Genomic DNA, 288,358 nt, shown 5'->3' with positions numbered 1-288,358 from the left:
TAAACTTGATCAATATTTACAGAGATTGAATAATTATACCAAAGAGCCAAATACAAGGCAAAGTTTAGAATTGTTATATATGGCTTAGTATGTGGTTTGATTTTGTCAAAGCCATAAGAAGAAGTCATGATCCTATGTTGAAGACTATTGCTATAGGTGTCTAAAATTGAGTTTATTATAAATACTTCTTGCATCTTTGTAAAGAAAAAAAATATATTCTTTGAGTGTTTCATTAATAAGAAAAAATTTTATAAGTGTAATTTTAAATTTAAACACTAAAGATTTTGTATTTACTCTTTAGTGCTATGTAATATTATAATTGTAATAGAAGAATTATTATTTGATAGAAAAAATTATTTTATCATTCTTCATAATTATTTTGGGTATGCTTTCACTCACGTCTATTAAATTCTTCACATACTTAAAATGTATTTTACTTTAATTTTATAACAATTAAAATACAAATTAAGTTGTTAATTTTGTCCACCAACAAAATATTTATTTCTTGAGACTAATATTATTTATTAATTTTATACTAATATCATCATTAGAGATTAAATTAATTGATACGCATAAAAAATAAGTACTACAATGATTAAATTAGTTTTTTACATAATAGTATATGAATAATATGAATCGAGAACTAATAAAATTTGATTTAATTTGTTTTAAAAGAACTCGAGTTAAGAGATTTTAATTTGAACAATGCAAAATAAATAATTTATATCTTAGCATTACATGGGCATATTTTATTTGGCCTCAATTTTTTTTTATTGAAAATATTATTTTCTAATTAATTAATAAATTTTACCCATATTTAGTTTTTTTAAGGTAATAAAAAAGTATAATTCTCTACCACAATATTTTTATTTTGGGGCAATATATCTAAATTTTTAGGTCAGTGTTTCTATTTTTTAAGGTAAACAGATATACTTTTATAAGTCAAATTTTATAGTTATATAGGATAATTTATAGTATTAGATATTAATTAATTTCTATATTAACCATAAATTTCTAATTTTTAAAATTTTTGTATTTAAAAACCAACAAATAAATGAATTTTGTTTAACTTTTTTTATTTGTGAGACAATTTTTGTTCTTAATGTATAATTTCGATAGCCTTAGTTTGTAAAGAAAATATACAAACTACGTTCTCAATCGTAATAATCTTTTAAATAATAATATTCTCTCTTGTGAACCATAATTTCACCAATTTTGACTCATCGTCAAATTGGTTATACAAAATGAAGTCACTCTTAACATTAGGGAAAAGAATTTTACAATCATTCGCAGTATATAAAATATCAAAGGTAAGAATAAGTAATACAATATTTTATTAATAAGCTCAAAAATGTCTAGACCAAAAATAGAAATCTCAAAAATAATATTACACTAAAACGAAATAAAAATAATAATTGCTTAATCATCAAACAACAATAATAAGAAATAAATAAGAATAGAAAATAAGGAAACAATTTTTTTTTTTTTAAATTTAACTATGGAGTGTTTTCAAACTATGCATAAGTCCAGGCAAAGAGATATAACCACTCCTCATGGAATTTGAGGGAAAAAAAATCATTAGAACATGTTAGTTTTGGGTATGCATATAACCATATAAAACAAAACCAAGAAATCACTATATTCTTAATTCTAAAAAATGACTTTATCAAAGGAGCAATGATACATGGCAAAGAGATCTAACCATTTCATTATCTAATAAAAAAATTATTGAAACAACTTAAAAAAAGGAAACATATAAAGCTACAGATGGGTAAGTGGCCCAATAAAAAATAATTAAGAAAAATTCATAATAAAAAATTATACTTAAATTTGTTTAGATAATCACCAAACTAGTATATTAATTAATAGAAGTTATTTTACAGTAATTTATATCTTTAAGTTTGAATATTAATTAATATAATTATATTAAAAAAACTTTATCATCGACCATGATGATCATATCCAATTATACAAAATTATTTGCCCTTATAAAAAATATTTGTAATCAATCCCAAAAATTTATTTAGATAAAAAAATAAATATATATTTCTAAAATATACAAAATCAAGTAATTGCGAAAGATAGATTTTTAATTTCAAAACGACAACCTTTTAGATAGGTTTCATAATGCCGGCATGGGCATGCTAAGCCCCCTGGGCTAAACACGCATGGATTAAATGGGCGTCTATTTCAATCACTTTCAAGAAAATTGTCGTTTCAATCTTTCTATTTTGTATTTGATTTAAACAAAAATTTAGAAAAATGAAAAGCTACGGTAGAGAGTTTTTGTCACGACACCGTTTTTACCAATTTTATTCTTCTCCTCACTCTCTAGTAAATGAGAAATGAAGTTTTCAACCACTTTTATACGAATATTGCAAAGCTACATGCAATCTAAACTACCCCTACTAATATTTTTTAACCTTTTAATTTTTATAAAAATATAGTTAAGACTTGTATAAACACTTTTTTTCTTACTTTTTATATCACAATATTGTATTTTATAGAAAAATAAAAACACTAATAATTTTTTTTAATTTAGAATAATCTTTTCAAGATATATTGATACAGAAATAGAAGAAGCGTTCACACTTTTTTAAATGAAAAAACTTATAAATTAATTTATAATTGTTGCTTTTAACTAATTTAAATGAAATATTTGATAAAAGTTAAAATTTGTTATATAAATATTTAATTAAATTATTTACTCAAACATATCTAAAATAAACTACCAAATATATAGATTAATTCACCAACTAAACTTATAATTTTGAATTTCAGTTTCAATAAATATAATTGTATTTCAGAGTGAAAATTTTGTAATTTATATCAATGTTACTCATAATTATTTCTAATAAAATATATTTATGATCTAAATAAAAATTAAGAAAAGTCAGGTAAGATTTACTTCTTTTATTTTTTAATATTTTTCATTTATTTATCTTTTTGTAAGTTTAAAATATCTATAATTATTTCTAAGTAATATTCTATATTTATCTAATTTTAAATATTTTATATATTTATTATAAATAAAAATATACTATGAAGTTAACTTTTGTTATAAATAGAAATATTATATATATATATATATATATGTTTGTATGTTATTTTTTTTCATATATAATTAAATAAATAGAAGTAATGTTACTTTTAACTTTATTGATGAAAACTAACTATCAATATTTTTATTATAATTATAAAAAATAAACCTATTTTTAAATACATTAATTATTAATTTTTTATATTTTTATGTAATATGAAAATTGTATTAATGAAGTATTTATTTATTTTTATTCATGTTAGTAGTTAATTTATTTATTTAACATATAAGACATCAATTGATATTATAAATATTTTAAAATATAATATAAATGATCAGCATAAATTATTTAAAATTAAAAGTGTAAAAACTATGTTTCAAATATATCTAAGGAATAAATGAGATTGTTATTGAATAAATTTTGTGTACAAAAAATGAGTATAAGAGAGAAATTTAACATAAAATAATAAATATCTTGTAAAATAAAATACGTGATAAACTCATCTTAGTTTCATTAAAAGAAAGTTTACTATTTCAATTTTATTTTAAAATTACTTTATGATAACTTTTCAATCTGAACAAGTAAAAATAACAAAAAATTACTTTCAATTCGACCAAGTGTAAACCTGTTACCATAAAATGAAATAAATATTATAAACTACTTTGTTACAACAATTTTTTATAACACTACCATAATCCATATCTTTCATTCTACAACTATCGACGACATTAATTTTATATTAACTAACTCTCATTTTAGTTTTTAAAATACTAAGTGTTAGTCATTTTAGTTTTTGAAAATCTTAAAATGTTATATTAGTTTTTAATTTTTGTCTTTGTCTATTATTTTAGTCTTTCAAGTCATACATCATTTACATATAATAATGAAATATTGACATGTCATATTAAGTGACATATATAGTTAATTGTGTGACAAAAATAACATCATCTACGATGTATATATGTTTTTATTCTATTTTAGTCTTTGACATTATCATCGTAAGGAATTTTAATTTCTGAAATTGTCACTTATTAGATATTTTAATCATTGATTCTTAAAATCTTTCATTTATCCTTCATTTTTTTCTTCATTCTTACCATATAAAAAATCACTATTATTAGTCACATTCAATATATGCATTCTTTGTTGGCACTTTTTCCAAGCTTCTCCACAAGAAAAAATAGTTACAAATTAGGATTTTAGGCATATTAATGTTGAAAACTCCAATAAAACGAAAAAACTTGAGTTTTAACAATCACTTCTAGTGAGCTTAGGTGTAGGCCTAGGTAGAGGGGAGAAGGAAGTGAGAGTAAGGACAAAGAAAATGATAGTTATTAATAATGAAAACTTGAAGTTCTAGAGATTTCAAAGGTCAAAATGCATAACACAAGCCCCTACAAATCCGTGCAGCTCTCACACAGTCATAAATGAAAACAACTCTACCACCATCCAAATCAATACTAGCCCTATCATAAACAACAAAAATTCTAACACCATCATGTGTACTAATACTAGCTTCTTCCTTTTTGCCTTCACCATCACCTTGACACTTGCAAAGCCTTTTCTGAACTCCACCATTTCTCCATTTAATACTTAATTTTCTTTTCTTCTGTTCTTCTTTCTCTTCCATGACTTCAGAAAGGAGTAGACAATATAAAATGAGAAAATTGTGGCTTCAATGTTAGCATTATGAAATGATACTTTTTTGTGCGTTAACCTCTATTCTAAACAGTAACCTTATCATAAAGATGTAATGTTGATGCAAAATGACGTCATTTATGCCATGTGATTATTGTAAATATGATATGTTGATATTTTGTTATTGTCTATTACTGATATGTGACTCAAAAAATTAAACTAATGGACAAAAACAAAAATTATGAATTAACTTAATATTTTTAAATTTAAAAATTAATATATCTCACACTTATTATCTTATGAAATAAAATAAGAATTTAATTATTTTATATACTATCTTATGACATTGTAAAAAAAAAGCAAAATTGAGGATGAATTAAATATGATAAAATTATTTGATGGGTTAAATAATTATTTAAAAATAAATAAAAAGCAGGTAGATAGGAGAAATAATGCTGCATATTATTTTATTATTTTATTTTTTTAACTATAGTATATAATTATTTTTTATTGATATAAATGAATTATATATTTAATTTTTATAAATAAAAATGAAGCTAATATTAAATAACCAGTGTAACAGTAAAAAAATGTGCAGGTTTGTTTCTGCCATTTTTATCGTTGAATAATGCCGTTGACAAAAAAAATATCGTGGAATATTGCCAATTTACCATTATTGTCCCTTTGCCCTCCCAATAGACGCTGTGAATTGTGACCCATTTTGAGTCTAGAATCGAAGGACGAACAACAAAAGGGATATTTATTGCGTTTGGGCAGCGTGTTGCGACTTTGGGTTGGTTTTGTCTCAACCAACAAACGCTTTTGTACTTCATTTCTTAAGGTTGCGTTCTGAGGTTTCCCCAACCAACAAGCAACAACAATGGCCTCTGCTTCCTTAATCAACTCGTTGACTTGTTCTTCTCGTGCTCCAACTCAATACAGTTTGGCCTTCACCACCACCCCTGCCACGTTACTCAGATTTGCTAACAGCCACTGTGTGAGACCACTCGTGACGAGGATTTCTTCACCTTCCCACGTTGTCTGCAAAGCAGTCTCTGTGAGGCCCCAAACCGAGATTGACGGTCTCAACATTGCTGAAGATGTTTCCCAGGTCAGTTTCACTGTTTTGTCGCAACCTTTACAATTCTGAGTGATTCAAATGCGCTTGTGAATGTGTTGCTGGAAAACTCTTCGATTTTCGCGATTTCGTTTATGCCCGAGAAATCAACGTCGTGGATAAATATTGAATTGTTCGGTTCTTTTGCTGCTGACGTGGCACAGCTCATAGGGAAAACGCCAATGGTTTACCTGAACAATATCGTGAAGGGCTCTGTGTCCAATATTGCTGCAAAGCTTGAGATTATGGAGCCGTGTTGTAGTGTCAAGGACAGGTGAGAACTTGATTTGTTGCTTGTTAAACTTGTGAGATTTCATACCTTTCATTTCTTTGTTTTCTTCGGGTCAAATTATGCAAATCTTTAACATGAACTTAAGCCAAAACGTGGTGGCTTTTTTTGTGACTAGACTAGCATAATGTTAGTAAAGTGCTTTTTTAAACACACTCTTTAACGTGCTTTTTATTATTGGATTATTTTTTAAAAAGTGGCATAGTCATCAAAATGAACCAATTTTAAAAGAGTGTTATTAACATTTCTTTTATAATTATTTGTGAAAATAGAAAGTGAAAACAAAAATATTTTATTAAACCAAACAAGTCCTAAAAATTCACATGACAAAAGCAGCTGACCTGATTTTGTTATTGATTTCTTTGCTAGTTGTTATTGTCTGTATTGTTATTTGTTCTTCTGAAGAAAATAGCTCTACAATAAATATTACGTATTAATATGGAGGGAAATCTACCTCCATATATGACACAAGTAAAAACACTTGTCTCAATTTGGTTTGAAGTTTAGTAGAATTCATTTTCAATCATTGAATGTGATTTAGACCTATTTCTAGTTTAATCTAAATCGTCTAAATCACATATTTTGTTGGAATGTATGCTTTTTATGGGAAAATGTGAGAATTGATTTTGTAACTTCAGTTATGTATATACTTTTAGGTCATAGTTTCAGTTTATTAGTTATATAAGAAAACCCAAAAATCTATATTTGAGGTCGATGATAGTATTTCTATCATTCTATGAACTTGCATAAATTATTTGGCTACATAAACTTACATATTGGAAGTTCATTCTGTGTTTGTCTCTAGTATTTTCTTTTAATGCTTCCGAGTTTTCTTCTTGCAGAATAGGTTATAGCATGATAAATGATGCTGAGCAGAGAGGAGTTATAACACCTGGGAAGGTAAAAATGATTGAAACTGTTAACATTCATCTATGGATTTCATAGTATGTGTATTAGTATTATGTGATTCTCCTCCCTATAGTTCTTGCAGCTTGTCCACCATGGCTAATGCAGACCACCTAAACAACCTATTCTTCCCATGCTAGGCATTCGCTAGTTAGATATCAGATGGTTTTATGGTTGACCGTTTTAAATGTTCTTAGCAATGTTGTTGTAGAGCTACACATGTAACGCATTTGCAGGCTTTAATTGAAGGGAAGAATAGGTTTTTGGTAGAAACTAAAAACTTTAAAAGTATTAGCTGGACATAATTGCTGTGTATGGTGTATTATATGATTATATCCATACACTTGTGCTACAGTTTCCTGCTTTACTATAAATAAAACAAATCAAGTAGTAACATAAATTGTTAATCACTTATGCATTTTCAAACAAAAAAGAGTTATTTCTCTACAACCATTCTCTCAAAAAAGGATAAAGTCATCAATACTGATGCTTTTTTTCAAGAAATTATGCTTGCTTGCTGTGGAGTAGGGTATGCTTTTATATTGTGGTTGCATGTGTCCAATCTTTTAAAATGTTGAGACTTTATATACCCTAATCTGAGTCTAGGTGCATTATAAGTGTTTAGTATACATTTTGTGTGATCATATGACATGTTACTGGCATATTTACTGGTTTTGACAATTTTAGAAACTATAACTTTTTCGGGCATTTTGGTAAGTCAAAGTTTTTGCTTTGGGGTGCATACAATGCACCAATATAGTTTCCTTTACTTTTATGCTGCATCTATTTGGGAGTATTATGTGGTTCTGTTGGAAAAGCACACTGAGCTTCAGTGGGAGCTGGTTAAGCTGTGGCTAGATACATTTAATGTTGCTTCAATTTTTTTTGTCATTCTGAGTTACCTTGTTTCTCATGTGCATTTCAGAGTATTTTAGTGGAACCTACTAGCGGGAACACAGGAATTGGTCTTGCCTTTATAGCAGCTTCAAGAGGATATAAACTCATTTTGACAATGCCTGCTTCAATGAGTTTAGAAAGGCGAGTTCTTTTGAAAGCATTTGGAGCTGAGCTTGTTTTGACTGATGCAGCAAAGGGCATGAATGGAGCAGTTCAAAAAGCTGAAGAAATTTTAAAAAGTACCCCAAATGCATACATGCTTCAACAATTTGATAATCCTTCAAATCCTAAGGTAAATGATAAAAGCTTATTTTATGTTCCTATTTTTTGGGAACCTGTGCACTGTGTAGCATTAGCTTCAGGTTTGGTCTACGCCTTGTAATCAGCACTGACAATTGATTCATGTTACTTATCTTTAGTTAAAACTCTTTATTCAAACTGCAGTTGCAAAATCTAGGTTAATAGAAATACAAAAATGAAAATTCCCCTTACATGCATTTTGCTCAAGCTAAAAGTACCAAATAAATAACATATACGGCCCATTGCCTCCACATTCAGTTCTCCATTTTCTGATCTAGCCTGTGAACATAATCTACAGAAAATGCTCATAGCTCTGACTCTGAGAGCATAACCAGGTGTCCTTTGACATGACAATGAGTTTACTCCTGGCTCTGAAGCCCTAAATGTATCCTACATGTGGACAATGCAATACTAAATCTATAAATGTTTATGATGTGTAGTATTGATCACACATCTATCCAGAGATAAGTTCTTGTTTGGTTTGTGCAGGTGCAACATCTTATTAGTGTATATTGTAGTAAGCGTTGTTCTGTAAATGAATGAACTAGCGTTAGAACCATAGTTGATAGCAATAAGGAGTTCATCAAATCCATCCATAGTTGATAATCTCTCTCACAATAATCATTTCAAATTACTTTCACATGCACTTTAATGGTGGAAAATCCAGAGTTTCAAACACTTAATCGCTTGGTTTTACAAACTTGTAAACTTTCAACAGTCCTTAATAGTTAATACTACTGACTTGATTGTTAGTCTTGTGATAAAAAAAGTTGAGATAAGATTGCATTTTCTTATTTAACCTCCCTCTGTCTCTCCTTGTGGTCTTTTAGAGGTGTTTCTTCTTCCTAGTATATGCAAAGCAACTGCTTGGTTCTTTTAATCTGATTTTCTCTCTGACTTCCTGTTGCTGTGTCCTTTATAGCTCTAAGAGCATATCCAGATCTTTCTTTTATGTGCTCTTTCTCTCTTAGTAGTGCTTTCTTCCATTTTTGACTTTCAGCAACGATTTATCATGACATATAGGAAACACCACAAGTTTAGAGTTAATTACAGGGTTCCCAGAGCCAGTTTAACAATTTTTTGAAAATCTTTAGGCAGCATTTTCTAAATTGCTTTATAAAAGAGAAGGTATGGCTTGGGAAAATGTTCAAATTGTGAGCTGATATTGTTTCTCCCCTGTGTATTTAGTTTAATTTTGAAGTTGATTGACATGTCATAAATGGATAGCGTGGTGAGCTGCAGTATGGTCTGATATATGAGGTTGGATTCATTTATGCAGATACATTATGAGACTACTGGCCCAGAGATATGGGAAGATACAAGAGGCAAGGTAGATATTTTAGTTGCAGGAATTGGAACTGGTGGAACTGTTTCTGGAGCTGGACAATTCCTAAAACAACAAAATTCGAAAATACAGGTAAATCTTTCTCAATAGCATTGCCAACCCAAATGAATCTTTTAATATCAATCAATATAATAATGGGAAGGAATTGTGTGTATTGGTTATGGCTTACCACATGAAGTATAATTTCTTTTAGGGAAGCTTTCTACTTAGTTGAGTTCCATTTAGCATTTTCTTCATTATGTATCAGGTTATTGGAGTAGAGCCTCTGGAAAGCAACATACTTTCAGGTGGAAAGCCAGGTATAGAAACAGAATAAGTTTCTACACTTTTTCAATTCCAATATATTAATTTTAATTTCTTTTAAGAACTTGTATCTTTTTTCTGCTAAACCTCAGGACCTCACAAAATTCAGGGTATTGGGGCTGGTTTCGTGCCCAGGAATTTGGATCAAGATGTGCTTGATGAAATTATTGCGGTATGTTCTTATGCTTTCCCTTTTTCTTTTTCTATTTATGTTCGAACACAGCATGTTTTGTTATTTTCTAAACTGTTTTTTTTAAAGATGTGTTACTACTGACTGAATTATTTCTAAGAGCAATTTCTTGAACTTGTCAGATTTTGATTGAATCATTCTGCTTGATTTTTTGTATGGATTTCTTCTGGCCAACATGCATTTCTATATATGATGACAAATCCTCCTTGTCTACTGACCGTTTGCTAACAAAATGAATCACCTGTGGTGTTCTTCTTCATTATTTGTGAATATAATATAATATAGATGATAGCCTTATGCACCTGTGGTGTTGAGTGTGAATGAAAATGTCATGGCTATATCTTTCAATCCCCCCATCTAGTGCAAGTAGCTACTAACAATAACTTTGTTATTTCCTTTACCTGCATTTAGTTGAACTGTATCATGCAATGATCTAAGTCGGAGGTGACAATCCTTGTCAAATAAATGTAATAAAATTTTTATTCCATTACTTTTGTACAGATTTAGATCCCTCTTTGTGGAAAAGGACTAATGGATTTTATCACCGTATATTTTGGACATAGATGTTATCTAGTAGCTTATATGTTTCCTTCTAACTGTCTTAGATACACCAGTTAGTTGACTTATTTAAATGTATTAATTGTCATCTTTTCCTGGATTTTAACAATCTGATTTATCAACTGTTTCATGTCAAGTTTTGCTAATATTCACATTCGGCTTATATGTATGTGTTTGTTTTAATCTTAGTTTCAATGAATGTGGTGCTCTACTATATATTGCACATGCTGGAGAATATCTTTCATAGACAAGAATGAATTATGCAAAATCATTGTTGACATTTGGATTTTATAGTAGCTTTACTTCCATAAGCATTTATGCATTTACTATGCCTAACAGTTCTGGCCAATAACTAACTTTTCTTCATACATTAGCTTGTTTCTAAATTCTGGTGGGTGATTCTTTCTTAATTGAGGACCCTTAAGTGCTATTCAACATTTAGAACTGCTGTCAGTTGTACTAATATTTATGCATGTGATTATGATTATAATGTATGTACTACCTAATCAGGATAAATAGTGAATACCAATATTTTCTTGGTCTGTATCATATAATTAATCTCCTCTTTTGTGAATTTGGCAGATATCAAGTGACGAAGCTGTTGAAACTGCAAAACAATTAGCACTTCAGGAAGGCTTGCTGGTTAGTGCTCTATGTTCAAATTTTCAACTGTTTTTGTGATTTGAGTTCTTTACGTTTTCCAGTGTGCATATCCTGTACTCTTGCACAGTTACATGAAACATGCCAAGGTTGCATGAATGATCCTTATTACACCCTATTATGAAGGGCATAAGAACTTGTGTCTTATTTAGCTTGCACATTGGAGTTAGTTTTCTTCAAATATTATGACATCTCAATTCTGACCCCAAATGAAGAGTTTATATATGTTGCTTTCATACTTTGCCTCGTACTTGGTTACATCAATTGGAAAACAGGTAGGAATTTCTTCAGGAGCTGCTGCTGCTGCTGCTTTGAAAGTTGGAAAGAGACCTGAAAATGCAGGAAAGCTTATTGCGGTATGCATATTTCCTAAACAAAAAATCATAATCAATCCATAATAGTCGTACAAAGAATTTAATCCATCTGCGATGGGATATATCTTTGCTGAATTTAGAAAAGCATTAGACAGATGCATTATGGCTCATTCTACCAATCTGATCATATTTTGTTCTTTTCTTAACAATCTGACCTTTAGAGCAAGGTCTAGATTTTGGTTCTGAAGGACAAGTGCGCAGATTATATCTTATTCACCAGTTTATGATGTTATTTATGTATTCAGTTGCTGGTATTCTACCAGACTTAATTTTCGTCAATTTAGCATATTTATGACATCTTTTCTTTTTGTTGCTCTTTTTTTTTAATTAGTGGGCTGATGTGTGAAGGACCTGAAAGGCTGAATATAGCTGGATATGTCTATAATGCTTGCTTATGAATGATAATGAGGAATGAGGAAAATAACAAATGAAACGATGATTGTAGTATTTAGGTTGATGATGGCATTGGGGATTATATGCTTTTGACCTGCTATTATTGGGGGTGAAGTTTGTTTCTCTTTCCTCTCATTTCTTGTTTTGTTTGCTAAACTATTGTCATGTGATCTTTTTTGTCACCTTTATCTTTTTGATAGACTTCATTTATTTTCAAATTTAAATATATATTACTCTTGCATTTTAATGCATAAAATATTTATTTCTTGTAGGTTGTCTTCCCGAGCTTTGGTGAAAGATATTTATCGACTGTTCTTTTTCAGTCAATTCGAGAAGAATGTGAGAAGATGCAACCTGAGCCATGAAACAACTTTGCTTGTTGTTACTTGTTTCGTACTCATTCTCCATGAGCATTTGTAAGGCATGACAATGTGACATGTCCATGTTATGTCTGTTTCTCATTTTTGACATTTAAGAAATTAGATAACTCTGTACAGGTCATTGATTTGACTTACAGCACAGATTAATGGCCCTTGAACAAGAGCTATTTTCTACTCTCTTTCTGTAACAATTTTCTGTCTTACATTGTTATTAAAAAATAATTGATGGAACGAAGTTTTATCTGGTGCCTTTTATGCTTGTCTATGTTTAGTAGTAAAACAAATTCCCCGTGTCTAAATAAATAGATAAAACAAAAGGGGAGGGGGAGGGAGAGAGAATGAAAAATTTTTCTCTAGAAAAGAGTAATTATATGTGCGAAAAATTTTGAAAGTGTATTTAAAGACTTTTCAATTGAAATAGTTTTACATCAAATCTTTGCAAGTTCTTAATCTTACTTTAGATGTGCTTACAAATGACATATAAAAAAGGGAGAATGAAGAATTTTTCTCTATAAAAGAATAATTACATGTGTGAAAGACTTTTAAAAGCGTATTTAAAGACTTTTCAATTGAAATAGTTTTACATCAAATCTTCGCAAGTCCTTACTTGTTTAATTTTACTATAAATGTGCTTATAAATGACATACAAAATATTATCTCTTGATGAATATTATTTATAAATGATATAGTATTAGTTGAGGATTTAAAAGAAGAGGTTAATGTTAAATTTGAGTTATAGAGAGACTTTAGAATCTAGATTTTTCACTTGAGTAGAAGTAAGACAAAGTACATGCATTGTAGATTTAGCAAAAACAAGATGAGGATAATGCATTGAAAGTTAAATTTAAAGATAATATTATACCACAAGTTTTCAATTTAGGCACATGGATCAATTATTCAAAATGATAGAAAAATTAATGTTTGTTACAAAATACAAGCTGAGTGGTTAAAATAGAGAAAAATATCATGAGTTATTTGTGATTATAAAGTATTTATAGAGCTAAAAGAAAAATTTCACTGTATTACAATATGACCATTTATCCTATATGGCGGTAAATGCTAGATCTTAAAGGAACATGAGAAGAAAATAAGAGTAATAGAAATGAGAATATTAAAGTATGAGTTAATACATGAGAAAAGAAAAATATAAAATAATAGTATACGAGAGAATATTGGAGTAATAGTGAGAACACTTTGCACCTTAGCTAGATCAATAGATACACCCTCATTTGACAAAATGAGACCCAAATACCTCTACTTGATTTCTCCCAAAGCTACATTTCTTCTTATTTGCAATAAACTGATTTTCTTTGAGCACTTAGAGGATAATAGGTAGGTGATGCAAGTGAATATTTTATCTCTACTATACACCATCATATCATAAAAAATTACAAGCATAAATATACATAAAAATGGCTTGACCATTTGGTTCATTGTTGCTTGGAAAGTAGTTAGGACATTCATTAACCCAAAAGGCATTACAAGTTATTCGTAGTAACCTTTATTGGTTTTAAATATTGTATTGGATCTTCCTCCCTAATCCTTATAAAATGGCGCTCAAATTTTAAATTAAACTTTGAAAAGAAGTTTGCCTTATATAATTCATCTATCAACTCATCAACAACAATTGGAATAGGAACTTTGTCCTACACTATTGCCTTATTAAGAGCACTATAGTCCACACACATCCTTTATATATATATTTTTTAACAAGAATTATCAAACTAGAAGGGATGAAACTATGACGAATTATACCTTGTTGCAACATTTTGTGAACTTGACGCCCTATTTCAATTTTTTTGATGATGTGAATAGCAATATGGCCTAACATTTAGCGATTCTATGCCTTCCTTCAGATTGATGGAGAGAGCTATTCCTTGAGAAGGAGGTAGCCCAGACAATTCATTAAAAACTTATGGAGACTCTCGCAACACTCCCTCTAACTCCAACTGTTGTCACGAATTCAACACTTATTATTTTTCACTAGGCCCCACTTTTGACTTTCATGGTAAACCTCCTTGCATCTTCTTTAATCCTTCCAAAGCAGCTAGGAAAGGGTTTTTAAGGTTAGGTGATAAATCCAGAATTTATTGAAATTTTTAGTTAGTTTTCTAATAGATTTTTGATAAAAAAAAATTATAGTTTGGAAGATGAAAATCTCATTAAAAAATAATTGTTCAATAAATTCAATTTTTGTTTTTAGTAATTTAAATTGTTTGGATTTAATAGAACTTTTATGTAAATTTTGTTGTTGAATTAGTTTTGCAAGAAATTCTAAGGAAAAACACATGAGTTAGAAGTATTAAGAGGTCAAATGGGTTAAGCATAATCACTTTGAGTGCAAAAAGTGAATATTCTAGAGACTTGAAGAGTGAAATATGATGCATGTAGTTACTTTTACCACCAAAAGTGAGCATTGTAGAGGCTTTGAAGGGAGCATATGGTGCGCGAATTCACTTTGAAGACAAAAAGTAATTATTTTGAGGGCTTTATAGAGAGTATATGGTGTGTGTAAGCACTCTAATAATTGAAAGTGAGTCTTCTAAAACTTTAGAAATTGAGAATACCTTGCGTGTGATAGCTCTTTATGCCAAGAGTGAGTCTTCTAGAGCTTTAGAAATTGAGAATGACATGCTTGTAAGCACTCATTGTGCCAAAAGTGAAAGTTCCAGAGCTTGAGATGGAGAAAAGACCATGCGCTTAAGCACTTTTACTATAACAAGTGAAAGTTCTAGAGGCTGTCATGAGAGAAGGCCCGCACGTGATCACTTTCACCACTAAAAGTGATCACTTTAGAGAGCAATTGTGGCTGAGACCCTGCGCATAAACACTTTTAATGTCAAGAGTGTTCACTTCAGAAGTTGTGACCTTACACGTAAACACTTTCAGTATAAAAAATGACCACGCTAGAAGCACAAGAAACTTATAAATAGTCAGAAACTAAGAATTAGATGAAGCTTTTCTCAATTTTTTTTTCACACTCTTAGAGCTAAAAAGAGAGCTTTGGAGGTGAATTTCAAGACTCAATTATAGAAGAATCAAACTTGAGACTTGAATTCATGGAATTTTCCTTACCTTCTTTTCTACTCTTTTTTTCTCTCATTTTTCTAGAATAATGTTCTGACTTTGTTTTGTTAGGAATTGATGAAACCTATTTGAAAATTGTAAATTGACGATGGATTTGAGTTCTAGTTCTTGATTGTATTGAACATTCATTTCTTTTCGTAATACAATTTTTGAATTAGTTATTCAATTGAATTGAACTTACAGATTTTATATCAATAAAAGTGGAGTGAACATCTCATATCTAAGTTGAATGTAAAGATTTATGATATATTAGAAATAATTTATTATCTTGTGGTCTATTGATTTCTCATTCTTAATACAATATATGATTGATTTACACCTAAGGAATTAAGGTAATTGATTATATATTAAGATTATTAAGTCAAGTAATTAAATTTTAATTAACCTAGTGAAATTGATTATCAATCAATTAAGGTACTTAAGAATTCAGATCACAATCAGTTTTGCAATTGAATAATATCTAAAATCAACCATAACTTAATTTGATTAGTAATTTCTTTTTGAAATCCTTCACTCTGTTTGTTATTTTCTTCTATTTTGTTGCATTTTTATGTTCTTATCTCAAATATTCAAACCTTAACAAATTTCGATTAGTTCAAATAGTTTTTAATATTGCAAATTGGTAATTGATTTATCTATCTCTGTGAACGATACTCGAAACTTACAATTTCATATTTTATTACTTGCTACAGCTATCTAATACATTTGCTAGATAGATTTCAAAGCAAACATTAGGATTACTACCATTAAGTTTGTGCTGTTTGATCTATCCTATGGGGTCACCCTATGGAATTTCAATAGCTCAACTTGTTTTGCTATAAGGCCATGATCATGTACTCCTTTCTTTGATGGTTTGTCAAATGACTTATCATTCGAGTGGTCTACATTTGCTCTATAGCTATTGTTACTCTCCTCATCTCTGCAAAGGGACTGATGCACATCCTCTGCAAATACATGAATGAACATTGCATCTCATGTTGTGACTGCTAAATCTCTAAGAGAGCAGCATGAAACTCTCTTAAAGAACTCTTAATGCCCTCCAAACGTGGTCTAAATGCTTCCAGCCGAGTTACCCACACCTCTAATGCATCACTCTAATCAATTGATTTTGGTGGCATTGTAATGTATCTTGTAGGTTGGATCAATTGATAGAAATCAAAATGCAACTATTATTGAACACTAACAAGAAATATAAGTAAATACATATAATAGAGCATGTGGCTTCTATAGAAATCTCAATAAACATTGCCTAAATGACCAAAATAATCAATGACATATTCTACATATAACCTAGCATCCTTAGAAATTACTTTTAACAATTTTTTAAATATTTTAAACTATTCTCACAAATGCTTTTGCATCAGTATTTATATACACTTATTTTTAGACAAAAAGGTGTATCTACATATTTTATCTACGGAATAATAACAAGTAGTAAATTTTGGGTGATTCTAATATCCTCTCTTCTTTTGTAAGAAGTAAGATAAAATTGTCTTTTTTAAAAGTTTTCAAACATTGTAGACCGTTGATCAAAATCAGATGGTTAAAAATAAAAGATAAGAAACCGGTGATACAAGTTATATTTAGAAAGGATATATTAGTAATTTTGGTGCCCTTTCATTCGGTTCCTCTTTTTTGTCTTCTTCAGCATTAATAACATAACTCAGACTTAGGAAAAATATGAGAAAACACTAAAAAAAACTGCAAACATAAATTAATATTTTGTAGGCGTGTCAACAAGTTCTTATCCTTATTCATGTTCTGTAATAAAAGGACACATATGTTAAAATATGGTAAACATAGATTTACTAAGAATCATTATTGAATATGTTTATGTTCTCTTCTTATCCTTGAAATACTACACAATTTGCTTAAGAAAATCAAGATTTTGTCGAAAATCTATATAAAAACCTATAATAAACTCATAGTCTTTCACATAGTCACAACTCGTAGCAAACTTGAGATTCTCAACTTTATATCCTGGACTAACGGATAAATTATGTTGATTCCTTTTTGACTTCATTTTGTGACTTGATTAACCATTGTCTCCTCTATATGACATATGATAAAGTATACAATAATACCATCTCTTCCCACGCCTTCAGATGTGCCCCTTTATGTTGCTCCTTTCTACATCAGTTCTCTAAAAAAATTGATGTAGAAAATTGTTTGGTTTATGTCTCTACTTTTTACATCAGTTATTTGAGAGAACCCATGTAGAAGTTACGTTTTTTTTTAATATACTTTGTAAAGGTTTATTATTTCGGTCCTCTAATTCAACCGATGTACAAGTTACTTATGGATGGGCTCTTTTACAGCAGTTGGGCTACAGAGCTAATTTTAAAATATTAACCTCAACCTGCAATGTTGACGCTAGGTGTGTCTTCTACATCGATTTAACTAATTCATTCAAGTCATCGTCTCATAATCATATATTATATTATATTGTTTTGTGTGATATAATTGATTTGTTATATGCATGAATCTTGTATTCAATTCAAATCATATCAGTTATAATTTATTATCCTCAATTTTTATTTGATATGACGAAAATAAAATTGTAGTCCATTATACTATTATTGATATATTATATTTAAAAATTTGAATTTGATAAAATTAATATAAAATTATATCTGTATATATTTGATTTAAAAAAATTATATTATATAATTACTTCACATTCATATTGTATTAAAATAAAATTGATATTTTTTTTTACTTTGCATTATTTATTCACTACACACTGAAATTCATCATTATGCCCAATCAGTCTGAGAACATATTGGCTTTTGTGGAGGTCATTAACGTAAAAAGAATGAAATATAGATAGTTTCGACAACTGTTCACTACTTAAGAGATGTTAAATTGTGGTCACTGTGTAATAAATGTCTAGCAAACTTTTGCATCGGTTGTGTGATAAAACTAATGTCACTAGGCGACTACCTTTTACATTTGCGCATGGACTTTATTTGCATTGGTTGTGTGGCAAAACTGATGTCATTAGGCAATCACCTTCTACATTTTCCGCATGGACTCTCTTTGCATCGGTTGTGTGCTAAAATCATTTAGTGGGTTCCCCCCCTTATCCCTCACCCTACTATTTTATTTCTGTTGCAGTTTCCCTGTTGTTTGTGGGATTAATTGATTGGATACCCGAGAACTATAATCTTGACTAGGAACAACTTCTACGACGACAAGCGTAAAGGCATGATTATATATTTCCACAAGTCTCACTGACTAACCATAGTAAACCCCTTCTCGTTGTACCAAAATAGAGATATTATTTAAATGACCAGGTACAACATCACATTTGACACCTAAGGAAGGTACATCCCAAGTACGAGGTACATCAGTAAGTATTACAATAATGTGGCCATCTTGTTCTCTTCATCTTCAGCGTTATGTTGCTAATTTTATTTACAGAACAACATGTGTAGAGCGTTTACAATGTTAAAAACATGGAATGTGCAGTTGTACTGAGTTGTGTTCTTAGTCTCCCTCAATAAGGGAGTGACTGTATTACTACAGCGAAATTGGTTGTGCAGGTCAAAGACGGTGAAAAAATAATAAATATTGGATAATTTCTGCAAGGGTTTGAGAGTTGAAAGATGTTAAATTGTAGATAGAGTTAAACTTGAACAATGGTTTATGCAGCCTTTACATTTGCATCGGTTGTGTTATAAAACCAATATGATTAGGTGAGCACCTTTTATATTTGCGCATGGACTCAATTTGCATCGGGTCTGTGGCAAGTTTGATGTCATTAGGCAATCACTTTATACATTTTTTGCATGGACTGTATTTGCATCGGTTGTGTTAGATTTATGTCGCTAATTTTTATATCGGTTATCTGAGGAAAACCTTGTAAAACTTACGTATTAATTTTTTAAATATACTTTGTGAAGAATTATTGCTTCGATCATCCAATTCAACTGATATAGAAGTGACTTTTTCCAACCACGTTTCATGCTCTTCCAGCCATGTCTCATTGAAACTCAGATTGATAGGCCAATGTATGTAATTAAGAGGAAATTATGAAGGAAGTCACAGAAGAGAAATCTCATCTTAATTAATTTTATCCAACAAATTTCAAAGTTTAAATGAAAAAAAATATGGGAATGAAAGAGGTTGAGAGAAAATGAGAGAAATAAAAATAGAGGAGTTGTCGTATAGATGAAGAAGAAAGAGATAAAAGAGAAGTAACAATTTACTTATTTATCCTTCATTAACATTTTATTACCTAGTATCTGTTCCTCTTGATTTTTAATCTTTTTATCAATCAATCTTAATCATTTATTTTATATTTACAAATATCAACGGTTCAAAATTAATTCCCTTTTATTTATTGAAAAGTGTTGTATTTACTTTTTATAAATAAAGAGAGGATATTAGAATCACCCGTAAAATTTTTACTAAATTTCATTTATGCATAAGATGAAACTTTTCATAAATTTGAACAAGTTTCATTCTCGATGAAACTTACTTGTCATTGGAAACTTGACACAATCCGAAAAATTTCGTTTTGATAAAGACAAAACTTATTTAAAGATAAAACTTACTTAACAGATCATATGTATACAGAATCTTCTAACTGTTTAAATTTATTTATTTTTAATTCGCTGCTCTGCAGACAAAATTTATAGAATTCTGACATGTGTTTTTAGCTTTGTCTCTATTGTAAATAAAATTTAATTAAAAAATAAATTTCATTCTGCAATACGACTAAATGAGTGTTGGCATAGCAAAAAAGACTTTTAAAAAAAACTGTTTTAAATAATATTATTTGAAGTATTTATTTTTAAAAAATACTATAAAAAAAAAAAGCCTAATAATTAGGCGAAGAAGGCCAGAAGATATACGATATAACAGGCGGTTGTCTTTTAATCACTTTCTTGATTTGATTAGCTTGAAATTGACAAAAAGGAATAAAATGCAGAGGCCGGCCGCAGATTATTTTTTTAGAAAATAAATATTTTATAGTCAAAATAATTTATAAAAAATAATACTTTTATATTAAATATAAACGAACCGCATAATTTTAAGTAAATTTTTTAAGTATTATAAAAATATTTTTATATTATTTACTTATTTTTTTACATCTAAACAGAAATAATTTTTTCATTTTATTTTCCTTCTATCCATTAATTCAAACGGAACATTATTTTTATTTACATCTATCTTGTTTCATTTGTTTTTATTTGAATTATCATACGTGGAAATCATAAATTATTATTTGCTTTATGTGAATTAATATTTATAATTACCTATTTTGGCCTGCCTAGTATTTTTCTGGCACAAAAAAAATAGATGGATCAAACGGCAATTGCACTTCAGATACCAATTTCAAGTGTATAGATTTTAGGTTCTGTCTTGACGACCACAAACGCTTTCATCCACCAATACCTGAGGTTTCTGCAACCAAAACAAGCAACAACAATGGCTTCTGCTTCCTTACTCAACCCGTTGACTCGTTTTCCTCGTGCTGCAACTCAGCACATCTTGGCCTTAACCACCAACCCTGCCATGTCACTGAGATTTGGTAAAAGCCGCTGTGCGAGACAACTCACGACGAGTGTCTCTTCATCTTTCAACGTTGTTTGCAATGACGACTCTTTTGAACCCCAAATCAAAATTGAGGGTCTCAACATTGCTGAAGATGCTTCCCAGGTCAGTTTCACCACATTGTCCCAACCTCTACAATTTTCTTGCCCAGTTCCAATTTTAAGCGATTCAGAGCAAAGTTGGCTTCATGTTTCATACATCTACACGTTAACTTCAACCCTACTAATTATAACTGTATATTAGCCTCTCATTTACTCATTTTTTAACATGTTTCCATACGTAACTTGTGAATGTGTCGGCGGAAAACGCTTCGATTTTCGCCATTTCGTTTATGTTGGAGAAATCAACGTTGGGTAATAAATATTGATTTGTTCGGTTTTGTTTTCTGCTGAGGTGGCATAGCTGGTAGGGAAAACGCCCATGGTTTACCTGAACAAAATCGTGAAGGGGTCTTCGGCCAATATTGCTGCAAAACTTGAGATGATGCAGCCGTGTTGTAGTGTCAAGGACAGGTGAGAACTTGAACTGTTGTTGTTAAATATCCTGCATGGGATTGGAAACCTTAAAGCTTGAGTAATTTTTTTGTTTAAAATATTTGAGTTGTGGTCTTTTTTTCTTTTTCTTTTTTTAATATTTTAGGTTTAATTATTTAAGTTTTAATAATATGTTAAAATTTTGGGATATGAGTTTAATCCAATCATATTAGAGAGTTATAAATAAATAAACTTAAACTTTGAATGGCCTTCTTATTTAAAATATTTTATATAATTTTACAATTAAATTTTAGTTTTGTACTTTTTAACGTGATACTAACCCATCCTCATAAGACTATATATATCTCAACATAAGTAAGGGGTCTTGATGGTGGAGTCGTCGATGGAAGATTCTTACCGGTGGCTGGCGTGAATAAAATAATTAAAAAATTATTTTATTATAGTATGTACTTAAAAATATATTTTTTATAATATTTTGTTCTAATTATAGTATCTTATCCAAAAAAAAATATTAATTATAAAAAATTGAATAAAATTATGAAAATTTAATATCAAATTTTAATATTATATGTACATAATTTTTTTTAATTATATATATAATTTAAATAAAATTATTTTTAAAAAATATATTAATTTTTTTATAAAAGAATAGTATTATCATTTAAATATAATCTAATTTTGTTCTATTGCTTTTCATTTATTTCAAACATTGACAAAATACATAATGTCAATATTGTCATTTAAATATAATTTATATTTTGTTTCATTATTTTTATTTATTTTAAAAATAACATAATGATATATATATATATATATATTACTATTCTAATGCACATAAAAAAAAGGATAATATAAGAATTTATCATGTTAATATTATATTTTATCTTATCTTTATCTATCGTTCTATCCTATCATTTTCTAATATCTTATCATTTTACTAAATAGGTCTTAGTGTCAATTTTGTTTAAAGTTAAATAAAATTATTTTTTAATCATTGAATGTGATTGAGATACATGTTTAGTTTAATCTAAACCATATAGTTTTATTAGAATGTTTCTTTTTTAATTTAAAAAAGGATAATTGCTTTTATTACGTAAGTTATGTATCTAGTATTAGTTAAGAATTTCAGTTTATTAGGTAGAGAAGTGTTGGTATAAATTGTTTCTTTATTTATAAATAAACGTGTAAATTTCATTTGAGAGAGATGAAAAACAAAAGATTTTTTGTACAAGTTATTGCATTTCAGTGATCATATTAATTTAATCAAAGAAATACTCTGAGTAATGTGTTTTTTTTTTTTTTTCATATTTCTTAATTATGTTGCAATTTATTTCTTTGTTGTTCTTTTATTTTTAGTTGTTATAAAATTTGATGTTTGATGAATTAAAAAAATAACCCCGATGAAGAAAAGATTTTTGGGTTAGAAATATTATTAGACAAAAGGAAAGAATTGAAAGGTTTAGTGATAAAAATGTTCGACCAAAGTTATTTTACGTTGGTTACGTGACATGGGAAGATAAATTATTTGATAAAAAAAAAAAGCTCAGGTATTTGGCAAATAGATACTAAATTATTGTGAGGAACCTTCGAGATGGAGTAAGTCTATTATAATAATGTATACTTGATACGAGAAATTAAAAGAAATAGTAAAATTTTATGGCTTAACAACAAATATTTAAAGAATTATAATCCCACAATTTTTAAGGTAAATATTGACAATAATATAAAATGGAATTGTCAATAAAAATATTGACCCTTTTATTTTATTTTTTTTCAAAAAGATCAATTATTTTTGGATATTTTAAAAATATTTAAGACTTTGTTTGAGAGTTTGGAGGGAGAAAGAGAGAAAGAGTTTAAAAAAGAAGGAGGAGAGAGGAAGAGAAAGAAGATTAAACTTTTTTTTTATTTGAATGTTTAATATGGAGAGGAGAAAGTAATAAAGTGGTTAATAATATAAATTATATTATTGTCTTTTATATATTTTTATTTTTTTCAAAAAATAAAAAAGTTTAATATTTTTTTCTAAAAATTAATATTTTTAAAATGTATATTTCTATTTTTTATAAATTTTTAAAAAAAAATTCACTCTAAAAATTAATATATTTTAAAAAAATTAATTTATTGCTATTTGGTTTTTACTTTTTTTTAAAAAATACACAAATTATATATTTTTTCCTTCTAAAAATTAATATTTTTAAAATTCATATTTTTATTTTTTAATAATTTTTTTAAAAAAATTGTCACTCTAAAAACTAATATTTTTTAAAAATAATTTTTTATTTTAAATTAATCATTTTAAAAACTTATTTAAAAAATCTTCCAAAACGAAAAAACTCATAAAATTAAGTTTATAAAAATTTCTGAAAGTTTAGAAAAACTTCTTAATCCTCTTTCTTTAAATTAATTAATTCTAAAACAAAAATTAAATCCCTCTAATTTCTCTCTTCTCTTTCTCTCATATATATATATATATATATAACTTTCAAATAAAGCTTTTAAAAAAAATTTGAACCTAAAAACAAAAGTTGAAGACTTGAATTTTTTTTTTAATAAGTAGACAAGTACATAGTAGTTAATAATAGTTTTCCTCTTAAAAGGCTTATAAATTTTTGGTAGAAGTTATATTTGTCATTGTAATTGTATGGTTAAAGTTATTTGCTTATTACATAAATTTTGTTTTAGAGAGATATAAAAACACTTATAAGAATTTTTTTTATAAGTCAGTGAATTTCAATAATCATATCGACTTAATTAAAGAAGTAATATGTGGAATGTGTACTATTTTTTCTTTTTAATTAAGCTGCAACTTATTCTTTGTTGTTTTTTTTATTTTTCTTTTATATTATGATTATTTGTTTATGTATTTAATGATTTTTTTAAATCTAAAATTTATTTTTACGAGTAAGGTATCATTACAACTCATATTGTATTGGACACTTTGAATATTGAATTAATTAATCTTTTATATCAATTTCTGGTCTAAATAAAAAAAAATTTCCAAAAATTCATACCTTAGATATTATATGTTAATACTTTTAAAATGTTTTTAACCTAGAAACAAATGTACCTATCAAAAGTAATAAAATGAAACATGTTAAACTTTTCTAGTATTGTTTCTATAAGTACTATATTTGCAAATATTTACTATTAATATTCCTTAAATGTTAAACAAATTCAACGATTAAAAATTTTAGAATTGATAATAGGAATCAAAATATTTTGAAAATTTGAAGAAAGTAAAATATGAAAAAATCACATAATTAAATTAATATGAATGAAAGCCTAAGATTTTTGTTTCTTCTAATAATTACTTATATATCTAAATTTAATTTTATTCAATTGTGTCAGAGCAATTATCAATCATTTCCTTGATTATTATTACTACTTAATGATAATAGAATAATAACAATTTTCGTGTTACCCTAATAATTATAAAAAATAACAAATAAATAGAAGTATTAAGACACATTAGATTTGTTAACTTAATTAATTGATTGGAAACTTTAATGACAAATTGATTCTAATAACACCTAAACTCAAATTATCTCTTAATTTTGTTAACACATTAATGATACAATAGACTGTTAATTGATTAACTAAAATTAATTATTGAATGACCAATTCAAGAATAAAAATAACAATGAAGAGATAATTTTAGTTGATAAATAACATTAACATTATAAAATCAAATTGGGATTCAAAAGATACATCATAAGAATTCACGTCGATCTCATGGTAATGAGTATTTAGTAACACTTGATCATATTAATGAAAACAAAAGAAAGTAAATAGAAAAAAATCATAATCCTAAACAAAAAGGAAAGAAAAAACCTCATAACTTGTCTACTTTAGAAGAAATACTACTTTATGATAGAGAATATTGTCTTTTAGACATCTTGTAAAGGTGACAATCAAAATGGGAGGAGATGATGCGAATATGAATGATAAAATGATTCTCGGATGGAAGCTTAAATTTTGAGTATGTAAAAGACAAAGTGAAGAAGATTGCACAAAACCAATTCAAAATTAAAAAAAAAACAAAAGATCACTCTTAAAAATTTTAAAATTCTTTTTATGTGATGATGTAGAAGTCAAACAGTGGGCGCATGAGCAAGCCCTAAACATAGAAATTTTCATAATTGAACACAGGTGTGCTTCTTTTGAGCATGCCCTAGACACGAGGTTCTTATCTTGAGTATATGGTGTATTCTTCCTAAGCACACGTTTAACAAGGAGTCTTGATATTGAATACAAAACATGCACACTTGGAACGCAACACATGGTGTGTTGCTATAAGTAGGGGCGTGCTAGTCTCTATGAGTGATAAAATGGGATAGGCTCAAAAGGTTAATCCTCTTAACCCGCTAAAAATGATGGAATGAATTGAATATTTTTCACTTGTCAACTCGTCCAACCTAAACCCTAAACCCTAAACTCGTTCAGCCTGCCAAAATGTGACCCAATGGCAAGGTTAGGATGACCCATCAGACCTATTTTTAATTTTTAAAGAATAAAAAATAATTTATTTTAATTAAATATTATTTTTTATTAATTAAAAATATTCTTTATATATTCTTTATAATTTTTTATTTTTTATTTAATTTTAAGTGAACTAGTTCATTAATCCATGTCTACCAACTTTTTATTTATTTATTTATTGGTTCTTAACAAGTTGCCCAGTTGGCCTGACGATCTACTTTTTAAAGGTCTAGATTAGAAAATTTAGTTCATTTTCTAAATAGAATGGGACATGCTAATTTTTTTTTTCTTTAAAAGTTATAGGCTAAGTAAGATGGGTGAACCCATTTTGACATCCCTGCTATATCACTCATTTTTATTAATTTTACCTATTCTTTAATTTTTTAGAAAAAATTTCTTCACAATTTAATTTAATTTTATCAAGTTGTACTATCAGCACTTTCTATAATAAAATAAAGAGAAATTTAGTTATTTTAAAAAATAAAATATAAATTATAATAATAAAGTAGACTAAAATCTCATAGCTAAAATAAAAATTTATCATGAATTTAGATAAATTATTTGGCAACATAAATTTACAAATTGGAAGTTTATTTTATCTATCTTTGTTAATTTTTAACGGTTTTTCTAATGTATATTAACGACACATAAATAATTTTGAAATTAGAAGATATTAAAAGTATAATAAATTAATAATATTAAATTTATAATTTTTTATAAAAATTTATTTATTAATCTTTTGTATTACGTACCCTTTACACCTTTAAAAAACTGCTTTTTTTCATCTGATTTTCTTCTTACAGGATAGGTTACAGCATGATAAATGATGCCGAGGAAAGAGGAATTATAACACCCGGAAAGGTAAAAGTGATTAAAAAAAAAGTGTGTATGTTCATTTATGGACGTCGTAGTATGAACGTATGTATACTCATGCTATGTAAATGTTGGAATTTTTTTCACTGTGAAAATGTACACAGAGCGGTGCAAATAAAAAAACGTGATGTGCCAAATGAGTGGATTTTACCTTTTTACAATAATATCTTTTATATTTCTTATATGAGAGAAAAATGATATTCTAATAATTTCTTAAATTAGTAAAATATTTTTTAGAATTTATCCCGTAATTTTTTTTTTCAAAATTGGTAGGCTTTACACGTGCAATATTAGTATTCTTTTTTTATACTAAGTACTGCACTATAAAATCTAATTTTATTAATCAGAATTATCATTGTTGATCTCATTTGAAGTTATACGCACACTACGATTGTTTAGCCTGACAGGCATTAACAAGTTAGATATCAAATGGTTTTACGGTTTACCATTTGTACACAACGAATTTTTTTAATGTTCTTAGCAATATTGCTGTAGAGCCACACATGCAATGCATAAAAAAACAAAATACCTAAGAATAAGCCATGAACACAAAGGGGAATAACAAAATACCTAAAACATCCTAATTGACTTCTTAAAAACAAATAAATAAAAACAACATCAGCAGCATTTGGACATTTTTCAGTCCTGAAGCATTGTCTTAACAAGGGAAGAATAAACTTTTGGTAGAAACTAGAAACTTTAGAAATATTACCCGTACATAATTGCTGTATATGGTGTATTATATATACTCTTGTGCTACACCCAGGTGCTACAGTTCCTGGTTTACTATAAATAAAACTCTTAACAAAGAAGGATAAAGACATGAATACACGTGCTTTTTTGTCAAGAAATTATGCTTGCCTGCTGGGGAGCATGTTATGCTTTAATATTGTGACGGCATATGAGCAATCTTTTAAATTGTTGTGAGACTTTATATACCCTAATCCGAGTTTAAGTGGGTTATATGTGTTTATTATAAAATTTGTGTGATCATATTTACTAGTTTTGACAATTCTAGAAGCTACAATTTGTTCTGGGCATTTTGGTTGGTCATACCTTTTGCTTTGGGGTACATGCAATGCAGCAATACTGTTTCCTTTACTTTTATGCTGCATCTATGTGGAAGCATTATGTGGTTCTTTTGGGAAAAACAAGCTGTGATCTTCAATGGGAGCTGGTTAAATTGTGTTGTTATTTGCTTTCTTTCATATTATTAGGTGTGGCCAAATACATTTAATATTGCTTCAATTTTTTTATTTTATTTTTTTGTCATTTCTTTGGTAACTTGTTTCTCTTGCATATCAGACTACTTTAGCGGAACCTACTGGCGGGAACGCAGGAATTGGTCTTGCCTTTATTGCAGCTTGTAGAGGATATAAACTCATTTGCACAATGCCTGAGTACATGAATTTAGAAAGGCGAGTTATTTTGAAAGCATTTGGGGCTGAGGTTGTTTTGACTGATCCAGCAAGGGGCATGACTGCAGCAGTTCAAAAAGCTGAAGAAATTTTAAGAACTACCCCCAATTCACACATGCTTCAACAATTTAATAATCCTTCAAATCCTAAGGTAAATGATAATGTCTTAGTTTATGTTTAAGCACATGAATCCTATGTTTTTGGGAACCTGTGCACCATTTGCTCCAGGTTTGGCCCATGTATTGTAATCGGCATTGATTGACAATTGATTCTTGTTACTTTACCTTTAGTTGAAACCCTTGATTCAAACTGCAGTCACAGAGTCTTGGTTAATAGAAATACAATGCAATATTAAGTCTATGACTGCTTTTGAAGTGTAGCATCCCATCACACATAAGCACATCTATCCAGATAAGTTCTTGTTTGGTTTGTGAGGCTGCAACATCTCGTTAGTGTAGATTCTAGTAAGGATTGTCCTCCGAATGAGTGACCTAACCTCAGAACCGTAGCTGGTGGCAGTGAGGAGTTCATCAAACCCATCTTTGGGTTACTTTCTCCCAGGGGCAATGACCTAACCTCTGATGACCTTGATAATCTCTCTCACTATCAATCATTTCAAATTACTTTCACATGCACTTTAATGTTAGAAAAAACACAATTTCAAACATTTCTTCACTTGGTTGTACAAACTAGTAAGCTGTCAACATCCTTTTTACTATTGATTTGATTGTATTAGTTTTGTGATAAAAGATGAGATGCGGTTTCATTTTTTTTTTAGCATAGCTTCTCTGTCTTTTCTCCTTATGGTCTTTAGAGGATTTTCTTCCCTAATATATGCAAAGCAAATGCTTGGTTCTTGTAATCTGATGTTCTCTCCTCTTTCTCTCTGACTTCCTGTTGTTGTGTCCTTTATAGCTCTAAGAGGATTCCAGATCTTTCTTTTATGTACTCTCTTTCTCTTAATGCATTATTCCATTTTCGACTTTCAGCAACAATTTATCATACATATCAAGTTTAGAATTAATTACAGGGTTTCCAAAAGTAACCAAATCTCCCTGCCAGTTTAGCAATTTGTTGAAAATCTTTTGGCACCATTTTCTAAATTGGTGTATATAAAAAAAGGTCTTGGGAAAATGTTCAAATTGTAAGCCAATATTGTTTCTCCCCTGTGCATTCAGTTTAATTTTCAAGTTGATTGACATGTCATGAATGGATAGCATGGTGAGCTGCAGTATGGTATGAAATGTGAAGTTGGATTCAACTATACAGATACATTATGAGACAACTGGCCCAGAGATATGGGAAGATACAAGAGGCAAGGTAGATATTTTAGTTGCAGGAATTGGAACTGGTGGAACTATTTCTGGAGCTGGTCAATTCCTAAAACAACAAAATTCGAAAATACAGGTAAACCTTTCTCTATAGCATTGTCAAACCCAAATGTCTTCTGATATCGATCAATATAATGATGGTAAGGGATTGCCCATAATCCGTACTGGTTATGTCTTATCACATGAAATATAATTTCTTATAGGGAAGCTTTCTACTTTCTTGTGTTCCATTAAGCACTTTCTTTATCATGTATCAGGTTATTGGTGTAGAGCCTCTAGAAAGCAACATACTTTCGGGTGGAACAGCACGTATGGAAACAGAATAAGTTTCTACACATTGTAAATCCAATATGTTAATTTTAATTTCTTTTATAAATTGTATCTTTTGTCTGCTAAACCACAGAACCTCACGGAATTCCGGGTCTGGGAGCTGGTTTTGTACCCAACACTTTGAATCAAGATGTGCTTGATGAAGTTATAGCGGTCTGTCTTATGCTTTCCTTTTGTCTTTTCCATTTACGTTCTAATCCAGTGTGTTTTTTTATTTCCTAAATCGGTTTTTTAAAGAAGTGTTACTACAGACTAAATTAGTTCTAAGAGCAATTTCTTGAACATGTCAGATTTTGAAATTTGAATCATTCTGTTTGATTCTGTTGTATGGATTTCTTCTGGCCATCATGCATGTAACCAGGACAAGTCCTCCTTGTCTACTAACCATTTGCAAACAAATCAAGTGTGAATGAAAATGTCATTGCTATATCTCTTAATGCCCCCATCTAGTGCATGTAGCTACTAACAGTACCTAAGCATTGTTTACTTCCTATACCAGTATTTACTTGAACTTTATCATGCAATGATGAGTCAGAGATGACAATCCTTGTAAAATAAAAATAATGAAATTAAGAAAAATACATTGATGTTTTTTTTAGCTTATATGTTTCCTTCTGATGGTCTTGTATGCAGGAGTTAGTTGAATTATTTAAATGTATTAATTATCATCTTTTCCTGGATTTTAACGAAATGATTTATCAAGTGTTTCATGGAAAGCTTTGCTGATATTCACATTTGGCTTGTGTGCGTGTGTGTGTGTCTGTTTCAATCTTAGTTTCAATGAATGTGGTCCACTACTATATATTGCACATGTTAGTGAATATTTTTCATAGACAAGATATGAATTATGCAAAATTGGTGTTGACATTTGGATTTGATAGTCGCTTTCCCTCTATAAGCATGTACTATATGCCAAACAGCATGTACTTAATGTACTGGCCAATAACAAAAATTTCATCATACACTAGCTTGTTTCTAAATTCTGGTGGTAGGTTCTCTTTCTTAATTCAGGACCCGTTTAAGGTATTCCACATTTAGAGCTGCTATCAGCTGTACTAATTTTTATGCATGTGATTATGATATAGGGACTACCTGATCAGGATAAATAGTGAAGTGGCAATATTTTCTTGGTCTCTGTATAATTAATCTCCACTTTTTTGAATTTTGCAGATATCAACTGATGAATCTGTTGAAACTGCAAAGCAAATAGCACGAAAGGAAGGCTTGCTGGTAAGTGCTTTTATTTTCATTTTTTCAACTGTTTGTGTGCATTTGAGTTTCTTAAGGTTTTCCAGTGTGCATTATTATGTGCACGTGCACAGTTACATGAGACATGCCAAGGTCGCTGAATCTACCATGGACAAGATAATGGCATTTTACACACACCATATTAAAATGTTTGTCATGTTCATGAATGATCCTTACCCGACTAAGAAGGGCATATGAACTTGTGTCTTATTTAGCTTGCACGTTGGAGTTAGTTTTCTTCAAATATTATGACATCTCAATTCTGATCCTAAATGAAGAGTTCATATATGTTGGCTTCATACTTCACCTCTTACATGCTAACTTCAACTGGAGAACAGGTGGGAATCTCTTCAGGAACTGCTGCTGCTGCTGCATTGAGGGTTGGAAAGAGACCTGAGAATGCAGGGAAGCTTATTGCGGTATGTATATTTCCAAAACAAAAAATCTTAATAAAAACATAATAATTTTACAAGGAATTTACAAAAAGCATCAGACAGATGGCATATGTTATGCATTATGGCTCATTCTACCGGTCTGATCATATTTTGTTCTTTTCTTAACAATCTGACCTTTAAAGCAAGGTCTAGATTTTGGTTCTGAAGGACAAGCGCGCATATTTTGTTTTATTCACCAGTTTATGATGTTATTTATGTATCCAGTTGCTTGTATTGTTGTAGCAGACTGTTAACTTTCATCAATTTAGCATATGCATGTCATCTTTTACTTATGTTGCTCATTTGTTGATGTGTGAAGGACCTGAAAGGCTGAATGAAAATTTAGCTGGATTTGTCTATAATGCTTGCTTATGACTGATAAATGAAAAGATGATTCTAGTATTCAGGCTTAAAAGGCTGAACATGCTAGGCATTGTGTATGATATGCTTTTGACCTGCTATTATTGTGGGTGAAGTTTCTTTTTTTCCTTTCATTTCTTGTTTTGTTTGCTAAAATGATGTCATGGGTTCTTTTTTGTCGCTTTTATCTTTTTGTTAGTTAAAACTTCATTTCTTTTCAAATTTCAGTACTAGATTATTCTTACCTTTTAATGCATAAAATATTTATTTCTTTCAGGTTATCTTCCCAAGCTTTGGTGAAAGATATTTGTCCACTGTTCTTTTTCAGTCAATTTGGGAAGAATGTAAGAAGATGCAAGTTGAGCCATGAAACAACTATGCTTCTTGTTACTTTTTTCATTTATACTCATTCTCCATGAGCATCTATAAGGCATGTCAATGTGACATGTCTGAATTATGTCGGTTTCTCGTTTTTTTGACTTTTACGCTTCCTTTATTTCTACTCAAATAGCATGCATTAGATTAGCATGGATTGGAATGATCAACTTTAATAAATTTCCCTCGTTTGGATGGACTGAAATTTGAGTGTGAAATTGTTGCCATTTCTGCGCGACTCGTTTACCATTTCTCATTCTCTTAGTCGAGAAATGCAATGGAATGCAACAAAGTGGTTTTTTATATTATTATTTAATTATTTAGAAAATAAATATAATATTTTATAGCCAAAAAAATTATACAAACTTAATTAATAATCCTTTATTGAGATAAAACTATATTATAAAAAATTCAATTTTTTAAATAAACTAATTTTTTAAAGTATTATAAATTTTTTTTATATATTATCTATTTATTTCTTCTCATTCTCCTTTTTTATGAGAAAGTAATTTTTTTTTTTTCACTTCATTCATTTTGATTTCAGTCTATTTAAACAGTACATCATTTTGATTCTATTTTATTTTTATTTACGTCCTTCCTGGTTCATTTGCTTTTTATTCCCACCCTTTTTTTTTCACTTTTTATCCTAACATACCTTTAAAAAGGTAAATAACTCTACAGGTTGTTAGATTTGACTAACAGCACGGATTAATGGCCCTTGAACAAGAGATATTTTCTTTTTTTCTATATAATAAATGGGAGAATAATAAAGAATCACTGATCACCTTTTTGTTGTGCCAATTAAAAATAAAATATTAATAAGAGTATGTTTGGGAATATAACTTCATTAAACATTTATTTAATATATATTTTTAAATGATTACTTATATTAAAAAATTTATTAAAATAAATTAAAATAGCTTATTTTAAGTAACAGAAGAAGTTTACTAAAATAAATTAAGAGTTTGCAAGAATTATAAGCTATTTCTATAAACTATTTACGAGCTCTTCCAAACATGTGCAAATATAAAAACAAAGGAGATTGTGATTTTTACCACCTCTTTTTTGTTATTACTTATTAGCGCCATATCTTTTACTGTTACTTTTGAAATTTAATTTTTAAAAGTATATGTAATACATTTTAAAAATTAAATTTTACAAATTATTTGTAAATCACTTTCGAAATTTGATTTAGAAAGTGTGAAATTACTTCCAAATATTAAATTCTAAAAATAATTTGTCAAGGACTTTCAAAATTTAATATTTTAAAGTATAAAATTTAATTTTGAAAATTTAAATTTTTGAAAGTGTTTTGCAAATATATTTAGAATTTAATTTTAAGAATATATTAAAAAAATTTAAGCTTAAATTCTGATTGAGTAAAATAAAAGATAGTGCAATTAAACGAATTTTATAAAAATAACAAAAAAAAAATTATAAAATTTATTGAAATAAAAGAGAGTAAAAAATGAGGTTAAGAAGAGAATGACTGGAGGAAAGAAAAAAAAAGGTTGAACTAAACTGTTAGTGGGAGATAAGATGAGTGTGAAAAGGCTGAGAGGATAAAGGGAGAGTGGAGAAAGGGGAGAGGGGACTAAGAAGGGACAAGGTGGTGGGTGTGGAGAAAGCAATAGGGAGAAGTGAGAGCTGAAAAAGAAAATAAAATTTGTTGTTTTTAACGTCGTAAATTTTAAAGGAATGTAATCTACAATAAGAGTTATGAATTAATGTAAATTATATTTTTATTTTATATCACTTTTTTAAAATTTTAACATTTTTTAATTTTTTAGTGTTTTTAATTTTTTTATTTTTTGTAAAATTTTTTTTGTCATTTATAAATACTCGATGGTGTGAAGAAAATGACTGGTGCTTAACTACGTAGCCGATAAAAGATAAAAAGTAAATAAGTTCATATTGTGTAAATGATAATGAAAGACATAAAAAGAAATATATACATTAAATTATTCATATATTATTTGATAAATTTAACTTATATCATTAATTATATAGTTGTATTTTTAATCATCTAATTTCAATCAATAACCTAACGATTCTTGCAAATTTTCTATAAAAAAATATTTTTATCTTATTTTTTCAAATTTACGAGCACCTAAGAATCACTCATCGTCCAAACTATATCTTCAATAATCTCTGAATGCTAAAATAAAATTATCGTGAAACAACACATGAACTAGTTTGTTTGTGTTTGGTAGGCGCAACGGTCACAATGCACTTCATATTCGTTCCAAGTGAAGTAAAATATTGGACATTGATACCTTGTGATAAAGGGGGCATTGATATTTGCACGTTCACTTTTCACCCCACTTTCTTAAGATCAATTATTTTATAGGCATTGAATGGTTGTGAATTTGTAGAAACAAAAGCCTCTTACTATTTTTCTAAAATATATATATATGTCACATGCCCAAAGTTCAAAAGCTAAGGTAACTTTTTCATGTGCAATATAAACTGAAGAATAAGACCCCCAATTGCAGGCAATGTGAGGACCACACTATGGCTAGAAGCTAATAGTTAGGTAGAAGGCATGCTCATGAAAAAGAAAAGAAAAGTGGACTCTGCTTACCTGAATGAATCAATCAGTGCTTACGGCAGAGAAGCATCGGTCATTTAACAAAGAAAATTTGTTTTTAGTTTATACCCTTTGGGCCACGGAGCACTTTTTCCTGAAATCACATCAACATGAGACGTAAAATCAACAACTCTTGAAAATGCAGGATTTAAAATAAAAAAAATATAGAGATCAAGATCAAAATCAAAATTGATGTATTTTATATAGATAAAAATATATGTAAAATAATTTTTTTTTAAAAAAGAATTAACTTACACCGTTACACAAATTTTATACTGGTAATGACTTTATATAGAATTAAATTTTTATTAATATAATCATTCGATAAAAAAATTCTTATCATATTATTATATCTTTAATATTAATACAAAATTTTCAAAAGAATCTCATGATGAAGTGGACTCTGAATTCTTGCGCTCAACGAAAGACTTTTAAGTAGAAAGCTAACGCATTCTGCCCTATGTGCCCCGTGGATTCCAACCGTGCAACGCATAAGCTGGGCGCAGGTTGAGGGGACCATCAAACTTGTTTTTATTTCTATAGGTAGCATATTGTACGAAATATTAATGCATTAAGGTAATAAGCCTTTTAGAAATCAATTTTAATTTAAAATTAAGATACAAATAAATATTGAGAGAAAATGGTAAAATGAGATTGTAATATGCTCATATTTGAGAGAAATTTGAATGGATACGCAACAAATTAAAGAAATCAGAGCAAATTAAGAGGATTAATATTCATAATACAAAATTATATCTTATTTCTTTGTTGAAAAAAATTGACAGTACTAATTCAGTTATTAAAGGAAGTTATGTTAAGAAAAATCATTATGTGAAACTTGTGCATGGATATTATGCATATTAATTTTTAAGGTCTTGCTGGTTAGTATCCTCAGGATAAATTTTTATTAAAATTATATTATATTGCATTAAAAATTATAGAGTGTGTGTATTTATTATATTTTTAAAAAAATAATTTTTAGTTCCTTAGCTAGCGCTCTTTCAGTGGTGGTTAACATTTGCCTAATTTCTAAACAAAACTTTTTATTTAACATTTTTCATTTTTCCACTTTATGATTAATTTCGTGAGTTTACCCTCGTGCACCAAGGGTTAAATTTTAACGTATTCTTATACAGTGCTAATGTAATTTTTTAATCTAGCTATTTTAACAAAGTATATTATAATTTAGTTATTTATTTTCAAATAATCAAATTAGTCAATTAAAACAACCTAAAATTTTTAAATTAAACCCATCCAGTAACGTGTATATATATATATATATATGTATATATATATATATATATATATATATATATATATCAAACTCACTTAATAATAATTAATTAATAATTTTAGGAACAGTAATGTTTCTTGTGTTGCTGGAGGAAATACTTAAAAAGGTCTCTTATAATTAAGATATATTTTGAGGATGCATGTGAAAAAAATATACAAAAATTAAGGGAGAAATAGAAATGATAATATATGGTTTCATATATAATATCAAATTTTAACGATTCACGTAATAAATTTTTTTTAAGAATTAAATGTTATTTAGTAAACTAAAATATGTTTTTATAGAAATAGTTTTTAATATTTAATTCTATTATCTCAAAAAGTGATATATAGCATCCTTATTTCTATAATTAAATTCAATTTTTTAAAATATAATATTTATAATTTTATTTATTGTGTTTTAGTTATGGTATGACTTTTAAATTATATCTTAATTAATTACATAATTTCATTATATTTTTTTTATGATTTATATTTTAAAATTTTATATAATTTTAATAATACTACGAAAATTTTTATGATGAATTATAAATTAAATTCATTTCACTTTACTCGTTTGATATATTATTATAAGAACTTAAATTTTTAAGTTTTGGGCCCATTTGATTTATATTTAATAAATTTGATTTAAAAATAATTAAATATAAAAAAATAATATATATTTTTTATTTCAGTCAAAGAAAAACTTATTTTAAAAATTTAAATCACTTTAAAAATTATTTTTTTAATTAAACAAATTCGTTTTAAAGTTATCAAACTCATTTTATTCACGTGCTCAGTATTTATTAAATTATTTTGATAACGCACACTATAATTTTCAAATTAACCACAATTTGTCGCTTGTTTCATGATATTTATTTATTATGTGCATGCTGTTTCTGATTAAAAAAATATTACTACTTATATTTTTATTTATGAAAAATATTTATTAATATTTATTATTATAATTGTAAGAAACAAAAATTATTTTTTAAACATATTAATTAAAAAAACTTATAACCTTATTTATCGTAACATTTCTGTTTACAAAGTCATCATTCTTTATTTATATAAAGGGATATATTTATTTATTTAATATATACTACACCACTTTAATTATTCAATATTATAATATTTTTAAAATATAATATAATTTATAAAAAAATAATTAAATTTTATTAAAATTTTAAGAAATCAAGCATTATTTTTATAAATAAAAAATAAAAATAATATTTAATTGAAAATAATATTTTTATTTTTATTTATTATTTATTAATTAAAATTTTATTTTAATAATTTGCAACCACATTAAATATAAATCTTCTATTAAAAACAATATCTAAATGACATAGTACAAGACTTTTCCTTTATTTTATTACATTGTTACAATCCCCTAATTCTCTTTCCCAATGGCCGAGGTGACGTATGTTTGATTAGTCAAAGAGCTATATTTATATGTGAGAAAATTCAACAAGAGCTTTAGTCCCTTTCACATCACACTGGTATATAAATTAGCAATTGCCACATTAATTTATGAATTGCATTAGCGATGTCCATGTGAAGAAATAATCATATGGGGCTTACCTTCATTCAAAATTTCAAACAGGTTCCTGTATGAACGTTTTGCGCCACCACGTTAATATTCCACCTAAAGATTCTTATACCCTACTCTGTTTCTGAATCAACATTATTATATGCACGCATTGATTTTTGCACCTGTTTTAAGCCTCTTAATATGGGTAAATTTTAAAATAACGTGTAATTTTAAATGATACAATAATAATATATGATATTCATGATCTTACTAACATATGAACTAAATAACATGTTTTGTATTGACTGTAATTTTCTCTTTCATGTTTTCTATTCTAAAAATTACTACAGCTTAACAATCATGATGTTTGAGAAGATTTATCTAAGTTTATAGTTTTGATATATTTCCTTTGATAGTCTTAATTTTTTAGGATTTTTTTAACTCTTCTTTTAAAAAAATATTTTATAGTGAAAAAAAGTTAATAAATGCGTCTTTTCTGATTCCTGCATATAATCCTTATTTTTATGTGACCGATCTTCTATACTTATGAAGGGAAATAGAAAAATATTTTCTTTTAATTGAGCTTATAATTATATCCCTAACTCAATCTTTTATAATTAACAATTATCACATTAAATTTTATAATTAGAGTAATGCATAATTTACATGAACTATTTAATAAATTGTCAAAATATCTGACACTTTGTTAATATAAAATCTCTAAGTGTATGTTTGTATAAATATTTGTAAATTTGATTTTGATTTATTTTTTATTTTTTAAATTAATTTTTCTAAAATAAAATTTTATAACTGAAGTGATTTATGTTTTAAAATTATGAATTTGTTTCAAAAGTTAGATTCTAATAAAATGTAATATAAACTTTTAAGTCAACTAAAAAAGTTACATAAGAATTACTTTTACTACATTGCATTTGAAAACATCTTCATGTTTAAAATAGTAGCCAAGCATAAAACCAAACGTGGGTGAAAAGTAAAATGTCTATGAAAATCTTCAAACATGAAGGGTTGAGGGGCTTTCAATGCACACGCAAACAAACAAATGATTGAATGATGTAAAATGCAATCAGTATACGAATTTGATTAAATTATGAATCAATCTGACTGGATCATTTAAGTGTTCAATTCAAACCTAAAATAATATTAAGAATTGCTTCCTCCGTCTTTACTTTTACACAAAACATCTATCCAATGATAAATCGAAAATGAAATCAAACACGATTAGTCAGTTATCTGAAAATCAAACATCTATACATTTTACAAAATGAAAAGCATGGTCAACAACCAGAAAGTCATACACAGACCCACAAAACTAAATGTTCACCTTCACATGACCTCATCAATAACTTGCCCATTCCAATTCCGCAACATCCCTTTTCCATGACTAGAAAACGATTCCATGCCAGCAAACTCGTGACATAAGTTGCTAATTCCACCCTTATTGAATCACAACCTAAATGAACCGACACATTCCTGAAAGTTTCCATAATATTTCTTTATTATTTTTATACTTTTCATTTTCTAACCTTATATTTTAAGTTACATTTTAGCATATTATTTGCTCAAAACGTTATTATTTTGAATAATTTTGTTACCAATTAAAACTCAATTAATGGCATCAATGCCACATAAATATCTTGCAATAATATACTCTCGTTAACTGATAAGGAAAAATGTTAAGCTAGAGAACAAAATTAAAAAAACAAACACTAAGACTAAATTTGATCTCGAAACAAATAGAGGGAAAAATATAGTTTTGCCTATAATATATTGTGATAGAAAGAATCTTACGTGTAATATTTCTCGTGTAATTATATATCTAATTTTAATTATAATCTACTACAACCATCTATGTTAATTACACGCAAATATAATAGTTGTTACAATTTTGTCGTGTGTATAAATAAATAAGTAATCAAGTATTGGCGTGTAAGATTTTGTTAGATTGTTAAAATATATCTAGTTATGACATATATCATGCATAAATATAAATATAAAATATGTTGTAACAGAAAGAATCTTACGTGCTTTTTTATTATAAAAAACCTTTCTCATTACATTATTTTCGTTATGTTAGTTAATATTATTATCTTCTACTTTAATTACTTTTAATAACATCAAAGTATTATAAAATAAAATATTTTTCCTATCAATAACTCAAATTAATTTTTTTTTATCGTGACCTAAAAATATGCGAGGAGGTTCGATTTGGGTACGGGGAACTGAGATATACATGAACTGACGCAGCCCACGGTGGTAGACTCAAGAATCAAATTATGTAAAAACACACGTTGCATTTTTACCAGTCGCCACTTGCTCGTTATCCCTTGTTATTTTATAGTTACCCCGCCACCGCCAGTCTCCCGAGTCTACTAATTTTATATGTAAATATGTTAGAGTCTGGTTTTGTTCCTTATTCCCAATAATGCATGCAAGTGTGTCTGCCTATATAAACACACATAGCTAGCATACATATTATCATTGTTGGCATCGTTTCCATTGACATTCACTAATTTCTTTCATATTCTCTCTAACTCACATACATACATACATATATGTGTATGGAACCGGAGCACTATTTTCCTTCTCCTTCACTCTGCTTAACCAGGTATGCTATCTATCTATAATCAATTTATCTATGTTTTCCTGGTGTGTGTTAGCTATCCTTTTATATTTTAGATTTGTTTTAAGATGTATATACAAAAAAAATGTTAGTAATATATATTTCTACTGTATATTCTTTTAAAATATGTTCCTAACCCTCCTCGTGCAAAGAAGATAAAATTAAAAATAAAAATTTATAATAACTGTATACCCTGATGAATGAAGGTGGTGGTCAGAGGAGACAGTGGCGGTGGTGACGGGAGGAAACAAAGGCATAGGATTTGCGCTGGTGAAGCGGTTTGCGGAATTGGGACTGCATGTGGTGCTAACTGCGAGAGACAGGGAAAGAGGGGAAGCTGCGTTGGAGAGCCTGAGAGCACAAGGCATTGGTGCTCACGTTCACTTTCTATTGCTGGATGTCTCTGATCCCCTTTCTGTCTCAAACTTCGCATCCTCCTTCCAAGCCAAATTTGGAGCGACCTTGGATATTCTTGTGAGTATTTATTTACTTTAATTATAAATTCAATCTCCGAAGTGAATGAAAAATAAAAGAGATCTATTTAAAGTTTAAAAAAAAATTGAAGATCTAGCTAATTATAATTAAATAGGATGTATATTATTAATTATTAATAATGATGCACATGAGTATGATCAGGTGAACAATGCGGGGGTATCATTCAATGAGCTGGGGGAGAACTCAGTGGAACACGCGGAAAGCGTCATCAAGACCAACTTCTACGGTCCCAAATTGCTTATTGAGGCTCTCCTCCCCCTCTTTCGTTGCTCCTCTTCTTCCATTACTCGCGTTCTCAACGTTAGCTCAAGGCTCGGCTCTCTCAATGTAATCATTCTAGTAATAATTTCTTTTAATTGGAATAGTATAAATATTATATTATACATCAGTTCTTATTGTATGTCTTTAAATATGTTACGAATGCAGAAGGTGAGAAATGCAGGGATACGGGAAGTGCTAGAGCGTGAGGAGTTGATGGAAGAGGAGATAGAGGGAGTGGTGGGGATGTTTCTTAGAGACGTTGGGAATGGGACGTGGAAGGGGCAAGGTTGGCCGTCGTACTGGACGGACTACGCGGTGTCGAAACTGGCTTTGAATGCATACTCTCGAGTGTTAGCAAAGAGATATTCATATGAAGGAAGTGGGTTGAGTGTGAACTGTTTTTGCCCTGGCTTCACTCAAACTTCAATGACAAAGGGAAAAGGCACACACACCGCTGAGCACGCCGCTTCCCTTGCAGCCACACTTGCCTTGCTTCCGCCACACCTCCTGCCCACCGGAAAATTCTTCTCCTTTGGAAAGACCTCCACCTTCCTCACTTCTAAACTATGATCCACCTTGCTACCTTTAGTTTATAAGAAAGAGAAATATACACTTTTCTTTTAACTTGCTCTCTGTTTTTGTTGAAATATATTGTAAGTTATAAAAATTATGGAAATCTCTCAGTTAATTTAATGAGTTTCACCTATATTTTTATAATTTTTATTAAATTTTAATTAGTAAATAAAAATGTATTAGAAGATATTTCCTTAACACTCTTCTTAATTTAGTTTCATTTTTCGTTTTCTATTAATTAACTAATCAAGAGGACTGTTAAACAGTGTAACACCCATTTGATTATTAAATTAAATTTATACAAAATTCAGTAAATCGTAATGTGAATATAGTTCAATTAAATCCGTCTATTTTTTTAGTTGATTTTTCATGTAAAGTTCGCCTAATAATAATATATAGGTGAACGTTAGGACATGCAGTGGTACATAAATCAAAATATAAAACTTTATTAGAAAATTATATTATTTTAAGAAATTATTTAATATTAAATTTTTAAGTAATCAAATATACTTAATACTTTTTAGCCAATATTTTTAGAATATTCGTTACCATGACCAAAATAAATAATAAGTAATTTTGCATCTTCGTACCTTTCTTTTACTTATTTTTGTAAAGAAAATATGAAAAATGCTTTAACTTCTTATAAGATTTTTAGTATACTTTTAATACTTTATAAAGTAAATATTGAATAAAAAATAAATATATTACAGATATTAAAAAAATAAAAAGATTCAACACTTTAGTAATTTAGTAAGTAAGAGGATTTATAATTTTTTAAAAAAGTATTAATTAAAAGTATATTAAAATATTATAAAAACAAAGGAAATATTAATTTTTTAAGAATGCTAATTAACAAAAGGGTACTTATTATAAATGAGAGAAAAAATATATTAAAATAATTTAAAAAATATAAAATTCAATTATATTTCAGTAAGCAATAATTATAATAAAAAACGAAGAAAATAGAAATCATTCCTCAATTCATTTAAATATGCAATTAATGAGGACCTTAAGCTCATCCTCTTACCCATTCTAATTTCATTATTGTTATTGGGTTGCAATAAAGTATTGCATATTTGCACGACACCGTCAAGTAAAGTCAGTTATCGGAAGATCCATGATTTCGCATAGTTCGTTACTTCGTTCCAAGTGCTAACCACAGACGCAGGTTAATGCATTCTTTCAACACAGTTGACTGTCCTCACATAACAATACCGTGGACCTTTACACATTACAACGATGTCCAATCATATCTTTACACATTCAATTTATGAGTATTCTTTACCATCGCAAATCCGTAGACATGCATCCATCAAGTAGATATCTATCATAATCTATGTCTCGTAAAAATCATATGGCATTGACTTTTGAGTTTATGCTCTTAATTATACCATTTGATTATGACATATATGTGTGTTACTCGTGTTAACATAAAATTTATCCTTCAATTTATAACGACAACCGTAAAAAATACTCCTATCACTATAAAGTGTCTACCTAAAATTGAGATTAAAAAGCAATAAATGAATAAGTCAAATTTAGAGATTCAAAAAATATTGAGAGGCCAATCACTTCAGTTCTAAGACAGGAAAAATTCAATAACACGGTTTTTCAAATGCATCATACTATTTATATTGACTCTATAAAGAGGAATTTCTTCAGGCACGTGGCAGATTAAATTCATATGAAATTATATTAATTTATAAACTATTGGTAATTTTGTTGTGCAATAACATTTTTCAAAGTTAAATAAAATTTATAAATAAAGTAAAATTAAAGGAAATATCTTTTATTATTACTAACGGCTATACTATTTTATCAAGTGTAAAAATAAATTAAATAGATAATAAATTTAAATTTAAGAAGGAAAAATATAAAAAATTAATTATTTCAAGCTATATATATATATATATATATATATATATATATATATTAAAGATATATCATCTTTATTGATATGAGATGTCAACATTTAAATTTTCAATTTAAATTATATAATATTACAACAATAATCTAAAAAAATCAGTTTATATAAATAAAATTGTTAATTTGACATAATATACCAAGATTCAAAATTTAAAACTTAAATCAAATTAAATTAATTAAATTTAAGTAAAAGTGTTTGAAAATAATAAAAAAGCCAAACATAAAATATAATGTTAGATTATCAATATTACAGAAGTTGTGCGAATAAAAAACGATAAAAATTTGTAAAATATTTTTGTTTAAGATTAGTGATGGTTCAAATTTACAACATAAAAGTGAATTAAGCTATAATTAGAAGGGTTATAAGCAGGTGACAGATAGTTTAACTTAGATTAAAGTTCAAAACAATGTCTTTGTACGAATTTAGAGTTTAATTGTTTTCTCTTTTTAAATAGAGTTTTTAGTTTTTAAAATTAAAAAATAGAAAAACTTGTTTGTTGATGTAAGTTTTAAAAACTATTTTTAAAATTTTTTTATTTTTAGTTTTTAAAACTAAAAAATAGAATTACTATTTAGGTATTTTTATCTTTATTTTTTTGTTTTTCTTTTTAAAACTAATAACAGTATAACTAAAAATAATTTTAAAAATTAAATTATTAAACAAAATTTATTTTATTTTATTTTCTAAAAATAATGTTATAAAATTATTTGAAAATATATTTTTTAAAAATTAAAAATTAAAACTAAGGGTATGCTTGTTTTCCATTTTTAAAAGAGTTTTTAATTTTTTTTTCTAAATATAGTATAAATGTATACTATATTTAGAAAAAAAAATTAAAAACCCTTTTTAGAAAAGAAATCAAATATATCCTAAACCAAACAAATTTAGTCTTGCTACGGATTATATTTTTTTTAATTTTTCAAGATATATTTTTTTGTAATTTTTTTATTGTCCTTTTATTTTTAACTTAAAAAAATTGCTAGCATTATAGTTAGTATTAAAATACACATATAAAAAAATGAGTAACAAATAATTTCTCTATAAAATTATCTCTAGTGAACAGTCAGAAATTAACTTCTTTGGAGCGGAAGAATCTTTTTTTCTCTTCTAATAGTAGTGTGTATGAAAGAAGGTAACTGGGTGAAGTTATTGGTCTGAATGAGCTTACGTTTCCGTTTAAAATTAACGAAGACGAGATGATTGCGCAACATGTGTTTCCAGATGCAGAGTGATGACGAGTCAAATGGTATGATTAGTGCGGATCTTTCATCTTTCACACACACTCAGCTTATCTACGTGACATGATTTTAGAGCAATAACCAACGCCGTGTCCATTTTTACGCGGCACCTGCCAGGCTGAAAATGGTTGAATTATACTTCAAAAATTCAACTAAAAAATGAAGTTTAAAATGTCAACATGGATGTTTAATAACTTCAGCATCTTGGAGGCCTCCTAATATGAACGTTAAGACCTGTTATATTTTTTCCTGTTCTGTTTTGGTCACAATGTTTAAATGCACAAAAATGTGTTTGAGTTTAGAATGAGAATAAAAGAATTTAAAGGACAAAAAAAACAAAAACACGGAAAAGGAGGGAAAAAAATGGTTTATACAACACTTTCCAAACTTTCCAAATTGAGAAGTGTAAATTTTTGTTTGAAAAAAAAAAAAGAAACAATAGATTTAAAGGGTAAGGAAAGAGAAATCATTGTTAATAAAAGAATTTCAAACCAAGGAAACTAAAAAAAATATAAACTTGGGAGAATTGTTGAGAGTTTATAAAATATTTTTTTCTCATTTGAAAAATTCTAAATAAATCTTCCATTTTTATCTGTTTTTTTTAAATATTAATTCGCAAACAAAGCTTAAACGTACAAGATTATAAGGGTCATGGAAAGTTTATAAATTTTCCTTATTTTATCTAGAAACTCTTAAAAATTATTTTTTTTTTGTGAATAAGAAGGACAAAAAGTCTAAACAAAGGAATTTAATCCCTATCAAAAAGATCTACATTAATATTATTTTGTAAAACATCTAGGATAAAGGGAGGAGCCTCCTAAAAAACATGCAAGCTCTCGATCCTACTTAAACTATGTTTAGCAAGAGTGTGATTGAACTCCACCTTTCCCATAATAAAGCAAAGATGACACATTTCTTCGACTAGTATAAAATGATGGTCATTTTTATGAATTGATAAGACCAATAAGTTAATGACTTCCTTGCAATCGACCTCAATAACCACTTGTCTATGGCCATGGTGATGGGCAATTTGCAAGGTCACAAGAATTCCATGTAACTCAGCTTCCAAAATTGAACAATTCTTCAAAAGTTTTGCAAAGGCCCAAATGTACGTACCTTTTGTATCTTTACAAACTCCACTGCAGTCAGCTACACTACTTTGCCTCCAAATAGCCCCGTCTGTATTCATCTATAAATAGCCATCCAAGGGTCATATCCAAATGTTGGAGTTTCTCCGCATGATCCGCTCATGATCAACATGACCACCATTACCAATACTAACTCCCACCTTCATAGCTTGGGCTTTGATTTTGCGTAAGAGCATATCTATAAGCCACTCTTCATTCTTAAAAATCCAAGCATTTCTTGAAGCCCATATAAGCTCCACAAGCAGTCCAAACACAACATTCCAGTTACTACCCTCCATACTAGTCTTGATTCAAAGGTTCCGATGAAACCATTCTATGCGATCCACATTAAAAAACCATCTCCAATTTTTCCTTCTAAGAAGAGTTACAATCACAAACAACATGAATTGTTGATTCCTTCTCTAAACCACATATTGGGCAGAGGTTACTAGGAGCAATCTATCTAAGGAATCTCATTTCATTTGTAGGTAAGGCATTGATGACCATTTTCCATAAGGTAATCTTTATTTTTTGGGGTCCTTACTATTTCCAAACCTTGTTGAAAACTTGATGAACCTCATCATATTCAAAATCAGAGACATATGAGTAGGCTTCTTTCAAGTTAAACATTTCATTTTTAGCAGGCTTCCAAAGCCATCTGCTACTGCCACCCATTTCTTCTCTGCCAATTTTTGTAATGAACTTGTCCCATACATGACAGATGCCTTTCCAAACATTTGAGTGTCCTACTTTTCTTTCCACATTAGGTATTAACTCATCACCATAGTCGTACTTTGATTTGATGATCTGAATCCAAAAGGCATCAGGTTCTACCAAAAATCTCCACGCTAACTTAAGTATACAAGTCTGATTCAAATGCCAGGACTGTCTGAAACCGAGGCCTCCATTTAGTTTGGGAGTACAAATTATATTCCAGTTTGCTCCATGAATTTTTCTACAACCATCAGTATCCCCTCATAAGAATCCTCTAAATATTCTATCCAACTTCTCACAAAGTGATTTAGGAAAGAAATTGGTCTACATTGCATAAAGAGGCATATCTGCCAATACAGATTGAGTGAGGGTAAGACGACCTGTAAAGGATAGAGACTTTTGCTTTCAATTACTCAGCTTTTGGTGGACCTTTTCCACCACATAATTAAAGGATGCAACACTCACTCGAGAATAATGGAGATAAACATCCAAATACTTGCCTAGATCATCCGTACGTCGAAAACCAAGCTCATTGTTGATTTGATCCTTGAGTTGCCAAGATACATTTTGTGAGAAAAATATCCTAGACTTCTCCATGCTAATACATTGTCCAGAACTCCTACAAAAAGAGTTTAGGCAATTGTGAATCACGGTAACTTGATTTAAATAAGCTTCAGCAAAAAGAATTACATCATCTGCAAAAGTTAGATGAGAAAGGGTAGGGCCATTTCTGCTTAATTGGATTGGCTTCCAAAACCAGTTTTCACAGCTTTTGATATAAGTTGTGATAGATGTTTTAGGCAAAGCACAAAAAGAAATGATAAAGGAGGGCATCCTTAACGAAGGCCCTTAGAGGGTTTAAACGATTTCAAGGCTTCTCCATTCCAAAAGATTCTCATATTTGCAGAAGAAATACACCAATATATTAGGTTAATAAAGCTTTCTAGACAGCCCACACCTTTTAGCGTATCCTTCACAAAGCTCTACTTGATAGGGTTGTAGGCTTTCTCAAGATCGATTTTAATGGCCATAAGTCCTTTCTCACTCCTTTTTGCATGCATGTAATGAATAACTTCTTGCGTAATGATGATATTATCTGAGCTATGTTTATTTGGCACAAAACTGCATTGAGTAGGGTACACCAGATCTTCCATAAGTGGTTTAAGTCTATTTGCAAGAATTTTAGTCACAATTTTAAAAGAGACATTTCATAAGGAGATTGGTATCAGTTGTTTCACACTTTGAACTTCATCTACCCTTGAAATAAGGGTGATAAGTGTCTCATTTAAGTCTTTGATCTTGGAAGGGTCCTGAAACATGGATGTAATAGTATCGATGAAAAAAGGACCAATGATTGGCCATTGAGATTGGAAAAAGATGGCTTGCAACCCATCTTCACTAGGAGCTTTATATGCTCCCATTTGAAAGACAACTCTTTTAATGTCCTCTATTATAGGCATATCACCATGTTTGTTTAGCCTATATGGTTGAAGCTTGGAAAAAATCCAGAAATATAGAATGTATCTTCTACAACATCATCTTTATACAAATTAATATAGAAGTCTGTCACCATTGCTTCCTACAAAGGCTAATCTTTGATCCATTTACCCTCTACATTTTGTAAAGCTTCTATCTTATTTCGTCTTCTGTGAATTATAGTAGATCCATGGAAATACTTGGTTATCTTCATACTTGATCTTATCAATTCTTACTTTCTGGAACCAAACTAATTATTCCTTGTAGGATATCATTTTATACTCATTCCATAAATTTTGCAAACTGCAAGGATAAGAAGTATCACCCTTCTCAGACATTGTTCTAGCTATCCCTTGGAGTCTTTTCATAATATTTTTCTTTTGCACAAATATATTATTAAAGATATTTTTATTCTAAAGTTTAAGCTTCTCTTGAAAATCACTAATCGTAGACTACAAAAAATCTAGTCAATTGCGGCAATTATTTTTGCACATTACAGCGCTTCTCAACTGTCGCTATTTTCTGGAAGGGCGGTTCCTCCCACTGCCATAAATAGCAACGTCACTAGGTAAAATACAACGATTAACCAAAACCCGCCGCAATCAATTCAAGAACCGCTACTTTTTTCAGAATAAATTATGGCAGTTTTATAACTGCCATTTTTTACCGTCGTTATCCTTTACATCTCCATAACTATACTTAGTAAAATACGGTAGTTCCGAGCAGTAACTTTTCACACGTGAATTTCATTTTTCCATGTGAATTTTGGAATAGTTTTTAACTGTCACTTTTGATAATGTGAATTTTGGCATGTCTAACTGTTATTTTTCTCTTAATAGTGATCTTAGCAAATTGCAATGGTTGTCAACTACTATTTTTCTTAAAGCACTGGGAGTTCCAATTTAAAGATTAAAACCGCCATAAGTGAAATTTTTATCAAATTTATATCAAAATTTCAATCCAATATGAATTCCTGTTAGCTATTATTTTTATAAGTATAAATCTCCAATAAAAATAAAAAAACATATGATATAAACATGATAATAATGATATCCAATAGAAATATACATTACTTGAATATAAAATAAGTACTACACTTGAGACATAAGTACTTAAATGCCTAAAAAAAATCAATTCTAAGTACTACACCAAAAGAAAGTAATTCCAAGTACTACAAAAAAATAAAATAAAATTCCAAGTAATACACCAAAAGATAGCAATTCCAAGTAATACATCAGTCACAACAATAATTAATAAAAAGATCATGTACATGGACTTGGGTGATTAGTTGTTGAGTTATTATTGCTTCCATTTGACGATCTTCTCATATCATTAGGCTACTCAGGCTCACTTCCTCTATCAGGTATCTACAAGAAAAATATATGAACTAAATAAGGCTAAATTAATAAATGAAAAATTTTAAAGAAACAAACTTTGCAAGCATAAAGTACAAGTAACTTGATAACAAAGAAAGCATAATTCATATAAAATACTATAATAGTTTATATACCTGTGAAGTAAGATTAGGAAATAATATTGCTAACTTAGCTGGCATTTGTCCTCCTTCCTTCATATTTATATAAGCACACAATGCTTGAATTTGTGATTCTATTGTATCCAACTTTTGCTATACTAATTGAGAGGGTTGAGAGGATGCACTAGTACCACATGAACCCATAGTCATACTGCTAATACGAGTTGTGGTACGTTTGAAAGCCACAGTAGGAAGCACTCCCATGCCTAATCCTCTAACACGCCTATGATGTTCTTTTCCAAAAACCCCTCCAACTGCATCAGTTGGAGAAATCTCACATGTATTTTTCAAGTCTTGACTTATATGATTATTAATTTTCTCTTACATGATTCATAAAAAACAAAGAATATTCTGTAAAAACAAATTAGAGAATATTTGGTGATTTACTATTGATGCTATCTTTTTATGCTAGCCTTGAAAATTAATAGTCTATCTAAGAGCAATAGAGCAGAAAACATGGATAGTTAGTGGGCTCTATTTATTCTTTTTACTACCTTCTTTTTCTTCATTTTATGAAAACTTGGATCAGAATAAATTACAAGGTGAGTGGGACTCAATGCAGTAAGTGGTTAATATTGTAGCAACAATTAAATGGAGTGTGTTGCTGGCTTCTTATTCGATAGAAAGCAACAATTAAATGGAGCTATCATCTTTTCTGTGTAACTATCTACGAAAGTCACTGTCATTATTCACAGGCGCACCACACATAATTCTCTCTAGAAGGCAAAGATAGAGCCAACACAAAGTGGTAGAAATTCCCACTTTTCTTTTATTTTTTTAAATTTTTCAACTTTTCTTTTTTGATGAAAAAAAAATTCTCTCATTAGCAAAGGCACTACGAGGCTGAGAACATAGAATGAACCTTCATATGAACCTAAAATTTCTAAAGGTCACAGACCTACGCCACAACCTTCCCCTGAATTTTAAGGAAAATTATATAACTTCATCTCATTCCATTCCCACTATTTAAGGCGAGAAAATAAAAGACAAGTCACCTAATTTCATCTTGTTGCATTTCATGGGAAAATTCCAATGAATTTCCAATATTAAAATAAAATATCCTAATTCATCTTCAAATAAAAGATTCTGATTCTTCTTAAAGTTATAAAACAAAATCACTTTTTTAGTACCCAGTTCAACACTATAAAATAGTCATAAACACTATCACTTCTTCAAAGGGTTAGTTAGTAATTCATGTCATTAAAGTATTTGTGCAAACCAACTACTAAGAGAATAATAATTATATTTACCGCTATCTCTCTTGCTTCCTCATTTATATAGTTTCCATCATTTTTTTTGTGGGTCAACTTCCACAGTTCACCACGACTAACCTCTCTTCCAGTCTCATCCATCTAATAATTTTAAAGATAAAGTAAAAATCAATGATTCAATAACAATATACAATATGCAAATTATAACTTGGGAATGAAATCATTTAACTGCCAATTCAGCTCTTCTCCGTGCCAAACTCTTCACACTAGTAGTATGTGAAATGGTTTGTTTACTGCGAATCACTTGATTTCTTTTGCAAAGCTCCTACAAATGAAAGTATATAAGGTTCAACAATTTAATAACAATTTATTTACAATTAATAATAAAGCAAGTACCTTAGTGGAAGGTTTCAAGCGATAATCTACAAATAAAGCCCATTGTTCCTCATTGATACCTTGTGGCACATTTCTAATGTTCTCATTTCTACTCAACCGTGAATCATAAAACTTATTCCATAATTTCAGCCTATGTTCCTTCCTTCCACTTTTTGCTAATTCATTGTGTTAGATAATGCTTTACTTTCTCATCATTCTCTTTGAAGAAAAAGTTAGCCTTCATATGTACCAAAAAAAAAAAAAGACTGATAGTTTATTATGCTTTACACATGTAACGTCTAAAATATTCATAAATTAGAGACTATAAATTATCTTACGGTAAAGAAAAAATTCCATTGAATTATCTTAAGGAATTTTACCAGCTTTCAAAATTGATGGAAAAAATAAGGCAATCCTTAGCCCCTTGCCCACAAACTCCAACAAGAAGCCTAATTGCTATGCATAGGTTGTTGCCAAAATTGGTCATGTCTTTGATCATCATTTGACGCTTTGTAATTACCTCATTTTTATCTAGAACAAATATTAATTAGATTAATTAGCCAAATTATATAAAAAAGAATAAATACTTACATTAATTTATATATGTACATACCTATGACATTTATCCACCAATAATAGCTAGGTTTACGTCTAGGATGACATGTAACTCTAGATGAACCTTCCCCATGTATAGGCTGTGAAACTAGTTGGATTAGATGATTGTGAATTTGTTGGAGCGGTAGACACTGAAGGACAAGCATATGATGTTTGTGGCTGTGGCAATATTTTTGTGGTCTATAATTAGTTTTTGCTATTAAATGATAAAAAAAGAAAATAAAGGAATGATGAGAAACATGACTCATTTCTTCATAGACAAGAGGGGACATGTTGGCAACACGATTGATCGTCCTCACCTCAACCACTTACTCCTCAATGGTGGAAGATTTCATACGTTTTAGCTGAAATGCAAACACAGTGAGTAAGTGAGGAAGTGGAATTAACTAATCTGATATATGTTCATTTTCTCCAACCTCATTGCCAACATTTGATTCACTTAATATACCATCTTTTGCATCCTCTCTCAACAATGGTAGATCATTAAAACCTTCAAACAATTTATCTAGGTCTTGCTTCGGACATGGCTCAATCTCATAAACTTCATTATCTCCCCCTTCTCCCATATCATAGAAGTCCCTTTGACTCAAAGGCACAACAACACTCCATTCTTTATTCACCTCATCATGTATATAATTTTTGGTCATACATCCCGGTAGGACCTCCAAATTGTGGGATTCAATCAATCAACCTAATCACATGCTTTCTATCCCATATTCAAGATCATGATGAAAACTAAATGCGGAAGCGTATCTGAATTTGCCATTGGGAACAAGACAAGGTGATGAGATTCAAGATTGGTTTGATAATCTTCCAAATGTAGAGAGCCTTAGGTTCCTCTTAAATTTCTCTCCTGATAGGGATGAAGAGAAAAGAGTCGTGTGTATTTTACGTGTGTTACTTGGCTCTGCAAATGGGGACCATAACCCCTGTATTGGTAACTGCCATTAGTTACCCAAAAATTGATAATTATAATTTGACCCCTCATTAAATTATAATATCACTAATGGTATCTACACAATTAACCTTTCATGACATATATGCCCTTAGCCATAAACTTATATTAATTAGACCACTTTAATATTTTGGCTAATAAAATAATGGCCCTAACACATTTAAATTATGTAATATATATGTATGACCACAAATTGCTAACAATCTCCCATTGGTCACACATATATATCCTTACAGTTCTTATAAATGTGTTAGACTTTATGAGCTTAAAAATTGCCATTACGTACCTTGAGCATATTCCAAAAAATCTCGTCCATTGATTACATCAACACATAGAACCAAAACAGTTTCCATTGTATCAATCACAATTTAAACCCATCAATGATCACTAATGCTGACAGAATCAAATGACATAGAGTCATAATGAAATGTGTAGCATGAAAATTATGTGAAGGTGGCCTGTACATGTCTATTTTCAACTGGTCTTACTTTACCTAAATGAGATTATTTAATAACCTTAATTTACAAAGTGTAATAACTGAATAACAAACCATATATATATCTATAACCAAATATATCCAAAAGTCAATGTATGCATACATAAAATCAACCATAGAACATAAAATACATAAATGTGACTAACTCTCACTAAACCAAAGATTCCTCAAACTGTGAAACACCTATATGACTAACTCATGAAATACATAAATGTGACTAACTCATGAAAGACCTTGGGTGGAAGTCCCTTAGTAAGAGGATCTGCTATCATGAAGTTTGTCTTTAAGTGTTTTATGAAAATCTGTCCACTCTGTACCCTTTCCTTAACAACTAGGAACTTGATGTCAATGTGTTTTGACTTGGTCAAGCTCCTATTATTGTTAGAATACAATACAGCTGATTTGTTGTCACAATATAACTTAAGCGGTCTTTCAATTCCTTCCACAATTTGCAGCCCTATGACAAAATTTCTCAGCCATATTCCATGATTTGATGCCTCATAGCATGCTACAAATTCTGCTGCCATAGTGGATGAAGTAGTAAAGGTTTGCTTGGCACTGCGCCAAGAAACCGCACCACTAGCTAACATGAAAATGTAACCTGAAGTGGATCTCAAATTATCTTAGCATCCTGCAAAGTCTGAGTCAGAATACCCAGTGATCTCCAACTAGTCTGACCTTTTGTATGTGAGCATAAAATCTTTTGTTCTCTTCAAATACCTCATAACCCTTTTAGCTGCTTTCCAATGATCTATTCTTGGATTGCTTAAATATCTGCCTAATACCCCAACTATGTATGCTATATCTGGATAAGTACATACTTGGACATACATCAAACTCCCTACAACTGATGCATAGGGAATCTTCTGCATTTCCTGAATTTCCAAATTTCCTTTTGGGCACTGTTTGAGACTGAACTTGTCTCCCTTAGCAACAAGGGTATCCCCTGCTTTACATTCCTGCATGTCAAATCTTTGAAGTAATTTTTCGATATATTTCCTTTATGATAATCCAAGAGTACCCCGAGATCGATCTCGGTGTATCTGAATTCCTAATACAAAGGAAGCATCACCAAGATATTTCATTTCAATGTTTCTGGACAGAAATCTCTTGGTTTCATGCAACATGCCTATATCATTAGTGGCAAGTAGTATGTCATCAACATATAAGACCAAGAAAATATACTTGCTCCCACTGAACTTTTGATACACACAATCATCAACTAGGTTCATCTTGAAACCAAATGAGAGAATAACTTGATGAAATTTGTGGTACCATTGACGAGATGCCTGGTTTAGTCCATAAATGGATTTTGTCAGTTTGCAAACCATATTCTTTGGGTCTCCTGACACAAAGTTTTCTGGTTGCACTATATAAATTGTCTCATCCATGTTGCCATTGAGAAACGTTGTCTTGACATCCATTTGATGGAGCTCCAAATCATAATGTGTGACAAGAGCCATGATTGTCCTAAAAGAGTCTTTCGATAAAACTGGAGAGAAAGTCTCTTTAAAGTCAATCCCTTCCTTTTAGGTATAGCCCTTCGCCACAAGACGAGCCTTATACCTTTCCACATTACCTTTGGAATCCTGTTTGGTCTTAAATATCCATTTGCAACCAATGGGTTTCACACTTTCTAGTAATGGGACAAATTCCCAAACTTTATTATCTTGCATGGACTTATACTCCTCATTCATTGCTTCAATCCACTTTTCTGAATTGGAATCCTGCATGGCTTGACGAAAGTTGACTGGATCATCTTCCATCATACCATTATTTTTCTCATGTTCCTGAAGAAATACTATGTAATCATCCGGAATAGCACTTCTTCTATCTCTAGTGGATCTCCGCAAAGGCATTGGCTCATAATGCACAGGTTCTTAAGGATCTTGAGTTTGTTCTTCATGAACAACCAAATCATTTTGAGTAAGGGGTTCAATAACAATGTCTTGTGGAGGTTCCGAACTTGCTTTATCAAAAGCAACTGTTTGAATCGTTTTTGGATTTGTTATCGATTCTTCCTCTAAGACAAAGTCCCTAACCTTATTCTTCCCTCCAAACTCAATATCCTCAAAGAATGTGGCAGTTCTCGTCTCAAAAATTGTTTTTAGTGTGGGATCATAAAATTTATAACCCTTGGATCTTTCAGAATAACCAATGAAGTAGTTGCTCACTGTTCGGGAGTCCAATTTCTTTTCATTCGGCCTATAAGGCCTTGCCTCAGCTGGACATCCCCACACATGAAAATATTTTACACTAGGCTTTCGCCCAGTCCAAAGCTCATAAGGCATTTTGGCAGCTGCCTTTGTTGGTATCCTATTTGGAATGTAAGCTGCAGTCTTTAGTGCCTCTCCCCAGAGTGACTCTGGCAAGGTAGAATGACAGATCATACTCCTTACCATATCCTTAAGAGTCCTGTTTTGTCTTTCAGCCACACCATTCATGCTAGGTGACCTTGGCATGGTGTACTGTGGGATGATTCCACATTCCTCTAGGTACTTGGCAAAAGGCCCTGGACGTTGTTCACCTGAACTATCATATCTGCCATAGTATTCACCACCACGGTCAGATCTGACACTCTTGATTCTTTTGTTGAGTTGATTCTCAACTTCAGATTTAAATGTTTTGAACACATCCAGAGATTGTGACTTTTCATGTATAAGAAATAGGTATGCATATCTAGAGTAATCATCTATGAATGATATAAAATATTGCTGACCATTCCAAGAAGGTGTAGGAAATGGCCCACAAATGTCTGTATGTATCAACTCTAAGACGTCCGTAGCTCTATAAGCACCTAATTTCTTTGATTTGGTTTGTTTACCTTTAACGCATTCAACACAAACATCAAAGTCTGTGAAGTCAATGGAATCTAAGATCCCATTTGACACAAGTCATTCAACTCTATTTTTAGAGATGTGACCTAGGCGCTTGTGCCATAATGCTCCTGAGTTAATATTGTTAATTTTACGCTTAGTACCGTGTAGTTCCGCATTAAAGGATTCACCATAAGAAGCTACTGTATCGAGTAAATATAGATTATTATAAGCTAAAAGTGAACCAGTTCTAACAATATCTGAATTAAAAAACAACCTAACCATACGATTTCCAAATGAACAAAAATAACCTGATTTGTCTAAATAAGAAACTGAAACCAAATTCTGTCTAAATGAAGGTACAATAAAAATGTCTTTCAAATCCAAATAAAAACCAGTACACAATAATAATCTAAAATGCCCTATAGCTTCCACTTCCGCCGATTTTTCATCTCCAACATATATCCATCTTTCAGAATCAATTGGCTTCCGGTAGCTTAGGCGACCCTGCATTGAAACACTAATGTTAGTAGTGGCACCTAAATCTAACCTCCAAGTGTTTCTAGGTACTAAAGCTAAATTGACCTCATAACAGACCAAAGTAAGAAACATACCTATCCTTGCACGCCAAGCATGATATTTGGTACATTTCTTCTTTACAAGTCCAGACTTACTGCAAAAGAAATAATTGTCACCCTGATTTTGTTTCTTTTGTGCTGGACCTTTAACAGCTTTATTCTTAAAGTCTAAAGTCATCTTTCTTTTGCCCTTGTCTTTAGAGGTACTCACAAAATGGGCACTTTCAGTCCTCTCTTGCTTCATTCTTTCCTCTTCTTACACACAGTATGAAATGAGCTCATTAAGAGACCATTTCTCCTTCTGACAATTATAAGAGATCTTAAACTGACTAAACTGTGAAGGTAGAGAAATCAACACTAAATGAATAAGCAAGTCTTCTGACAGCTCAAGCTTTAGTGCCCTTAATTTTGAAGCAATATTTGACATTCCCATAATGTATTCCCTTATATTTCCTTTGCCTTGATACTTCATGGAAATCAAATTCTGAAGAAGAGTACTTGTTTCCGCCTTATCGCTTTTTGCAAAGCGCTTTTCAATATCAGCAAGGAATTCTTTGGCACTTGTGATATCATCTGAAACAGTACCCCTAAAGACCTCAGGAATGCCGCGCTTAATGATCATAAGACTCATGCGATTTGAGTGATCCCACTTCTCATGAAGTTTCCTCTGTTCAGAGGTGCTAGAATTCGTAAGAGAAGAGGGTTTCTCAATCCTTAATGCAAGGTCTAGATCCATGCAGCCAAGAACAATTTTCATGTTCTCTTTCCAGTCCTTAAAATTTGTACCATTAAGAACCAGAACCGAATTTAGATTAGCAAATATAGAAGCAACAGCTAAAAAGAACAAAGCAAACAATACAATTATGCTCACATAATAATAAAATCTAATCATCAATATATTCAAATTATGGCATAACCCATCTCAAGATACCTAGTGCATCATCAATATCAAGTCTTTGGACAGTAATATTAATTGCTAGTGATACCCTTGTTGTAATGATCAAACATTGATAATAAAATATGTCAAACAATAAACCTCTCTTTGGATTGATTTATCATTCACAAGCAAAACCTCATAATTATCACATGTTTACCATCACAGGTGTGCATGCAATCCGGCCAAATATTAATCTTCCTTTAGGCCAATTAATACTCGCATGGATAAACATACATACTAACATTTAACATTTCTTACGAATAATCTACACAAGATATGTCACTTTGGTGATTTCTTGATTCAATTAGCTCATTTAAAATGTTAAACTTTTGTATAAAACATACAAACAATAACCAAAATTTGAATATTGATATACCAAACTGAATTTGTAATCATGACATAATATCAATAAGTTGAATTCATAACCAAATCCTTAATATACCAAATCCTCAAAAAAAAATATAAAATACAATAACAAAATGACTTAACGTCATGCATCGCAATCAATAGAATCTATGAAAAATTCAATCATAGATAGTTCAATCAATATAAAATACGGCCTAAGTTCGAATTCAATATGCATAGAAAATTCAAGCCCCTGACCCAGCGCGAAGGACGTAGAGGTTTGGCAAAAGTCTAATTTTAATCAACTACTCGAAAATTCAATCATACGTTGTCTTAACAGCGCAACGTTCCCTGGCAAGAAATAAATAAATCATACGTAAATGTTCAATTTCAATTTCTGTACAATTTCAATTTTAATTCCAATTGTCAATTTCAATGTACGATTTCAATGCACAGAGGATTATAATAATGCATCGTATATGTTGAATTTGAAACCATGTTTAATACGCAATTTCAGAACCAATAAATTCCAATTGTTCAATACGTAATCAGCGTATAATTTCAAATTGAAATCAATAAATCCCAATTTGGAACCCTAATGGCATAAATCCCAAAATCATACATGAATTAAGTATAGGAGGCTCTGATACCAATTGTGGGATTCAATCAATCAACCTAATCACATGCTTTCTATCCCATACTCAAGATCATGATGAAAACTAAATGCGGAAGCGTACCTGAATTTGCCATTAGGAACAAGACAAGATGATGAGATTCAAGATTGGTTTGATAATCTTCCAAATGTAGAGGGCCTTAGGTTCCTCTTGAATTTCTCTCCTGATGGGGATGAAGAGAAAAGAGTCGTGTGTATTTTACGTCTGTTACTTGACTCTACAAATGAGGACCATAACCCCTGTATTGGTAACTGCCATCAGTTATCCCAAAATTGATAATTATAATTTGGCCCCTCATCAAATTATAATATCACTAATGGTATCTACACAATTAGCCATAAACTTATATTAATTAGACCACTTTAATATGTTGGCTAATAAAATAATGGCCTTAACACATTTAAATTATGTAATATATATGTATGACCAAAAATTGCTAACACATCATTCGTATAAAATACCATTTGAGCTTGGGAAGCTTCAATGTATGGATCATGGTCTACACGATCACCAGTGTGAATTAATCGTAAAAAATTAACAGAAGTAAAACCCCATACATCCTTTCTATACCCTTTCTCTCTAGTGGTGTCAGCCCATTTACATTTACATAATATAACTCGAAACCAACTATAGTAGTTTAGCTCAATGATGTCTTCTAAATGACTAAAATAGGCTAAATATGCTTGTCTTATATTTTCATCAGCACTACTAGCAATACAGGATGTAGAAGAAGTTACAAAAACTCCATTATTTTAGGTTTTTAACCCATGATCTCGAGTGGTAGTACAAAATTTGAACCCATTACTATTAAATGCAAAAAGCCTTCTAGCAAGTTGTGTCAGACCATTTGCTCAATTCCTCAAATCATCTACCATGATGCTCACAATGTCTGGGTTTATAATCTACAATAATATAAATACTTGTCATAATAAAATATTATGAACATAGCTCAATAAAATATCATCAAATTTCTCACCTACTATCGCAACGGTACGGCGAAAAACGTTTTCATGATAATCAGAGGAGTCGCCACCAAAGTTTATTTCAAGAAAAACCTTGGAATTTTTTTTTAAAATAATATAGTCTTTGAAACCAAAAGCGAATTCGGGAGTCATTTACGTGTAGGGAATGTATTAGCACCCTACAACATCCGTTTAAAAACGATTACCTAAAATTAATTGTGCAAATTTATTCTAATTTAAAAAAATATTTATTAACCCCTAACATTAATTATTTTATTTTAGAAGAAGGAATATTATTTATTGTGATGTTATTTGGGTTATTTTGAAAATTATTTTGACTTGACGGATTCGGTTCCCGCTCCTACGTATCCCCAGGTGCAATGGAGAACTCAAAGTCACGTAGTTGTATCTAAAAAATTATGAAATTAGTTAATTATAATTAAGTTTAGTAAGAGAAAAATTATTTTAAAATTAAAATTATTTTGTAAAATTATAATATTTAGAATACAAGATAACGCGGTTATACATGTACCCTACGAGAAACAATACAGAAAGTGAAGGAAGATCACACAATTATATTGCAAATCGTTAAAATATTTCATTCGTAAATCAAGTATTTGAATTTTAGTTTTGATTATGATCAATATTGAAAGAGAATTTAAGATAGCGTAAACTATACATTAATCTCTTATAATTTTTAGACAATTGAAGGTAATGTAAATCACACAACGGTATTGCAAAAATTTGTATAATAAAATAAAAAATGGAGAAATAATTGATTATTTATCAAAATTAGAAATACAATTCAAGAAATTTTAAAATATGAAATTAATTTCATTTTTAAAAAAAAATTATTTGAATTGATTAAAGAAGATACTCATTTAATAAAAACATTAAAAATTTCATTTGATAGATTTATATTATATAAAACCTAAGGTAACGTTGGTACACATAGATTTTGACAATTTATAACGCATAAAAGTAGAATCGCTACACATTAGTATTATAAATTGTTTTTTAATAAAATAATTTAGATTTAAATTAGTTAATTGATTCGTAAGTTAGTATTTAGAAGAGAAATATATCTTGTATTATTATTAGAGTGGTTAAATAATTAATTAATAACAATATATGATAAATTAATATTGCATAAAGACTTGGTAACGTAGGTACACATAGACTTTATCAATTTATAATACATGACGATAGAGAAACTATACGTTAGTATTATAAATTGATACAATTATATTATTATTTATTAATTAATTATACCAAAAAAATAAGTAATTTAGTATTCACAATATAAGATAAAGTAATCATAAATATAAAAATTAAATCGCATTAATATTCTACAAATATACAATAAATAAAATAAAAGATAACAATCCCAAAAAGTAAAAAAGTAAAAAAAAATGATAATTAAGATATGAACAATAAAACATCATAAAAATAGGAAGGATTTATTATTAATGTTGAATGTGATAAAAGGAAACTCAATAATATAATAAAATAACAAATATTGCATTTGATCAATTTTAATAACTTCTAATTATAATTATTTTAATTATTATTATTATTTTAAAAAAAAGAGAATACAATAAAATAAAGTAAAATGGATTAAAGGACATTACAGCAATAAAATACAGCAAAACACTAAACATGGATAAATTAGAATAAAATTTTAGATAAAAAAAAACATGGTTACGTGAATGATTTGATAGAAATCAACTAGTATGTGGCATTTGTTGGAAATCAACTAGTATATGACATTTGTTTTGCTTCAAGCCTTGCACCCGCTATGTCAAATCAAATACTTTATATAAATAATATAATATTAAATCTCAATCATGAAAAGAAGATAGGAAGAGGATATTTAGTTGTTCAGCATTTTTATTCTTTCAAATACATTTCGATAGCAAGTTTTTGGTTCATTTATATGCATTCTGAGAGTAAGCTTTTTCAGTTCGTTCATATTTGTTCTGGGAGTAAGTTTCAAAAATGTAAAATAAGAACGAAAGGTGACTAACCTTACAAATACAACAACATACGAAAAATAGTTCAAGCTTTGGGTCGAAGGGATGGTATGGTATTCTCTTCTTTTCTCTATCCCTCTTCTCCTCTGTTCAGATTTTTTGTAGAGAAACCCGTTGCCTTTCTAATTTTTGAAAACTTCTTCTCCTCTCAAAAATTTTTTTGCTTTCTTTTTCCAGCCCTCCCCCAAAAGACCCCCCGGGTGGATCCCTTACTTGCGTCTTTATACTGGTTTGTTTAGGGTTTTTTTTACAAAATGCCAAAAGTTCTGATTTTGCCTTTCTCGTGCTTAAGAACAATTTTTGATATGGAGGTATAAGCTTGTATACTGCAAATTTCCGTTTCTGTGAGCCAAACTTGTTTTTTCCAAAAATTTCCATTTTTCTGTAAAACAATTTTATTTTATTTTTTAAATTTTTTGAGGTAATCCTGGGAAATAAAAAAATGGTATTCACAATTGCCCCTCTTTACTCAGTTCATATCAATTAGAGATATTTTCAAGTTAGAGTTGATGAGAACTGAGTAAAGAAGAGAATCAAATTTTTTGTCTAAAATGAACAAAGGGTACAAGGAATACAAAGACAAATTTAATGAACACTCAACTGTTAGGGAAAGTCATAATTTATGACAATTTGTATTAAACAAAATTATGAAACGACATTGACTTTTAACTAAAAACAAAGGTTGCCAGGCAGATACTGGGCTTAAACAACAGGATAAAAGGTGAAAAATGTCAGTCAGGTTCTATGGAAGAGAAGTAAAAAGTGCTAGTCAGGTTCTAGGCTTTGGCAGAGAAGAGAAAGGTGTCAGTCAGGTTCTGGAGTTTGGCAGAGAAATGAAATGTGTCAGGCAGGTACTAGGCTTTGATAGAAAAGTAAAATGTGTCAGTTCGATTCTAAACTTTGACAGAGAAGAGAAAGGTGCCAGTTTGATGCTGGGCGTTGACTAAAAAAATAAAATGTGCCAGTCAGGTTCTGGATTTTGCCATAATAGTAAAAGGGTACCAGTCAGGTTCCAGGCTTTAACAGAGAAGGGAAAAGTGCCAGTCAGATTTTGGGCTTTGACAGAAAATAAAATGTGCCAGTTAGGTGTTGGACTTTGAGAAAATACGAAAGATGTTGTCAAGTTTTAGACTTCGACAAAAACATAAAGGGACTTGGACAAGAAAGGTAAAAAGAAAGACAGAAAAATAAAAGGCCGATCATGTTCTGGATTGCAAAAGAAAATAAAAGGACAAACAGCCTCTGAACTTTAATAGTAAAAATAGGACAGAAAAATAAAGCGATCAGTTAGCTTCCAAATTTTAATAAAAGGTAAAGGGCTCAGTTATATCGTAAACTTAGACTGAACATAAAGGTTGTAAAGCAGATAATGAATTTAAATTAAACTTCAAAAGGTGATAATAGATAAAAACAAATGCATGCTAATGTAATGATGCGATTGTATAAACTGGATGACTGTTATCACTTAGAGTGAAGTTATTGAATGATGAAGTCAATGCTATTATGAGACTTATTAAATCAAAACAAACTCTGTCCCTTTTTTTGGGGGATAGTAATCTTTCAACCTTATTGGAACATACACCTCAAGGTTCATGAATGAGTATGCTCTTCGGTCAGGATCAATTCTTTCATAAGATCTGAACTGGGTGAGACATGAATTGAATTAGATTGCCATTTATTTTTGAATTGTCATAAGGAGACAACTTCTTCTGTCACGCTAAACTTATCAGGAGATTCATCAAGCTTACTGTGTGAATTTTTTAAGCTTCCAATTGTAATCATATTTTCTTATTACCCTTTTAACAATTTTCATGTTTCCTTTTAGTATATAATTATTGAAATGACAATAAAAATGTTAGTTAATGTTGTTGAAGAAGTTGAGTAAACAAAGTGGTGTATATAAGCTGAATGGAAGATGACAAAAGTCAGGGATAAATATTCTGGAAAGTAGGATGACTGTAATAAAGAAATGGTGAATTTACAAAGAGGACTTACAACATAATAGAAAAACAAATACATCAAACAAAGGATCAGAATGACTACAAGAATAACGAAGTATTATGCCGATTAAATGACATCTTCCAGATGAACAGTGCTAATCTCCCATGTAAGTTGATCATCCATTAACAAGACTGCTAAAATAAAATTGCCCCAGTATGGTATTTTGAATCCATCTTCCGTTTGATTCAACTTTAACCTCTCAAAATTGCCCCACTTTAGTTTTCCAGTCGATCATATTTCTTGATTTGAAGCCCTTTCTTGCGACTAAAGTTAGTGCCCCTCTAAACTGCCCTTTCAGGTTTTCAGTTCATTGTAGTATTTATTTGACCTTAATTTTTGCCTGAGCCGCTCTTTCGAGTTTTCAACTCACTAGGTCGCTCTAACTTTTGCCTAGGTCGCCCTTTCAGGTTTTCAACCTAGCGAGCTATTTTCTTCTTTTTTCTTTTTTATTATTTTTTCTTCTTTTTTAATTATTATTATTATTATTTTTTAAGCATAGTATTTTCTTACAGCATCAGAATTGATGGGGTTTAGAAGATCTTGTCCATCCATGTTTGTGAGGATTAGAGCCCCTCCTGAGAAAGCCTTTTTCACCACATATAGTCCTTCATAATTCGGGGACCACTTGCCACGATAATCTTTATGCGTTGGCAAAATCTTTTTAAGCACCATATCTCCCTCACTGAATTCTCTTGGACGAACCTTTTTATCAAAAGCCTTCTTCATCCTTCTCTGGTATAGTTGACCGTGACATAACGCATTCAATCGTTTTCCTTCAATGAGATTCAATTGATCAAAACGAGGTTGTACCCATTCTGCTTCCTCCATTTTGGTCTCCATCATTACCCTTAAAGAGGGAATTTTGACTTCAATAGAAAGTACTGCTTCCATTCCATATACCAAAGAGTATGGAGTTGCCCCGGTTGAAGTACGAACTGAAGTTCGGTATCTATGCAAGGCAAATGGCAGCATTTCATGCCAATCCCTGTATGTCACTACCATCTTTTGGATGATCTTCTTAATATTTTTATTGACTGCTTCAACTGCTCCATTCATCTTTGGGCGATTTGGAGAGGAATTATGATGTCGAATCTTGAAATTGTCACACAATTATTTCATCATTTTGTTGTTCAAATTAGTGTCATTGTCTGTTATCAACTTGCTTGGGAGGCCATACCGACAGATCAAATCCTTTTTAATGAATCTCACCTCCACATTTCGGGTCACACTAGCATATGAAGTAACCTTAACCCATTTTATGAAATAATCAATAGCAACTAGAATGAAGCGGTGACCATTAGAGGCTTTAGGTTCAATTGGTCCAATAACATCAGTTCCCCACATTGAAAAAGGCCAAGGCGATGATAAGACATTCAAACTTGTTGGGGGAACATTAATATTGTCAGTATATGTCTGGCATTTATGACATGTCTTCACATAACGAAAGCAATCGGCCTCCATTGTCAACCAATAATATCTAACCCTTAGAATCTTCTTTGCCATGGCATGTCCATTGGCATGGGTCCCAAATGAACCTTCATGAATCTCTTCCATGATCTTTCGTGCTTCTGAAGCATCCACACATCTAAGCAGAACCATATCATGATTCCTTTTGTAGAGCACGTCTCCATTTAGAAAGAAACTCATTGCTAACCTCCTCAATGTCCTTTTGTCATTTTCAATAGCATTTAATGGGTATTCATGGTGTTTTAGGAAATTTTTAATGTCATAATACCAAGGTTTACCATCAGATTCTTCTTCAACCATTTGACAATAGGCAAGATGATCAAGCTGTTGCATCTTTATGAACGGCATGTCTTCTTTTTGACTCACTACAAACATTGATGATAAAGTAGCTAAAGCATCAGCCAATTGATTCTCCTCACGAGGAATATGTTGGAAAGTAATTTCATCGAAATACTTCACTAGCTCTCTAATATAGGCTTGATAAGGGATTAATTTGGCATCTCGAGTCTCTCATTCACCTTTCAGCTGGTGGATGACCAAGGCTGAGTCACCATATACCTCAAGAATTTTGATCTTTGACTCTATAGTTGCTTGAATTCCCATAGCACATGCTTCATATTCAGCTACATTATTCGTACAATCGAATGATAATCTAGCTGTAATCAGAAAATATTGCTTCTCTGGGGAAATTAGTATAGCACCAATCCCGTGTCCGAGTGCATTAGAAGCACCATCAAACATCATGACCCATTCATCTCTTGCTGACGATTCTTTCTCATTGAGCAACGCCATTATATTTTCATCAGGAAATTCATACTGTATTGACTGATAATCATTCACCGGTTGATGAGCTAGGAAATCTGCAAGAGCACTGCCTTTGACTGCTTTTTGAGTAACATACACAATATCATATTCTGACAGTAGGACCAACGAGCAATCCTTCCAGTAAGGGCTGCTTTCTCAAAGATGTATTTGATTGGGTCCATTTTTTACACCAACCAAGTCGTGTGACTCAACATATATTGCCTTAATCTATGAGCTGCCCAAGCCAAGGCACAACAGGTTCGCTCCAACAAAGAGTATCTAGCTTCATAATCAGTGAACTTCTTGCTCAAATAATAAATGGCATGCTCTTTCCGACCCGATTCATCATGCTGACCTAAAACACATCCCATGGATCCTTCTAACACTATCAAATACATAATAAGCGGTCTCCCTGACACTGGCGGCACTAGTATCGGGGGATTTTGCAAATATTGCTTTATTTTCTCAAAAACTTCTTGACAATCATCATTCCACTCCATCGATTGATTTTTCCGTAACAACTTAAAAATTGGTTTACAAGTAGCAGTTAGTTGGCATATGATTCGGGCAATATAATTCAATCTCCCCAAAAATTCACGAACTTCCTTTTCAGTGCGAGGAGGCGGCATTTCTATGATTGCTTTTGCCTTGTCAGGATTGACCTCTATTCCCTTTTGACTGACAATGAATCCCAACAACTTGCCTGATTTTACCCCAAAGGTACATTTGGCAGGTTTCAACCGCAATTTGAATTTTCTCAACCGCTCAAACAATTTGTGTAAATTTACAACATGGTCTTCTTCAGTCATTGATTTCGCAATCATATCATCCACATAGACTTCAACCTCCTTATGTATCATATCATGAAATAATGTCACCATCGCCCTTTGATATGTTGCCCCGGCATTTTTCAAACCGAAAGGCATGACCTTGTAGCAAAAGGTGCCCCAAGGTGTAATGAATGTGGTTTTCTCCATATCCTCTTCAACCATTTTGATCTGATTATAACCCGAGTAACCATCCATAAAAGAGAAAAATAAATGTTGAGTTGTATTATCTACTAGCATATCAATGTGAGGCAATGGAAAATCATCTTTAGGGCTGGCTCTATTTAGATCCCGATAGTTAACACACATCCGAACCTTTCCATCTTTCTTGGGAACTGGCACAATGTCAGCAACCCATTGAGGGTATTTGGCAACAGCAAGAAAACTTGCATCAAATTGCTTCTTGACCTCCTCTCTAATCTTCAATGACATCTCAGGCTTCATTCTCCTTTATTTCTGCTTAACTGGGAAACACTGTGGTTTTAGTGGCAATTTATGGTCGATTATGTCAACATCTAGACCTGGCATATCTTGATAAGACCATGCAAAGACATCATTATAATCATGCAAGAGTTTAATCAACTTGTCACGCTCTTGTTTTTTCATGAGGGTGCCTATTTTGATTTCTCTTTTATCATCTTCAGTCCCTAAATTAATTGTCTCAGTGGGTTCATCATGAGGTTGGATCTCTTTCACTTCTTGATCGACCAATCTTAGAAATTCTGAAGGTAAATCAACATCACTATCATCTTTGACAGCTTGATTAATGGGACAATCAAAATTAGTGGATGAGATATTAGCACTGTTACTTTCAAACATGTCACTTTCGAATCTGCATTGTGCGAGAGTTGAGACAAAAAGAAAATAAACGACAAGATTCAACTGATAAAGAAAAAGACACGAAAGATTACTGAGAATTCAAATTGCATTTCATTTAAATATACTTAAAAGGAAACATATGTCCCAATTTACAAAACAAACTGATAATTCAAATTACAAAAAGAAATCATATATCAGCGTTTTCAAAAAGTAATGATATCCTAAAGCTTTGGAACAAAACAATAGGATTAACTTCAAGGATTACTTTGAATAGCTATTAAAAATCACAAGTAACTAAATGATCTCCCAATTGCCAACTTTTGTGTTTGGCGGACAAGTGCGGACTAGGTCCACAACCTCTTCTTCAGGTGTATCCACATCAGCAGCAGCCACTGAGTCTTGAAACTCAAATCCAGCACTATAGAAGCTCTTCAGAAGATCACAAATGAGGACCCTTTCAGTCTTAGGCTTCCTACCTTCCAACCTGGCTAATCTTCTTTCTTTCTTTTCCTCCATGACTCTTCTCTTATCAGCTTTAGTGGGCGTGTGACCCAACCCAAATCTATCCTTATTCTCATGGAGCTGTAACTAGTTTTCTGCTTTCGTGATGGTTTGTCCTAGCACGTATCCATATTGACAACCTCCGTCAAGCATAACTTTAGCAATCATTATGGATGTATTAGACAGGCTTTACGATTGGGGCTCCCTCTCTAACATAAATAGCATTTGCAATCTCTAAAGCCTAAAAAGAGGTCTCTAGAGCTTCTTCAACGGCTTCAATATAAGGTGTTGACAAAGGTTTACTCACTAACATATCTTCTTCACCAGAGATAATCACCAACTTATTATCAATGATAAACTTCAGTTTCTGATGCAATGTGGATGGTACAACTCTAGCAGAATGAATCCAAGGCCTCCCCAAAAGACAGCTGTAACCTGGTGCGATATCCATTACTTGAAACAAAATCTGAAAGGTGCAAGGACCAATTTGGATTGGGATTTCAATTTCTCCAATGACCTCTCTCCTTGTTCCATCAAACGCTCTTACTATCATGGCACTGGGTTTCATATGCGACCTATCACAAGGTAATTTTGACAATGTTGCTTTTGGCATCACATTCAGAGAAGACCCATTGTCAATAAGCACTCTAGCAATAATGTGATCTCAACATTTCACAGAAATATGCAGTGCTTTATTGTGCCCCATTCCTTCGGCAGGTACTTCATCATCAGCGAAGGTGAGATAATTGTTTGAAACAATATTACCAACAATGTCTCAAAACTTGTCGGTAGTGATATCATGGCTGACATGAGCCTCATTCAACACTTTCAAAAGAGTCCTCCTATGTGGCTCAGAGTTCAACAACAACGATAAATGAGATATCCGTGCTGGAGTTCTGTTTAACTGTTCCACAACTTAATACTCACTTTGACGAATAAATTTCAAAAACTCACAAGCTTCTTCATCAGATACTGTCTTTTTTATTTCAGGCATTTTCTCTTCGTCAGAATCTTCAAACTCGCCCAATTTGGCTTTCCCCTTTGAGGATCTCTCTATCTCTATTGCTCGCTCTTTTCTCAGCTTCTTAGGTGTATAAATACGACCACTGCGGGTCATTCCACCAACGCCAGCAATGTTTGAGACGGCGAGAGTATCAGAATTGACACCTTATGTTTGATTTTCCTTAAAATTGCCGACATAAACCCCTGCATCATACTTCCATGGTACTGCTTTGTTGTTCTTGTAAGGGAATGGAGCCAGTACTTGTATAGTGATGGGTCTAGGTCCATTAGTAGTTGGGGTGTTCATACATTTGGTGTAATGAATGACCAAAGGTTTCGGGAAAGCTGAGAATTGTCCATCAACAGTCAAAACTTCATTTTTCTCCTTAGGGTGCCCGATTTGGACCAATTGCTTGTCCATCAGGGTTTGCAAAACATGCTTGAATTCTTCACAATCTTCAATGGAGTGGTATGCATTAGGGTGCAAGTCACACATATTTTCTTCATGTACAAAACCCCTGATCAAGTCAGCCTTGCACAGCTTATCAAAAATAACCTTAAGAGGAGGGGTAACCTCTTCAACTTTCCTCTTTAAAACATGTGCAGGCTCTTCCTCGACGGCATTTACCGACGATCCTCCATGCCCGGGTAGGCGGTTACTCCTAATGTTAGGATTATCCTTCTTGAAATTCATCCATTTGACATTAATTAAGTCTTGCACTTTGAACTTTAATGCCCTACAATTCTCTGTCGAATGACCAATGCCACCAGCATGATACTCTCACTTAGCATTTGGGTCATATCCTCTTGGATAGGGCGGTTCTACAGGTTTCATTGGACAGGGTACAACTAATGAACTTTGGAATAGGCGAGGTAGTAACTCAGTGTAGGACATGGGGATTGGGTCGAATTGAACTTGTTTCCTTTCTTGATTGTTTTGGGGTCTTATTTGGTTGGGATTTGGGTTTTGGTTCCAATGCTGGGGTGGTCTCATGGGTGGTGTTATAGGAAAAGTAGGCGGAGCAAGTTGGTAGGGTCGCGGCTAATAAGATTGGGGACTTAGATTCTGTGAAACAACATTGACATATGGGTAAGACATTTGAGGGGCAGGAAATGTGGGTTGGAATTGAAAAGGTGCAGGGTTAGGTCTGATGAGAGGAACTTCTCTTGGGTGAAAGGCTATAGCATTAGTCTTTCCTTCCTTCTTTCTTCCTAGACCATTTGCAAATTTCTTTAAATTGGAGGGTCCGCTCGAATTGTGAAATATCTTACCACTCCTTATTCCTCCTTCCACTCTTTCTCCAATAATCACAATATCAGAGAAGTTTGATGAAACACTTCCAATCATTCTATCATAGAAAGGTGATTGGAGAGTATCAATAAACATAGCCACCATTACTTTTTCAGATAAAGGGGGCTCCACTTGAGCTGCAACTTCTCTCCATCTCTGAGCGTATTCTTTAAAAGTCTCATCCTCCTTCTTTAACATATTCTGCAGTTGTAATCTATCAGGAGCCATATCAATGTTGTACTTATATTGCTTTAGGAAAGCATCAACCAAGTCTTTCTACAGTACATGATCAGATGACTTTTTGGACATGTTGTTCCTTTGTACTTATCAAAATCATGCACTTTGAATTTTGGAGGAACTATCACATCTGGGACTAAGTAAAGATCCACAGCTTCTCCAATGCCATAGCTGCTCCCCTCGATAGCTCTCAATCTTTCTTCCAATATTTGTAATTTTTCTCTGGATTGGAAGTGCTCATCTGAGTAATTGGGCTGGGGTTCTTCTAAGGTCTTATGGGAATGGAATGGTGATATGGCTAGGTATCTATTAAGGCTAGGATTAGTGATTTGTGGTTGGTGGTGGATCGGTTGGTTTGGGGTAGGTATAGTGTGGGGTATATGAACTTCTTAGGGATGGGTATTTTGAGGATAAGCATATGATGGGATGGATGTTTGGGTTGGTTGGATTTGTGGATTTGATGGTTGGCCAGTGTTTGGTGGGTTCTCAGCTATCGGTGATGTATAACCTTGGGGAAGGCCATATGGGAGAAATTGGACATCTTGTTGATTGACAGCTTGTTGTGGAGGCCTTTCTACATGCAAGGTCAAAGGCACCATTGTTTCATGAGGAGGAAAATTTTGGGATGGTCCTTGTGCAGGGGTAAAACCTGGTGGATAGGTAGGAGTGGGTTGTGCCGGAGGTGCTTAAATAGGGGTCCCCTCTGTGGTTCTTCTCTCTAAAGACTTTAGTGCCTCTAGGATTTGTGCCATTTGTTCTTTCAACTGATTAACATCGTTTCTCAGCTCTTCATTATGCTCCTCTAACTCATCTATGATCCTTGCTTGAACGCGAGTTCTATAAGGATGCTTTAGAAAACGTTTCCCCATTATATTTGTTTAATTTTCTGAAATAGTTTGTAGTCAAAAAAGAATTAATCAAAATGAAAAATGCACTTAAAAAAAATAACAACCAAAGATTAAAGAATCATCACAGTTGTTGAGCGTCTTCAAGTCTTTAATGGAAATTAATGTAGGATCCTTGTCAAACGAAACACACCAAAATATAATCCATAATCAAATTAAAATATCAAAGTACATCATAATTTGATTCAAAATACATTTTCTTTTTTCTACCCATACATAGTCTACCCATACCTCAAATCATTACATCACCCCTTCCTATCCCTAGCTATCATTCCTTTCATCTCTGAGACCAACTAGTTGCAATGGCTAAGGAAATATTTAATTTCTTGAGGTATCATGTAGAAAAAAGTAGTTGTCTCAGCCTTTGACAACATATACGTGACGTCATCAATCGCGGCATTAGCTAATGATGCAAGTTGTATGAAGCGCTTGACCCAATACTCAATAAGCTTATCTCCTTCTTCTATCTGACCATCTTTCACTTTCACAATAACTTTGTACTCTTTCATGATTCTAATCACTTCCCATTTTTCAGCATTAATTTCAGCCTACATGCCATGACAATTTCCTTTATCTGCCCTTCCATATTTTGCACTCGTGTTTGGAGTTCACTGGCTTGAGTTAAAGCTTTTTCTCGATCTCTTTTTGCCTTGTACAATGCACCTTTCAATTGTCGTTTCTCATATAAAGCTGCATTTCGCTCCTTCACCCTCAATCCTAATTCCTTGTTTACAGCTTCAAGGCAACGTTGAACTTTAGTTGTATGGCTTTGCACAGACTTTTGCTTCTTACAAACCTCTTCATAGGCTTGTTGTTTTTCACTATTCTCTCTCTTCAAGATGGCGCAAGTTTGGCGACTCTCTCGAAGCTCCCTTTCTACCCTCACATTCTTCTTGATCATCTTAGCCAGTCTTGCCTTTAACTCTTTTACTTCTTCATTCTCAAAGGGTTCTGGATTAGATGGCTCACTTTCTTGGGAGGTACCTGGATCTTTGAATGGTAACTTAATCTCTTGGACTCTTTTTTGAACCCATTGACGGTAACTTGCTTTCGCTGCACAACTTCTTACGCCTAACTCTTTTCCTTTTTGAACAACCCTTGCCCAAGTATTTCTTGCCTTTTGGATAAGCTTGGTGAAATTTCCATCTTCATAGTAGACAACAAAAGGAACCAATAATTTCTCAGCAGGTGGTCCCATCATAGGATAAGCGAGCTGACGTTGTCCCATAATTGGATTATGATTTATACAACCCCGAGTACCCATAAGAGGAACATTTGGATAATTGCCGCAATGATAAGTTGACTATTTCCATGGAGTGTACCACCTGATGTGTCCTTCATTCAAACTAGCTAAGTGATTAGCCCACTCTTGACCATTTTTCTGCCCAATTTGAAACCTTAGCAAATCAGTGATCGGACACTTGATCTCACTTGGCCTTTTAAAGACATGAGTTGTGAGACATATATAAAGCATAGGTAGACAACATATAATCTTCTTTCCTTTCTTTTCATGGCAGAAACTCAGTGTACAATAAACATCAGCTAGTATTGCAGAAACAGGATTTTTAGATCGATTTTTGCATGCAAGAAACACATCAATCGCTGCTAAATCCACAAAGTTGTCATGCTTTGGGAAGAGGACAATGCCATAAATGCTGAGTGCTAGGACATCCATGAAAGTCTCCCAATCTTCTTTTTCTGCCAAATTATGCATATGTCGTTCAAGAAAATCTCTTGTGAATCCCCTATTCTGATGTCTTTCTTGATAAGCTTGTTGCAACTCTGCTGGATGGATCCTTAAGACATTGGCAATAGTTGGCAGAGATGCATGATGTTCCATAGGGCGATATGGCTATTGACCCTCCAAAGGCAAGTCTAGAATTTGCTTAAATTCCTCTAAGGTCAGAGCCAACTAAAAATCCTGAAAAGTGAAGCACCTCAATGGGGAATCATAATACTGGGTTAGAGCTGTTATGGCATCTTCTTGCACATTCACTTCCATCAATCTCAAAATATTTTCATACCTCCTCACTAAAGTGAGTTGTTGGACTGTCTTCAGCTTCTTTCCTAACCCTCTCAGACTAGCCGTGTCAGCCATTTTAACTCTCAGATGCAATTTCCTTCTCAGCTCAACTAATCTCATATCACTGCTACTTGATCCCACATTAATTTCCATTTTCTTGAATACTTAAACAACTTTGTGATTCTCAACCTATAAATAAAAAGAAAATGATGAGAAATTATTTCAAATTTTGTATTTGTTTCATTAACATAGGATTCTAGTAGCCATAAGGATTAATATTGATTCTAAACAGATAAACGTCCATATAAGAATCAACATTAATCCTAAATGAATCAATAATCCACTAGGATTTTTATTAATGAAACAAATATGTGATGACTATGATAATGCGAGAACAATATGAATCACTACCCTTTTTAAGTTCTTTTTTCAATTTTTTCTTTTGATAAATCTAAATTGATACTTATAAGGGTAATGGTTCATATGACAATGCAATGATGTAAGAAATTATGCAAATTTTCATCCTTAACCTTATTTCAAAAATGATTTTAAATTTATTACAAGCGTCACAAGGATCGCAATAAGCATGATATTCAAATAAATGATATCTAATGATAAATGAAATGATGATGATGTAAGAAAAATTAATTAAGAGAATCATGTGAATCACTAGTCCTTATATTATTCCAAAATATAGTAAAAAAAAAAATTCTTCTCCTTTTTATTTAAAACTTTAAGGCACTAATAATTCACATAATTTCTAAAAGAGTAAATAAGGAAAGAATACCCCATTTTGTGTCTTATTTCAGGTCACCTAAAGGGTCTAACTTAAAGATCTACAACTTTCTTTTACGTGTAAAAACTCAAAAGGTGGCTTGTAATCCTAAAAGGTCACTAGAGCTAAGATCCAATCCTTGATGTTGACCACAACAGTAGGGAGTCCACTAGATGCGAGACATCAAGAAAAGGTCAAACTCTAGCTAGGGTTTTCACGATAGCCAAATAGGACGTGCATCCAAAATGACACTGCTACATAACCCCTCTAATCCTAAGCATACTCAGACCCAGGTATGGGGCCCCACTCAAGGTGTGTGATGAATGTGTAAGTGGTAGTGTGTGAGGGAGCATACAAACCTTATCAACTCAATCAAAAATAAAAAGCTGCAAAAATTAAACAACACGAGTATAGCACAAATTATCCATAGTCATCTACCCTAGGATTAATACCAATATCAATATGAGCATACAATAAGATTACGCAATTCATACATGAAATACATGCACGAATACAAGAAACACTACAATTAATTCAAATAAATAAGAAAAAGAAAGGGATTAAACAAATAGAAACAAAATAAGACAAATTTGCACAATCAATTATAAAGGCTTGACTCTCTAAAAGACATCCCCAGTGGAGTCGCCATCTGTCGCAACCGGGCTGTTGCAACGGTACGGCAAAAAACGTTTTCATGATAATTAGAGGAGTCGCCACCAAAGTTTATTTCAAGAAAAACCTTGGAAAAACTTTTTAAAATAATATAGTCTTTGAAACTAAAAGCGAATTCGGGAGTCATTTACGTGTAGGGAAGGTATTAGCACCTTACAACATCCGTTTAGAAACGGTTACCTAAATTTAATTGTGCAAATTTATTCTAATTTAAAAAAATATTTATTAACCCCTAAACATTAATTATTTTATTTTAGAAGAAGAAATATTATTTATTGCGATGTTATTTGGGTTATTTTGAGAATTATTTTGACTTGACGGGTTCGGTTCCCGCTCCTACGTATCCCCAGGCGCAATGGGAAACGCAAAGCCACGTAGTTCTATCTAAAAAAATTATGAAATTAGTTTATTATAATTAAGTTTAGTAAGAGAAAATTTATTTTAAAATTAAAATTATTTTGTAAAATTATAATATTTAGAATACAAGATAACGCGGTTATACATGTACCCTACGAGAAACAATACAGAAAGTGAAGGAAGATTACACAACTATATTGCAAATCGTTAAAATATTTCACTCGTAAATCAAGTATTTGAATTTTAGTTTTGATTATGATTAATGTTGAAAGAGAATTTAAGATAGCATAAACTATACATTAAACTCTTATAATTTTTGGACAATCGAAGGTAATGTAAATCACACAACGGTATTGCAAAAATTTGTATAATAAAATAAAAAATGGAGAAATAATTGATTATTTATCAAAATTAGAAATACAATTCAAGAAATTTTAAAATATGAAATTAATTTCATTTTTAAAAAAATATTATTTTAATTGATTAAAGAAGATACTCATTTAATAAAAACATTAAAAATTTCATTTGATAGATTTATATTATATAAAACCTAAGGTAACGTTGGTACACATAGATTTTGACAATTTATAACGCATAAAAGTAGAGTCGCTACACATTAATTAATGACAATATATGATAAATTAATATTGCATAAAGTCTTGGTAATGTAGGTACACATAAACTTTATCAATTTATAATACATGATGATAGAGAAACTATACGTTAGTATTATAAATTGATACAATTATATTATTATTTATTAATTAATTATACCAAAAAAATAAGTAATTTAGTATTCACAATATAAAATAAAGTAATCATAAATATAAAAATTAAATCGCATTAATATTTTACAAATATACAATAAATAAAATAAAAGATAACAATCACAAAAAGTAAAAAAAAATGATAATTAAGATATGAACAATAAAACATCATAAAAATAGGAAGGATTTATTATTAATGTTGAATGTGATAAAAGGAAACTCAATAATATAATAAAATAACAAATATTGCATTTGATCAATTTTAATAACTTCTAATTATAATTATTTTAATTATTATTATTATTTAAAAAAAGAGAGAATACAATAAAATAAAGTAAAATAGATTAAAGGACATTACAGCAATAAAATACAGCAAAACACTAAACATGGATAAATCAGAATAAAATTTTAGATAAAAAAAAATGGTTACGCGAATGATTTGATAGAAATCAACTAGTATGTGGCATTTGTTGGAAATCAACTAGTATATGACATTTGTTTTGCTTCGAGCCTTGCACTCGCTATGTCAAATCAAATACTTTATATAAATAATATAATATTAAATCTCAATCATGAAAGAAGATAGGAAGAGGATATTTAGTTGTTCAGCATTTTTATTCTTTCAAATACATTTCGATAGCAAGTTTTTGGTTCATTTATATGCATTCTAAGAGTAAGCTTTTTCGGTTCGTTCATATTTGTTCTGAGAGTAAGTTTCAAAAATGTAAAATAAGAACGAAAGGTGACTAACCTTACAAATACAACAACATACGAAGAATAGTTCAAGCTTTGGGTAAGGGATGGTATGGTATTCTCTTCTTTTCTCTATCCCTCTTCTCCTCTGTTCAGATTTTTTGTAGAGAAACCCGTTGCCTTTCTAATTTTTGAAAATTTCTTCTCCTCTCAAAAATTTTTTTGCTTTCTTTTTCGAGCCCCCCTAAAAGGGTGAATCCCTTACTTGCGTCTTTATACTGGTTCGTTTAGGGTTTTTTTTTAAAAAATGCCAAAAGTTCTGATTTTGCCTTTCTCGTGCTTAAGAACAATTTTTGATATGGAGGTATAAGCTTGTATACTGCAAATTTCCGTTTCCGTGAGCCAAACTTGTTTTTTCCAAAAATTTCCATTTTTCTGTAAAACAATTTTATTTTATTTTTTAAATTTTTTTAAATTTTTTGAGGTAATCCTGGGAGATAAAAAAAATGGTATTCACACCTACCTTTTGAGGAAACCAATCAATAAAGTCCTTATTTACTATTTTCTCTAACTCCGCAGTTGATGGTTTTCGACCCCTAGACCGCCTTCGTACAAAATCCTGAAATTTCCCATGCAAAAAATTAAAAATTAAAATGATATCTCCAAAGAAACAATTTCATATTGATCTTAAGTATCACATGGAGTTTGTCTAAATACTCATTCAATGTACGACTTGACTTGTGGACAATTTAGCAAAACATATTGATGTGCTTGTTTTTTCTCCATATCTAACAATTGAAATTTTGAGAAAGCCTCGATTACTTTGCCCATTGGTGGAAAAATAGAATCCACATGTGAAGAGTATGTATCATTAGGATTATCATCAACACGTGTTGACCTATTGATTTGTGTCTCAATTTCTTCTATATGGTGAGAGCAAAAGGTAAGAACCTCTTCAGCTAGGTATCCTTCAACTATGGAATCTTCTGGTTGAGCTTTATTTCGTACATAGGATTTTAAGTGTCCCAAATACCTAAGAAAACAATTGAAAATTAATGAAAAAGACAAGATTTAATTAATTTTTAGCCTTAAATAATAAACTCTAATAATGGAATGGAATATTTACCTTTCAATAGGATACATTCATCAATAATGTACTGGCCCTCCAACTTTTACTTCATCAACTAGATGGCAAGTTAAATGAACCATGATTGTAAAGAATGATGGAGGGAATAACATTTCTAAGTGACAACAAATCAAGGTTGAAGATTGTCAAGGTCTAAGAGACTTATGCTTTTGGAACATAACCGTCAAAAGAACGAATACAATTTTATAAGTACTGTAGTAACTTTGTCTGACAATAGATGACGTATGGTAATTGGTAATAATTGCTGCATAAGACCATGTCAATCCAAAGAGTTTTTGTTACTTTAAGTCAACACACCTCAAAATATTACTTGAGTATCCATCTGGCACTCTGACATTCTTTAAAGATCGCAAGAATATATCTTTATTTGCATTTGACATTATAAATAACGATGGACAATATTTTCCATTCTCATCTGACCAAAGCTCCTTTCTTATACCTATTTCTCTAAGATCCTTATGAGCTCTAAGATTGTCTTTTGATCTCCCAGTCTCAGTCTCATTGAGCAAAGTGTATAATACATTGTCACATACATTTTTTTCAATGTGCATCACATCTAGATTGTGTCGCAACAAATTAGATTCCTAATAAGGAAGATAAAAAAAAAATATGCTTTTCTTCCTCCATTATCCTAATCCATCTCCAACAATGATTTTTCATTGAGCTCTTTTACCATTATCATTTTAAATTAAGGGTTTCCCAAATGCAACATTGATTCCTTCAAGTTATTTCAATATTTCTGATCCTGATGGTGCTATAGCTGGATTCCTCTGATCAATTGTCCCATTAAAACGAGTTCAATACAAACAAAATTTATGGCCCCTTTTCTAGAAGACGATGATGACCCATAAAATACCATTTTCTACTACCTTTCAATCTATATAAGTCTGTGTCAAAATTACATGTGAGGCAAGCGAGACTAGTGTGTGTATTCTACCTAGATAAAGTACCAAGACAGGGAAAGTCACTGATTGTCCACATTAGAACTGTCCGCATCCTAAACATTTCATTATTTGAAGAATCTAAAGTTTGCACCCCACCATACCACAACTCCCTCAATTCTTTGATCAAAAGTTGTAAGTACACATCTATGTTATTTCCTAGCGTTTGTTTTTCAAGAATAATCATTGAAAAGATGAATGAAGTTTACTTCATGCACTCCCATGGAGATTGATTGTCGAGGATAAGAACCACCAACCAAATGCTATAGTTGGTGCTCATAGCTCCAAAAGGGTTAAAACCATCTAAAGCTAGGCCAAGTCGCACATTTCGAGGATCAGCAACAAACTCTGGATGAATTAAGTCAAATGTCTTCCAAGCCTTAGAGTCCTAGAACACATAAATAGTCTTTGCAATCTCTGCTATAGTGGAAAGTATCGCAAGATCTTTGCAGGTTTCTTTTTCTTGTTATCTTTCCACTTAGATGTCTTGCATCTTTTGCACTCTTGCAAGTCTTTATCTTCTCCTCAATATAGCATATAATCATTTAGACAAGCAGGTATCTTGGTGTAATTAAGACAAAGTTTATTAATGGCTTTCTTTGCTTCATAGAATGAACTAGGAATCTTTGCAGATTCAAAAGTATCTTTTAATAATTCTAGAATCATAGTTAGTGCCTTGTCACTCATTCTACACAAACACTTTATATGATACAATTTTATCAAGAAAGATAGTTTTGAATACTTTGTGCAGCCTTCATACAATTGTTGATTACCATCTTTCAACAAGTCAAAATATTCTACGTTTTCTCTATTATGCTCTTCATTTAGAGTTTGATCCCTATCTAAATGACTAGGAGAAAGAACAGGTTCATTCTGGTTATGTCTAGCAAACCCAAATGCATCATTGATAATAGTTTCATTGGATTTTGAGATTGCAAAGCATCTATTATGACATGTGTGTTTTCAAGAGTCTCTAACTCAACTACATTTGGCTTTTCACCATGCCAATGCCAAACTTTGTAGTTTTTAGGAAAAGGCTTACAAGTCAGGTGTTCTTGAACTATATCTCTTCTTTGCCACTTACTACAATCACACTTTGGACAAGGACACTTAATTTCATGACCCCCAATAGATTGATGCTGAAATGCAAAATCTAAAAACTTCTTCAACCCATTTGCATATTCAAGTGTGTTGTAAAGGTTTATCAATCCACGATTTATCGATTGGCATGATTGGTGAGCAAGATGAAGCGATTGCAATTGAAAAGCCCAAACATAGAAAATGGGTACAAAAAAGATGTTCCAAATAACAAAAGACAACACAAGTTTAAAACAAACATAAATTTTAAATAAAAATAGCCAGTCAATTCATAAGCTAAAAAAAAAAAACTAAATAACTAAGCTTCCAGCACAGTATAATCAATGACCTGACATTTTAATTAACTTTTATGATCTCAACCCATATAAAATAGTCATATTAAAAGCTTTAATGAGGCGAACTTTTATCAGCAAAAATTGAATTGAGTACAAAAAAGGAATTACAAACAGAAACCAACAACTTTCATAACTAAGAACTGAGCAGCAGTACAGCTATACTTGATGACAATAACCTGCTTGATTCATTCAATCTGTGAGAGGAGACAGTTCGAGAGAAGGAAGACAGTTTTCTCTGTGAGAGGGAGGTAAGGTTTATTTAAGAAAATAAAAAAGAATAATGAAAAGAGGAGGGTGGCGCGAAGAATGAATAGAGTGGCGCCAGTATAGATTGTCACTGATATTTAGCTTTTTTTTGTTTTAATTTTTGTGTTTTACTCTAATACTATTAAATAATTCTTGTTGGATTTTTTATTTTTTTCTTGTTCTTTATCTTGTATTTAGACATAAGCTTTTGGGATCTCATTTTTATCTCAAATTTGATTATAAAATAATTCTTGATTCTTGGGTTGAAAATTATTTTTCAAAAAATGTTTTCTTTTTTTTCTTTTCTTCTTTTTATTTTATTTAAATTTTTAATTAAATACTTTAACTAACACAGCATTTAAAACTAGTCATTTTTTTAACTTTTGAAAGTTCATATATAGCTAAGCATAATAAAATTTGAGTTAGAATCTAAAATTCCAAAATGAATATATATATTTATAATAGAAATGGAATGAAATTCTTAATTCAATTCCATTGAAGCTTAGACCAGATTCCGAGTTTCACTAAGGCTGAATCCAATTTTATCTTTTATCTTTTCTAATTGAAAAAATTTTCATTCTCAAAAATAAGAAATAAAGAAGAGGGAATTAATTACAGATATTGAATTGATTTTCTTCACCCCTTCCCGTGCTGTGCCAATAAATAGAATGAAAAAAAGGGAAATATCAATGCATATGGAAAAAAATGATTGATCTCTATCAAGAGACTCGCCAAAGTCCCGAACCATAGAGTACTTATTACTGGTGCCACGGAAAGATATGTTTTTAGATCTTGCATTTCAAATCCTCCTTTTTTAGAATATTTTCTTTTTATTTGATATATATATATATATATCTTCTCACACTAGTGTAAGTCTAAAAATTCTTACACTTAATTTGAGCCTTTCAATTAACTTACATCTAACGACTAGTAAAGTAATAAATTATAACTGGTTATATGTAATATAAGTTAAATGGAAGGCTCTGCTCAAATAGTTTTATCCAGTATTCCACTTTTGTTTCCATTTTCAAGGGAATACAACTACAATTGTAGTAATAAAACAAGTCTCAAATTCAATTGAAATAAAAAAAAAACACAAAATATTCTCTATTTACCTTAATTCATTGTTTTTATTATAATATTAATAAAAAAATCAAGAGATAATAACGCATTCTTTTAAAATAGTTGACGTTTAATTTGAGCTTTCCATCCTCATTTAATGGGTATTAAATAGAAAAATTTTAGTTAATATTTTTTAATTTTTTATTCTTATATATTTTCACAAATATTAAATAATATAATTAAAAAATAAAACAAATTATGACGTATATCAATAGATATTATACCACGTTACCTATCTAATTGTAAATTCAAAATTGAATAAAATAACTAATTTTAAAGATTAGTGTAGTTTAAGCATCTAATTAGAAGATTTATAAGTTAAAATATCTAACTTGTAACTAGCTAAAAGTTTAAAGAGTGAGAATGCTCGTTTTTTCCCCTAATTTATTAAAATATAGTAAAAAAATTAAAAATAAGAATGGTAAATAACGACGATTGCAAACTACCATAATTTATTCAATAGTGGCCATTTCTTTCATTGAATTTATGGTTGTTAACTGAACCGCCTTAATTTGTTGAAAATTGTAGCTGTGTTAAGAAACTGCCACAATATAACTGCCATTTCTCTCATTAAAATTAGGGTAGTTAGTAAAACTGTCATGATTTACTGTGTATTGTGGCAGTTTTTATGAACCGCTGTAATTTTTCAGCCATAATTCACACTTTTTTTTTGTAGTGGTACTATCCCAATAAGTTTTTGGAACCCAATTTTCTTTTATAAATCTCTCAAAATCTTTATGAGTCAACTAGGCTGCTTGAAATCTAAAAGGTCTTCTACCTCAATTTAGTGATGGATAACTATTAAACTGAAGTAGAAGGGGGAGTGATTAGATTTCAACATAGGAAGATGTTCAATATAAACTTTAGGGAATTGAATCCTCCAAGAGACATTGCTAAGAGCTCTATCCAGCCTCTCACTTAAACCATTTCTTCTCCAAGTGAAGCAATCCCCTGTGTAACCAAGATCTATCAAATCGCAATCTGAGATCATATCCTGAAAGGCTTTCATACTTTTTAACTTAAGATTATGGGACCCTTCTCTTTTTTCATGACTTTCAACAATGGAATTAAAATCACCGATCATCATCCAAGCATCCTCCATCGTACAAGAAATATCTCTCAGCTCATCCCAAAGATCAATTCTCCTAGCTGGATGTGGAGAGCAATACATTGTAGTTAGGAACCAAGATACCTTATCTGTTCCTATAATTTCCATGTGGATAAATAGAAAGGAGGATTTCTTGACCAGGATCTTCTAGAGTAAGTCATCCCACAGAACCCATATGCCTCGTGCATAATCTTCTGCATCAACAATTTTATAACTGTTGAACCCAAACCTCTTTAGAATCATTTGAGCCTTATCTTCACTCACCCCGAATTTCAATAAGGATGAAAATAGTTGCAATATACATGCATCTTAGGTCTTTCATCAAGCTAACAAAACCCCTAGCACCTGCCACCTTGCAGTTTCATGAGAGAATATTAAGGTAGATATTTTCTTTTGGTTGGCCCTGCAAGGCCCCTTTCAATTGGGAATGTTCCATCTCTTCATCATTAATGTCATCCATAAGGGTGTCTCTAGGTTTAGACAAAGACCTTTCTTGATCATCATAGAAGTTCTCAGTGTATACTCATTTCTTTTCAAAGAACATTTTTAACATCTTTTTAGTGGAATTTATATTTGACCAAGGCATAATAATCTCCCTTGACTAAACCTGCATATGTCCAATGAACCTGATAGCCTCAAGCATGAGCTCCTGTTTCTATTTGAACGTAGGATTTGTTATTTGGTCCTTAGTTAGCTGCGATTCATGGGACTTGCCTTCATGCAAAGTTAATTGGCTTTTCACGTGAATATGCTATCAAGGAGGTTGCAGGATTACACTTTTGCCCTTTTGAATTTTAATTGGGCCTTTCACATAAGTGCTAGGTGGCCCAAATTTGGAACTAGATTAGATATTCCTTCCACCCCTAGGGTTTCAGGTTTTCAATGTCACCTTAACCACTTTTATATCATTTCCTGAATTCTCAAGCACAAAGAATCATGATCCCGAAGCTTTTGCCTATTTAGTATTTAATGATTTTGAAGATTCCAATGTAGCGAAATCTTGGATTCTCCTGCCTTTTTTGGCTATCATCCATGGACCATATAATTGATTATCCTCTCTCTCCACTATATTTAATTCATTGACTTCTGTTGAAATCAAATTTGTAATGAAATTATCCTTATTTGTAGTATCTGCATGATTTTCGTTAGGGCTCACGTCATCATTCATGGGTTGATTTTCTATCTCATGCACTTGGGATGGAACTTCTACCACTAGTAACACCACTATGTTCCCCACTATACTCAATTCTATACAAAGTTCCTTTCTATGGCCATATTTGCCACAACAAAAACAAACAAGGTGGAGTCCTTCATATTAGAGGTTGAGGATTCTTCCTCTAACTGAGACTGAGAGAACAAGAGGTCTTTCTAAATCAATTTCCACACAAAATCTAGCAAATCTGCCTCGTGAATGCAAAGAAGTTAGGTTATCAACCTTAATCATATTTCTTAATTTTGCATAAACCCTCTATAGAAACTTTTCATTATAAAATTCAAAGTTTAATTTGGAATGCGCACACAACATGCTATTCTTTTCGTTGAATTAGCATCATCAAGGAAGAAAGGTTTTCAACGTTGGACTATTAAGTAGTGATCAACTATTAACCACGGTCCTTCATGTAGAGCATGGTTATAATCTTCTTTCTTTATGAATTGGACCATAAAATATCCATGGGGCATATCTATGACTTGTATGGCTCCTTCTTACGCCTATTTCTGCTTTAGTTTCCCTTCCAAAAATGATAAGGCTACCTTCTTTCCCAGGAGTTTGACCACCAAACCATTTCTTCATAGTTCACTCCATTCCTCCATCTCTTCATCTGTAACCATAATTTCAAGACAAGCCTCATATAGCTCTAAAGACATGGATACATCCGGTTTTTCTAGTTGCACATCATTTGAAATAGAAGCCTAATTACCATAAACTTTACCTTTCTCTCCTCTGTTTCCATTACTCATAATAAAAGAGTCTTTATACAACAAATTAATGTTTTTATCCCTTTCCACAGAGTCCTCCATTGTTACTTCCTGAAGGATTTTCCATTCTAAATTTAACTTTTTTTTGGTGTCTGTTATATTATCTGTTTCCTCTTCCGCATGCTCTGAGTTATCCTGGGATGAACGATTCTTAATAGTACTCATAAGACCAAAAACCAAAGGTTAGAGCAATCAGAGGCCTAATCTCGGTTAAGCCTATAGCCACCGAAGAGTCCCTAAAAGGATGTCGAGGACATATTCCAATGAGAGATATAGTTTTCAAGTAGTAGAACTCTCTTTCTGAAAATAATCTTTATATAATCCTTTTATTGTTTTTTTCTTATACTATATTTAAATGTTATGTTTAAGAAGGGAGAGGAGGGGAGGGAAAGGAAAGAGTTAGTAGGTTTAACCATGTGAGTTAATTAAAAGAGAAAGAGGTAGGAAGTTTTTTTAAACCATCTAAACATTAGTTATTTGAGTTTACTTTATGTTTTTTTTTTCTTTCCTACTTTCATTAGAATTTTAATTTTTTTTTCAAAATATATTAAATTTTAGAGTGATTTATTTAAAACTGTAAAAAATATTAATTATAAAATTATTTTTTAAAAAGATAAAAAATATAAAAAAAAAATATATAAAAAATATTTATATCATTTATATTATTAAACTCTCATCGTTATCTCCTCTTAATATTAAATATCTAAATAAAAAAGGAGTTTTGACATTCTTTCTTTCCCTCCCTTTTCTTCCCCTTTCAAACCTTTTCCTTACTTCTTCTTTTAAATATTCAAATAAAGTCTTATGTTCCTTCTAAAATCAACTCTTACATAAAATCTAAATAATTAATTAAAAATATATTATTTAGAAAGAGCCTAGCCACCCAGTAAATATATGTTTTTTAAAATTTCTATCCATACTTTGAAAACAAAAATTATTGCTTAGGTCTAGAGGAGCATTAATGTATACTTTGATAAACTGATGTAGTTAATTGGTCTTCACATTGGGCTCAGAATGGGTAAATTGGGTTAATGAGATGTTATAATAGGCTACAAATATTGATTTTCATTACTTTTTTTTTCTTTTATTAATTGTCTATTATAAAGGAGAATTATTTATTGACCAAAAAAAAAATTTAGTTTCTATATTATTTTAATAGTCTTAGGCCTATAAGAGCATTAATGTATAGTTGGATAAACTGTTATCGATAGTTGGTCTTCACATTGGCTCAGTTATAAAGGAGAATTACTTATTGACCAAAAAATAAATTTAGTTTCTATATTATTTTAATAGTTGCACTACTTTTTGTTTTATTAATTTTAAAATTTTAATTTTTACACAGTATTTATATATTTTAAAATTAAAATTTTAGAAGACTGTTTATAAGCCCTTTACAATTTTTAATTCTGGAAAGTATTCGATATATATTTTTTAAAATTTTAATTTGGAAAAATTGTAAATAATGCATGACTAAAAAATAATATTTATACAAAAAAAAATTATGTAATTTCCTTTTCGGTTTTGGTCAATCATAAAGTAGTTTCTCTATTTTTGGTCTAAAAGCTCACCAGACTATATCTGTTTGAGCCCAATATGAAGCCCAACTAACAACGAAAGAGTTTGATATTAATATTTTATTATAGCCCATCAGCCCAGACTACAACGACTGCACAGCGATTATCGGCGCATGAAATTAGGGTTTACACGACTGGACCATCTATAAAATGTAAAGCACCAGTAGCCACTGTCATATCTTCGGTAATCGCAGCAGCGTCTTCGAAATTGGGTTAGGGTTCTTTTTTTCAACATCTAAATGTTGTTCTGGATCTTCTTCTATTAGCGTGTTTCCATCTTTTAAAATTTTTGTATTGAAAGCTATAAAGCCAATTAGCAGAGCAAGAGCGTCGATTACAAAATGGCGCACCTTGCCTTGAAGGTTGGCAAAAACAAGGGTAATGGCGATTCTCCGTGCCTATCAAATTGGCTTCGTTTTGATCATGGCCTCGAACAAGTCGCTACATTTTACACCCTCTCTCTAATTCATTAAAGAAAACCCTGTTTATCTTCATGCTACTTTATTTTACTTTTCTATTATTCGGTATTTGTTAGCAAATATGCAAGATCTTTGTTATTTATTGTTTTCTTTGTCAGGAAATTTAAGAACGATATGGTACCATTGGCCATTGCATCGTTAACTTTGAAATGATGAACGTGGATTGATGAATAAGTCAATAACCGAATAATGGGCGATTTGAATGTATGAAGGTGAACTGGATCCAGTGTTGTACATGGTTATCCACGTTCATACATGACATATACACAATATAAGTTTACATCATACGAATGGGAGTGTAACTTGAAATAAACAAATTTAAAGTTAAATTGTTGGTGTGTGTTCTGAAATTAAAGCGCTTTGTCATCTACAAAGCAGATTGGTGCCTCTGTACCGAATTTGTGTCGGAAGATGACTAAATGATCGTTCCTCTTTGCATAAAAAACCCATGAGACTGATGTTTTCAATTTCATGGAGTAACATTGGGGATACATGTTGTAATTTATCGTAAGATTGCAGTTTTTTAATTCATTTGTTTTGCTTAGTTGAAGAACTAACATAGATCCCTTTTAACAAAAGGACATAGATTCCCTAGAGCATATCGTCGATTCTTTAAATACCGTAGATACTACATATGTACACATATTTCACAATTACAATAAAGTAATAAGAATAGAGAAGAAAATAATATAAAAATTAATTTAATAATGCTGTATGAAAGGAAAAAATTAATAAAAATTCAAATAGTGGAAAATGCATATTATCATCGCAGAACATCAAAATAATAACAATAAAATATTTTAAAAATCACAAATAATTTTGTTTTCAGATTTTTTTTATATTATTGTAGTTAAATATTATTTGGTACAGTAAAACTAAATGAGTAAACAAATATTAAGTGAATAGCGTATTGATTATATATGCTGTGGTTGACATTAAAAATTACGTTATCAGATCTATGTAGTGAATGAAGTTCAAGAATTTATAGAGGTTTCATCATTTAAGCCACTCAATAGCTCTAAAAAGAACTTCCTACTATAAATACAAATGTATGAAGGTGCAAATGCTATCAACTACATGAAAATTTCAAACGTTTAAAGTATGTTTGATTTCTTTCTACAAACAATTAATTAAACATGCTCTTATGCTTTTAGTTTTTTCTTTGTTCCTTGAATCTTCGTATCATAATTTATTTTGAATTTGAGTGGAAGGTAGCGTTGCACAAAGATAGAATTTAAATTATTGTTCTTTTATCCTTTAACGTAATTTTTTTTGCACAAAGTATTTTATTAAGTATCACATTTCAATAAATAATAATCTTTAAAGGAAAAATTGCAAAAATTTATTTTAAAAAATTTGGAATGTTACAATTCATATAAAATATGAAATAAATATAGTTATAATTATTGACTAAAACAATTGCCGCTTAATATTATGATTAAATACAGCATGTTCGTACATGCATAACAAACTATAATGATGAGTTCAACGTAACGAACAACTATAGTTGTACTTCGTTCTAAAAGATGCCCCCTCCTCACTACGTTCCAAACATCATTTTGCAATAAAATGTTTGGTTAAATTTCTATTAGATAATATATAATTTTATTCCAACAAATTAAATTGTTAATATAAATATCTAGATTCTAAACAAATGGTATGATTAGTACAATTTAATAAAATGTGTTAATATTTTTGAAAATAATAAAAATATTTTAACATCAGTTATCAAAATAACTCGTGTACAAAGTACCTTTTATATTAGTTGTTTTTTTTAACTAAAGTAAAAAAATGAAAAAAGAAATTAAAATTTTAGAAAAAAAAAGTTTGTCCAAATCCTTTTGAATAAATCTCAAAAAATTACATAAAATAGATATATAATTTATATAAATCAGAGTTTTATGATAGAAGTATGTAACTTTAAAGTTTATGATAGTAAAAACAACAAATGTAAAAAAAAAATTATTTTCTACATAGGTTGTTTCTAAAACTGATGGAGAATTAATTTAAAACTAAATGTTTCATATGCACATGACAAGGAAATAATATAATTGGAGATGATACACACGAACTTTTACTTATATTTTCAAGCTTTTGTTAAGGTTTTTACTATACTATTAACAAACACAAACTCTTATTAGATACATCAATGATTTTATCTTATTTTATTCTGTAATTTTTTTTTTTCATTAACCCAAAGGTATAGACATTGATGAATATTACATATTTTCATTTACAAATTTAACAAAGATTGATGAACATTTGATGATGAACACTTGATATTGATGAACATTGACAATGAACACTGCATATTAATGATGATAACAAACATTGCATATTTTTAATTGACAAAGTAATGAAGATTAACTCTTGCATAAATATTGAAAAACATTAACAACGAATATTGACACCATAGAAAAACTGTTTGCTATTGATAAATAAGAATATTTCTAGATTGATACTATTGATGAACAAAACCACTTTTAGATCAGTTATTCATAACCGACATAAAAAGTGAGGACTTTTTACTTTGGTTGTAGAACTATGTAAAAAGTCATGATTTTCTACATTAGTTATATCTACATTAATTCTTTAACCAATATTAAATGTCATTTTTAACCGATTTTGAATTTGTTTTTGTACTAGTGATATTTATCTTCCCATATCAATGAAATTATTCATTACAAAATTATCTTATTTTATTATATATTTCTCACTCGAAAGATGCATTTAGGGATGAAATCAACTTTTCACCTTATTCTCAAGTAATATACATCGTTCTTCATTGTATTTCTCACTTACTCTGCACCAATTCCTCATCTATATCATATTTCTCCCTCGTGAAAGGTTTGGAGTTTTGGAATCATCAAGCACAGAATTGACATTTGACATTTTATTTCCTTAAGTCAGAACATCTAAATATAAGAATTTTACTTTATATTTGTGTGATTTGATTTGATTTTCGATTTTCATTCATATGAGTAACTAAATCATAGAGTAACTATCAATTGCTTCTTGGAACTCCAAGCAACCGCATTAAAACTCAACTTAAACATAGTCTGTTTTGTTTTTCTCCATATCTCCTACAAAATTACTATTTACAATAATCTCGTTAGTTCACTTTGATCACTCTTCTTATAAAGCAAACTATAGTCAATTGTTCCTTTGAGATATCTCGGAATTCTTTTGGTTGCAAAAAGATGTTGCTTTATAGACTTCTCCATATACCTACTAATGATACCTACACTATATATTATGTTTGGTCTTATAGTAATAACATACATCAAACTTTCCACAAGTTGCTTGAACACCATATTGTTTACAACTTCTTCACATAGATACTTGACCAATTTTGTATTTTACTCCACTAATGTTGTAGCAGGATTACAATCAATCATCCAAATATGCCTTGCACCATAGTAACATATTTCTTATGGCAAACAAATATATCATTGTAAGATCGAGTGATTTTCGATCCAAGAAAATGATTAAGCATTTCCAAATCTATCATGTTAAATTATTTCTTCATGGATTGCTTAAAACAATTCATCATTTCTAAAGAATTTCCAATAAACTTTATGTTATCCACATATAAATATATAATCATCATTTTAACATCTTCATGGTTCATATACAATATATGTTCATATGAACATTTTAGAAAACCTTCTTTCAAAGGTAGGAATCAATATGACTATACCAAGATCTAGGAGCTTGATTTAGTCCGTAAAGAGTCTTTTTAAGTTTAAAAACTTTATGTTCTTCTCCAAACTTAGTAAAATTAAAGAGTTGTTCCACAAATACCTGTTGCTTGAAGTCACTATATAAAAAGACTGATTTGACATTAAGTTGATAAATTCATTAATAGTTTTAAGTTGCCCAATGCAATCACCATCCTAACAGTATCTAGTCATGCTATCCATGCAAAAACTTTAGCGAAGTCAACTCCATACTCTTGTTAATATCCTTTTACCACCAAGCGAGCTTTGTATTTATCGTTTTTTTATTGGATTGACTTTGGTGTAAACCCATTTTACTCCAATTGCCTTTTCTCTTCAATATGTTTCTCATAATGTTAAGTAATGTTCTATTTTTTCTTCTTCGTTAACACAATTTTGTTAAGGAGTATAAGGGACTATAAGGTACCTTTTGATTTGACAAATTTTTATGAATTCAGAGGAGTTAAACTTTCTTCCTCTATTAGATCGCAACATCTTAATAGAGTTGTAGGCTTCATTTTCAAGCAACATCTCATTTGAATCCCTCAAATGCTTATGATTTATTCTGCAAAAAATAGCACTATATTTTTCATATTAAAACATCAATAAATGTTATAAGGTATTGTTTAACTCCATTGGATGTAGGACTAATTGGTTTCTAGATACTTGTGTGAACCAATTCTAGTACACGCTGAGTTTTCCAAGCTTTCCCTTTAGGAAATCTATCTCTATGTTGTTTTACTAAGAATGCATTTTTCACAAACTCATGAAGGAAAATCAAATTTAGGAAGCCATCTGATCATCTTTTTTTATTATAGTTATTGCAAACCTCCAAAGTATAAGTGGCCATATCTATTGTGTAAAGCCAAGTCATGTTATGTTTTATTGACAAGCAATTAAGTTTTAAATTTTGCAAGTAAATAAGAAACATCTTATTGTTGGTCATCTTTGCTTATAAAATCAATCTCAACTCATCATTTTTCACCTGGCATACTCCATTTCTTATTAAAATTTCATAGCCCTTCTCTTGTAATTGTGCAATGCTTAAGTTTTTTTTTTTTTTTTCAAATTAGGCACATATAAGACATTTAAAATAGATTGTACTTGTTCTAATTTTGTTTAAATGCTATTTTTACCTCTACCTTGAACTTTAACAATTGAATGATCACCAAATTTTATGATGTCATTAAAAGATTCATCAAGCTCAGCAAAAGTCTCCTTGTCCCTTAACATGAGATTATTGCAACTAGTGTCTAAATACCACAAGTTCTTGACATTTTTTTTTCGGTATGACACACCATTAACAAGATCTTACCTTCCTTTTCTTCTTGCTCAACGTAATTAGATTACTCTGCAAGATTGGTCTTACACTCTGACTTGTAGTGGCTAAATCTATGACACTTAAAGCATTCAATATATGCTTCATTTTTTCTTTTGTTAAATGCTCCTTTTTGCTTTTCTCGTGACCATTTTCTCTTGTTCTCTTTAGTTTCTCTATTACCTTTCCTTTTCCTTACACCTTTACTCTTATGTGAACTACTTGACTTTGATGAAACTTGCAAAGCCTTTGTTTGAGTTTACTCGTGAATTTACAATGTGTTTTGCAACTCATCAATCGTTATCTCATTCAAATCATGAGACTCTTCTATGGTTGCAATAGCAAAATTAAATTTTGTTGTCAATGATATGCAAACTTTCTCAATGATAGTGACATCCTCTATTTTATCACCATTAATTTTGAGTCTATTTGCAATTGTCATTATCTTGGATAAGTATTCTAAAACCCCGTCTTCTAATTTCATTTGCAATGTCTCAAGTTCAACCTTAAGACTTTGTAATTGTTGCCTCTTGGTACTTCTTCTTCAATGAATTCCAAATATACTTTTTGAAATCTGCTTGTACAAGATAGTCTCAAGCACCATTCCATCAATTGCCTGGAAGAAATAGTTTTTAACTTTTAAATCCTTCTTAAGTTGTCTGCTTTAGTCTTTTCTATATCAATTGCACCTGTAGTTAGCTCTAGAAATCTCAATTCAACAATGATCAAATACTCTTTGGATCTAAGGAAGTTCTCCATCAACATGCTATAGTAGTCAAAATGATGTCCATCAAAGCATGAGATTGAAGGGTAGACAAAGTTATCATTTGTGGTCATTTTAGTGTGTTTTAGAAACGGTTTTCAAAAAAAGCTTTCGGTACTACTTGTAAACTAAAAACACATACAGAGAATGGAAGGAAACAAACTTTTATTGAATCCAAATTAAATTGATAAGAAACTTTAATAGAAGTACAACTTAAATAGATTTTAACTTGAGCTAACATCTCCTAAAATATAGGAGCACTATCACACATTAACAAATCAATATTACTTAAATTTTCTAAAAGTAAGGTAAACGAATTATTGGAATCGTAAAGCCACCTTGTGGTATATGAAAAAGTCAAAAAAATAAAAAAAATAAGAATTAATAAAAATAATAGAAATAAAGGAATGTTTCTTATTCAAGAGGAGATAAAATCTCCAAAGCTATAGAGACATTACAAAGTAAAGTTTAGATGATGCATATAAATACATGTTTGCTCCTGGAATTCATATCATTTCATTTCAAAGCATATTTCCCAGAGAGAGAAAAATATAGAGAGATAAAAAATAATGAAAATAAAGTTTTTCTTGTGAGGTTCTCCTAATATTGTTTTTTCTTATTATTACGAGAGAGTGTTATTAGTCTCTCCTTGTAAGTAGAGAGAAATTGTCCTTTTCTTCCACATCATAAAAGTTCAATTCTAGTATTCTTTGACTCTATTTTAGTTGCAAATATTTATTATATATATTCTGGTACCTAACAATGATATCAGAGCCAAAGGTTGTTGGCTCACACTACAAATATTATTTATAGTTGTGCATGTTGATCTAATTATAAAAAAAAATAACAAAACTTGATATTAAGAAGTTTAATAGGAATAATTTCTCATTATGAAAATTGAAGCTAAGAGCAATATTGAGGAAGGAAAATTACTTAGCGGCAATTAAACGAAGACCCATAGATATAACAAATGATAAATGGAAAGAGATTGATGATAATGCTATTACAAATTTGTATTTGGCAATGGCTGATTCTATCTTATCAAATATTATGGAGAAGAAAAGTACAAAGCAGATTTGGGATACTCTCATTAAATTGTGCAGGGTCAAGTCCCTTTACAATAGAATTTTCTTAAAAAATAGACTTTATACTCTTTAAATGAGTGAAGCGTCATTTGTGACTAATTGTATCAACAATCTAAATACATTATTTTCTCAACTCACAACATCAAATTTTTAAATAGTGAAAAATAAGTGTGCATAGCTTCTCTTACCAAGTTTACCAGATTCATATTATCAACTCATCATCAATATTACAAATAATAATATTATTGACTCTCCATCCTTTAATGATGTGGCCAAGACCATTCTTAAAGAAGAATTTATGCGTAAAAGTAAAGAAGATAGAGTGAAAAGTTCAAAATAAATAGAAACTTTAGGAGTGACGTGAGGGAGATCAATGGAGCGTGGCTCTAATAAGAGTTAAAATTGTGGTAGACCAAAATATCAAAAAAGGAAGAATGTCAAGTACTACCATTGTGGTATAAGAGGACACATAAAGAAAGATCGTTGGTATAATAAGAAGGGTATAGAAAGGAGTTCTAAAGCAACATCTCAAGGTTGTGTTGCGAGTGCCTCTTGTGATAGAGAAATATGATACAACGAAGCAGCAATTGATTATAAAGGTGAAAAATAACTTAATAATATTTGGATCATGGATTCTGGTGCAATATGGCACATGACTCTTTGCTAAGATTAGTTTTGTACCTTAAACCTATCTTAGAAAGATCAGTGTTCATGGAAAATGATCATGCCTTGAAAATTGTTAGAGTTGGTACTTTCAAATTAAAAATGTATGATGGTACTATTTCCACGATTCAAAGGGTACACCATGTAAATGGTCTAAAAAAGAATTTATTGTTTGTTGGACAATTGACTGACCTCGAATGCAAGATTTATACTGAAGGAGGGATCTTAAAGGTAGTTAAAGGCAATCTTGTAGTGATAAAGGTAAAGAAAATCACAGCTAATCTATACATGTTTATAGGAGATACATTGCAAGAGACAGATACATCAATTGCAGCTGCTAATCAAGAAAAAATAATGATAATGTGGCATAAAAAACTAGGTCATATGTTAGAACAAGACTTGAAAGTCCTTACATAACGTAATCTCTTACCTAAACTAAAGTCGGTAAGTTTACTTTTCTGTGAGCACTGTGTAAAAAGAAAGCAACATAGGTTAACATTTGGTAACTCGATTACTAAAAGTAACCACATACTATATCTGATTCACTCTGATGTGTAGGAGTCATTGGAAATGCCCTTAGAAGGGGAAAAATATTTTTGTATCTTTCATTGATGATTATTCCATGAGACTATGCATGTATTCGATCAAGAAGAAATCATACATGTTTCCAGTATTCAAAGAGTTCAAAGCACAAGTGGAGCTTGAAACTGAAAAGAAAATTAAGTGTTGAAGGACAGACAATTGAGAAGAATATGTAGATGATGAGTTTTTTGTATTTTGCAGGAGAGAGGGCATTAAGAGGCAATTCTCGATTCTTCATACACTTCAGCAAAATGGTGTAGCAAATCAGGTAAATAGAATACGCCTAGAAAGGACAAGAGTTATGTTGAGAACAGTAGGTTAGACCTTTCTAGGCAGAAGCAGTGAAAACTGCCTTTAACTTGATAAATCAATCACTATTAACTGCGATTGGTTTCAAGACACCGATGGAGATGTGAGAAGGAAAACTAGCAAATCATTCTTCTCCACATGTGTTTGGATGTCCTATTATGTGATGTACAATTTTCAAGAAAGAACAAAATTGGATCCAAAATCCAAGAAATGTATATTCTTGGGATATGTTGATAATGTTAAGGTATATCGTCTGTGGGATCCCACTGCCCATAAAGTTGATATCAATAGAAATGTGATATTTGTAGACAATGAATTGCAAAAGGAACAAGAAAGTAATAGCACTACCAAGGAGATTACTATTGTACAAATAGATGAAAAATCTATAAAAGATAATTCTCCTAAAGTTGAACCTGAGCACGAAGAACAAGAACTAGATGAGACAAATGATGTAAATGTTTGACGAAGTACACGATAGACACGCATACAATCCTAATTCTCAAACTATGTGATGGTAAGCCACAATGCATATTATCTTCTTACAGAAGAGGGTGAACTGTCCAACTTCTAGCAGGTCGTAAACAATTCAAATACTTCTCTATGGATGACAGTATTGCATGAAGAAATTGAGACCTTACATAGAAATGAGACATGAGAACTTGTTACATTCCCACAAGGTCAGAAAGCCATTGACAACAAACGGGTCTATAAGATCAAACAAGATGTTAATAATCAAGTGGAACAATATCATGCAAGATTGGTGGTTAAAAGATATGTTCAAAAAAAAGGTATTAATGTCAATGAAATATTCTTTCCAATTGTTAGCCTTACCACTATTAGAGTAGTGTTGACTATATGTGCTGCATTCAGTTTACATCTTGAACAGTTAGATGTAAAGACTGCTTTTCTTCATGGAGAAATTGAAGAAAAAATATATATACTCCAACCAGAAGGCTTTGAAGAAAAAGGAAAGAAAACTTGATTTTCAGGTTAACCAAATCTCTGTACGACTTGAAGTAAGTGCCAAGATATTAGTACAAGATATTTGATTCCTTAATTATTAACCTCAAATACAACAAATTGAGTTCATACCATTGTACATATTACAAGAGGTTTGGTAATAATGATTTCATCATTTTGTTGTTCTATATGAATGACATGTTGGTAATAGGCCCTAACAAAGATGAGTCCAAAAACTAAAGGCACAATTGGCTAGGGAGTTTGATATGAAGGACTTGAGACCAGCAAATAAGATTTTATGGATGCAAATTCACTGAGACACGAAAAATAGGAAGATTTGGCTTTCTCATTAGAATTATCTATAAAAAGTCTTGCGACACTTCAACATACAAGACTGTAAGCCAATATCTATCCCACTGCCTATTAATTATAAATTATCTTCAAGTATATGTCCTAATGATGAAGTGGAGAGAATGAAAATGTCTCAAATACCGTATGCATTAGCAAATGAAAGCTTAATATATGCAATGATTTGTACTAGACCAGGTATTACGTAAACAATTGAGAACGTCAATCATTTTATGGCCCTGGCAAGGAGCATTAGAATGTTGTTAAGAGGATCCTGAGATACATTAAAGGAACCTCAAGTGTTGCATTATGTTTTGGAGGATCATAGTTTATTGTCAGAGGATACATTGATTTAAATTTTGCAAGTGATCTTGATAAAATAAAACCTACTATAGGCTATATGTTCACGCTTGCAGGAGGAACAGTAAGTTGGTTATCAAAGTTATAGACTATTGTAGCTCTATTTACTACAAAAGTTGAATACATGGCAACTATGCAAGCATGCAAGGAAGCAATTTGAATTTAAAGGTTAATGAAAGAACTCAAACACAAGTAACAAAAGATTCCTATTTATTGTGACAATCAAAGCGCCTTGCATATCACAAGGAATCCAACCTTTCATTCCAAGACAAAACACATAGGTGTTCAATATCATTTTGTTTGAGAAGTAGTAGAAGAAGAAAACGTAGATATGTAGAAGATCCATACTAAAGAGAATCTAGCAGATGTCATGACAAAACTCATCAACACTGACAAGTTTACATGGTGTAAATTCTCGTATGGCTTATTAGAAAAATAAGTAACATGAAACTATCAAGAAGAGAAAGATTTATAATCTTGCCAAAAGTGACTTTAAATGGGAGATTGTTGGAATCGTAAAGTCACTTTGTGGCATATGAAAATGTCAAAGAAGGAAAAAAAAAAAGAATTAATAAAAATAATAGAAATAAAGGAATGTTTCTTATTCAAGAGGAAAAAAAATCTCCAAAACTATAAGGACATCATAAACCAAAGTTTAAGTGATGTCTATAAATACATGTTTATTCTTATAATTCATATCATCCCATTTCAGAGCATATTTCTTAAAGAAAAAAATACAGAGAGTATTATTTGTCTCTCCTTATAATTAAAAAAAATTATATTTTTCTTTTACATAATAAAAGTTCAATTCAAATAATTTTTTACTCTATTTTATTTATAAATATATATTATATATACTCTAGTAATTAACACTAATAACAATAAGATATTTGATAAAACAAACTCTTAAAAGTGTAGTAACTATTCTTGTAGCTCCTAAACTAATAATTGTCACTGCCATTATTAGAATAAGATATGGAATCTTGCACAATGGTTTATTCACCTTCTCATTTTGCATAAGGTTTTTTCTTTCTCTACTGCCCATGTGTCATTATGCACAAAAATATCACGTGGAAGAAGAGAAACTATACTTATAATAAGTTGTTAAACAACTTTTTATTTTACCAAGGGGACCAGTAACCAATTTAATAATGGTGGAGAAAGCCCAATGACACCACCATGTTTACTGTGAATAGGAGCCCTTGGAGAAGTAATTTGCAGTGAAGAGGCGATTTAGTGATGGAGTCAGCGAAAGAAGACCCTCAATTTTCGCTATGAGAGCATTATTGAAATAGAAACTGAGGGAAACATAAATCTAAGATGTCACAATAGAATATTAACAAATGGTTTAGGTTATAAGTGAGGGAGGGAAAGGAATTTCACAGCTCAGCCATCTATCATGAAAAATTCCATGTAGATAGAATATGTGATACTGAACAGAACACGTGTAGTTAATGAGACATGTCAACATTTTTGTTCATGCTCTGTAACAGCCATTCACAGAAGGATCAAATTGTGAGCAACTTTACATATATACTTGAGGACCAAATTGTATACGATAATACTTTCAGGAACTAAAGGTAAATAATGTGCTATTTTCGGAGACCAAATTATATGTTTACCCTTCATGTAATGATCATTTTCTAAGGATAATTGTGTTTTAACTTGTACGTTTGCAGTCAAATCTTAGTTGTATATACGGTATAATGTGTTGCGGCCACGGGTGCTGATATATTGAACGATTCTATTTGCCTTGGTAGTAAAGATTCGAATCACTAGATACCATTTTCCCAATGGAGTTGCAAATACCTCTTTTGCCTTTTCTTATTTCTCTTCACTCTTCTCTCAAGCTCCCAAGCCTACAAATTCACTGTGGTGGAAGCCCTTCCCAGAGTTACAATCAATGGGCTGGAAATAACAGGTTCCAAATCAATGACCCAAAGGTGATTACATATACCCACAAAGTGTTTTTTAGTTTTTTTGTTTTTGTTGTGTTTTTTTTATTTTTTGGCATATCTGATACCTCACATAGTTAGACAGTGCCCATTATACAAAAGATGAAATTTTTTTTGTATCTTAATGGTTTCTATTTGATGGGTATGTGTGAATTTAATTCCATAGTAGTTTTCATGCACAAGAAGGGATCAGACTGTGTGTTGGAAGTGAAAAAAGATGATTGTGACAATTGCAATAAGACAAATCCAATTAAAGAACTTGAAGACGCAGACAGAGAGTTCAAGTTTGATCGATCAGGCCCATTCTACTTCATTAGTTAAAAAGATGGAAACTGTAAAAAGGGTAAAAAATTGATCGTTGTTGTACTGTTCCCAAGAACACCACCACCAAAACCTTCACCTTCACCGTCGCCAAATCCAAACCCACCACCATCGTCTCCACCAACATCACCATCTCCAGCGGGTCAACCTCCATCCGCATCTCCGTCTCCGACGAGCTCTCCGGCACTTGCTGTCCAACTTCCAGCGACATCTTCGGCACCGACTGGAAAATCACCGTCGCCGTCTTCATCAGCCATGTCGCCATCTTCTGCTTCACAAGCGAATTTTACGTACTTTTTGTCTTTTTCACATAATTGACTGGATCATTAAAGATCTGAATCCATACTCTACACGTACATTATTTAAACTTTTTAGGTTTTGTGATCTTAAAATTTCTTTATTATGTATATTTATTCTAAATCAAATTACTAACTGTAATACTATTTAAAGATGTATGTATTAAATTGTTATAATAATGTTTGGGGATCGAGAATGGCGTCTAAACGTTTATGTGAGAAATGAAAAGGCAAAGGCACCCTGAACAAATTTTCTTTTATTTGTCAATGGATTCCATGGATTTCACGACTAATACAACTCGTTTGGGCTTCATTTCGTGTAAAAAAAATGTTATATATAAATATTATTATTCAGATTTTTAAAGTTTTATTGCATTTAAAATGAGAATAAAAAAATGGAACATTAATTCATTCCAGAATGGATATGGGTGCCACGTCATTAATAAAATAAATAAAAGATGTATAGAAGAATAAATTATAAATATATTAATTTTAAAAAAATAATTAATAACAAGATTAAAACAAAACCTTATATTTTTCTTTATGTCCATATACGAATTTCTTTTCAGTTTTTAAATAAAGGAATATAATAAATTCGTTCATGATAATGGATTCTTGATGTTGATTGTCCTAAGACGGGATGAAGTTTATTATGTACAGGGTTGATCTTTAGAGCAACAAATCATAAACTTTGTTTCATAGTACAAGCAGCATTAACTTGCACAATTAATAAAGTCTGGTACATTTATTAAACAGTTGTATTTTTTAAATGGAGTTTTTAATTTGTTTGATATTATATATGATAAGAAGTTACGTTCAATAATTTATTAAAAATGGTAACATACTATAATTTAGGAACAAATTCTTATTATGTATATATTGCACACTTAGAAAAATGTTCTTAAATATACTGAAAGGAGTTCATTTGAAAAAGATTTTATTCAGATTTATTTTAGTAACTTCTACACCTTAAAAAAATATGTTTGGCTATTTGCTAGTATAGACTAAAAAACTGCACATGCAAACTTACTGAAAAGAAAAAGAACACTTGAGTAAAATATTTTAGGTATATTTAGTATTATTATCTAATCAAAGTCACATTAGCAGTTGAGGCTTGAAGAGCTCTCAATTCAAGTATTGAGTAGGGTAGGCAGTATCACATGGCCGAGTAATCGGCCAGCAAACTTTGAGCAGCTTGACTAATTGTCACGAGGCAGGGTTTCAGACACAAAAAAATTATAGTTGTATTTAATTTTTAAATTTGATGTATTTATTATTGAATATATGATATATCTTTCATCTATTCCGTTAATGTTGTTACTCTTTTTCATTCACTATACCTTCTTATTTCAATGTATTCATTATATTTAAACTCTTAAAGCTGATTGAACTAGTTCAAAAGAGCCTTCTATACTTCTAAAGGCTCTTAAATTCATCACTATAATTTAATTAAAATTAAGTTTAATTACTTGTACAAAAACACATAATTGTTAATAAAAAGGAAGCAAAGATTTATATATATATATATATATATATATATATATATATATATATATATATATATAATAAGTCCTTTTGTGTGCGTGCTTTTAATTTGGAATGCCTAATAACTCATATTAATATAGAAAAGGCAGCATGACACTTGGGCAACAAAATTACCCGTAACGCATTCTAACATCTACCCTTGCTAATGAAGCATATTTCCGATACCTGAATGCAGAATGCAAACAAAAGATATCGCTCCGCCATGAAAATTACATTCGACTTAGTGGGCATCTGAACAAGCCACCGAAGAACTAAACTTTCTTTATCTTCAAAATTGCCATAGAAAACGTTTGCTTATACTTAAGACAGAAATCACTACCACAGAAAGGGGAAACAAAAAAGAGCATTTCTAACACTACAGCTGCCCCTAATTGCCTGAGCTTAACCAGCGAACCATGCAAGACAACCGTTTCACCTAACAGTAACATATAACATGGGACCCAAAAAAGGAAAGAAAAAAAAAAGAAAAAAAATGACATGCTGATTTTTCAACTATTCAACATTTCTTCGAATAGTATTGCTGGAAGATTCGCGATGCTCCTTGATATGCATTTAGAGTTGTACTTCCCTGTCATTAATCCAACTGAATCGAATTCTTTGTGCCTCCTTGACTCTTGCTTGAGCTCGCTCCTCCAACCTTCTGATTCTTGGTGGCAGCCCACAAACATATTCCTGAGCCTTTCTTCCCTCACCTGAGAGTCCAGTTAGATTCTCCACCTTCCACCTCCCTACCAGAAATTCAAGTATATCAGCATAGTCCTTGGCAGTGTAGACCCCAATGCGCTGGGCAACAGAAGAATAGTTATCAAACAGGTTGTCGTCTTGGCCATCATACATGAGGTGTGCTGGCATAGCAATTTTCTTCCTCATCATGTCCGCAAAAGCCATAACTGTTCCATCAGGATCGACCTCAAACAGCTTTTCCACAATCTTTGTATATGCAGTCTCATGGCGTTTCTCATCTGAGGCAATCATACCACATATCTGAGCCAACTTAATATCACCATGCTCCTTAGCAAGTCTGGCTGTGTTTCCATGGGATATGAAGGTTGCCCTCTCTTGAAATGAAGTGTAGATGAAACCAAGGTAGGGACTGTTCTCAGTCCGAGGATCCTATCCATCAATTTCAATCGGTCAAACATGGAGAAAACTAGAAATACAGTAAGTGCAGCAGCTATGAAAAATCAATTATGATGACTTTGGAGCAACATGATCAGAGGGATCTTATTCTAGTGATGTAGTCATTCATTTTGAGAAAAGATCCTTCAATAGATTAAAATTATCCGAGTATGAAACTTGTTGACAGTTACACATTGATGCATCATGATGCATTAGTTAATAAAATTTATAGTCATGAAAGTTGACAGAGAGCTGTTGATCTTACCATTCCAGACCCAATCAGGTATTGAATTGTCTTCTCAATTTGTTTCATGTCAACACGTCCAGATAGGTAAAGATACTTGTTAAGAAGATCACCGTGTCTATTTTCTTCAGCAGTCCATGCCCTTGTCCAAACTGCCCAGGAAGTCAGGCTGGCACCCGTTTCATCTCGAACTCCATCTAAGGTATTTAGCATTGTTTGGTATGTAGGAAGGGCTTCCTCTGTGATCATGTCTCCAACCAGAACAACATAGTAATCATCTGGAATCTCTTTTGCTCTCTCTCTTAGTTCCTTCACTTGCTCTTCAAATCCATCTGAGGAAGGATCTGGTAAAAAATCCTGTGGTTGCCAGCATTTTTCTACAGGTTTAAGATGAGTCAAGATGTTTTGCTCAGCCCAATCCTCTAAAGATTTGAAAATCTCAATCTTTTGGGGAGGCATAGAGTGGGTTACTTGAACATGCACTTCTCTGGGAGGCGTGAAAGGTTTCTTTTCAAGCTCTCTACAAAAGAAATTCAAATGACTTTTAGAGCAATAATACAGCAACTTTTCAAATGATCCTATGCTGGAAGAATTGAGATACCAAGTATATGGCATTATCCATAGCAATAATAACGATAAAACTCCAAAGTACAATATAGACCAGTATATTAACACACACACCAAAAAGCATAAGAATGACATTTTTACAGAACATGCAGCCAAAAGGCATCCTACATATTATGCTTAGGTTATTCAAATCTTCCCCAGATAACCCTAGCAACAGTAAATCAGTTTGAATCTTTTGATGCATCATGATCACATGATGCATCCCTTGTCCACGCCAAAAACTGGAGACACCCCACTCACAGGTTTAGGGTAAGCCAGTAAGGACAAATTAGTCTGAGTGAGGAGGCATAAATTGGCAATAAAGATAAAAGGGGGAAAACCCATACCCTAGTTGCATACCCATTTAAAAAAAAAAAAAAAGAGCCGGCATATGCCCAGTATATACATGGCTCAGCAAAATGGAGTGTACATGCTTCAAGGATTCACACAAACACCACACTAAAAACATAAAAGGACAATTTTAGAGAAAAGAAAATAAGCCCAGCAGCCTGCATCATTCCTAGGCTACACAAATCTTCGCCCGAAAACCCAAACAACCAACAAAACAATTTTGATGCACTAAGTTGGAACTGTTACAGCGTTACCAATATTTATATTCACCTCCAACAAGAGGATCGCAGTTGATAAAAAGTTGGCAAAATTCATCAAACTAATATATAAATAAATTAAATAGTAAGAAGCAGAGACTGCATATCAAATCAAACAGAAGGTAATAAAGACATAACAAGTTCCAATACTATTCAACTTGAAACCGAAGAAGAAAGAGTAATCCCAATTCCCAACAATCAATGAAGCCAAAATTTACCGGGCCAAAATTCAGGCGCACTGGTTTAGAATTTTGGCAGGGAGCGCAAAACTGAGGGTAAAACTCATTAAACATACGAGTGACACAAACATGCAATTCTTTTTTCCTTTTTAATCCGAAACTGTAAACAGCGGAATTAATATCATGAAACACAATTTGTTGAAACTCATGCTCTTCTTCAGACAAACCGTGACAAATTGAACAAAGAGAAACGAAAGTGGTTGGAATATTAGTACGATGAAATAGATTTCTCAACCAAAAAACCACCCGTTTACAATCCTCACCAACCCAAAGAAAAGGCATGCAAGCCACAAAAAAATAAAAAATAAATAAAAACCAAGGATCCGTCTTGATGAAATCGAACCACCCCAACCATCCGATTACCAAACCAAACCTGTTTAATGGGCCAAACATTAATTGAACCTCTTCTCATGTTAGCATTTTCACTGACGAACAATTAATCAAAAACCAAAAAAATGTCAATTTCAAAATAAACCTGAAAAATAGCGCGTCATTTTCATTGTTCCCAGATTTTCATTTCAGACATTACACGGACACATACAAATATAGAAAAACACCATCGCAAGAAAGAGAAAAAAAAAGAGAAAACCGGAAATAAAAAAACCAAACAGCAACAATAACAATAATACAAATCAGAAAAAAGCAGATCAAAGAGGTAAATAATAACCACAAGCAAATGTGTGATGAATGAAAATAATTTGAATTAAGAAAATGAAGATTGAGAGGTGTGATTAGGGATCTGAGGACTAACTTGGAACCAGAGCTAAGGGTGGAGGCCATGAGGAACTTGGGAGATCTGAGATTAGCCATTTGGGGAAGGGAGAAGGAAGAGGTTTGGGTTGGAAGAGGGTTGAGTCTGAGAGCCATTGTTAAGCAGTGAAGTGAACGAGAGAGACTTTGTGATTATGCAGAAGAGAAAGAGAGAAGAGCAGAGAGGAAAGCGTGATGTGAGGCTGAGGCTGAGGCTGGCAGAGAGAAACAGAAGACGCAAGTGCAAGAGGACGGGCATCCACTTAATCACTGCTTTATTATGCGCACAAATTTGGGGATATTTCTGTCTTTTCCACCAACCTCTCTCTCTCCTTCCCTTTTTTTTACCATTTTCTAGTTTAAATATCTTCTTACTATATTCATTTTCTAACTTTGTAACATTTAATATAACCAAAACTGACAATTGTTAATTAATATTTTAAGCATATTAATTTAAAAAAATTAGAATTGTTTTAAAACATGGTTAGTATATTTTTATGTAATTTTTACAGCAGTTTAACTTATTTTTTATGAAAAAAAATACTTTCAATTTTTTAATTAGTATCATTAATAAGACTCACAAAAAATAATAAAATATTATTTTATATTTAAAATTATAGTATTTAATAATTTTAATATATTAAATTATATAATTTTTTATAAAAATTTATTATGATATAAATTCTTATGTGTTAAAAAATAAATTTATAATAAAAATATATAATAAATATTTGTAATTATTTCACTTGATATTTAAGCTTAATTTAATAGCTAAAATTGACTAATGTAAATTAAAAAATTATATTTTATTATTATTGATGACAAGTTATTATTTAAAATTATAAGAAGTTTTTTAACTTGTATAACATTGCACAGAATAAATTTCAATAAATATACTACTTAATTAATCTGTATTAATTATTTTATTATAATTTTAAAAAAAATACTTTTTACTCTCCTTTCATTAGTTAAGTAGTTGAAGGATTGAAATTTATTCTGTACAAAATTCAAAATTATAAATTATGTTGAATTTTATTATACAAACAAGTGTAATTCAAAGTCATTGATTAATGAATTAAAAATAGTAATTTAAAAAATTTGTTGTTATTACGTAATGAATTAATCTATGATTTTTTAATGTATATTTTATGATACGTAATAATAATTACATAAATAATATTTTTTATTAAAAAAACTACAATATTCATGATATTAATATATAAATTTTATAATATTATGAAACTTTTAATAAAAAAAATTAGATGAATGTAGACACAATAAAAGGCCGTTGAGCCAAATGGATCATTGCTCATTTCATGCAACTAGTAACTGACATTGAAAAAACAGAATTAATGAAGGTCGAAATTATAAAGTCTTGGTGCAGGCAGGAAAAAGAGTGAATAGACATGGAAATTATAACGACAAGATTGATGGTTCTCACAATTCAGAATCTGAGTTTATCTGTCATGGAGGCTCTCATACAGAGTCAAGTCATGCATTGATTATTTCTTTTCCGTTAATTTCAAGGTTCTAAATCATCCCTCGAGTTGAGAATGTACAAGTTCTTGTATGCCAACTCTGCGTGTAGCTTTCAACTATATGTAAAACGCATGGAAAGCCCATGTGAATCACGCATTGTTAGAATCATAGTGGCACTGAATAAGATAGAAGTAAGCCTTGTTGGCATGGCACTAATTAAGAAATAAAAAGGTGGAAAAAAAACCTTTTTTATTAAATAATTCAATAATTAATTGAAGCAAAATTTTTATTTCAATTATTTAACTTTTAATTTTTAACTAACTTATCTGCAGGGACAGATTTAGAGAATTTTTATTAGGTTAACCGCATAAATATTTTGTATTATGATTTTTATCATCATACTAGTAATTTTTCCATTAAATTAAAATTTTAAATAAAATATAAAAATATATTATATAAATATTTTAAATTTAAGAAATTGATATATAATAAAAACATTTAAAAAATTTGGAAGTGATGGCCCTCTACGGAGCAAAGGTGCACCCGTGCTCATTCGCCAAAATTTGCCTAACAAGGCAATTGGAAATGTTATTTTGGCTAAACATTAAACATGATCGATCTGCCCAATCCCCTAAATCTAGACTTCTATTGTGGCATGCGGTGTTTTATTGGCCGGCGACCCTGTTTATTCCACATTAAATTAAATTATTTTATCAAAAGACTTTTCTGCGTTTGTTCAGCAAAGGAAAAATTCATTTTGACGAGGTTAATTATGTCAATTAATAAACATTGCTATTCTGTTTCACTTTTATTGACTAGGAAAAGATAGACGAGGTACTGTTAAAATGTACACGGAAAACAGGTACGTAGAACTGTCAACGTGGCCGTACAGTTCACATGATCTCTTACACTTCACTCCATAGATTTCATTTTTTAAATTTTATATACAGTGAGTTTATTTTGTCTTTAAGTTTAATTATATAAAATAAAAAAATAAATTAAAATTAAGATTAGAAGTCAGTTAATTTACTCTTTTTAGAGACTAATCAATAGATGTTATACTTTTTTTAATAAAAAATGCATGTGTTTGTTTATTTTTTAAAATTATTTTAAAATTTAATAAAATTATATTTTAAATTCAAATTAACTAAAGTTTAAATTTTAAAAAATTTATTAATATTTGTTAAATTTATATGTTTCTTTTCATTCTACATTATGAATTTTGTAATATTATATATTTATGATTTTTTTAACACATTAAATTTTATTTAAATAAATAATATTAAGCATTTTTAGATCAGGCAAGTTAATAAATATAATTAACATTATATTTTATTGTTATTTTTTTATTTTCATTGTAATTTTAAAAATATTTATTAAACATACAGTTTTTTAAAATAATTTTATAAAAATAAATAAATAAATAAAATTATAAAATAATTAATAAATATTATATTTTTTATAATCAAAATACATGTGTTTGTTTATTATTTTTATTAAATTATTTTATTTAAAATTAATTAAAAATATATTTTAAATATAAAAATATATTTTAAAAAATAAAAAATCATCAATTCTATAAAATCATTTTTTTACTTTAAAAATAAATTCTATCAAATCAAAATGAGTCATAATTTAAATTTATAAATTTTTTTTAAGTTCATAATTTATTTTTCTACATTAAAGTATGAAAGATTTTAAGACTAATATTTAAATAAATTATAAAATAATATATTAAAAATTATTTATAAAATTATATGAATAAAAAAATTTATTACAATTTAATAAATATCAATAATACAAAGTAAAATTAGATAAATATGTAATTTAATAATAAATTATTATATTTTATTTAATAATATTTAATAATAATTTATTTTAAATTTTAATATTATATAAATTTAATTGTGCTTTATTTATATTTAAATAATTTTATTTATTTATACTTTTACGATAAAAATATATTATATAAAATAAATATTTTTAATAAATTATAATAATTTTTTAAAAGTAGTTGATTCATGGATTAATCGTAACTCATTTAACCTTGTAAACTTTTCATATCTTATACTTTATTATCTTAGCTCACATAAATTATAAATTATGGCTAAAGTAATTGGAGTTTACCTATTTAACTTAAGTATGGATAATATAGTATATATGTATCGAGAAACAATGTTAACATTTTCTTATTTATTTAGCTAATAATTGTCTTTAAACACTAATTAAAGATTAAAAAAAAGCTTATATATATATATATATATATATTAAAAATAACTTAACAGTTTAATTTGAGATTTATTAATTTTTTGGTTTTTATCTCTAACTGTGAAAAAAGTATTTTATTTTGTTTTATTTTTATAAGAAATATAAAATAAAAATAATGTAGTATTTTTTATTAAAAGAAAAATAAATCTTGAATCAAACTGATAGTCTTGAGTGTTGTTTCTTAGTTGCTTGTACTATTATGTTTTTAATTAAATTTAGAATTCTATACTGATAATTCATAATAACGAGGAATCTTTAAAATGTGTATTATATTTATTTTTAATTTATATTACTTTTATTTTATAAAATTCAAACAAAATAGAGTCATAATCACTCTTAATAAGATGCAAATAAATCAAACCATTTATTAGAACATATTAAAAAATTCAATATATAAATTTTTTTTATGTAAATAAGTCTACCTTAACCTTAGAACATGTTAGGGTTACGTTTTCTTTAAAAAAAAATTAGTTAAGAAAAAATGTCATTTTTGAATCATTAAAAAGAAAGCCAAAAAGACCAATTCATTTAAGTAAATACAGGTAATATAAAAGTAAATGCATAATTAAATCTATGACTTCTCTAGTTTAGATTATGTATGATTTTAGTTTTTATTTTAAAATAAATTAATTTTATAATTTTGTTATTTTTTTCCTATTCAAACCCTCAAGTTATTATTTTTATTTAAATATTTAGAATTTTATGATGGAATTCTAATGTAAAAATTAAAAATTTAGAAATAAAAAAATTGGTAAAATTTAAAAGATTTTATAAGACATGATATTAAGACTGAAAGAGTAAAAAATAAATAAATATATTTTGATATTTTAATTTGTGAGCTTAAAATATAATTTTATTGATATATTTATAAAAAAGTTGAATATGAAATTAAAATTTGAGAATTTTGGATAGAGAAAAAAATTAAATATGAAGTAGAATATGCTAAATTTTATAAATAAAAAAATTAGTTGATTTACTAAAAATGTTGGACTAAATTTTAGTTAAATGGCCATTTGAAATGCTACAAGCTATTAAAACAAGCTCCTTTACTGAAATCAGGTCTTATATATTCAAATAAACTTTTAAGAATTGTTTAGGAACCTTATTGAAGGAAAAGAGAAAATTAATTTTATATTTTAAATAAATATATTTAAAATTTTCTAAATAAAAAATATAAATTAATATACTAATATAAATTTAATATATAAATATACATTTATTGTTATAAATAATATATAATTTTTTAATTAAAAATTAAAAAATTTACTCTCTTCTTTTTCGCTTCAAAACTTTTTTTTCAAAGTTTCCTTAGTTAGTTAAATAAATTATTTTTAAAAAAACTCTTTCTAAAGACATTTGTATTCTGTTTAAATTTGTTAATTTATATATAAATTTAAACTTGTTAACCTATATATATATATATATTCGAGTGATTTATAAGTTCTTATAAAAAGCAAACTTTTAAATAAACTAAATCTAAGTTACACTTTTTAAAATGTTAAGTACTTTTAAAATTTACCCATATTTGATTGACAGATGAATCTTAAAATCCTTAATTTGAAAAGTTAAGCCAAAAGTTCAGGCTTTATAAAAGCATGACCCATCGTAAATTATGATATTTTCAACAATTTGTGTCATTGACTCATTATATAAGTCATTGAGCCAAAACTTAAAAATAATACTACAACCCCATAATTATCCTTAAACATCAATACCAACATGCAATACCATACACTATATAATCTTTAATACAATTTAATCGCAATTTTTATAAATGTTTTGAATTAATATCCTTAAAATATTTTACATACACATAAGACAAAATATTAGCTGGTTGGTGTGTATAATAATGTATGTTTATAAATGAAACAAAAGCGTTCAGTTGAAATAGAAGTTGGTTGCGACTCTAAAGGTGGCGTGCACTATTGGAACAATAGTTTTACCTTTTGCCAGGACCAAACACATTTTAAATGTTTAGACTTTTCTTCTTTATTCTGCTTCCACAAGTCTTTAGGGATCAAAATCAGTTGGGAAGAAACTTGTTCAAAGTAGCTTTTGCTTCAGGAGATAATTTTACACCTGTGTTCTGCAAAAAAAATAAAAATTATGTCAATGGTTGTCAAATATAATTAAATTTTGAAATTATTTTTTCACAACTAATCTACGCACATGAAGTTTTATTATAAACAAAAATATTTAACTTAAAACTCAAATTCAACTAAATTAATTTACTAAATCTAGATAATCTTAAATCATGCTTGTAATAACTTACCCCAAACACATACTTAGTCTCACAGCTACCCATGTAGAGATATCCTAATTAAAAAAAAGAACTTATGGTTAAGTGATTTCTGAAGAAATATAATAATGTTAATTACATGAGCTAAGCCTTTTTACACGCATCCATGTTTCGTTAAACCTAGTTGTCATCGACAAATTTTACTTTTCTTTATGGAAGGAATTATAAAAGGATAAAAATAGGTTAAAATATAAAAGAAAATAAAATAGAGAAAAAGCATTCATGTGAACTATGTCTGATTGCACATCAATAAAATCTGAGCATCTATGAATTCAACCAAAACACGCAAATTATTAGTCAGTTTTGGTTTCTGCTCCATCATTTTACTCTGGCTTGCCTCTTTCAAGCATATGTTGGCAGAGATTCGAATTTTTCATCACTTTTCTTTGATACCATCTTTGCTTATGTTTGTTTTTCAAAAGAAAATGTGCATAGTTTGTTTCTTACCTGAGATTAATAGTATTATTAGTATCTTTCATACATTTGTGTGCTTGTGTCTCTATATGTGTGTTATGTCGCTTGAATACTCCCTTTCAGTTAAGTTTCCCGAGAAAACGACAGAATCGATCACGTTGGCTGAGGCAGAACGGCAAAAAGGCTCAAGGTTTTGTAAGTGTGGTAACTTGTATGCTGCTACAAAATCATGGGTGAACTTGGGTTGATGTACAAAACGTTCTTCCCCTTTGAAGTGATAAAAAATAAGATCGCATATAAAATGAGAAGAAACTTTACTTTCTATTGTTCATTTTTCCAACAATATGCATCTTTTTCTTGTTCATGGGTATTTTACTATTCATAGTAAGGGATATGACAACATTTAAGATATGAAGGAACATTTCTTTTTATAATTTATTTGAATGTTGGAATTGAAATTAGAGTCTAGTATTTTAAATTAAATTTTAATTCTAATAAAATTGAAATTAAATAAGGATTTTAAATTTTATGTTTTGTTTTTATAAAGAATTTGAATACAATTATAAATTCAATTCTAATTCCATTATTTAGATGAATGATTTATAATTTCAAAATATTCACACTATATATATATGTATATATAATTATTAAAATTTATATAATATACATATAATAACTATTTTTTTCATTACTATATATATTGTGTACTCAATATGACCCATCCTTATTTTAGCAAGTTAAATGTTTTCTCTGATACCTTTCTTGTAAAAAAATGACCAAAATTAAATAACTCTTTATATGTTATTGAACTATTATCGTATCTTGACCATTATTGAGATAGTAGCATGTGAAATGATATGGAGCTAAAAATAGAAGGTCATTAGTATATCCTTCATCTACTAACTATTGAATGTTTAATATTTAACACAATTATAAAGTTTAAAATTATCACCATTCAATATTGTAAATGCATCTAATTGCGTAATAGTATTAAGTAAAACTCTAGTCTTATGATAAAGCTTTCCCTTCAGGTAAGGCATACACAAATTTTATATTTCGAACACATACTCCTAAAATATATGTAGTGATTTGTTATTTCAATTCCTGTATTTATATTGGCATAAGGTAAAAATATAATAGTTTTATTCAAGTAAAAATTTTATTCAATGTTAATACAATGTTATTATGTAAATAATACAATTTTATAAAAAAAAATCTTATGATGATTGATAGAGAGATAAAAAGTTAAATAGAAATAAAAAACAAACTCAAGATTAATAAAAAAAACAAAGACATAAGAAAGAAAGAAAAATATACTTTATAATTTTTTGACAAAAATGAGAAGTAGTTAAATTATATTCTTAAAAAATATAAAAATTTTGAAATGTACGATTAGCAATTTTTAAATACAAGTTAGGAATTGGAAAAGATTTGACCTAATTAATTTTAAATTTCATGAAATTATTGTATAAAATTATGATTCTAATTTTAAAAGAGCACCAAACATAAAATTTAGAATTAATCAACCTAATTCTACGTATTAATTCTAGACCTAATTTTATGAACTAAACAGGAAAGTACAGTCTTGTGCATTTCTTGACACTTAGCAAAAAATAGTAAAGCATTTAATTGGAATAAAGATAGGAAAAATTACTACAAACATTGGACATGACGCATGCATGAAAAAAAAGAGAGAGGTGTTGAAATGACTACTAATTAATAAGCTCAACCAATAACCTGAAGCGATTTCTTGATATTCTGCCACGCACCAGGAAAAAATAGTAAATCCTAAATATAAAGGAGTTGTTGGAGACATTGAGCATGCATGGAAAACAGAGAGAAAAATGAGTGTGTGACTTCAGTGTATCTATTTACATTCATTAATTTTTAACTTTTATTTTATGTTTTTTATTTTATTACATTATACTAAGAGAATTTAATATTTTTAATCAAATGTGATTTATATAACTAACACCACTCAATAAAATAAGACTTAATAATAATTATTATATTTCATTACAATTTTTTATTTAAGTCATAAATATCTTAGGTTAAACCAAGTCCTTATGAGCTCTTGACAAATTATTTGACCTACCCTTATCCCTAATTAAAAACTACAGTTAGAGTCCATTTATATGTTTTCTTTTTTTGTGTAATTGCTTATTTAATTGAAAACATATTTTAAAAACTTTAGCTTAAAAAATACCTTACATAACAAAAATGCGATGAACTCCTGGTAGGACAAATAAATTGAATGTTATAATGTCATCGAACGAAGAAAAGAAAACTCCAACCAACCAAAGTTACCAAACCATCATTTCCTATTATGTTTTTATTATTAGTTTACAACGGGTATACCTGTCGTCAAACTATCACCAATACACTCAAATCATAATCATAATAATGTAACTGATAACACCACCAACATGGACAAAATAAAATGGTTAAGAAAAGAATAAAACAAAAAAAATCACACAAATCTTGTAAAAGGCTTTCTTCCCACCCTTGCCGGCAAAGACACTGTTGAATCCACACTCACGTTCCCTATAGATTCAAGTGACTGAAATTTATCTGGTATTCCTTGATCCTTGCTTGAGAACCCTTTACTCCATTTGAAAGATCCAATTCCTTGTGCCAAAGGGAATGAGAGTCTCCTCTTTGAATCAGTACTTGTTGGGGTGCCACCAAACCTTTCTCTAGGATTACTACTAGCACGCACTTTGGCTTTGGCAGAAAGGGTTGGAGCCATGTAGTTTGGCACTGAAAATGGAGGGCAACTTGTGAGGCTGTCATCATCCTTCAGTGGCACGTCAAAAGGTGAATTAGCTACCACACTCCTTGGTCTTTGATATTTTGAGCCTGAGCTGTTTGCTTGCGGAGTTCTATATGGAGGAGTTCTTGCAGGTCTTGAAGATGTAAGTATGGTTGATTTTGTGGATTTTGGGGTGGGTGTGTCCATGTTATCAAAGGCAAAATGAGACTGTTGCCTTTGAGTGCTGGAGCCAGGTCTTGGACTAGTTTTCTGTTCTGAGTATGGTCTTGGAGGTGTGAGTTGAAAACTCTTCAAGACTTGTTTTTCTTGTGGATTTGCTGCAGGAAGTTGTTTTTCCAACCAGTTCCACCACCAGGGGAATCCACCTGATCGCATATCTGTCACTGGGGGGTGAGTTGATTTCGGAGTGGCTTTCCATAACTGTTAGGCCGAGTCAAGAAAGTTATAATAATAAAAAGATATTTTACTATTGCAATGGAAAAAAAAATGAAAATTTGGAATTATCCTAACTACTAAGTAATCAATCTCACAATATTTTCTTTGAAAATGTTAGTTTAAAAGAATTGAGCAAGTAATGGAATACAAGATCCCTTTCAAAGTTGGATAAAGAAAATAATAGAACAAATGCAAAAAGCGTCTTTTTCTCTTTGATGAAGAATTTAAAGCAAAAGATAAATGGTATTCTAGGTTGTGTTGGTGCGGTGAGTACCTGATGTGAATATGCAAATGCCATTGCTCTTTCTCTTTTGATGATTGCTTCCACCTTCCTCTGCAGCCTTGCCTCTATTTCCTCTTTTGTCAATAAGCTATCATCCCACTCTTCATGACCTGCTTCAGACTACACCAAAATTCCAAATTATCAAAACCACATAGTTTGATTAACTTAAAGGAAGGCTGTGGGAAATAAAAGCATGCACACATTTTTGAATAAAAGGTGGACTTTTATTAGAATCCACGGCATATTTTCAGGTTACAGTGATTAACATCATACTAACTTACTAACTTCATAACAAACATGATGGTTGTAATGAGGAATAGCATGATCATCTATAGTTGAAAAGATCCAAGTTGTGACTTGTGATTGTACACTCCTAGGATTGTAAAGTATTTATATCTGTAATATACCAACAACTTGAATTTTCCATTATTTATTTACCAGATTAAAAAGGAAATTAAGCCATAGAGTAACCCACTCGAATGGCATGGATAATCATTAAATTTGAAGGTGTCCGCTGGCTTAGGAATAGCCACTGAAGTCCTTTGCTGTGAGTGCAAGGATTTGGGATAAAAACAACATTCACCAGGGAAAGAGTACGGGATAGAGAGCACTACCTACCATGTTTAACCCACATCAACACTACAAAGTGAAGGGTATTTACCATTAACAGAACACTAGTGAAGGGTAAAGTCTTTTAATATTGAAGTGCCAAAAGTAGAAACAAGTAGATAATATTTAAAGTGAATTGACCAAGCATAAGTTCTCGACACCTAAGCCATAGTTAATTCCTTCCACTTATGCTCTAGTAGTTGAACCTTCTGTTGTCAACACAAGTTAATGTTTCATGCATTTTTCCTATGCTCTCAACAAGTTTCAATTAGGGAACCCACAGGGTGGTTCAAGTTAGAGGGCTTACACCATGGCCTAAAGCAAGTTTGCCCAAGGTACTGGCTGCTTCCTTATCATTCTTGAACTCAGCTTGATATCGTGCCTGATTTTCCAACATCTGGATCCTTCGAGACTGAATCTGGGATTGAACTCGCACCAACAGTTGCATGTGTTTCATGGCATTTACTGTCTGCCTCTTCACATTCTGTCCTCTTACAACTCCTTGAAGTCTAACCAACCCCTTTAGAGCTCTAAAACTCCTCCTGGCCTGTATTGCAAGCACTAAAATATCACAAAATATCTTGGTTTCATATTAACAAAAAACATGTAAAATTATTGGATCAAGGGGCATTCTGCATGCAAACAATGACTCAATACTAACCTGTCCATTTTGTCAAGGTAAATTGGCACAATAATCAGCCCTATTTTGGCACATAATTTTCAAGGTTAACAAAAGAGGCACGGCTAACTTTGTTTCGCTCAGAAAATAATTATATTATGTGTTTACTCTTCTACACTTTAAAAAATTTGCAATTTTAATGGAGAAGTGCTAGCAACAGACTATTTATAATTATCTTAAATTTATTAGAAATCAAGAAATTTTGAGATTCATAAAATACGGAGTAGGACCCATATTATTCTGTGAATCATGATAAATTTCAACTAATAGTAAAAATGTGTTTGAAAATGTGTATTGTTAACACTTCTCATTTTTATGATATGCACCTAAACAAATAGTAGACATGAGGTTTGTGGTTTACCCTTAAACTCTATGACTTTTGTTAACTTGTCTCCTTTTGACATAGATAAAAAGCATGTATTACCCTTTATTGTATCATCCTAATCACTTAAGGAAGAAAGTATTACATGTTTTTCAGATATTCAAGATATTAAAAACTTTTACTTTTCTTTTTATAGTTTTTATTTTAATTCCCTAACACAGATCAAAGGGAACACATTAGCAAAGCCTGAATTCTATTTGTGGCATTTACAAGATCATGAAAACTTACCATATAACCTCTGTAAGCAGCCTGGATCTTAGTAGCTGAGGCATGCTGGTTCCTTAAAGTTGGTTCTGGTCTGTAGCCAACCTCCTTGTGGTGATGAACAATCCGGGAGGGTGCAGCTTTGGGAGAGGTAACTCTTGGAGAAGAAGCCCTGGGAGAAGCAACCCTTGGAGATGGAGGCCTTGGAGAAGGACCCCTTGGAGAAGGAGCTCTAGGAGAAGCAGCTCTTGGAGGGGCATAAGGTGGCGTTTTGGGTCTCTCAGGAGGAGTGGGAGGCCTTATCGCCAATAGCTGTTGCTCCCTTTCAAAGTCCCCAAAGATTTTCTCAATGCTACTTGGCTCTCTGAAGAGAGGGATGAAAGAATTGGTCTCTCCATGCTTTAGTTTTCCTAGACCTTTCTTTTTCTCTTTTGTGCCTTTATTATCCGAATCCTGCTATATTATATACAGTGATTAGATAAATAAATGTGCAGACTGGCAGCAAGTTCATAATGGTACAAATCTTGCTGCAACTTTAAAGGCAGAGCTATAAGAACATTGAGTTCCAAATAAAACAATAATCATCATGCAGATGCTGCTTACTGCTTCAAAGTTCAGACAAAAGGGGCATAACAACTTAAAACTAATGCAAGAAGCGATATAATGTAAGATTGTTGCGATGAACGGCAAGCAGCCTCTTAGATCACTTTGCAATATTTCAAATTATCTATTAGTGGTTATGGAGGAACCTAATTGACGCTTTACAGATTTCTTAATTGTGGACTAACTTTATCATTATAAATCTACAAAGCCTAAATTGGCCAAATTTTTTATACTGTAAAAATTTGGTGAGTTAGTTCACACGGATGAAATTTCTTAATATTGCCATAGATCTGTTCATTACAATTCAGTGTCACTAAATATGCAACACATTTATCACCACAATTCCAGCCTTAAATGGTTAATCTTTTGGCAACTAATGGGGATGCAAAATAACCCAAATATAACTAGAAACACAAAAAACCAAATCAAGCATTTCACATCTCTCTGTGAAGGTGCTTATACTACATACCTTCCCCTTGGAGTAGTGTGTGAATACCCTCTTGATTGCAGAAAACCAACTCCCCTTCTTTCCCATGTCAGCAGCATTACCTTCTCTTCCTGTTAGAGATATTGAAGAAGATAAAAGATCACGGTCTATGCATGCTGGTGCCCTTATAGAACTAATGACTTTTCAGCTAGCTCCAAATATTAGATGAATTCAGGAGTTGTAAGATAAAAAGCATTCATATATTATACATATACTGCAGAGAATTATCCATCAGGTACTCAAAATTCTACCTTAACAAGACAGAGCAGAGACATATGAGATAAAGATGGACTAGCATACAACAACACAAAAAGGTTCTTATACATATATATACACACACACATATAATTCATTCTGCTGAGAATTTTGATAACATCGTTTAAGGCTATATATAACAATCAATTTGAAAGCATAAAATTATGCTTCTTTATTTTACATTTTTGGAATATGTAATGTTACTTTTTTACCTAGGAAGAAATTGATGAAGAGAGTTAAGCTCACCAGAACGATCGCCAGCAAGGAGGCAGCATCTCTATTTTATTTTCAGGCTGTTGATGGCCAAAAAACAATTGAATAAATAAACAACAAATGGAACCAAATGAAAAACCCTTTATTTACCCAAGAAAACAGGCCCTTTTATGTAGATGGCAAAAGAAGAAGAAAATGGCATAGTATTTAATTAGATACTTGTATTAACAAAAATACCAATTTAAGGGTACATGACACTATCAATTAAAGCTACATAAAAAGAGTATGGAGTATAATTTAAGGTGAAACGAATTTTTCAACAGAAAAATGGAAACAAACAGATAAGAAGGTAGAATTGTCAACATTAAACGCCAAAAAAGAAAAAAAGAAAGGCGAAATTTTGTTCTAGAAACAAAAGAAGAAAGAAAATCCTACATGATCTATGAATTGAAAACTTGGTCAATTCCCTGGAGAGGAAATACCAAGTTATGAACATGTCAGAAAGAAAGTGAATTGTTTAATAATAACAAGAAAACATAATCTTCTGACTGGCTCTACAATTGAGACAATGTATAGAGGATCCCGAGGTGAGGTCAGTTAATGCCATGTTGATGACAAATCAGAAGGAAAGGAAAAAATCACAATTCTGACATGTCCATGCCCATAAGATTGATAATAACAACTAACGAGTGTTTAACTAACCAATTTAACACAACCCAAAAGCTAAATCTTGCAAAATTTATTCATAACAAACACAAAACACTAGAATCATAGATACCTTGTTGGTTGGCTGAGCTTGATAGAACTCCTAAAAGTGCTGTAACAGACACAGGCACAGAACAAAGTAGAGGAAACCCTCTCTCTAGCTCTTTTTCTAGCCTCCCTTTCCTTTCCAGCACCACATGATTCTTCTACCTTGGTTGGCTCTCTCAAATAGTACTAATCTCTCTCTCTTTCTCTCTCTTCTATCTATCTATCTATCTATCTCTAGAGCATAGAATCCAATTCCCTTAGCTTGTGTGAAGTTACTTTTCCTTAGCCACCTTTCACCTTTTGTGGGATTTATAATTTTCTTTGTTTTGTTGGATTTATAATTTTACTTTCTTTTGGTTCCATGATGATGATGATGAGAGAAAGAGAAAGAGGGGGCTAGTTGGCCACTTTCTCACTCAATGTGGACAACTTCAACCAACTTTACTTCAATGGGAAGACTATGTGGACACCTACAAAGAATTACATGCCACTTATTATAAACGGTTGAGTTTGGTACCCTGCTCTTTATTTCTTCTTCCTTATTAATTCTATTATAACTTTCATTATTGCTACCTTACCAACATTTTCATATCCACTGTGAATTTTAGATCTGACAAAAATACTGCATAGCAAAATTAATTAATAATAAAGCGTAGATTTTTATTTATGGCCCTGCCATGTAGGTGTAGCTTTCACAGAATACTTTCATCCATACGCTTCTTTGTAGCATGTGTATGATACGCGCTCGGTAGTGCTACTCTTGGTTTATTTACTTTCTGGAGCGGGTGGGGCACTTGTGTAGACACATGCATATACTTGTGTTTGCTCTTATGGAGTCCATAAAAGGATATCATTGAAATTCAAGAAATAGGAAAAAGGGAATTTTTGAACTTTGCATTGTATTTGCACCTCTTCTCAAGTACTGAAAGGTTCTATCTTGTCTGACTTTATTATTTGATTAGTTGATTTGTAACACTTCCCATGAAATATGGCAGGAACATGAATAAGAAAAATACAAATTGCTTTGTATATCTTGCATTATTTTTTGTGTGCGTTCCTTTCATGATGCTACACTTTAGGTCATAAAAAGAATTTATTGAAATCATAATTTGAACTCGGATGTGATTATAAACTAAGTTGGGTTACGTATTGCTATTGACAAGCTTAACTTGGTGTTTTCTTCAAAATGTGTTAATAAAATGCCACGTTAATCTTTGAAAAGTCTTGGTTTTGGCTATAGTCAAAACCAGAGAAGACAGAGTCCTCTTTTCGTTTGAGCTCAGGCAGGGTTAGTAAGAATCCAAAAGCACCGTGTGGAAAAATGTTCGAATGGGGCCACTGGGTACTGTGATGGCACCATGAAATGGTGCATCTTTATTCATTAACACAGATTATAAGAAAAGGTTTCGTCATTATTATTGTTGCAGTGTGAATGGTAAGGTTTGCTGATAAAAATAATATGTATTACTAATGATGAAAAATGTTTCCAATAAAAATTATGTATTTAATTAAGTTAAACAATATTAAACATTGATTTGGAATTTTCAAGTTTGAAGTTATAAAATTCAAGCTAACTAGTGTAATTGCTTTAGTTTCACGCTTGACATATTGAATGTGAAATATGTAACACATGAAGTTGAAATGATAAAAAAAACAGAGAGAGAGAGAGAGAGAGAAATGACGTTACGTTGATTCTTTAAGAGATGACACGTGAAAAAAAATTAAGAAGTATTACATGTAATTTATGATTAAATAAATAAATATAGTTATTAATTAAAATAAATTATTATAAAAATATTATATTAAAAATTAAACATCATATTAATTTTAAATGCAGCAAATTTCAAATTAATTTTTGTTAGTTTTGATTTTTTCAACAAAATTAAACTGTTAGAATAAATATTTTAAATTTATACTAATAACATGATATATTATACCAATAAATAATATTATTTATAAAAATATTAATTTATATTATCAATGTATTAAATATTATTATAATGTATTATTCATTAGTGTAATTTTTAAAATTTTAAATTAATAATTTATTTTTTATCAAACAAAAGTAATGTTAATACTTGATCATTTTTATATATATAGTAAATAGATTTTTTTTATTAAGATTTTATAACAAATATAAAATTGTCTACAACATTTGTTTAAGTAATCTTCTTTTATTTTTAATATTTGTGCATTAAAAAAATTCTGGTATATGGATTGATTACTAAAAATCATTAAATTTCAGCCACATTTTATTGAAGAAGGTTTTGTTTTGCATCATATTAGGATATTATAATAAAAAAATATTATTATTAGTGTGTTTTTATTTGGGCATTGAAATTATTGAGAGTAAAATGTGGTCCTCTAATAATCAATGTTTAAAATTGGACTTGAACAAATCAGTTATATCAATGAACTAGTCTCCTACCCTTAGCTCCTTTGAGTTAGTCATTAAATTCATTATGTACACCATCAACCTAGCTAGTATATTTAGGTTGAATCAGTTGACTCCTATTCAACTCTTTTTGATTGGTTTGACTTAATTAAAAAAAAAAAAACTGAATTCTCGTCGACTATATATTGACTTATTAGTTTTATAATATCGAACAAATAGAGCTATTGAAAATGAATTTACTGTACAACAAGATAACTACTAGTGTTGTAAATTTAGTATAAGCTATATTTTAAAGTATCATGTATTTATTATTAGTAGTAGGTGGTATAATCAATTATTCACTTGTTAAACCAATGAAAAACTTACAAATCTAATATTTACTTTGACTAATCATTAAGCACTGCAAGAACGCTCTTTGGTGGCAGTTTATTAGACACGATTGCTAAAAATTACTGATAAATTACGTAGATTTCTATTTCACATCATTTTTACTTGCATCGATTTCCTAATTTTTGGAAGATTAAATTCTTAATTTAGTCTCTAATATAGTAATTATTAAATATTTTAATTCTTAAAATTTTAAAAATATCACATTTGTAACTTTTATTTACATTTATTATTCTAGTTCTTTGATCCATACTTTATGAACATATATTGTTAGAATATTAGAAAATGATTATTTTTCTTTTTTAAAAATAATTTTCTGTTTTTAAAACAGAAAACTATTTTTAAAATACTAATCAAACATATCTGTAATATGCCAAATTAAATAACATATATAATTATTTTTAAAATAAAAATAATGTTGTATATAGTATTATATATATATATATATATATATATCATTCTTTTAGTTCATTAAATTATTACTCGTCAAGTATTTTAAATTTTAATTTTAAAAATCTTTGATCTATTTATTATTATTTTTTCATTCTTTCTTAATATTTTGTCTATGTCTGCATTTTTTTTTTGTCAAAGACTGTCGGCATTTTTCAATACTTTTTCTGGCGTCAAAAATTTTAATTATTTTCTACATCAACCTCACTAGTTCTTTTTCGATACATTCATTTTAACTTTATTTATTTTAATTTTTTTTACAACAAATTTAAATGAATAATACTCACTTCTATTATCATGCTTAACTTAAAATTTTAAAATTTTCTTCTAATAAACTCAAAGATGACATACCATCATCTATTAGACTTGATTTTTTTTCTCCTTAGCTTCAAATTTGTTTTCGAGATCTATTTCAGAATCCATTTATGTCATACTTGATTTGGTTTACTGAAGTCTAACTTGAAACCAACTCAATATATTTATTTTAAAATTTATTTTTAAAATAAAGAACCTCATTGTGTTGATTGGTGACCACAAAGTTGCTAGCAAAAAAACGCAAACAATAACTGAAAATAATAGTATTGAAAAAGAATTAAAAAAACAATGGTGTGTAAATGAAATGTTTTAATAATTAAAAATTAAAATATTTATTGGAATAACAATTTCAAGTATTAAAATTATATATATATATATATATCACATTGTATAAATATCAATTTTTGTTATCTAATCAATTATATATATATATATATATATATATATATATATATATATATTAATATCACATGTTAGTAGCTAATCCTCGATATTATGTAATTCAAATGACTAAAATATAAATAAACATAAAAATAAATGATTGAATAACTAACTTGACATTTTTAAATTTCAGTAACTAAAATCTTAGCTTTAATCCTTCCTAAAATGAAAACTCTATGTTCGAAAACAAGAATCCTCCTATATTTGAAAATGAAAAATCTTCTCGGTTATTCGATTGAGTGTCTATATACGAGATTGTCATGACCGTTTTGTCAAAGTATACATAGGGATTGACCACGTAGGACCGGGTGGTCCACATCCTACTCTCATCTGAAGTTATAACTAAATAAATGTTTTTAAACAAAAATATTAATTTTAAATATTTAATTAAATTCAATTCTAAAAAATTAACAAAAATACAGCTAAAAGAAATATAATCAATGAACATAATTATTCAATTTGTATTTATAAATTACGTAACAAAGAGCTTGTACTCAATAATTGATGATCATGGTAGCAAGAGGCATTGTAAAGTTATACATTGTGGAAACAGTTGTAGTGCGTGGTATTCACTCAATAGAAAATGCAGAGGGGGTTACAAAAACCTACCCCACATCCACAGGTACAACCTGCGTAGAGATAATGTTGGGGTGGCATTGAAATAACAGTGTACATAGAAGAGTAGCATGGGAAAGAATGGGTGATGAATATTGAATGGGCCAAACACGCTGGAGGTGGAGTTGAGTCATGTGACTTCAACCATTGTTAGAATGAAAAGGCCAACACATGACAAGTCAGAGGTAGCATCCATTCGTGAAAGCCAAGTATACCATTTGGTTGAAAAACACTAGTGTCCCTCTTTCTTGTACCGCTACCACATTCATTCATCCTATTATTATTCCTCACTATTCTCCCTGTCTTTCCCACGTGAGCTATCAACGGAGTTTGTAAAAAAAAAAAAAAAAACTCATTCATCTTAAAAACAACTTTTGAAGAAATTCATCATTAAAAAAATTTGTAATATTTGTTTTTATTTATCTACTCAAAGAAGATAAAATCTGTAGAATTAACTACGAAATGTAGGATTCATTAAATACCCATGGCTCTTCATGTAAGATGAGTTGCATTAATAGGTTGCATTAAAATGTGTCTGAACATTTTTAACTGACATATATATTGAAAGAAAAATATTTTTTGAACCACTTTTATTTATAAAAATAACGAAATTGATGTTGGAATCTCATAAGCTTGAGAGTTGTCGATAAAAGATTCCTATATATTAGTATACGGAACCCAACTATTTGGGCTGGGTATGTGGGGAACCAAGCAAGAAATTTAAAAGATTCCTCTAACTATGCACTTTTTCGTAATAAACAAACAGCACAAGGGCCATCTCGTGCGTCTAGGTTGGAGTAGATACCAAATTGTAGAAGGTACTTGACTGCGAAATAATTAATTGCAATAGTTTTATGGATAAGTAATCTCAATTAAGATTTAAATTCTCTCGTTTTTTTCTTAAATTAAATATTAAGATAATATTTTTTTATTGAATTTATCATCTACATTGTAGGGCTTTTAATTATGATTCTTTTAGGGCTTGATTGACTGGAACTTAACAAAGTTACAAGTGAAATTCTTAATGTACGAGGAAAGAAAAAGAAATTAATATCTAGAAACAAAAAACATAACGCGTAAACAAACAATGACTTGATTCAGATAGAGTTGTCTTAATTGTCATGAGAAGAAAGGAAGTATATATAATTTATAAAGCATGTTTTGGTAGGTAACCGATATTATCTGTCAACCACATCATGATGCAATGGTGTCTGTAATTAATGTTGAGTTGAAGCACAAATGTCAATTCACTAGGTGTTTCAGTTCCGTGTCCCATGTTCCCCTTTGAAATTTGTTCCCCAAATATGTTGTTAGCTAAAACTACTATGCAACTTGTTCACTCGTTGTTAGCTAAAACTACTCTAAAACACGTTGCTTTATTACGTCTCATTGAACAAATCATTTTCATAGAACAAATCATTCATTTGTTGCTTCGTTATGTCTCGCCTGCTGTTCTTCCATGTGTCCTCTGATTTATAACAACTAGTAAGTAGTAACTCTCGAGGGAGTGATTCCGACTAATTTGAAAGGATGTTACGACAAAATATGAACTTTACAAGTGAGATTGTAAATGATTTAATATATTTGTGAATTATTTAAATTAGTTCATGAATTGTTTATATATATATATATATATATATATATATTTATTTATTTTTTATTTTCATTCAGTTTCATCCTAATCCAATCTCAGTCGCGTATCTAGATGTAGTGGGTAAATTTATTACTAGAAATTTTTTATATATATAAAAACTTAAATTGAAAACTTTACTTAAACAAAAATATTTGTTACTTAAACTAACCTCTGTTGATTCTTATTATTGTATGTATGTTAAAAAATATTATATATATATATATAACTTTTAGTTTTATATTTATTTAAAATTTATATTTTAAATAGATAATAATAAACTTTATTTATAAAAATTTACTATTGAGATTCATTATAAAAAGGAAAATTTTTATTGTATTCTCGTGTGTATTCGTTTATATGCAATTTAAGTCCTAAATCTTGAAAGCGTAGGTGTTCAATTTTTTTTTTAAGACAAAAATACCTCAAAAAATATATTGCTAAAAGAGAATAATTTAGAGCTTTGAAAATATTTTTATCTAAGAAATGAAGAAAACTAGAGTCCAAATTCCAACCAAAGCTAAAGTAAACTTTTTCCTTAAAAAATTTATCTCTAATCTTTAGCCATCTTTATTAATGTAAAATTATATTTTATTTTCTTACATTAATTTCCATTAGTACAATCAGCTAATCGAACTTAATTATTTAGGCCGACCAATCTCCAGTAACGAATATTAATAAGCCAATAAGATTTGATTGGTAAAGGATTGATACTAATAACTAATTCATTGTATAAACTCCGGAGAAAGCTACTAACTCCAAACACCTTTCACCTTCTCAATCTAGCAAAATAACTAGTGTAAGTAAATTATGTTTCTTGAAAATTCAATATCTACATACATTATTTAGAAAGCGTCTACATTTTCCTAACAATAAAGCAAACATTTGCTACTAATATCATAGTTAAAAATTAAAACAAGATATGTGTGTCCACTACAGAGCTCAAGATGAAAGCCCTGTTTAATTGATTTGGAATTAACACAAGCTTAGTTTCATAGCACATACTTATTGATCTAATTAGGCATATCAAGTTGGAACATTGTAAATTACGTAAAGAAGCTAAATGGGTGTGTATTTCCACAGGGGAGATACACTCTACGATAGACAAAGACTAATAGATTGGCAGAGGAACCATATGTCATCAAGCACAAATTCACAAAAGAAGAAAAAGGGGGTAGTTGATAAGTTAAGCATGAAGCATGCGTGTGTATCAGATTCACATTACTAGTCACAAAACAACCTAACTTGGCCTTTCCGATACAAATTAGATAACCACTATCCTTGCTCTACAAGTTTTATTATATGAATTACGTTTATAGAGTGTCTTATAAGCAAATTAAGAAGTCTACACATAGTAGTTAGTTGGCAGCGTTTGTTCACTTAAGAAGTTAAGATTCAGTACATGTTTGGTTTGTTTGTTTTTTTAAAATAATTGTTTTTTTCTCTTTTAGAAAGTCCTCTTATAAAGCTTTTGATTGGAAGTTGTTTCATAAATTAATTCAAACAGGCACTTTGATTAAAATAAGATTTTTTTCCGTTTCTAAATCCATTGGATTGAACATAGAAATGAAATTAAGATTGTGATTCTGAGCTATACATGACAATATCATTAAATTAATTAAACCCACTCAAAATGGGATCATAAAATTAAATATGTTGTAATTATAATATAACCCCAGTTGTAGAAACTTGCTAACATGAGGTGAAAAAGTTCAGTCAATGAATTAAGACCAAAAAATAAAAAAGTGGAACAAGTGTGGTACTGACTGGGAATCAAAATTCACCAAATGGACTGGACACTAGAGGAATTGGACTAATCAATTAAATTGTCCAATTTCATCTGCCATACCCATTTTACTAAGAGGACTAGGCCCAAGCTTCTTTCTCCTCATCATACTCCTCCTCCTAATAACTTCCATTTGATTTCTTCTTCTAATCTGCATCATTGCCTCTTCCTCAATGACAAACCTCCTCATTAGAACATCATCAGTCAATGATTTACCCCTGAATACTCTTCTTCCCTCAGTGCTAAGTCTAGCACTAGGAGTTCTTTCTTGTGTAGTTTGCAATGGTCTTGATCTTGGGTAACTATTACTTCTTCTAGGTGGCACCTCAGCTCTCAAAATCTCATTGTAGGAATAGATAGGTGCACAGAGACATACCCTTGTAAAGGAAGTGGCAACCTTAAGAGAGGCACATTTTCTTAGCTTGTTCTTGTTGGGACTTGGAGTAGGGCCTTGAGGGGACTTTGGCATTGTCTTCCATATTGTGGAATTAGTAGTGGGAATTTCTGTGGACTTGGACATGCTTTTCCATATACTAGCCACCTCCATTGCTCTTTGATACCAGGGCTTCCTGCAACTTCAAATGAAGCATATGTCATGCATGAAGTCTTGAGAAGGTGATGCTGCTTGATTCATACTCTTTTCACTATATTCATTTTTCCCGATATAACCAATTACCCAAATTGGAAAATTAGTTTAATTTATTTACTTTTCGTAATCCAAAGAATCTATTCTTATGGTCAAGTTTAGGCCCTGTAACAAAATTAATATAAACTTGTTTGTGCCAACTAGGAAATTCCAAATTTAGGGCCAATGAAATGGACCTCCCACCCTGGCATGAATAATGTTTTGGGGTTGGTCAAATTCATAACATTATCAAGGTTGAAGGACTATAATCTGCAGAGGTTAGACTTGATCTAAAATAAGGTTGAACCAATCAAATGACTAATATATTGAGCCCGTGCTCTCCATTTTTTTTTTTCTAACCCCGACAAGCGTTTAGTTTAGTTTTAGGCCTCATAGAAATAATGCAATGCCAGCATTTTCTCCACAACTAACTAACAAAAAAAGTTAGATAATATCCTAGCTTATATAACAAAAAATAATTGATACAATCTCCTAGCTCATATACATGATCACACATTTTATAGAAAGATTTATCAGTAAGCAAAAAAGAATATAGTAATGCATATGACAAAAAGGTGAATATACAAAATAATTAAATTATCAACATAGGTATGGGTTTGTGTGTGAAGGAGAGGAAGGGGTAGAGGAAAATAAGAAGTGAGCTTAGCTATAGTATTAGTGTTCATAACATACCTTGTGTGTGAATCGTTCTTTGGATCTTGCATGAACAAAGAAAATTGAAAGTATGAAAGAGCAGGAGGTAGTGGGCAAAGTACTTTCATTTGTGTTGGCAGTGAAGAAGAGCCTTTTGCTTCAGTTTGAGACTCTAAGATGGGGTTGGCAACGTGCTTCTTTCCTTTTCTCCCATTCTTTATTGTAAGCCAACCCCTTCCTTTTGCTTTGGCTGCCATGATTCCTTCTGATTTTGAGTGAGAGAGAGAGATTTGAAATTTCAAAGCAAAGTAAAAATGTTACTACTTTTAATGTAATTACCAAGGTGGCCCCTATCACTTCAAAAAGGAAACAATACCCTTATTAAATTCATTACTTTCTGAAGCCTTAATCATGTTTTGCTCCTAATCTCATATGATTGCTAGGAAGAGGAGATCACATAGGCAATTAATTGGTATAAGACATGCTTGGCCTGCCTTTATGACAGAAAAATTATGGGCTGCTAAACCACAACTCTGTTCACTTGCCTATAGTAACACAACCCTCAACCCATTCTTCACATAATATAATTATGGTAATGATAAGTGGACCGAAATTTATGAACAATAGAAATTATGTAATTATTTCATCTCATGTTAATTTGTAAATGTTAAGTGATCTTGCACACGCTTGAGAGATAAATTTATAGAATATGCTAAAAACTTTTACGTATTATCTCCCATGCTGCCATCACTCATTATTCTAACTTGTTGACATTCAATACCAGGATTCCAGGAATTATAACATGGATTTCTTCTAGTAATTGATTGATAAGTTTCGTCCACCTCTACCATCAATTCGAGATTGTTCTGTCCGGCAATATTTTTATTTTGTCGGCCATAGATAGAAATCATGAAGAAAAATGTTTTTATGTACAAGTAATGAACTTCTCGTACATTACATCAATATTTTTAAATTTAATAAATTTTTCAATTACTAATGATAAATACTATATTAAATACAATTAAATTAAATAAATAATTTTTTAAAATTTTCAAAATCATTCTTTGTTTATCAACTCAAATTTATAAGGATATAAATTAATAAAACTAAAAAAAAGGTACTACATAGCTGTAAAGATTGTAAATTTTCTTTTAACTATAATAGCAATAATTTTATATTCATACAAATACTGATCAAATGGCACATGTTACCAAAATTCACCAATTGAGGGGAAAACTTATGTTTGATCTTTACGTAAATGTAGAAGAGGGTCATATCATTGGGATTCTGATTCAAGGGAATTGGTATCCAATCCCAAAATAGTTATATATTTACCCCTAACATGAAACTCTAATTATTTCCATCACCTTGTAAGTAAATGTACATAGCTGCACGTATTGCAATTAATTGCATGCTTGGACAATATTATCCTATACATATCACTATCATCTTTCTTACAATTCAAAGTATATCCAGAAAAGGAGCTATAATTTGCTTTCATGTGGACATCACCATTTGAAAACGCTCCGTGTCATGCATATACAAAAGGGCCTATTTAATTTCAATAACTCTGAACTTGTGCTGTGCAATTATTACACAAGCTCCTCCACCTTTTCTGTTTATGATCATAATGTGGACATTTCAAGAGAGCAATTATTTTATTTGCTTGGCCATATAACCCGTCTTATTTCACTCGTAATATAATTATTCATGTTTTTCTTAACCTTAGAACTAACTTTAATTATTTTAAATTAATTAATATTTATTATGTTTTTATATTCTTAATCTATAGTAAATGTTTTGTTAATTTTCAGTAAAAAATAATATTTTTGTTTTCATAATACACCTAATGACTGAATTTAAGATTCCTACAACTAATAGCCTTTCACACAAGATTTGAAGATAAAAATGATATATGCATAATTCACCCTACACAAACACTCATGCAAGTCTTTAAATTATAGATAATTGATTTCTTTTTTGAATGATGGAATCTTCTGTAAACTTTTATGTTTAAGTATTGGGAAAAAATATTAAGGACACCAGTTTACTAATATTTTATCTGTTTATAAAAAATAGTCATTTAAGTTTGTGACACAAGAACTAAGAAATACATTTAATTATCTTTCTTTTTTTAAAAGTGTGATAATTTTTTTAGTATAATTATTTTGAATTTGTTTATACAATAAATAAATACAGATAAGAGATAGAAAATGAGTTTTGAAATAATATATAATAATCTTAAGGGTAAAATTGATGAAACAAAAAATAATAATTTTACCTTAAAATTATAAAATGACTATTATTTTGAGAAAAATAAAATTGACTAAAGAGACTTTTTTTTAAAAAGAGAGGAAGTATTTAAGGAAATTGAAAGATTTTTTTAATGAATGAACATAAAAATATATTTAATTTTGTGATTTTAATATTTTAATATATTTTAATATATTTTTTAATAAAATATATTAATTATCATTTTCTTAATCAATACGTTAAGAACCCTAAGTGTTGTTATTCTTTGAAGTTCCAAATGGTTTCTCAAACAAATGCATAGGGAAGCCATGTACAATCAATACATGATGGAGAGTTATGTATGTCAAGTTAAAAGAATTCTAAAATCCAATATGGTTATAATTATTTTGCCACTTGATGTATTAAACTATTGAAAATTGTTAAAGGTGTTGTTGTGCCATGTATTTCTATCCCCAAACTCCAAAAAGCTGCAGCAAAGAGAAAAAGACATTATGATTGGAAATGTTGGTTGGCATCTTGGCAATTGTCATTTAATAAGCCACAAGGTAAATTATAATCATACAATTTCTTATGAAACTGTTATATTTTGCAGCTCATAAGTGCATATGCTCATACTTTAAATTCATCAAGGGCACTGAACTCAATTTTCCATTCCTTCATTAAGAATTCGATATCAAGTTAGAAGCATCAAGGGTGTATTTAATTAACCCGTAAACTAAACATTAGTTCTAATAATAATAATAATAATAATAATAATATTATTATTATTATTATTGAGTGGAGAGGGGTCAAAAAGAGTAAGAGGTTTCAGACTTTCAGTCTTCTTTTGCTTTTTGTACATTGTAGACCATGGAAATCATTTTGTTCACTTTGGATTGGAACAAAGACCTTCCAATCAAAAGCACAAAGAGATGCTGCTACTGCGCTATGGCGTCTACAACTTTGCGAACTTTACGGAATTTAAGGTCTACTGAACATATATATCGAAGCAAACACTTTATGAACAATAAAATGGACAATCAATAAGTAATCTCATTTAATTTTGAGAAGTACTTTTTAAATGCCTATGCATAATAAACATATAAAATAAGAGAAATAAAAATAATTCTATAATATTATATATAACGTTCATTTTAGTTATTTAAATAAAACGATCAATTCTTGTAGAACTACTTTCAATAAGAGAGAGACAGAGAGTAGAAATTACTTGAGAAATTTCCTCCAGCTTGTGTGTGTGAAAGAATGATGATGTAACAAAAATTCTTTGACTGGCTCTGTGAATGGCAAATATATTAAATATGAGAGAAAGATGCTGTGGTGGGAATGGCAGGAAAAGTTTCGATTCGATTAACATTGAAAATTATGGTTGACTTAAAACTCAGATCGAAGAACATGTTCCTAATTGTTCAAAATAAGAGCATAATTCAAATTTGAAGAAACTTTTACCCGGAGGTATGGATGACATTAGAATTAGAAACCTTTTGCAAAGACACATCTCTTGATAAAGTACATGCTTTTTGGGATTAATTAAGATCTTTCAATTAAGTTAATCAATTTATAAATTAGAATACATCTCCTATTAATTTAAAGTTAATTATATTTACAAAATATTTAAATTTAAATAAATGATAAATGAGTTCTTAAACATCTCTTTTACTTTTTAACAATGTATTTTAACATTTTAATAAAGTTCAATTCTTTGAACTTCACAGCTAATTATTTATTTCTATCACTTAAATTATTTTTATTACTTATGTACTTTTATTCAATGCCTTATTATATGTGTTATTTTATTATTTTATTTAATTCATTCTTTGTTTCATATTGTTACAGTGATCTATGCTGAAGATAAGCACTTTGAAATACTAATCACAAATTCACAATACTGAAAAATTGAGAAATTATCTTGTCAAATTTAAGATAAGATTATTTATCCCATAAAAAAAAATTAATCAATAAAAAAGAGATTGTGAAAAATATTACTACTGGAGAAAAATATAAAACGTGTGGCTAAAATAATAAATTTTCTTCTCCTCTTTTTTGTGTTAAGAAAGTTATTTTATTAAGTTTCAATTTTTTATAATTCGATAAAGAGTTTTCTTCTAGAAACATATCCTCTATAATTTGCACAAAAACATTGAGACAGGCCAAATACATAATACCTTAATTAATTAATGTAGTATTATAGAAAGATAAAAATTAATTAAATTTAACGAGACCAGGCTTATGGAAGTGTATTATATAAAAGGTGACAACTTAAAGGTTCATGAGTCATGCAAAATTAAAACAAAATGAATTAGATAGTTGGCGAGCACAGCAAAGACATGATAATGTGTGCATGACATATTATCGTGCAATACTTAGTTTGTTTTATAAAGGTGAGTCATTATCACTTATTCAGGTTAATTCTCATCACTCATCAAACCTCAGTTAGCCCCAAGCCTATTTGCATCTGAACAAGTGCTCAAAGACAAAGATATTTAAAACCAAACAATTCCAATTTTTTATAAAATACAATTAGTTTCTCCGCAAAATTTGATACACTCAAAGCATAAAACTAATTGAAAATAAAAGTATTAAAAGTTATATTTGTTGTCTTTGAATAAAACTTATTTTCAAGTAATTAAAATACTTCATAAACATAATATGAATATAAGATAAACAAAATATTATCCAATTTATTTTTAATATTTATTTATCTAAGATAAGTCTGTCTTATAAATTCAATTTATCTATCCCTCTAATGTAAAGCTTATCCATTAAAAAAGAAAGGTTAAATTAGAAATAGATAAATGGAAATAATATAATGTTATTTAATTTGTTATTTTAGTATACATCAAACATATAATAAAATAAAATTATATTTGATTTTTAACCTGTCACATTTTTATTTAACTTTTGCATCTTATCATGTCCTCTAACAAGACAATAATTTGACATTAATATTACAACAGCAAATAACATTAAATGAATTAAAAATAAGGGTCTTATTAAAGATATTAGTGAAAAAATTAAAAGTAAAAAGTTTAAAATTATGCTAAAATATATTTAAAATAACAGCAAAAAATTTATTAACAATAAAAAGTAATTATATTTATAAAAAAGATATCTAATTCATTAATATAAATAAAAATATTAATATTTATTTATCATAAATAGGACTAAAAGTAACATTTTTTTATAAAACTTTTCACTTATAATTGCTTAATCAATGCATTGTTAAGATTTCACCTAAAGTTACTCTTCAATCAAATCAAAAACAAAATATACATGTAAAAATTAAATGCATTTTTTCTTTCATATATTGATCAAATTTAAAATAGTGTGCCCACACCCAAACCCAAATTGAAAATGGGTGTGAAGTATAAAAACTAGAGGTCAGAATGAAAGTAGTAATTTCCTCACTGCAAACGACTCTGTAATAGTACTTATTCACTATGACCTTCAAAGTTAAAACAACATCTGTCAAATGAACTACAAATTCTTTAGTCACTGCAGATTAAGAAGGCTTACTGGTTTTCAGGTTCCCCTGAGCATTTCTTGCTCCAACCACCCGAACCAGCTTTGCGCTCCCCACGCTTTCTTTTGTTCTTGGGAATGTTCACATCTTTGTACATGCAGGACTTGAGAGTTGATTGCTCTTGAGACACTGCAATATTTGCTGCTGTATTAAAATCTGACATGGGGATAGAAACTGGATGCAGACTTTCTTCCCCTTCACATTTCTCGGCATCCGAAAGCTTCTCCATGGGATGGTGACTTGCACTTCTAAAGGTGTGCTCTCCTGTTTCAGCTACCTCATGTATCAAGACACTGTCTACCATCTGCAACCATTCATTTTGATAGTGAAGAGTGTTGGGAGTAACAAGAGAAAAGAGAAGATAAAGAGGGGGGAAAGTGACACAAGGATTTAACTCAGTGTGTGCACCTACATCCACAGCTACACTATGAATTTATATGCATGATGATATATGATATACAAAAAACCATGAGAAATAAACTACAGATAATTGTTTAGCAAACAAAAAGTACTGAACTGTGGACACAAAAAAATGAAAATGGACTTGATCTTTATTGAATTTTATATAACACTTCTCTCACATTTTACCTATCAGTGTAAAGATCCAAATAATATTTCATTGTATAAAACACTTTTCTAGTCATCATCTGATGAGAAGTGGGCAGAAATTATAGAAAGAACTAGAACCTGAAATTGTGTAATCTGTAGTTTGAGAAAACTTACATGTTCACACGAGTCCCCAACCAACCCTGGATGGAGGGTGACATCAGCAGCAGACAATAAGCCCACAGTGCTCTCAATTATATCAGGAACAATTGCAACTTCTCCGTAACTTGAAACAGCACTATCAGGCATAACCAAATCTCCTAAATCAAACTCGGCCACATGTTGAGTTGAATTATAAATAGCCCCAACAGACGCTGTATCTCCATTCCCTGCAGAGATTGTAGGACTTTGAGCAGAGCTAGTCCGCACATCACCATGCAGAAGAAGGCTCAAATTCTCTGATGATGAAAACTTTGAAGCATTTTTGGACATGATTGCATCAACTTCACTCTTCAGCTTGTGGACCCTAGAATGTAGATTGTCTATTGTCCAAAGGAGCTGCTCTAAGGAAGCATCGGCATCGCTAAACTCAAAGAAAGATTGATCTTCCCCATTGCCAAATCTGTCTGTTGAATCAGCATACGGCTCTGTGATCACTATATCAAAAGAGTATATAAAAAATTATTGAATCAGATACAAGTCAAATGTGACAATGAGGCATAATGAAAGGCAGACTGGATCTTCCGAAGGTGATTACAATGAAAGATAAGTCAATACACACAAACCCCCAACATAATGCTAATGCAGTTGAATAAAACAGATTATTTTTCTTCATTGATTTCTCAAGGGAAAAGAATACAAGAGATGCCATTGGCGCCACTGGCTTAACTTCTTATGCAGAAGCAATGTATTAGGTATCATTAGAAAGCAGAATTTCTAACCTGGATTACCAAAATCATCAGCCAAACAACCATCAGGGTCAGCCTTCTTATTCTCTACAATAGAAGTAAGGAAAGAGTCACACACTTCTCTGAAATGGGGACAAGTGGTTGGTAAAATGAAGAAAGATAAGCAAATCAAGTGCAAGATAAATGAGTTTTACCAAGATAGGAGAAAATATAATGATGTGATGTATATGATGCCATTTCAGTCATGTCTTCAACTTTCTTCCTTTTCCTTCTCTTTTTGGCCTTGCTTCTGCGCTGCTCAGTCAAAAATGGCAATGACTTTGAGCCAAACTCTTCTAAGGTAAATTGATCAGGTTCCATATGTTTTCTCTTCTCATATTCTGCAAGCTCTTTACTATATTTTAATACTTGTGAGTCAATTTCCTTAATTCTCAGTTCTGTCCATTTGCATCGCCACATAAGAGGTCGTATAAAGTTCCTCCAATGATCGGTTAATTTCCTCTTCCTACAGTTACATAGGAAATTAATATGCATAAATAACACTATTATGTTTACTTTGATGATGTAACAACAACAAAATGCATATTAGCATCACATCACCATTAAAAACAACTAACTTTTAATAGTAGTACTGGTATATGACTGCCAATTGATGATTAACATAGTACTCAATCTCAAATAGCGGCACAGAGAAACTGACCACCGTTTTGCAGATTTAAGATACACATGTTATACTCCACATATTGATCAGCTTAAGGATGCACAGAATAATGGTCTGTAAAGAAAACATAAATGATGAGAGACCATACGAAGCATGGTGATAGGTTTTCCTATATGAATCCTTACTAGATGCAAAGCCAAAATTATTCCAACAAGAGTTACAACTAGACTATAGGTGAAGAACAATTATCTTCATTTGGTAATACAAATTGAAGTACATACAATATCTAAGGATTTGCATACAGGCCAAGTGGGAAAACAACATACTCCCTTACTGAAACATCAAATCAAGACAGTGGCACACCATATACAAACCTCTGCTAATAATCATTACTAAAGTAGTCTGTAGATATGTTAAGATTTTATTTGTTAAACACCCACTATCTAACTTGAACATTTGTGTGCATAATATGGATTTTGTTAATAACTTCAATTGCTAGTCAACAATTTCATAGGACCTGGGTTATTTGTTTAGATATTGATTGCAAATCTATGTCCAAGCAAAAAGCATTTAAAATTTACTGATTTGGTAAAAAAAATTCACCTCATCGGAAATATAGAACGAGAAGTATCAAAGGTCCCTGCCAAGCCATTATCACCCAAGAATTCTGACTCCACCTCAGCATCACTCAATATAGAACAGTTTTCAGCATCAGATGTAGTGTCAGCAAACGAACTTGAATATTCAGTTGCATCAGGGTCCTCATTTTTGTTTGACGCAAAATCACCCTTATTTGTCCAACTCACTATATCAACTTCCATGTCCTCAAAGACTTTTGTAGTGTCAATTTGTTCATCTATAAAGGGCTCCACCTTAATTATGGGCTTCTCACAGTGACCCATGTAACTCACCCTTTAATTGCACCTTTTCCTTCCTTGGTGCAACTTTTTAAATGAATTTTGGTTTATTCTCTATATCTTTATGTAGAATGGATGTAGGGGTATCAGGTTGTCTTTCACAAACTTAGCTGCCGCTAAACTTTGCCTGCTAAATTCAGAATGTTCAAGTTCATGAGTAAATTCAACCAATACAAAATCAACTAATTAAGAGTTGTTTGGATGAGCATTAAAAGACCATAAAATCACTTTTGAATATGTAAATGTAGTTTGAAATTCATGCAAACATGTTTGGCAATTTTGTATCAAAAGTGATTTTGTCTCCAAACTCAAGTTTGAACTAACGTGATAAATTGCAGCATTTGCATTGAATTGAAAATTTTATATTAAGTTTTAACACAAACTTACTTTTAAGAGAAAAGTTTCCAAGCATATATCACTTCACTTCGAGTTTACTTGTAACTAACATCAATTCTATAAAATCAAGTTGATTCAAATTCACTTTTACAAACACCCAACGAAACGCACACTAAGTACAGTGTTGATATTGATTTAATAGTAAATATCTAAAAAGCAAACACAAACTTCTACCATACAAAAAGGTGTAATAAATTCCAATTTCCAAATAATTTTTCTTACATTTGGAATTTACAGGGCTCTAGCCCCACCATAGTCTCCTAGGCATAAAGTTCTAGTCAAGAAGTGAATACCAATAAAATTTCATTCAATAATGATAACTTATAACTGAGAGCTAATCAAGTATCATTTTAACTTCAGAGTATGCGTATATCAAACCAGTAACCAGAACATAGAACCAATTAGCAAATGGGAGGCCGGGGGGATGAATTGTTCAACAGTAATTCAAACGTGTTGCCGAAGGTAAAAAACAAAGTCAGTGGTGCCAAAACATTTATTTATCACACATTCTAATTTAAAAAAAACAAAACTAAAATTCAATTTAAATGTAAAGTTCATATTTAAAAGATTGAACTCCATGTGAGAGATAAAGCATATATCCTTTTGAATAATAATATTTTAATTACTCTCACTCTTAAAAATGATAAATTCTTTCAAATACATTTTATATAGGTAAAAAAGACCATGGTTTATGTCACATTCAAATTTATTTGAAACATTTTGATGGGTCTGTAAATATAATCAATTGTTTTAATTATTTAATACCATTTCTTCTTTAAAGGTCAAGGGATTAAAAAAAACTGCAAGAAATTACTGAAGGCTTAAAATGATCAAAGATGTAACAAATTCCAAACAATGACACAAACAATTCATCATAAATTGCATTGTTGCCCACCAATATCGAAATTCTAGAAGTTCAACATCATTCATCAGCATCACCTACCTAAGTCACGTTAGCGGAGTAATTAAGTGAATGCACATCGAATTAGAAGAAACCAAGCAAAGACTAAATAAATGCAACACTCGAAAAAACACTAACAAGTGAACGTGTTTACAAGTAAAGCAGCATGACTACAAGAGTAGCCGAATGAATATGAACTAAGAAGATACATGCTGAACTTTACGTGCATGTGCTGAGAGAAAGTGTGAATGGGGTATAAGAGAAAGAGGAAGTACTCAGAACGGAATAAGACTAGGACGCGAGGGAGGAACGTTGGAGTTGGCGGCGTGCGTGTAGAATCAACCGAGTAAGTGAACAGCGGTTAACGTTATAAACCTAAGAGAAGTGGAAACGCATTATTCGTTGTTTTTTCTCTCTCTTGACACGTGTCCACCGCTACCCTAACTTATTAGTATTACCTTATTAACGTCGTTATTTATTTATTTTTTATTTTCTATTCTGTACAAAACTTATTTTTTCTGGTACCCCTCAATTGATTTGAGAAATTTTTTCTCTTTGTTATGTTTGTGCTTAAATTAATGCACTTTTCTTATTATCCTTACTCAAGTTCTAATTTTAACGAAACAGATTTGGTTATTTGTAATTACCGTCAGAAGTGTTTGTTGTGTGAATAAAAATAATAAGTTTTTGAGAGTAATATCTAAGTGATAAAATGTAAAAACATTTTAACAATGTATTTGAATAAATTTTATTCATGAATAATTTGAGCTTATGTTATTAAATATTTATTAAGTTGGTTTATTTAATTATTAAATTAAATAAGTTTGAATTTAAAATAAATATATCTAATTATTAGAATGAGTGAAGATTCAATTTTACAAGTTCATCATTAGGTAATTAATGTGTGTTTATATTACCTAAATAATTATATTTATATTAATTTAAAAATCTTTTTATTTACGATTTTATTAATTATTGTCTTAAGATAATATTTGAAGAGATAATAAATAAATAAAATTATTAAAAACGTTGATAAATAAAATATTGATATTAAATATTATCTTTAAAAATATTATTTTACTTTTAATTCCTTATTCATTATACTTGTCTTGTATTTTTAAATGATTTAATTAAAATATATTAAAATTATGATTTCTTTTACACTCTGTCATTTTAGGTTGTGGTATAATTAAAAATTATTAATTTTTATAATAATTATTTTTTATAATGTATAATAATTCTTTTAAAAGTTATATTTAAAGCTATTAATAATTAGTTGATGGTGTTAAAGTTTTTATATTAATAATGCATTCCAATCAGTTTTTTTTAAATTCGAGACTTGAATAATAATGGGATTAAAGTATTTTGAAGTTAACCAAAAATAAGTTTTCTAAAGTAAAATTTATGTCACAAATAGTAAAATGTTATATTATATCTCTCCTTTTGTATGATTTTTTAATTACATAATCTCCTTATTTTCTATTTTTTTTAAAAATGTCACGTACTCAAATAGCATTAACTAACTTAGCCACTATCTGTTATTTTGCCTTAAAGGAGGTGACAATTATATTGAAAAATGTATTAGGTACATTTTCAAATGTATATAGTCATATAGTTGTATATATATATATTCATTCTCTCGATAACGTGACGTAAAAAATATATTTATGTTATCGAGTTTTATTGTCGTTAAAAATAATATAATTATTAAACTTAAATTCAAATGTGAGATGTCAATAGATAGTTATCGGTTTTAATATAAAAACAATTATCTAAAAACTTAAATAAAATTAAAAAAGGTTTGAATATGTAAATAGCAGATTAAAATCACATTTGAAAAAGCAAAAAGAGGAAAAGAAGAGTAGAAATATTGTAAAATAGTAAGCAATCAAAGGAAAAAATTGAAAAAAAAAGTAATATTCAAAGAAAATTAGAAAACAAAGTATTTCTTGTAGTGTTATATTGATGTTCCTAGCAGCAGAAAAACTATATCAAGATATATCAGATCAGATGAAAAAAAAAACTTTAAATTGTGCATCAATAGATGATTTCTTGAATTGTAAAAAAAAATTTAATAATGTAAAAACTCACTTATATCCACGTCGAGACTAATCTTCTTGCATTAACCTTTAGACTATGAGAGAGAGAAAAAAATTTGTTTTTGTATTCATAGCATGTTTGCTTGAAATATATAATAATATATTTGCAACAATTTTACCAATCTTTATTGACAATTTTACCAACCTTTGCAACTATTTTTACTCCGTTGTCTTATAACCATTAATTTTGTGTTTCTTTGATCAATAACTCTAATTGTTTATGCTAGACCAACATATTTTTCCAGTGAACCGGTAAATACTTCTACTACGAAAAAGGATTGTGATAAGAAACATTCAATTTTTAGTGCTCTTGCCACAGTTAAACGATCATTTTTGAATAATTCATCCAACCCAAAGATAGCTATAATGTTCTAAAGTTCTTTGTAACATTGTAAAGTTTGTTTAACTCTTTGTACAGTCTCATAATATTCTTCACCAACGATCCAAGGTTGGAGCATAGTTGACATTGAATCTAAAGGATCTACTGCTGGATAGATACCTTTGGCCACTAATCCTCTTGATAGTACAGTAGTAGCATCTAAATGTGCAAATGTCATGGCAAGAGCAGAGTCAAATCATCTACGAGTACATAAACTGCTTGAATAGAAGTTATGGACCTTCTTTGGTAGAAGTAATTCTTTTTTGTAAAGATCCAATTTTAGTACTAAAGGTGGGTTGATAACCCATAGCAGAGGGCATTCAACCCAATAAGGCAAATACTTCAGATCCTGCTTGAACGAAGCGGAAGATATTGTCAATGAATAGAAGTATGTCTTGCTCATTGACATCTCAAAAATATTCTGCCATAGTTAGGGCAATTAAACCAACTCTCATACCAGCTTCAAGTGGTTCATTCATTTGATCGTATACTAAAGCTACTTTTGATTCAACTCATTGACTAAGTCAATTGCTTGAACTGACAAATGTATTTTTAACCATTGAATTTTAATATATTATCAAACAATAATCTATAATGTACTATTGTCTTATTATTAATATTCTTGGTGCTAGCAAAGATAATAGTATTTCACTTTAAAAAGAAAAATTATTTATTTGATAAAAAAAGTTTTACAATCTTAATTATCAAATAATAAATTCTTTTTTTGAAAAGATTAGAACACTCGTAGCCATAGATTCAAACTAAGTTAATGATAAATTAATAATTTTTAATTTACTAATCAAGGTTGACGTCTACTAACATTCCTCAAATTCCGATAGCATAAAATAATATATTTTACTTTCAAGAACTATTAAAAAATAATATAACATTTCCTTTTATCTTTACAGCTCTGAATTAACTTTAGAGTATGTTATAATTTGTCAATACTCTAACAAGTTAATTTATCATTAATGACTTAAGAAAACTCATTTTTTCTTTTATTTAATTATCCTGACAAAGGTATTAATTTTAATAGAGTTCAAACTCATTACCTAGAGTTGATGGATTCTTTTTGAATTATCATTAATTCTAGAAGTATTTACTTATATCCAATAACTATTCAGCTAGTGCTCTAAAGCAATAAGTGTTCAGAATTAAAATATAACAAATGACTTGTTGATTACTATAATAATCTTTGACACTACAAAAGTCTTGAAAAAATAGAGAGTTTTAGGTGTAAGGTTTCCCGCTCAAGCGAGATGTGCCTTACTCTAATGAGGTGTGCCTCGCTCTAGCGAAGTATGGCTCGTGTTCGGAGGACAAGTGTATCTATTGAAAAGTAATAAATAGTTTTAAAATTAAGTTTCTGAAATATTGTCCTACAATGATTGATTTCTAATTACTAAGAATTTTTTAATTCAATTGTTTAAGCTTCATAGTGATAAATGCTTTCTATACTTGATCCTACATTGTAATTCATGAATGATAATTGAGAGTTTTAAGCTATTCATTGAAAAAATTTACTATTATTAATTTCATTTTATTCATATTTCAGGAAAAAGGATCAAGAAGTGAAAGCTTTAAAAAATATTGGGAATTGAAGCACACAAAGAACTAGAGATATACACGGGAAAGTACACGCCTGTGTATATGAATGTGTATCTCACTGGTTGCATGAATCAAGAACACAATGAAGTCAGATATATACACAGGCAACTACATGCCCGTGTAAATGAGCGTGTATCTCACTGGTCGCGTCAATTGAAGTGTATCATCAAAACCAGAGATGTACACAGTCAAAATACATGGGCGTGTACTTTTCATGAAAGCTGTGAAGTACAATTTTTAGAGACCAGAGATGTACACAGCCAAAGTACATGGTCGTGTACATGGGTGTGTACTTTTCAAAAAAGCTGTGAAGTGTAATTTTTAGAGACCAGAGATGTACACTGCCAAAGTACATAGCTGTGTACTTTTAACGTGCGTCAGAGTTTAAATTTTTGCGAGAAGATGAGCCTTTGGGCTATTCATATAAAAGGAAACTTGGCACAGAAACCTAGGGACACTGTTTTGAGGAGAAGAAAGACTCAAAGACGACTGGAGGATGGGATCAAACACTTTTATTCATCTCTTTTGTAATTTTAGTTTGAAGATGTTTAGGTTCTAATTTTTCTTTGAGTATCTAGACGTAATGAATCCTAATTGACCAAATTTTCTGAAATTCTTCTAATGCTATTTCATGTTCTTTTCTCTTGGGTTTAATTAAGTAGTATCAATTGTCTTCCATCTTATTTTCTTGTTTGAATTTGAGTAAACTTCCTGCATGAAATTAACATTACTCAATTAAAAGGACTTGAATATATTTCTAGAGATAGAAAAACGTAAGTTTTCTATATTAGGATTAATCATAATTATGAAATTCATAATGAACTTAATGCAACCTAGGAGTATTAATTAAAGAAGAGATTATAATTGATTAATCGAGGGTTAGGAATCATTATCCTTGAGAAAGGTATTGATTTAATTCAGAATTTTCTGCAGCGATAAAAATTTTAATAAACAGTTTTCTCAACAAAATTTTTGCAACAATAAATATCGTTGCAAAAAATTCTTTTTTGCTAATTACCTTCCAAATAGCATTTCTCTACTCACATAATTAGGACTAAATATCTACAACAAGTACAAATTACTGAATTCACCAAAAGTTTTATATTCCAATGTCGAAGACCAATTTGACAAAGTAAATCTAGTTTTTATACTTCAATTTCTTCTTGCTATTTTTTATCTTAAAACTTTTGCAATCCTATATTTTGTTTTTCTGAGACTAACTATGCCAAACATTTTGACATTTAGAGATAATTTAAATAGGATATCAAACACGAATTCTAATTTTTTTCTTTACTCACAAAACAAATATTTGGGAAATACAGTTAACAAAGTAGCAACGGTTATTAATAAATCAGATGAAAATAAATTATTTTTTTCATAAATTTTTTATTTATAAATGTTTAACCTCAAGTCAACGAAACTCACAGTCTATAGTCCTTTGTAAATAATTCTCTTTCTTATATTTTTTAATACATAATAAACATGTGTTTTTGTTTTGTGAGGGAAAAAGTTGGTTAATATCAAATAAAAATATACAAATGAGTATATGATAATTATATAGAAATTTTTATTACATACATTTTCAAATGCTTGTTTTATGTATATGGTCAATCATCCATTTCTCATGTTCTAATTACCAAATTTCTCACATTACTCGTAATTAGTATCGAATATGGAAGAGATAACAACAGTTCAAATTACTGAATTTACCAAAAGTTTTGTATTCCAGTCGATGACCAAATTGAGAACATAAATCTAGCTGTTATACTTCAATGATCTGCTTCTTCTTTTTTCTCAAAACCTTTGTAATCCTATATTTTGTTTTGCTGAGGCTAACTATGCTAAACATATTTGACACAGAGAGATAACCTAAATAGGATACCAAAAACGAATTGTAGATTTTTCTTTATCCACAAAACCAATATTTGGGAAATATAGGTAACAAACAACTGTTATTAGTAAATCATATGAAAATAAAATTCAATCAAACTTACCTTAATTTTATCTAAGATATTGTACAACTGAAGATTACGAAAACCCAGTACAAATTACAAAATAGAGAGAGAAAGAGAAAAACGTCAATTTTTTAATCTACTTTATATATGAACCTGTGCACACGCACGAAAAAAATAATTAAGCAAAATTTTGTATTTTGATATGATAAAAAAAACCTTCAATAGAATGAAGTTACCACCCTCTATCCTCACATTATCCTTCCTCTTGAACGCATGGTTCCCCGATGGCTACTTGTTTAGGTGGCAACAACACCTTGTGCCTGCAATCAGCGTCATGTGATGTCCATAGGCAACAAATTCCTCCAGCATCCAACGCGTCAGATATTGGCTTAATGACGAGAATTCCCTCCCCAATGGCTGCACAACAAAATGCCCCGAGAAAAACCACGAGCGAAACGATGTCGTACATCTCGTCATGGGGGCTCCAAAGCATGGTGAATCCAAGGGAAACAACTTGCAATGGCAAAGCTATAAGCACCGCTAAGGCCAAACTATAAATTCTCACACGTAGGCCCTTATTGATGACCAAAGACAACACTCTCCAACAAGAGAACAAGAACCATGCCGTGTACACAATACCAAACCCTGCAAAGATAATGCTATTAAGAAAAGGGTAGGCACATAGGATCACCTCGCTTCCAAAGTTGTCGTTAAAAACCACCGAGGTCTGGTGGAAAAGTCCTGGCACACGTGTCTCCATGGGGTTGAAAAAGATAAGCAAGGTTTGGAAGGTGGCGAGGGGAATGCACGTGAGGAACACAAATGTAATGGCCCACGGGTCATTTGGGGTCTTCTTTTTTATAGAAGCATTGAGGAGGAAAAGGAGAGTGATGAGGAACGCAGGTTCAAAGAATCCTAAGGAAAGGATGATGTGGATTTTGCAAAGGTTGGCTTGTTGTGATAGAGTAAAGGAAGGCAAAAAAATGTATCCGTATTTACGGCGTAAAAATGGTAACCGGAATAGTTCGGTTATGGCCCACAAAAATATGAAGAGGACAAGGAGGAACCTCACTGTCCAAAGCGAATTGAAACCTTGTAGGTGCCTTAAGTATTTTGATTTGAAGTGGAGGTGGAAAATGAAAGACAAGGATAACACCGACAAGATTATCAAAGCAGAGATAAAGGTTATGGTGATGAGGTCAAAGGCTGAATTGAGGAATGGTAATTCAAGCACGAACAACATGGATCACTTTATCTTTTATATATATGTGTGCTTATTACATATATACATATGTGTCTATCTTTCAATTAACATATATTGTATTGATCTCTTTGATGTATATGTAGATGACCAAATCTTTTTTACCTGGGCAAATGGATTTGATCGAATAATATGATGACGCTGGCTCTGGTGGCGGTGGAGAAAAGGTGAGGTTAAGCATGGGAGATTGGTAAATAATGTTTTAAGATGTGAAGGCATATAGGGTGGTGGGTTTGGTCGGAAGGGATGGTGGAGAATATTAGTGTTGTTCTTGTTCTCTCTCCCCCCACTAATCCCAACCGGTGGAAGAACAGCTAAAAAAGATTTAGGTTTTGGAAGATACAAACCTAAAGAAGAATAACAGATAGAAAGAGAGAGAGATGACATTTTTTTTGTACAACGACGAGAGGGGGATTTATGGTATAATGACAAGGATCCTTTAGTTTCGGTCCTGTGCGGTTACTGAGATCACCCGTTATAGAGATCATCCCTTTCTTCTCTTTATTAGTTCTCACACACAAAAATTGTACATAAATAATAACGGTGTTATATAATCATCATTTTCTAATTTTTTTTTATTGATCTTTATTATGACCTTATATTCTAACAAGATTTGATCGGTTTTCAATATTAGTGCTACCTTTTACTACTTAAAAGTTATGTACAGAAAAATTATTGGTGTAATTCTAATAATTCTTGTTTTTTGAAACTGTCTAATACCTTTTTTTTCTAATTTGATAGTTAAGTAAGTGGTATTGTCTCATATACGATACAAAATTATTTTGGAAATTAGTATTACTTGTATTAATTGAGAAAGAGGGATTGAAACGTAAGCTAAAGAAGCTAATATGAATTAATAAAAGACACCCATGAAAATAACTTAGATAAAATGAAAATTTATTAAATATTTAAATCAATAAATTTTATGAAATGTTATACTATTTGATATTTAAAAAATGACACACATACAAGATAACTATTACATTCGTTGAATTCATTTAAATAAATTTAAAATATTAATTTAAATGATATTATAAAGGAGAATTTATACTATATTATAAGAAAATACTAAATGTAATTTTTTTTATCAATTCTAATTTAACATTTATAGCTAAATTATATATTTAAAAATATTTTGATTTGATTCAAGATAATGCTTGTTGTGAGAAATATAAGTTAAATAAATAATTAGAATCTTTGATAATTTAATGCTTTGATTAAATATTGACAAATTGATTTAAGTTTATATAATTATATGTGTATATTTTTATTTTTTTATTCTTATTAACATTTAAGGTGGTCTTAGTATTTAAATGGTTAACACCTTTCCTTTCGTATATGTAAACTAGTGTGAAACATTTTGTAAGAAAAACTCAAATTAAAGATTAAATCATGAAGGTTAAATATGTAAAAAATGATCATGGGTTTTTTTAACTAAGTCTAAAAGACTTTGCTATTTGAAAGAAACATTCTAAAAATTTGTTGTATTTTGAGATATAATTTTAAATTTTAACATTTGAAGATTGTTCGTAGGAAGTTAATTTTGATTTATATAAAGATTGGAGATTAAATATCAATGAAAGAAACGTTAAGATTGAACTTTATCTAACATTCCTCTAGCAATGTATATCTCTAAACACACATATATTAACTTCTTTACCAATGTTAATATAGTAATATATATCTAGTTAGTCTAGTCCCTTAAAATTAAGATTTTGAGTTATTACCACAAATGTTAATACTTAACATATTTGTAAATATTTCTTACATTAAGTATTGTGCTTTATGCAACTAATAAATTAATGGTTTATTTCTATCAACATAATTTGTTAAGTGATTTATTCTAAATTTTAACCTAGAGAGTGGTTTCTAGTCAATCTCTAAAACATAAACCAACTTGTGTGATTAAGACATACCAAATAGAAATGAAAAAGAATCATTAGCATCAGTACATAAATATATGTATCAAAAATATATATACGATAGTTGATTAGTTATATTCAGTCTAATTTCAATTTAATAGAGAGAAGATTTACTACTTATTATTATTAAAGCAATCTCAAAACACCAAAAAGAAATGGAGGAACAAATATGATTCTTCACTTTAAGCTCCAAGAATGTTGGAAGATTATTCTTCTCCTCAACCAATTAAAGATATGCAAAATAGCTTCCCTTTCTATTTATATCACCTGATCTTTGGCACATGAGAACTAAGAAGTGTTTGAAAGTTCTCAAATTCTCTTAGACAAATCATTTCACTTCTTTTCTAAAAATAACATTTGCTTAAGCCAGTTTTTTGGTGTTCTAAGTAAATTTTAGACCATCTGAATTTAAAGTTTTTGTCCCAATTTTGCTTATGTAAATTTTTACTTTTGCTAAGTACATCATTTTTTATTTTTTTTGTCTTTATTTATATATTTTATGTTTAAGCAAAATTATTTGACAAGCAAAAATTTCTTTTTTTTTCTTTCCTTCCAAATACTATAAAAATAACTGTATATATTTAACATGTTGCTATCTAATTATGTTTTCATATACAATTAAATGTAAAATACAATTTAAATTGAAAGTTTGGAGGTAAAATTTATTCTTTTCAACTCAATCTTTCCAGTAACATTTACGATTATCAAATATTTTTTAATTATTTTAAAATTGTATAATGTATTAATTTTGAGATATATAAATAGAAAATTTAACTCTTTTAAAATGAAAAGAAATATAACTTTAAAAAAAAAAGATTGAATTAAAATTAGTTATGTATACAAAATATTTTAATTCTATTGAATAATTTATAAACTATTCAATAAAGAGTTATTACAATAATAAATATAACTTTACTGATGTAATTTAAATAAAGGATAAGTAAATAAAAGGGGAGTAAAATATATCACAAAAGATGAATTTATAACTCATTTTTATAATTAAATTAAATTTTTTTCCAAAGTTAGAGACTACGAAGTGTTTCTTAAGCCTAAAAAGTTCAAGAATAATTTCTACTTGTGATTTATAATTGTGTGTAGGTTGATTGACTTTAAACTAATTAAGTTGACTTAAATAAACAATTATTTAATTTTTATAAAGTACTTTCTTTAAATTTAATTTATATACCTTTTTAATTATTCATTTGAATCAATTATATTTTTTATTCAAAATATCCATTATATTAAAAATATTTAAATTATTCATTTGAAATATTTATGAATTTGATAACGTAAGTTAATGAAAGATATCTTCACGTGTCTTTCGCAATGATGTATGACGAAAAGAAAGCGAAGAGAAACCGGAGGACTAATTCCTATCATTTCAAGACTTTATAAAAGTTATTACATTTGAAACGGTTATAAATGTTAATTATTAAGATTAATTTTAAATATTAAAAAATAATAAAATTTAATTAAAAAGATATTGTTACAGGAGAATACAAAATATATATTAAATATTTCCTATTTTATTGAAATCCTACCACTTTTAGTGCCTAAAACAGTTAACATTATCCTATTTAAAAGGGATAATTTATTGTCTAAATCTGAATTTATTTTATGTAATAATATATATATTATAAATATATATTTGCCGTTTGGTTCAGGCAAGAAGGCAAGAAGACGAGTGCGGTTGTTTGACACTTTGCGCTCTCTTTCTTTTTTTTTTCTCTTCCAACGGTCCAACTTTGACTATCTTGTTCTCTCCTTCCCCTCTCCAAGTTCCGGTCTTCTTCCAAATTCTCCAATCTCTTTCCCTTTGTCCCATTCATGGCTTCACCGCATTATCCAAACCCTAGAACTCCGGCACCGTTCAATTTCTGATCCGTTTCCGTTGCAGGAACCATGAACGTGACTATTGATTCCGCTCTCTTCGGTTTTCTGTTCCCATCACTTTGGGAGATCAAAGTCACCGTCGCTGCCTCCGTCTTCGTCATCCTTGCCTATTGGTTCTTCTCCTTCAGAACCGGAGACCTCCACGCCGATCCATCGCTTCCCGACAATCCTGTCGCCGCCGGCGATGTTGCCGACGATAAGGACAAGGTTTCTTTCGTCATTCACGAAGCTCTTCTACTCTTCAATTTTTGCATTGCTTCTATACTATTCTTGTTGTGTTTCTACGTATTATTTCTAAGTTAGGGAAGATTTTCGGTGATTCAGTTGTTTTTAAAATTATTTTATTCTATTGACAGTTACTTTCTTTTTTTTTTATTTAGAATAATCTAGCACTTTAGAGGAATTGATAAATTTACCTTAAGTGAAGCAATTGTGGATTCAGTTTTGTCTGTTATAAGTTCGTTTGCAAGATTGTAATTGTGATCACTAGTACGTTTGCGTTTGTGGGTTTTGAAGAACGAAAATAACTTAATGGAGTGATTTTAACTTGTTGACATGCAGTTGTGCACTTATTTTTGTAGATGGACCAGCCGAAAGTAGATTCTCAGACCAGCTCTGCGTACCTGATTAAGGTATTTGGGTTTTCTACCGGTGTTTAGTGTGGACTACATCCCCCAACGAAGGCAACTTGCCCTGTATTAAGGCCTGATTATGTATATTGAAGTTATTGATATCTACCTTTTTTCCCTTTTTAAATTCTCTTTGCAGTTAGAACTATTGGCTGCTAAGAATCTCATTGGTGCAAACTTAAATGGCACATCGGATCCTTATGCTATTATCACTTGTGGCAATGAAAAGCGATTCAGGTTTGTCGATCTAGTTGCTCCGTATCTTATTTTCTCGTGTAAAGAAATTAGTTCATTGGCAGTCTTATTTGTACTTTGGATTTATAAGCTTAGGATTATTTTTTGGGTGGAATAATATTTTGTGATTCTCTGAAATGGGTGCAATTTATCCTAAAGATAGGTGAATGCATGATCCATGTTTTTCATTTGTGTGTGACATACTGATAATATATGTTTTCCATCATACTCAGCATATCTTCCTCTGAGAAGCAATATTTTTTGTCAACATTGTTCAATGGGTCCTGATAGTTTGATATTCGGGTGTGCTGCAGTTCAATGGTTCCCGGTTCAAGAAATCCAATGTGGGGAGAGGAATTCAATTTTTCTGTTGATGAACTCCCTGTCCAGGTAGTTTTCTTAGTATCTATCTTTTCATCTATGTTTTGATTTGGAGTCATTTGCCAACTGTTTACAGCTGTTGAAAATGGTTACAGTGGTTTGGGAGGTTCAATTATTATCCTAGCAAGCTGATGTTGATGTTTAAGCTAGAAATTACCATTAAGCACCATATTTTTCTTTCTTCTTTTTGGTGTAATTGTAAACTGTTCTTCTGTGAACATGGTTAGTATTTCTTTTTTGCTCTTTACCTGGATTTATGTTCATTCAAAGGACAAATAGCTTTATCTGCCTCTTAGCTTTACATTTCTTGTAAGTAACATATATATATGGCAGTTGATAATGATCTTTTGTGAATTTTTCCATATATGAATGGATTTTATCTCATTGGCAATGCAATTTATTTACTACTAGTCCTCTGTTGAGATAGGTCTGGTTTTTGTTATTTCATTGTCATCGTAATAAAAAGATAGTGTAAATGGTGATAGAATTTTGCCTAAGGTGCCTTGTGGAAATATAGAGAAGACCTGTAAAAGCCCCATTAAAAGAAGGAAATTTAGACAGAGGATAGCCCTATAGTTAGATTTAGGGGGACACTAATATAAATCACCTAACAATATTTATTTGAAACATAGTCATAATATTTAAAGTAATCTTTTAAATAATCAATTAAAAATATATATGAAATAAATTCATTATATTACATTAAGAAATTTTGGTTATGTAAATATTAAACCCTTAAAATCATGACAAAATTTACCCAAATTCACATAGATAAAGAGACAAAATGATGGTTTATCAGAGACCAAGACAAACTTTAGGCCAAACCATAAAGAAGTATTAGATTTAAATGGCTTGTTAGACGACATGATTTACAGTATAACATAATGGTATTGTTTGATACATGTAGCCATCTCCACCTGGTGGAAAAAGCCATTTGTAGATGATGATAATGTTGTTGTTTGTAATTAATAATCTTTTGTGTGTTCGACTCAGAGAATGTTATGTTTAGGGTGTCCACTGGATATCATCTGGATTCTAGTTTTATGTTTTCATAATAAATTTAATGCAGTAATATATTTTCTTTTTTCAAGTTCTCAAGCCATAGAAAAAATAGATGAGAAGAATAGTGAAAATAAATACATCTATCATGTAGTTTTCTGAAGCTAATCATACTGATCAAACATAATGTTTTGAGCATTTTTTTGGATTGATATCTTATGAAGAGGAGTATAAGCATATTTCCATGCCTTATGTCTGTATATGCTTCTCAATTGACTGATTAAATCTGTTATGTAGGTTTTCGTGAAACTGACTTCTTTCCTGCTGACGTAGCAGATCAATGTCACAATTTATGACTGGGATATAATTTGGAAAAGCGCTGTTCTTGGTTCTGTGACTGTTCCAGTTGAAAGTGAAGGTCAAACTGGTGCAGTGTGGCATACTTTGGATAGCCCTTCAGGGCAGGTAATACCTACTTTCAGAAGAATTATTTGTTTGGTTCCAAATTTTTATTTGATTTTTAGTTGTAGTACTTTTCATGTCTTGAAAATGCCATTATTGATATGTAACTAAATATCAGGTTTGTCTCCATATAAAAACAATAAAACTATCTGCAAATTCTTCCAGGTGAGCCATTTGTTTTTATTTTTGATTTATATTAATTTACATTTCCTTTTAGTGGTCCAATTATTCCTTTTAAAATGTGTACTATGTTTGGTCACTTGGGTCTTGTTATTATCTTCATATGTTGGTCCATTTCGTACATTCATTAGTTGACTGGACTGATAGGATAAATGGTTATGGTGGAGCCAACCCTCGAAGAAGGATGCCATTGGAAAAACAGGGGCCTACTGTAGTTCATCAAAAGCCAGGGCCTCTTCAAACTATATTTTCTCTTCATCCAGATGAGGTTACTAACAGAAATTAAACTTGTTTATTTTTCATTTAGGATTACCACTGGTATTTTTTTTCTCGGGTCATATATACAGACATAAAGATGAATGTGCAGACATGTATTGTCTAGTCCATTTGTACCATGATGTTTGCAGATCTGACAAGTGAAGTATAAATTCAGGTTGTTGATCATAGTTATTCTTGTGCTCTTGAGAGGTCATTCTTGTATCACGGTCGGATGTATGTCTCTGCATGGCACATTTGTTTCCATTCCAACGTGTTCTCAAAGCAAATGAAGGTCAGCCTATATGATTCTTTTTTTTATGAAGGCTGACTGTTTAATTTTAAGATTTTCTGACAAATGTTTTAGAGAGACTGATAAAAAAATTTGAGTTGGGAGTAATATAGATTTCATGTAAAGTTTCTTGTTGGTGGAAACAGTTGTATTGTTATCATAGGGTTTTGCCTGGCCTTTATTTATTTGAAACTGTATTGTTAATATAAGACTTCAGAAAAAATAAGCTTTTTCTTACTTAGTTACACTGCTGTCTGTTATTTGTTGTTGATTCCTTGGTATTTTGTATTTATATAGTCTTTTTTTTTTTTTTTCTACATTAGTTAGACTATCATTTTTTTTTTTGGATAATTGACAGGTGGTTATTCCATTTGGAGACATAGATGAGGTACAATCTCTATTGTTTTTTCTCTTACTCCTCTGCCCTCAACTTAATATTTCAGTTACATTTAAAACTTACATCCAGTGCAATTATTCTGTGTTTTTCTTAAGATTCGAAGGAGTCAACATGCATTTATTAATCCTGCCATAACAATTATTCTTCGCATGGGTGCTGGTGGACATGGTGTCCCTCCTTTGGGAAGTCCTGATGGTGAGTAATTTGTTCAGAACACTTTTTCATTGTTTATTTTTCTGGATGAACTTTTGATTGTACTTGAACCTTATAATGCAATGGCTGTCCAAAATTTTTAATTAAAAAAATTCAATCAAATTAAAAATAAGGTACTGCATCAGCTTGCTTCCTTTTTTTGTTCTACGATTTTGCTATATGTCACAATGGCATCTGGTGCATGGGCTTTCTTTTATTCTTGACATACTTGCATGTTTACATAATCATTGGCATTTTACTATATTGCTGGTTCTCGTTTTTATCAAGATAACCAAATGTTTTTATTTAGGGAATAAAAATGAGCACAGAATTTTATCATCAATGATGGCCTTTGTCAGATAATTTGATTAGATCTGTATTTTCTTCTTTGTTTCAGGTAGGGTTAGATATAAGTTTGCATCATTTTGGAACAGGAATCATGCATTCAGAAACCTGCAGCGTGCAGGGAAGAATTTCCATGAAATGTTGGAAGCTGAGAAGAAGGTTACAGCTCTTGCTTAATCAGTTTGGTTTTCATTGTCTATACTAAGAGATTAATTGTAGAGATTTACATATACCTAATTGAATAAGGTTGTTCTTATTATAGGATCCACAAAAGATTTTAAAAGTAGTGTCATCTTCTAAAGTGATGGGTGCACTATAGAGGGTAAAACACATAGTTATAAGTTATAACAACAGATTGTAAAAACATCAAATTCAACAACTTAAAAGTTTGTGCATATTTTATGACAACCTAAAATGTTGATTTTTTTCTTTGACTGTTATATTCTGTACTTCACCCCTTTCATTAGGGGAACAAAAAAAATCCTTCTAGTGGCAATGTCTTGATACCCTGTCTACTTTAGGAACACACATTATGAAACTGATAAGCCATATGCTCCTCCAATGAACTAATATTGTCTTGTCCAATTTATTTTCTGCTCCACCACCTTGAAACTTTGGAACCACTTTAAAAACCTTTACCTCCCTTGATAAAGGACAAGTACTTTGTGTTTCAGTCGTGGGCCCTGTTGGAGGATATATCTTATTTAGGGAAATATATTATATATTGTATTTATAGGGATTTGATACTACTAATTGATTTGTATATATTTTTTCCTTATTTCCTTTCGATTGTATTGTGTGTAATTACCACAATTAGTGGCTGATTAGAGTATATAATATCACAGGGGCTGAGGTATCTTCCTTAAGCAATTCCATAATCGCTGCATCCATATTTACAGGCCCTGTGACCCAAAATAGGGCTCGTTACTGTTGCCTCCTTTTAATGATATCAATTATTATTACTTTTTCCTTCCTTGCTTGCATGGATAAGCTAATTTTTGGCTGATCTTGATTTGATTAGAGTTGCATCTAGAAATATGATGATTGTGTATATAAAACATCAAATACCATGTCTGTTGTGATATGGACAAATTATTTATTTAACTCTATTTCTCTTTGCCTGATATATTGTTAACTCTTAACAAAACACTGCATGCAATTGTGCACTATTTATTTTTATTTTCTATAATTTCTTATTATACCATTGTAACCACAAGTTAGTGAAACAGTGTTGAGGATGCAGATTGGCAAATATTCTGAAAAGATAAACTGTGGACATGATTCTGACTTTCTTTCCCTTTTAATTTTATATTAATTTTTACACTGACATTTCAGGATAAATTGAAAACAATTTCATGTGAGTCAGTGTTTTAATTTATCATTATACAGGAAAATGCAGAATCAGAACTGCGTGCACATAGCAGTTCTGTCAGAGGAAGTAAGGTACTGGATAAGGTTCCTGAAGAAAGCAAGCCAAAAACGGGACAACTTCAACATTTTATCAAGGAAGAGGCTTTAGTTGGTATATACAATGTAAGCATCATTTTCTCCTTTTGTAATCATGAATTTAATTACTAGCTTAATTATTTATATGTAACTAGTGATTCTTCTACAGGATGTTTTTCCTTGCACAGCTGAGCAGTTCTTTAACTTGTTATTAAATGATGATTCAAATTTTACAAACAAATACCGTTCAGTACGAAAAGATACTAATCTTGTGGTAAGTTTTCTTCAATTGCTATTGTGATTCTTATCAAAAGTTGTTGACTTCACAGTTGGGTTATAACGGAAATCAAATGTGATAAAATAAAAAGCTTACATATTGTTGTATATCTTTGGAGACTACCATTAATTTCCATGCAAACTAGCTTGGCTTTCTCTGAAATTGATGAACTATTGAGGTCTGCTTTTATTAGATGGATGCACAATGCAAGATTGTTCAGATTAACATATTTATCCTCATTTAAAAATTGTTCAATCTTTGTAATCCACATATATTACCTATGTTGTGATAAATGTTTGGATATGAAGCAATGTCGATGGTTCACTGTGAAACCAAGTGCATATTAACATGACTGTGTCAGAATGACAGATAGTCCGGCAGATGGTTATATGTATAGGCGAGAGCCATATATATTATTTGGCCTCACCAGATCAAATGCAATAGTGCTTTTATGAGGACATCAATTTTATCTTTACTTTAATCTGGCCAGTCTACTATGCCATTAGTGTAATTTTCCTTCCTATTTTATATTATTTTTCATTGATTTGTAAATATGGATTGTAGAGCTTATTGGAGTTAGTGCTTTCTCATCACCCTTACATGCACTTTCTCTCCTTTTCCTTTACTGACTCTACTATTAAAAATATAGAGATAGTGTTATAGTAATAGTTTCTAGCTTTTTTTATATTCAAAGTTGTATACTCTTACTTGCATGTACTAGATTTTCGTTCTCTCTGAACATTGACTTAAATGGAAGTCAGGAAATCTCAACTAGCTGAAATTGTGAATGAGAAAACATTGATTTTTTACCATATATTATTGATTAGGAAAAGGTGATGATTAATCACGATTTCTGTGCATAAGACTATATTTGTTGGTTAAAGTTGGTATTATATTTTTGTTCTTGGTGCAACATTGTAATGATGTCTTGATGTTTAACTCTACTCATAGGGTGGAAAATTTAGGTCAGATAATAATTATTCTGGTTGGATTCAATTTTTAATAGCTTGGCTTCCTGTTTTAAGGTGTTTGTTTGCTATTTGCAGATGGGTCAGTGGCATACAGCAGATGAATATGATGGTCAAGTCCGGGAGATTACTTTCAGATCCCTTTGTAACAGCCCCATGTGCCCTCCAGACACAGCCATGACAGAGTGGCAACATGTTGTTCAATCACCAGACAAGAAAAACCTGGTTAGGCTGTTTCTTGTATTTACTTATGATGAAATATCCAAGAAGAATATTGATAAATGCTCATATTTTAGTGTTGATAGCTTTTGTGGTCTGATTATGGTTAACCTTCTTTGCTCTGCAACTCATATCCTTTTCTTTTCTCCACCCCCACCCCCCTTACATTCTTGATTTCAAAATATTTAATGGAATGTTGTCATGACCTTTTTAGGTGTTTGAGACAGTGCAGCAGGCACATGATGTCCCATTTGGATCCTATTTTGAGGTATGGAATACTTTGGCTATCTTATCTGGATCAAGAAAACCCGTAATATTCATTTCAATAAGATTTTTTATTATTCATTAGTTTAATTTTGGCTCATATGATCTCTGTCAAGAAAACTCCTAATTGCCTGAGTAAGAGTTTACTTATGATCCATTGAAGGATCTGCATTGCTTGCAAAACTATATGCTACTTATTTTTGGAAATTTAAATTTTAAACTATCTTAACGGTATGGTAATGAAAGAGTGAAAAACATCTTTTTTTTTGTTGAATTTTAAGCATTCTAAAAAAACTAACGAGTTGCACACTAAGCATAGCAATTATATCAATATCAAATGATTAGTAGAACTTTTTTATTCAATTCAATCTTATAAAATTTATCATTTTTTTGTTTTGGAATAAAAATGAAATTGTAATTTTTTGTTTTATTGAAACATGAAAGCTTAAAGATAAGAAAAAATTTGTTATTCTTTAGTTTATAAGTATCCAAACTTTGATATCTATTACCCCATAAATAGTTCGAACTCTATAGGAACAATAATCAATTTTGTAGTTTTCAAACCCTCATTGCAGTGGTGATTTTCACAACTTTAAGTATAACCATGAAGTTCTGTGTATTTATAATATTTGAATCAATCCATTATCTTACCCGCTGAATGCACCTGGAAATGATTAGCACATTTAGAATGAGTATGAAGCTGCAACCCACCAAACAACTTCAGCTATCAAACAAGTTACTACTATGCCTTATTAGACTAATGCCAACTGGAAAGCGAAGGATAGTTGGCACAAATATTAATGTAGAAAACTCATATTATCATCAAACTATCTTTTGAAGTGCTCATTTCTTACTTACCTACAAAAGGATAAAGAGCAAGTACTATTCCAAAATACTCATTAGAAGTCCTAGATTGCCACACCTCTCATAATGGGAAGGATTATAACTAATCATTGAGTTATGTAATATTGAAATAAAACAGAAAGCATACTCATAGCTGTTCCATCATCTATACTTTGGTTGGTTCCCATTATATTTGTTCTTCTATTTATATTTTGTTCTTCTGGGTTAAACAGGTACACTGTAAATGGAGTTTGGAGACAACTAATGGAAACTCATGTACTCTAGACATAAAAGTGGGTAAGTATTGGTGTTAAAACTTCTGAATATTGACCCATTTTACCTGGTATACACCTTTAAGTCCGTCATCGACGATGCAGTCCTCTGCTATTCACCAAGCACAATTAAGTGTGACTATGAAAACCTGCAATGTTATTTATTTGTGGGGGTTATTTTCACAATTTTGCCCCTTTTCTATTCATCAGAACAGCCTGTATGGTTTGAAACCTTGTTCACAGCTAAGCTTTGTTCACACAACACTCACTGCTAGCTGGCATTACCAGGCAACCCACTCTCTTTTTCTACACATTTTGTTGTATTGAGTTTTCTGCGTATGAGTACAGAAAATGTCCGAGCCCCTCTTCTACTCTTGTTCCTTTGTTCTCACCCTTCAGATTATTATTTTTGGTGTGTATTTTTTTGTGTCCTCATTCTGCCCTACCATTCATGTCTTATGCTGTCACATTGTCGTCCTCTTGGATGCTTAAATCTACTTCATTGCTTGATTTTTGTTGTTATTGTGTGTTAAGACCATGACTTTTTCTTATTATGAGCATAGCGGCCATCCTGCTCTCCCACTGAAGGAAGGGGTTTTGGAATTGGCTGCTTTGCCACTATCTGGCATTGATACCTGTGGTCTATGTTCTATGATTACCATAATAAACAACAAAAGTCATTACGGTTCAATTCCTTCCTTCACTGCATTGTGCCTCTGTTAAGGACTGAGCAAATTGGTAAATTGTTTCTGCAGGTGCACATTTCAAGAAATGGTGCGTCATGCAGTCTAAAATAAAGTCAGGAGCAGTCAATGAGGTTTGTAGATCTTTTGTTGACAAAATTATTCCAATTGCAGGTATCATCATTTTTTTTAATTAATAAAAAATTTGTTTATCAATGCAGTACAAGAAAGAGGTTGAGGTGATGTTAGATGTTGCTCGTTCATATATAAAATCAAGTGCTTCTAGTGACGAGAATGATAAGGCTTCTTTGCCCCCTGCAGCGGCTGTGGAAAGCTGAATTTTTTTTTTGGCAACCTCAGATTAGGATTTTATTTGTGGCAATATCTTACTTAGCTTTTCTTTTCTTTTGTTATTTATTCTTGTAACACGCATAGCTGAAATATATGTAAATGTTGACTGCTATAGGTTTTTGTCTCATGTATTTCCCTTGGTAACTTTCAGCTTATCATAGGGGATTCTGGTGTTTCCATGTTTGTTCTCAAACGCCTCCGTGGAAAATGAAATTTCTTTAGTGTCATTAATTGCTACTATGCGATTTACTTTTCAAGAAAAGTCATCGTATTATCTAGCACTCATTTTGATAAATTAAATTATCTAGTAGATCTTCAAACACGACTTGTGCATCTTGCTCTTTTCTTTCTGCCACGTTTGCAAATAATTAGCATTCCCCTTTTCACCTAAAGGTTGGTAAAAGGATGAATTCATGCCTCTAGCATTTACGTAATCGGGAAAAGTGGTGAATTTGCTAATTACAAACTGGCAGCTACAGTAGTCAACGGAGATGCTCCACTGGGAATGCGTGGGCGTTTAAGCTGAAGTTATCGGGTAACAGAAGTTGTAACTTGTAAGTAACCAGTTGCTTCCTATATAAGTGAATTAACATCGTAGTTTTAAACTCTGATCAACGTAGTTTCTCACAATTTTATATTAATTAGTTATATAATATATTGCATAATATAAAAAATATAATTATAAGCAGTTTGACTTTGATATAATAGGAGTTGAATCAGTATGTTGTAAATTAATGCATTATTCATTGAATAAAAAGTAATGGTATATATAATGAAGAGTGCTAACATTATTTTTTGGAGTTGAGTTATAAAAATGTTATAAAAAGAAACATTTGTGATATAGGGATTGCAATGGATAAGACACTCGTTCTCTCATACCCACATTTTAAAAAAGTATCTCATATTTATTAAGTACCTAAATTCTCATACATATTCCCGTTACTTGTAGTTTGTTAATTGAAATACAACCTCTCTTAACATTTGTTTATGAACTAATAAAACGTAAATCTTAGTATAAAATAAATATTATTAAATCTCATTATAAATATAAAATATTTTTTGTAATTTTATTTTCAAAAGATATATAAAAAGGTAGTGTAGGTAGCGAAAAATGTGATGGAAAAAGTGTAGACTTTTTGTTTACAAGAGTGAAATTACTGTTGATTAGTTCGAAAAGCATATACAATATAAACAGCCTTAAAATTTAACATTGGGCCTGGGACTCAATTTTACTGAAGCACAGGGAGAAATATTTTTGGTGTTTTATGGGTTGGGGCCCATTAGCAAAGCGCAAATGGATACAGAAGGCATCGACGGAACCCAGTCCCTGAACATTTCCTTGGCTCTATGGTTCGGTTCAGGTCGAGAGAGATGAAGGGTTCGATGGGTCGCTATGGCGTTGCCGTAGTTGTGGTGTTGGCTTTGATTTTAGGTGCGTCAACGGAACAACTGAGCTCAAGAGAATGCGAGAATCTTGGCTTCACTGGACTCGCTTTGTGCTCCGATTGCAATACTCTTTCCGAGTACGTCAAGGACAAAGGTTTAGGATCTCTCTCTCTCTCTCTCTCTCTCTCTAGTTTCATTCAAAAACAATTTCGCTTTTTTCAAATTTTTGGATTCCACTGTTATTATGTCACTCGGTGAAGCACGATTAGGATCGCATATAGGTTAGGGTAGTGTCTGTGTAACAATTACCAATTGAATTGTTCTAGCTAATTTTGGTTTGCAGAGTTGGTATCGGATTGTTTAAAGTGTTGCACGGAAGACTCCAATGATGCCACTACCAAGGTATGATCCACTTTGACTAGGTTACATGAATGCTGATTTCGGAAGTAATTTACCAATTTTGCTTGGTTCTTGAATCATGACCATTTGGACAAAAACGAATGTGGTTGCAAATTATATAATTATGCTTCATACTCATGCCATTGCTAAATCAATCTTCTAGTCCCTGCCGAAGCCGCTGAGGCTATGGCCAACAATTTGTAAAGTAAAAACCTAGTATATTTCCATGATTATGATTGTGTATGAATTTTAATTTAAGTGAAAATGGAGATGTAAGGAAGAAAACATGTTTTATTTTCATTCCCTTTTTCATTGATATATGAATTGTTTACCTTGTTTTTACTTTGTTTTCTATTGTCAAATGTTTTTATTCAAAGTTTCAGGTGTTGAATGTTTGAAAATCAGAAACAAAGTGAAAATAATGTAACATTTTTGTAATTATTAGTACAACGATATCCCCATGAGTGATCCATGTAAATGTTTTGACAAACTCTACATTAGCTGCTGAAAGCCTAATGCAAGAAAATGGCTATTTTTATGTCGTAATTTTTAGACATGTTTTGACAAGTTTTACCCGGTGAGCTTGGGACCAGTTATGGGACAATAGGCGGAGTTTTTTGTATTTATTAGTAAAAACAAGAAAATGAAAACAGACTTTTTTATCATAATGAAAAAAGCCCAGGATTCTCAATGAGTGTATGCAGTAACAGAATTTATTTTTTATCTCATTATTATTAACTGTAGATTATGTACTCTGGAGCTCTAGTGGAAGTCTGCATGAGGAAACTTGTTTTCTATCCTGAGGTTGTTAGCTTTATTGAAGAGGAGAAAGATCAGTTTCCATCAGTCAAAGTACAATATGTTTTTAACTCCCCACCAAAGCTAATTTTGCTGGATGATGCGGGTCAGCATAAGGAAACAATCAGGTTAGACTTCTTTGATGATCTACAGATGAATAATACCTTGCTCACATTTTGCTATTGGAGCTCGTCATTGGGTTTTTGTTTAATTGATACTAAGGCATTGACTGCGGTGTGTGACATTTCAAAAATGTGTTTAAGTTGTTATTAGATGGATGATATAACAAAAACTAAGCCTTATCCCATTATCACAATATTCTATTGTGAATCTTGTCCAAACCTATAATTTTTCTCAGTCTCCCTCCACTTCTAACAATAGAGTTTCTATTAGAAGGATGATGTGAATGGTTAAATGAAATGATATAACTTTGATAAACTTTGTAGGATTTTTATGAAATTTTTAAGTTTACTGAAAATAGTCAGCATTTGTTTACAAGGTTTTCTTGATGTATAAAGCAATACTCATTATCAAATTGATGATTAACACTAAGCTTGTGCATGTTTTCATAGCATAGTTGTGAGGGAATGGATCTTTCCATTGAAACCAAAGAATCTAGTAAATAACCATTTGAATTATCTACCAAAAAGAAACAACTTGTTAAACTTTTTTGTTGATGACTGTGTGGACATGAAACTAAAGCATATAGGAAATACTCACAAGTCACAATGGCTTTAAAATCATTCTTGAATGTGATTTCAAAGCTGTTGTTAGCTGCAACCTCTTTACAAAGAAGCAGTTGTGAAAAGTATACCTTTTCTGTGTACTCTAGGATGTCTTTTCTGAAAAAAAATGAGTTTTAACTTGTTTTTTTATCAATGTTTGTTTCTTTGTTGTAGGATTGATAATTGGAAACGTGAGCATATGCTGCAGTTCCTGCGAGAGAAGGTGAAGCCTTATGGCAGCTAATTGAGAATCTTTAACTCGTTCTATGGAATGTCCTCCCATCTAACAGAAAAAAAAAAAAAAAAAAAAGTGGGAGGATATACGGTGAGTTAAGAGGAGTCAATTAAATGAGCCCTGGTTGCAAGTGACACGAATAACATATAATGATAATTTGGTCAGTTTCAGATAATTCTGAGTTTTTGTGACAATTGCAACTCGACAATTTCCTTTTTTCAGTTTTATGGCAGCCGTAGAATGTTGTAGTAACTGCAGTCTAGTAAGATCTCATTGGTAACAAGCATGGTTCAGTGTTTATCAGTGATAATGCGTGTATAGGTAAGGTAATTCATTTTTAAAGAAAGTTATGAACTGTCGTGTAATTTTTCTCTATTAATGTGCCGTGCGCATCAAAATCATGCTTGATAAATGAGGTAACCTACTGACAAACCATATTGTCCACTTTTTGACATTCTAGATTTAAGTTGTAGCATTTGCATCTGGATTCCGAAATACCCTTCTTGAGGGTAATTAATGCTGGGAAATCAATGTTTCTTGCACCTTATTGCCGTTGCCTAATTTAAAACGCTCACTGCAACTGAATAAAATCATACACCAAGTCGAACCACGTTTAATAGCAAACGGGGCTTGATGCATTGGTATTGAGGTTTCCCCTTGAGAAGGTTAGGTTTAAATGTTTAGTAGCAATAAAGCGTAGCCCTAATGCCAATTGAAGTTTGCAACATGATCCTAATTTTATCCTTACAACATTGATGCTCCAACACCCTTTTAGAAAGATTATCCTATGATATTCCATATTTTTGGTTTTTTTTTTTTTTTTGGGTTCCATTTCACGTTCGAGAAATGCTAGCAATTCATTGTTTCACACATTTTATTACTGGTTCAAATATGTAAAAAAATATTTGACTTCAATTAATTCTTACTTCTAATTTAATGTTTCTTTTATACTTTTATATATTTTAATAAATTTTAGTTATTAACTAAAAGGGTATTAAAAAGGGTCAAACTTAATATTTCTTTTATACTTGTTTAGTTACTAGTGTTTTTATTTTATTTTTAAAAAAATGACTTTATCATAAACTTTATGGAGAGTTGCTTTTTACTCTCTTTTTTTACGATCTATTAAAAAAATTATAAATTTTCTTTCTCTAAAATATTTTTTATGTAAAATTTTAATTTCAAAAAATTATTTTAAAAATTGTCAATAATTCCATAAATTATTTCTTGGAAGTGTCAAATAGTAAATCAGAAAATTTATTTTCAAAATTGTAGAATTCTAATTTTAGAAACTTATATTTTTTAAAATGTTAAATGATTTTGAAAGTGTAAAAGTTGAATTTCAGAAATTAATTTTTTAAATAGTTAATAGAAAATTAATTTTCAAAAGTGTAAAAATTTAGTTTCAAAAATTAATTTCAAAAGTGTAGAATCCTAATTTTGAAAATTTATTTTTAAAAATGGTTAATAAGTTTTGAAATTATTTTCTTGAAGTGTAAAAGATTAATTCTAAAAAATAATTTTTGAAAGTGTTTAATCCTAATTTTAAAAACTTATTTTTTAAAATAATTAATAATTCCATAAATTAATTTCCAGTAATGTAAAAACTCATTTCTGAAAACCAAAACTTATTTTTGGAACTCATTAATAATTTCAAAAATTAATTTTTGAAAGTGTAAAACTCTAGTTTTGAAAATTGACTTTTGAAAGAGTACCAACATTGATAGGTTGATGGAGGTCGAAAAATATGTACTTTTTTATGATATATTTATTTATTATAGTACATTCAAAATAATGAAAGTATCTCTCAGAAAAGGCAGTAATGAAAGAATAACGAAATTTGGAATAATAAAGAATAAAAACAAAATGTCAGTGGGAATAAAGAGTGAAGTTCTAAAAGAGAAGAAAATAATTCCAAAATTTGAAATAAAATAAAAAAAATTAATAATTAAAATCATTGTTAAGAATATTGTAAGAAAAAAAGTTATATAAAAAAATGAAAAAGGTGTAAGAAAAAGTTGCAAAATCCAATCCCCACTTTCTGGTTGTGTCTTTCTTATATCTGCTTTTTTAAACTTTTGGTCTACCCGGTTAGTGCCTCCTATGGACGATGTATGAGTAGTGCACTTACTGTATTGGGTTTTGTTTGACCCTTCTATTGGGCTCTGTTTGTTTGGGTTTCGGGCTTCTGGAACCTTTGTATGGTTGACTAACAATAAGAAAGAGATCCAACCAATGCAAGAGCTCATGAAACATCATCTCATGTCCATCAATTGTTCATCACGAGAAAAAACGCCCATCAATCATGAAGTTAGCCAAAATGTCATTTGAAGGGAAAGAAAATTTAAAGTATGTTTGGTCATGACAGTTGGTTGGACTCTCGTAATATCACTATGGATACCTTTCAATTTGAAATCAATTTTTCAAACATGTTTATGCGTGTGGCCCCTAGTTACTGTCCTTTTGTTCAAATATTAAACCTTTAAAGTGTATAAATCAACTTTCTAATTAGATGATTGTGGGCGATTATTTTTAAAAAGTAATTAACTTTTCTAAAGTTTTGTTCAAAGTTAGTTTTTTTTCAAATTGAATTAAAACAAATACATACCTAGTTCAAAACTTTTATGAAAAAGACATCACTTGAATGTTACTTGAATCAAATCTTATTTTTGAAAAAAATTACTTGAATCTTAAATGCAAATCTTTCACAATTCAAAGAGAAACTAGATTCAAGGGGAAAATCAACAAAAAGCTAATTATTGTCATTCTCAGCATGTTGTCATCTGGGCAACATTATACAGACACGAAACAGCATTAATAAATCAGGGTCAAAGTGTAGGTCAAAGATACACTGATGAAATAAAATCCAAATGTCTAAATTAGCACAGTGAAACATCGACATTCGTACTTGATAAAATCTAGAAATGACTTTCATTAAGCTAATTAGTACATGGAATCATTATACAACTAGAAATTTTCAAATATACATTTCATAATCAGCACATGGAATTAAGGACATATATATGGCTACTTGGAAGCTCACCCCCATCACCGGTTTAAAATCTTAAAGGCGTGGGACAGCTTCATGATAAGAGTTTTTAATTAATGCTTTAAACTATTTTAGCTACTACGATTCCATCTAGATGTATGATATAAATTATCAAGCTACAAGGCTCAACCTTTAGGCTGCAAAGTTGACAAAATTAGTCAATGAAATTGCGAGACATCATTCTCAAATTTAGGTGAACTCGTCTTGATGGGAGCCCAAATATCTGCACCATTGCTTTCAGCAACTCCAATTGTAAATGAGACAGGAACAAGACATAACCCTCTACTCCTCAAGCTGCATGGTTCCATACCCTGAAGGCAATAGTTCTATTATAACCCAACTTAACAGTAGGAATAACCACAGCTTCATAAATGATTGTAGAAAGGCCATCCAGACATACTACTATATGAAATTTGAAACAACAAACAAAAGCCTTATCCCACTTAGTGAATTGACAACATAAATCACACGATGTCATTAGGCGTGGCCAAATACCAAATTCCTAAAGATTACATGAAACTCGAGAGAAAAAAATGATTTGTCAAATTTGAAGTGTTTCAAGTATATGAACCAAAAATAGAAATGGTTCAGAGACTAAACACATGTTCAAGGGTTCTCTTTGTAATAAATAATTCATAAATATGACATTGTAAAAGCCATAAAAAAAAGTTTTGACCTCATCCATTCACAGTTCCTACTTCACTGTGGCAATGTTCATGTTATGCTCACCTGCATCTTGGTTGTTGGTGAACTTTCGAGGTAAGGAGCACTAAGCAGCTGTTAAAACAAGAAAAAATCTTTGCATAAGATCTCAGTCATACTAAACATAATTTAGAATTTGTGACATCTTTTTTATATGCATGCATGTATTTGAGCATATCATGACATGACGATAAACACAGTAATCGATGTACTGAACATTTCGACTTCATGACAATGATGAGACCTTTCTTTTTACTACATTCAGTTTCATTATAATGCAGTTATATAATTCAGTTGGGAAGGAATGACCAAGGAGAATAAAAGAAACTGGACAACAAAGACACAAATTTAGTGAAAATAAAATATTATATTTTGTGTCTAGATAGTAGATAGGTAAGATCCCTCTCAAGAAATAAAATCCAAATAATATTATATGCAAATTTCGTTTCAATATTGCACTTAAGCTTGAACCTGATATTGGGATGACATTCAATCTGCCTTCCCTAAAATGCAGGAATATGTTATAAAATTTACCTCAGGACCAGATATCACACCATTACATAATTTATGTCCAAGTATGCAAGCTTGTGGTATATAGACCAGTCACTAGAATATTTACAACGAAAATTTCAGCATACTATAGCAAGAATGTCCAAACCTTAACTTGTTTATGAAGGAACCCTATGTATTCCATTGCCTCCTTTAGAACAGAAGATGTATCTGTCTGCATTGAGAATTAGAGAATCTTTAGACTCACAGAGACTAGAACAATTCATTTGATTGAAATCAATAACAGGTAAGCTATCATACAACTCAAATATTAAAAAATTTACTTAAATTATTTTTCTATTCAAGTCAAATAAGCATTACAAGCATCAGATATATCTTACAGAAGATCATCCACCGAGCTTTAAAAAGGAGGCTGAGATTAAGTTCCAGTAAACTCGGGCGGATATAAAACAAGTAATTGTAAGTAGCTCTATAATACAATGTGTGAGGAACTAATTGCTGCATACCTTTCCATATGGTGAAACAAGCTGCTGAAGTGCAACAATTCGTTCACCAATCTTTTCCTTCCTCTCCTATTTTCCCAGAAACATTAGAAATGTTATACAGAAAGAAAGAAAAAGTTTGCTTTCAATGAAGAAAATCACATATATCAAAAATTTGAGTATCAAGGAATGTTCCATACAACAGGTTGGTTGAACACTAGTTTTGACTTTATGAGACAACAAAAAATGAAGGAAATTGGAGCATGTTGTTAAGATGATCCTTTTGATTCCTTTCTGGTGTATATTGATTTTGAGTAGTACAGCTGAACAGGCTTCGTATTGAATTAGACATCAATCTCACCCTGAACTTAGCTTATACTTAATTACATAGAACAAATTGAAAATAATGATAAGACAGCTGGATTCAAGGTTTGAAATCATACAATGCATGATAAAACCGCCAATAAATATGATGTTAGTTCTGGTCTAAGTAATAAGAAACAAATAGTTAATTCATTAAGTCCAATAAAATGTAACATGTATAAAAAATTTATACTCTATTCTAAAAATATTCATCGTATTAAATGATCAAATTAGTGTCTTATATATTAAACAAATGAATGTATCAACTTATATGGGTCATGTCTGAATGTCATGTTAAAAAATACAAATTTCATAATAAATAAGGATATAAAAAAATTAGCAACTAAAGCATCTAAAAATGGGTTTTTATTTCTTATAACTAGGACCAAGAAAATATTAATAGTGACAATTAGTCTAAATATAGAGAAGAGGCAGCACTGCATTGTTCTCGATGAAAAACGTCAAATAGTAAACCTTGGATATCCATAAAAGTACATGAGTAGATACCGAAAGAAAAAGAAAAAAAGATATAGAACTGTTTATTCAACAACCAACAACAATAAAAGGAGAAAAGGAAACAAAAGAAACCTTAGTGCTGATGGATAAATCAGCCTTTTGCCTTTTAGATGCAATAGAAGTATAGCTGCTTTGGTCAACAGAGCAGGGACTCCTTTTATGTCCCATCATTTTTCTAACATCTATCCCCTCTTCCCTCTGGTGGCATCAAAAAGAAAAATCTTGTATAAGAATAATGAAAAAGCGAATACAAATGATAAAAGAAAATCAAACCATCAACACTTCCTCTCACTAGAGTAGCACGTACTAAGAATCTAAATCATTTGAATTTTATGGATTTAATTTGTTCATTCTTCATAGTTGTCACAGTTACACACAAAATAATAATGCATTTGCAATAAGTAAAGTAGAAACTCACTTATAACCAAGTGGGTGACCACCAGACTAAAGTCCTGATGGCAATCCATTTAATTAAAAAGTTAATAACAACTACAATATATTTTCAGTTACTTTTAAGTTTGATAAATGTCTTATAAAATGTAAAGATATCAAAAGCCACAAATTGAGGAAGAATTAAATGCAAGGAGTCAGTGTGAGTTGTCATCCTTTCTAAGGAAATCCCTTGGCACCCAAGGACAAAGGGTGGGGAAATCTATTGAGTACCTGACAATTCTTTGAATGAATCTGCCTTACCAAAAAATAATTGGAGAAGTATGAAATAGTATATTATCACTTAAAAAAGGGACAAAAGCCAAATTAATGGCTTAATTTGATATAAGCTTGTCAAAATTTAAACTCCTCCAATGAAGGGGAAAAAATCCTTTAATATGGTAGTGTTTACACTTGAGTGCAACATGCAACACAAAAACACACATATGGGACTCACAATAACTGTTCCTGTTTCCTACCCTCTTTCTTGTCCCTTCAGTTAAAAAATAACACATCAACAGAAAATAATTAACTAGCAGGGGAGAGGATGTTACATTGTAAAGAAAGAAAAAAATTGTTTAATGAAATGTCATTTCTTAATTAGAGGCAAGAAAGAAGACAAGAAATGAAAACAAGTGATCTCAATCCGTGTATATACATCTATCCAGCTTGGCATACAAAAACAAGTGAGAAACATTATTTTTATATTAATTATATATGTCTTGTTAACTAGTATCATAAAATATTTATAAATGCTTCTTCTTCTTCTTTTTTTTGTTATATCAAAAGTGTAATTAAAATCACAGTCAATACATTAATAATGTCTTTATTATAAAAATCCATTTTTGATTTCATTAATCGATATTATTGTGCTCATGTCTAATCTAATAATACATGTAAGTTCATAACAACATGCACTGTTAGTCAGAATAATGGTGACATGTATCAAATCAAAGCCAAACGATGTCATCATCTTTACCCTTCCCCATAAAAAAAGACCATTTATTAAATAGTAGCATTATATAACCTGAAAAATACAAAGAGGTAACAGCTACACCGCAACCGAAAATCAAAAAGTGGCCCCATGGACACGATGCTACACTTGAAGGAAAACAACAAAGGGAAAATGAAGCAGCCATGCATAATTGCATTCCATTCAAACCACACAAGTCATAAGCTCCTTCCAACGGGCCAAGGGTCATCACTGTAACAAACATATTCAACGGTTTACAACTGATCACTCTTAATTAATGGTCCAAATATGTTACTATAAACACTTCAAAAAAATGTACTATAAAAATCATCAAGATTGTGATTTTAGTTACCGTAACAAAATTATTACTAATATTTTCCTTTTTCGTAATTTAATTATAATATCTAACTCTGATGTTGCCAAGAACCTCAAATGTGAGGTGGGCCCACCGTTTGATTTTTGACGAAAACTTATGTACATACACTAACACGCATTCACATACAGATTACACCTTGCATGAACGAATCTAATTTGCGTACAAAATCTTCCCAACCACTCTTGTTTAATGTTAAAGCTTTATCTTAATTGACAACATGCAATAAGGACAAAGGGTTAATTAATTAATTTACGAAAAAGACAACGATTAATCCAGAGAGAGAATCGCATGGTGTATGGTTTTGGGCTTGGATTTTGCAAAATCATAAATATAAAGTATAAAACCAACCACTCATTTATTACATCTGTACTTGGAAGGAGAACAATTCTGATCATTCATTCTCTAGTAATAGGAATGCAAGATTGATCGTTTAGAAGTAAACAACATCAACATCATCAACAACAAAAACAACAATTTTGAACACAAATTCTCAGAATTTCCCACAGCAATCTCCGAGCACAAGAAGAACAATGAGAAGGTCCATTTACTAAAAGTGAGAACACGAGATAGCACTTAAAAGACCCAAAAGGATAAATGGTACTAAATTTTAGTTAAGAACTTACTGAAAACATAGAATCAGCATTGCAGAAGGAGCTGGCTATCATCTATGACTTTTTTTGAAACAAAAAGCAGAAATAGTTGAAACCAGAACCCTCTTCTTAGGCAAGTGATGGCTGCAAATGTTTTGGTGGGTATCTTCCAAAAGTTATAAAGTTTGAGACTTTAAGCAGTGCCTGTGATCAAAATTTCATTTCGGCAGGAAAATTCAAAAACTTGATAAAAGTAGCAGACACTTTTACAAGCATATGCTTATATGGAACAACAAGGTAAGTGACGTACTGGTGCTTGAAAGAAAAGCTAGTAGAAGCTCATCAATGAAGGAAGAGAAAGAGAGTTGTGTGGCTTCTTGTGGAGAAGGAAGAAGAAGAAGGGGGTGCAAGTTAATGTCAAAATGTGATTTTATAAAGCTAAATGAATATAATACAATAATTCCTTACGTAAGAATTTTAAATGTGTATTGTCATAAATATACTTGACAGCTAATATCCAACCAAGACAGCATTTTGGAATTTCAGTTTTTTCCTTTTCTTTCTACCTTTTTTATTTTATCTAACGGACGTAGAGGTTCAAAAATTAAAATGTAAAAGAAAACTCTTATTATTGGTCTAATGAATGTTTAGTTTTAAATTACAAAAATATTTTTAACCCTCTAACGTATAAAATAAAATATAATAAATTGAATCATTTTAATGACCCGTGCTTAAACGAAGATAAAAGCTAACAATTAATGAAAAATGTAAAACTTGATGATTTATATATAATTTATTTATGTAAAAGGTTTAACATTTTTTAAAATATTATTAGTCATAATATTTCTCTTTTTTATTAATAAGACAAGAGGGCAACTAATTATTTTGCAGACTACATGACTAGTTTATTTAAAAACAAAAAATAAATGTCTTGGGACTGAAAATAAATATTTTTCTATTAATTAACAAAACATTTTTTGGGGAATTAAATTTGTCTACGTCAGGAATCCCTATCTTTCCCGAGAAGACAAATATTTGTGACATAACCACATTTGCGTCCATTTTATAAAATACTGTTATAACGTTAAAAAAAATTGCCTGTAAAGTGGGCCAGTCTTCTAATTACTTTTTTATGACTTTTAAAAAACGTTATTACCACCGGTCTTGTTTTATTTATTTTATAGCTTAAAGTTTAATTTATATTTTTTAATATTAAACTAATTTAATACACGTATATTAATTTTATTTAATAATTCATAATTAATGTCATTAAATTTAATTTTAGTTAACTTTAAATTAAATAAACACTCAATATTTTGTTTATTTATTTATATAAAAATTAAAATGATATTAATTATTAATTTTTCACGAAAACATTTTTATTTATATAATAATTCTATATATAATAAGTAAAGCATTTATATTAATTGAATAATTGGAAATTTAAAAAATATATTACTAAAGAATAAATTTAAAAATTATCAACTAGTTTTTAAAAGATATATAAATTTATTAATTTTTGTAACTTTTCTTTAGGCAAATAAATTAGAGCAAAATTAATATTATTTTATATATAAACAACTTGTGAAAGTTAAAATTTTCTGAAGTTTCTGCATTAACTTCGAGTATTATTTATAACAGTCAATCTATTGTGAATCAAGTTGAACCGTTGTGAACATAAAACTATCCATGTGACTTATTCTGACTCTAAATGCGTGTTAAATCAATATAAATACTACTACACTTTAATTTTTTTATTAAATATTGATTTGAATTTTATATTTTTTAAAAATTTATTATCGCTTAACAATATGATATATTTAAATATATGTTACATCTTTAAAAAAGTACAATAAAAGTTATTTTCTAAAAAATTTATTTATAAAATCTAAAATAAAAAAATCATATGTAAATATTTACAGTGACTACCAATTTTTTTTCTATTTTTTTTTTTTACTAGAGTATGTTTTATGCCTGATACTCTATAGTAAAGAGAGTGCTGCAATGTTTGTATAAGTATGTTCACATTTTCATAATAATTTGATATTTGTAGGTAATGAATGAGCTTACTCTAATGGAGTAATTGACCAAAGACTATAGCTTATTAACTGTAAATGGAAAAACTAATAACAATAAAGTGTTTTAAAGTAATTGAGTTTTTTTAACATATATTTAAGAACACATAATATGTGTATATATAATATTTTTATAAAAAATTATAAAATTCAACGCATTAATAACATTTGCATTATATTTTTATATCCTCTACACACTTAAAAAATAAAAAATTTCACACACAACTCATTGTTTAAATTTTTAATATTGTTATATAAAAGACGTTGATTCAATTTTGTAAGAAAATATTAGCATAAAAAAAGTTAAGTCATATAATAATAATGATAATAATGTTTGGTCTACATTTTAAAAAAATATTGGAGACAATTTTGCTTTAAGTATAGTATTACCACGTAGACTTAAACTTAAGACTATCAGTCAAATTAGAATTAGTTGAGTTTGTTAATACTTTTTAGGATTTATTTAAACATTTAGGAATAGTTTTTTTATATAAAAAATAGTATACTTCCATATTTTTTATGTAATATTTATTTTTAAATAAAAATTTACTATTTTTACATGTTTAAAATCATCCATATAAACTGATATTAACAATTTTCATAATATTAACATATATTAGAAAGATTAGAAAGACACACTAGTGAGCTAGCTTGCCACCTTCATTAAGTATATTAGAAAGACACACTAGAGCGTGATTCACCAAAATATGATTACAAAAGTAAAATAGTGACTAATGCCTTAAAAATATTAATTAAATAAATATTTTATAAATGCATTTTTGTCACAAATTAATACATTTTTAATTAAAAAAATGTTTATAAGATGTTTATTAATAAACAATTATTAAAAGAGACCCGAAAATATTTTTTGAAAAGCATTTTTGTTTGTGCTAAGGAGGGTGTCGTGTAAAAGCAGCATACCGCATTCATTGGGTAGCACGGGTGTACTTGAGATCGTCTGTCCTACTGAGTTATCTTAATGTGAAGACAATGGAATTAGATTTCTAGGTCTATGTCAAGATTACTATGGGTTTCCACTTATAATATTTTTAAAGTAATAAAAATAAGTTTATTTACACTTTTTTATAATTAATTATTTTTATTTAATTTTAAATTATATCTGTTAATATTATGTTTCAAATTTAAAATTTTTTACTGTTTAATAAATTTTTATAAAATATAAATTTATTAATTCAATTAATGAATTATTTTAATTATATATATGGTTTTAATATTTATAAAAATACTATTTAAATTTTTATTTATATTTAAAAAATATATTACCTATTGAAATAAAATAATGTTTAATAATTTTTAAATATAATTTTATAAAATTAATTTACGTGACAAAAATCTTCAAACTAACTGTTTAATCTATCAAATTTATATTTTATAAAAGTTATTAAGTGATAAAAGCGTTAAATTTGATATCTAATGTCTAAAGAATCTAATTATTTAATTTTTAAAATATTTTTAAAAATTTATTTAATAGTTAATAAAAATATAATATGACGTATATTAATTTATATAAATTAATAGATAATATTTAAATAAAAATATTAAATATAATACATAAAATATAATACAAAATTTATATTTTATTTAATTATTTTAAATACTTTTTTTGTATACTTAACTAAATTAATAATAAGTTATATATTTATTATATTCTTGTCGATTATTTGGATAGAATTTTATGGTGAAGGAATTATTTTAAACAATTTAAAAATTAATATATATATATATATAAATTAAAATTAAAGAGATAAAAGTACAAAGTTAGTTTTATATTATAGTTTTTTACTTGATATAATCGTGATTTTATATTAATATAACTTATTTTAAAATGAATTTAATTTTGATGCATTGAAAATATTTTTATTTTAATAATCAGTCAAAATTTTATAATGATTATAATTTTTTAATTATTTTTTATATCAATTATCAGAGGATTAATAATTTTTATTGACATGACTACATAAATTATTTTTTACACTATCAATATATATGTAAATTAATTTTTTAAAATATACTAAAGGTGCTTGTTAGTTTCCAAACTTTTTCATTTTAAAATTTAATTGTATTTAATATTTAAATTTAAATATGTATGTTTTATCTTGATATAAAGTTAACTCCTAATTTATTTTTTATTCTTACAATAATTTGGTATTTTTTATATTATAAGTATTGTTATAAATCTAGTCTTTATTTTTTAACAAACGTATTTATGAAAAATATTTTATATATGAATAGAATTATAATGTAATTTTTGTAGTTATGCTGTATGATTTTTTTATTGAATGTTTATTTTAAAATTTTAATAAATTAATTTTTTTAATTTTTTAATTTAATAATATATATACAATATACGATGAACTCACTTATTACTATTTAATGTGTGTCTCTAAAACATTGCAACTCCCATGTAAGCATATAACCATTTAAACATTCACAAATTTCTTTAGCATCATATTGCAAATTATAATTTAAACTTCTATACAATGAGATAAGACATGTTGAACCCTAAATATACATTACAATTTCATAAATATTCATGGGCAATTGTAAGAATTATCCATGCTCTAATAGAATAAAGTGCATATTCATGAGCATGTTTTGTTATTCTAACGTCTAAATTAGAAGAAAATTAATAAAAATATTGTGTAATTTACTTTAATCATATTTTTTAATATCATTTGATTTAGGCCAATTACTTAGTAATTATTTACACATATGTTACGATGCTTGAATATTTGGATGAGTAGAACAAATCACTAATAAACTATTAATTTGTGTCCAAATGACATAACAACATTTTTTAATGTTAATGTGCATTATCCACAAGAAATAGAATGAATGTGTTTCTAACTTTTAATATTCAACAAGTGCATTTATTATGCTACCATTTATATATATTTGATATATTTGCGTAACATGATTATCAAGTTCAGTATGTCATAAAATAGTATATATTTTAGGCTTATGTAATATTATTGATAACTCATGAAGTTGTATTAGACTCATTACCTAAAATAAAAAAATATATTAAGTATTTGCCAAACTATGAAATAAATATATATCATAATAAAAATTATTTGTTTAAAAATTTTAAAAATAATTATTTTACTTGATTATAACCATACAAATTTAATAAATATTTATTTAATTTTTTTATTAATTATAATTAATAATAAAATACTTAATTTTAATTATTATTTAACTAAACTACAAATCTACAATACACAATGTTACAATAACTTAAATTAATTAAAAATAATTGTATTTTTTATAACAACATTAATAATAATTATTTATATTTTAAATACATACTAATTCTAAAATGTGCTTTTTGTGAATCCATAGTTGCATCATAAACTATATTAAACTATATTGATCAAATTTCTAAAACACAAATTCTTTTATAAAATTAAATCAAGGGTCTGTTTGTTTGTTTTTTGATTTTAAATATAATTTTATCTTTTTAAAATTTAAAAAAATTGAAACTTATTTGTTAAGATGAATTCTTAAAACTAATTTTTTATTTTCAATTTTTAGAAATAAAAAACAAGAATAGTTTTAAGGTGTTCTGATTTTTCTTATTTTATTTTTCATCTTAAAAACAGTTTTAAAAACTAAATTAACAAACAAGTTTTGTTTTATTTTCTACTTAAAAATTATTTTAAAATGTAATTTTTTATTATTAAAAACTAAAATAAAAATAAACAAGCCCTAACTCTTTTACTTTGTTTTTAAAATTTTTTATTTTTTTTACTCTTTTTCTAAGTCTCCTTCTTCACGGCTCTTCCTCTAGTTTTTCCCTTTCATGAACTCGCGGACGAAGAGAGTGGCTCGAGATCTGATTTTTAACCATAAAATTGTGAATGACAAGTTTTTTAGTCTCGTAACAACTTCCTTTCTCCGTAACTTTCACTTAACTTTGTTGTACACTCTGAAAGTTAATGGTGGTAATTTTTCAGGCGTTCATATTCAATGTACTAGAGATTATTAAAGAATTAAAAACGCCAATGACAATTTTTTTATAACCTAAAAGATACTATTCACCTACACAAAACACTAATTATATCAACGTTCAAACTAAAGATTTCTAACTGTAAACATTTCCAATTATATACATAAATGAACTACACCCAAACTAAAAGCTATATATATGGATAAATATATCATAAATTTCATACTAGCATAATTATATAAGTCAAACCATATTTAAATTATTTTACTTATAAAAACACTATAATATTGGCTTATTTATTTTTTAATATTTAAAATAATATTTAAAAAACATTTTTTCTGTATGAGATCTTTTTTTTTTTACCACTTCAACACTTATTTTATCTACTATTAAGACAAAAATTATTTATTTAATTAAATTTCGTTTTTAATAAATAAAAAAATGATCTCGTTCTCACGTGAAACAATCTAATAAAGTTCGTTTGTTGTATGAATGAAATTCATAGAACTGTGTTATATATCATAATTTGGCAAGTTTCGTCTGTTATATGTAGACAAAATTTATATAACTGTGTTATGTGTTTATATCTTGCTTAGCTTATGAAACTGGTTTAAAAAAAGAAAAAATTTGTGACTATTGACTATCTAAAAATGTTTGAATTTTTAAATAAAAAGCATTGAAAATTATTTTTTAATATTTAATTAAAATTTATATTAAAAATTATAATATTTATTTTAAGAATAAAAAATTACAATTTTTAATTAACTTATTAATAACTAAAAATATATTAAAAATGTATATGAGTTTGTTTGAATGGTGCATGGGAGCTCTGATAGAAGGTACTGTGGTTGATACGGATGACTGTATTATACAGTATAGAAGTATGGACCATGGTGTCAAATTTAGCTGCACCCATAAAATCCACGTCTATCCAAAAATAAGGTACCTGCTTCTGTCAAGCCACCTTCAGTTCAGGTACACATGAAATGCCCAAAATTCAGTCACTATTTTCTTAGGTAAGTATAGGTTTTAGGTTACTAATTAATATTCATTAATAGCATTATAAGTTATAAACTTTTAAATCAATTAAGCCACAATGCTATGCAATATTAATTCTAATAATTAACATTGAGATTTCTCTAATTTTTGTAAAGTTTCAAATGAATACCTTCAAATTATTTGTGTGTTTTATATTATCAATCGATAAAAGCATTGCATTGTTGTAGCAATTGATTTTTTTATTTGTAATAAAAACTTATAATAACGTCTTAAATAAGAATAATTATAATTTCTCTTTCCTTTATATCTTTAATATTCTTAAATAATAAATAAATAAATAAATAAATGATTAAATAATTTTTTATTATTTAACACGTGTATTCTTATTTAATTATTATTTTATAAAATAGAAAGAGAATGATTAAGAGAATATAGCAAAAGTAGTTCGATTTTATCTCTGCTAAACTTGTTTTCACTAAAAACAATTAAACGGTCATATGCTATTTCTTTCCGTAATATTTATTGTTTTAAAATATAAATAAAGCAAGATTAAAATTTGTGCATGTTTAATTAAATTGTTTTTTTTAACAATGGTATTTTTTAAAAATCTCTCAATACAATAATTACTTAAAAAAATACAAAAAAAAAACTTCCCGTTCAAAAAACTAATACTTGACCCCTTAATAAATAAATTGCAGATTTGTTTTTATTGAAATTGAACTCAATCAATCTATTAAACACTTTTTAGGTTTAGTTTATTTTAAAACAAATATATAGTTTTTATTAATTCTATTAAAAACATTAAAAAATAATTATTTCTTAAAAATTAATCGTTTTCCAAAATATACTACATAAGTTAAACGAAGGAAAAATCCACCAACTTAGAACTTAAAATTAATTTACATTGGATAATTAGTTTTTTTAGGACAACTTTTAAAATTAGTCAACAGTAATCAAGCCTGTGAATTTTCCAACTAATCCATATTCAATCAGTATTTTTGTTCCTTTAAAAAAAGCAACAAGGAACCAATAGGGTCTGTTTGTGTTATATATGAACGTGAATTTTTCCTATATCATCTAGCTGTTTTTTGAAATTTGCGTCACAATTATTCTACCCTATTCATCTTATCTCGTATTTTGCATTATATTTTCCAAACTTTAAATCAAATCAACTAGATGCTAATTCATTTAAGAAATTATTAAAAAATATATATTAATATTAACCTTTAAGATTAATTAAAAAATATTTTTGAATTAAAATATACTAATTTTAAATGTTTAGAAAAACAAAATCAAATTAATTAACCCATTTTCTCAAAACAAAATACCTCGATCATTAAATATATTCCCATGCTATTACTATTGATCTATTATTGATTATAAATTATTTTCCTAATAAGTAGGAAATAAAAAAATCTTTTAGTAAAAACTACATTCAATATCATCAATATATTTATTTTATCACAATTCCTAATAAAAAAAACTAGTTATTAAAATTTTTAATCAGGATCCATAAAATGATGAATTACAGAATTAAATTATCACTAAACAAAAATTTAAATAGAATACCTTGTCATATAGCACTGTTCTTGAATAAAATCAAAATGTGAAAAATTGGTGTCTAAGTTAAGTATGAAAATGTAGAGCGTAGGGTAGTGACTAATTAAAGAAAGTAGCATTCTAAAAACCTTGGAATCTGTTTTGGCGGGAAACCGGTGAGATGTCGTGTCAGAGCAGTTTTTCAGCATCGGGTACGCTCTTTCCGACACTGGGTCCCACCAACTTTTTCTTCTTTTTTTTTTTTTCATTTTCTTCTCTCTAGAAACCTAACCCGTGACCCTACCACCGTCACGCGCGTCTCCGGGTCCGTGCTGTCCAAGCGCGTTCCTTGTCCACGTGGTGTCCGTTGAGCGATTCGCGTGCAACAACTCTCGAATGTCGTGAGATGTTCCGGTACAGTGGGGTCCACGAAGCGCTTCTTCTACGACCGTGCGCCTCAAAAGTCCACCATCAAACGATATTCGTCATCCTTTGCGGACCCTCCCATGCATGGGACCCACGCGCTTTTCCTTTCTTTCTTTGTCTCTCTTTTTTTACCTACGACTTGTGTGTTTGTCCACTTTCTTCTTCCGAACCTGATTTTTCTTTAAAACTATAAAACTTACACATTAAAATTTTTTTAAAAAGGTGTCGCCGAAAATCTCCTTTTTATTACAAAAATTATGTCTATAGAATATAGTTGTCGATTTATGATCTCTTCCTCGTGCTTTATTATTTTATTATCATTATTACAAGTATATCTAGCTAGCAACTGGGTTTAGTTTAACTAATCAGCCTTGTTAATTATTTGAATTAAAAGGCTCAGCAAAAAAGTCTTTTGAAATGATGATGTATTCTGAGATTGTTAATTTAGTATAATGATGTATTCTTTTAGATATATATTTGTTATTTATTAATATTTTAAATAATTAAAATAATCTTAAAAAATATATTTAAAAGCGTCTTACTGGTACTTTGCTTGTCACATTTGCATTATATATAGTGAGTTAAAAAAATTCAAAAACGCGTTATTGATTAAAGATTTTGAAAAGTATTATGATAAAATGAGAAATAATTGATAACATATATCTCACCGTCAATAAAATGAGTTATCTCTATTATGCGCAAAAGAATATGCACAAAGTTGTTGTACAATTGTATTTTTTAATACTTTAATGTTTAAATATAAAAAAAGTTTGGTATTTGTTATTTAATTAAATTAATTTGGTATGCAATTGTATGTGTGGATCATTGACTGCCCAGTTCACACTGTTTTACTCGTTCGTACGCAAAATATTATCTAATTATAGATTAGTACTGGTTTAATGGCCGTTTCACCTACGTTAAAATTTCAACTAGATTAGATTATTCTAACTAAGCCTACAAGTACGAGCCTATGTCCTAGGAAATTCAAAATTGCATACTTGTTCAGAAGGCGATTATGCAGGGTACATGATATAATATGATTACATTGGTAGCCTGTGTTATATATATTATTACTTTACATTTCATAAATGAAATAATACTCAATTATATAGCACTTGTGTTTATACATAAATTTTGAGAAGCATTGGTCATATTATTTCAAATATGTATTTTCTATAATAATTTATATAATGAATGGGAGATAAAAAAATTTAAGATGAAATAAATGACATAATAAGCATGTAAAAAAATACCATTAGAATAACATTAGTCGTTTCCAATTCATAGTACTAGCCATAAAATATTGAGACTTCGTATAAATTTTAAATTTTCAGCATTTATGGTTTAGCTTTAATTAAAATATTGAAGTTAATTAACTAAGGTATACATACACTAATCTTACCTCTGTTTGTTAAATCATCTGCTTATTTTGGTCATATTATTAATAAAAAAAAAATTAGGGTGCTTTAAGAATAATTAAAACTAGTGCAAAGTTAGTAAGATGAAAAGCAATATAATGAAGAGTGCATTATAGATTTGAGTTGGGTAAAAAGAGCAATGACATTAAAACTCCAAAGAATTGTATGATTTGTAGATATTTAACTATTTATACATCTCAAATCGATTGTCCATCACTTGTCTAGTTTATGTCGGAAGAAAAGAGAAAGAGGTAAAAAGCAGAAACTTAAGGTGGGTTCATAATTTTCATTTGATTATTATAGGAAGCTTGAGCTTAATATTCTGAAGTTGGTAGTTGGTCCATCACTCTTGAGTTTTGCTACGGATTAGATGGCAACGGGAATTATGGCACTAAACCCGGAATCTTATAAAATCCAATTACCATTGAGACTAGAAAATGACATCAAATCTTCTGCACTTTATTGCAATATAAAGTTCAACTATCGTATGAAGCTTCCGTTTTCAACTCGTTATTAAAAGTAAGGAAACGTTTACCTACCCACAAACATTTACACCCATTCATAAATTATCTTCCTACGATAAATAATTGCATTTCATTTTAATATAAATATTTTCATACGGACAAGATCAATTAAATTTTAATATCAAACTCAATAAAATAACACATTAAAATAAAAAATTATATTTACACATCCCATTGCATATTAAAATAAAGTGATGTGATAAAAATTATTATTTTTAAAATGGTATAACATTTAAAATTTTGTAAAACTAATTTATTTTATTAAAATTATCAATACAAAAGTTGAATTAATAAAATTTAACAATTATAAATAATATTGGTAGTGTTATTTTAATGAGTTTGACACTAATACTAACACTCGCATATCACGTTTGGAATCACGTTAATTGAAGTCTACATTGAACTGTTACAAACACATACGTAATCAGAGGTAAGCCCAGAAAGTGTCGTTGTTTTTGCAGATCACTTTCCTCCCACTGCTTATACCCTACTGTACAAAACGGCCTTATTTGATAGCTAAAAAAAAACACAAAAGATAACCCTCCTTTCTCCAATTCTCCCTCCCAACACCAAAAAAATAAAGAAAAAAAAATACTACACTAAATTTATTCATAGTCATATTTCCACTTCATGTGTGAGAATTACATGGTTGAAATTCTTGATGAGTATTATTTTCTATGATAATAAATGGTCCGCGTCATTAACAGAATACAGCAATAACATTAGATACTTTTTACAATGATTACATAGTTTCAATTGAAAGAAAATAGAAAATTTGATACACAAGCTTCTTATGTTAAGCAAAGCCATAACTTCAAAATATTCCTACAAATCCTATAGTACAGATGATATATCTGCCGTTGAGCAGAAATTATATCAACGATTTTTCTAATGATGACTAGGAATAGTAAATTAGTGCATCATGTGCTTGATGTGCCAAAATATCAAGACTTGAAAAAAATTAGATACCATTGCTACTGATTTCAGGGACGGATAAAAATATATAGCTGTAAAATACTTAGAACCAATCAACCTCTTGTCCCTTGGAAATTTTTCTGACTCCATCCCTATCCAAACGCTAATTTCATGTTTGTGAGAGTGCACCACACTTGAAATATGCTGCTACCATTTCCCTTTCCATGGAAATGGGAAGAACGCTTCATTTCATGATATTTTACCACGGCATGGTTAATATATACAATTTCAATGCATTTGACAAACAAAATCATGTAGCGTCGGTCTGTAACTGCTCCATTTTTGTGACAGCCAACTAAGATATTGTCACAGCCAACTAAAATATTGTCATCTATGTTCTCTCCATTAACCCTGCAAAAGATAGACAATCTTACATGAAGCAATGAACCTAGTCTATACAACATGCTGCAAGGAAAACAAGCATGTAGAAAATAACCATCAAAGCATTCATAAATGCAAAACTTCTGACCAAAAAACAAATAAATATATAAATGCAAAGCTTGGGGCACCCTTTACACTGGATATAAATGATTCATTATGTTGTGACTTGTTATAGCATCATCTAAAGCCATACCTGTCTTCTTCTTCGGTTCTGTATGACATACCAGGACCGTGCCATTGCGTAGCATGGCAAAAGAATGCCGGCAAATTGAAGGAGTGACATCTCAAACTGCAATCAACCATTCCAAGTGAACAATTAGTACCCAGCAAAGCAGGAAAGGACACATAAGAGAAAGACTGAGATCATTCCAATCCCAAGACATTACAGCTTTCTTAACTTGAATCTCAAACTGCTATTTTACCTAACATAACATGCTGGCACACAACAATATTAGGTGGCAATGAAACAGCTTCAGAAACTGCTAAATATACAACCTTTTGAATACTAGGTGATAAGAAAGGAAAGTTATTACATCAACTGAAATTATTTATTGAAAATGCATTTGATTCTTCTTTCAGTTTCAGTTATAAAATGTACATTTCATTTTACCCATCAAACTTAATAATAATAATTATAACTGAACCAGGTGAATATGCAGTTTTTCGCACAAAGCCACAAACATAACCTTTTCCCCCACTTTTTTCCTGAATAACTTGGCACGGAGAAGCCTCAACAACAGATACTTGCACTAGCTTGTGTCATTTTATGATGCTAATCTAGTTCCCTTACGGTTACATGTTATAAAAATTATAAGAAAGTCTGAGCATGCACTCATAAATAACACCAAAGCTCATGTGAATCATCATAACAAAATATATCCCAAAACTTATGCATATTACACTTGTAGAACCGGATCAAAGATAAAATGATGAAAATCAATCTTTATGGCAGAAAACTATTCTCTGCTTCAATAACAATGTGGTGCCGAATCAGAGGCCAAGACTGTACAATGGGAACTCTCTCTCTCTCTCTCTCTGATTTCCAGGTGCCCCAAGACCTGGGGCTCTCCCTCCCCTCATTTTTTTCAAAACCCAAAAGTGACAGCCACTCTTCTTCTAACTGGCTTATAACTATCATACGGTACACAAAACCAACAATAATTCCAATTACAGTTATTTAGTTACTATTAATGGCCATTAATATTTACTATTAATAGCCTTAAGATTCCTATTCTTTCTAACATGGACCCTCCCAATCAATGGTATTGCCACACACCTGTGAATGTGCCAAGAAAGGAAGTTATAAGAACACAGCACTTACATTAAAGATTGTAGATGCATTGTGCCCAGTTGTGGAGTTCTTTGTGACCACTAAAGCTTGGCGTACAAGCAAAATTATCAGCAACTGTATAATATATAATCATCAGCTCCCAGAAAGGATGAAACAAAACGTGCTTTAACATTACATCTGTTTCCTTACCATTAGAGTGACAGAGCGGAGGCAAGCAATGCTACTGGTTTGTGTCACAGCGTAATCTTCATACTCAGTTTGCAGCAACTGGTGCTCTGCTGAAGCTAGAGCCACATGGAGATCAGTATCATGCCCCCATTCTTGCCTGTATGAAAGTAAGATACAAGTCTCAGAGAAGGAAAATTGATATAGATATGAAAAGAAACAATGAAAAAGGGTAAGGACCAGTGGGATACAAATAAACCAACAACAAAAGCATTACATATCCTGAGCCTGGAGGATTATTGCAAATTTTTAAAAGAAAAAGACAGATCCTACAATTGGCAATGCCTAGAGTCAATTAATTCCTTTTACTTTTTGAAATGGGAGGAGGGGAATTAGAGAGTAGAGTGTAGAAAATTGGGGAGGACCAATATTTGCTGTGTTAATGACAGCACAAGGATAAAAGTGTGCAAATTAGCTTCAAGGAATGTCTGTTAGGTTTGTGTCTTAACAACATTCCTCATGAACTTTAAACCTGTTGGTTGAGTTATATTCAATCACAATATTGACAACAGATTGGGACAAAGTAAACATCATAGTGACATGGTTTACCTAAAGTTAAGTGTTAAAACATTTAAAATAAAAAGCCAACACTTATGTTACTAAGACCACTTGCTTTGATGCATAACTTGGTTAAGGGGAAATATTAAAATTGGGGTTGGCTGCATAATTGAATTGAAAGTTGACATTGCAACCATAACGAGGTAATCTTGTTAGCCTTGTCAATAGACAATATCTAATGCGAAAACCAACTTATTCGCTCATCATCTCTTCAGAATTCAAAGCTGCAAATTGAGGCTCTAAAACTCTGTAGTTATGAAAGTTTTAATTGTAAAATCTTACTATTAAGACTTCTCTAAGGCAAAAATGCAGAGTTTTGTTAAGTTTACAGGTGCTTATAGAGAAGTTAGATGAGGGAGCATTTGAAAAAGTTGAGGTACATAAATTAATTTTAACTTATGTGAGAAGTTTGGTTTGTTTTACCTCTTTAATTCGTTTTTTCTTTGTTAAGTGTTTGTTGAAAAGATTATCCAAACTGACTCCTAACATATTTGCTGATATGCAATTTCTGCATCAACATTTAAATGTGTTTTTAAGGGAATTAATTCTAGATAGTATATGCAATTTCTCTTTAGTTCAGCAGTCCAATTTATTCCTGCACCAAATCATCGGTTGGGAAGTCAAACTTCTATGAAATTTCTTTTACATATTCAATCAAGTTTCTATATTTCATACGAGATCTTTTTCCTTGGCATGTTTGAGACCCAAGATTGAAGATTAAGCAGCCAAGGTATATATAGAGCCAATTCTCCGGCTTACAGAGAAAATTTCAGCTCACACAACTGACAGGCATTGAGAAAAACCTTTCACAAGGTGGAAATTAATAAGAAGCCATATTGAAATCCGTTATTCCAATACATGCCCAAAATTACCTCATATCAATTTCCATAATGTCATTGCTTCTGACCGGTGGAAGAGAATAATTTGGTGAAAACGCCTAAAAAGAGTGAAAGATAGAGAACTCATAATTTCTAATATTATATATACGCAATTCATGAAGATAAAAGAATATGAATGAGTTGAAAGCCCGAACCTGATTACAGATTTCACATATAGTATTTCCTTTCTTATTGCACCATCTCTGGATACACTTCCTATGAGCAAACTGCATGTCAAGAAATTGTGAGCTATAACGTGTTCATAATCCAACTTGAAGTCAAAACCACTACACTAATATCCAAAAAGATTCAGAGTAAAAGTGAAGTCAACACTCTTCCTCCTCCTCTTGTACAAATCAAAAGCAACACAGGTAAAGATTCAGGAGATGAAGCAACAGAGCATGAACATGAATAAATGAAATGTTTTCATTAACTGCAACTGAATTAATTTAAGAAGCCATTGTATTAGGACAAGCAAAAGGATCACAGAAGAGGTGGTGGATTACCGGTGATTGAAGGGAATATGAGTAAACAACAAATGCATTGCCAACCTAAATGCGACAACAGCCATGAGAGTTTCCGAGTAGCTTATTTATCAAGTTACATCCTTTGAGACATTGAGTTTGAGAAGGAAAAAGGGAGGAATATAAAGGAAAAGACCTTGAGAGTGCCATTACAGGAACAAGGGGCCTCCAAGGCTTTGACTTGATCTTCTTCCTGGCATATTCTGCACTCAAAAACATCATCCACGTGCGAAGAAGAAGAAGAAAAAGAAGAAGAGGAACACCCTTCTCTGCTATTGTGAGAAAGGTCAACGTTAAGAAGGGCATCACAATCAGAGTGTCTTCCATCGCCAACTGATCCTAAACATGCCGTGGAGGTTATAATCCCATCAATGCAAACAATGAACTCGCCCACCATTATTTTTTTTGTGAGTAACGGAGAGAGAAACACTCTGTTGTTGGGAGGGAGAGGGAGAGAGAGAGAGAGAGAGAGAGAGAGAGAGAGAAGAGGACAAGGAAGAGAGTGGTGCAGTGCAGGCGTGGGTTCCAAAAGGCAAAGGCAACACCACTCACTCAGTCACTCACTCACCATTCTCAATGGTACGTTGACGGAATTTACGAAACAAACCGCTTCTCTTCCTTATGTACACAAATGCCCCTCCCTTTTGCTCTATTTGTCTTTTTAAGGGGTACATGAGTTGTATAATAAAAACTTAATAAATAATATTTTTATTAAAAATTATAGTATTTAATATTTTTAATATATTAAATTTTATGATATTATATAATTTTTAATGAAATAATATTTTGCATAGCTTTTTATTGTATATTTTTAACGTTAAAAAATTGTCTTATTTTTTAAGCGAAAAATATAAGATAAATGTTAATTATAATTTTATAAATATCAATTAAAAAATTAACTACATTTTTATTGTTATTAACTAATATTTTTTAAGATACAAGTTATTATGATGTATTATACAATAATTATTTGTGAATTTAACATCATTATATTCGTTATTTATAAAAGTATTTTATCACAAGTATTTAAACAATAATGATAGGAAGATAAAAAAAAACATAAAAAAATTAAACAAATTCAGAATAATTTTTTTTAAATAAGTAAAATAACTAGCATTATCTAACGAGATAAAGTTATGTGGTTGTTTAAATAATGATGATATATTGACTTCAGTTTATCTACGCTTATTTTATTTTATTTTTACTTCACTTGTTTTAAAATATTTAATTATAGCTTAAAATAAACAAACATTAATAATTTCGGTAAGTTAATGTCATAATAATTTCAAACTAAACAAAAAAATACTATTGTTTGTTTAAAATACAAAATCAAATTGAAACAAAACTTTTTAAAATACCTATCTGGACACCAAGAAATCAACTATAGTTACAAACCTTAAATTAGCATCGGCACCCAAACATAGTTTTGTAAGGGTTCGCATTAGAACCTAAAAACAATTATGATATTAGTCATTGTTTTCATAGAATACGAACTAACTTAGACCCTAACATAACCAACATTGGATGCAATATCCTCATTTGAAGTAATGCATGTTCACTGTAATTGTTATTCACATTCTAACCCACAATATTTGGGATGTAAAATGGATAATTTTTTTTCCCCAAAAATTTCCAACAACTCAATTTATGCAAAGTTCATGAAAAGAAAATACAAATCATTATGAATATTTTGTGAAATTTCCAAGTAGCTAATTATTTATACAACTATTCACACAATGACATTATTCAGTTTCATTTGATGATTTAATCCATATAAGAATCATGTTCAAACTTAAGTAGATTCACCTACTCATAAATCTAAATCTCATCCTTAGGCGATATTAAGGTTGCATCCACCAGTTCAATAAATTTAATGAATTTACATATGTATTATGAAAATCACATAATCAAATAATAAGAACACATAAACAAGAAGGAATTATAATATTTTAATTATAAATAATAAACATTTAAATTTATAAAAAAATAAATCTAAATTAAGGATGAATTAAAAAAATGATATTTAAAAACATTTTCTTAGAAGATGAACTCCTAAAAAAATATGTTTAAGAATTAAAATTCACAAATTATATATAAAATAGATAGTTTATTTATACGTGTAATGCATTATTAATTTTTATATAAAATTTTAAAAAATCATATAACATAATTAAATAAAGTAATTTTTTAATATTCTTAATTTAATATTTATATTTAAATATTTTATTAATTTATATAAATTAATAATATATCAAGTATTTTTAAATTTGTTAATTATTTAATGAAATTTTAGAATAAAATATTAAAACAAATTAATTTAAGTAATTAAAATTAAAGACATTAAAGTTGCATATAAATTAAAGTATAAATATTAAAAATATAATTAATCATAAAATTAAAATTAGTTACTGAAAATAAAAATTTATTTATAATTTGTATATAATAAAAATATTTTACATTTTTTTTTATCTTTAACCTTAAAAATTGAAGTGAGGAAGTTTATGTACTTGAATATATTTAGAGATAAAATAAAATTTGAAAAAGCGGAAGTGAACTTCAGTTCCAGTCTGAGTTGCGATCGGCCAAGCTGAGAGTTGCAGTTGCAGTGACAGAATCGAAGCTTGGGGTCTGCCCTCCGTGGAGACACTAACAAAACCTTTTTGATTCATTTTTTTTTCTCCATTGTTTCACTGAACTTAAAGGCATAAAAACACACTCTAATGGCATCAAATAACCAATCACCCTCTCTGGAGATATTAGGTATCCATCCGCTAACAACACCTCTCTGATTTATTTTCTTTCTCTCTCATATTTTAATTTTGATTTTGATTTTCTCTCAGTTCGAGGACCAGAAGATTGCTCCCTCTGGACTGGGCCTCCCTTTGCCAATGGTCAACCTGGCGTCAAACTTGAAAAAGTTAATTGCGTGAATGCGAAATTCAGCGACGATGGATCGAAACTCATGGTGACGAAATCTAACTCTGTGATTACTATATACCAATGCGACACTGCTAAAGAGATTAGGTCTTTTCAAGTACCCAATGTTCTGGCTGCTATCTTATCTCCCTCTGCAACCTATTTGCAAACCTTTCAAAAACCTTCAGCGCCACAGGAAAAGAACGTCAAGCTTTGGAAAATCGAGACCGGTGATTCTGTTTACCAACATGCTCAAAAGAACATCACCAAAACCAATTGGTATGCGTTGAATTCGTTAATTGTGAAAACAATAAGAGTTCTCACTCTGTGCTTCAAGTTATCATAAGTAACTCTAGTATTTTCCCAATGTTTTTTTATAAATGCATTGATATTGTCACTGCAGTTTATGTTTTGACTGTGACCTTGTCTGTATGTTGTTCAGGCCTGCGATTCAGTTCAGCTCCGATGAAACTACTGCGTGCCGGTTGGCAACGAATGAGGTGCAGTTTTTTGACACTCGGGATTTCTCTAAAGGAGTTGTTTATCGGTTGAGAGTTCCGGGAGTTGCTGCTGTTGAGCTTTCTAGTACACCTGGGTCTCATGTGGCTGCATTTGTTCCAGAATCCAAGGTTTGTGTCCTCTTAACTTAATAATGCTTATTGTGGAGGCTTAGTTTATTTTTTTGTGACTAAATGAATGAGAAATTGGTATGATTGAAAAATTGGCATGCTGTGAGTTAGGTTTTTGATGTATAAAATTCTACTGAACCATTGATGCATAAAAGTTGAGTATCTGGATGTCTTTCATTTTGTTCTGGAGATTCTTGGGTAGTTTGTGAATAAATTATATTTGAGAATTAGGATATAACTCTTTGTTCCAGTCGTGAAAAGGATTAAAGTTTCAATGAATTGCAGATGCACTGTGTATTTATGATGCTCAGTTGAGTCAAGTGGTTTGAGATAACTCAAACAATTTATTATATAGTAAGCTACTATTTTTGTCTATAAAAGCAATAGCATTTTGCAATTTGGTTCTTTACTTGTATTTTCTTTTCTGAGTTAAATCTTCAGTTATGTCATTTGTTGTAATTGTCGTTGGATTTGAAGCATAGGATGACTAGAAAGGCCAACTTGAAACAAATGAAATCATTCAACTTAGAAAATAAAAAAGTATGGGGATCCAAATTGAGAAATGATGTATCTTTCAATGATTGGGTACTTTACTCTCAAATATATACCATATGAAATCTGATAGAAAGAATGTGAATAGAGTATTTATATGCTGTATAATGTTATACAATTGGAATAATTAGGGGAACTGTAAATCCTTGTATTTACTGCTTCCAGTGTAAATAATAATTTCTACTTTGTAGTTAACACACGAATTCTAATACATGTGTCTTAAATCTCTTCCCCTCAATGGATTTGAATGCAATGGTTCCAAGGACACTCTAATGATGAGACTCCTATTTTCACTGGCTATGTCACTGCCCCTCTATTCATTGACAAGTTGGATGGGATAACTATGGCTTTTTGGCTTCTGTCATCAAACTTTGGCTTATCGGACAAGGCTACAATGACCATCTCACTACTAAGGTTGACTCTGTCTGAAAAAGATCATTCTAAATGGAAGAAAATTGATACTCAACTTTGTAGCATCATTAAAGCCACTATACACCTGTCCTTGACATTGATTTTTCATGCTCATGACGCCTGTGAGTCCATTTGGGAATAAGGCAAAGTTCTTTATTTCAATGACACTCAACAATTGAATAGGGTTTGCAAAACCTTATGAGGATTACTTTCCCTCACAAGTTTGATGGTTCTATATCTACCTATTGGGTATGATTCTTGGGTCTTTGCATGATTTCAAGATTTACTACGCCTTATGGGACCCCTGCCAAGGAACTTGAGCAGCACAACACTTTCTTTATGTTGTTGGCTTTGTATAGCTTGCCTATAGAGTATTCTACTATTTGTGCTCAGATTTTGGGATCTCCTCCTATACCGAGCTTGGACACAGTTTGGTCCACTTTGCTTCATGTTTCCCTCAAACAAACCTCTAAATTGGACATGTCTCATGCTCCTATTCCAATCATTTTTGTAAGTTCGAAAAAAATCTCATCTTCAGTGTGACCACTGCTGTCACTGCCACTGCTTGGGTCATACCATTGATAGGTGTTGGACCCTTCATGGTTGCCCCCCCCCTGCTTTACATTGGGCCATATTAGTTTGGGAATATTCTTGTAGTTCATTTCTTGATCATGTCAATCATCACACCTTTATCTCTATCTGCTTTAGTTCATTCTAATGTTTAAGATCCTAGTCTTGCTGTGTTTACTTTGGGGTATAGATACTTTCTCACTTTTGTTGACAATTACAGAATTACTCTCAATGGACTTGGTTGTTCTTAACGAAAAGATGGTTTGGGTTGTTTTGTATATTTGAGACCTTTTTTTTCTTAATGAATATCAAATTCAATTTACATTTTTTCAACATGCACTGTGTGTTGTGAGTCTTGTGACATTGCATGTGAATACTTATTTAAACAATTCCAAATATTCATGGCATCTCATAGTATTCTTCACCAAACATCATGTCCTCAATTCATATCCTTCAACAAAATAGGTTATTAAACACAGAAGTTGACATCTTATCAAAACAACTTGGACTATGCTCCTGTGATTGTAGCAAGTGAAGCTCTTTCCAAATTAGGGTGGCGATTATCTATGGTTGAAGAAATGTGTGTATTTGTTTCGAAGCAGTGGTGTTTTGAAGCAGTGGAATATAGATCTTGTTCTTCTCCTTCCAAGGATGTTGTTTGTAGGTTTTCATTAGATTTTTATTATTAAAGTTGGTCTTAATGGTTATGTTGATTGACTTAAGGCTCAATTGGTTGCTAAAGGTCATACACAAGTTTTTGACTTGAACTATAGAGACACTTTCCTTTGATGGCTAAATGACTTATGCTAGATTATTCTTGTCTGTTGTTGTTATTTGCCATGGGCCTCTCTTTATTAACTTAATTTGAAGAATGCTTTCTTTTATAAAGATCTCACTAAAGTTTATATGGAACAACCTCATAATTTCATTGTTTAGGGTGAATGCTTGAGGCTAGTTTGTTATCTTTACAAGTTTTCATATGATCTAAAACCATTTCCTAACGCACAATTTGGTAGATTTAGCATTGGATTTAGTGGTTTGGTATGACTTATTGTGAGGTTGATCACTTGATTTTCAACTGCCATTCAGCCACATGGTGTATCCACTTGGTTTTGCACGTTAAGAACATTGTCATTGAAAGCAGTGATCACCATGACTTTAGGTAAATAGCATCTTTGTCATCACTTTTAGACAAAAGATTGTGGCTGATTTTGATACTTGTGGACACAGGGGGTTGAATCCAAGAATATTATTGTAATTCTTTAAAGCAATTATACAATGAACATTATAGAGGAAATTACTTCAATAAATGGTAGGGCTGTTGACACTTTTATGAATCCTAATATCAAGCTTTGCTAGAGATCAGGGAAAGTTACTTTTAGACCAACAAAGATACAAAAGATTGGTAGGAAAATTAAAGTATACCATTGTCACTTGCTCATATATTTTTTTTTGCAGCTAATATAGTAGGCCAAATTCATAACTCACCTTGTGCTTTGAAGTACATCAAAGGACTCTGAAGAATAGTTCTAGAATCTTAAGACAAGGGATATACTTAAGTTATGGAATATTTCATGAAAGGACCAAACATATTGAAATAATTTTTCATTTTCTCTTAGTGATAAAATTTTATCTAGGGCCATCATCAGTAACTTTGTCAGTTTAGATGACCAACTATCAAATGTTTTCAGGAAGTCTTTAAGAAGTCCTCTTGTAAGTTACATATGTAACAAACTTGGTATAGATGATTTAAATGCTCCAAGCCTCCAACTTAAGGGAGAGTTTTAGAAATGCTATAAATAAGGTAATTATATGTTGTATAATATTATTTAGTTATAGTGATTAGGGTAATTGTAAATTCTTGCATTTATTGCTTTTAGTATAAGTAATATTTTCGACTGTGTAGTTCAGACATGGAAGCCCAACAAAATCATTTTCAATGGTAAACATTCAAACAATGAAACTATAAGTTATTTCATTTTTTCAAGTGCCTAGGAATGGTCGATGGCTATATCTTATGAGGTTATGTTGTCCTAAACATAGATTGTATAGTAGGAAATTCTAATCTGAATTTCTTTGCATATGCTGTCTTGTTCCATGTCCCATTGGTGGTCAGTATTAATCAATGTTAAATGAAGCTTTAGAGTTCAGGTTTACATCCTGTGTGGCAGAAATCTATAAATAATGATTTTTTATCATACCTTTTTAATGTTGATGTATATATTATGAAATTTTCTACATTGTAGGGGGTTCCTGCCAGTGTACAGCTATTTGCTTGTGGAAATGTGTCTCAAAGTCAACCTATTGCTCGGCGTAGTTTTTTCCGATGTTCAACCACCCAACTTAAATGGAATCGTGGTTCAACTGGGCTTCTAGTGGTGGTGCAATCAGATGTTGACAAAACTAATCAGAGTTACTATGGAGAATCAAAGTTATGCTATCTAACTACAGATGGGATGCATGAAGGACTTGTGCCTCTTCGTATGTTCTTACTGTTAGTAAAGGAACTGATAATTGGTTATATAATCTCTGTAAGAAGGGTGACATTCTATGCTAAAATAATTGGCAGGGAAAGATGGGCCTATTCATGATGCTCAGTGGTCTTATTCTGGCTTGGAATTTGCTGTTGTATATGGTTGTATCCTTTTCTCTGTGATATATACTATGTGGAGATAACCAGTGTGTACTAAAGTTCCCACTGTTTGATATTTTCTGAGATCCACCAACATTGAATACTAGGGCCAGGTTTAATACATTAAACAAACAGTGCATATGGTTAAGTCATGAATCCATTTTGGCTGAAGTGCTCAATTATTTTGAGATGACTTTAGATCCATGTTAGGAAATGCTTTCTGAAATGCACTAGAGCTGCTGCTTCTATCGTTTTTTTTTTTTGGGAAAACCTGATCCTTCTTATGTATGGTTTTCAAAAAGCCTTAATGTACCAAATTGTACTAGATGTTGGGTATTTTTCGTCCACACTATTATAATCAATTTTTTATGGTTCTTTATAGATGTCACGAATGTTTCACTTTTCCTTAATCCATTTTAGTTATGCCTGCTAAAGCAACTGTGTTTGACAAGAAGTGCAATCCTCTACTGGAGCTTGGAACTGGTCCTTACAACACTATTCGGTGGAACCCAAAAGGGAAATGTATCCTCGGCCAATGAATTGGCATTCTTTGTATTTAGCTGAATAAAATTTTGACACTTTTCCATGAGGAGTTTTCTTTCTTTCTTTTTCTTTTAAATTTTTAGAGGGCCTGCCCTCTAAGGGTTTGGGTAGGGTTGAAGATTTGAAGTGGCTCAATATTCTTTCGATATAAGTATCTAAATGTGGGTTCCTTGATTGTTGGCGTCCAGTTTTATGTTTGGCTGGCTTTGGTAACTTGCCTGGCGATATGGTATGTTTTCTTGACTATTTGAATCATTACGATCTCTTCTGATTTTTCCTTTATGATGGAAGAGATCTGATGTGTGACTTCCTAATTGGTTTATCTATGACTACTGGTTCACCTTGTTAAAAACAAACTATGACTTACAATTACTTTTAGATTTTAAGAATCACTTAAGTGTTATATTGTTGGTGCCTTTGGTTGTTTTTTGGTCTTAGTCTTAATGCATCTCTTTAACTTTTTCTATTTTATTTATTTATTTTAATTATTAACTGCATGTTTTATTTCTTATTTATAGTGCGCTTTTGGTTTAGTTTATTGTGACGCAATAATCACTTATTTTTGCTAGTTAATTGAGATAACTTTTGAAAAAAGTGATTATTCCCCTAAAAATAGTGGTTCCAAAAACTGCAATTGGCATTTCCTTTAGTTATTAAAACAATAATTGAAGTATAGAAGAAATTTCAAGTATGTGCTTTACTTCCACATGACTAGTGTTGAAATACATGCAAGATTTCAAAAGCATTCTTCTTACATGGAGTTCATATGTTTTTCATGCTTGTGTGCTAGGTATTCTGGGATTACGCAGATAAGAAACAACTTGGAACCACCAAGGCAGAATGGTCTGTGACTAGTGAATGGTCTCCTGATGGGTGCTATTTCATGACAGCTACCACTGCCCCAAGACTTCAAGTTGACAATGGGTAAGTAATATCTGGTTATTAGTGGGACTTTGGTCTACAGTCTACCCATTATCTGCTCATTATTTTGTTGTTAGTGTAAGACATTAATAATTTTAAGATCTCAAATTGACTACAAATATGACTAAAGTAGAACTTATAAAAGTTAAGACAATCCTTACCTTATGAATTAGCTTTGGATTAAGTCTAAATTTTATACCGTATCAAAATATATCATATATTTGATATTCAGCCACCTTTGGCTATAAAAAAAATTGACTCGACAATTTTTTTACTGCAATTTATTTGGTCCTGTCCTGTGGACTTCTTCAACACGACTTATGTGGTCCTGCGATTTCCTATTGTAACCTAGCTGGTCTTGCAACTTTCCTAATGCAATATATAAAAAAAATCAGTCCTGTAATCTCCATAGTAAAGATGCTTAGATCCCACATCAATTATAGATATAGTCAAATTATAACTTACAAAGGTTAAGATAATCCTTGCCTTATGAGTTAGCTTTAGAGTTGAGTTGGATTCCTGTTCAAATTTAAGATGACATTGTAGATCCAAATATCCAATATTGAGCTACCTACCTTGGCTGTTGAAAACATGGCTCCACAAATTTTTTTTAGTGCAATTAATCTAGTCTCAGATTTTTCAGTGCATACTGCCAGTGTCACGGCTTTCATAGTGCAACCTAACTGGGCTCCCAAATAAAAAACTAGTTGTATAATATTCACGTTATAGTTGTTTAATTTTTGGGTGCGGGTAATGTGAGTTAAAATCCCCGATTGACTGTAAATATAGTTAAACTAGAGCTTATAAAGGTACAAAGGTTAACACAATCTTCACGTTACGAGTTAGTCTTTTAAGTTGTGTTAGATTTAACCCATAATTTAAGAGAAGTCCATAGTGATTAATTTGAACATTTATGATACAATACGTCACTAGCCCAAATAATTTGTGGAAGAATTGTTGGTTTTTGGAAACATTTTCATTTTTGAATCCTTAACGTTTGAAAAGAAAACATTTTTATGTGATATTTTATTTTCTTCTATTGAAGGATCAAGATTTTTCACTACAATGGGTCATTGTTCTTCAAGAAGATGTTTGACAAGTTGTACCAGGTCAGCAGTGGCTTGAACTTTCACTGATTAACTTTTTTTTATCATTTTTTGCAGATGTTATTTAATTGTATGCAAACTATTTGCAGGCCGATTGGAAACCAGAGTCACCTAGTAAGTTTGGTGATATTGCTGAATTAATTCAGTCTCTCCATTTGGTACAACTTGAAGATAAAAAACCATCAGGTTTGTTGCCATGCTTATAATATTTCATTTAGTCATGATTTATATCTCGTTATTTAATGACCATGGACTACTAGTTGCAGGGCAAGGACCAAAGTCAACCCAGGCTTCCATAAAAGCCTCTTCTGCCAACCCCCCTACACAAAAACCTGCTGCATATCGTCCACCGCATGCTAAGAGTGCAGCTGCTGTTCAGGCAGAGGTACACGATCACAGATTCTCTGTCTGTTTGTCGTTTCGATTTTTAGTTGTCAATATAAATGCTAAGCAATACTTAAGCTTGAAATAGGTTTTACATAGTTATGGATTGTTTTGACACTTATGTCAAATTAGTCCTGTATATACATGTTTGTGTATCTTCCCTTAAATTCTTGGTTCTAGAGTTTCATTTTTTAGTTGATGTCTCTAACGATGCCAAAATAATTTGTACTTGCAGTTGTTTGGAGAGAGTCCTGCAGAGTAAGTACTGGCCCCCCTCCTCCCACTTCTTTTCTTTTATGCTTCTTAAGTTCTCATGATTTATATTCTGTTATTAACTGCTAATCGTTGATTGATTTAGATCAATGAGCAAGAATGCATTACGAAACAAGAAAAAGAGGGAGAAACAAAAGGAGAAAAAGGCTGCTTCTGATGCCAGTTCTTCGTGATTTACTCAGTACTCCCTGACGCATTCTAAATTGCTTTCTACTACTGCAATAACACCTTAAAATTCGAGGCGTCAGTTTTCATTGTAATAGATTTAATTGTATCACGTCCGTAGCCGCAAACTTTAGGCAGTTTTGGTTTGTTCAGATTATGAGGCGATTGATGCCGTGTTGTAGGTTTGTGCTTTTTTTTAGTTTCCGGTTGGGATATAAAAGGGGAGAGTAGAAGGTAAATCTCCTTTTGCCCACCTATTAGAAGTATTTATTGGAAGAGAAGCGAAATTATAAGCACAGGGGCGTGCGCACGCACTCACCAGTAAAAATAAACGTAAGCTCAAAAGTATATCCAACAAAGAAACATTTTTTTCTTTTTTAATAAAATACCACATGCATAAACCTTAAAACCTGTTCTATGATTTTCTGTTGTCCGTTCCACTAATTTCTGTGGGGCGATGGGACTACCCTTTCTCCAGTACCCGTTCGGAGTTTTCTTCAGACACTTAAAACGTTAGTCACCCCGTTTCCAGAAAAAAACTATGATGAGCTGTTAAATTAATCTTTTAAAAAGTCAAATGTTAAATACTAATGTATCATCCGTCAGTGTGTTACCAATGAAACTTTCGTGGATAGTTTTAAACAGGGGATGTAATTTAGTTTAGCTATTTGGAATTATTCAAGTTTAATTTGTTGAATATCTAATCTGTTTTTTTAATAAATAAATAAGCTTAAATAAAAGTAAAGGTTCAATTATTTAAAGAATGTCCAAGTTTACAGGTCTACATTAAAAAATGCACGAATCCTGTGTTTACGTATATAGTGATGAAAATGTTAATTTTCTTTAGGATATACTTAAAAAGTGTATATTGTACTTTCATCTCAAAGTATCATTGCATAATTTTTATATATATATATATTATTTTTTTTTTTTTTTACTTTTATTATATCTTCTAACATGAAACTATCTATTGAATGATAAATTATCAAACTTGAAGAACACATCAAGAATATATTTAATTTGAATTCACTTTATAGATCAAAGAGAATAATTATAATCGTTGAGTGAAAAATAATGGTTGAGATTTAAATAACTAAATAATTTGTTATATTTACACATGATTCAATCACAATTACAGATGTTAATTTAGTCAATGATTGTAACTTTATATTATTTTCAAAAGTGAATATCTAATTTTAGGGAGTTAAGTCTATTTGATAAATGAAAATAAGCTAAATTATAAATAAACTAAATAACACATGCTATTTATGCACAAGCTTTATATTTTTTTTAACCAATCAATCTTAAAGTTTAACTTTGACTTATTTTTAAAAAAATGAGTTAATATTTATTTTTGTGAGTGAATCTTAAATTTTAAGTATTCAATTCGACTTATTTACATTCTAATTTTCAAATTTCTCTCAAGTTTGAAGGGACATCAAATGTCACTAACACTTATTTGGAGTCACTTGTTACTTACAAGTATTTTCTTATGAAACTTTTTATGCTTAAGGCTCAAGCTTGAATTTTATGTATTTAGCTGACTCTTGTGCTTGATAGAAATGTTCACTAGTTTAATTATATCATTTTTTCTTTAGTCTTTTGGTTTTTCTTTTTCTCTTTAAAAATCTTCCTCTAGAATACTGTTGATTAGCTTTGCTAAAACTAGAATAAAAAGTAGTCCCTATATTTTTTTTCTTTTATATTTTAGTAATCTTGTTTTATTTATTTATCGTATTCCTTTTATAAACTCAATGAATAATTGCTTTTTTTGTTTATATGATTTTACCCATAATAATTAATGTGTTTGGTTGAAGACTGTATTTTTATTTTTCAAAATACATTTTTTTTCTAGTAACCCATATTAATTAATATGATAAATAAGGAGTTAACATGAAATTGATTAATACTTCAATAAAAATTAAATATTAAAATTTCTTAATCTTTGTAGAAAACTGTAAAAAATGAATTAAAAAAAGAAGTGCCTTATAAAGATTAGAATGAAAAACAAGTGGCAAACAACTTTTTATCAATCCATCTGGTCCTTGCTCCATGCTTCCTAGAATGTTATGTACGATGATTTTAAAAATAATTGTTACTGTGATGGTATTCAATTCTTAAAAGTGTATTGGATGTGCATCAACAAAATTTACTGAGTTATACGAACAGATAATTTTTACGTTGAGAAATAACGTAACTCGTCAAAATATAATTACTATTTTTTGTTTACCATTTAGAAAAGTTTAGAAATTAGTAACCCCGAATACTTTGAGCCCAACAGAATTCTTGGGAAGTTCAAGCCGGAGAGATCTTGAGCTCGTTTGCTGTCACTTCAAAGTTGACTAGTAAAAATATCACATTACTCTGAAAAAATTGGGACAAAAACTTGCAAATTTGCAAAAATTTATACGCCAAATATGCTAATTTCTCACTCAATAATTGCACAAGGTTATACTTCCACCGTTGCAATAAAAGTCAAACAAAATATTTCCATCTACGTAAATGAATCAAAATTGAATAACTTTAGCACGATACCGGAAAGTTCATTGACAATATCAGCTCTTGAATCTGATGCTTCTACTGATACTTGCATTAATTCCAGAGGCTTCCCCACCATATGGAGCCGTGGGCCTCTTGATACTCCGAACCTGTCCTTTGCGATTCTTAACAGCTTTTTGATGCTTGAGCTGCACATTGGGATAGCAAGAAAAAGACAAATGGCAAACAAGAAAGACACCAGTTAATGAACAAAATTTGAGTAGTTAACCACTGAGAATAAGTGCTTCTAGTCAAAGTACCTTGTAATTCTTCCTGGGATTCTTTTTTGCCTTGTTGCGATTTCGAGTTAATCCCCTGTTCTTCTCCATCTGCAGCATATAGAAAACAGAGTAAGAACTAACAAATTTGTCAGAAATGAACAGTTCAATTAAAAACCAAAATAGATTGAGTAAGAACCTGAGAAGATATTTGACGCTTTCCATCTACAGTAATCTCTGGCAAAGTGGTGACGGAAGTGCTCCTGTAAAAGCAAATTCATTTCTATTACCAAATTTAAAGAGGAGGCAAAAATAAAATTGAATTTCCAAAGGCATATTATAGCATAATATATCCTGAACAAGTCACAAAAAAGCCAAAAGGGTACCAAAACTTCACCTAGAGTATGTCGGAGCTTTTGCAGCCAGTTTGGCAGCTCCCAGTTCTTCCACTTGTTTGTAAAATTCATTTTCCGAGTCCCCGCTTTCTATACCATCCTCTTCATCGGTAATGTCATTAGGTTCAAGATCACCCATCTGATCATCACCATCATCATCGTCATCCTCAGTCTTAATTCCAGCCCCAGCCAACACCTGAAGCTCATGTTTCCTTCGTCTTTCACCAATATCATCTCTCTTTGGTAAATCATCATCACCAGAAACCACCTTACCCAAAAATGGGATCAGTTAGATGTTTGAAAAGCAATGGATATGAAAATGAAATTTTCTGCAGCCTAAAACAATGGACAATTTTTTTTTTGGCATCATCAATAGCACAGACTACAGATACTGCACAACTATTTACACAAACATAACTAAATTTGGCAGTAGGCTGGCTCATTGTACAGTGGTCAATCTCGTTTTTTCCTAATATTCTATTTATAATTAGTATAGCACAAAATAGTCACGATGTAAATATACTGAAATATCTGCCAACATTAGAGAAGACTATGGCACCTGTTGAATGTACTATGAACAAAACAAACAGATTAAGTCAAAGTAGGACTTTCTGCACCAGATTTATCTTATTCAGATTGCAGATATAACTTTATTTCATAGTAGTAGGTATAGCTTTAAAATGACATCTTTTTGGTCTCCCAGACTATCCCTCCACCTAGTAGGTGCGAGACCAAGTCTTGGGTGTGGTTGGGCACCAAAGGCCGGGATCCATGCCAATGATAATTTTCCATATCATGGGATTTAACCCTTAACCCAAACATCCTTAAGGGCCAAGTCCTTCCATTCAAACCAATGTATGTTGGTTAAAATGACGGCTTTTAAAGTAGCTTAAGAATACATGTCACTATGAATTGCAAATGAAATTCAAAATCACTCAAAGCAGCATTCACCATGCAAAAATTTATAATTCAGTACCTTGCGTTTCTTCATAGCATTAAGGAGTTGTGAAACTTTACTAGAGCCAAGACCATTAACCAATCCAGCTTCCCCCTTAGCATCCACAACATCGTCATCAAAATCATCATATGTTTCAAGCTGGCTGCGAAATTTGTAAGTATCTAATAAATTACAAGATGCTTGAAACAATTAATATAAAGGATATAAGAGCAAAGTTATACCCATTAACTGGTCTCAATCGCTTTACTGCTTTACTAGGCTTTGGAGCAATGGAGCTATACAGACCCTTTTGTTTCAGTTTTTCCTCAAGGGAAGCTCTAACTTTTAGCATTTCCAAACTCTGTACACCAATGTGATCCTTCTGCCATGTTAAGGTTTATTTCAGTTAAATTAATAACTTTTGCACCCTTCAAAATAAATCTAATAACTGCATCGGTATATTATATTAATAATCAATAGAATCAAAGCAAAGATACAACATCATATGTCATGATCCATAATTTACCTGATGTTTAACTTCTCCTGTTTTCTGTACACCATCCTTTGAGGATTCTATTTTTTGCATCTCACCTTCATTGTTAGGCTGCAACAATTCATAAAAAAAATGTTGACCGTTGAGAACATTTTTTAAGGTTACCATTTGGAAGACAGATAAATATATAAGCCAAGAGTAAGAAGTGATGACTACCACTTTTTCTTCAGGCGATCTAGCAGAGACAAGAGGTGGCTCTTGGATTTTAGTGATAGAGTCATTTGTTGAGGGAGCATTATCATTATCTGACTTAACTACTCTTTCTAACCCATTATTTCCTTTAATAATGTCCTCAAAATCAACAGGAAGTTTTGTGTCAAGTTGTTTTATCTGTTGAGAGGGGCACGCATTAGAAAATTGCAAAATCTAAATAACACAAACTTCATCTCAAATCTGATATTTGTGTGCAAATTGCACATCAATGATATAAATATCAACAGATAATCATGCAGAATCGTTGACATCATGTTAGACGGTTCATACATTAATCTAGCATTCGTTATGCCAATTTGTCCATTTTGTAAGCAAGCCTACCAATATCGGGTATATGAAACATGATAAATTATCTAATATAAGCATTGAAATTCCAATAAATTTAGTTAAACCATTGACTTTCTAATAAAGCAGGACTACTGAAGCAATATCATTGTCAATGTCTATAACTTGCGTATACTACTTCCAGTTTACTGCAGTAATAGACAATCCAGTATACAAGAAAGTCAAGACATTAAAAGTGATATTTTGGCTTCCCATCTAATATGCCAACCACATTCATATGACAAGTAAATGACTTTGGAAACTAGATCCTTATAGTCACTGATGTTAGTTTGAGAATAACAAGACCTGATCCAATAATTTCTTGATCTCTTCAAGGCGAGCTATTACAGGATGATCTTGGACTGGCTGCCCTTCAGACTTGAGGAGAAGGTAGAAGGTTATAGCTTGGCAATAGGACAGCAAAATAAGCTGCTTCAACTCAAAATATCGCACTCCTTCTTCCATAACTATTTCCCCCTTGTTAATCTTCACAAAAGATAAAATTATTTGTAATGCAATATGGCATTCAGTCACATTTGGGAAAGGGGGGGAGGGCATAATTACCACAAATGAGAAAAAAAAAAAAGGTAGTCTATATTACGAAAAGAAGGGCATAGGCCAAAGAATTTTTATTCTAAATAACACCATAACAAAGGAAAGATCAAGAGGCAGATTTCAAAACATTTAAAAATAAAAAATAATTACACTAATTATAATGGTAGTATAATTCCTCTAAAAGAGGGAAAACATTTCTGTAGAACAAATAAAATAAGAAAACCCAAGGCTAAAATATGACAGGCAATCACAGGCAAGCCTCTCTGGAGATATTATTGATAGCTATAAATTGACTGGCTCTACTCCAATAGAAAATAAGTATTTTCAATTAATACAAAACTTTTTTTTGCATGGTTTGCATGGCCATGAATCAGGAAAAAACAGAGAAATCACAAGGGAAGGAAAAACCTTGTTAAAAAATGGCTTAATTACACATTCAAGCTGTTTGTGTGCTTCATTTAGTTCTGATAACCAGCCAAGTAACTCTGGAGCAGACCTGCAAAGAGAAGATAGTCACTAGTCAAGGAGAAGCATAGGAAAATATATTATGTGATAACATTGACATAGACATGTTTTAATACAAATATATCTGGATATCTGATTCCAAAGTGAATATGGTAGCAATTACACAAAGCTATGGATAGAAAACGAAGAGGCTATGCATGGTAGGTGAATAACTTCAATTAAGGGATTTGACTGCTGATCCAATTCTTTTAGGATTCAACAGCATCTCTCAAGCTGAAAATTACGACTGAATATTGTTAGAAATTGATTGTTAGGATGAAAAGTACACATTTGAATGCTGAATGCTAATTTAAAATATGCCCTTACCATCAGGATTACCTTGCATAACGGTCTCTTTTTTACTACATTTCAAAAACTTACACTCCAAGGGAAAGACTAAAGGCAATTAGTAATGCAACATTTCAACATATCCTTTCATTCAAAAGCAATTTTCCTCCAAGCGATGGCAACAAAGAAAAAAAAATGTTCTGCTGAATAATTAAATGTATTTTTATGTCTGGCTTTAACTAAATTTGGTTGTGAGAACTGCATGTGTAAAATCATTAAGGCTGGCAATAACTCACATTTTTGCTGATTTCCTCAAGGTTCCCCTTTTGAATTGTTCACCCTCAAGACTCTTTCCATAAAGCAGGACAAACACTAGATTTCCTTTCTTTCAATCATTTTCTTTCTTACTCAGTTTTGTTTGGTCATTTTTATTTATTTTCTATTTTGGGTTAGCATACTTTTGTACTGAGGTCCTCAATCTTTTGAAGGTATTATATTTCCTTTTCTGTTCACCTAATTTTCAGAAGATAACTGTCACTTGCTACCGGACTAAAGACTTCTCAGATAGAGGAAAAATGTGACAAACACAAGATTTCCTTCCCTTTCTCCATTTTTTTCAATGAAATTTACGTTAGAGCATTCTTTTTTTTTTTTCAGTGTTAGATTAACAATTCATTATTTGCATACTCTTGAAATCAAATTTTTAATCTCAAGTTTACTTATAGTTATGAATGAAATGAATGCTACATCTATCAACTTGTTAGATACCTTAGGTTACGAAATGATAACATCATAATTTACAACACATAATCAATAGGTCGAAAGATAAAGATAACATCCTAACCTATGTAAGATATTCATTTGCTCCTCCTTTGACAAAGCATTCAGATCATCCACATTGAAACTTATATCTCTATCCAGTGACTTTATTGCTTCATTGCCTTTATCTGATGCATCCTGTAAATATACAGAAGCTTAATAAAATTTTGTGGACAGATACTATATGTCTATATCTCATAATCGTATGTTTCAATATACATTGTCTTTTGTTATCATTCCTTCTTTCTTCCCTTACATTTTCCCTCTAGTGATACGGAAATTGACTACAACTAACAAACCAATGAGATAATCAGCAGCACTCACCTTCATTGTTAATTTCTCATTATCTTTGTCTTCACTTATATCCACAAGGTCATAGTCTTCCATTGTTAAAGATTTTGCCTTCTCCCTTTGTATTTGCAATGCCAATTCTTCCTCTTCTTTTGGGGCCTCATCATCACTTGATTGTAGCTTAAACCAAAATTTTACAATTACTCAACAGAAAAAATAAAATGCATCAGAAAACAAATAGTCTATTTAAATGGATCCACCAGAAGAACAGACTCATCAATGGTTTAAATGTTTACATATGGCAACATTTTTTTTTCAAATATTCATTGCTCAAATCCTCACCTCAAAATTACGATTCTCAGCACCATGTGAGAATCTTTTCCCACCCAAAATAGGTTTATAATCTTCCTCATCTTCTTCATCATCATCATCATGCATTTCATCCTCAGCTTCACCAAACTTTGCACGTAAATATTTCCTTTGCCTAATCACTAAGCACAACATACACAAAGACTTAGTGAAGTTACACTTCAAAAACTTGCACAACAGAGGGAAATAAGCAAGAATTTTCATGAGTCCAAACCATAATAACTGAGAATTTCAACAGATTATGACATGATTATTAAATATCAATGTACCTCTGATGGAATGCAGAATGTCCAATATGAATTGACTAAAATTGAGAAGCAACATAGGGTACGTATTTGTGCTTTTTATTTTTTAAAATTATATCTACAACTATTTAAGTCTAAATTTGCTCTGATTTTTGCTTATTAACTTAAGCCTAACTAACCATGCTTCAAACCGACCATAATATTTTATAAAAACTGGGGTAGGTAAAACAATATATACTAACAAATGGAAAACTTGTCAATCTGTATTGTTTTAGTTTCTATTTCAAAAACAATTTGAAAATTAATACTAGCCTTGAAATTATTTATGTCAGTGGCAAGAAACTAAATACCCTCTATATTAATGGAAAATTGTAATAAAATGGACTATTTGACATTCAATGTTTCAGAAATACCACTACACCCATCCTTTCAGAAGTACACAGAAGAGGCATGCATTGAGATTTAATCTCATGGTCCAGCAGACTCTTGAGATACAGCCTTTGGGTAGGAACGTTATATATGCATAAAAATGACATATGAACTGGGTCTAAACTAAAATCCCATCATCCATCTCTATCAAATTTAATGGAGTAATTCGAAGAAATATAAAAATATATACAACATTGTAATTACTTTTTGCCACATCATCGTCATCATCTTCGTCATATTCATCATTGCTGTCATCATCATCATCATCATCTTCATCTTCGTCAACATCCTTTAACCAATATTTGAAAGGAAAAGAAACAAGGGAAAATTATACAAATGAAAAAAGATGTCATCAATTGTCTAGTTCTAATTATTAAACCAACAAATTGAACATAAAAAGTTTGACATCTCCTGTCTCACTGAGTTAAAAGAGAACAGAGGTTCATATAGTTAAAATAAATAGAGCTTATAGCACCAAAACCTTAACATCGAAAATAGGGAGCTCCTCATCTTCATCAGATTCTCCAGCATCATCATTTATGTCAAGGGGGATAATGTCCCTCTGCTTATGAACTGCGAAACCAAAACATTACATAAGTGAGTCAGCAACAGGCAAGCCAAATTCATAATTAAAAACAAATTATTAGAAATAGAACAATAACAAATCCAAGTGCAGGTCATGGTAAACGAAATCATCCAAAAATTAAAACATTTTTACTCGGAAAATAAATTAATGAAAAAGAAAAAAGAAGAAGAAGAAAATAGAGTTACATGCATCAATCTCGTCGTCCATGTCATCACTAGAAAAAGCATCACGCTTGTATCGCGAACTTGTTTTAGAGCTTTCGACGTCTTTCTTCTGATAACTTCTACCTCCTTTCTTCCCCATTCTATGTTCTGTACCGTTCTTCACCACCAAACCCTAGAACTGCACTTTTGGCTTTTCAGACTCACGAGTCAGCACAGAGCGCCAAAAGTGAAAAGCTCGACTAACCTGAGGTTGAAGAAGACGAAACTAACGAATAACAATCCCTAACTACAATGGGCCTAATTTTGTTCCCATTAATTGGGCTTTCGTGTATGAATAAAAACAATGGGCCAGCTGGCCCAGCCCATTTAAAGCTCCTTCTCCATTCCGACAAAAATACTGCAAGGTTCATTTCCCTTCCACTTCTCTCCCCCTCAACCTCTCTCTCTTTGGACATGCTGTCGCTTGCTTCAACTTCAATGCTGTTACTGCTTCTGCTGCCATAGGAACAAAATTTACGAATGGCGTGCTGCTATAAGTACCAGTATTTGTTTCTTCACTCGTTTTCCTTATGGAAAAAGCTTCCATTCCAGCGCCAACGCGGTTTCAGAAGCGTCACCACTAGGAGTTACACTCGCACTTTTCAAACGCCGAAGCTGCTTCATTCTTCTCGCACGCTAGTCTTGAAGGTGAAGCATTCACAAGTTATTATTAGAGTCTGTGCTGTGCTCTTGTTATTGAAGTTTTTTTGACTTTTTGCGTTTCTTCGTTAGGGCTATTGTAGTGCAACTTCGGATTCGCTTGGAGTTGTTACTGCAAATTCACGAAGTACCGAAACGTTGGTTTCCGACGCTGAAATTGGAACGGTTCAAGCTCTGCAGCTCGGTTCTGTTGGCAATGCCGAACGTGTGGAAAACTCTGATCCTTTAAATGGCAGAGTGATGCTCATTGATGGTACTTCGATTATTCATAGGGCATACTACAAGCTTTTAGGTATGCTTCATTTTCTTTGCACATTGTAGTTGACATAGAAGTGTTTGTTTGCTTCTTCTTATCTCTTCTAGGGAGTAGTGAATGTTCTATGGACCAATTGCTACATCGTGATCTTATCTTATGAGTTTTTAAACGTGTTAGCTTCGTTTTTGTGTTTGGAGATTTGCATTTACTGTAGGTTTTGAACTAGAGGGTTTTAATTATGTGACGTGCTCGGGAAAACTTTTGCATTTATGTGCATATTTTGCTATTGATAAAATTAAAAGGTGTTTTCGTTTCCTATTATTCTCATTTTTTTTAATATTAAATTTTGGGGTTTTGTTTGAGGAGTGTAACTGATTGTTGGTAATCTTTTCATGGTGTGATAGCAAAGTTGCACCATGGTCATCTAACACATGCCGATGGAAATGGAGATTGGGTTTTAACAATATTTACAGCACTATCACTTGTAAGTCATCTGTATAGACATAGATGCATATGTAGATGTTTGTTTTTTTTTTTTTTATTTCTCATTTTAATTTGTAGACTTTGTGTACATTTATGCTTTTGGGATCATTTTTTTGTTATCTTGGTGCTTTGTTTCTGTTATGTTTCTATATTGATCTCTGAACAATTGAGCCACAGATGAAGAGCATTTGCTCCTTATCAAGACTATTCTGAGTTTTGTGAGAAACATGAACATCTAATGATATATACTATTTTTAATACCCCACTTGTTTTATTATTATTATTATTATTTTTTGTGAAAAACATGAAGTGATAAATATGGTTCCAGATAATTTGCTATAGCCTATTCACGGAATGAAGTAGACTGTAGACATGATTTATCAAGATTTTGCTTTTTTTTGTTCAAGTTTCTGTTATTTTCATTGAGAGAAATTTTTGTATCACTTTCAGTAATCATTATTTGCTCACATGGAGCGGTAATTATCAAAGCCTTGAAATCAAGTATTTTGTTATTGAAGTTGGTGACACATAAGTCTAAACTAAACAATAAATCTTAACCTCAATAATATATTTGCAATCCATGAAACTAAATGATAATAATATAGAAAGAAAAATGCTATTCATGAATAAGTTGAAGTAAACATGAAATACAAGATAATTCAAAGAGCAATTGTTCCAACAAACAAGGAAAGGGGAAGGGTTTTGGCTTTTGTTTTTTTTTGGGGGAAGCTGATCAGTATGTTTAGAGTAAAAGATTAAGTTGTTAGGTAGAATTAATAGTTTTTTACAATACTTATCAAAGTATGCCGATAAGTATAATCTTAGGAGAAACTCTCTTGTATTCTTATCTTATATATCAACTTCTAATATTAGGCATTGTCATACGGGTCTTATGGTTGTACAATAGTATTCACGCCTTTATAATATAATAAACCATTTGTCTAATTTAATAATGGTATTTGTTGTGTCAGCAATTGCAAACACATGGTCTTATGAGTTATGAGAGCTATAATTTAACTTTTCCGCAGCATTTTTCACTTATCTTCTTGAATAACCATAGATACTTAATGACCAATAATTTTAATTTGCATTGAAGAAACTTTGTAGTGCTCTTTTCTCAATCAAGAAAGGAGAAAAATAATGCCAATTTCTTGGAAATCATTCAAAATGGAGCCACAAATTTCTTTTAGTTTTAATTGACATTACAACATGCATATAATTATTTTAACTGTGGTTGAATACCTAGACAAGATTGATTTTGTAAGATTGATATATGTTATTTTTATCATTTAGTTATTCTTGGTTATCTTTCTTGCAGATAATTGATGTTCTGGAATTTATCCCTTCCCATGTGGTGGTAAGTTTTGGTCATCATGAATTTATGTGTGTGAAAAAGCATGTATTTCCTTAAATTTGTTCATCATCACAACTTCTTTCCTATTATTTCTATTTATTCTTTTTCTCAGGTATACAATTAGTTAATTTTACTGATATTGTCTGGTTCCTTTTGCATGCAGGTAGTGTTTGACCATGATGGTGAGTAATAAAATTCTGCATCTACATTTGCTAGTATATTTTTTCCTCTTAAATCCTTCATGCTAATAGATTTTTTTTATCATTTTGATTCCTCTTTTCTGGACTGTTTTACTATTTATGCATAAATTGATGACACAGTATTGTTCTTCTTATGTTTTAATTGAGATAGTGTTGGTTTCCTTGACTGAATTAAGATTGCTCTATTTACGAAAGAATATCATAAAAAGAAAATCTTATTGACTACAAATCTACAATCACAATAAAGATGCTGGTGGGCAAAACATGGGATATAAAGATAGCACAATAGACATAAAAATAATGGATGAAGCCCTAAATTGGAAATGTGGTTGTGAAGGAAAGAGAAGAGTGGTTGCCAACATAACTTTGGTACTGTTTGTTTGGTCTTTAACTTGAGGAAACCTGTTAATTAGGTCTGCATTTTTAACTTATTCCGCTGTAAAAAAAGAATTTAATACAACTACACTTATGTCTTATGAAGTCACTGAGAAGATAAACACAGAAAGAAAAAAAAAGTAAGAGCATGTTTGATTTCTATTTTAAAACTGTTTTTAAAAGTAAAATATAATACAAATTTATATTATATTTTACTTTTAAAAACAGAAAATTGTTTTTAAAATAAAAATCAAACATGCTGTAAGAATGTGTCAATTTGATTATGGAAATAAAATAATTTGATGTGGTTGAGTTTGATTAAACATGTGCAGGCCATACAGTATCCTTTATGAGCAATATTGGTCTTACTCTGTTTTCTTTTCTTTCGTATGAAGTATTTTAAGATTTGTTGTTGAACATTAGGCTAAAAGATCCTTGTGCTACATCCCTCACTAAGGCTTGGAGTATTGCTTATGCCAGTGCTCTGTTTCTGCTGGTCTACCTTTGCAGTTCCTGCTGAAGTATTAGGTGTTTGTTTTAAAATTACAATAGGAGATTTGTCCTGAAAAGTTAATGTGGTTGAATGTTTTCATACTATTCTTGCAAGCTTTTTGAGTTCTTTCTGTTTTGACATCTTATCTTGTACTAATGCATTCATATCATGGTTTACCTTAACCATAAAAGACCAATATAACTGGAAAATAATTGGGTGTCAATCATTAGCGTTTCAGGAAACAACACTAGTTTGGTTAGAAACTGAAGAGAAAGGAGTCTTCTACACTTGAAAACATTAATAGATAAATAAATACTATTTGTTTCATGATTCCCCACCAATTCTTGCATTGATAATAAAGGATGTTGTATTTAGATGGAACTTATTACGATCTCTGAAGACAGTAGCATAGGAGGAATATTATGTTCAGTCGAGTGCAAATTGCTTCTAGAAGCTGTTGATGTACTGGTGGTATCTGGGCATATTAAGGATTTGAAATGCACGTCTCTTTCTTCCTAGCAGCTAACTTGCATTTCTGAGGTTCTTTGGCTTGTAAAGCCACTCTCAAGTACAATTTTAATAGAGAAAACCTTCTCATTTCAGGAATTCCTTTTGGTCATACTTGTAATTCATCAAAAGAAAGTTTTACTGCAAAAGGTATGTTGTTTCTGAGTTTCAGTATCTGCATGATGAAATAGGAATATATGACCAGTATCACCTCATTCTTTTGTGGTTATATGGGCAAGAGTGGATGGAGTGTAGTGTGCTTACTTTTTAAAAAAAAAAGTTATGTGCATTTTTTCATAAATTATTTGGCTTCCTCAAATAACGTGTTCTTTTACTTTGCCCCTGACCTCTCAACTATTTTGGGGCCTTGTCAAGTAAGTTAGCTTCTAGAGTTTGGAGAATATAATACCTTTTAGTTGCATTTATATGCCAAATTATGACAACAACGTAGCCTTTTCCCTCTAGGTTGGGTTAGCTAAATGGATTAAATGACACCATAATGTTCTATTTTGAATCATGTCCATAGATAAACCATGGAGTTTATTCTTTTGTTGGCTGCACTGCCCAAGATTCAGTTCTATATATCACAGGTCTTGTAGCTGTATGGTAAAAAATCTCTCAAGCTGCTTAAGTGGTGCGTACTTTTGGTTGCAAATAACACTCTAGACACTCCTCCATTTCATTTACCATATGTTAATCCTATAGTTTATATTTCCCTCTCTATACTTGAACCATGTGACTTGTGGTAAGGTTTGGTTTCCAATTTTCACCTCTATGCTAGGTTTGACTTGCTAAACTTATAATCCAGTGTATAATTTGTCTTGCTTCTACTTAAATGAAAGCCATGTGCTTCCAAAGATTATCTCCACATCTCAAACTTCCCATCTAGGTTGTCAATAGTGTGTGGTAGAGATGTTGTGTCAGAGGCGGGCTGTTATTCTCTAATTGTCACAATTGTCATTGTTTTGTGCCCACCTGGGCCACTATTCTGAAGACATTCCAAAACGCAAATATGCCTAACATTAGTTTGGGGTTATTTGGAGATTTCAGGTCAAAATAAAATGGGTTTGGGAGAAAAGTCAGAAAATCCTACATTTTTCTTATGATTTTTGTGCTCTCTCTTCTCTTTGACCCTCTGTTACTGTGAAACTCATCAACCCTTGCTCCCTGGCTACTTTTTGACCATGAACTGGTTGTTTTCCTGTCATCACCTAGTGTTTGCTGGTGAACCCACGTTCTTGGTCCACTGACTCTGCATTTTGGCCAAGGGCCCTGTTCTCCTTTTGTTCTCACTGTCCCCCCAGATTACAATTCTTCTCTCTTTGTCCTTTTTTTCTTTATGTTTTGTTGGTTACCGACTTTCTATTCTATTTTTTTTTATTTTGTCTGAGTTGTATTTGTTCTCTCAAGTCTTGAGGTTTTTTGTGTCATGTGTCTCTCAAAGACCCAAATTCATTATTTTTGTCTAAATTCTCTCCTTGATGTTTACTTGTATATTTCTTTTAAGACTTATGAATTATTATTATTAATTATGAATATATTATGAAATTTGAGTATTTTTTAAACTTTTGTTTTTATATGTACATAGTAGAAATTATGTAATTTGTATAAAAAGAATCAAAATAATAGCCATCTTGCTATGTGCTATACTTCTATAGCATTTTTGGGGTCAGCTGCTTTACGTTGCTATGTGAGGTTGATAACTGTGCTTTCCATTTATGTACTTTCAACTCTTGAACTAAGGACTATATTATCTGCAAAAACCATATATTGTGGCACTGGTTTGGATATGCTCCTTAAAAAGATAAGTTCCTAGAATTATGGGCAAATCTGTTCTGCACTTTGTGACCCTACCTTGTGTAGTCCAGCTAGTTATGATCCCCTTGTACATATCCTTGATCTCAAATATAGGCAATGCATAGTCCTTTGTTCTCTTGGGCCTTCCACAGTACATCTCTGTGGCACCATATCGTATGCCTTTCCAAATTGATGAAGATCCTGTGTAAGTCTTCCTGAGCCGTTTTAAGTCAAAGTAATTCAATATAAATATGTATTTCATGGACTGTTCTGTCATATCTTTATATTCCTTTCTCAAGCTTCATGGTAGACCAAAATATCTCTCTGCTTATAAATGTAAGCTGTAAGAATGTGGTTTTTCATGGCCTTTATCCTATATTATGCTCTTTGATTTTGATACCTTTTTAATTGGGATTTACCTTTATTCTTTGACCATGTATTACTTCAACATTTTGTTTTACAGCTTCATAATGTAATGTATCATAATCTTATGTGCACTTTATTTGAAGGCCAGAATTTTAGACACAATCTATACCCCGCATACAAGAGCAACCGTCCTCCAACTCCAGATACCATTGTTCAGGGACTTCAATATTTAAAAGCATCCATCAAAGCTATGTCCATAAAAGTCATTGAGGCAAGTATAAGTTGCGGATTTATATTTCTTACAGATTTTAGGCGTACATAATTGATATAAATTCATTTGATGATAGGTTCCAGGTGTAGAGGCTGATGATGTGATTGGAACATTAGCCTTAAGGAGTGTTGATGCTGGGTACAAGGTGATCTCCTTCATGATTTCAAGAACTCTTACCCTGATGTTCCTTTTCAGATTTGGAGAAAATATTATTCTCTTAACCTACTGAAAGTGTACAATTATAGTTTAGGTGTACATTTGGTGAATAAAACCAATCCTCAAGAGATATGAATGATGACAAGTTATTATGAGTGTTAAATCATGTACACAGATAAAAAACCAAAGCTGCACACATTGTAAAATGCTACAAATGCTGCTATTTCTTATCAAGAATGAAGAAAAATAATTATAATAAATAAAGCTTCAATCTTTTCTTATTTTTGTAATTTATATTTATTTCATGCCTCTTGATAAGTTTGAATTTCATCAAGAAAGTTTTGCTTTTGCATACAAAACCTCTTTCTGTCTTGTAAGCATTTCTATTTCTGTAATTGTCAATGTTGTGTTATTTAGTTTAATTAGTGTAATTATTGTTAAGATCCCACATCCGGTAGGCATATGGTCAAATCCTCTTTCCTTGAACTAGTTTCTTAGTTGAGTTAAACCCAATCTGTGCTCAATTCTAATATTGTTTCACAACCCATCTTGTCCTGATATTGAGATACCGTAGATGTCTAGCCTTGTAAACTTCACACTCTAGATGTCTAGTCCTGAGTGTAAGATGGGGGTATGCTAAGATCCCAGACGTTAGGTATATGGCCAAAAATTCATAATTACTTGAGCAATCCTTTCCCCTCAAGCTAGCTTTTGGGGGTTTAGTTAAGCACCGTTGTTTCATTATTCTAATAGTCATACAAATATGCATTATTGTTGCATGCTGAATTTATTAATCCGTTGAATTTTGAAATGTTAATTTTTTTTTTGGTTTTAAACAAGATTATTATATTGTTCATAAATATCAATTTCATTGTAGTTAAATTTAATGGGTGTAGAAAGATAAAGTTGTAACATGGAAGCTTTGATAAGGAAGGTTAAAATTTGCTTAGGTTTGCAATAAAATTACTTTGGACTACCTTCCTGTGGTATTGGTTTCACATTTGAAGATTTTTCTCCTAGTCCTCTGTTGTCAATTGTCTCCCATTGGTGGTAATTACCATTGAGTATTGATGAAAATAACCATTGAATTATGTTTTGTTTGATATGTATTTGTCAGTTTGTTGATGATATTAAAGCTAATGTCAATGTTTATTTTGGTGTTAACATGCTAATTACTAGCGTGATTCATGAGACTTGATGGAATTTTTGTTTTCTACTCTTCTTGGATTTGATGGTTATATTTTAAAGAAAGGGGGAAGGGGCAATTTATCAATGGACGATTCTGCTAGAATAAAATTCTAAATACCTTGATATATTTATGCTTTCTTCATGGAAATGCCCTTACTGGCAATGCTAAGTCACCACCACTCATGATTGTCTTATCTTGATTATAGGTACGAGTTGTCTCACCAGACAAAGACTTTTTTCAGATTTTATCTCCTTCGTTACGTCTCCTTAGAATTGCTCCACGTGGTGATCAGTTAGTATCAGATATAATTTCTACCTTTATGTCTTGTGCTGGCTAATGATTTAGTGCAATAATTTTTAGCACTTTATTTCTGACTTTAAAATAACAAGAAATCTTCTAATCAAGGGGTTTTACTTGTTTTTTTCTCCCACTTACTCTTTTTGTATATAAAAATCACATTTCCGGGGAAAACAATTGTACGAGAAAGAAAGATACCGATTTTACATTTAAACTCCCTGGCTGTGCTCTTACAGTGTGTGGTATGATTTTACCTTATTTGTAATATAAATATTATGCTAACTCATGTTGCTCTATCTCTTACTATTGCTTCGTGCAGCATGAACTTTGTTTAATAAAATAAACTACTAATGGAAAACCTGTATTACCATATAATAATACTGATGATGCATACTTGATAACAATTCAATAATATGCTTCCTCATAAATCATATTAAAACAAATTGCAACAAGGCTGCCGCAGAAAGGTTTCCAAATTTTAATGGCATTATAATTTGTATAATTGTTATTTACAGTTACAATTTACAAAGTAGTTTACTCTTATGTTTTTGGACTGTTTCCGTTTTTCAACAGAATGGTTTCATTTGGAGTTGAGGATTTTGCAAATCGATATGGAGGTCTGAAACCATTCCAGTTTGCAGATCTGATTGCTCTTTCTGGTGATAGATCTGATAATATTCCAGGTTATTTTGTGCTTCTCTTTTCCGAACATCATTTGCTGAAACATAAGAAACGAAATGGAACAGTGTTACTGAGAGTTCCGAGAAGCTTTTCAAATTTGAGGATCTGCATAATTTCTTTTTTGTCACCTTTGAAATTAATGGGTATTAAGATGTCTAATTAGGATTATTATTTTAGTATTAGTTTTTTTATGTCAGGTGCGTAAGTACTTTAGTTGTACTGTACCACACATGCTCTTGGGGGAAGTATATTAGCTTCTGAATTTTTAACAAATATTTAATATTCTTAATACTTTATAAATGCAGGAGTTAATGGAATTGGAGATGTTCATGCTGTGCAATTAATCAGTAAATTTGGTGAGGTTTTATGTTATATGAAGTTCCTTTTTCCAAAAGTTACATTGTTTTAAGTTGAGCATTCTCATCTAGTGTTGGAGTCATTGGTAAAGCTTGTTCTGGCATCATGAGAAGTCAATATTCACCCAGTACATTGAGATTTGATTTGATTATTACAAACCCAACTACTGTGATAGTCTGTCTTCCTATCTAATAAGCAAGCATTTTTATTTGCCTGTCACAATGAGCATCTAAGAAGACTTGGTAAGGGGAAAAATAATGAGGGTGCCCATAAATTTGTTAGGCTCCCCCATGGGAGGGAAGAGGGGAATTTTCACTATCCTTTTTGGAGTGTTTGATTTTACCAGAAAATCACAAATTAATGGTGCCTTTACTGCACCTGTCCTGAAAATAAACTGTAAATTCATTAATTTATATATAATTGTCTATATTGCTGCAGATGCAACTGTGTCTTCTTTTTATTCTTTTCCCTTTACAGTTTGGTTCTTGTTCTACTTATTGAGTGTATAAAAAACTATTTGAATTACTTTGAGTTTTATTGGTTGGCTGCTTGGATAGCATTTCCTAAATCCAAGTAACTTAACTCTCTAGAATACTCATTTGTATTTGTTTGTAGTTACTTGATCTTGTACCTTGTATACTCTTGAATGTGTTTGGTTGTAAGCCATATCTCTTCACTTATGTGAATAGGCACATTGGAGAGGTTGTTGAAATCTGTTGATCAAGTTAAAGAGGATCGCATTAGAAAGGTATTCTGGATTGATATTATGCTTCATGTTCAACTTTACTTGAGTAATGTTTCAAATGTTCTTGTTGGGACTTTATATGTCAGGTTCACCATGATTAGTAATGTTTCTAGTTGCATGTAGCACCTGAATGTAATTGCTCCTTCTGTGATGATAGTAGTGAGTTTACCTTTTAAAACTAACGCAGCACAACTACCTATTTCATGACAACACTTAACACTAATATTATCATTTTCCATTTTCTTTCTAGGCCTTGGTTGAAAATGCTAAGCAGGCTCTCTTAAGCAAGGAACTGGCAAGCATCTGAATCCGATATTCTTCTCTCTCTCTCGCACACACTTTTTTCTTCTTCTATTCCTCAGCATCTTTTTGTCCTGCTATCTATAATTTTGTCTTCATGGATTAGTACTTTTAATTTTGACAGGCATTGTTGCGGTCTGATCTTCCATTATACATGGTACCATTTGCTGTAAGAGATCTCTCATTTAATAAACCAGAGGTTTGTGGCATTGAAAGCAGTTTAAACTTTCAATTTGTATTTTTTTAATTAGTTTTTGGCATGGTCTTTCTGTCCAATTATGGACTTTATTTTAAAGTTCATATATCAGTATCATTTTTTTTTTTTGCTGTAAGCATAGCCATGTTACAATCATAAACTGGTTGGTCATTGCATTAATACTATGGTGGTCGATGAGATTGAGAACAGATGCAGCAACAAAAAGTTTGTGGATAATTATTTGATCTTTTTTTGGGGGGGTGTGTTTGTGGTAGTAGAACTTTATAATCGGAAGGCATCTCTGAATTCATCATCGAATGCCATAATCCCCTGCACAGTTATTAAATATATTAATATATCAGTGCTATAAATGCTTGGAGGTACACTATTATCCTTTGACATTGTGAAAATAAATTGTGTACAGGACAATGGCAGCAGATTCAACAGCCTTTTAACAGCTATCAGTGCTTATGCAGAAGGGTTTTCAGCAGATCCTATCATCAGGAGAGCAGTTCATTTGTGGAGAAAGTTGGATTCAAGATGAAATACATTGTCTTCAGGTTTCCTTGTATAGAGGGGATTCTTTGAACAGAACATGTCAAAACTGGAACAACGATACACGAGGGGATTTGTCATTATTTAATTGTATATAGTAATCAGAGTGAGTTATTTTGGTGCGGATAACAATGCGTTCCAGTTATTGTTCTGCGATCTTCATTGTTAACTTATTCTTCGTAGTTTGACTGTAACATTTTTGTTTAAGGTGAAAAGCATATAGAATAGACAACACAAAATAGTATGAGGTATTTGCTTAGATGGTTGTAGATTTTAGGAAACTTGTTTGAGGAAATTGCTAAATTAGAGTGTGAGACTAAAGCGCACTCATACAAATGCGTTCCATGGTGGAACGCACCAGCTCAAAGATTATATAGAATGAGAAACATGATGAAGAGAGGCCTTTATCCATCGCCACTCTTACTGCTCCAAATTATAGCCAACTGATAACCTCATCAATGTTCGATTGCCTGCTAGATAACGCGATTTAGCATCGCACAATCTACAGTTGGTGTTTTGTATCTTGTAATTTGTGCTAAATTGTACATGAGTAATTTGTAGCTCGTGCATTGACGTTGCTTTCGCCCCCTTCATTATACTAGCCTTATCCCCTGATGGAAAAGAAGTTGAATATTCTCATACATCAACAATCAATTAATGCTTTTACTTATAAACAGTGATTTCGGCTGTTTTCGAAATGCACTTGAATTTTTGGACATTCTAACCATAAATTAAAATTCTTGCAAACAATCTTGGCCCTTAAAAATTTAAGTTCGTGTTGTAAAAAATTGTAAATATCTGATTTTTAATGGAAGCCGTTGGATCCAACTGCACCGGGTGCAGTTTATTTTGGAACTCTAAAAGATCCACAATCGGAAAAAGAGATGTCTTTCAAAAATATAGGGAATTCAATCAACTGCAATCTTGTTTACCTTCGTTTTATCCTTAATCATCTCTTTTTTGGGCTGTCATTTAATCATCTAATAGAATACTAATGATACTATAACAAAAATAATTACGAGAGAAATTACCTACTAAACCTAAAATAAACTTACGTAGTAGGAAGGAATGTATTAGACTATTTGTGAAATGTTTAGATTTCGTTGCTTATTTATTTGAATAAATAAGTTTAAATTTAAAATTAAACTTAAATTATTTAATATCAAGTTCAAAACTTATCATTTTCAAGAGTTTTAATTTAAATAAATAATTTTTTTTTTACAAAAAGTTCACCATTTTCATATTATAAGTTTTCATTTCCAGAGCCCGTTTGCATAGTTTTATTATTATTTTAAAGAAACTGAAAATTTTAACTTCTCACAAGATTTACACAATCACGCAACCTCTGCTTGAATTGATAGTTATTACTAATATTAAATTAACAACAAATTTATTTAAAACTTGTTAAACATAAGTTATAATTATCCGTAAGCTAATATGTCAAGTCCAAACTTTAAAATTTTTATAATTTTTTACAAATTAGAGATTTCACAAAAAAAAAAAAAGAAGATAAATGAGTGATATGAAGACTGAAAGAAATTATTATGAAAATACTATATCTGAAAAAAAAATGATGTGGTTGAGGTAATGGGCGAGTGAGAGAAACAGTGAGAAGGAACAACACCTCCATAAAAGAGAGAAAGAGAGCTCCCCAAGAATGGGATTTGCTAGATAGTTTAGAGAATGCTCTCTCACACTGCCCTCCTTACTTGATCTTTTCTTCTTTCGGTTGCACGTTGGATTATGCAAAATTCTTAACTAAAACTAATATAGTTCACATTTCAATACAGAATCAACAAGTTTACTTTTCTTTAATAATCCATCTTAGCATAATGTTTTCAAAACTCAGGGCAAAGGACTACAAACTTGTTTCGTTATGAATATCAAGCAAAAAAAGAATATTAACTTTCCTTGTATTCAAAACATATCATTATCTTCACATGGTCAGTTGTTCCTTGATGTCCTTTGCGTCCATTTGATTACCTTCCAAATTCCAAGGCCCTCCTCGTGCGAGTAGGTCTAATCAACATCGTATCTGCAGATGTCTCCGATATTTCTTCACCAACACTATTTTCAGCACCTGAGCCTTCCAAGCCCAACTCGGAGCGATGCGTTTTAATCAGATAATGAGCCACAGATTTGAAACCCAGTTTTAATACCTTATATTCAAAGGCAACAATCAGCTCCATCATAACCACATCCCAAACCCCAGTTGCCAGAAAGAAAAAAAAAAGAAAAAAGGAAAAGACTTTGAAGAATGTTGAAACAAATATTTGCTTAAGCATTCAAGAATAGTAACTTTTTATTAAAAAAATATTGGTGACATTGGATACACAAAAGTATAATAAATATTGTTTTTTCAATCAAAATTTATTATTTTTAGATGTTTAAAGTCAATCGTAAAGATTAAAGTTAACAAAATCGAACAAATATATTTAAAGGATGTTCATTTTAAGTTAAGTAGCATTGAATATGATAGAAACCATTGAATGTAAATGGAATATAAGTAAAAATTAATCTTGGCAATAATTTTTTATTACAATGTGAGTACTGAATTGATTTTTCACCAGTTTACCAAATGACACTCATTTACGATGACCAGAAAGTATTCTTATACCATACACTGAAGAAGACTGAACAACAGAGAGGAAACAAAAGGCAAATGTTTATATTGCGCAATAGCTAACCTTATTGTATATGTTGCCAGTAGGCATCCAACCTTTTTCCCTGCGGCAACGACTGCAGTTGCATATTCCCCTGCAAGGAGGGCAACTCCATTTGCTATTTTGGTTGGCTTCCATCACGTTTTCTCCATAGCTATAAAATATCATTAGAAATTAGAAAATGAGTAGCATTAAACTTGACAAAATGGTAGTGGCTGAGACAAGGCTATGCTTGTTAGTTTTAGATGGAGCCATATTCTTTTCATCATAGTTGACTAATATAATAATGGATGCTATCATTTCTTAAAGTTTTATATTAATTGCTTTTTCAATGTGAACCTCAGCTTAAACAACGTTACCTCATGTACAAGCAATCTCCGCAAAACTGCCCTTGGGGTAATTCACATTTGTTGCAAGAAGTATGCTGACCAAGAGTTTTCTGCCTGCAAGAAAACAGATGATTTTATGAAAAACTTCGCCCTGATCAAGGAACATGGAAGACTTGATATGTCAATTTTACACATTAACTAATACTACGAACTGAATCTGAGTACTTCAACCAAAACACACAAGTAAAACCAATTTCCTAAGTTAAGGGACCATTCACAAGGCGTATATAATGCAAGTACGGATTGCAACAAAAACCAATTCCTAAATTGCAAGATTTCCAGCCGGTGGACACAAGAAGGCAGCAACAGAACACATGATGTTCTAGATCAAATTGTTACACCCCCCAAATAAAAATCCAACATGAGACAAAAAAGCTTCTGATAACGAATTTGGAATGTAGAGTATATTTAAATAGGTATATTTTGGAAATCTAGGACATGGGTCAAAAGAGTTAAACATTTAGTTCATGCTTGGTTCAACTTATTTTGAAAAAATAATCTCTCATCGAGAAAGCTTTTGAAAATTAAGCAGTTATTTTTATAAAATTATGTGATTCCAAACATGTTATTGATATAAGCTTAGAATTTCGAGTTGTCAAGTAGACATAGAAACCAGTAAACCCCCCCAAGGAAAGAAGGCATCATAGTGATTTAATCAATATACAATCATATCACCTGCATTGATGGCATGTCTCTCCTTTGATTGGATCATATATACGGTTCCCATCCACATCATATCCATCTACAAACAATTCCCAAGTAGTCTCACAATCTCCCAGAAGCTTCTCCTGCTCTTCAGTGTAAACTTCAGGGTTTGCACCTTCTGCTATAAAAATATCTATTTCCTTCTTTTCCTTATGACGATTGTCAGAATAGTTAACTGGAGCCAAACTCATTATTCTGTAAACCCGTGAATATAATTAGACTTGCCTGTCAATTACTTTTGAATCTTCGTCATGTCAACAAAAGTGAAACATGACAATGGGTAAATAAAAGATGTTATTTTATCTTATTACATACAAAATGAGTAAACTGTAAAATATTGATATCTTATATATAAACAACTTTTATAAACTAGACGCAATAAGAATCATGTTTAATATTTTTTTTATAAAAAATGAAAAAGATATACATAATATAATGTACTGTGATTTTGAATAAAAAAAATTTACTTATTATTTTTTATTGTGTATCCATAAAGAGGGCTTCCAACCATTTTATATAATATACTTAGGCCAATCATGTCGATGTCTGGTCTCTGTAACATTACCTAAGCCAAAAAAAAATATGGAAGTGGGGTTGGATTTGCATAGAAAAAAGGGAAAAGGTAACAGCTTTGGGGAGAAAGGAAGGTTGGCGCATTGAGGTTGGATTTAGAGGAAAAGAATACCTGGAAGAACGTCTCTGGGGTGAAAGTTTGACGTGAAGTGTGGTTTTGTTCTTCTTCTTAAAGGGTTTGGCTTTGAGCTTAAGGGAGAGGTTGAATAAGCCGAGATTGTGCATTCTCTCCATGTTCTCTTTGATCCTTTGGTCCCTAATCTGCTCGTAATGTGAAGAGTCACCTTCACCTTCACCTTCGGTGTGCCCATCACAAGGTTCTTCGCTCTGCTTTCTCAGAGTGCTCTTTCTCGTTCTCATTCTCATTCTCTGAACGAAAGAACGTAGAAAGGTGAAATGGCGGGAGTCCCTATTCCATGGGAAATAGTACCTCTATCAAAGCACACAAATTTCCTTCTGCCAATCAATTTTTTCTATTATAAATAATTTCTAAATTCCAAAGGGACTAAGAGCGCCACTAGCTCCCACATTTCTTGTGTTGAAATTTTAAAATACAATTCAAAAATATTTTTTTAACGATTTTGTTATGATTCATTTTTAAAGTTGAATTTAAGTAATTATTATTATTAAATTTTTATATTTTTAATATCATAAACTTTGTATTTTTTTAATCGAATATTTTTATTTTTAATATTTGACCTCCATCTCAAAATTTAATATTATTAATACATTAAATTTATAATTTTTGGAGTTATTATTTCAATACAATTAAATTAATTATAAGTTACGTGTAGAGGTGCAAATAGGCCAACACAAGTTAAGCTTCTTAACATAGTTTTCTATGAAATAAAATATTATAATTTCTATAAATTTTTCTTAGTATTTCATAATAATATAAAATTTTATTCTTGTATGATAAAAAAAATTATTTCCTTAATAATTTTTCTAATATAATTCTAATGATTGTTGCAAACCTGTTACTGTATGGACTTTTCAAAAAAATAAAAATAATAATTTATAGGTCTAAGTATTCCTTTAGTCTCAATTCTTTTACTAAGGTTTGATTTTGATTATCTTAATTTTAATTGTTTATATTTAGTCGTCCTACTTTTTCAATTATTTAAATTAAGTATTTCACCCAAAATTTCATCTAATGATTAATAAAAATATAACAAAATTATAATATATCATTAATTTATATAAATTTACAAAGAAAACAGCATATAAAATAATTAAATAAAAATAATTTTTTATTATATTTTATTTACTAATTTTATTTAAATATTAATTTGTGCTATTTAGTATGGAAAATAACATGTGAAAAATGACAAGAATTTGTCTTTTAGAGTTTTATTGGTTAAACATTAAATGATTAAAATTTAAAAAGAACATTTACTTGACGAAAATCATGTGATGGTGGCTGAAAACAATTTTTGTCACTTTCATGCTACATAAATTCATACTATTAAGCATTTTCCTTAAATAATTTATACATTTTTTTTATTAATTATACAAATCAATAATATTTCTGTTTTTTTATATTTTTGTTAGTTATATTAGATGAAATTTTAGATTGAGAAACTAAATATAAACAATTAAAACTAAACAGACCAATTATAATTAAATCTAATTTATAATTAGAAATAAAATACCATTCATAGACTCCTTGTGCCATTACGTTGCTATATATATATATAAAGCGTTGCTTTCCGATTTAAGAAATAGAAAAATATTTTATATGCTGAGCAATTAGGAAAGTCAAGTTTTTATTGAACCTTATCCACCATTATAGTTAGAGATAAAGAGTTTGTTTGACTACACAACATAATTAAATATTTATTCCATAATTTTTTGTCACATAAATGTTTATGGTATAAATTTAATCACAAAATTAATAAGCTAAAAAAATCTTATAACGAGTTATATACAAAAAAAATTATTGACATAAGGTAAAAATAATTTACGAAAATTAGAAGCAATTTTAACAAGTTTCCTGGATGCTCTTTCAACTACTCCTTAAAGCCTAACTTGGCAGGAAAAATACTAGAACATATACCTCATCCTAGAGTAAAAAATAACTGAAATTAAATTTATTCAATAATCAATCACAATCTTAATATTTTCAAAATATACATACCAAGTAAATATTAAATTAATAAAACTCAATTAATGTAACCAATCCTAAAATAATTAAATAAACTTCTCATTATTAAGATGAGAAATGAAAAATATAGAAGCCCATCCCACTCTAGCAAGGGTCAGTGCAGTTGCCACTTGCCAAGTGCGAACCCCCTAACTTAAAAAGTCTTTATCCCATAATGTGTACTGAAAAGTGAAAACATTATGGTATCTATTGAGGACACAAAGTTAATCAAATAATAATAAAAAAAATGATGAACGAATAAAGAATATTCACTAGATGCATTTCTCCTTTCTCGAGTCTGTAACAATACAAAATCCCCATGGAAATGGGGTATGCCTTCACAAAGCACAATGGAACCACAAAATAAATGTTCTGTACACGTCCTAAATCTAAGTTTTATACAGTTGGACATAGTAGATACAAAACCAATCGCCGAGTTCCCATATCATCATGTTGAGCCAGCAAAGCCATAAAAGCAATGGTGGGAACAGAACCAAAACGTGGTCACCCAATTTCATGTGCCACATAGCGCAGGCCATGCTACATGTCACATATGGAAACTAACTCTATACGGGTTGGTGAATACTCAACACGACATTCCGCATCTCAGGGAAGATGGAGACAAGTGCAAGTTCCAGGATTGCATAAGCAAGTTGCTTCACACATGTCGTAGACTAAAACACAACAAGATGATAAAATTGTTAGTATACACACGATACCATATGCTCAATAGCAAAACAAATTCTCAGAAATTAAATCCAAAAAGATAAAAAAAATAAAAAAAACTTTTCAAGCAGAATAATTCAAGGCAAACACAAGAATGGAGTTCGCACCAAATAAATAATTGAATACATCTAGGAGATGGAATATGGATTTAACCTGACTAAAGTAATATATATCCCTGGCACAACGTCTGTACTGCTTATGGCCGATTAAGCTGACTAAAGTTGTTGGAGCTCCATCTGGAAAAAACGGAGGCAATTTTTTCTGTCAAAGTCTGGGGATGTAAATTCTGAGAAAGGAACTGCTATTCACTTAAACCAACACAATATTCTGAAGACCGTAGAAAGAATGTGAAAATAGCATAACAATTCAAAGACCTTATTCACCAACTATATCAGTTCACCAGAAAACCTCTCTTTAGGAAAATACATTAAGAGCCAAAAATTTTCATAGCAACAACAACAACCAAGCCTTATTGTGAGGCCGGCTACATAATCACAAGATGCCATTGAGCTAAGTAAAAAACTAAATCTTTAGAAATCTGGTTAATTAAAATGTCTCTTTTAATAACTTTGTCTAAAGTTCTTTTGTGTTTCTTTCTATCTCTTTTTACTAGACTAAGAGTCATGTAGATTTTCATAGCAATATAAATAACATGAGATATGCATCTCAGTTACATAGAGGGAAAAATAAATGCATGCTGTAACTTTGTCCAACTACTATCACATCTAGTTCCAGTCATTGTAAACTTGCAATTAACCCTCTGTGGTCTAGTTATTCTTAAATTAATTATAGAAGTGTAGTGCCATTCAAGCAATGCGTGTGATTATGTAAGTTTAGCTGCCATTTGATCCAAATAACATATGACATAAAAAATTGAATGAACAAAAGTTTTAAAACTTACTCATTTAATATTAGAATTATATATATTTATTCATTTTTATCACTATGAAGTAATAACTAGATTAAACAATTTGAACCTTTGACAAACTATAATATTGCCTTTTTGTAGTCAATTTGTAAAATGAGTGCATTAAAAGGGTCTAATTACCAAATAACTCCACTCGTGACAACAGCAAATAAACCTTGAGGTGTCGGTGCAAATTACTCTAAGATAACAGGGTGTTTGAGCACTAGATTTTGAAGAAGAAAAAATATACAAGAAAGAAGATTAATTAATGGAAAACACTTGATAGTATGAATATGAAATCTGTACCCATCATATTCTGAAACGTGATAGATTTTCTCACTCTTATGGTTAACTTAAAGAAAATACACTGATTAGTTAGTTTTAATTTCATCATAATCCGAACATAATAGCACTTTTAAATAAAACTTCAAAGTGGAAGAATATCCAACAACAAATCTCATATCAATCAATGTTGGACGCTACAGGAAATAAAACTAACCAAACAGCAGTTTCTTGATGTCATTTGCTCTACGTGCAGCCTCAAGCTCTTGCTCAAAAGACCCTGAGTCAGGTTTTGTGTTGCTTCCACCAGATCCACTCACTGTTTGAGGAGCCTTTTGATCATCGTCACTGATTATCTGAGTCCCTACTCTTAAGAAAAATGTACCGCCAGGCCAGAGGACCTGAAAGCATGAGCACACAAGAAGAAACATTTGCACAAGTCAATGTAAATTGTTTTATAATTTTTTCTTTTTGACTGGAGATAATTCCACACAAGTTCAAGAAATTTGTATAAAGATATTTTGGATAAGTGTTTAGTCCTTCATCAGCAATCTTTGATTCGTAAAAATAGAAAGACTAGCAATAGAAAATTTATTTTCTTTGGATGTAACAGAAAACATAAAAGACAAAAACGACATGGGTATCACTTCATAATGCAAAATTTATTTAATTTATCACAAGTAACAAATATTGGCAAGTGAACAAAATAGAAACTGGAAGGCAGTTTTGACAAGTTAATAAAAAGATTTAAGATGAAAAAAGCTAACAAAATATTAGATCAAATGCAAATTAACAATAAAAAAAAACAGGTAGTGATTAGTACTATAAGAAATAAATTGGACTTAGCTCAATCCCAAAAGTTAGTTTTAGGGGAGACAATTGTCCAAGTCTTATAAGGACTGGACTACTGGAGTACTTTGGTCATATTCATAAACAATGCAAAACATCTTAATACACACACCCTCAAGCCTAGAAATGGACATTTGGACTGAATTTTGCAAGATAGGACATTTGTGCAGGTCATCAAGACTGGATAGATTTTACTACCATATTATAAATAGACTAAGCTTAACTCAACCCCAAAAGTTAGTTCTAAAGGGAGGATTTCCAAAAAACTTTCAGCCCAAGGTCTGTGCCTGTGCATTGGGCCAAACATCATAACTCAACCCCAAAGGGCTCTTGCATGAAGAGGCTTGTGATATAAAACCAATCTTGGGCCTCCACCACACAACTTAAGCTATGGATTAAGCTAAGGATATAAATAACTGAGCTTGACAAAAATGAAAGAGCCAATGATATTACGCAAATAGGTTATAGATTTTTCTTTTTAAATTTTGAAAGAAAAGAAAAATCGTAATAAACAAAGTTGGAAGCAATAAAGTAGCACAAAAAGAAACCAAAAAAACAAGAACAGGGAATGACATCAGTATTGAAAAAAAGCTCTCCAGTTTTGCAGCTCTAATAAAAACACTGCTTGACCAGAAATCAACTACATCCAGAGTACCTTTTGGCCTTTGATGAACACTTGGTTAGCTCTCACAACTTGAAGCAGTTTGGTTCAACTAGTTTAGAGCTTTCAGCAGGAGCAAAAAAGGGTAAAGCTTTACGACAGACCACCAAGTTATGCAGTTTTGCAGTGTTTTAATGGTGTGAAATGCTCAGATTTTTAAGGGAAACCTTAAAAATCCAGTTCTAAACAGGGCTTACTTGGTTTTGCATCTCTTCTTTTGGTACAAGATTGTTTATATGGCTCTACTTTGGTATACTGATGAGACAAATATTTTGTGCAATCATGGTGTCAATGAAAAACAGCAATTAGCCCATTACAATTATATCCAGAGCTTTACATGCACCATAAAACGGAGAAATGGTTATTTAATCAGGCTGTTGACAACCAAGTAAGCCTAGTTTTTACTACTGTTAATTTGTGTCACAAGCTTCATTTAATTACACCGAGTTGCCATAAAATGCCCAGTAAAAGATGTTTAAAGTATTTCTCAATGCTTACATCTTGGAGCCACCGAATACCTTGGGCAACAGTTTCCTCTCTCCGGAACCAATGAATCTGTCTCAGGAGCCAATCATCAATTGCATCTTCCATCACCAACTGTAATATCTGTTTTGATATCCAATAGACCTGTCTTCTGCAAGGACAGAAATGATAACATTAGCAACTAGTGAAATTAAACAAATTGACTGTGTCATGATACTTAATATTTTGTGCAGTCAAATCCATTTAGCCAAAAAGAAACAAAAGTTGAAGTATGACATAAAAGTTGAAACCAGCTGATTATTGGCCATGTATTATAAAAAAGGAGCTAACAAGAGCAGCTTAATTGGTAAATCATTCTTTTCAAATCAGGGGGGAATTGGAATGTAATATGTGACTGACAAGACTCCAGAAAGGATTCTATCAATAACTAGAGAAGAACTGGCAGATGAAAGAGTGAAAGCCAAGCGGCTTATTCATCTAGTGTATTAAACAGGAAAAAAAGAAAAGTCCTTCTTGATAATTATGGGTTTGGTATTCAAGTAAAAGTTTGAGCGAATAAATGTAGGCCAAAATCTAGTAGCATGTTTGGTTCAACTTAAATTTAGAAGAAAAAAAAACTCATTTATTTTTCAAAAGCTCTCTGAAGCTGAAAGAACTGTGATTATTTCTCCAAAATAAGCTAAACCAAACATGCACTAAATAGGTTTATAACAAAACAGAGACTAGATCTACATAAAAAGTCTTTCTTGGGGGAACTTTGGGCTTGAAGCATGGACAAAGCATAAATTGAACAGTCATCACTATGCTGTGCAAAATTTTAATTTATTATAATGACGAGAGGGTGCAAGGATCAGACTTTATTTCACTTCATCACGAAGGTTTATATAATTTCCCGGAGCCTAACATTCTAAAATCATGAGCGGTTAGGTGAAGTGCAAATCTCTAACAACATGCAAAATCACATAGAACATTGGTATAAGAATAAATTTTTTATACACTTTACAGTGTTACTGACAATATTTCTAGCATCTATTGACTTGAAAATTACAGAAAAACCAGATAGAGTAGTGTACCTTATCCAGCCTCTTTTTTTAAGCTGAAATATATTGTCGACCAAATTCAAAATGGGGACACTCACGTTAGCTGGGGCCCACTGCAAAAAGAAAAAAATCAAACTTATGAAAGTTCATAAAAAGGTTCTCCTCAAAAAATGAAGATGAAATGAAAGGATCCTGAAAACACTAAGCATAGTGAAATCCTATGTACAACTCCAGTCCTGCTTTTTTCTGGTTCTCAAACCACTATTCTTTCCCCCTAGAAGGAGAGAAGGGGAAAACAAGGGCCTAGAGACCACCAAGCATGTTTCCAAACTGTTTTTGAACACTAATATGTATTTCATGCTTCCTGACTTTTGCTTTTACTTTAAAAAAAAAATTACAGGAAACAATTTCTTTCCAAAGGATTTCATAACCATTTGAGGTCACAGGATCTTGAAGACCTGACCAAGTCTATGAAAGCTAGGATGCCTAATAATAGCTCAGATTCTTAAAATATTTGGTGGATACATGCTGATGGCACAAACAAAAACCCAAGCAAGTAAAACTATCTGCCTTCTAGCCAACTAATGAATAAACTCAGTTAAAGTACACATTTTTTTCTTACTTTTTATTTGGAGGGATCACTATTTGTATAAAAAAGGAAGGTACGGGAGCAACAGAAGTATTAATATTTTGTGGTTTTCATTATGTCTCAGTTATAAATGCTATTCCCAGCTTGACCAAATAAGCAGCATTCTAGTCAGCATCTTAGTCCCAAAATCAATAACCAGCTAATATATAAACTAAGCACACAGCAATAAATACCAGAGCAGAGAATCAAGTTTTTCAATCAACAACTAAAGTGCAATGTGGAATAAAAGAAAAACAAGTTGACTACACAGACCTCAGGTGGCACTCCAACTGGATCCAACAAATTATCTTGAATCAGAATGAAATTTGTAGGAGGAACATCATTGCCAATCCTAGCTTCTACCACCATATCACGCTTTCTATCAAGATCCAAGTTGCCAGACTCTCCACCATGGCTGTTCATTGGTGATGCGTAACCCTTTGAGATCAATGTATTGTCGGAATGCAATCCACTATCTTGTGTGACTTCTCTATCAATATTCTCATGGTCAAAATTGCTGTTCTTTTCACTTTCCTCATTATCAGAGCTTAACACACTCTCTGTAGCACCTTGCCTTGGAATACTCTTATCAATTTCATCTGCATTCCAGGACAAGTTCCATGCGGGAGATGTAGATGATCCCTCATTTATGAGAGATGATGAACCAACAACCTTTCGCATTAAACCATCTGAAACCCCTTTAAACTGGCGTACAATATCATCCACAGCATCATCGACGTTGACTGCTAATATAAAAAGTTCAAATGTTGAATTTGGAATAAATACAAAAATCTATACCTAAAAAAAATCATTTCCAAATTAGGATTGAGTTGAAAAATAAATACTTAAAATACCATAGGAAAACAAAGAAAGGACTGATTTTAGAACAAGAAAATGATAATTTTTCTGCGTCACAATCCTCTTATAGTTAGCCATATAGCAAACCAGTCCATGTTACAAAAATTATTGAAGAGAAAGGGTCTTCATGCAAAACATTTTCTATCATTTAGGCAAAAATAAATCCATTTAGAATTTTCTACAATAAAACAGTTTTTACTTCCAATAAAAACTCCACATCTATTAAAGACATAGAAGAGACATATATAATTTCAACAAATTTTTTTTATCATATAATAGAATACAGTAGCTGCCTAGGCCCCTTCTATCCTCCACAACAATGAAAGAAAATTTTCTATCTCATGGGCTTAAATCATCAAATAGCAGAAAAAAGGCATACTGGAACGGTACAGCAAGAAGCTTTCTCTCCACATCTATCCAATCTTTCTTTTTATTATTTTTTAATAGTAACTAGACTTTCAAAAGTTTAAGGACTACAGAGATTTAATAAACAGAACTGCCAATCAAAATTCCACTAACTCAAAAGATTAACAGCTTGGGCCACCAAACATAGAATAGCTACAGCTTGAGCACTTAATTGCAATATGACGACATAAAATCAAAAAGTTAGAACTTAGAACCAGTTACCTGCCAAGGTCTTCATCACTGAAGAAGATTTCCCAAAAGAGTAGTTCTTCAGGGGTAAAACACAACAAAAGTAGTTTGTTAGATACTTAGATTGTCATTTTTCACATCCAAAAGTACCAAGAAAAATTTATAAAAAAGTCACTCATCAGAAGTTCTGATAAGAAATACCAAGCAGACACACACCTTTGAGGAAACACTAAAGAAGTCCCATACTTCATGTTGTTCAGCAACATTAGCTATTGACAAGAGATCCTGAAGCAAGATGGTATAATTTAAGCAAAGACAAACTCATTTAATAAGAACAAAGGAAAACTGTCTTTTTAAGATTATGTTTTAGAAAAGGAAAAAGATACCTGGAGATATTTATCAAGCTGAATGCAACGTTGATGTACAAAGGCATCATCTGTGCTTGAGGAAAATATCCTTTTAGGAGGCAAATGTAATGTGTAATTTGGAATGTCTTTAAGATGCCGATGCAATCGCTCAAAATTCCTGTATCTGAATATCACCAAAAAAATTGTGGTTAAGAAAAACACATATAAAAAATGGAATAAAACAATTTTGATACTTGAACATATTTATTCTCTACAATGGAGCAGTTTAAACTCAAAATGGGGAAAGAGGCAAATTAGACCAAAAAAATCCTGGCATTTTATTTAATCGTTAGAACTCAAAAGTAAAAAACTTATGCTTTGTATAAACCCAATTCTAATTAAATTGTTTGTTAAATTTCAAAGAAAGATCAATCGTACACTCCCACTATTATAAAAAAATGTGAAAGGAGTAAACCTTCTTTTTACAAACCAAGTGTTATTTTGCGCATCAGTCACTGCAATCGAATAGACGGCAAAACATGTAGACCCAAGTTTCTCAAAATATGCTCCCACAACCTGCAATGTTTAAGTAGAGAAAAACAACAATCAGCAGGTATACCCAGAAGTGAAATCCATTCTGATTTATAAAAGGGTATGCCAGCACATTAAGAGATTCTAAATCAATTGACTTTTAAATACTATATCTGAAAATTATTACAGCCAAAAGAGCATACCCGGCACCGAAGCTTAGGAACTAACGGCCCCTCTTTCTTAACAATCATGTCAGAAGAACTCTTCGTCCGAAATCCTTCACCATGCCTCTCAAATTCAGGGTTGTAAAACTCTGAAATTATGGAGCCTCCTTCTTTATTAGGTTGGTTTCCTAAGGCAGAAGCACTATTTGACCTTTTTAGCATACTTTTATACCTATCAGAAGCAAGATCCCTTATACTTTCCATTTTATCAACTCCAAGCTCTCCTGCAAAAGATAATTCCTTATCAGGGTTTTGAGAAGTGTCTGAACTTTTTGCACTTCCAACATTTTGTAAGGCATCTGAACCCAAGGCATGCATTGGCGGCAGAGAAGAATTCCCCTCTGTAACTTCATACTTTCCACGTTTACTTGTTGATGTTTCCTGAGCCAACTTTCTATGAGGCAGTGAACTGTCTGTAACAGGACTCTTTGCAGGAAGATCCTGAATTCCAGTTTTGATAATTTTGTTTTCTTTCCTTTTGTAATTTCTTCCTTTTGTCCACATGTTCTCGAGATTCTCAGGCATAAGAATTTCAGTTCTCCTCTGAGTTGCAACCTCCAACATTAGTGCCCAATCCACTGGCCTGACCTGTGAAGATTCATGATGGATAGTGTTATATTGTAATGACGTTCCTCCCTGATCGTTCATTTTAGCCAATATCATATCAGTTCCTTGATTCAAAGATGGATGCTTATCAGAGGCTGTGATATTGTTGTGTCCAGCCTCAGTAGCAACAGAATGACCATGATGATGACTTGCTACATTAGTCGACTGAAAACTGCCCATCCCTTTTGTACCATCATCATTAAGGAGAAGAAGAAGAGATTCAATCAGCTCATTAATATACCTGATCATCAAGATAAATATATTATTATGAATGGGAATTGCAAAAATTATAAAGAAACTTAACTAAAATGCTACTCCAATTTTTACAGTCTTGGAGATGACCAATAATATGATATGTTTATTTAAGGCACAAATGCTCTGAACAATGTTTTACTCTTTTAACCCTACATATAAATTTTTAAATTTAGAAATTGCTCTTTGATAAAATAGGAAGGCTTAACAGATGAAAGATTGGGAAAACCCAAAACCATTGATTTAAAATGGAAACACAATGATTATGAATTTATGATTAGCAAGTACAATCATAAATTCAGTATATACATATCTCAACACAGGAATGAATTAACAAGTCCTTTCCTTATACTATTTTTTTTCTAGCACACTCAACCTAACAACACCCACAATTGCATAATATTTTCCACTGAACTCTGCTCTGACATTCAAAATAGGCCATTACTTTTTGCACCTCGTTAATTTTTCACTAATTACACCACACTTGTTTTTTATTATTTAAATTTTTTACCCAAATCAACCTTCAGTATTTCAAACTAATACATCCCTTTGCTTCCTGCAACTGTTCTTCTTCCTCTGCATTAACTCCTCTCCTTTTGTGTTTGTGGGTTTATTTTTCATCAAGAAGCAACTGGTTATCTCCTGTGTCAATTACATTTATATCTCTTATTCCGAAGTCATAGAAAGGAATTTCTGGAAATAAACATCCACAAGGCATCAAATAATGTATCAGAATCTAGTTTTTGGAACTATTTTTTAAAGAGTAACTCTTTCTGGAACTTAATCTCCAAAAATGGTTCTTTCGTACTTGTACCTTGTTTAAGATACATCTTACACATACTGTTGATGCCATACTCCAAAAGTTTTTCATGTTATATCCATGTTTATTGCTAATGTTTTGTATGCAGTTGGCGAAAGTGTGGATCATGATTTTCTTGGGTCTTAAAGAAAAATGATAATTGTGGTGTTCTGATGAGAGGGTTTTATACTTTTATTGAGACTTTTTTTGTAGTATTGGAATTTATCATATTAGGCAATCTTACGATTAAATGGTAGTTCAAGAACAAAAAGCAACAAAATAATTTAAAGGGGTGAAAGAATAAAAAAAAATGGGTGCAAAAAGCAACTCCCTTCAAAATATATAAAACTTGGTATTGTCCCAGTAGCTACCCTTTCACTTTTCAACCTTCAACCTTATCATACATAGCCTCACACTTTGTTCCAGTCTAATAGTTTTAAATCTACAGCTCAAAAGCACAGAAGCCAGAACAGAACAAAATCACTTTACACATTCTTGGTAAAGCATAAATACGAGAAGGTGGATGATAAATGTATTGATACTCTAGGACAAAACACTGTTTGAAAATCATTTCCATTCCTCCCTCTATTTTGCACCTTCCCACTTTTCCACCTAACCGCACAAGCCATAAATATGATTTCAACAAAGACTGATAAAAAAATACCCCCTATGTTTCTAAAAACAGACAACTTTAAATCTTGAATGGAGCAACCCCTTCTATGAAGTATATTATCATATTTGTTATGATATACCTCTCCAAAAATGAATTATAATTCTTACAGACAAAATATAAGACAAAATACTCAACAACATACCCAGGGCTTGCCAAATTCATAATAGGCTGAATTACCAAACAAGTTAAAAGTTCCCGAGCTATAGAACGAATGACAGGACACTGAGCTTCTCGTTGTCTCAGTACTGTAGCTATAACAGCACTCATTAGCCGCTGAAGAACCTACAAAAGAGCATTCATTAGATATGATACAAGACATAATTCTCAAAAAAATATATATATCATTAGAACACTCCACTCACACCTTGTACTCACTCTCAGGAGATATTAGTGCTGGATGAAGCTCCTTGGAATTCAACAGATGGAATTTCAATCTGTCATCCCTTTCCTCAGAAGATAATGTTTTCATGACATCAACACCTATAGCAGCTTGATTTCTTCTGAAAAGTTCTAAGTGATCACCTACTAAATCAACTAAGTCTCTGAAATGCAAAGGAAACAAAAGACAATTAGAAGTTTTCATAATGCTTTCTCTCAGACAGCAAATATAGGAGGAGGGAAACCAGAAACCTTGTCAGCAAATCAACCAGATTTATGTCTTTAACCCTTCCTGATATTTCAGCTAGAACATCCATGATGATTGCATGTATCTGCTGAGGAAACTCCTTATCTGGAGTAATTTCTGAGTACCACAAATCAACCACAAAATCCTTCAATATCTTATCAACGAAATCGCTCATCGCAGCCTCCACAACAGGAGAATCAATTTTCCTCTTCCATTTTGCAGGGGGAGTCACACTAGATAGCCGCGGATCATTCGAGGATAACTGTTTTTTCTCCAAATGAGATAGATAAGTCTGCGATCTAGGCTGTTGAACCTTCCAACGGAACTCCACCTTATTGAAAAGAATGCGCAGCCCCGCAACAAAAAGGATCGACATGGGTACATTCATCCACATTGATTTACTTGTATCTACGATATGACACAAAATCATCATTCATACAAAATATGAGTACAAAGAAAAAAAGAAAAGCAGGGCAATTGAATGATAATTATAATATATTCTTCCCTTCTTTCCTAGTAAAAAAGACAAAATCACACAAACACTTGGTTTTAAGTCATAACTAAAACCACCCAAACACTTGAACACTTGAAAACAAACCCAAACAGTCATAGTCAGTTCAGTTCATGAATGAAATTCCACACTTACCAAAGAGCATTAATAAACACTAAGCAATAAATGCAAAATTGGTAAAGCATGAGCTACTAATTCCAAAATTGAAATCAGAATTGGGAGAGTAAACAAAAACGGAGATTCATTCCCTAACAGCAAAATAGAGACTAAAAAATCAATGGAAAAGAAAACTTACGAGTTAGAAAATAAGAAACGGCAAATATACAGAGGGCCCACCAGAGAGTGCGGAGCTTGGCCTCATGGATCAGATCATTCACACTCTCCATGCCCTTCTTGAAGATACTAGAAATCACGCTCTCTTCGATTCAATTTCGATTCCTTCGGGGAATTTCAGGAAACAACAACAACAAAACCTGGAACTAGACAATAATGTTCTTTGTGACTTTATGAGCTGGTCTCTCCTTAAACAATTAATTAGACATGCGAAGGATCGAAGAGAAGAGAAGGGAAGGGAAGGGGATAATGCTATGATAACGTGCGTGACATATATACTATTGTGAATATCCCATTTCCGGGGACTAAAATTCTTTGCGTATTATAGTCAATTGAAATTACAAAATTAACTCAGTTGTCTCTCTTAATCTATATTCTCAATTAATAATTAAAGCCTAATCTCTTCAAATAATAAAAGATCAATAAACCTAACTTTTATTTTTAATTAAATACTTTTTATGAAATAAACTCATGTCGATATATCTTAAAGATTCCATTATTTATCAAACTCGCATCCTTAGCTTTTCTCATATAATAGATGACTTTTTGTTAATAATATTTTTTTCTTTTCTTCCTTTCAATTTTTTTTTTCTTTTCTTGTTGAGTCTCCGTTCTGTTGCGATCGTTTCTGCGGACTTTTCAAGTTGTTTCCTTATTGGACAAAGTGCTCATCCCCAAGCTCCGGGAGATCGAATTCAACTTCATCATAATTATGATTAAAAAAAATGTGTTCAGGTGACAGGTTAAATTAAATAGTTATTTAATAAATACATTAATATACATATATATATATATATATAGTTATTTAAACATTTATACATGGTATATATATATATATATATATATATATATATATATATATCATTAAAATAAGTTAAATTAAAAGAGTTTATAAGAGTTATAATATTATATTGAATTATTTATTTTTCATATACTATAATGTCGCATGATATTTTATATAAAAAAATAATTTATAATTTTATTTATTTTATTATATATCACTTTTTTTGTATTGTAAATATTTAAATTATTTTTATAATTATTTTTCAATATTTTTCAGAAAATAATTTTTTATATATGTTAAATAAAGAAAATAAAAACATTAATAATAAATACTTAATATCGTCATCAAAATGTTTATTTTGATAATATTAAAATATTATAAATAAAATTAGTAGATGTTAGTTTACGTAACAAGTGACTCGATTTTGTTTAAACAAATTATTGAATTCGAGTTTTTGTGTATGTAAAAAAAATTTAGTGACAAACTTATGCACTATATTTAAGTGTGATTCAAGTCGAATCTAAATTAAATTTGATGAAAAAAATATTATAAATAAATATTTTATTTAATTAAAAATTCTAACTACAGTATCTGAAATATTTCTCTTATTTATTATTTTTATTTTTATAAATTCAATGCTTTAACTATATTTTATGAAATTTTTGTTTATTCTATCTGTATGTTACTTGACTCTAACCTTTTTTTAGCTATTTTTTATATTTTTATAATTATTTTCCAATACTGAACAAATATATAAAAAAATATGCTAACTTTTAATAAGGTATAAATTTTTTATTATATATGTTAAACAGAGAAAATAAAATTATATATTACTATAATACTAATCATCATAAGAACAACTTTTTATTTTGTTTATATGATATTAGTTAAAATTTTAAAATTTATAAATAAAAGAGTAAAATAATTTTATTTACATTTAGACTGTATTAATTTTTTTCATAAAGGCTTAAATTATAAACAAATTATTAAATTTAATAAATTTTTAATATAAATTTAGATCACATATTATGAATTGATTCTTCTACGAAGATAAATAGACATTATTTATTTTATTAATTAATAGCTATTAAGCAATTACTATAATATATAAAAAAAATATCACGTCCGCAAATAGGTTTATAAATCAAATACTTTAAATTTTTTAACTTTTTGTATACACTTAAAACTAGTTTAATTTTTAAAAATATTTATAATATTAACTCTTTAAAACATTAAAATATATTTGTATGCAATAAATAAATGGAGTAAAAAAGAACTGAGAAAATTTTAACACCTCTAAGTTTATATGAAGATAGGGAGGATGAAGAGGGGGCCTCACACGTCAAAATACTATTATTTTAGAGTGAAAATTAACTAAAAAAGAGGGTAGGCATGGGAATTTGTTTTCTTGTTTCTAAAAAATATTAAAATAATAAAATAAAAATATTTTTTATCAAGAAAATTAAAAAACATTTTTAATTTTAATTCATATAAATATTAAATATTTTTACTTTATGTTTACTCTATTTCTTTCTTTTCTATTTTTTTCTTTATTTCATCTTTCATCCAAATAGATCTAAAAAACATACAGAGATTTTTATTTTGAGGCATAAATTAATAAATTTCTTATAAAAAAAATCATTATTTGATATTATAACTTTGAAATAATTAATTTGATATCAAATAAATTTTTAAATACTAAATTAATATTTTAATTTTTAAAAGTAATTTATAATAATTTATATATCAAAATAAAGTCTAAGACAAATAATGAAATATATAATATTATAATTTAGTTAGAATACATTGATAATATAATTTTATTTATACTATTATTCAATAATAATTATTTTTGTAGTAGTAATTGATGACTTTTATTATGATTAATTTTAACGTTTTATTTTATTTATAAAATAAAATTTTGTAAACCAATAATATATTAAAATAAAACGTTTTCGTATTATTTGGTTTAAGTAAAGAGAACGGGAGAGGAGGGGAGAAATATTTTATAATACTTTTATATTTAGTTTAACATTTTGAAAGAAATAAGAAGGGAGAAAGGAAGAGAGCAGATATCTTCATCGGTCAACTTTAGGTCAAATAAATTGTTTTTTATTTTCTTTTTTTATTATTAAATGAGAGAGAAACTTGTTTTACTTAATTTTCATTTTAAGTAAAAATAGAAAATATAATTAAGAATATGTTGGGTTAAGTTTTACAAACCGTGTTCTGTAATTAAAAACATTCTCTAAATATGTCCCGATTCTGAAAATAAGAATAATATTTTTCTACGTTTTCTTTGATTAGTTTTAAAAATTATTACATCATAAATATTGAAAACTTTATATAATTGGTGATTAGCGTTATCACAATTTTATTTTTGACAAACAACATTTTTTGTGGGTGTTGTTTTGTAACTTAAAAATTTTCCACTTCGAGTCATTCAAAAAAAAGTAAAAGCTTGAACATGTGACGTGTTGAAAGATTGTATTCTATTTTACTCAATCAACCTATTGAGGTTATTCAAAAAATATTATTTGATTTACTCATAATTTAATAGACTGAATTAATTAAATTATAATCTAAAAACTTATTTGTTTATATTTTTAAATTATCTACACCTATGTATATTAAATGCACTATTCTTAAATAAAAGTATTTTTAAAAATTATCTTAAATGATAATGACACTTTCTTTGTAACACTGGTTAAATTTTATTGAAATTATAAAAAAAATATGAGTTTCACTTTTTTTCACTTTTAAATTAATGTTTTTTCATTTTTTTTATTTTTTAGTAAATTTTAGTCTATAGTAAATAGTGTGTGAGAAATTATGTTACCAACATTTCTCTTATAAAAATATATATAATTTTAGTTCAAGCCTTATCATTTAATTAAACATATTTTAAAATTTAAAATTTATTATTTATTATTTTGGCAAGTGTATTTTTTAATTTAATATTATTTAAAATAATAAAAATATTTTAGTTTTTAAAAGTATTTTTAAATATGTGATAAAAGAAACTTAATAAAAAACTAATAAATATTAATTTTTATTAAAAATTATAACACTAAATATTTTTAATGTGTTAAATTTTGTGATTTTTAATAAAATTGTCTTACATGTAACACATTAAAGAGTATTTTAAATTTTTAAAAATACTTATATACTATACACACAATTACTACTCTTTCCGTTATTTTTAGTTGACATTGAAGATTTTACATAAGTATTTAAAAAATTGATATTTTAAATTTCATAAAAAATTATTATTTAATTGTTTATTGTATCATTCATTTATATAAATTAATATGCTGCTTATTTATTATTTCTATCATATTAATATTCATTATGAAGAGTAAAGTTATAAATAAAATATTAATTTCTTATTAATTATATAAAATATAAATAAATAAATAAGTTGCTAAAGTGCTAAAAAAAGAAATTAAAAAACGAAAACACCGTAGACAACGGCAAGAGGGAAATGGGATGAGAGGCATAAGAATTGGTCATATTTGCGCACACCGATTCTGACAAACCGCAGCACTCTTATTGGTAAACCCTTTATTTTCAGTGCAACAATTGGCTCTACTCAGCCACGTAGGAAAAGTGCACCCACTTCACCAAAAAGTGCAAGCACCAATCAACGCTAAATATCTTCTCCAAATATCTTCTCCAATTATCATCCAAGGATTCTATTTTTGGGTCGATGGATTAATTAAATTTTTATTTCAATAATGGTTTTTTGAATTTTTAAATAATTTTTTAATTAAAAATATATTTAAAATAATTAAATAATTAAATAATTTATCTTTGTAATTCAATTAAATTATAAAATTAAAGCAAAATTTTATTTTTCTTTTAAGAAAACATAACATATCGAGTTTTCTGAATTTTTTCTACGTGTTCAGGATACGTTAAAAATAAGAATAAAAAAATCTACAACAATATCATCCTTATCCAAATCGAGAAACTCCCACAGAATTTCAAAGTATTTAATAATATCTTGTTTCTCGCGTCATTCATTAGCCCTTATCATTAATAATACCACGCACTCTCTTTCGGTTTTCATTTGCTTGTTTTCAATCTCATCCTTGTTATAGAAGAAGCACACGCAGTTTTCTAATCGTAATACTCAACTATGAAGGCAACACTGCTTCGCCCTGGTTCCTCTCCTTTGCTTCTCGACGCACATAGCAACCGAACCTCATCAACGAGACACGCTTCCTTCGTTTGTTGTTCATCGAGGAACCAACCTTACATCCCAAAGCTCGAACCTTTTAGCCGAACCAAGTTTGAAAGGGCCGTTAAAGACCCTCCTTTGATAGAAAAATCTGAGAAAGAGCTCTTAGGTTCGTTACGTCCCTCTCTCTTTGATTTCTTCAAATTTAACAACTTTATAACGATTCTAAAGAACCCTTTTTGGGATTTTTAATTGGGGTATCTGTTTTTTTTTTTTTTTTTTAGTTATTGTTTATTTTCTCCCTTTGATGTGTTCTTTCCTTTTTTCATTTTCCTGTGATCTGATTAAAATTGATGACCCTCTATGCACTTCCTTGGAAATAAGAAATCTAATTACAGATTTTGTTGTGATCTGTTGTTGTTTGCTGTAAATTCATTATTGTGGTATTTTTTTTTCCCTTTGCAGATTATTGTTCAACGCTTGAAGGTGACGAATCCTACAGTTGCTGGCAGGCTTATTTTGAGCTGAAGGATCTTGAAGTATGCCATTAATCTTCTTTCTGCAGTTTGTGGTGGTGTTGATGTTGTTCGTTTCCTTATTTGGCTTTATTTCTTTGAAAACGAGCTTTTTTGAATAAATTTATTTCTCTTTTAAATTTGTCTAAGAATGATTACCAGAGGAAGACTTCTCTGCCCCCGTGGAACATTGGATGGGAAAATAACTTGAAAAAATTAACAGAAAGTGGTAGCACAAAACCTTAAAAAAAAATTATACGTAATTTTTTTATGAATTTTTCTAACCAGTGTTGGATGAGAGATTTTACTAAATAAACGAGAAGTTTTGTTAACCACAAATAGTAGTTAAAAATTTAATAAGTAAAAATTATATTAATAATTATAATAAAAGCGCATTAATAAATTTTAAAGTTTTGTAAGAATAAGCTTAAGTATTTAGAAATAGTAAAATTTTATTATTATTAAAGTTATAAAATACGATAAATATTTATAATTAAAAAAAACTAATTTCGAAAGTTTAAACTCAATTCTAATGCCCTAAGGTTAGCATTTAGGTTATGGCATCTTTAAGTAAGACTGTATTTGAGTCTCAATTATAAAATTCCCAAGCTGTATTCATTTTTGAAAAAGCATCTAGATATTCATTGGTGTCTTAATTATGTATGGACATTTATTGACTTTGATTAACCAATCTATACTTGCTTGTAATGATTTACAGAAAGAGAGCCCAAAAGAAGAGGTAGAGAGGTTGATCCTGGAGACAGGTGGTGTAAAATCCTTAATAGGATGTTTACATGGGATTGCAATTATGCATAAACTAAAGAAGAACGAAATAAGTTTAACTAAGGGTGTAAAATTAGGAGGAGGAGAAAGACTGTGTCCCAAACCAGATGGATTGCCAAAATCAGCTGATGAGTTGATGGAAGAGGAGGAAGCTAGAATGCCTGATTCGCCATATACTAAGCTTCTTAGAAGTATGGGAAGGTTCCCTGCATGGTATTCTCCTGCTCCTGACCATGAAACAGATTGATGATTATTGATTACCATATGAGGAGACTAGTTATGTGAATGTGCACCACCAACCAAGTGGACTAGGAATAACCCCACCATGTGATGGATATGGGTGTAAATTTTGGGCCTTTTCTACTTATGTAATTAATTACTTTTCATAATTTTAAATTTCATATATGTTTTTTATTTTAGGAAATGGTTAATTTGGGGGATAGTTTTAATTACTACCAGGTGACTGGATCTGGAATGGGTATAAAATCCTGTGTGGGTTTGTTTTAGTAAGTTGTGACTTAGAAAAGATCCAAGATTGTGTAAGCTTTTTTCTAAAGTTTTTCTTATTACAATTGTGGGTACTATTTTTGTGAACAAGTTGTGGGGATTACTACTAATCATGATTTGTAAATTAGCTTTTTCTTAAGTCATGTTTTTTCTTCATTTTTATTTTTTAATTATAATTTAATTCTTATACTTAATATACTAAAAAATTGTTGCAATTTAATCTTTACATAATAAATATTTCCATGTTAATCCTAGGCGTTTGAAGTCTTCTACATGCATTAGATGAGAATGATCAAAATGTATATAAAAAAATATTTGTGTGTAGATTAAAACATAAATTTTAATTATAAAATTTAATATAAAATTAAGTATTAGTTATAGGGACTAAATATAAATTCTAATAAGAGATTAAATGTTTTTGGACTTAACTTTTGAACTTGTTTGAAAAAATAAAAGATGCTACAAAAAATTACAAAATTTTAAAAGATTAAAAATTTATGTTTTTAAATAAAGTTATATGTAATTTCATATTTTAAAAATCGTAATTTTTTTCTTATATTTTTTAAAAATATTCTATAAAAAATATTAGTCTAACATTTTATTCATTTATTTAAAGATATAATAAAAGACAAAGATTTAAAATAAAAACTTTTACCTTTAAAACTGACTTTAAATAAATTTAACTCTAAAAATTGAGATTAATAGAATTTATAAAATAAATTAATTTCTTTTATTAGTTAAATATTAATTGTGGTTTTTAAATATAATTGAATTGTAATATAAATATTTTCTCAACTTGTTTGATATCTTATATTTTTTTTAAAATTATAGTTAGTTAAAATATTTATTTGATTTTTGTAATTGACACTTATTCATAAATTAATGTTATATTTAAAAATTTATAATTTAGTTTTTATATAACTTTTTTATGTTTTGATTCTTCCATTTAGAATCTTTAATGCATATTAAAACGAAAAAAATTAATTAAAAATGATTTTCTCGTATAAAAATTAAATTATGATTTTTTAGAAATCAAATTAAAAAAATCAAATAACGAAATTTTTAATTTAACCTATTTTTTTACTTCCTTGTTCCTCGGACTTCTACTTCTTTTGTTGGGACTTGCAACCAAGTCTACTCATGCAGCATTTACCACAAGTCATTTCTTTTTCTTCTTTTTAATTCTCTTCTTTTCTTTTCTTTTTTAATATATATTTTAAAACACTTTTATTTCTTTATTTTTATTCGCTTTTCACTAATGGGGCAATGTTTGCGAAACCTTAGACCTATTCTTTGGAATAATCATTTGCAAAATTGAAATTACCACCATCCTTCTGTTATAAGGTACACTTTTTTAACATATTTTATAATGCATGTATATTATTTTTAATACATTTTTTTTTATGTGACTTGAATTTATTAACATATAAATGTTTATAATAATCAATATTAGTATTTTATGGATTTTCGGATAAAAAATTCTGTTAAATTGAGACTTATTGATGATAGTATAATTTTTTAATATAAAGTTTGATTTAAATATATTGATAATAAAGATTGATTATTCGATCATGGGTTATCATGTCAATAAGAATACTTAATTTTTAGTAATAATTAATATAAAATTATATTTACTATGCATTCTAATTGGTTAATAATATAAAACCTTTTTCATTTATATTATACTAAAATTAAACTCTAAATAAAATTTTTTTACGTATTTTTAATTTATATATTTGTGTAAGTATCTATATAACACATGGTTTATTTTTTGCTTAAGTTATAAAACTTGCACCAAATTATGAATATTGAAAAGTAATAATAAGATAGAATATTATTATATCTTTTTATAAACATAACAATCTTATATTAATATTCTTAATACTTTCTAAGAGACATTAAATAGAAAATTAATCGAACTTAATATCTTCAAAACATTAAAATATTTAATAGTTTACTTTTTGCTAATTAAAAGATTAATATTATGATGATTAAGCTTAACCACTAGCACTTGCTGTATTTTAATTTTATTGTTATTAAAAAATAATGCAATAAATTTAATATTATATATGATAAGTTTTATATTCGAGAATTATTCATTTATAAAAATATGTTATATCATTTTAAAAATAAAACTTAATTTAAAAATATTCATCAAGTTAAAATTTATTGAAAATAAAGAAATTAAATTCATTTTTAATATTTTTATCTTCTAAAAAAAGAAACAAGATTTAAAACAGAACATGCTTTCTAAATTTGAAGATGTGAAAATTATTTTTTTCAGAAAAAATTGAAAAAATATTCACCAAAACAAAAAGGCATTAATATTTCCAATTCTTAGCTTAAAAAATAAAAAAGTTATAGGTAACTTTCGTTTTCACTCTCACTTTTCCTTTTATCATATAAATTTTGAAGATATTATAATTTAAACAAATCCTTTTTTATATTTACCCAAGAGTAATGTTCTTAGTTATAATTGTTTTTAATGTGATTCTCGAAAATCTATTAGCACACATTAAAATAAACACTACCTAAATTGAAATACTCATTTCCGGAATTATTGAACCATTCATCTTTTACAAATTGTAGCACATATTTTATGAATATTTGGATCAAAATAAATCATTTTTGTCATTTAATTTTTATCTATCAAAATTAAGTATAAGAAGATATTTAGAAATCATTATTAAAAGAGTTTATACTTTCTATTAACTAATTTTTTAGAATTTTTCAATTAAAACTTTTAAACACTTAATTATTTTATTTTTTATTATCATTAATAATTTACCTTAATTTTCTTAAGATTTATATTTTTATATTTCACGCACATTTTATAAACTCATATAATTTATGAGATATTCATTAGTTCATTTTATTGTTGCATTAAATTCTTAAAATCAGAGAAATTTAAACTGACGTTATTTTTAAGAATAAATTAAAAGTTATGTGATCAACGGATAATTAACAATTTAATATATTTTGTTTTTCTTTTAATTTTTATAATTTCAACTAAAACTGAAAAGTTCATGCTGTTTGTAAAAAACAGTTCAAATTGCTCTTGATGCAGGAACTCACCTTCCCATCGCACAAATACAATGTTTTGTTTTGCACTTCCACACAATGACACTGTTCCTCCGATTCTGCCTCGTTGGTACATGGAATCGCAACAATTGGAAACGGAGAGAAAGATTCCGACTTTTCACGACCCATTTGCAAGCTTCGGAGCCCCGAGTGGGTCACGTGATCTCCCCCAACATCTCCATCGCCCAACGCTTCAAAGCCGGTAAACTCGAAGAAGCGCGCCAACTGTTCGACGAAATGCCTCAGCGAACAGTTTCTTCTTGGAACACCGTCATTTCTGGTTACTCCCAATGGGGGAGATACGCTGAGGCTCTTACCCTCGTTTCCTTCATGCACCGCTCTTGTGTCAAGCTCAACGAAGTTTCTATCTCCGCGGTGTTGAGCGCGTGTGCTCGTTATGGGTCCTTGCTTCTTGGAAAGCAGGTTCATTCCCTGCTTTTGAAATCTGGCTATGAGAGGTTTGGCCCTGTGGGGAGTGCTTTGTTGTATTTTTGTGTGCATTGCTGTGGAATTGGAGAAGCTGAGGTGGTTTTTGAGGAGTTGCGTGATGGGAACCAAGTGTTGTGGAGTTTGATGCTTGCGGGTTATGTGCATCATAACATGATGGGTGAAGCTATGGACATGTTTGTAAAAATGCCTGCACGGGATGTTGTGGCTTGGACTACGTTGATCTCTGCGTATGCAAAGAGGGAAGATGGGTGTGAGAGGGCTTTGGATTTGTTTGGGTGTATGAGGAGGAGTTCTAATGTGTTGCCTAATGAGTTCACTTTGGATTGTGTTATAAGGGTTTGTGCTAGACTTCGGGTTGTGTGTTCGGGGAAGGTTGTTCATGGGCTTTGCATTAAGTGTGGGTTTGATTTTGATAACTCAATTGGTGGTGCACTTACTGAGTTTTATTGTATTTGTGAAGCCATAGACGATGCTAAGCGAGTTTATGAGGGCATGGGCGGAGAAGCTTCTTTGAATGTTGCTAACTCATTGATTGGGGGCCTTATCTTGACAGGAAGGATTGAAGAGGCTGAGCTCATCTTTTATGAATTGAGAGAGACGAATTCCGTCTCATATAATTTGATGATTAAAGGTCATGCAATGATTGGCAACTTTGAAAAATCAAAAATATTATTTGAGAAAATGAATCCCAAGAATTTAACCTCCTTAAATACTATGATTTCTGTATATTCCAAATATGGTGAACTTGATGAAGCTGTGAAGCTTTTCGACAAAATTAAAGGGGAAAGAAACTATGTCACTTGGAATTCAATGATGTCGGGTTATGTTAATAATGGTCAACACCACGAGGCATTTAAATTGTACGTGATTATGCGTAGATTATCAGTTGACTATAGCAGATCAACTTTCTCTGTTCTATTCCGCGCTTGCTCTTGTCTTTGTTCATTTCAACAAGGACAATTACTTCATGCTCACTTAATCAAAACACCATTCCAAGCAAATGTCTATGTTGGCACTGCTCTTGTAGACTTCTATTCCAAATGTGGCCGTCTGGCTGATGCTCAAAGGTCTTTCAATGGCATTTTTTCACCCAATGTAGCAGCATGGACAGCTCTTATAAATGGGTATGCATATCATGGACTGGGATTTGAGGCAATTTTACTCTTTCGCTCAATGTTATTGCAAGGAGTTGTTCCAAATGCAGCTACTTTTGTTGGAATTCTTTCTGCGTGTAGTCACACAGGTCTAGTAGGTGAAGGTTTGAGAATTTTCCACTCAATGCAAAGATACTACAAGGTAACCCCAACAATAGAACATTACACGTGTGTGGTGGATCTTCTTGGTCGATCAGGCCATGTGAAAGAAGCTGAAGAGTTTATCTTACAAATGCCTATCAAAGCAGATGGGGTAATTTGGGGAGCTTTGCTTAATGCTTCTTGTTTTTGGAAGGACATGGAAGTGGGGGAGAGAGCTGCTCAGAAGTTGTTCACTTTGGATCCCAACCCAATATCTGCTTTTGTTATTCTGTCCAACATGTATGCCATCCTAGGTAGATGGGGGCAGAAGACTAAACTTAGGAAGAGATTGCAGTGTTTGCAATTGAGAAAAGATCCAGGGTGCAGCTGGATAGAATTGAACAATGATTTTCATCTGTTCTCTGTAGAAGATAAAACCCATCCGTATTCTGATATTATTTACACAACTATTGAGCATATAACAGCGACCATTAACTCTATTATACCCTTCAATTATCTCTATAGCAGCAATAGTGCATAGCATTTCGGAGGCAACCTACTCTTTATGATCTTATTTTTCATTCAGAAGTGGCCAGTGACCTATATAATCCAGGGCAAGCACATACTTTTCATAAAGGTATAAGTTGTTAGCCCAATTTTAGTACAAGGCCATTATTGGTTTTGTTGTATGTATGACATGCCCTTCACATAATAGTCATGCAAAGGTTCATTTTATCTTGTGCTGGAATTCAACTTTATTCGGAAAAATGTAGGCGGCAATAGTTGGACCCCCAATACTTGGTTACGATTACTTTGAAACGATTAAGGACCAACTACTTCAAGTTCTTTCTCCTCCACCACCTCCATTTCATTCTCTAGAATCTCTACCCCCTTTGAAGCACGAATATTTCCTATGTCAAAAATACCTCTATACTATACACACTGGATACTAGTACACGTAAGATAAATTTGGGTACTTATTAAGAATAATTATTTTAAAAATAATTACATGCACCATAAATATAACCTTAACTAAATTAAGTATGATTTAAGGTATAATTAATTATACCTTAAGTACTAGTTAGACAATTTTTCTTCTCAAATAAATAATTTTTCCTAGTAAATTTAAAAATTATAATACTTTTCTCCATTTTTTCATATATATTTTTATTTAAATTAAATCATTCATCCTTACTTATAAAATGTGTAATATGAGTTTATTAAATTATTTTTTTAATAATTTTACAACAATCTACTAATTTATTGTATTTTTTTAATTTTTAAAAATTACCGTATTCTGTGCCTGTATCTTCATCAGATACGGGTACCACTTTACCATCTCCGTTAATTTACTCTTCTTTACCTCCACCAGTTCCTTCACCTCTGCTTTCACTTCACTTGCTGTCACCTGTTCATTCTTCCACCACTAGTTGTTTCTCCTCCTTCTATTGTCGCATGGCTCGTGATAAATCGGAGAAAGCTAGTGGAGATTCTCTATTTGTTCAGGCAAAGCATAAAACGATTAATTGGGTTTAATTTTGGTTGTGGCGTTTAATTAATCATTGCAATGTAAGAGAGACAAAACATGCATCTTTGTCTTCATGTACATGGGTTTCATTCTTGTGTCTATTACATTATAAGGCCAAATGCAAATCTGCTATATCCTATTAATAAATTCAATGTCATTCAGATAGATGTGTCTGTGTTCCTGCATGGATATTAGGGAGGGGGGGGGGGGGAGTAGGGTTCATATGCTTATGAAGCATAGCCAAATTACACATTTATTGCGTAAGCACAAACAAAAGCGATGTTTTAATTTCAAAACCATTACATAATATTTTGAAAAAAAGGAGCAAACATTCCTTTTCCTACTAATAAACCACCATTTTAACGTATTTTGTTGAAGTGAGGATGTTGGTGTCTACAAAAAGTGAGACATTCTTATCTTGGTGACAATCTTGAGTTTTTCGCTTTTGTAATTGGATGGTCAAGATGAAAGTCTGTCTTTTTGAGAATATGCGATACATTTGTAGCATCTGAAGCCTGGTGTCTACGCCCTGATTAGTTCTGTTCCTGGTTTCTTTACTCATGCGGGGTAATATGTGCGCCTTTGTTTTGGATCCTTGTCTTGCGCTTTCCTTTTGAGTGGATTATTGCTCAAATAATTTCCCATTATCGGGCTGAGCCATCACTCAAACAATGTCCTCCTTGTGCTAAAAATTAAATTTAGCTAAAATTATTTGTTCTTTTTTAGCGTCCCATTTATTTGTCATAGTTATCTTATTTTGTAAAATTTATTTTTGAACACAAATCTTGTTATTTATTGTTATGATAATTTGTTCAGTTTCTGAATGGGGGAAGTATTAAAGTGACTTTGTTGCTTCTCTGGTTTCTGCTATGTTCACTGCTAACATTTTTAATGCGTGCTTTGTCTTCATGCTTAAAAGCATTTATTCATTACTCATAAAGCAAACATTCTTTGAGTTTCTTGGGGTGGAACCTCAGTGAACTTCACTTATACTTACTTTCTCTAGATGTGCTTTTAAAAAAGAAAGATATATATATATATATATATATTAAGAAATTTACTTTTCGTTATGACATGAAACGTTTATTCATCACACAAAATTATCTCTTTAAAGAAAATTTCTCTAGCTATTGCTTTTTTATAAATTACTATATAATTTGATCATAAATTATTATATGATGCGACTATATTTTTTTTAGTTAAAAGGAAATTTTTAAATTTAATTGTATATTTATTTTTGGATGATAAAATATCTACAAAGAAGTATGATGTAAATACACTTACTTGATATTTTATTTTTGTAGGAATGAAACAAGATGATATGACCAAATTTATTGATAGAAAGATTCAATTTAGTATTGGAACAATGTCTAGTACAAACATAAATGAACAATGAACAAAACAAGAATAAAGTCAGCATCGAACTATCCTCATGAAGCATGAACTGGATTTCCGTAGTTGATTCTACTTGAACAAAGAGAAGATAGTCCAGAAAAAATAAACAAATAAAAGAGGAAGAAAGATAAGAGGAGAAAGACGTAAGAATATTTACGAAGAAGATTCATACCATCCGCATGCCTTCTTCCACAATCATAGTCCTTCAAATACACATTCTCATTATGCTCACGTGTGCTTCTCCTAACCGTTTCCTTCATTTCCGGTCCTTATGCCACGTGTCTTGAAGGACCACTAACCAAATTTGATGTCAATTTTCCATTTTGCCCTTTTATGCATGTTATATTATTCTCCTCATAAAAAATAACCTTGTTCTCAAGGTTGAACTAAGGATAGAAATGCTTCACTTCCGCAACATCCTCCCATGTAGCATTAGTAGGTTCTAAAATGTCCCACTGAACTAAGACTTGAGATACCTTCTTATTGTTTCTGGTTATCACTCTACATTGTAATATTGCCCATGGATGAATTGTAGGACCATATTCTGAAGTAGTTAGAGGTAATGGGACATACTGTTGTGGTAATGAAACCTCTTGAGCAAAGAAACGTGAAAAACAAGATATTTTAGCTATATCTGGCAACTTTAATTTATAAGCTACAAAACCAATCTTTTAAATCACCTCAAAAGGTCCAAAAAACCTTGAGACCCAAGTTTTTATGCTTCCTTAATGCTAAAGATTGTTGTCTTTACTGTCGTAGTTTAACCAATGCAAAATCTCCTACATCCAACTGGATATCTCCCCTCCTTTTGTCTGCTTGCTGCGTCATATAATGTTGAGACTTCATCAAATTTACTTTCAATTGAAATAGTAATTGATTCCTGGCCTTTATTGTTTCTTGTATAGAAATTGGATCCTTAGGATCATGATCATATCTAACAATTTGAGGAGGAAACTTGCCAAAAAAAGCTTGAAAAGGAGTCATGCCTACACTGTGATGAAAAGAGGTATTATACCAATACTGAGCCCAACGTAGCATATTGACCCAAGATTTTCATACACATAGCATTTTAAATACATCTCTAGTGTCTTGTTTAGATTCTCAATTTGACCATCAAACTAAGGATGGTAAGAAGATCCCATTTGACAATGTTATTCCTTGAGACTTAAACAATTGCTACCAGGATGAACTAATAAAGACTCTGTTAGAAACAATAGATTTTGGAATTCTATTTATCTTTATCACTTCAATAATAAAGGCTTCAACCACATTTGTTGGAAAAATCAGATCTCATTGGAATAAAATAAGTAAATTTAGATAATCTATCCACAATAACCATGATTGTTGCATAACCATTCGAAGGAGGAAGATGAGTAATAAAATCTATAGCAATGTCATCCCAAACTTGTTGAGGAATAGGTAGTGGTTGCAAGAGTCTCATTGGTAATGTCTGTTCAACTTTAGCTTGTTGACAAATAAAACACTCCCTGATGTATTTTCTAACATCCTGCTACATGTTAGTCTAATGAAATTGATTATTAATTCTGGTTGTGGTCTTAGTGACATCAGCATGCCTTCTAATTTTTGAATTATGAAATTCTATGAGAATTTGCTTTATCAAATCTGTATTATTAGGAACTAAGATACGACCCTTCCAAAAAAGAACAATATCTTTGATATTATACTCAAAATTTGATTGTTGACCCCCGAAACATAAGTATTGTACATTTTAGACAGTTTAGGATATGTTTGAGTTAACTGAACTAATTATTGCAACCAGGAACAATTAGGTTTAGACCAAGCCATACAAAAATTTATACTCCAACAATTCTTTCAAACTTTTCTGATCTGTCTTAATGATAAATTTATGGCCAAGAAGATAATGTCTGACTTTAGCTAGGGTCTCAGTGATGGCATAGAATTCTCGAATATATGTTGTCTATTTTTGTATTCTAGCAAAAATTTTCTTTGAAAAATAAGCAATAAGATGCTTATTTTGACTCAGGACAGCACCTACTTCAGTCCTTGAAGCATCATTCTCTAGTACAAAAAGGTCCTTGAAATTAGGAATAGCTAAAACAGGAGCAGAAGTCATAGCTAGCTTCAATTGTTCAAAAGCTTATGTTGCTTTAGAAATCTAAAGAAAAACATATTTTTTAAGTAATTCAGTCAATGTTGCAGCAATACTAGCATACTGCTTCACAAACCTTTGATAATAACTTATGAGGCCTAAAAACCCCGTTAACTGTTTCAGGTGTTTTGGTTGAAGTCATGAGGGGACAATTGGGAGTACTACCTTTGGAGGCAGTACACCCTTATAACATTAGTGAAACGTCCCAAGCTACCCTTCTTATCTGTACGTGCTCCACACCCATGAAGCACTCACTTAACTGCTAGGTAAGGAATACTAGTACATTCATTGCTATCTGAGATTAAAACGAGTTCTACTTCTAGCTACCCTTGCCTTTATCATTCGCGCCCGCCATTACCTCTAACTTAGTATTATCCATAGCTACACCAAAACCAAACAATGTATGCCTAAGGTAATCAATCTGTGTCACTCCAAAACAACATCTCAAAAATCTTACAAACAATTCATGTTTCTTCAAAATGCTTAGAACAACTTTCAAATGACATAAAGGATCCTTTCATGTAGCACTGTACACCAAAATGTCATAAAAAAAAGACTAATACAAACCTTCTTAACATGCTCGCAAAGATATTATTAATTAAACTCTGAAAAGTAGCTAGTGCATTAGTCAAGCCAAAGGGCATGACTAACCACTCATAATGGCCCTGATGAGTTTTAAGTGTTATCTTGTGTCTATCTGTAGGGTTTAATCTTGAGATCAAGCTTAGAAAAGTAATAAGCACCAAAAAGCTCATCTATTAACTCATTTACTATCGGAATAGGGGAAACTATCCTTGATAGTTATTGCATTAAAAGCTCTGTAATATATATAAACCCTCCATGAACCATTTTTTTTCTTAACCAAGATTATAGGAGAAGAGAAAGAATTTCTACTAAGCTGAATGATGCCTTCTCTCAACATTCCCTCACCAATTTCTCAATTTCTTTTTTTTTTTTTACTATGAGGATACTTGTAAGGCTTAACCTTCACATGATTCGAGCCTTCCAACAAAGGAATAGAGTGGTCATGTGACCTTAGAAGTGGTAAACTAATAGGAGTAGCAAAAATAGATCCATAAGTATGCATTAAAAGAGCTAATTCAAGTTCATTATCTTAAATTAACTTCATACTATACACCTTATCTATTGCATTGGTATGCATCATCTGTCTAATGTGATGTAATTGTGCCTGAGTAGGAATCAAATCTTTATCTCCCTATAAGGTAGTAAATTTTTCATCCTGTAAGAATTTCAATTTTAAGGCTTCATAATCAACAATGTGAGGCCTAATGGTTTTTAACCAACTAGCTCTTAAAATCAAATCTACACTAGATATAGGTAACAAGAAAACAGGTAACACAAATGAATGTCCATGTGTTTGCACATTAAGTTGCTGGATCAATCCTTTAGCACTTATGTAATTCCCATTTCCCATAATAATTTTGAACATATAAGCAAGCTCAACTAGTAATTTTAAAAATTTAGCAATCCTTGGTTGCAAAAAATTATCTGAACTGCCACCATCAACCAGTACCTGAACAGGGAGTTTATCAATATATGCTACGACCTAATAGTTCCCACACCAATTCCACCTTTCAAAGCATTCAAAGACAAATGGTGATCTTCTACAGAAGTATTGTTAACATCCGCCACTACCCTTTCCTATATGGTCTCAGCTCTATATTTTTCCAATTTAAGAAACATGTACTATGTCTATTAGGACACTTATGGTTAAAAGTAAACTTCTCATCACAAAAGTAATAAAGGCTCTTATCTCTCCTTAATTGCATCTTAGCAGGGCTAATCTTTTTAACATTGGCATTTATGAGTGGAGGACCAATTGGAGTAAGTAATAAGGCTAGAAAATTTGTCTAGAAATTAACTTTTTGGTTCTAAGATGGTTGAGACAATGATTGGGATGCATTCCTAGAAGAATAAGTTGAAACAAAAGGTTTACTAAGGGCCTGTTTTGGTGAAGGACAATATTTATCTTCATAAAGTTTTCCAACACAACAACTCTTAACAAGGCCATAACATCTCTTTTAATATCCACATTTAAACCACTCACAAAACACTTAAGGAGTGCTTCATCCTTAAGACCAAACGACTGATTAGCTAGAGACATGAACTTCAAATAGTAATATGAAACAGAGCTAGATTGTTACAACTTGAACAATTTTGACAGAGGACAATCGAATGGTGAAGGAGCAAATTGAGATTCAAGAGCATGAGTTAATTTTGTCCATGTGTTTACTGCTGACAACCTCTGTCTGAAACCATGGAACCACATCACCATCAAAATGCATTATTGCAGTCTCAACCCTAGAAGCATATGGTATGTTGTGATAATTGAAAAACTTCTCTACCTTAAAGATCCATCTAAGCACCAAAGAATTGCCATTAAAATGAGGAAACTCGAGAGAAATGTCTTTCACAGGTAATACCACATTCGAAGAAGACTCTTCATGATGCTGAGTGTTAAGTTTAGTAAACAACAAACGATCCAAAGTGGCTTGGATTTTATCAAATCGAGCTTGATTTTCAGCCTCTTTTTTTATCATTATAGTCACGTTGTTGACGATCTCACAATTCAAAATGGTCCAACAATCGCTGGATCTCACTACCTTAGGTTTTTGATTTAGCTTCAATTTCCTTGAACCTAGTGTTCTTAGCCATGAAGAGCAATGAAAGCACTAATAAAACAGAATGATATGACTGAATTTATTAATAGAAAGATTCAATTCAATATTGGAACAATGTCTAGTATAAACGTAATTAAACAATGAACAAAACAAGAATGAAGTCAACATCGAACTATCCTCACGAATCACAAACTGGATTTCTGTAGTTGATTCTACCTAAACAGAGAAAAGATAGTCAAGAAAGAATTAGAGGAAGAAAGATCAGAGGAGAAAGACATAAGAACATTCAGGAAGAAGATTCATACCATCAACATGTCTTCTTCCACAATTGTAATCTTTCAAATACACGTTCTTCTTGTACTCACGTGTGCTTCTTCTAATCGATTCCTTCATTTCTGGTTCTTGTGCCACGTGTCCTGAAGGACCACCAACCAATTTTGATGCCAATTCTCCATTTTGCCCTTTTATGCATGTTACAGGGAATAAGCATCACATTTTAACTCTTCCAATTGTATACTCTTATGCTCTTTTAATTGATACGCTTTGTTTTTGCCATGCATTCCTTCTTTCTTTTTTTTTTGTCTCTATAGTATTGTGACGGGAATAAGCGTGTATGCCCAAAACCCAAAGTTATCATATATTTTTTTTCCAGTTATAATAATAAAGTATTATTTTCTTTCTTCATCTTATACACATTGTTTTAACATAACAGTTTATTTGATAAATGTCCTTGATTAAATTAAAGACTTGTTATCATAATAGAGATTATGAAAATGAGAAACGTGTCTCTTATAATTTAATCTAAATTGTTCTTGATCATAGAACTATTATAAATAGGACATTAATAATCCGAATAGATCAATATATATGTGATAGTATTCATTGGATGAATATTAATAGATCTCATTTATTAATTTACATATATGGATGACGTACATATGTATGTGGTCATTGAACTGATGCAAATTGAGAATTTTTTATGGTTAATATTATTCTAAACTGTCAATAGAAAATTCTCTAGAAAATATATATATAATTTTCTTTGACCTGAGTATATCATAGTGATCAACAAGTTATTTATTATATTTTAATTGTAAACACCTATTGCTTTAGAGCACTAGTTGAAAAATAATGGATATAATTGAATACTTGTAGGATTAATGATAGTTTAAGAAAGAATCTATCAACTCTAAATAATGAATTTGAGCTCTATTAAAAATTAAGACCTTGACCAGAGTAATCGAATGAAAAAAGAAATGAGTTTTCTTAACTTGTTAGAGTTTTGACAAATTATACCATACTTTAGAGTTAATTCAAGGTTGTAAGGATGGAAGAAAATATTATATTATTTTCTAATGGTTCTTAAAAGTAAAATATAAATTACTTCATACTACCCGGACGTTGAGGAGTGTTGCTAGACACTAACCTTGATTAGTAAATTAATGATTATTAATTTATTACCGTCTTGGTATTGAACCAACAGAGTCATACATTAACGAGTGTTTTAATCTTTGTAAAAGAAAATTTTTTATTATGTGATGATTTAAATTGTAGAATTTATTTTATCAAATAAATAATGTTTCTTTTAAATGAAATATTATTATATATTCTTTGCTAGCACCAAGGATATTAATAATGGGGTAATTATAGAGTACAATTTTGATAACTGACTAAAATTCAAAAGTTGAAAATGCAATTGACTTGGTCAATAGTTATCAACAAAAGAAGGAAAACCAATTGATGGTTACAAGATAGTGGAGCAATAAGCAAGGCACTAAAAATTTGATTTTAAACGTGAGTCCACGAGTTAGGAATTGATACAAATATATTATTATATATATCAAACCAGGTATTGTTCATGTGACACTAAGAAAATACAAGATCAAAAGTTCCTTTCCTCTCTCTCACTTTGCCGGTGATCGTTTCATAGTCAAAGAGTTGACGTAAATAATTAGTCTCGATGTGGATATGTGTGGGGTCTTCACACTATTGAAAAAATTTTACAATTCGAAAAATCATAAACAGTACATAATTTAAACTTTTTCATCTGATCTGATATATTTTGGTACAAAATGAATCATATTTTTCCGTTGTTAGTGTTAAGAACACTAGTTTTTAACATAACATATTGCTATTTGTCCACTTTTTATTATGCGACTTCAAATCTTTTTTCTTTGGAAGCGTTTTAACCTTACACTTAAGTGCGTTTTATCGTGTGTGCTGGCATCCTTAATAATTCATCAAGTTAGTATAATTTTGTTTGGGAAGCGAACAAGGGAAACAGGAAGTTGCTCTTGATTGTTTGAAGCAAGGGTTGATCCCTTTGAACATTAAGAGGGAATGCAAAGCGAAAACTCATTGTAGGATTGTGACTTGGTGGTTTTCGAAATGGATGTACTCCTAAAAGCGTGTTATGCCATAAAAATTGGACATAAAGCAAGGACCATGAAAACAAGGTGAAACCTTGGAGAGTGCACTGATTCAAGCCTATAAAATCATAATTTTGAGCCTAATTAAAATTTATATAGAAATAGGCTTTATACTTGTAGGAATAATTTTTATTGTCTTGTCTTCTTTTCTTTATAGTTTTAAGATGCAGTCGCTTTACTAGAAGAAAGTAACAGGACATGAGAAAAGCCTCTAAAAAGATGTTCACTAGTCTCACGAGGAAAGCAACCCACGCTTATCAGTTTCTCCACAAGACACGAGTTAGGGAGGCTACGCTCCTTTTTCTTATACACATCTTTATTATATTGCATGATTCAAACTTGCAATACCACACCGAAAGTTCATCAATGAAACCCTTAGTCTAGACATTGCCACCAAATCATGACCCTCTATTGTTACGCATCTCCCTACTGGAGTCACTAATTATTTTTGCACTAAAATGGATATTAGGGGGGCTTACAAAGCATAGAGAAGAAGAAAAAGGAGATTTTGCAACATATCAAGGTGAACAATAAGAAGTGTTTTTGATTGAAGTATTGATGAATACTTGTACATCCCAATCACATTTATGTTCATTTATTGAGATATATCCAAATAACACATTAACTGCATAAGTACAAACAAAAGTGATGTTTTAATGGACTGGGACCAACAAGTTCTAATCCTTGACTATTACATAGTGTTTGAAAAAAGGAGCAAACATTCCTTCTCTTACTAATAAACCACCCATTTTAACGTATTACGCTGAAGTGAGGACATAAGCTTCTACAAAAAGTGAAACACTCTTATCTTGTTGACAATCTCGAGCTTCTTGCTTTTGTAATCGGATGGTAAAGATGAAAGTCAATCTGCTGAAGAATATGTGATACATTTGCAGCATATGAAGCTTGGTGTCTGTGTCCTAATTAGTTTTGTTTTTGGTTTCTTTACTCATGCGAGGTAGTTTGTGTGCCTTTAGATATGTATTTCCTTGTTAATTTGATTGTGTTTTGAATCCTCGTCTTACCCTTTCGTTTGGAGCAGACTACTGCTTGAATAATTGACTATGGGAAAGTCATTTATAAAAGTTAAAAAAAAAAACTAGAAGAGAAGTAATGTAGTTAGGCATACATGATGTCTCGGTTCATTTTTCCCTTTTGACAAAGAAAGACACAACATGGTGGTCATAGGATCTGTAAGAGCACATGTTGTTACTAAGAAAAAGGTACAGAGTTCATGTCATAGGACCTTGCGTTGCTAAGCTTCCTCCTGTCATGTGTTATTTTATGTACACGCACCAGCCATTATCCATTGATTGCGTCCTATACAAAAGCCAATTTCGCTACTTCAATCACTAGTCCAAACCAGAATTTCGCATTACTTCAAATATGATTTTTTTCTTCAGGTTTTTTTAATACGTGCACATGTTAATGAATTACGAAATATTATAGTTTTATTGAAAACTAAAATATTAAATGTTATTAATACATTGAATCATGTGATATTTTGTTATTTCTAAAAAAATAACCCTACATCAATTTGTATTATGTGTTTTTGGGTATAACAGCTATGAAATGGAACGCTGCCAGATTAGTGTTTCTTTGTTGCTCCTTGATTAGGGGATAAGTGCTGCATACATTGATTATTGTCAAAACACACAACAATTATCTTCAGCTCTAAAATGCATTTTGCTGACAAAAGCTAAAGTGAAGAAAGCAATAAAATTAGTCCAGGTTCATGGCTAAATGTTTGGATAAAATATTCTTTTAATTCATATTAATACAATTTTATTATCTTTTAAACCTCTAGCTATCATCATTTAACAGTGATGTAGCATGTATTTTATCATGTCATATTATATTACACCTTAGAATAAGCAAAGGCTTTAGCCACCATATCTTGGAGCCGGCTGATCCTTCAACAGTCCATTTCTCTCGTCGTATTGAACACAAAATATATCTATTATTTGGGTCGTCAATTTCAGTGGACGAGTTGAATAGGACAATAGATATCAATATACGTACGGTTAATTCTATTTATAAAAGTAATTAAGGTAATTTTTATGGTATTTTATTAATTAAGATAATATTTTATGCTTTATATATATAAAATAATTATTACTGTTAATTTTATATTAATAAATAATATAATTAGTAATTCATTTAAAAATATATAAATATTCTTTAATTTTTAAAATATTAAAAGAATACAACTATTAATTTAAAAAACATATATAGTATTTTTTCAAATTTACAATATTATAATAAGCCCTAGTAATGAATTATTTTAAAATAGGCGAAGCAGATTTTTGTTTTCCCTCTTGAATTTCATTGGCCCACTTGTGCCACACGTAACAGCAACCTTTGTCTTTATGCATGCAAATAGTAACAATACTCGTACGAGATATTTTACTCCAACTCATTTTCTTTTAACTAAGAAAAAGATAAGGGAAAAGAATTATTAAATAAGATAGATAATTTAATAAACAGAAAAAAAATATTTATAGAAAAATTTTATAAAAATAAAATAAATTTACGTATGTATTAACCTTTTCCTATGCACCTTCTTTAAAAATACATTAACTTATTTGCATGTATTTATATTGTAAAAATATTTTAATCATCATTCAATAATATATTCTATTATTTAATGTGTTTAACGGGGCATGATTTATCAAGGTTTTTAATAACAGCATAACATTACAACGTTAATGAACGACTAACCTTTTTATATTTAAAAATATGAAAATTATACTATTTTCTTATTTATGCCTACACAATTAACCCTGGATCTAATTATAAGTTTTTTGAATTAAATTTGTAAAACCAATGTAATTTTTATATTATTATTTGAATATATGTTGTCATATTAATTAATAAAATTGGTAATATATAAGTTAATTTTTTAAATAACTTATACATAAAGTATTGAATGATAACATAAAATAGGCTTTTAAAATAATACAAATTTAGTCCCCATCGATATTTTTATACTCAAAATCTTCAATTTTTAACCACAATATTTAGGGTTTATAATAGAACTGAAACATGAGAGATAATTTTAAATATTTAGAAGTAAGAAGTTTATATAATATGATATTATTGTTTAAAGGGAAAAATATTATTATTATTTTGGTTGAAATTTAATATTGTGATTGAATAATTTTGAATAAAATATAATTTATTTATTAAAAAAAATGAAATTTAAGATTTTCAAGTTGACGAAAAAGGACACTAAATTTACTAGATTTAAAAGTTGACAAATTTAATTTGTTAAATTTAAGGTATGCATACTAGTCCCGATTCAATGTATCTGCAAGGAGTAATGAAATCGTCCAAATACATTTATCACTACCTCCCCACCATCACAAATCATTTCTCAGATGATATCAAATTATCAATATTTCATTAATTATCTATTTAACTCACATATAACTCGGATGATTATTATTAATTTTGCTTATGACAAACAATCATAGTATTTTCTGAAAAAAATAAAAATAAAAATCTTATTTAGCAGTGAAATTGAAAAAAGTGAGCCACCAAAAACCAGAACCGCTCCATATATATAATACTAGACCCTGCACTTGGCAAAGCACTCAATCATCAACACTTGCAGCAACCATGGGAGAAGTAGACCCAGCTTTCATCCAAGACCCACAACACAGGCCGAAGCTTTCTAGCATACAAGCTGAAGGAATTCCCGTAATAGACCTTTCTCCAATAACCCGCCACACATTTTCTGACCCTTCTGCTATTGAAGCCTTGGTGAAGGAGATTGGAAGTGCATGCAAAGAGTGGGGTTTCTTCCAAGTAATAAATCATGGGGTACCCTTAATTCTTAGGCAGAGGATCGAGGAAGCCTCAAGGTTGTTCTTTGCACAGAGTGTGGAGGAGAAGAAGAAGGTTAGCAGAGATGAGAGCTCTCCGGTTGGTTACTATGACACGGAACACACCAAGAACGTTAGGGACTGGAAAGAAGTGTTTGATATTGTAGCCAAAGATCCCACTTTCATTCCTGTTACTTCAGATGAACACGATGATCGTGTTACTCAGTGGACTAATCTATCACCTCAATACCCTCCAAACTTCAGGTACTTCATCTTTAATTTGTTTTCATGTCTGTTAAAAATATGGAAAATATCAAATATATCGATTATTTTTAGAATATTTTTTATGAGTTTATATGATTAGTTTCCTTAATTCTTTAGTTTTTTTATCTTCTATTTTCCTGTTTTGTATTTGCACATGCGATTAACATCTTATAGATGTTGATAAAAAAAGTTAACATATAAATAAATCAATCAATAATAATACATATTATTTTTTAATATTTTATTTTTTTAACAGGAAGAATGTTTGGATCACACTTTTTAAAAAATTATTTCTTGTACCACTCTTTCTTATTAATTTAAAATTATTGAAATTTATAAAAGTACGAATAAAAATCATTAAACAAGATGTAACACATGATTTTTATAATTTTTTTTATTAATTTTACTTAACAATAAAAGTTTTATTTAGAATAGTGTTAAAAAATACCTTGTGATATTTTTCTTTCGACAATGTGTATTAAATTGAACTGTAGATGGAGAATTATTGAATGGGCTGTGATGAAAATGATGTGAACATGAGCAGGGTTATAGTACAAGAGTATATTGAAGAGATGGAAAAGCTGTCCTTTAAGTTGATGGAGCTTATAGCTCTAAGCTTAGGCCTTGAGGCAAAGAGGTTTGAAGAATATTTCATCAAAGATCAAACAAGCTTTATTCGACTGAACCACTATCCTCCATGCCCTTACCCTGATCTAGCTCTTGGTGTTGGTCGACACAAGGACGGTGGAGCCTTAACCGTTCTTGCCCAAGATGAGGTTGGAGGACTTGAAGTGAAACGTAAAGCAGATCAAGAATGGGTGCGTGTCAAACCTACGCCAGATGCTTATATAATCAACGTCGGTGACATTATTCAGGTACCACTAATTATGTAGCAAGTATCAACACCTCTCTTATTAGAACTGTCATGGATTAGTATCTTTTCAAAATTTGTGCCCCGTATTTAGCTATAAATAAGAATGAAGATGTTGAAATTTTACTGACTTTAAGGCTAATGATTATTGGGTTTGTGGAATCCCAGTTTTGAATTGTTTAGTCGTTTTGTTAGACTTGAGAATTGGAGTTGTTTTTGTAGGTTTGGAGCAATGACGCCTATGAGAGTGTAGAACACAGGGTTATGGTTAACTCTGAGAAAGAAAGGTTTTCCATTCCGTATTTCTTCTTCCCTGCACATGACACCGACGTTAAGCCTTTGGAGGAGCTCATAAATGAACAAAACCTTTCAAAATACAGGCCATACAAATGGGGCAAGTTTCTTGTCCACAGAAAGAGCAGCAATTTCAAGAAGAAAAATGAGGAGAACATTCAGATTTATCATTATAAGATAGCTTAAAGGATAAGATATTAGCAACCCCACTTAGCTTATGCATGTAAATTGGGGTTGTGATTGAATGTTTATGATATGAGGGATTGTGGTCGAATTTGCTGCTACAGACTACTAGTGTCCATGATGTACACAAGTAGCATCGAATAAAAGAAACTAGAAAATTAGACCAATATCATTTATCATATTGATAACCAAAATTGAAATTACATTGGTTCTTGATTTTATTGTTTGACATTTTTAGTTCCATGTATATCGTTTAATAAGATTCTTGTCGATCATAAACTATTTCTTCATTATTAAAAAGATAACCTTTTCCATCATGATTTTTTTGATTAACTTGCACGAAACTTAATTAGAGCAAGGGAACAAATTAGTCCACCATCACTCCGTTTATGACGATGAGGTACATGTCATAGTTTATATTTATGCATGATTAAACAATAGCAACCGTCCAAAATTAGTTTCTGGAGCTTTTGTTGAAACGCTTATTTCGTTGGCCAATAAATTATGCATTTGCTGCATTTGTCTCTGCCGAATTTCAATCACTTTCAAAGCATTTATCTCCTTATAATTCATTTTATATAAATAAACACATGTATAATATATTAATATTGTATTTTTTTTTATATCATAAATTTTTTTACTAAAAACAATCATATTTGAATTGAATAGAACTAACATGGATAATAAAATTTTCTTGCTGAGTATTTAATGTAACTGTGTTTATTTATATTCAAACTCAATCTGTCTGTTTGGTGGTATATCAATATTGTATATTATTGATATATTTTTTTTCACATTTTAATATATTATTATATAATGAAGCTTTCAACTGTTTAAGAAGATGACTCGATAGGCAGACCCTGTTTTATTATTTTTTTAAAATTAAAACTAAATAAAAAATTATGGAAATTGCTTATATATATAATAATATTTTTAGAAATAGGATAACTTACAATAATTTAAAACAGCATATTCTTAATTTATCTTTCACATACTTTTCAAAGATTAATTAACTATTATAAATAAAATAAATTGAGTAAATAAAATTAGTAATTTTTTTAAGCATTGTACGCATATTGTTAAATTAAAATTAATTTTTAATTAAACTATGAAGATTTAATTAAATTTTGATAAAACAGTAGAAATTGACGAGTTAATTTAAATATTAAAAATTATATTAGTTTTTAATTATTTTCATAATTAAATTTGAAACTCTGAAAATATCCCATAGTCTATTTTTTTTTAAAAATTATAGACACATAACACAACTTACTTGTAAAAACCTTATTTTTTGTTGATAAAATATTATTTGAGAGTGTGTAATTTCTCAGAGTTTATAATTATTATTTATATTATAAGTGCATTATTTTTAAATTAATCTGGTAACTTTTTTCTAAAAAATTAAATATACACAACTTAAAAAATAATGGATAAAAAAATAAAATATACTTTAAATTTAACTTAAACTCGAGACAAAAAAATTAAATTAAAATAATTTTTGTCAACTGATGTAATGTATGTGTTTGATAGCTTTTTTTAATAATCTTTTAAGTTATATAAATTTATTTATCCTAAATTTTTTATTTTCAATTTACAAAATTTAAAATAAAAGATATTTTATAAAATTAAAAGCTAATAAAAAAAATTAAAATTCATATCTTAAAATATTTTATTCACACAATTTTAAGAATGAATTTGAGAATTTAATTGGGAGAACACTCCCTCTCATGGCGAAATCTATAATAGAAAGTAACTCGTGTAATGAACAAACACCACGTGAGGCTTATGCTTTTGCAAATAAACGTAATGTTACAAATAAGTACATGACAAAGAACAATAGAAAAAAACAGATCCTTAATTGAATAAACTTCACTAGCAAAGTGTTCAATCATCAGCACTAGCAACAACCATGGGAGAGGTAAACCCAGCTTTCATCCAAGACCCACAACACAGGCCAAAGCTCTCTACCATCCAAGCCGAAGGAATTCCCGTAATAGACCTCTCTCCGATAACCCATCACACAGTTTCTGATCCATCAGCTATTGAAGCTTTGGTGAAGGAGATTGGAAGTGCATGCAAGGAATGGGGTTTCTTCCAAGTAATAAATCATGGGGTGCCTTTAATTCTTAGGCAGAAGATGGAGGAAGCATCAAGGTTGTTCTTTGCACAGAGTTTGGAGGAGAAGAAGAAGGTTAGCAGAGGTGAAAGCTATACCTTGGGTTATTATGACACCGAACATACCAAAAACGTTAGAGACTGGAAAGAAGTGTTTGATTATCTAGCCCAAGTACCCACTTCCCTTCCTGTCACCCCAGATGAACACGACGATCGAGTCACTCGGTGGACTAATCCTTCACCTCAATACCCTCCAAACTTCAGGTACCGTCGTATTTACTCAAATGTGAATAAATTTCAACTCCATAAGTTATAACTTTCATTTTAAAACGTAATTCAACGTAATTTTATTGAGTTTCCGCTTATGTTTTGAAAGTAAGTGAAGTTTCAGTATAAACTGCAAATTTTAGGATAAAATTGAAGTGTTCTTGGTATATTTTAATGAAAATCATTAACTTTAACCTTAATTTAAGTAATTAATAATAGAAAATTTTAATGTCACTGTGACACTTAACAAATGGTCTTGTGTTCAATATGATGTGAACAAGAGCAGGGTTATATTGCAAGAGTATATTCAAAAGATGGAAAAGTTGTCCTATAAGTTGTTGGAGCTTATAGCTATGAGTTTAGGCCTTGAGGCAAAGAGTTTTGAAGAATATTTCATCAAAGATCAAACTAGCTTTATTCGACTCAACCACTATCCTCCATGCCCTTACCCTGACCTTGCTCTTGGTGTTGGTCGACACAAGGATCCTGGTGCCTTAACCATTCTTGCACAAGATGAGGTTGGAGGACTTGAAGTGAAGCACAAAGCAGATCAAGAGTGGGTAAAAGTGAAACCCACCCCAGATGCTTATATAATCAATGTTGGTGATATTATTCAGGTAAAGACTAAAAAATTGAATCTGATTTTTTTTCTCCGAGTATATTACTTATTATATACCTAAATTAGTGGAGAGAAACTATTGTGTGAGGGTTGGAGTTGTTTGTGCAGGTTTGGAGCAATGATGCCTATGAGAGTGTAGAACATAGAGTGTTGGTCAACTCTGAGAAAGAAAGGTTTTCCATTCCATTCTTCTTCTTCCCTGCACAAGACACTGAAGTTAGGCCTTTGGAGGAGCTGATAAATGAGCAAAACCCTTCAAAATATAGGCCATACCAATGGGGAAAGTTTTTTGTCCACAGAGTGAGCAGCAATTTCAAGAAACAAAATGTTGGGAACATTCAGATATATCATTATAAGATAGCTTAAAGGGGAGTAAATTTGCGGCACCACATTTAGCTTATGCATAAAAATGGATATGATGTGTGGAAGCGTTGATCCAAGGCAATGTTTCTGATATGAATGATTGCGCATCATGTATTCAAGTATTACCCAATAAAAAAAAACTAAATTAATATATCATTTATCATGTTCATCGCAAAACTTGAAATTGATTGATCTCTAATTTCCTGTTCTAAAATTTTAGCTCCCTGAGAATCGTTTGGTAAGATCCTTGTTGATTTTAACTATTTCTTTATTATAAAGTAGTTAGCCTTTAGCGTCATTATTTGTTGAAATTAACTTGCATGAAGACTACAATGCATAAAGGAACGGACAATTTTAACTCCTCTCTGTTTATGAAATGTTGTATATCAAATCATAATTGATATTTGGGTCTTGGGTACTACTTAAAAAACTAATCTTTAGTTGTACAACTTTCGTTCAGTGGCCTCTTTGTTGTGCTGCTGAGTCCATATTCAATAAATTATGAATTGTTTGCAAGAATTTGGATTTTTTTAATATTTTTGCCAAATTTCAATCGCTTTCAAAGCAATTTTTTAAGACAAAATAATTAAAGCAAACAAATCCATTTCTCTCTAACAATCTTTTTTTATTACTTACGAAATGTCGTCCATTTTAGTGTTAAGAAATTATGATACTTCCATCATACTTTTTGCAGGTTTTTTATCAATGTTTTTATGCAAGAGTACATATTATCATTTATTTAACATAACTGAGAAAAGCCTTTCACTTAAGTAAGAAAGGGCACAAAGAAATTATAAAAAATTTTATTATTTGAATTATTAAAATTTTGCACCGAATATTAGTGTTATTAATAATTTTGTAGACATTTATTATAACTATATGAGTCTTACATTAATGAGCTTTATTAGATTCAATGTTAAACTTATGTAATTTTTGAATTTTAACCATCCTCATCTTTGTTTATTGTGCAAACCATTTCTTGAGCTATACTCAATTTTTTAAGTGATTCTTAAGGTCAATGAAAGCCAACACACAGGCCTAAACACCCATGTAGGTGACGAAATGAGTCAAAGCAAAGATGGAAGTAACTTAGTTCAAACGCGACTCAACAAATATGTCTCGACAACCCGAAGATATTTCAATAAAATGAGTGATGACTTTCACAAGCAAAAGGGTACCAATAGTTATCTAGATTTTAGCCAATTCAATATCAATTATAGAAATTTTGAATTCACTTAGACTCAACTTGTGGGCAATTACACAGGATCAGTTGTAGCAATCTTTCAATTAAGTTTTAATTGCAATTTGAGACAATAAATACATGTATTTTTTGGTTTAATACTTCATTTATGAAATAATAAAAGAAATTATTAAAAAGACACGTAAAAGATATAATAAAGCTCTTTTCCTTTATAAAAAAAATGGATGCAATCAATCCAAAAGTTTGAAAAAAATCATCAAGGTAACAAGTGTTAACAAATAATTCCTGAATTCTTCCCGTCTTATTTGATTTCAAGAGTATGGTAACAAATTCATGAGATGTCATCAAATATTTTTCAATACATTTGAATCAACATTATCTTATAAAGACACGACACCTGATAGCATAACAGAAATCAGTCCAGGTTCAATGTACATAATCTTCCTTTTTTTTTATATATATTTAGATAGTAAGAATCTTAATCAAGTGGTATTTTAACTCTTAATAGGAAATATTCACGAAATGAGACTAACATTTCAGTAATTTCTTATATATATAAAATTGGAATCCAAAAATTTAATTTATGGAAAACAAATATTTACTGCTTTAACTAACCATTATTAATCTCACGTACAAGCTTCAAGTATTTGCACCAAAATATTCTGAACAAAGAAAAATATAACAATGACGAGCATGGGAGAGGTAGACCCTGTTTTTCTTCAGGCACCAGAACACAGGCCAAAATCCTCAGTGATAGAAGCTGAAGGTATCCCTCTGATTGATCTTTCTCCCATAAACTACCAAGAAGAACACACCATCCCAGAAACAGTTTCCTCCATCCAAGGCTTGGTTAAAGAAATAGGAAGTGCATGTAAGGAGTGGGGTTTTTTTCAGGTAATAAATCACAAGGTTCCTTTGGATAAGCGTGAGAGGATTGAAGAAGTTGCAAAAAAGTTCTTTGCACTTAGTTTGGAGGAAAAGCTGAAGGTGAGAAGGGATGCTGTTAACGTACTAGGTTACTTTGAAGCAGAGCATACCAAGAATGTAAGGGACTGGAAAGAGATTTACGATTTCAATGTGCAGGAACCTACTTTTATTCCACCTTTAGCTGAACCAGTTGATGAGCAAAACGTTCAGTTCCAATGGGATAATCGCTGGCCTGAAAATCCTCCTGAATTCAGGTCACTCAATACTATATAGTTTGGTTATCTATATTTCTGTTATTAAATTTTCTAGCCCTGATGTGAGAAAATATTTAAAAGGGTTATTATTTTAAAGGACAATTATGTTTGAATACTTCAAATGATGTCCTTTTGTGTTTTATATGATACACTTATGAGATGCGTCTGTGTATAGAAAAAATTAAAAATTTAGTGATTTAAATAAGGTATTATATTTGAAATAAATTTATTAAACATACAATTTTTTATAGAGTATGGTAGTAGGATAAAGCAAAGTTGTTATTGTGGTTTGATCACAGTGAAACTAACAATTTTGTATACTAATTATGCAAAATACTACTGATATGATACCAGAGAAGCATGCCAAGAATATGCAGAAGAAGTGGAGAAACTGGCTTATAAGTTGATGGAACTTGTGGCACTTAGCTTAGGCTTAGAACGAGATAGGTTCCGTGGCTTCTTCAGACATAACACCAGCAATATCAGACTCAACCATTATCCACCTTGCCCCTACCCTCATCTGGCTCTTGGTCTTGGACATCACAAGGACACTGGTGTCTTGACTGTGCTTGCTCAAGATGATGTTGGTGGACTTGAAGTTAAGAGAAAATCAGATGGAGAGTGGATTCGAATCAAGCCCATTTTCAATTCCTTCATAATTAATGTTGGTGATATGATTCAGGTATCATTTCTCACCATCTAATTTATTTCACAGTTTAGGTGTTACGGACGACCTTTTTCTTTTCTTCCATTATTATTAGTGTGATCGTTGCTCCATATTTATATTATCTTTTATACAACATAGAAGCAATAAGCTCATATACCCCCTATATGTGAACATATACAAGACTTTTATTCGTTGAAACTGTTTTTTACAATTCCATGTAATAATCAAAATAATTTGTCTGTATTTCTTAAATGTTGCTGGTACTATTTATTAATAAAAAAATATTTCTTTTATTTCAGTAATTTGCAATAATATTTAATACAAATATTTTATTAAAAAATTAATTTTAGTTAATAAACAACGCCTAAAAAGTTATTTTGAGTTTTGTCCAATAAAATTTCACTTTAGTGATCAGTGTAAGTAGGAGAGTATAGCCAACAATTTCAATTAGAAATGATTTTTAAAACATTTGACTCATATCACTGAAAATTTAGTCAAGTCGCGTGTTAAAAAATTAGCCCAAAAATTAAAATGAATGCTAATTAGTTTTCTCAAAACCAAATGTCAACCATTCATGGATGTTCTTTGGAGATTGCTCCATTGCCTTTTGGGCCTGGATTTTGGGCTTCTTTGAAATGTATAAAAAAGAGTATAAAACACTCCAATTGGGATCAAAATAGTGTTTTTATTTTATCCCTCAAAGAATGATTATTGTTGTTGTAGAAAAGATTGACAGAGAACCAAAGTAGTGAAGTAGAAGAGTAGTTAGCTTTGTTCTAAATCCTCTGGCCTATGGTCATTAAAGATGGGTCTGTTTGTGCAAGCAGGTTTGGAGCAATGACGCCTATGAGAGTGTAGAGCACAGGGTTATGGTGAACTCTGAGAGGGATAGGTTCTCCATTCCGTTCTTTCTGAAACCAGCACTCTACACTGATGTGAAGCCCTTGGAAGAGTTGACTCACGATACAAACCCTCCCAAATATACATCAATCAACTGGGGCATGTTTCGCACCACCAGAATGAGGAGTAATTTTGTTAAATCCAATGTTCAAAACCTCCAAATTTATCACTTCAAACTTTCCCAGTAGCTTATTTACACTTTATTTGGACCAAAAGAGTGAAAGAGAAATAAATAAAATAGAGATGAAATTAAAAATTTGTAGTTTTTGGATTAATATTAATAAAAATGGAAACCCATTCATGGACTTTTTTTGGTCTAATAGAATACTTTTTTATTTTAACAATATAATGCATAGTCTTAAAATCCAAGCCCAATGTTACGTGGGACTAACATTTTTATTTTTTTTTCTGGTTGTTTAGTCAATGGGCGTGAGATAAAAATTTCAAGTTTTGTATTACCAATTCAAAGAGTTAATTATAAATCCAAGTTGTGAGAGGTTTATAATTTATCTAGCTGAACCCTTCCAAACTAAATCTTTATTAGTCTAGCTAGCCTGTATAGCCTTGCACTAAGCCACTAACTGTTACCCTTCCAAGGCCCTTGGTTAATTTACTCATATCATTAGCAAAAATTACTTATAAATGTGCGACTATGTTAGAAAAGATAAAACAAATAATAATTGTGAAAAAAATAGTATCTATTGAGGAAAAAACTATACAAGATAATTTGAATAAGTGTAAAAAAGTTTATCAGAGGCATTGGTTGATTGCATACATTTTAAAAATAAATAAAAAGGACAAATTTTTTTTGAAATTTTAAAAAATATATATATAATACTAAATATTATCTCCAAAATATTTATTTATGACCTAATTTAGTGATGTAATGTGATTTATTAGCCAATTTTGAAATAAAGTTTTTGTTGCTGTTGTATTGTAGATACTTAACACAAAAAATGAATAAGATGGAAGAGAGATAGAAATAACTTTATTTTTACATGTTGGTATTATGGTTTGTATTTGATTGAAAAATTAAATGAAAATTGGAAATATGTCATGTCATAATTGCTAATATTTTATCAAGGAAAACATTCTGAGAATACATATCGATTGAAACAATATTATTTTTTATTAAAAAAAATTAAGGCAAAACCAAAACATCCTAATTCCCCAGAGGTGCTCTTTCTGCCTATGTAACCATGATACTTCTACAAAAGTGGTCTGAACATTAAAAGTCTTTAGTCACACTTAATTTGTTCGAAAATATTATTTTAATGATTCTTAAAGTACAAGTTGAAATTGTAAATACTTCCAACCTATATATTGCCTCCATTAACCAAATAATCTGGATGCGTCACTATACAATCAAAATAATGCTTTAATTCAACGATCTCTTAACGTCCCTTGTATGAAAGCTATTTTGGCACCAAACGGTGGTCATTGGAAAATTTTATTAACAGTTGACGAGTTTGTGTTGATGCTCATTGCTCAAAGTCCTAATTGTGGCATTGAGATGGAAAAGGAAAAAGGGAATCTAAACCACTTTGTTCTAGTACTTTGAAGAAAGTGTTTCATGGTTCTCCTATCTTTTACAAGCAAGACAGCAGGCATCAAAGTCAAAGCACGTTGTTCTAGTACACGGATCATGTCATGGTCATGGCACATGGTAATAACAGTGCTCAAATGATGGGGTCATAGGGTGCTTTAGACTTGGCAGCTTCAGGGGTGAACCCTCAGCAATCGTTGGAGCTGAAATTCATTTCAGAGTATTTCAGGCCTTCGACAGAGTTGATGGGATGACTAGGTGGTGATGAAAGAGTGGTTAGCCATTTCTCATGCCATGGAACATTTTCCACACAAGATAGCTGTGCCTGTTTTTGTCACAGCCTTAATGCCTGATCCAATCAAGAGGTATCCCCATCTCTCTTTCTTTGCCATTTTTGAAGCGTCACTTCTTGTTTGTTGTTTCTTTATTGCATCATTTCTCTTTCCTTCGATTAATGTTTTATACTCTTTAAAGATGATATTTAAAAAATAAAAGTAAACTTAAAAGTTCGTTCTTCAAATTACATAAATTAGACATTTTAATTTTCAATTTCTTAGTCTCTAATTTTATTAAAAATACTTTATTTTTTATTTTGTTTTACGATAAATAAAATGAATTTTATTTTGTAAAGTAAAAATAATAAATTTTTAAATCTTAGAAATTTAAATACTCTGTCTCTCTCTCTCTCTCTCTCTATATATATATATATATATATATATTATTGAGGATTTTATAAAATTAATTAAAAAATAGAAAAAATAAATTTGTGATAGAAAGAATTAGAAAAAGAAAATGAGAAATAAAACTGAAGATTGTAAAAAAAAAAAAAAAGCTTAAGAAAGTTAAATATACAGAGGATATGTTTGGAATGGACTTGGAAAAGAGAAGAAAGAATTATATCCTCTTCTCATTTAATGTTATTTATGTTTTTATTTACTGGATAAAAAAATTAGTCTTATTTATTTGTTTATACAAAAATTTAAGACGATATTAATTTTTATTTTTTATTAATCTTTTTTCTATATTTATTTATTTTTGCTTTCAAAGACTTAATCTTTTTTGTTTACATAATATTTGAGTAATTTAATAAAAATTATTAATTAAATTATTTGTTCTATATTTTTTATTTCTGAAAAGGAGATAGTATGCACGGGGGATTCGTGAAGCTCAAAACTCAGTATTTTACAACTTTTCCCATACGATACGAAGGAAAAATATTTTTAAAAAAGGAAAAGAAAAAGTTTTGTGTCATATATCATATACATTTTCGTAATAAATCAATTTTATCAGATAAAATATAAAAAATAATTCATTTCTATTCATGTATATAATTTTTTATGAAACTAAACAATTAAATGATATCAAACAATGTCAAATAAAAAAGGTAAAAGTTTTTTTTTTTTCATGAATTTACTTTTCTCAAGTGGGACGGGACACGTGTAGGCTTAATCATAACTTGTTTGATTTTTTAAAAAGAAAATAGTATTTTGAAAAATAAAATTGGGTGAAAAGAAAGTCACCGAGGAGACAAGGACCATTTGCTGAACACCGCCCACAACGTTGGTGTTGGCCCCACTCTCTTTGCATCCTACGTTTATCTGCTGAGCCACGACAGGTTTGTGTCGGTGCTTGAAATGATCCTGTAACAAACGATTTGCGTAACGTGTTAGTTTTCCATTATTCGTATAAGGTGCCACAAGTAGTGTATCAATTTTAATACAAATATTGCTATTCTAAACTCAAATTCATCATGACTTGTGTGCAATAATTAATGTTTAACTGTATGAAGTTATAAGCTAAATGCCTATGAGAAACAAATATTTATAAAAATAATAATAAATTTCATATTTTTAATAAATTTAAATTAATAATAAAGAATGTATTTTGAAAAATATATTATTAATTCTTTGGGTTAAAGCAGACATAAGTAGTAAAAATTGGATATTTATACATATAAAAACTTTTAGAACATAGTTTCTGTAATGTATGAAAGAAATTTAGTCTCAGATTTATAATCTTCTGTTTGATTTGCAAAGTGCACAATTGATGAGAAGAAGACATGGCAAAGGTGTTGGCACTGTCGCACCCAAGATACGATCAGTGGGACGTGTCTTTGTCGTCTCATTTACGTATCTCAATCAGATCAGATGGGGAATGGTCATCTTTGTAATCATCTATAAACAATAGCCGCCCACTATAAATAATTAACCATTTCTTTTAACAAGCCTATCCCGTTTGTATTTTACCTTGTTTCATATTTGAAATTATTTATATTATTAAATTTTATGTAGACCTGATAATGTAAACTATGTTTTGTTGCTTTCAAGGATATCATATCAATATCATTCCCCAAAAATCAGACCATACACTTTCCATCAATCGAACCATATTTAATATTATCACTTGATATTTTAAAGTTCAGCACAGCAATTTAGTGCGAAAGATAATTCCCGAAAGTTGCATGAACAGTACGTGACATTAGTAAAATTCAACGCAAGCAGAAATCATGGTGGGTTGAAATAAATAAACATATAAAATAGAAAACTGTCTATTTCTGATGAATTTACGAATTATGTTCGTAACAGCTGAGCTAGCACAATATCATGCAATGGCTAGAGGGGGTAAAGTAGGGTGGTGTAATATATATTTCTCTCTACAATTAATAAAAAAAACTACAGAAAGTGGGTATGCAATTTCTTTGCGGTTTGTACATTGAACGGTAAACAATTAGTGAGAGGCTTATTATCTAATCGATAACTCATCGATCAATCAAATATTTAAAACCAATCGTATTAGAAGGTCAAAGTTATGCCAAAAGGAAATATTTAAAAATAAATATTTTTTATAAAAATAAATATTTTTTAAAAACAATTTTTTTAATTTCATTTCTCCTCCGGCTCCTCCTTTTTTTCCCCATAAAACCAATCAAATAAAGTCAATCTGCAAGCATAATTAAGTCAACGCCATTCAAGTCTGATCCAATGTTTGTTTTTTTTTTTTTGGATGTCACGAAGGAACAATTGTATATGTTTGGTGAGTGTTATTGCCAACAGTTCATTAAAAAATATTATTTTATCATACCTTTAAAGCATATAAACTTGAATAATTTACTAACAAGTTCAAAAGATAAAAATGCAATTCAATTTATTAATGCAGAACCGCTTTGCATGACTTTATTATTTAATGGCCTTTTTTTTCTATCTTCAGTGTGTTTTTATAGAGGTACTCATATACTACAGCTTTAATTTTTTTTATTTCAATTAATTTTGAGAAAGTCGTGACCACACACATTGTTTATCAAGCGGGACCGTAAATCATAAATTTTTAGAGTATATTATTTTTTATTAATCAAGACATACCAATAAAAATTATATTATAAATAAACTTTATACTATGATTTCTTTTCTAATCAAGCTTTATCGAAAAATTTAAAACAAATTAAATTATGATACAACTTAACATTTTTTTAGGAGAAGAGGTTATATAATTTTAAAATAGAATAAACATAGTATAATATATGCATTTTTTAAGGAAAAAGAACGCAATTTATCTAACTTAATCATTTTTTATTATGATTTATATTTTTTTAATTTTTAAATAATTTATAGTAACAATTAAATCTCTTAATTTTTTATATTTGAAACATTTAATTTTACCACCAATCTATCCTCCAATTACCAAGTGAATTATATATATATATATATTGAATTTTTAAAATAAAATCTTGATTTCAAAATTTATTTATAACAAAATTTTCGATCAAAAAATTATGTGAATACTTTTAATTCAAGTAAAAAGAATTTTTTAAATCATCCGATTTCACTTCTTACCAAATTTGAATTTCTACTTATTTTTAATGATATTAATGTGAGCTTTTTTAAGTATTCTTGAAGGTTGACAACTTTTATCTTGTAGTGGGTATTATTCTCATCTCTTAAAAATTCCGTATAAAAAAATACTTACAATTTAAATTTAAAAAAAAAAAAACTATTCACTAAATGTTAACATAAATTAATAAGCGGGCAATAAGTAATCATATGATTTGAGTAAATGAGATGCTGTGGTTGCTACGCGTGCAAGTGAACAGAGTGCTTTCCTTCAAACGCGCGATGCCGATTGACCTAACGTAACATACTTGTCGCAAGCACAGAGTTATAAATATACTTTTTAAACACATTTTTTAATATATTTTTATTATTTGTTAAAATTTATTAAAAACTAAAAAATATTAACTAAAAAAGTCAGATACTTCATTTAACTATTTGATTTTAAAATTGCACCATATAAAAAGGTCTATATATAAAACTGTATTAAAAAAAATACTTTTCAATTAAATGAATATTGCGTTTTTAAAAAAAGTTAAAATAATAATATGTCCTGTTAGTCATGATTTGTGACCGGACTTTAAATACTAAGAAACAATTCAAGCCATGCATGCGACTTAGTAACGTCACTACGTTCTTAAAGCTGAATTATTGAAGGAATTATTTATACAAACTTGTTAATTAGTATGCTTTAAAAATAAATTAAATATTTTAGTAAAATTAAAATAAAATATGTTAAAATTTATGATAGTATATATTAATAATAACTTTTAATAAAATTAGTGATATGTTGGATTGATCATTATTGTCTACAACGTGTTAATTTCTTCACGTGATTTTTAAGTTAATGTATTCAACATATAAAAGGGGAATCTTTTAGTTGGCCATAGCTAAGGCCCCGAAGAGAATTTAGTAAAGAGTCATGCATTGACTCCTTCAATTATGTTTTAAGAAATTGTTTTTCATATTTTATTAATTCTGTGAGATTTATTTTTTAAAATTATAAAAATATGAATATTTTGAGTAAATAAAAAATATAAAAATTTATTAACTGAAAATCCGTCAATGATAAATTTTATTTTAAAAATTATTAATAACTTTTTTTAAAAAATTTTAATATTTTTTAAAAAAATACTGCATTTTATAATTTTTTTTTCATATTTTTGTCTTTAAGTTTTGTACTTACACTAAAAAATTATATTCTTGTATGTATTATTTTTGAAAAACTATATATAAAAAATAATTATAAAAAAATGATTTACTGTCGTGAGTGCAAAGAGGGGAATCTTTTAGTTGGCGATTATTGGTTTTTTAAGGGAAAATAATAAGAGGAATCCTTTCCTTTGTTTATGAGGGCATAACAGCAAGGACCACGACATCACGCACGCCCAAATCTTCTCAGAACTTGGTTTTTTTGTCTTTTCCCAACGGTATCCTATGAAGTTAAATCGATTATTATTTTTAAATCATAATTATGTGTAAGAATCAAATGCCCAATGGAACCGATTCTCTTTCTTCATCATTTAGTATGGACAAGTCCTTTTAATATGGACGCGTGTTTTATGGGCCTTTCTCTTTCTCTTTCAAAAACTAATTCTCTTCCTATTTCAGAAATTCGTATGGAATTATTAGTTACTATCTTAAATATAAAAAAATTCACTAAAAAATTTAAAATGTTTTAGAAATAATTTTATTAAATAGTATAAAATTAATTAAAATTTACTTATATTTTAAACTACTATACCTTAATTTATATTTTATTAGTGTAGCAATTACTTTTAATATTGATTAAAGACTTTAGTTGATATAGATACAATTGATATAGTAAACTTTTTTACATCGATTATAATAATCAGTATAAAAATGATATTTTTACTTCAATTATAAAATAATTGATTAAAAAATATTTATCAATGTTAAAAAATTTATTTTTATTAAATTTATACATAAAAATAGGTTAATAAAAAAATACAAAATATAATAAAATTTATCTTTAATATATTTAAATATAAGTAAGAGTTTGTGCATAAACAATAAAATTCAAAAACACTAACAAAAGTTCAAGAATGTAACTATAAATAATTTATGTTATTTTATTAACACATTTTTCTAAAATATTATATTTTAAATTATTTTTACATTATTTATAAAAAAACTAATTTAGAAAACATTATTCTAAATCAGTTCCACAAACAATTAATTTAGAAAATCATATTTAAATTATTTTTAAAGAATAAAAATAAAAAACACTTTTTATATTGATTATTAATAACAGATATAAAAGTTTTACAATTATAATCTTAAAATAACATAATTTTGATAATAAATTCTCTGTGTCCCTTGATTAGGAAAGGTAAAAGCAACTTCTCCTTGTTTGTCCAATGTTATAATACCACCTATTTGTATTCAATAATAAACTTCTTTTATTATTGGTCCAACTAAAAACTATATTAGGTACTCTTCCAATTTTGAGGACACTAGAGCATTTATTAACTTTGATTTAAATAAACTATATGTTTATTTTATGTAATTTTTTAACATTTATTCAACCAAACACATTAAGAGAGTTTGTACACCCAAAAAGATTTTGGATTAATTTTTTTTTTAATTCTAATGTACTGTCCTCTCTTTTTTTTCAGTGTTTTTTTTATATTTTTATGCTTCATAATTTTTATAAAAAATGTGTATTTGTATTAGGATAATTTATAAATGTTGGGCTCATATTGATTCAATTACTGTTTTTTTTTTTAATTCTTAAATAACACATCTAAAAAGTCATAGATTTTAAATTAGTTTAAATTTATATTTTTTACTAATATATTAATTTTAATTTTAATTGGCGTATAATGCACTTTTTACATCAATTTAAATTAAATCAACTTAAAGCTTCTTTTTTTTTTAAATGTCACTGCAATTTTTATTAGATTAGTTAATTATTAATTGATGTAAAAAGTATTTTTTATTAGTGTTTAATTATATTTAATATCAAAGAAAGTACTATATTAATAAGGTTAAGAAGTATCAAAAATATATCTTTTAACACTCTTTTAACTCATTCTTAAGGTATTAGGCAAAAGTTATTAAAAATTATAAAAATATAAAAAATAATTAAATTAGGAGTAAAAAAAGTGAAATTTACATAATTTTTTATGATATTCAAACAATTTAAATCAATAATAAAAAGTTTATTAAAAATTTATAATGTTAACATTTTAATAATAACAAAATATTTCCAAGTAGAATGTGAAATTCTTGTATCCACAAAGTCAAAGATAAATTTATTTAGAGTTTTGCTGGATCTTTCTTACTTACAAATAAAGCTTTTAACTACTAAAGAAGTATCTTTTGTTGCGTAAAAAAATATTTTAATATATATTATATTATTTTGTTTGAATATAATAAAAATTAACAATATAAAAAAATATTTAGTATATTTAAAAGCATATTAAAATAAAAATTTATATAACAAATATATTTAAGGAAGTAAAATATAATTTGTTATTATATTGATATGTAGAAAAATTAATTAATTTCAATTTAAAATATTATTTTATTATACTATTTTTTAATTAACTATATTATATATTTAATTATCATCAGTTCCATTACAGTTAATCAGTACTTTCATCAATTTAATGACCAATCTATTTTAAAAAAATGGATTATTATTGTTTTTTAATTAAAATTGGCAAACGTATATCAACTTTTAATATTAGTAAGTTAATATTTAATATCAATATTTATTACATAAAATATTGAGATAAAATTTCTATTCTTATTAATTTTTTTAAAAAGTTGTTATTTGAAGAGGAAAGAAAGACTAGTGAAAAAAGAAATATCATTTAAACATATTTTTTTTAAATCTTAATATTTCACAAAATAATTTTTTAATATTTTAGTATTTTTTTTAATTTAACATAAAACATTATAATTTATCACGTCCATCTAAATATGAATTTAAAGTTAAAATTAATTTTAATTTTGATCTCGCTAAACATTTTAACACAATTATCAAGTATAATTAGGTTTATTTAACATAGTTTTAGTTATAGAAGAAACATGATTCTAAATACACACTCAACCATGTTGTTAAAAATATTGTATCGACTAGGAATTTTGGCAGCTTGTATAATGTCCAAATTATAAAACTGTAATGCTGGTAGCTAACCTAAGAGTACTTCAGCGTATATTGTTTATTCATCTAGTTTAACTGTTTTATCTAGTTGAAAGCCTATAATTTGTATTTTATAGTTGATAAATTAGTTAAAAGCTTATAATTAATTGTATAATAAATTAAAATGTATTCAATAATTAAAAAATTAAAATTATTTTAAAAATAAAGATAATATAAAAAAATTATTAATAAATTGAATGTTAATTGAAATAACTTTCTATAAGCAAAATTTTAAAAGTTGTAAACTTCATTTATATTTTATTTACTAAAACAATTTATTAGTTTATGGCAACAAATATTATAAACTTTTAAAGTTATTATAAAGTAAATTAAATTTTTTAAAATACATAATATAAATTTCAATTATAATAAATAAGTCTATTATTAGAGTTTTTTTTACATATACAAAAATTTGAATTTAAAACTTTATTTAAGTAGTATTGAATAGTTTGTTACTCGAACAAACTTCAGTTCGTTTAATGCAATGTATTTAAACAAATTTTATATTATCTAAATATTAATAAATAAATACAATTATTAGGTATATTCAATTGTCTAAATTTTATATGATATAATATACATAATCTTTATAATAATATTATTAAATACAATGATTGAATAAATAAAATTTAATTTTAATAAAATATGATTAAATATGTTATTTTGTTAAAATTATAAATAAATATTAAATTTTGATAAAATATTAATAAATGTATATATTATGTGAAATTTAACATATCTGATCATAAAAATAATATAACATTATTTAATAATTAAATTGATTAATTTTTTGTTCAAGCGAGAGATAATTAATATGGACAACAAAACCAACATTTAACATAACTATATTTACTGTATTTGAATTTAAGATCATAAATTAATTTAAAATAACGCTCAATTAGTATATTTATATACTCAATAATAATTATTAATGTAATTTGACAAAATATATATTTTCTATTTTATTCTTTAATGTTCATAAAATTGACCATTTAATCATTAAAAATAAGTATCAAAATATTTATTAAATTATTTTAAATAAGCATTATAAAAAAATCATATATCGTTCAAATACCTTATTAATTTACTCCATAAAGATACACATCATAAATGATTTACTGCTAAGTAAAAATGATAATGAATAAAGTATAATTTCTGGATCTAAAATTTTATAATATATTATTTACGAATATAACTTTTTTGACACAAGGGACATAACTTTTTATTTTTAATAATTGATGATCCCAACTTTACTACAAACAGTTTTATTATTAAAAAAAGTTGTAAAACGAAAATTGATCAACTTCTTTTTAGATATATAACATAAATAAAATATATGGCAAACAAATGTTATTAAAATTATGAAGTCAAGATTTTATTGATGATCACATTAAATATATAGTACACTTAATTGACAGTGTACGTTTGTTCGACCCTAAATTATTTGGTTGGATGAAAGTAAAAGAAATATATTGTTTTTTATTATTTAAATGAATAAAAGTATAATGGAGAGGAGAATGATTAGGTGGGACTCAGCTAAAACAAAATGGCCCCACGTCCCTCAAAAGACGTGAAAATTGAAAACAAGAATATCTTTAAAAAATCAAATTAATTTTTTTATAACATAAAGGATATTAAATAATTTACATAAAGAAATTTTTTCCCTTTTATTTGTGTCTATTTTTCTTTCTTTCTTATTTCTTACATTTGAATTTTACCCTTCAAACAACTTAAGTGTAAAGAATTAGATTAAATTATCAATAATCGTATCTTCATTTAAATGACAAAAAATACAAAAATAAAAAGTCTAAATATGATTTAATTGAAACGTTGATTTAAAAATTTTCTTTTATTGTCTCAATGAATAATAAAAAATTTAAAAATTTGTTATGTGCTTTTTTGGTTTCATGTAAACAGACGGTTAACAATCATGGATGATCTGGTACACTTCGAAACGTACACGCAAGAACCCGGAATCTTTCACTGAGAAGTCTTTGATGTAAACAAGCAACAGGTGTAGTGAAGCTTAGAATAACTATATTTGTGCATGGTCTTTATTACAATATTTATAATATTATTACTATTATTAATATATACCTTTAATAGATTTTTGTAAGGAAAACTTTTTATAAAAATTAAATATAAAAAATGTGATAAAAATATTATGAACATTTTTATATTATATTTTTTTAAATTACATATATTTTTTATAAAAGACAACATTGTTTGAGTCAAATAAAATTATTATGAATGATAAACAAATTTTTAAATATTTAATACATTATATTTTTTATTTGAACTTGAAATTACATTTATAACAATCTCACGCCAATTGTTTCTGTGTCATGATTTTTAATCCACGTTATTATATTTTGTGACTTTTTTCTTTTGAGATATAATTATTATTAAAATAGACTCGCTTCATAATATATGTATATAGGGATACTTTTTATATTAAATAAGTATTCTATAATTTTTAAATTTTATTCTGTTTATATCATATATTTTCTTTTGAGATAATAAAATTAAAAAAATCTCAATATTTATCGTTTTATTATAATATTTTTTGTGTACGGATAATAAAATTTATAAGATATGAATTTCATAGAAAGAAAAAAACTTAAGAATGATAAAAAAAAAAAAACTAAGGAACTGTTTGAAGATTTTATTCAGAACTTGTAGAGTTAAATTTATGAGTTCTTTATAAGTTTTTTTTTAAATTTATTTCTACATATTTCATTGTGAAATTTATGAAAATAAGTCCTTTTAATTTATTTTAGTGAATTTCATGATCTAGGCTAGGTTACTTTCATTTGATAGACTTGTTAAATAAGTATTTAAATAAATTATTTATTTAAATATGGCAATATAATTATTCAAGTCATACAAGTCATATTATTCATGTCGATCGGTTCTTGCACCATTTCACCCTTAGAAGAGAAATTATTATTAATAATAATCAGCATATAACGATATCTCTATGATAAAAGAATTTTAGAGGACTCTAAAAAGAAAAGTGAATATAATCTTCAATGCTTATTATATGGTATGTTGCAATAAAGAAAATAGTTCTTTTACTATTCCAAAAATACAACGTTCACAAAAAAAGACCATACAATGGTATGCTGAAAAATTTTTGCTTGCTTAGAAGGTGTAACCCCTTTTTAATCATATGGTCAAGGCACACGTTCCCTAATTTGGTAACATTGGTGTTATGCAACGAAGAAGATACAGTTACTGGACTTATCACAGTAGAGCTTGCAAGAGATCTAAATTACCAATTTGATAAGCTTTCATTAAAATAAGACACCTTTTAATATTTTAAAAACTTTGCCTTAAATTGAATATTAGCATCAAAGAGACTCAAGAGTTTTGACAGATATTAGAGAACTGTTATTAATATACTCTTTTTAACGTATTTTTTAACACACTATTAATAATTAATTAAAATTTATAAAAAATATTAAATTAAAAAATGAAATTTTTATAATTTAACAAAAAATTAAGAGTGTGTTAAAAAAATGTATTATTCATATTCAGATTAAGTCATGCGAAGAATATAACTAAATCTTAGATTAGCTTGATTTGAATAATAGCAATTCTAAAAGGCTTGCATGGGTTTATTAGCATCAAGACAAACCTCGTTGATAAAAAGTTCAAAAGTCATCTAGAAAAAAAATCTCTATAAGGATAAATCTGAAAGGGACATCTAAAACTATTTATTTTTATTTGACTTTTTCAAAAGTAACAGTCGATAATATATTACTATTAGAATCAGTTTTAATATTAGTAACTTCAAAAGGTTGGTGTGGTTTTTTCCTTCTTTTATATATATTTTTAGTACAAGATGATACAATTAGCTAGAAATACAATCCCAATTCCTCGCAATTAGTCACAAATTTTATTGAATTCGTATCTTCGAAATTTTTACTAAACTTTCACCTTTGTCCTCAATGAATATGAATACTTGTAACCATGCAAATTGTATTTAAGTGCTCCTTCGTACGAAACTGGTTTGTAAGGCTCTTGGTCATGATTAAAAAAATTTCCACAATTCTTTGGACAAGCATAGTTGGATTGCTGCAATCACCTTGTTATCCTCCTATTGCTTATTAATCATGGAAATCGGTTACCTCAACTTTTCTATAAGCCTTTCTTTTATCTATTTTGTGTAAGAACAACCCTGATTTGCACTCACTAAATAGTAAAGTTAACTTTTTGTCATCAAACTTGTTAATATGAAATTTAGTAATATTGATAGACATCTTAAATTCTTAACTGAACAAATGCCCCCGATTCTACTTGTTCGAGTATATATGTGCACGATGCGAAAGTACAAAATCAAATCAATTAAAGGACTAAAGATAATCAATCAATTAGAATCAAAGGCTTTTATGTCATATTATGAAAAGAGAGAGTACAACCCAAATTGTCATTGAATAAAAATGTGACTTATATTAAAAATAATAATAATTTCTTAGCCACTATAGGTGCAAAGTTTAAAAAAATGAGAGAATTCTAAGTTAGTCACTAAATAAGTCAGATTGAAGCCTTTTATTTGTGAAATCTAGTTTAACCTAACAGATATATATTAAAATTCATGAATGACTGAAACATGCAATCTTCTATATTGTGTTTCCCTTAAAGAAACTCAATAGCAATAGAATTCGGACAGCTAATATGAATCTGTCATGTAAGAATGTGGGGATTGTGCCCTTTTCTTTTTCTTTTTCTTTTTCTTTTCTCTGGAACTCTTTCTTCAAATGCGGATCTGAATCTCCCGAGCTGAAAGACTTTAACAAAATTCAGACATGTGAATTAAAAGCCTTGAGACACAATGAGACGTGGCATGAGAGAGAAACGAGAAAAAAAAAATATAAATGTAGTGAAAGTTTATGTTTATCAGAGATTTGATAATTTGTTAAATGGGAAAGTGCACGTGTTCTGAAGAAAAAAAATTTGTAGACCCAAGTTGCAAAGAAGAAAATCCCAGAGTTGGGAGGGAAAAAAACAAGGTGACAGAGTATGGGTCTGATTTTTAGTTAGAACAGAGCTTAACGAATATTTCAGTTAACATAAAATTATTATATTGCTTTTTTCTTATAACCTGTGCAACTAATTTTAAATGAGTAATCAAATTTAACTCCTTTTGTTTGGTTGAAATTAAAAAATATATATATTTTAAATAAAAAGTTATATTATTTATGTTATCGCTTTATTTAGTTTACTTCATCAAAACAATTCATTAATATCGGTTTTCTATTATATACAAAAATATGTCAACAATAAATTGAACACATTCTAACGAGTCACGCGAAGCTTTCGTTGGAGCAATTATTGATTTTTGCAAATAATATAAAATTTACAAAATAACTAGTGGGATCATGCTTATCTGTTTTAACCGTTGTCGTCTTCGAAACCCTGGAATCCAACTGACAAACTCGTTGGAGAGGGTCTCAGCCTCTTAATCTTGAAGAATACCCTCTGCTAATCCTTCCCAGTTTTCGATATTAAATATTAAAAAAATTGATATTCCGAAAACACTAATGTTAAAATTAATTTTTTTATTAGAAAAGGTAATAATATACTCACTTTTATATAATTTAGTATATTCCAACATAAATTTCAATAAAAATGTATTATTCATTAATTCGTTAACCAATAAGTATCAAAGTTGTACAGATCCTAACGACTGCCAGTTAAAAAATGAAATCTTTTTTATTTAAAAATAATTAAAATGTTTTAGTAAAACGAAATTAATTAATATGTTTAGACCAATACTCTAAACGCAATTAGTATCATTATTAATATTAAAAGAAAGGCATGGGCGATGCTTGCTGCGAAATATATAGACAATACAAACATCATAATACCACGGAAGCAGCAGCAGGCAACTTCAACTTGCGTGGGCTTGCCGTTTTGTCGTTAGAGTGGTTTCTCTTACATAATGGATCATCATTGCATCTCTTCCCGTTTCAAAGGAGAGAAGAAAATAATAATAATAATAATAATAAAGGGCATTTATTATTGATAATTGAGGAATAAGACCGTATATTTGTTTATAAACATATGTTGATAATTAGGTCTAATTTATTTATTTTTTTACCTTCTGAACTTATTGAAAACAATTATAGTTAATAACGTTAAATTAACCGTTAGAATACGTAATCATCATCCTGCTTTGGCTACGATGCTGCTATCAAAAATATTTTACAGTCTTTTTAAATTGATGATTATAATTATTTATTTTAAAATTAAAAAATATTTATATTTTTTTCAAGATATAACACTCATTCTTATTATTTATTATACATATTTAATATAATATTAATATTTATAATTATTTCATATATCTTATAAATATCCTCTTAATCTTTAAGTCACCATAAAAATTACTTTAGCATTTTAAATAATAAAAAATATAATGATAATATGAAAAAAAATGTTTTGGCAATATGTTATTTTATATCATTAATTAGAATTTATCATAGATATTCAAATTATGTGAATAAATCTGATTTATAATTTTATAATGTTTAATAAATTTTATTTAATAATAAAATATATTTAAAAAGTATATTGTTAATACTTCTTTAATATAAGAATGAACATCATGCTTAAATTTTAATTAATAATAATACAAATGTTAACGACTTAAAAGTAATAAATGGAAATTCATTTTGACCCACTAAAAGTGGAAAAAATCTTTCTCAATATTTTTTTTTACGTTTGTTAGCAAAATTGACAAAAGAAAAAAAAAAAAGAATTTATTGTTCGCAGAAGATATTTCAACTACCATTCTCCTTAGACCAGACGCTGCTAATGAAACCGGTTTTTCCAAGTTCCAACAACCAAACCTCCACAAACGAAGTTACCAGAAATTGCTCAACCGAAGAGACAAAACCCCAGAAATCAAGCCATGCTCCAAGTGAAAAAAATTGAAAACTTTGTATGGGTGGTCACTGAATGATAGCAGAAATCATAAATTTTGAAATCTGGGTATGTAAAAGCATACATAAACAGAAGAAATGAAAAAATAAAATAAAATTCACATATTTACCTGATTCAATCATGTAATCATAATAATAACGACTTGGGATATGTAAAAAAAAAAGGAACTAGTTAAATTCAACACAAGCAACAACTCGAGCAAAACCCAAAAAACACGGGCACCGAATTCTCTTCATAACAATTCATCGCTGTGCGGACTCAGCGTTCGATTTACCAAAAGGGGAATATGGGATCTATACAAGTTGGGGAATTTCGTAAAAGAAAGGGAGTGATATTTCAACGGAGGTAACCATAGAAAGGGAGAGGAGTACTTGCACGGTTCAAGCTTCCAAGGGGTTCTGCGGTTCTTTCTTGAACGATAACCACTGTTTCTGCCACGGCCATGACAAATTCTATGGCCATTCGAACCATAGTTATGCACAATTCTATTCTGTGGATCACCATCACTGCTCTGATCTGCTTTTACTTGGTCCCTCTTCTGTTTTGTATCTTTCAGCTGATTTTGTTATCACAATTTGCTTATCTATCTGCTTGTGTGCTGCTTATATAATACCGACCCCAAATCTAATTCTTAGTAATAATATTTTAGTAACGAATATAATAATTATTTATTTGTGACAATTTTTTTTTATATTATCACTAATATTATTATTAATAATAATTTAATTAAAAATTATCATTAATAATATAAATATATTAATTAGAAATAATTTATTAATAATATATAATATTAATAATTTATTTTTATTTTAAGTTAATTATTAATATTTATAAAATTAATACTTATGTTTTTATTAAT

At 30.1% G+C, this 288,358-nt stretch overlaps 22 protein-coding genes, 1 non-coding gene and 1 pseudogene across 50 annotated transcripts; 13 read left to right on the top strand and 11 right to left on the bottom strand.

The window, feature by feature from the left end:
- The first annotated feature begins 5,369 nt into the window (after positions 1 to 5,369).
- Positions 5,370 to 12,640, top strand: LOC113858756 (cysteine synthase, mitochondrial-like). Of its 5 annotated transcripts, none has more exons than XR_003503433.1 (10): positions 5,371 to 5,790; positions 5,961 to 6,070; positions 6,928 to 6,985; positions 7,917 to 8,180; positions 9,468 to 9,605; positions 9,781 to 9,832; positions 9,929 to 10,008; positions 11,167 to 11,600; positions 11,950 to 12,120; positions 12,284 to 12,623. XR_003503433.1 is itself a non-coding variant. In XM_027491502.1 (10 exons), the coding sequence occupies exons 1-10, from the start codon at positions 5,560 to 5,562 to the stop codon at positions 12,374 to 12,376; spliced, it is 1,167 nt and encodes a 388-aa protein (XP_027347303.1). In that variant the 5' UTR covers positions 5,371 to 5,559; the 3' UTR covers positions 12,377 to 12,640. The 5 variants fall into 5 exon arrangements, 2 of the variants coding, with proteins under 2 accessions (XP_027347304.1, XP_027347303.1); XM_027491502.1 differs by lacking the exon at positions 11,950 to 12,120 and having other exon boundaries at positions 11,167 to 11,226; positions 11,520 to 11,600; positions 12,284 to 12,640; XM_027491503.1 differs by lacking the exons at positions 5,961 to 6,070; positions 11,950 to 12,120 and having other exon boundaries at positions 5,370 to 5,790; positions 11,167 to 11,226; positions 11,520 to 11,600; positions 12,284 to 12,633.
- An 8,274-nt stretch (positions 12,641 to 20,914) lies between these two features.
- Positions 20,915 to 32,380, top strand: LOC113858757 (cysteine synthase). The gene is made up of 10 exons (XM_027491504.1): positions 20,915 to 21,145; positions 21,443 to 21,552; positions 26,820 to 26,877; positions 28,195 to 28,458; positions 29,577 to 29,714; positions 29,896 to 29,947; positions 30,042 to 30,121; positions 31,139 to 31,198; positions 31,555 to 31,635; positions 32,288 to 32,380. Exons 1-10 carry the CDS (start codon positions 20,915 to 20,917, stop codon positions 32,378 to 32,380), a joined length of 1,167 nt encoding a protein of 388 aa, XP_027347305.1.
- A 7,980-nt stretch (positions 32,381 to 40,360) lies between these two features.
- LOC113859856 ((+)-neomenthol dehydrogenase) lies at positions 40,361 to 41,748 on the top strand. The gene is made up of 4 exons (XM_027492526.1): positions 40,361 to 40,407; positions 40,629 to 40,896; positions 41,059 to 41,244; positions 41,344 to 41,748. The coding sequence occupies exons 1-4, from the start codon at positions 40,361 to 40,363 to the stop codon at positions 41,746 to 41,748; spliced, it is 906 nt and encodes a 301-aa protein (XP_027348327.1).
- A 15,321-nt stretch (positions 41,749 to 57,069) lies between these two features.
- On the bottom strand, positions 57,070 to 58,845 carry LOC113859855. The gene is made up of 2 exons (XM_027492525.1): positions 58,833 to 58,845; positions 57,070 to 57,647 (listed from the first exon to the last, which is right to left on the bottom strand). Exons 1-2 carry the CDS (start codon positions 58,843 to 58,845, stop codon positions 57,070 to 57,072), a joined length of 591 nt encoding a protein of 196 aa, XP_027348326.1.
- Positions 58,846 to 64,254: 5,409 nt separating this feature from the next.
- Positions 64,255 to 67,307, bottom strand: LOC113859853 (annotated as a pseudogene).
- A 19,465-nt stretch (positions 67,308 to 86,772) lies between these two features.
- LOC113860443 lies at positions 86,773 to 86,901 on the top strand. Its single transcript, XR_003503896.1, has one exon. It is a non-coding gene; the product is annotated as a small nucleolar RNA snoR86 (small nucleolar RNA).
- A 14,778-nt stretch (positions 86,902 to 101,679) lies between these two features.
- On the bottom strand, positions 101,680 to 104,970 carry LOC113857927 (stearoyl-[acyl-carrier-protein] 9-desaturase, chloroplastic). 2 transcript variants are annotated; one of them, XM_027490243.1, is made up of 3 exons: positions 104,724 to 104,970; positions 102,541 to 103,039; positions 101,680 to 102,269 (listed from the first exon to the last, which is right to left on the bottom strand). In XM_027490243.1, exons 1-3 carry the CDS (start codon positions 104,837 to 104,839, stop codon positions 101,709 to 101,711), a joined length of 1,176 nt encoding a protein of 391 aa, XP_027346044.1. In that variant the 5' UTR covers positions 104,840 to 104,970; the 3' UTR covers positions 101,680 to 101,708. The 2 variants fall into 2 exon arrangements, with proteins under 2 accessions (XP_027346044.1, XP_027346043.1); XM_027490242.1 differs by lacking the exon at positions 104,724 to 104,970 and having other exon boundaries at positions 102,541 to 103,382.
- Positions 104,971 to 113,407: 8,437 nt separating this feature from the next.
- Positions 113,408 to 119,370, bottom strand: LOC113857712 (protein IQ-DOMAIN 14). Of its 10 annotated transcripts, none has more exons than XM_027489858.1 (7): positions 118,884 to 119,370; positions 118,139 to 118,185; positions 117,620 to 117,708; positions 116,572 to 117,000; positions 115,590 to 115,829; positions 114,665 to 114,793; positions 113,424 to 114,375 (listed from the first exon to the last, which is right to left on the bottom strand). In XM_027489858.1, exons 3-7 carry the CDS (start codon positions 117,683 to 117,685, stop codon positions 113,653 to 113,655), a joined length of 1,587 nt encoding a protein of 528 aa, XP_027345659.1. In that variant the 5' UTR covers positions 117,686 to 117,708; positions 118,139 to 118,185; positions 118,884 to 119,370; the 3' UTR covers positions 113,424 to 113,652. The 10 variants fall into 10 exon arrangements, with proteins under 10 accessions (XP_027345655.1, XP_027345659.1, XP_027345660.1 ...); XM_027489862.1 differs by having other exon boundaries at positions 113,488 to 114,375; positions 118,105 to 118,185; positions 118,884 to 119,313; XM_027489857.1 differs by having other exon boundaries at positions 113,489 to 114,375; positions 116,572 to 117,003; positions 118,105 to 118,185; positions 118,884 to 119,313.
- A 7,538-nt stretch (positions 119,371 to 126,908) lies between these two features.
- LOC113859852 lies at positions 126,909 to 128,281 on the bottom strand. The gene is made up of 2 exons (XM_027492524.1): positions 128,196 to 128,281; positions 126,909 to 127,446 (listed from the first exon to the last, which is right to left on the bottom strand). The coding sequence occupies exons 1-2, from the start codon at positions 128,225 to 128,227 to the stop codon at positions 126,909 to 126,911; spliced, it is 570 nt and encodes a 189-aa protein (XP_027348325.1). The 5' UTR covers positions 128,228 to 128,281.
- A 5,487-nt stretch (positions 128,282 to 133,768) lies between these two features.
- On the bottom strand, positions 133,769 to 138,662 carry LOC113858336. The gene is made up of 6 exons (XM_027490933.1): positions 138,534 to 138,662; positions 136,648 to 137,091; positions 135,578 to 135,888; positions 135,417 to 135,470; positions 134,653 to 135,131; positions 133,769 to 134,233 (listed from the first exon to the last, which is right to left on the bottom strand). The coding sequence occupies exons 2-6, from the start codon at positions 136,944 to 136,946 to the stop codon at positions 133,919 to 133,921; spliced, it is 1,458 nt and encodes a 485-aa protein (XP_027346734.1). The 5' UTR covers positions 136,947 to 137,091; positions 138,534 to 138,662; the 3' UTR covers positions 133,769 to 133,918.
- Positions 138,663 to 149,156: 10,494 nt separating this feature from the next.
- On the top strand, positions 149,157 to 159,352 carry LOC113857793 (BAG-associated GRAM protein 1). Of its 4 annotated transcripts, none has more exons than XM_027489993.1 (18): positions 149,157 to 149,582; positions 149,957 to 150,007; positions 150,144 to 150,241; positions 150,553 to 150,628; positions 151,955 to 152,083; positions 152,199 to 152,245; positions 152,408 to 152,528; positions 152,694 to 152,810; positions 153,166 to 153,195; positions 153,300 to 153,399; positions 153,794 to 153,900; positions 155,131 to 155,274; positions 155,357 to 155,461; positions 156,511 to 156,657; positions 156,866 to 156,919; positions 157,992 to 158,055; positions 158,786 to 158,847; positions 158,935 to 159,352. In XM_027489993.1, the coding sequence occupies exons 1-18, from the start codon at positions 149,385 to 149,387 to the stop codon at positions 159,049 to 159,051; spliced, it is 1,767 nt and encodes a 588-aa protein (XP_027345794.1). In that variant the 5' UTR covers positions 149,157 to 149,384; the 3' UTR covers positions 159,052 to 159,352. The 4 variants fall into 4 exon arrangements, with proteins under 4 accessions (XP_027345794.1, XP_027345796.1, XP_027345797.1 ...); XM_027489997.1 differs by having other exon boundaries at positions 149,464 to 149,582; positions 149,937 to 150,007; positions 158,935 to 159,289; XM_027489995.1 differs by lacking the exon at positions 155,357 to 155,461 and having other exon boundaries at positions 149,181 to 149,582; positions 158,935 to 159,223.
- Positions 159,353 to 160,378: 1,026 nt separating this feature from the next.
- Positions 160,379 to 162,663, top strand: LOC113858746 (selenoprotein F). Its single transcript, XM_027491492.1, has 4 exons — positions 160,379 to 160,604; positions 160,794 to 160,852; positions 161,594 to 161,775; positions 162,547 to 162,663. Exons 1-4 carry the CDS (start codon positions 160,412 to 160,414, stop codon positions 162,614 to 162,616), a joined length of 504 nt encoding a protein of 167 aa, XP_027347293.1. The 5' UTR covers positions 160,379 to 160,411; the 3' UTR covers positions 162,617 to 162,663.
- Positions 162,664 to 165,466: 2,803 nt separating this feature from the next.
- On the bottom strand, positions 165,467 to 171,052 carry LOC113857921 (transcription factor bHLH153). Of its 4 annotated transcripts, none has more exons than XM_027490223.1 (7): positions 170,908 to 170,996; positions 170,631 to 170,801; positions 168,302 to 168,427; positions 167,375 to 167,440; positions 167,017 to 167,082; positions 166,386 to 166,433; positions 165,467 to 165,967 (listed from the first exon to the last, which is right to left on the bottom strand). In XM_027490223.1, the coding sequence occupies exons 2-7, from the start codon at positions 170,670 to 170,672 to the stop codon at positions 165,815 to 165,817; spliced, it is 501 nt and encodes a 166-aa protein (XP_027346024.1). In that variant the 5' UTR covers positions 170,673 to 170,801; positions 170,908 to 170,996; the 3' UTR covers positions 165,467 to 165,814. The 4 variants fall into 4 exon arrangements, with proteins under 4 accessions (XP_027346024.1, XP_027346027.1, XP_027346026.1 ...); XM_027490226.1 differs by adding an exon at positions 169,116 to 169,151 and having other exon boundaries at positions 165,540 to 165,967; positions 170,631 to 171,052; XM_027490225.1 differs by having other exon boundaries at positions 165,541 to 165,967; positions 167,023 to 167,082; positions 170,908 to 171,038.
- An 11,512-nt stretch (positions 171,053 to 182,564) lies between these two features.
- On the bottom strand, positions 182,565 to 186,777 carry LOC113860074. Its single transcript, XM_027492700.1, has 7 exons — positions 186,517 to 186,777; positions 186,012 to 186,083; positions 185,851 to 185,915; positions 184,385 to 184,520; positions 184,226 to 184,309; positions 183,098 to 183,193; positions 182,565 to 182,874 (listed from the first exon to the last, which is right to left on the bottom strand). Exons 1-7 carry the CDS (start codon positions 186,775 to 186,777, stop codon positions 182,869 to 182,871), a joined length of 720 nt encoding a protein of 239 aa, XP_027348501.1. The 3' UTR covers positions 182,565 to 182,868.
- Positions 186,778 to 188,920: 2,143 nt separating this feature from the next.
- On the top strand, positions 188,921 to 197,885 carry LOC113858250 (eukaryotic translation initiation factor 2A). Of its 2 annotated transcripts, none has more exons than XM_027490784.1 (13): positions 188,921 to 189,140; positions 189,221 to 189,575; positions 189,739 to 189,925; positions 193,705 to 193,939; positions 194,028 to 194,096; positions 194,511 to 194,612; positions 194,822 to 194,862; positions 195,424 to 195,557; positions 196,600 to 196,663; positions 196,750 to 196,846; positions 196,921 to 197,045; positions 197,280 to 197,302; positions 197,403 to 197,885. In XM_027490784.1, the coding sequence occupies exons 1-13, from the start codon at positions 189,101 to 189,103 to the stop codon at positions 197,488 to 197,490; spliced, it is 1,560 nt and encodes a 519-aa protein (XP_027346585.1). In that variant the 5' UTR covers positions 188,921 to 189,100; the 3' UTR covers positions 197,491 to 197,885. The 2 variants fall into 2 exon arrangements, with proteins under 2 accessions (XP_027346585.1, XP_027346586.1); XM_027490785.1 differs by having other exon boundaries at positions 188,931 to 189,140; positions 196,927 to 197,045; positions 197,403 to 197,822.
- Positions 197,886 to 199,823: 1,938 nt separating this feature from the next.
- Positions 199,824 to 207,187, bottom strand: LOC113857547 (something about silencing protein 10). 3 transcript variants are annotated; one of them, XM_027489551.1, is made up of 16 exons: positions 206,932 to 207,187; positions 206,642 to 206,733; positions 206,365 to 206,449; positions 205,460 to 205,608; positions 205,151 to 205,297; positions 204,852 to 204,964; positions 203,624 to 203,711; positions 202,967 to 203,146; positions 202,280 to 202,453; positions 202,097 to 202,174; positions 201,813 to 201,952; positions 201,610 to 201,733; positions 200,636 to 200,901; positions 200,438 to 200,501; positions 200,281 to 200,349; positions 199,824 to 200,169 (listed from the first exon to the last, which is right to left on the bottom strand). In XM_027489551.1, exons 1-16 carry the CDS (start codon positions 207,047 to 207,049, stop codon positions 200,038 to 200,040), a joined length of 2,019 nt encoding a protein of 672 aa, XP_027345352.1. In that variant the 5' UTR covers positions 207,050 to 207,187; the 3' UTR covers positions 199,824 to 200,037. The 3 variants fall into 3 exon arrangements, with proteins under 3 accessions (XP_027345352.1, XP_027345354.1, XP_027345353.1); XM_027489552.1 differs by having other exon boundaries at positions 199,918 to 200,169; positions 203,648 to 203,711; positions 206,932 to 207,078; XM_027489553.1 differs by lacking the exon at positions 206,932 to 207,187 and having other exon boundaries at positions 199,893 to 200,169; positions 205,151 to 205,286; positions 206,642 to 206,673.
- LOC113857548 (DNA polymerase I, thermostable) lies at positions 207,163 to 220,178 on the top strand. 5 transcript variants are annotated; one of them, XM_027489554.1, is made up of 15 exons: positions 207,163 to 207,597; positions 207,682 to 207,901; positions 208,270 to 208,349; positions 209,667 to 209,705; positions 209,866 to 209,884; positions 211,374 to 211,427; positions 213,584 to 213,711; positions 213,788 to 213,856; positions 215,262 to 215,347; positions 215,927 to 216,036; positions 216,340 to 216,390; positions 217,081 to 217,139; positions 217,387 to 217,431; positions 217,561 to 217,635; positions 218,109 to 218,545. In XM_027489554.1, the coding sequence occupies exons 1-15, from the start codon at positions 207,430 to 207,432 to the stop codon at positions 218,283 to 218,285; spliced, it is 1,380 nt and encodes a 459-aa protein (XP_027345355.1). In that variant the 5' UTR covers positions 207,163 to 207,429; the 3' UTR covers positions 218,286 to 218,545. The 5 variants fall into 5 exon arrangements, with proteins under 5 accessions (XP_027345355.1, XP_027345358.1, XP_027345359.1 ...); XM_027489557.1 differs by having other exon boundaries at positions 218,057 to 218,545; XM_027489558.1 differs by lacking the exon at positions 211,374 to 211,427 and having other exon boundaries at positions 218,057 to 220,178.
- On the bottom strand, positions 220,167 to 222,877 carry LOC113859851 (cell division cycle-associated 7-like protein). The gene is made up of 5 exons (XM_027492523.1): positions 222,630 to 222,877; positions 221,915 to 222,139; positions 221,210 to 221,293; positions 220,875 to 221,004; positions 220,167 to 220,346 (listed from the first exon to the last, which is right to left on the bottom strand). The coding sequence occupies exons 1-5, from the start codon at positions 222,875 to 222,877 to the stop codon at positions 220,167 to 220,169; spliced, it is 867 nt and encodes a 288-aa protein (XP_027348324.1).
- Positions 222,878 to 224,594: 1,717 nt separating this feature from the next.
- Positions 224,595 to 236,886, bottom strand: LOC113857505. Its single transcript, XM_027489480.1, has 15 exons — positions 236,552 to 236,886; positions 235,751 to 236,153; positions 235,485 to 235,662; positions 235,263 to 235,402; positions 232,770 to 233,637; positions 232,511 to 232,611; positions 232,075 to 232,219; positions 231,905 to 231,973; positions 231,722 to 231,767; positions 230,510 to 230,979; positions 229,642 to 229,721; positions 228,584 to 228,719; positions 226,793 to 226,976; positions 225,540 to 225,622; positions 224,595 to 225,334 (listed from the first exon to the last, which is right to left on the bottom strand). Exons 1-15 carry the CDS (start codon positions 236,640 to 236,642, stop codon positions 225,227 to 225,229), a joined length of 3,102 nt encoding a protein of 1,033 aa, XP_027345281.1. The 5' UTR covers positions 236,643 to 236,886; the 3' UTR covers positions 224,595 to 225,226.
- A 4,475-nt stretch (positions 236,887 to 241,361) lies between these two features.
- Positions 241,362 to 243,501, top strand: LOC113859002 (CCG-binding protein 1). The gene is made up of 3 exons (XM_027491819.1): positions 241,362 to 241,725; positions 242,022 to 242,095; positions 242,790 to 243,501. The coding sequence occupies exons 1-3, from the start codon at positions 241,515 to 241,517 to the stop codon at positions 243,099 to 243,101; spliced, it is 597 nt and encodes a 198-aa protein (XP_027347620.1). The 5' UTR covers positions 241,362 to 241,514; the 3' UTR covers positions 243,102 to 243,501.
- Positions 243,502 to 246,470: 2,969 nt separating this feature from the next.
- Positions 246,471 to 248,673, top strand: LOC113859035 (pentatricopeptide repeat-containing protein At2g13600-like). Its single transcript, XM_027491852.1, has one exon. The coding sequence runs from the start codon at positions 246,482 to 246,484 to the stop codon at positions 248,666 to 248,668; it is 2,187 nt and encodes a 728-aa protein (XP_027347653.1). The 5' UTR covers positions 246,471 to 246,481; the 3' UTR covers positions 248,669 to 248,673.
- Positions 248,674 to 261,860: 13,187 nt separating this feature from the next.
- On the top strand, positions 261,861 to 263,707 carry LOC113858638 (protein DMR6-LIKE OXYGENASE 1-like). The gene is made up of 3 exons (XM_027491355.1): positions 261,861 to 262,343; positions 262,888 to 263,218; positions 263,437 to 263,707. Exons 1-3 carry the CDS (start codon positions 261,874 to 261,876, stop codon positions 263,692 to 263,694), a joined length of 1,059 nt encoding a protein of 352 aa, XP_027347156.1. The 5' UTR covers positions 261,861 to 261,873; the 3' UTR covers positions 263,695 to 263,707.
- Positions 263,708 to 265,591: 1,884 nt separating this feature from the next.
- Positions 265,592 to 267,058, top strand: LOC113858969 (probable 2-oxoglutarate-dependent dioxygenase At5g05600). The gene is made up of 3 exons (XM_027491781.1): positions 265,592 to 266,070; positions 266,360 to 266,690; positions 266,801 to 267,058. The coding sequence occupies exons 1-3, from the start codon at positions 265,601 to 265,603 to the stop codon at positions 267,056 to 267,058; spliced, it is 1,059 nt and encodes a 352-aa protein (XP_027347582.1). The 5' UTR covers positions 265,592 to 265,600.
- A 1,891-nt stretch (positions 267,059 to 268,949) lies between these two features.
- Positions 268,950 to 271,192, top strand: LOC113859016 (protein DMR6-LIKE OXYGENASE 1-like). Its single transcript, XM_027491832.1, has 3 exons — positions 268,950 to 269,437; positions 269,792 to 270,119; positions 270,932 to 271,192. Exons 1-3 carry the CDS (start codon positions 268,950 to 268,952, stop codon positions 271,190 to 271,192), a joined length of 1,077 nt encoding a protein of 358 aa, XP_027347633.1.
- The last annotated feature ends 17,166 nt before the right edge of the window (positions 271,193 to 288,358 follow it).

Source organism: Abrus precatorius, unplaced genomic scaffold (assembly GCF_003935025.1).
Source record: "Abrus precatorius isolate BTA unplaced genomic scaffold, Abrus_2018 Scaffold2, whole genome shotgun sequence".
In the NCBI taxonomy this organism is placed as follows: domain Eukaryota; kingdom Viridiplantae; phylum Streptophyta; class Magnoliopsida; order Fabales; family Fabaceae; genus Abrus; species Abrus precatorius.
This window is presented reverse-complemented; position numbering and strand designations above follow the sequence as displayed.

Excerpts from the sequence above, each read along its gene's own strand:
- LOC113857921 (XM_027490223.1), bottom strand. The coding sequence starts at position 170,672 with ATGATAGCCAGCTCCTTCTGCAATGCTGATTCTATGTTTTCA. Across the intron at positions 167,441-168,301 it reads ATTTATCCATCAGCACTAAG|GAGAGGAAGGAAAAGATTGG; the intron begins GTTTCTTTTGTT and ends CTGGGAAAATAG. Across the intron at positions 165,968-166,385 it reads CACCAACAACCAAGATGCAG|GGTATGGAACCATGCAGCTT; the intron begins GTGAGCATAACA and ends TATTGCCTTCAG.
- LOC113857505 (XM_027489480.1), bottom strand. The coding sequence starts at position 236,642 with ATGGAGAGTGTGAATGATCTGATCCATGAGGCCAAGCTCCGCACTCTC. Across the intron at positions 235,403-235,484 it reads CTCCTGAGAGTGAGTACAAG|GTTCTTCAGCGGCTAATGAG; the intron begins GTGTGAGTGGAG and ends GCTCTTTTGTAG. Across the intron at positions 225,623-226,792 it reads CATCAAGAAACTGCTGTTTG|ATGGAGCTCCAACAACTTTA; the intron begins GTTAGTTTTATT and ends CGTTTTTTCCAG.
- LOC113859035 (XM_027491852.1), top strand. The coding sequence starts at position 246,482 with ATGACACTGTTCCTCCGATTCTGCCTCGTTGGTACATGGAATCGCAAC.
- LOC113859851 (XM_027492523.1), bottom strand. The coding sequence starts at position 222,877 with ATGAGAACGAGAAAGAGCACTCTGAGAAAGCAGAGCGAAGAACCTTGT. Across the intron at positions 221,294-221,914 it reads GAGACATGCCATCAATGCAG|GCAGAAAACTCTTGGTCAGC; the intron begins GTGATATGATTG and ends GTTTTCTTGCAG. Across the intron at positions 220,347-220,874 it reads CTGGCAACATATACAATAAG|GTATTAAAACTGGGTTTCAA; the intron begins GTTAGCTATTGC and ends TTTGAATATAAG.
- LOC113860074 (XM_027492700.1), bottom strand. The coding sequence starts at position 186,777 with ATGGTGGGCGAGTTCATTGTTTGCATTGATGGGATTATAACCTCCACG. Across the intron at positions 186,084-186,516 it reads CCTGTAATGGCACTCTCAAG|TTTGCTCATAGGAAGTGTAT; the intron begins GTCTTTTCCTTT and ends CTTGACATGCAG. Across the intron at positions 185,916-186,011 it reads TATGTGAAATCTGTAATCAG|GCGTTTTCACCAAATTATTC; the intron begins GTTCGGGCTTTC and ends CACTCTTTTTAG.
- LOC113858969 (XM_027491781.1), top strand. The coding sequence starts at position 265,601 with ATGGGAGAGGTAAACCCAGCTTTCATCCAAGACCCACAACACAGGCCA. Across the intron at positions 266,071-266,359 it reads CAATACCCTCCAAACTTCAG|GGTTATATTGCAAGAGTATA; the intron begins GTACCGTCGTAT and ends GAACAAGAGCAG. Across the intron at positions 266,691-266,800 it reads ATGTTGGTGATATTATTCAG|GTTTGGAGCAATGATGCCTA; the intron begins GTAAAGACTAAA and ends TTGTTTGTGCAG.
- LOC113857548 (XM_027489554.1), top strand. The coding sequence starts at position 207,430 with ATGGCGTGCTGCTATAAGTACCAGTATTTGTTTCTTCACTCGTTTTCC. Across the intron at positions 207,902-208,269 it reads GGCATACTACAAGCTTTTAG|CAAAGTTGCACCATGGTCAT; the intron begins GTATGCTTCATT and ends ATGGTGTGATAG. Across the intron at positions 208,350-209,666 it reads TATTTACAGCACTATCACTT|ATAATTGATGTTCTGGAATT; the intron begins GTAAGTCATCTG and ends TCTTTCTTGCAG.
- LOC113858746 (XM_027491492.1), top strand. The coding sequence starts at position 160,412 with ATGGTTCGGTTCAGGTCGAGAGAGATGAAGGGTTCGATGGGTCGCTAT. Across the intron at positions 160,853-161,593 it reads CCAATGATGCCACTACCAAG|ATTATGTACTCTGGAGCTCT; the intron begins GTATGATCCACT and ends TATTAACTGTAG. Across the intron at positions 161,776-162,546 it reads CAGCATAAGGAAACAATCAG|GATTGATAATTGGAAACGTG; the intron begins GTTAGACTTCTT and ends TCTTTGTTGTAG.
- LOC113857927 (XM_027490242.1), bottom strand. The coding sequence starts at position 103,221 with ATGTCATTCTTATGCTTTTTGGTGTGTGTGTTAATATACTGGTCTATA. Across the intron at positions 102,270-102,540 it reads ACCTGATTGGGTCTGGAATG|GATCCTCGGACTGAGAACAG; the intron begins GTAAGATCAACA and ends ATTGATGGATAG.
- LOC113858638 (XM_027491355.1), top strand. The coding sequence starts at position 261,874 with ATGGGAGAAGTAGACCCAGCTTTCATCCAAGACCCACAACACAGGCCG. Across the intron at positions 262,344-262,887 it reads CAATACCCTCCAAACTTCAG|GGTTATAGTACAAGAGTATA; the intron begins GTACTTCATCTT and ends GAACATGAGCAG. Across the intron at positions 263,219-263,436 it reads ACGTCGGTGACATTATTCAG|GTTTGGAGCAATGACGCCTA; the intron begins GTACCACTAATT and ends TTGTTTTTGTAG.
- LOC113859016 (XM_027491832.1), top strand. The coding sequence starts at position 268,950 with ATGGGAGAGGTAGACCCTGTTTTTCTTCAGGCACCAGAACACAGGCCA. Across the intron at positions 269,438-269,791 it reads GAAAATCCTCCTGAATTCAG|AGAAGCATGCCAAGAATATG; the intron begins GTCACTCAATAC and ends ATATGATACCAG. Across the intron at positions 270,120-270,931 it reads ATGTTGGTGATATGATTCAG|GTTTGGAGCAATGACGCCTA; the intron begins GTATCATTTCTC and ends TTGTGCAAGCAG.
- LOC113858336 (XM_027490933.1), bottom strand. The coding sequence starts at position 136,946 with ATGGGTCACTGTGAGAAGCCCATAATTAAGGTGGAGCCCTTTATAGAT. Across the intron at positions 135,132-135,416 it reads TGATGATTTTGGTAATCCAG|TGATCACAGAGCCGTATGCT; the intron begins GTTAGAAATTCT and ends CTTTTGATATAG. Across the intron at positions 134,234-134,652 it reads TTGGGGACTCGTGTGAACAT|ATGGTAGACAGTGTCTTGAT; the intron begins GTAAGTTTTCTC and ends GAATGGTTGCAG.
- LOC113858756 (XM_027491502.1), top strand. The coding sequence starts at position 5,560 with ATGGCCTCTGCTTCCTTAATCAACTCGTTGACTTGTTCTTCTCGTGCT. Across the intron at positions 10,009-11,166 it reads TGCTTGATGAAATTATTGCG|ATATCAAGTGACGAAGCTGT; the intron begins GTATGTTCTTAT and ends TGAATTTGGCAG. Across the intron at positions 11,227-11,519 it reads CACTTCAGGAAGGCTTGCTG|GTAGGAATTTCTTCAGGAGC; the intron begins GTTAGTGCTCTA and ends ATTGGAAAACAG.
- LOC113858250 (XM_027490784.1), top strand. The coding sequence starts at position 189,101 with ATGGCATCAAATAACCAATCACCCTCTCTGGAGATATTAG. Across the intron at positions 189,141-189,220 it reads ACCCTCTCTGGAGATATTAG|TTCGAGGACCAGAAGATTGC; the intron begins GTATCCATCCGC and ends ATTTTCTCTCAG. Across the intron at positions 194,613-194,821 it reads GTGGAACCCAAAAGGGAAAT|TTTTATGTTTGGCTGGCTTT; the intron begins GTATCCTCGGCC and ends GTTGGCGTCCAG.
- LOC113857712 (XM_027489854.1), bottom strand. The coding sequence starts at position 117,685 with ATGGGAAAGAAGGGGAGTTGGTTTTCTGCAATCAAGAGGGTATTCACA. Across the intron at positions 114,794-115,589 it reads AACTTGCTTTAGGCCATGGT|TCTGAAGCAGGTCATGAAGA; the intron begins GTAAGCCCTCTA and ends ATTTTGGTGTAG. Across the intron at positions 114,376-114,664 it reads CATTTGCATATTCACATCAG|TTATGGAAAGCCACTCCGAA; the intron begins GTACTCACCGCA and ends TCGGCCTAACAG.
- LOC113859002 (XM_027491819.1), top strand. The coding sequence starts at position 241,515 with ATGAAGGCAACACTGCTTCGCCCTGGTTCCTCTCCTTTGCTTCTCGAC. Across the intron at positions 241,726-242,021 it reads ATCTGAGAAAGAGCTCTTAG|ATTATTGTTCAACGCTTGAA; the intron begins GTTCGTTACGTC and ends TTCCCTTTGCAG. Across the intron at positions 242,096-242,789 it reads TTGAGCTGAAGGATCTTGAA|AAAGAGAGCCCAAAAGAAGA; the intron begins GTATGCCATTAA and ends AATGATTTACAG.
- LOC113859856 (XM_027492526.1), top strand. The coding sequence starts at position 40,361 with ATGGAACCGGAGCACTATTTTCCTTCTCCTTCACTCTGCTTAACCAG. Across the intron at positions 40,897-41,058 it reads GAGCGACCTTGGATATTCTT|GTGAACAATGCGGGGGTATC; the intron begins GTGAGTATTTAT and ends GAGTATGATCAG. Across the intron at positions 41,245-41,343 it reads CAAGGCTCGGCTCTCTCAAT|AAGGTGAGAAATGCAGGGAT; the intron begins GTAATCATTCTA and ends TTACGAATGCAG.
- LOC113857793 (XM_027489993.1), top strand. The coding sequence starts at position 149,385 with ATGAACGTGACTATTGATTCCGCTCTCTTCGGTTTTCTGTTCCCATCA. Across the intron at positions 150,008-150,143 it reads GCTCTGCGTACCTGATTAAG|TTAGAACTATTGGCTGCTAA; the intron begins GTATTTGGGTTT and ends TTCTCTTTGCAG. Across the intron at positions 158,056-158,785 it reads TACTCTAGACATAAAAGTGG|GTGCACATTTCAAGAAATGG; the intron begins GTAAGTATTGGT and ends TTGTTTCTGCAG.
- LOC113859852 (XM_027492524.1), bottom strand. The coding sequence starts at position 128,227 with ATGCAAGATCCAAAGAACGATTCACACACAAG. Across the intron at positions 127,447-128,195 it reads AAGAACGATTCACACACAAG|GAAGCCCTGGTATCAAAGAG; the intron begins GTATGTTATGAA and ends TTGAAGTTGCAG.
- LOC113858757 (XM_027491504.1), top strand. The coding sequence starts at position 20,915 with ATGGCTTCTGCTTCCTTACTCAACCCGTTGACTCGTTTTCCTCGTGCT. Across the intron at positions 29,715-29,895 it reads AACAAAATTCGAAAATACAG|GTTATTGGTGTAGAGCCTCT; the intron begins GTAAACCTTTCT and ends ATCATGTATCAG. Across the intron at positions 31,636-32,287 it reads ATGCAGGGAAGCTTATTGCG|GTTATCTTCCCAAGCTTTGG; the intron begins GTATGTATATTT and ends TATTTCTTTCAG.
- LOC113857547 (XM_027489551.1), bottom strand. The coding sequence starts at position 207,049 with ATGGGGAAGAAAGGAGGTAGAAGTTATCAGAAGAAAGACGTCGAAAGC. Across the intron at positions 200,502-200,635 it reads AAAGCTCCGACATACTCTAG|GAGCACTTCCGTCACCACTT; the intron begins GTGAAGTTTTGG and ends TTGCTTTTACAG. Across the intron at positions 200,170-200,280 it reads ATCCCAGGAAGAATTACAAG|CTCAAGCATCAAAAAGCTGT; the intron begins GTACTTTGACTA and ends CCCAATGTGCAG.